Source organism: Callithrix jacchus, chromosome 4, assembly GCF_049354715.1.
Source record: "Callithrix jacchus isolate 240 chromosome 4, calJac240_pri, whole genome shotgun sequence".
In the NCBI taxonomy this organism is placed as follows: domain Eukaryota; kingdom Metazoa; phylum Chordata; class Mammalia; order Primates; family Cebidae; genus Callithrix; species Callithrix jacchus.
This window is the reverse complement of record NC_133505.1, coordinates 145,192,357-145,480,714: the sequence shown is the minus strand read 5'-3', so window position 1 is coordinate 145,480,714 and position 288,358 is coordinate 145,192,357. Positions and strand designations below refer to the sequence as shown.

The 288,358-nt window shown below is 41.2% G+C and overlaps 1 protein-coding gene and 2 pseudogenes across 12 annotated transcripts; 2 read left to right on the top strand and 1 right to left on the bottom strand.

Annotated features, from left to right (window-relative positions):
* Positions 1 to 54,093: 54,093 nt before the first annotated feature.
* On the top strand, positions 54,094 to 55,061 carry LOC144582215 (mitochondrial carrier homolog 1 pseudogene; annotated as a pseudogene).
* Positions 55,062 to 101,392: 46,331 nt separating this feature from the next.
* Positions 101,393 to 101,865, bottom strand: LOC100400861 (large ribosomal subunit protein eL31 pseudogene; annotated as a pseudogene).
* A 36,430-nt stretch (positions 101,866 to 138,295) lies between these two features.
* On the top strand, positions 138,296 to 285,556 carry NHSL1 (NHS like 1). 12 transcript variants are annotated; one of them, XM_008995154.5, is made up of 8 exons: positions 138,296 to 139,158; positions 212,573 to 212,725; positions 235,124 to 235,251; positions 261,206 to 261,398; positions 266,648 to 266,779; positions 274,994 to 278,263; positions 278,794 to 278,926; positions 283,554 to 285,556. In XM_008995154.5, exons 1-8 carry the CDS (start codon positions 138,957 to 138,959, stop codon positions 284,287 to 284,289), a joined length of 4,947 nt encoding a protein of 1,648 aa, XP_008993402.2. In that variant the 5' UTR covers positions 138,296 to 138,956; the 3' UTR covers positions 284,290 to 285,556. The 12 variants fall into 12 exon arrangements, with proteins under 12 accessions (XP_008993402.2, XP_002747133.2, XP_078226296.1 ...); XM_008995156.5 differs by lacking the exon at positions 138,296 to 139,158 and adding an exon at positions 163,427 to 163,539; XM_035296847.3 differs by lacking the exon at positions 138,296 to 139,158 and adding an exon at positions 196,101 to 196,308.
* Positions 285,557 to 288,358: the final 2,802 nt, after the last annotated feature.

Below are 288,358 nucleotides of genomic sequence, written 5' to 3'. Positions count from 1 at the left end.
TCACTGCATTTGTCAGTGGGCTTAATCAGTTCAGCTGCCTCCTGTTGATAATGCGTGAACAATGTTTGCACCCTTCGATCATTAAAAACAATCTGAGAGGTTAATTGGGAATAATGGTATGCATAATAAATAATTGATTCACCAGTAAACTAAATGTAATGTAGACTTCACCTTTTTCACCAAGGATTTGAGGCAGCTCGCCAGATACACTTGTAAGAAAATAAATAAAAATTTTAAAGAGCGTGGCGATGGAAAATACAATAGTACGTTAGTAAGCATGCTGGCGGGGTATTGGGTATTGGGCAAATATAACATGAACATCCCATCCAGGAGGGCCGGCCAAGTCACTAAAATACCATGAATTTGACTCAGAAACCAAATTTGTCATCAAAACCAGTGATAAGAGAACTAGGGTTAATTAAAAAGTTTAGTTAATCATGAGAGGAAAAAAGATACTTATTCTAGGAAGGAATGCTGTTCCTGTTATTATTTTAAAAAGGAATTTATCAAGGAAATTTTCATAGTAAACAAAACAATAGATTTCTAAGTGTTTCTTGTATTGTCAATTGACAAAGGCCAGCTGAGTTTCGAAAAGGCTTCTGGGTAAAAACAGCTCTTCAGGAAATAATCCATACTATGACATGAACTAGACACAGTTTACTAAACAGTTCACCCAAGCATACGTGGGAAAACAACGAACTAAAAAGAACACGTACTGTAATTCTGATACTTCTGATTCCTTTTGAATATGGTGCTGGTAAAATTGACTAAGAGAAATGCTTCTGCCCTAATTCTGATTCAGGTTTTCTTTTCTTTTTGTCCGTGTTCTTTATAAACATTAGGTATCACAGTTGAATAACTATAGAAAATTTGTTTCTAATTGTTAGAGTTGAGATTTTAAAGGATACTTATTGGCTACATTTTATTTATTTATTTATTTATTTAGAGACAGAGTTTTGCTCTTATTGCCCAGGCTGGAGTGCAATGGTGCAGTCTCGGCCCACTGCAACCTCCGCCTCCTGGGTTCAAGTGATTCTCCTGCCTCAGCCTCTCGAGTAGCTGGGATCACAGGTATGTGCCACCATGCCCAGCTAATTTTTTTGTATTTTTAGTAGAGAGGGGTTTCACCGTGTTGGTCAGGCTGGTCTTGAACTCCTGACCTCAGGTGATCCGCCCACCTCGGCCTCCCAAAGTGCTGGGATTATAGGCATGAGCCATCATTCCTAGCCCTTTATTTATTTTTTTAAGACAGGGTCTAGGCTGGATGCAGTGGCTCATGCCTGTCATCCCAGCACTTTGGGAAGCCAAGGTGGGTGGATCACTTGAGGTCAGGGCTTTGAGACCAGCCTGGTCAACATGGTGAAACCTCCTACCTCAGCCTCCTGAGTAGCTGGGACCCCAGGCATGTGCCACCACGCCCAGCTGCTGTTTTATATTTTTTGTAGAGATGGGGTTTCGTCATGTTGCTCAGGCTGGTCTTGAACTGCTGAGCTCAAGGGATCCTCCCACTTAGGCCTGCCAAAGTGCTAGAATTACAGGTGTGAGCCACCATGCCCAGCTTGCATTTCATTTTCTATAGCTATTTTCTCTCTGTGGATCACAGACCTTAGTTTCTTTTTGTTCTCTAACTTGTAGAAAATGGCAACATGATTTCAGCAAGGTTAATTGACTCTCAATACTTTTTTTTTTTTTTTTTTGAGGCGCAGTTTTGCTGTTGTTACCCAGACTGGAGTATAATGGCACAATCTCGGCTCACCGCAACCTCCACCTTCTGGGTCCAAGCAATTCTCCTGCCTCAGCCTCCCGAGTAGCTGGGACTACAGGTGTGCTCCACCATGCCCAGCTAATTTTTGTATTTTTGGTAGAGATGGGGTTTCACCTTGTTGACCAGGATGGTCTCTATCTCTTGGCCTCCCAAAGTGCTGGGATTATAGGCATGAGCCACCGCGCCTGGCTGACTCCCAATACTTTTATAGATAAGATGGAGGAATATAACTTGGGCAGCTGATTTGTAACCAGTTGAATAACTCTATTCCAAGGATGTAGGATGTCATTCTGCATGGAGGACTCTGGTATGCTGTGAGGATTAGTTCAAGTATAAGAAATGCAGAAGGAGGCCGGGTATAGTGGCTCATGCCTGTAATCCCAGCAATTTGGGAGGCCGAGGTAGTGGATCACGAAGTCAGGATGTCAAGACCATCTTGGGTAACATAGTGAAAACCCGTCTCTACTAAAAATATAAAAACTAGCCGGGCACGGTGGCATGCACCTATAATCCTGACTACTCGGGAGACTGAGGCAGGAGAATTGCTTGAACCTGGGAGGCAGAGGTTGCAGTGAGCCAAGACTGTGCCACTGCACTCCAGCCTGGGTGACAGAGTGAGGCCAAGACTCTGTCTCAAAAATAAATAAATAAATAAATAAATAAAATGCAGAAGGAAGGGTAGTGGAGCAAATAGAGCTAAATTTTCCATATATATGTTGGAGGTTCAGGTTGAAATGCCCTTTATTGGTTGAATATATTGATTTGGGGACAGAGAGAGAGAGAGAGAGAGAGAGAGAGAGAGAGAGAGAGAGAAGGGGTAAGAGGGGAAGGGAGGGAAAGGGGGAGAGGAAGATATCTATTGATATAACAAACATTTATTAAATATAATCCAATTATGTAGCAGGTGGTATCTAAGCACTTTACGTGTTGTAACTCATGAGACCCTCACAACCAAGTCAGGGTTATCTCATTACAGTCTCCATTTCACAGATGAGGAACTGAGATATGAGTGGTGAACTACTTTTCCCAAGCTGGTAAGTGGTAAGAACTGAGATATGAACCCAGCTTGAAGATAGGGATTTTTGGCCATTATCGGTAAGTAAGTAATAGCTGAAGTCATAGGCATGGCTGAGTTGCTCACGTCGCCTGAATGAACTGAGGTACATCAGTTCCTAGAGGACCCATGTGTTGACTTTAGAGGTATAGAAAAAATAAAGGCCATATTTTTAGAGACTGTGTTCATAGCCTTTAGTCTCCAAAGCTTGGAAAATGTGATATGGAGTGGGTAAATAAGAGCATGGCAGACCCCTGGGAACGAAGTTTCAAGAAAGTGGGGATGCAATTGACATCCAGTGACCAAGTAAGAAGGCCCCAGAGACAGCAGCAGAACCATTTCAAAGCAAGGGAGGGTGAGAAAGCAGATGGCAGTGGATGTCTGTGCACCTGGAAACTTTCAATGCAGTCTATTTTAGAAGCTTGACCATAAAGGGAAAGGAGAAAGTATTGAACCAAAATAAAGAGAAGAGTTGTAATCTTCCTTTCTTCTTTTTTTTTCCCCTTTCTCTGAGTCTTGCTCTGTCACCCAGGCCGGAGTGCAGTGGCACAATCTCAGCTCACTGTGACCTATGCTTCCTGGGTTTTGAGTAGCTGGAATTACAGGCACACACCACCACACCTGGCTAATTTTTGTATTTTTAGTAGAGATGGGGTTTCACCATGTTGCTCAGGCTGATCTTGAACTCCTGACCTTGTGATCCATCCTCCTTGGCCTCCCAAAGTGTTGGGATTATAGGCATGAGTCACTGCTTCCGGCCAAGTTTTAATCTTTCAATGAAGGAGGCTTGAGTGTATTTTAAATATTGAGTGGCAAATGGAGAAAGAAAAGGTGAGGATGCAAAAAAAGAGGGTAATAACTTGGTGAAAGGTTGTGGAGGGTGCAGGAACAGATGGACTCCTAAGCCCAGGTGCCGAGAACATCTTGTATGGACTTGTGTTCTGCTTTAGGATGGAGGAAGGAGGTCATGATGAATGTATGAACACAGCTAAATGTATAGGTAGAGTGCCCATGCTTCTGACAACTAAAAACAGAAATTGAGGCCGGATGTGGTGGCTCATGCCTGTAATCCCAGCAATTTGGGAGGCCGAGGCGGGCAGATCACAAGGTCAAGAGATTGAGACTATCTTGGCCAACATGGTGAAACCCCATCTCTACTAAAAATACAAAAATTAGCTGGGCATGGTGGCGCGTGCCTATAATCCCAGCTACTCAGGAGGCTGAGGCAGGAGAATTGCTTGAACCTGGGAGGCAGAGGTTGCAGTGAGCCAAGATCGTGCCATTGCACTCCAGCCTGGCACCTGGTGATGGAGTGAGACTCTGTCTCAAAAAACAAAACAAAACAAAACCCAGAAATTAATGTATAGGTAGAGGAGAAAACTTTATGCTTTTCATCATGCGGAAATGGAGGCCCAGACAAGCTAATGAATTGATGTCGGGTCAGTCTCACAGCCCTTTATAGCAGTTCTGGAACTAGAACCCACTGTGTTTTCCATGACATAATACCCTCTCCCAGTGAAAAACTCTCTTTGCTTGGCTTTGTTATTTTGGACCGCCTCATACTTTTTTTGTTTTTGTTTTTTGAGATGGAGTCGTGCTCTATCACCCAGGCTGGAATGCAGTGGTGTGATCTCAGCTCACTGCAACCTCTGCCTCCTGGGTTCAAGTGATTGTCCTGCCTCAGTCTCCCTAGTAGCTGGGATTATAGGCACCCACCACCACATCTGTCTAGAGATGGGGTTTCACCATGTTGGCCAGTCTGGTCTCGAACTCTTGACCTCAGGTGACCCTTCTGTCTTTGAGCAACTCTTTTCCATTTCTTTTTCTGCATCTTCCTTCTCTTTCCTTTAAATATATTCTGGGCTCCCTTGCAGTGTGGTGTAGTTAAACAATAAGGATCTTGGTGCCTGACCTGGGCACAAGGTGCCACACGTTTAAACAACCAGATCTTGTGAGGATTCACTCACGGTTGCCAGGATAGTACCAAAGAGATGATACTAAACCATTCATGAGATATCTGCCTTCATGATTCAATCACTTCCCACCAGGTCCAACCTCCAACATTGGGGATTACATGTCAACAAGAGGTGTGGGCAGGGACATACATCCAAACTATATCAATAGCTCGATAGCCATAGTTCTTTTTTTTTTTCTTGAGATGGAGTCTCACTCTGTCGCTTGGGCTGGAGTGCAGTTGGCATGATCTCGGCCCCGCTTCACAGTTCAAGCAATTCTCCTGCCTCAGCCTCCTGAGTAGCTGGGATTACAGATGCCCGCCACTATGCCCAGCTAATGTTTTGTATTTTTAGTAGAGATGGGGTTTCATTACGTTGGCCAGGCTGCTTTCGAATTCCTGACCTTGTGATTTGCCTGCCTTGGCCTCCCAAAGTGCTGGGTTACAGGCATGAGCCACCACGCCCTGTCCTCATAGTTCTATTAAATCGAAAGCTAAGTCTCTTAGTTATTTGGGGCTTCTTTTGCTGTACTGGCAGATTACTAAGGGGAAATTTTTGTTTCTGCCCTCTTCTCACCACTACATCCATTTTCTGCTGTGTTTTACCCCAGAAGGCTGATTCCTGTGGGTTACATCACCCAATGGCTACCACCAATAGAAAGTCTTAGCAGGAGATAGAGAAGTGGGAGACGAGAGGCTAAGATCTTTCTTCCCGACTCACTGCTTGCTCAAAGTGGAAGCCCTTACAGGGCTTGGATGACACTTTCTTCACCTTGGCTCTTTCTCCAGGCAAGTTCTGTATGAAGCAGGCCCTGATACTGTGCCATAGGTTGGCTGGGGAGTGTTCTTGGGATGACCACTTGGGGTGGGGGAGTGAGGGAATCAGAATGTAGCAGAGTGGGCTAGTATGGCCCTGCAGTTAGTTGTCCCAATTTGGGGCAAGTGAGCTGGATTTTCACACCTCTGTGTAGACCAGTCATTGCAGGAGGCTGCCCCAGGGAAAGGGGGCATGCTTTTGGGTGAGGAAGTTCCCCTTAGTCAGGGACAGGTCCCAGAGAGGAATTTGGTTGAGACCTGTTGGCCCCAGCACTTCCAACTGCTAGTGGATGACTGCTCCAAGCCTGGGGGGGAATTGAGGTGGCGCTCCCTTCCACCCCTTTGAACCAAGGGGTCATAAAGATTTCCTGCTGTTGCTAGTTCCTGAGTGCTTCAGCACCTCTGGTTTTTGTTTCTTCATTAAATTCTCTTAATTGAACCATCTAAGTTGATTTCTTTCTTTTCAGGGCCCTAATATGGATTAATAATAAAAATTATATAAACATATAAATACAAACACCTATATGGGTTCAAGTTTAGTAGTCTAGAATAGGGAGATTTGATCTGGCCTAGGAGGGGAGGGCAGGTTTTGCCAAGGAAGTGACATTTGAACCAAAATCTGAAAAGCTAACTTAACAAAGGAGAGAAGGGAGAATAGAGGAAGCACTGATTCCATATGGCCTGGATAACACGGTGGGGGAGGCAATAGAGGAGGAGGGAGACAGGAAACAGGGCTGGAGAGAAAGGTAGGGACAACACTCTCTGGGCTTTGTGGACTTCATTTTTGGTAATCCAAAAAGTAGTGGAAAAGCTTTGCAGATTTTTGAGCTGGGGGAGGGGGACACATTCAGATATGCATTTTAAGAAGCTCTCTCTGGCTAATCAAAGACTAGGGTTATTTTTTGTTTTGTTTTTTGTGACAGAGTCTCACTCTGTCACCCATGCTGGAGTGCAGTGGTGCAATCTCAGCTTACTGCAACCTCTGCCTCCTGGATTCAAGTGATTTTCCTGCCTCAGCCTCCGGAGTAGCTGGGATTACAGGCAAGTGCCACCACATCAGGCTAATTTTTTTGTATTTTTAGTAGAGACAGGGTTTTACCATGTTGGTCAGGCTGGTCTCAAACTCCTGGCCTCGTGATCCACCCACTTTGGCCTCCCAAAGTGCTGGGGTTACAGGCGTGAGCCACAGTGCCTGGCCAGACTAGGGTTATTTTTAAGTTGGTGAGAAATTAGCACTTGCCTATGTCGGTTAGAAGCAGAAGTCTCTTTTTGGTTTACTGGTCTCCAGACTGGCTGGACTGAGGTTTCTACCACTTGGCTAATCCCCCATATAAACCACAGTATGTCATGAACAGAAGACTGTTACACACTATACCCTGAGGTGCCTGTTGCATCTTTTTCACTTCGTGGTAATTTTTTTTTCCCTAGCAGTAAGATAATACAAAAAATGTATCAATCATTAGACTTTTAATTCAGGAACAATTTGTACTATATATAAAAAACCTGGGAAATCATATAGTCTATCTGAATGTTCCACTTGTTTTTAGAGTCTCTAAAAAAGACACAAATGTCCATAACTTTTGGTCTTGGCATTGATTTAACAGAATTTCCCTTTAGATGTTAATGAAAAACAGAATGGAGAGGGTTCCTCATAATTACACACACACACACACACACACACACACACACACACACACGGCGTAGGCCCTCAGGGCTCCTTTCTTCTTTCTTAGATCTTGATGACCATTGACCAGAGATGAACAGGCATGGGACAGGGCCCAGCCACTGCACTTAGGAAGTGACATTAAATTCTTCTTGGAAGAAGCTGGAACAATGTTTTTGTTCTGTTTTATATATTACTTAATGGGATGTTAGATGGGAAGTTGTGACTGATGAACCAAGAAATGACAGATACCAAAATCACTTATGATATTTCAAGTAAACAGTTGAGGACTGCTTAGATGCTCAATCATATAAGCTACAAAAGACTCAAATGTAAGAGGGCTTTGAGGATTTGGACAGGGCTGCCCTGAGAGTCCTACCCTCACCCCACAATGGGTGGGGGCACTGGCATGGAACACCAAGCTGAGTGAGAAGGGCTTCTCCAGGCCTCCCAGGGAGCTTGCTGGCTGCTTCTGGCCAACAGCAGACTACTGGGCCCAACTCTCATCGGAGGAGAGCCAGCATTCTAGGGCAGCTGGTGGAGGGCTGTGCCTGGGAGGTCACTGTGCTATCTTCCAACCACACTGTGTGAGACTCAGATACCATATGTGAAATCTGCAGCAGGAAGGTCAGCCTGAGGTCATTTTAAAAGGGATTCTTCTGAAAAAGTCTCACTGGAGGGTTGACAGGACCCTGATGGTGAGAGTCTGTGTGGAGGGGACAGAAGGAAAACCAAGGTTGGGGGAGAATAAGCAGCTAGAGAAAATTCATCGCTAGCGTCAGGAAGCATGGCCAGACAATTCCCAGAGAGGGCTCATGACAGTGTTCACGAAAGAGTCACTTTCAAATACCCACCAAGCCCAGTGTGGGTGACACCTTTCCACCAGAGGACCAGTTTAGTACCTGCCTTCCTGCAGGCCTCTACCCCTACCTCCCCTTACCATGGTTAGCAAGTGGGCTGAGGGAGGGTGACATGGGGGGAGGAGCAAAGCTCTTTGCCCACAGGAGGCCCCTGCTGGGGAATGGGACAAGATTTTAATTGCTGAATTAAGAGAGCAGGGTTTTTCTCTTAAAATAACAGGATTTTCTATTATCTGAGAGAATAAAGTTATGGGACTGCTGAGTTTCATTCTGTGGAAGAGGAAGAACTATCCTCCCTATCCTCATGGAACAGACTATAAAGGGGCAGTAGAAGACTAAAAATTAAGTTGCTTTTATGGCTACACCAAGAGTCCTATTAATTCCATGTTCTGGTTATGTATAGTTTACATTCAGCTTCTGGAGTACTGAAATCATTTTATCAAAAAAATTTTATTGATAGTGCCCCAGGATTACAAATTTACAAAAATATGCTTACCCTCTTTTTATTAGTCTATGTGGCTAAACCTTAATTCTTTTTCAACCAATGGGTAAGTCTCAAGGGGACAGAAGATGGAATAAACTGCAGAACAATGCTAGACCACAACAGACTGTTAAAGCAATTAGGAAGGAAATGTTACACCTAAGGTACTTGTATCTAGAACATTCAAGGAACCATTATATCTTAATGATAAAAAATGGACAACAATTTTATTTAATAATGGTCAAGAATCTGAACAGACATTCTACAATGTTATATTTTTCCACAGGTAGCTGCTAAGGTCATGAAAAGATGCTCATTATCACTAGCTATCAGGAAAATCCAAATCAAATCCACAATGAGATAATATACCCACTGGAATGGCTGTAATAAAAAAAGACATAAAAATTAGTGTTGCTGAGGATGTGAAGAAACTGGAACCCTCAGACATTGCTGGTTGGGTGGCAAAATGGTGTAGTCACTTTGGAAAACAGATTGGCAATCCCTAAGAAAGTTAAACATAGGGTTACCATGACTCATCAGTTCCACTTCTCGGTATATACCCAAGAGAAATGAAAACACACACGTCCCACAAAAGCTTGTATATACATGTTCATAGCAGCATTACTCATAATAGCTCAAAAGTGGATACCCAAATGTCCATTAACTGATGAATGGATAAACAAAATATGGCATATCCAAACAAAGGAATATTATGCAGCCTTAAAAAAAGAATCAAAACTGATCCATGCTACTCCATGGATAAACTTTGAAAACATTACACTAAGTGAAAGAAGGCAGTCACAAACAATCACACATTGTATGATTTCATTGATATGAAACCTCCTGAATGGGAAAATCCATAGATATATGAGTGGTTGCAATTGGCTAGTGATGATGATTTGGGAGGGAGAGAGCTGAATACTAAAGAGCACTGGTTTTTGAGACTGGTGTGATTACAATGTCCTAAAAGTGATTATGGTGATATTTCCACAATATTGTAAATATACTAAAAAGCACTGAGTTATATACTTTAAATAGGCAAATTATATTGTAAATTTTTTTTTTTTTTAAGACAGAGCCTGGCTCTGTCACCCAGGCTGGAGTGCAATGGCATGATCTCGGCTCACTGCAACCTCCGCTTTCCGAGTTCAAGCGATTCTTCTGCCTTAGCCTCCTGAGTATCTGGGATTACAGGCGCCCACCACTATGCATGCCCAGCTAATTTTTATTTTTAGTAGAGACTGGGTTTCGCCATGTTGGCCAGGCTGGTCTCGAACTCCCGACCTCAGGCGATCTGCCCTCCTCGGCCCCCCAAAGAGTAGAGATTACAGGCGTGAGCCACGGCGCGCGGCCATATTGCATACAATTTCAAAATGATATGCATGGTCCACTACATGGGAGTCTCAAGATGGCAAGGACAGAGCCAGCTTTGCACATTACCTTATCTGTAGCCAGTGCCCAACACAGAGCCACTCAACTAGTATTTCTTGAGGAAGTAGCATGATTTTATACTGTTCCAGGTGTTTATCAAGTGCGTCATAAATTGCAAAGCAGGTTGTTTTGCACAGACAGCAGCAGTTCCTTTGTGCCTCATAACAACCCTGAACGTGGTCAGAGTAGGTGATAAGAAATTGTTAGTGGCCTACATTGTAAAAATTAAGCCGCTGTACAACAGGGTAAAGACCAAAACAAACAAACAAAACCGCATCTACTAAGTTTTATCTGGAGGAGCTCTGTCCAGGCCCATTTGTCTCCCACTGTTCCTGTCCCCCAATGCACTTCTCATTACAATCCGCGCTGCTCTGGGAGACTGATTCCCAAACTGCCACTAAACAAAGGAGAAACCAGGGTCGACTGGAAAGAAACCAAAGAACCCAGATTCCTTTTCTGAGCAAACATTGCGATGGGCCAGTGGGATTTTAGCTTCGGGATATTGGACCCAGTCTTCTCAAATACTTCCTACCAGAAGGTTTGAGTTAGCGGGTGTCCCATGACCACGATCTCAATAGCATGTAGATTACATGTCTTCCAGGCTCCGAATTCAGGGTTCTAGGTTCTAGTCCCCCACCCCCAACTCACAAGCTTGGGGGAAGAAACTCAGCTGAGGCACATTTCAGCTTGGACCTTTCCAGCTGTAGTGGCAGGTAGCCACAGAGGCGTCATCTTGCTGAAATAAACTCACTGGACACCCCCTGAAAAGAGGTCTTAAGAAGTTGTTCCGATTGGGACGTGGACTTCCGCTCGGCGACAGAACCCCTGGCCACTGGACGATTTAAAGACGTTCTCTTTTAGGTCCACCGAAGCGGCCCAGGAGTCTTGGCCACCTTCCAGAAGGGAATTGGGAGAGACCAGGGGGACCTCGAGGGGCGGGGCGCGCCTGACTGCGGAGCGCCGTGGGCAGGGGCGCAGGTGAGCAGCGCGAGCGGGGCTGGCCGCAGCTGTCCTGACGCCTCCGCCTTCGCGGCGCCCGCGCTGCGCTCCACCCCGGCCCAGGGGGCGGGCGAGGGCTCGGCCCTACAGCTCGGGGGCTGCCAAGGGGAGTGCGGCAGCGACTTGGGCGCCCCGGGACTGTGCGCTCGCGCCCGCCCCGGCAGGGTGCGCTGAGGCGCCGGGACAGCCACTGGCTGCGGGCGCTGGGCGCGGCGGCCGCGGGAGCCGCAGGTGGTTCCCGGGCCGGCCCTTTTCTCCTCCCCCTTTCCTTTCTTTCGCCTCCCCTCCCTCTCGCCCGGTGTCGGCGGCACTTCCCCCGCTTCCTCCTCCCTCTCCAATCCAGAGGGAGGGAAGGAGTCGCTGGCGCTTTCCTGCCCGCCTGCAAACTTCAGCGGGACTCGCGGCTCCCCTCGCCGCCGCTGCCCGGAGCTGCCCCTGGAACTTCCTCTCGCCGCGCGGCCCGGGAAGCCCCGCGGGTGGAGGGACGCCGCTGGGCGCCAGGCAGCCGCGCCTCGGATCCCAGTCCTGCCCCGCGCCGCCGGGTGCCCGCCCGCCTGCCCGCGCTCCTGTCCGTCCGTCCGTCCGTCGGTCCTTCCTGCCCGGCCGGCCTCTCCCCCGTGGGCAAGGGCCGCCAGGCTTCCCTCGGCGCCCAGCCGCTGCCCGGGACTTCCTTTGTGTGTTGGATGCAGGCTCGCGCCCCGCGCCGACGAGGGGCGTACTGAGGGCTGCGCTCGCCCAGGCGGCCCCCGCCATGCCCTTCCACCAGAGGACCCTGGAGCCCGCGCGGCTGCGCCGGCCCGAGGCGGCGGGGGCCGGGGCCGCGGGCGCGCCGCTCTTCCGCTCGCTGGAGCAGGTCAGCTCGCACGCCCTGGGTTGCCTGCTGGGGCAGCTGGCCGACCTGTCGCGCTGTGCCGGGGACATCTTTGGCGAGCTCGAGGGCCAGGCGGCCGCGCTGGGCCACCGCACCGCCGCGCTGCACCGCCGCCTCGACACCCTGCACGCCACCGCCGCGCGCCTGGACCACCGCCGAGTGAAAATCCGTGAGTGGCGGGCGGGCCGGGGGAGGGGAACCGGCGGGGGAGGCACCCGGACAGCTGCTCCCGCCTGCCCCCTGGCGGCCCCGGGTCGGCGCGGGGGACGCGGCGCCCCGCGATGTCTGGGTCTCGAGTGGGGACGGCCGGACCCCGGCGGGAGGCTGGGCAGGTGGCAGGCGCTCGGAGCGCTCTGTGACTTTCGGACTCCTGGAGGGTCTTGGCTGCCTCGAGGGAGCGGGCGCGGAGGGTGGGAATTGGGCTGGCCTAGTCCCCTGTTCGTTCCTTCTGTCTGTCCGTGTGTGGGAGGCAGAGAGGAGACCACAGGGCGCTGTCGACAGAGGAGGAGCCAAGATCGTGGGAAAAGGGTCACAGGCAGGTAGCCTGTTGGAAAAGCCAGGGGGGAATATACATCTGGGCACTGAGTAGTTATAGTTTTGGAGACTTCAGGAGGATCCGTTTGTGAAAGCCTGGGGATCTCAGCAAGTGTTGAGGCTGCTTGCCCCCTCTCTTCCCGCCGCCTACCTGTCTTCTTACCTTCAAGCAGAACTATGTAGACTTTGAGTTAAGGGTTTTCCCTTTGGCCTGAATCTTCTTTCTTCCCCTAGACTGACCCACCAACTCTTTGTGATTCAGAAGACCTTGACCTTGAGTTGAGGCTCAGAATCCCATTCATCTTTGTCTCGCTTCCTCCAACCCTGAAAGTCAAGTCTCTGTCCTGACTTCGTGATCTCTCCTATCACCCATTTCATTGAAGCAGCTTAACTGGCTCGGGTGAATGAAGCAACTGGAATTTCCTGCTGGCCTAAAGCAGAGAAACTTTCAATGAGATGTCTATGTGGTTTCTCCCTTTTAAGTCCGTGAACTTGGTCATCTTATGTGTTAAGAATAAATTGGAGATAGTTGATGGGTTGCTGGGTGGGAGGGGAGATGTTGGTGTAACACACGCATAGATTTCAGAACCTCTGGAGGAAATGACTTTCTCCTAGAATCACTTCGTATGCAATCTCAAATAGCTCATTTTTCAGCTAGCTAGAAACACTTAGCTATATTTTAACCACCTTACAACTGGAGTTCAAATTTTCAATTATTTAATTCCAGTGAGATTGTTTGCTATAATACATCTTCAAGTTGTGTAATTATCATGTGGCAGTTTTACATTTTTTGGGTTCATCTCTTTGATTGTGCTGTCAGCACAATTGTGGACAGTTCCCAGCCTGGGAGAGCCTCCCCCTCCAAGAAAAAAAAAGTCAGTGGGGAGAAATCAAAGTGATTTCATAAAGTTGTTAACATAGGGCCGGGTGCGGTGGCTCACGCCTGTAATCCCAGCAGTTTGGGAGGCTGAGGTCGATGGATCATGAGGTCAGGAGTTCGAGACCAGCCTGGCCAATATGGTGAAACCCTGCCTCTACTAAAAATACAAAAATTAGCTGGGTGTGGTGGTGTGTGCTGTGTGTGCCTATAGTCCCAGCTGCTCGGGAGGTTGAGGCAGGAGAATTGCTTGAACCTGTGAGGTGGAGGTTGCAGTGAGCTGAGATCCTGCCACCACACTACAGCCTGGGTGACAGAGTGAGACTCCATCTCAAAATAAAAAGTTGTTGACGTAATCAGGATATAGCTACTTAACGTGACTAATGACTTCATGTATATACTAGGATATACTGTCCTAGTAGGATGTCACGGTGTACATGGCAATCACGAGTTGCTTCTGTGTAGGGTGTAGGTGCGTGGGAGAACCAGAATTTCACCCTTGGCAAAGAATGTGATGAGAGATCTGACTGATAGGTGAACTGATCTGTTGTGGGAATGAAAGAAAAACAAGAGAAAACTCCCTGAAGGTCAAGAGCTACTTCCTTTACTAGTTTGGTTTTTATATTTAAATGTACCACTTTTCTCTATTTAGTACCTATGCCCCAATAGGCTACTGTCCATAGCCAGAAGTCCCCCAAATTCTCCAGATTAACTACGGTTGTTCTAATTACAGTGACTGAAGTAACTCTTTTCAAAACTTCTGACAAGTTCGTTTGAATCTTAAATGGCTGTGATTTAATATCTGTCGTCCAGGCTGGAGCACTGGGGTGTGATCTCAGCTCACTGCACCCTTCGCCTCCTGGGTTTAAGCTACTCTCCTGCCTCAGACTCCCGAGAGGCTGGGATTACAGGTGCATGCCGCTATGCCCAGCTAATTTTTGTATTTTTAGTAGAGACGAGGTTTCACCATGTTGGCCAGGCTGATCTTGAACTTCTGACCTCAGGTGATCCACCTGCCCCCACCTCCCAAAGTACTGGGACTACAGGTGTGTCCCGCCCCATTTTCCTTTTTTTTTTTTTTTTTAAAATCATGCAAGAAGGCTTTTTATTGAATAGAATTCTGCCTAAGTGCACAAGTAGAGAAGAAAGCTGACTATAAAGACATTAATTTTTGTGGTTTCTTTCACCTTCACACATTTCACTTTTTTATATGCTAAAAAGCAGTGAAATGCCTATGCATTACCATCTGTTAGGATTCTTTTAAAACAATGCTTCAAACCTTGTTGCTGTATAAAAGCTACAGTTTGAAGTCATTTTGGTACCATTTGAGGCAGGTCTTCAGATTAACATACTTCATTAGTATGGACCCCTAGACTTTTGGACTTGGAATTGACCGTAAAGGCCATCCATTTTGTGAACTCTTACCCAGAGAGGAAATCGAGTCCAAGAGCATTGCAGTAATTCACCCCAGGTTAGGCTTTGGGTTAATGACACATCTGGGCCTGAAGCCCAAACCTTCTGATTGGCTTGCCTGTTGTCCCACTGCCTGTGTTTCTTCCCTTTGGAGGAGTGTGGGGCCAGGCACAGTGGCTCACGCCTGTAATCGCGGCACTTTGGGAGACTGAGGTGGGCGGATCACTGAGGCCAGGAGTTCAAGATCAGCCTGGCCAACATGGCGAAATCTCATCTCTACCAAAAATACAAAAATTACCGAGACTGTCTCAAAAAAAAAAAAAAAGACTTGTGGAAATGGGGGGCAAAGTTTAGATACATTCCTTAAACAGTCCTAAGGATAACTGTGACTGTTACTTCCATCTTTCTTGTTAGATAAACCTTTTAATGAGTCTCCCCAGGAGTAATTAACAGAATCCAGCAGTTTACCAAAAAACCTCTAGCAATTGGGGACAGCATATTTTAGTGACGGATGGCTCTCTACCATAAGAAAGGATGTGAGAATGTCAGTGGAACAATTAAAAAAAAATGTGGCTGGTTGTGGTGGCTCACGTCTGTAATCCCTGCACTTTGGGAGGCTGAGGCGGGTGGATCACAAGGTCAGGAGATTGAGACCATCCTGGCCAACATGGTGAAACGCCATCTCTACTAAAAATACAAAAAAAAAAATTAGCTGGGCATGGTGGTGCGTGCCTGTAGTCCCAGTGACTTGGGAGGCTGAGGCAGGAGAATTGCTTGAACCTAGGAGGCTGAGATTGCAGTGAGCCGAGATTGTGCCACTGCACTCACTAGAGCCTGGGCGACAGTGTGAGACTCCGTCTCAAAAAATATATATATATTTGTGTAGACACTCTTTGCAATACAGAGACAGTATTTTAGTCCTGTGGGCTGGCCCTGCTGTCCTCAATGATTCTGAGAAGTATTTCATTAAATTTGCCATTCCTCAAAATCTGATGGGTAGAAAGTGATCCAAAATAATTTGTCATGCTTTGGGGAGAGTACATGTTATTACTCTTATGTTCATTGAAGACTCCCCTGTTACTTTCTTTCCCTGATGCCCCCAGGTTGAGGGGATGCTCCCATGGCCTTGGTTCACCTCTGTCACTGCATTTACCAAGGGGACTTCTGTACCCCTTGGCCAGATAGGAGGACCTTTCAGGTCCAGGATGGCTGAGTCTTTGTTTTTCTAGAGCTTAGAACAGTGCCTGGATATGATAGCTCAGTAGATGTTTGAATTGAATTAATAGTGACTTAGTGCCTACTGTCAGGAAGAATAACTATAAAAACCTTAGGGAGGAAGGCGGACACATCCTTTGAGGCTGGTGGGTCAGTTGAGGCCAGGAGTTCAAGACCAGCCTGGCCTATATGTCAAAACCCCATCCCTACTAAAAATACAATACTATTACCATGGTAAGTGATCAAGACAATTACTTTAAGTAAATGAAAGTGTAAACTTTCTACCTTTAATGTTTAATGCTTAACTACCAGTCTCTGCTCCTGTCTGTAACTTTTACAGACATGTCATTAATTTTGCTGACATACTAAGTTCTCATGGAAAATAGTGACAACAGCTAGCAGTGGCATAGTTACATCTTGGCTCTGTAAACATCAAAACAGACTTTGCTAAGCAGAAATCAGTAGACACTCAACCTAATAGTCCTGTTTTTATTTTCAAGCTTCCTTTCTCTTTAAAAGCAGTTTTGTTGAAATAAAATTTACACACCATACAGTTCACCCACTTAAAGTGTACTATTTGGCTGGGTGGGCGGCTCACACCTGTAATTCCAGCATTTGGAAAGGTTAAGGTGGGTGGATAACTTGAGGCTAGGAGTTCAATACCAGCCTGGCCAACATGGCAAAATCATGTCCCTACTAAAAATACAAAAATTAGCTGGGTATGGTGGTACATGCCTGAAATCCCAGCTACTTGGGATGCCGAGGCATGAGAATCACTTGAACGTAGGAGGTGGAGATTTCAGGGAGCTGAGATGGCAAATTGCACCCCAGCCTGGGAGACAAAGCAAGACTCCGTGTCAAAAAAAAAAAAAGTATACAGTTGAGGGATTTTTTAGTGTATTCACAGAGTTGTGCAACCATTACCACAGTTTTAGAACTTTTTTTTTTGGGATAGTCTTGCTCTGTCACCCAGGCTGGAGTGTGGTGGTGCAATCTTGGCTCACTGCAACCTCCACCTCCCAGGTTCAAGCAATTCTCCTACCTCAGCCTCCTGAGTGGCTGAGATTACAGACATGCACCACCATGCCTGGCTAACTTGTATTTTTAGTAGAAATGGGGTTTCATCATGTTGCCCAGGCTGGTCTCGAACTCTTGACCTCGTGATCTGCCCGCCTCGGTTCTCCCAAAGCGCTGCGATTACAGGCGTGAGCCACCGCTCCTGGCCAATTTTAGAACATTTTTGTCACCCCAAAAGAAACCCCACGATCATAAGCAGTTATTCCTCATTTCCTATGAACCCTCTCACCCCTAGGCAACCACTAATCCACTTTCTGCCTCTCTAGATTTGACTTTTCTGGACATTTCATACAGGTGGCTGGCTTTTTTTACTTAGCACAGTGAACTTTTCAAAGTTCATAATTTGTTTCTTTTTATAATTAATAGCACTATTTTATGATTGAGAAAGTATTCATATTGATTAAAAACCTCATGAGGTAGGAGGGAAGGGCAGGTTGTGTTATACACATTTATTACTCTTTTTAATTGATGGGTAACAATTGTACATATTGATCATTGTACATTTGTGAATATAGTCTTTGCATAAACAAGTCTGAGAATTTGGCAGACACTGTAGCTCATACTTCTAAGTAGTACTTTAGGTGTTGAGATGCATTCTCATATCTCACAACAGACTGTCCCCTCACCTAACCAGAGGGTTGGCTGGTCCTGATGTCAGAGTATCTTTGCTTTTTCCTCAGATGCAAGGCACTTGTCAGAGTTCTAAAGACAGAGACTTCCCTGTACTTTTTTTTTTTAATTAAAAAAGAGATGAGGTTTCCATATGTCGCCCAGGCTGGTCTGGAACTCCTGGGCTCAAGTGATCCTCCCTCCTTGGCCTCCTAAAAGAGCTGGGATTACAGGTGTGAGCCACTGTGCCCGACTGACTACACTTCTAAGAATAGGCTGTGTGGCTGTTTTTGTGCCTGACTGCTCAGAAATGTTTGGTGAAATTGGCGTAATAGTTGCTTTCATTGACACATACCACACACTAGAGAGGATGTTGGTGGCGGTGTGGCCCTGCACTCCCCCAGTCCCAGTCCCTCAATTTATTAAGAGAAACGGATAGGTAGCTGAGTGGTCAGATTGCACCCTCAGGTTAAGGAGGCCAGGTGATTCCTATACTTGACTAACTTTAAGAACTTGGAACTTTTGTTAAAATTAGAGATTCTGAGACCCTTCCAGAGCCCTGTTGAGCCAGTCTCCAGTGTGTTTAACAAGTGCCATGCTGTCCATCGGCCAGGCAAATTGAGGAGAACTGCCGTAATCTAGAAAGCTCATTGGATTGGGAATTGGGAAACCTGAGCTTGGCTTCACCTCTGCCATTTCCTAACACAAATTTTGAGCAATTTATTCAACATCTTAGGGCCTTAGTTTTCTTATCTGTAAACAGAGACTTTGACAAAAATAATCTCTACTAGCCTTTACAGTTTTGGCATTTTGTGATTCCACTGAGGGATTTAAAAAGTTTTTTATTTATTTTGACAAAATAGGAAAATTAAAGTTGCATATACTTATGGTAAACATTCCCGCTCCCCCACCCCCATCAGGGTCTGGCTGTTGCCCAGGCTGGAGTTCAATGACTCAAGTGATTTTCTCACCTCAGCCTCCCTAGTAGCCTGGATTACAGGCACGTGCCACCACGCCAAGCTAATCTTTATATTTTTGATAGAGACAGGGTTTCACCATGTTTCCAGGCTGATTTCAAATACCTGACCTCAAGCATCAGCCTGTTTTGGTCTCCCAAAATGCTGGGATTCCAGGTGTGAGCCTCTCTGCCTCACAAACAAGATATTTAGATAGATGGATATATATTGTGGCATGGCTAAATCAAGCTAATTAACATATGTGCATTACCTCACATACTTTTTTTGTGGTAAGAACGCTTACAAGTATACAGTACATTGTTATTAGCTATGGTCCCCATATAGATTATAGGTCTCTTGAACTTACTCCTCTTAACAGAAATTTTGTATCTTTTGACCAATATCTCTCCAGTACCTTCTTTCTGTAGCCCTTGGTAACCACCATTCTACTCTGTACTTCTGTGAGTTTCGTTTTGACTATTTGCTAATGATATTTGAGGTGGATACTCTTCTGTGTGACAGATGATATAACACTAAGGCACAAATAATTTGTTGGCCCACGTTGACATCTGGTAAGCAATGGAGCTGGGCTTTAAACCCAGATAGGGTTCAAGTTCAGATGAATTTGTAAATACACCTTTGATAAATAATCCCTGTGGTTCTCTTGATGGGGGATTGAAAAAAACTTTGTGTCTGAAATGAACTCTTTGTGACCATGTGGACTCTTCTTACATTTAAAAAAACTATTTGTTTATTTACTTATTTTAAGAAATTGGCATCTCACCATCTCACTATGTTGCCTAGGCTCATCTCGAACTCTGGCCTCAAGCCATCTTCCTACCTTGGCCTCTAAAAGTACTAGGATTGTAGGGGTGAGCCAGCACACCCGGACTGTATGGACTCTTTTAGCTAATATTTTATTCGCATAGAGTGCATGGATCGTTACATGTTGAGGGATTAGTCACTTGCTAAACAGATCAGGCAGGTACTTGTTTCTAATTTGTGTATATTCTGCCCACAATACATTCATAGCTCCCTCATCTTTAAAAAGTGCCATGTCATTATGGAAAGAGAACTGTGTTTAAATGCATTTGTCAAACATTCAGATTGCTAGGACAGTTATTTCTTGAATTATGAGAGTATATCCTTTAAATCAAAACATCAGTCTCCTCATTGATTCTTGGGTATTAGGAAAATAATAACCTGGTTTAAGAAGCTACCTACATTTAGGTTGAAATTATTTATCTAGCAGTAATCTGGTTTTCTGCTACATTAGAGAAAACCCTAATATTAATATTTCAGCTGTATAAATTTTAAAATGGAGACCAGCAAAATGAAGAAAAATAACAAAAGAGAAACATTTGAGTTCTTTAATATTTTGGAGAGAGAATTCAGAAACAAAAATATGCAATGTTTGCCTCTGGGAGTCATTTTAATATCTTTAAAAAACCAAGTTTTTCCAGCAGTGAAGGTGTAGAAAGAAAAAAAAAATCAGGTTTTAAGTGTAAAATAAAATGGCTACCGCCTAACTAGGCCCCTAGTAACTTACTTAATTCTGATTCTCCTCAAATTGGTATATATCCTGGAATGAATGACTCCTGAGGGAACTGAAGTTCAGATGCAGCAGGAGAGTGCTGATGGCCATCTTGTTCCACATGCCGGTTTCATTGGTGGTCTCTGCTTCTCATAGCGCGCACTTCAGTGTCACCTCGTGCAAAATTAGAATGGGAGCTTCTGTCTTTGAGGAACTCTCTGAGAAAAGGAGCTTTCAAGCCCCCCACTTTTTTTTTTTTTTACTCTGTTGCTCAGGCTGGAGTGCAGTGGCATGATCTTGGCTCACCGCAACCTCTGCCTCCCAGATTCTCCTGCCTCGCCTTCTGAATAGCTGGGATTACGGGTGCCTGCCACCACACCTGGCTAATTTTGTATTTTTTGTAGAGATGGGGGTTTCACCATGTTGACCAGGCTGGTCTCGAACTCCTGACCTCAGGTGGTCGATCTGCCTCGGCCTCCCAAAGTGCTGGGATTACAGATGTGAGTCACTGCGCCTATAGGCTTCCCCTTTTCTTTGGAAAAATGATGTGTCTGTGAAAGCCTTTGGCATTGTTCAAACAAAATGTCATTACTGTAACCAATATCAAGGCAGTAGCATAATTCTGCTTTCTGATGTCAGACTGTCTTTACAGGGATTTTTTTTTTTTTTTTTTTTGAGAGGGAGTCTTGCTCTGTTGCCCAGGCTGGAGTGCAGTGGTACAATCTCAGCTCACTGCAACCTCCGCCTCCTGGTTCAAGTAATTCTCCTGCCTCAGCCTCCTGAGTAGCTGGGACTACAGGTGTGCGCCACCATACCTGGCTAATTTTTTATATTTTTAGTAGAGATGGGGTTTTGCCATGTTGGCCAGGCTGGTCTCAAACTCCTGGCCTCAAGTGATCTTTCTGCCTTGGGCTCCCAAAGTGCCAGGATTACAGGCCTGAGCCACCGTGCTCAGCCCTTTCCAGGGATTTTGTATTGCCTGATGATGTTGTCAACAAATGCTGGACATTTGCCATACGCCGACCACCTTAATATGAGGTGAATATTATTTCTGTGTGACAGTGATACAGTGAAGGCGGAAATAACTTGTTTCCCACATTCACAGCTAATAAGCAATGGAACTGGGCTTTGACCCAGGCCAGGGCTGTCTCCAGGGTTAGTCTGCCCAAACACCGTGTGTCACTGTCTGTCTGTTACCTGATCTAACTTCAAATTATGACCTTCCCATACTCATATGAGGGAAAAGGATGCCAGGAAGATACAGTGAAAACCTGTCAAATACCTGAGAGAAAAACAAGAAGGCTTTGGGCTTTTCCCTTTTCCTTCTCTTTGTTTAGAAACCTCTCAAACTACTAGCAGATGGCCAAGAAATTTGAGACATGCATCAAAAGTACTTACTTAGCACAGTGCCTGGCACATAGCTAACATTTATTTAACATTTGTTGCTGTTGTTTTGGTGACACTGAAGGCTGCCTTAGCATGTGTGTCCCTGTATCACCACAGATGGCCAGTCCACAGGAGGCTGTGCCCCTGAAGCCTGGAAGATGAAAGCTGACCATAGCTAGATAAGAGCTGGTATCAGAGATAAACCCAAAATACCTCTGGTTGGAAAACCAGCGAGTTCTGCACAGGCATTTGAAAGTCTGTGCGGTTCCCGGCGGCAGTGTGTGGAGGGCTGTTTCTCTCTGCCTCACTGGGGCAGGGGGGCCAGGAATGCTCCCGGGGCCTTTTTATGGACATGGACACGGGCTTGCTTTCTCAGAGTCCTTGCCCCCATTTCCTCCTGCTGTGGGAACTGGTCGGCTGCTCAGCTCCCACCTCGCTTCCTAGCAATGGGAGAGCTGTCCCTTTTGCCTCACTTGCCCTGGGGATGGCTGTCCGAGCCCCCAGTGTCACATTTTCACCCAGAACTTGATGGGCTCAGCCTGGACTTTGGTTTTCCTCGGGCGTCTTGGAACCCGTTGCAGCTGTTCATCTCTGGGTTACCCACACTTTGTGAATCATCGGAGTCGCTGGGGGCTTGGTAAAAAACATTCCCAGGTGGCCCTGCCGCTGGAGATTCTGAGTCAGCACAGCCCCCAGGTGATTCTGATGAGGTGAATTTGGGAAACACCCGTCTACACCATGTGTGGGGCAGCTTGTTTATTCAGGGAAGCAGGACATTCATCCACTCAAAATTCCTGAAGTGTATTTTGAGTTATTCTGTTAGTGCTAAGTGCTGAGTATTACACAGGGTCCTTCTTTGAGGTACTCAATGACAGTTTCATGTGGATGATTAGATAATAATATAATATAATATAATAATAAGGGATAGAATGACCATTTATAACACCGTTTCTAGAAGAAAATCTGTTTTGAATTCCAAATCGCCAATTTAAATTGCATTTTGAGAAGACATCAAACTTAGAAAATCTGTGTGTAAGTTTCTGAGCTGGTGGCACTCCTACACACATAAAATAATGATTTTAAATGTTTACAGCACATTTTATTTAAAAATTAAACACTGGGAAACAAATATAAACCCTTATGGAATAATTTTATTTTTCCTTTGGGATGGTGGAAATTTTCTTCTGTTTTATTTTCATTTGCTCTTCCGATCAGTTTCACAAGACATTTCTACCCATGTAGAAAAGCAGTGTTACCAGCCTGGCCAACATGGTGAAACCCCGTCTCTATTAAAAATACAAAAATTAACTGGGTATGGTGGTGGGTGCCTGTAATGCCAGCTACTTGGGAGGCTGAGGCAGGAGTATTGCTGGAACCTGGGAGGTGGAGGTTGTAGTGAGCTGAGATCACGCCACTGCACTCTAGCCTGGGCAACAAGATCAAAACTCTGTCTCAAATAAATACATAAAAATAGAGAAGCAGTGTGTTACTTTGGAAGGATAGACAATAGTTTCAGATTATTTCTGCAGAGAAATCCTTTATTATACTTTACTTCCTCCCCCCACTGTTATGATTAAAAATTGATAAAGGCATTATCAGTAATATGCAGAGGGCTGTGTTAAATTACAATAACACACAGTAAAATATGAGGGCTTCCTGCATGACAACATTACACATCTGATAAAATGCTCTGAGGATTCAGAGACCACGAGGTATAAAAAAAAGGTAATAGAATTAAGCGAGGGCATGTTATGCATAATCCAGTTATACTTGATTATGTTGGCATCTGAGAATTGCTGTCGAGGTGCACTGTGGTTTCTCAGCTAATGGTCTAGCTGCTGGGACCACCATCCAGGCGAGGGCACGCGGCTGCTTCTCCCAGGATATTCCAGGTGTGCTCATTAGCTAGTTGGTGGGCCCTCAGAGAGCTCCAGCCTGCCTGACTCTGTAGCCTGTGTTCCTTACCTTTATATTACATGAGGACCAGGGTCAGTGGAAAAATCATGATGCTGCCCAAGTAACCTCAGCATAAATTTTCATGTAATTTATTGAATAGGCAATAATTTACATTGTTAAAAAAATGTACATACATGGCTGGGCGCGGTGGCTCACACCTGTAATCCTAGCACCTTGGGAGGCCGAGGCAGATGGATTGCCTGAGCTCAGGAGTTCTCGACCTCCTGGGGAACACAGTGAAACCCTGTCTCTGCTAAAAATACAAAAATTATCCGGGTGTGATGGCATGTGTCTGTAATACCAGCTACTCGGGAAGCTGAACCGGGAGAATCATTGAACCTGGGAGGTGGAGGTTGCCGTAAGCCAAGATTGCACCACTGCACTCCAGCCTGGGCAACAGAGCAAGACCCTGTCTCAAAAAAAAAAAAAAAAAAAAAAAAAAAAAAGAGGAGAGGCTTCTGTTAAATGTCTGTAATAACATAGTTGAGTTTATTTAAAAGTAGGCATTTTCTGCCTTTTAATCTGGATATTTACATGCTAACTGTGACTTTCTGACTTGGAGGATGTTCATATCTAGGCCTATGTTTGAATTTTAGTGTGGACTGTTTTACTCTGAGATGGTGACTTCATTTGCTAAGTAAATGCAACTGGTCATGAGGTCTGTTTGGTGTATTTAATTTCACTGGGTTGGTTTTAACTACCTGACTGCAGTGTACTAGGAGGTGCTGCACCAGTGCAGAGTGCCTCTGACAGACATTTGAATAGAGCAGCCGTGGTCAGTGGAGCTGTTTTTCTCTGGTTGTTAGCCTGTTTAAGACCAAAGATATGTGCTGAATTACTACAGAAATGACTTAACTAGAGCATTATTCATGAGTATAGACTCTGACACATAGTCTTTGAATTACATAACCCACCATATAAGTGTTGTATAAATAAAAATACATCAACAAGTTTTCAGACTTACAAAGTATGCCGTAAAATCTTTCTGATGATAAAATTAAGGTATATTCATCCTAAATTCCAAACTCTGTTCATGAGAACAGAGAAATTTGTGTCCTGAATTTTGAAAATGTAGCTTATATCATGAGCATTTCCCCCATGTTGTAAATATCTAGAGCTGTTTTAAATAGGAGAGGCATTGGGGTGCATCTCTCTGACAATCGATTTTGTTTTGAATGTCCAGTAAAGCCCTTTTGATGTTTTCAGGGGTCTGTGTGCTCACCAAAGAGTTATCAAGTAAACGGAAGTTTGTTATTCTTCTGGGATTTCCTAGGGTCTCTTCTTCAAGGATTTAGTTTTTTGTGAACCTTTAAATTTTAGTCATGATGTGGTATTTAGGAGTAGATGTGTTTTTCCATCAATTAGTGTAGTACTAATATATTGCTAAGACTTAGAAGTGACCACCATCATCTTAAAAAAAAAAAAACAAACCCATATTTTATGCATAAGATTATTTACCTGCAAGAACAGTTCTCTATTGTCATAGCTAACAGACTAGAGTCAAAAAAGATAGTTGCCTCCTTATTGTGGTTCTTTAGTTGAGCAGCATGACTATTGGACTCATAAATTATTATGTTGTTTTTTTTCTTTGAAGTTATGTTTCTCTTTTCCCCTTAAAAAGCATGTGGAGTTTTCCCTTTCCCCTTCACCAAAATGGCAATCAGACATCTGTCTCAGCTTTTCTCACCTTGGTGGGTGCCTGCTTTTGGCAACATATGGGGTCTGTTTAGATTTAGCCCAACAAGATTTTAAAACAAAGATCTGTTGCATCTTTTACTGCAAATGTGGTTCTTGTCTTGTGGAAAGATGAGGATTAAGCTTAGATCTGTTCCTCTTATTCTAAATGTCGGATGGTTTAATTAAAAAACATAGTGTGTAGAAGAATTGGGGGACTCTGGGCTAATTCACTCATGAGAAAGGTGGCAGGTGATGAAGGTGTGAAATGGAGTGAGAAAAATGTCTTTGAGTGCTTTTAGTACTTTTTACATAATCTAAACATTGTTTTACAAATTTGCAAGTTCTGATTAATTTTTTTTTTTTTTTTGAGACGGAGTTTTGCTCTTGTTACCCAGGCTGGAGTGCAATGGCGTGATCTTGGCTCACTGCAACCTCCGCCTCCTGGGTTCAAGCAATTCTCCTGCCTCAGCCTCCCGAGTAGCTGGGACTACAGGCGCGCACCACCATGCCCAGCTAATTTTTTTTTTTTTGAGACGGAGTTTTGCTCTTGTTACCCAGGCTGGAGTGCAATGGTGCGATCTCGGCTCACGGCAACCTCCGCCTCCTGGGTTCAGGCAATTCTCCTGCCTCAGCCTCCTGAGTAGCTGGGATTACAGGCACGCGCCACCATGCCCAGCTAATTTTTTGTATATTTTTTAGTAGAGACGGGGTTTCACCATGTTGATCAGGATGGTCTCGATCTCCTGACCTTGTGATCCACCCGCCTCGGCCTCCCAAAGTGCTGGGATTACAGGCTTGAGCCACCGTGCCCGGCCATGCCCAGCTAATTTTTGCATTTTTTAGTAGAGACGGGGTTTCATCATGTTGACCAGGTTGGTCTCGATCTCTTGACGTTGTGATCTACCGCCTCGGCCTCCCAAAGTGCTGGGATTATAGGCATGAGCCACTGCGCCCGGCCCCTGATTAATAATATTAATAATTTATAGCAATATTTATGGGATAACATTTGTAACTAACACTTATAGGATACTTATTATGTGCCCATTTTATTTAGTCCTCACAAAAACTATGTAAGAGAGGCACATTACCAACCCTTCATTTTACTGATGAGGAAACAGTGGCACAGATAGGCAAAGTAATTTGCCCCAGATCACACAGCTGGTCAGTGATAGAGATAAAATATGGTATAGGTGAGTTCTTGCCTCTGTAATGTGTTGAAACACTTCATCTGTTTTAATGTTTGTGAACTTTAAATTCATTTTAATATTGAAAATTTCTGAGTTTGGATAGAGGTTAGTGGGTGTTTTCTGTCTTATTTTGGTTATTTTAAATCATTGTGCTGCTAGGCCAATGGGATGAGTCATGGAGTTAATGGCCCGTGTGACAATGCTATTAGGAATCTATAGAGAATTCGGAAAGTTTCTCTGGTTGTTTGAGCTTCACCGATAAAAGGTCATCTAGTCTCTAAATATAAAGTCTTTTTGTTAGTGTGGCCTATCATTCTGGCCTCTTTTGTCAGACATTCATGATCAGTGTTAGAAGATAGGTGAGATAGGAACAAATTAAATTTTTGGCTTATTTTTATTTAGTGGTATGTTAGGGGAAAAAAATGTTCTTTTCTTTTTTCCTCTTTTCCCTAAATTTGCTATATTTAAATACTGTGACACCGTAAAATGCCATCTCAAGCCTACATTTCAAGAAAATTGCTGAGTTTTCCTTGCTAATGAGTGGAGGATGAGAGCAGCAATGAAACTAGCTAGTTGTTACTCTACTCTCCAACACTCAGCTCTCTCTTTACCGATAGCAAGTACCTTTAATTCTGTGGTGCTTGGTGGTGGCACTAGCCAAGAGAATTGTGTCCCATACCCCTTAACTTACATCAGTGGTTCTCAAAATGTGGCCTCAGGACCAGCATCATAAGCATCTCCTGGGAACTTGTGGTGGGGGAAAAGAAATGCAAAATCTTTTCCCCCACCACAGACCTACTAAATCAGAATCACTGGGGGTGGGCCCAGCAGACTTGGTGTAAAGAGTCCTCCAGGTGATTCTAACACATGCTGCAGTTTGAGAATGCTGTTTGCAGTATCCACTGGGCCAGGGCGAGAGGAGTGAATTTGTGTAGACACCTTAGCATGTGGGCTCTGCTTGGGCATGAACAGTGATTGGAGTTGCCAACACTAAATTTCCAGAGGGTTCTTTAAAAAGCTTTTGCTTCTGGTCAGGACAGTACTTTAAATGCTTATGAACTAATGCTTCATTACCTTGCAACAGTGAGTCTTGCTTTAAGAACCCATTTGTTCTTCAGAGGTACACTTGGTAGCAGGCCTTCACTGGAGATTAGTAACATGGCCACTGGCTTGTTCATGGGCCTCCGGGTTTAGGGCCACCTCTCTTGATTTCCTTTTTCCTAGAACTTTAAACAGCATCCAGAGCTGGGAGGTGACTCAACACAATCACAGGGTAGGGACATAAACAAAATTAGAGGAGAGAAGATTATGTTCTCTAAATACTGATTATATAAAACCCTCATTTTGATATTGTAGAGAAAATGCCTCCTAAAAAATGTAGCTAGGAAAACTTGAGGCAGACATAGGAAATTTTGCTTGTGGATGGGCATAAAAGTATTTGAATAAACATGAGAAAAATTTACAAGCACAAAATTTACTGAGCAGTTGGTGTTTGTTTGCCTTTAGTGGAATCCTGTTTTGCTTTACCTAATATAATTCAGCTTAATAGTTTATTACTTAATTCTGTAATGTGTCCATCAATTAGCTGTTAGTACTGTATATGTACTGTAATTTGGAGAGATCAAGCATAATTGAAGCAGTTTGATAAAAGGCAGCAGATTGCCGGGTGCAGTGGCTCATTCCTGTAATCCCAGCACTTTGGGAGTCTCAGGCACGTGGATCAACTGAGGTCAGGAGTTTGAGACCAGCCTGGCCAACATGGTGAAACTCCATGTGTACTAAAAATATAGAAATTAGCTGGGTGTGATGTCGTGTGCCTGTAGTCCCAGCTAGTTGGGAGGCTGAGGCAGGAGAATCACTTGAACGCAGGAGGTAGAGGTTGTAGTGAGCTGAGATTGTGCCACTGCACTCTAGCCTGGGTGACAGAGCGAGACTCTGTCTCAAAATAAAGTGGGGAGGGAGGGGCAGCAGAGCATGGCATGTAAGAGATAAAATTTACTATCGGTGTGACCGTGAATATATTACTTAATCTCTCTGCTTAAGTTTTCTCCTCTGTAAAATGGGCATTGTACTAATACCTGAAATGCTAATTGTGTGAGTAAAATGAGATATAGAACAGTGTCTGGTCTATAATAAACAATAAATATTAGCTGATATTTTGGATTGGGCCTCACTATTTTTTTAGACTAGTTTTATTTTTTTTCTTAGTGTATTTTAAAACCTAAGTGTAAATAAAGATGTTAGAATAAAGGATTGGACCTTTTTTTTTTTTGAGACAAAGTCTTCACTCTGTCACCCAGGCTGGAGTGCAGTGGTGCGATCTTGGCTCACTGCCTCTGCCTCCCGGGTTCAAGTGATTCTTCTGCCTCAGCCTCCTGAGAAGCTGGGATTACAGGCACATGCCACCACACCCGGCTAATTTTTGTATTTTAAATAGAGACAGAGTTTCATCATGTTGGTCAGGCTGGTCTTGAGCTCCTGACCTCGTGATCCACTCACCTAGGCCTCTCAAAGTGCTGGGAATTAAAGGCCTGAGCCACCAGGCCCAGCCTAGGATTGGACCTCGATAATGTAAGGTTTCCTAGTGAGTGTCCTTATGTTCTGGATAATTGAGTTTTCTAGATAGCTGATGGTTAGATTTGTTAGTTGGGTTATTTTGAGGTTTTTGGATCTTTTTTTTGATATCATGATACTCCATTCTGAAAGCATAGTATATTGGATTAAATTTATTTGGCATGTTTTCTAAAATGGTGTTTTGATTACGTCTTTGATTTGAATTTAGTTTGATGTCATTTTCTTCTTTTTAAATTGAGATTTAGTAAAATCAAGTTAGTTAGGATTTTGCTTAGTTGGGTTCCAATTAGTTTTATTATATGCAGGTAATCTCTAATTTAGAAACCTGTTGAGATACAGAATTTAATTTGTCAGTTATTTTGAACTTGTAACATTGTTCCTCTTAAAAACCATGTTTCCAAGGCATGACCAGGCATAGGGCAACCCCCAAAAGCCTGTTCAACCTCAAATATAGATATGTAGACCTATAGTGCAATGAGATATAATCATGTGAAAATTCTAGACCAGGTGCGGTGGCGCATGCCTGTAATCCCACCACTTTGGGAGGCTGAGGCAGGTGGATCACTTGTCAGGAGTTTGAGACCAGCTTGGCCAACATGGTGAAACCCCATCTCTACTAAAAATACAAAAATCAGCTGGTGTGGTGGCATGTGCTTATAATCCTAGCTACTTGGGAGGCTGAGGCAGGAGAATCACTTGAACCCAGGAGATGAAGATTGCAGTGAGCTGTGATCGTACCACTGCACTCCAATCAGGGCGACAGAGTGAGACTCTGTCTTAAAAAAAAAAAGTATGTAAGAATTTTCTGTGGGAATGAATTATAGGTGACAATCAGGATACCAAGATGATGTGTTCCTACTCCTCTCACCCCCTTCCCTAAGCTGTGTGACCCTGACTTCATCTATAACATGAGTGATTTGGGTTAGGCCTCCACTTGGCTTTTGGAGTGTGAAGGGGCTTCCTGTGGTATTGTGGTGGCAAGATATGTAGGTGTGAAGCTTTGGAAGCAGGAGATAGGGAAGTTTCTAGGGTGCTTGGGCTTATGGAACTCAGAGCTTTAAGTCTTAGATTCTCAGTTGTGGGTATTCATTATAGAGGAGAGCCCCAGGCCAGAAGAGGGAAGGTGAGCCACCAGCAGCCTGCAGATCCACTGTGAGGCAATTGGCGACTATATGCAGAGCATTTCTATCTGAGCGTTTGTAAATAGGAGGCTGGTTGTAATGCTTCTTTTAATTTATTTCCTGGGAGACTTTTTGTTTTGTTTAGTTTTTTTTAAGAGACTGGTGGTCTAGGTCGGAGGACAATGTTAGGATGGTAGATCTCATAGCTCACTTAACCTTGAACTTCTGGGCTCAAGCTATCCTCTCACCTAAGCTTCTGAAGTAGCTGGGACTTACAGATGTGTGCTACCTTGCCGAGCTTCTGGGGAACTTTAAATGGTCAAGGGCCAGAAGTTTTATCAGTCTTTACCCAGCAATCCCATTACTGGGTATATACCCAAAGGAATATAAATCATTCTGTTATAAAGATACATACACATGTGTGTTCATTGCAGCACTATTCACAACAGCAAAGACGTGGAGTCAACCCAAATGCCCATCAATGATAGACTGGTTAAAGAAAATATGGTATTTATACACAGTGGAATACTATGCAGCCATAAAAAGAAATAAGATCGTATCTTTTGCAGGGACATGGATGAAACTGGAAGCCATTATCTTCAGCAAACTAGCAGAGGAGTGGAAAACCAAATGCTGCATGTTCTCACTTATAAGTGGGAACTGAGCAATGAGAACACATGGACATAGGGAGGGGAACAACACTTACTGGGGCCTTACAAGGTGGGGTAGGGGAGAACATTAGGGAAAAGAGCTAATGCATGCTGGGCTTAATACCTAGGTCATGGGTTGTTAGATGCAGCAAACCACCATGGTACGTGCCTACCTATGTAACAAACCTGCACATCCTGCACATGTACCGTGGAACCTAAAAAAAAACACAATAAAATGATTTAAAAAATTATACTCTTTTAAAATTAAAAAAAAATTATCATATCAACAGATGCAGAAAGAGCATTAAGTACAATTCAACATCCTTTTCTCATAATAACTCTCAGTAAATTAAAAGAATTTTTACCTAATAAAGGATATATTTTAAAAATTGAATTTTTTTTTTGCTTTTTTATATCTAGCTCTATGCTAGAAATGGTTATTTTCATGTGTATGTAGTTTTATCCTTACTTTGAATACCATACCTTAGTCTATAACTTTGTATCTATAATCCTATTTATCTACTGATAAAATGCAAGAAGGCATTCAATTTTTTTTTTTTTTTTTTTTGAGACAGTCTTGCTCTGTTCCCAGGCTGGAGTGCAGTGGTGTGCTCTCAGCTCGCTGCAACCTCTGCCTCCAGGGTTCAAGTGATTCTCCTGCCTTAGCCTCCTGAGTAGCTGGGACTATAGACACATGAGACCACGTCCAGCTAATTTTTGTATTTTTCGAGACAAGGTTTCACCATATTGACCAGGATGGTCTCGATATCTAGACCTCATGATCTGCTCATCTTGGCCTCCTAAAATGCTGGGATTACAGGCATGAGCTACCATGCCTGACAGAAAACATTCAATTTTATGAGGGCATGCATTTACCTTTAATTTCTGTTTAAAGCTTGTGGTGTGTGTTTTAACAAACAGTACAGTAACCTTTAATAGCACTTCCCACTTGCACTCTGCAGTCTTTGTAAAAGGAACTGAATTGTTTATAGAATACTTCAAGCTTTTGGTAAAGTACATGTTTTTAAATCGTGTTAATTGTGTAAAGAAAAGAGAGTCTTGAGCTTGTTAAAAATTATTCCTGTCAAGTGCCATGTAGCTTCACATGTCAAACGTAACTTGATAATGTTTTTCCCAAGTGGCCATTTCTTAACAATTTATGTTCCAGAAGGAGTTTCTTGGAAGGAATTAAATAATGAGAGGTCACATTTTTCTTTCAAGTTCGATTTTCAAAGTGAAGATGAACTTCTGTTTCTTAATTTAAACTTAAAAAAAATTCAACGAGAGCCTTTAGCGTTGTGCAATGACTCTGTTATATGGAGCTGGGCTTCCCTATCTCTGTCAGCAGAAATGAAACTTGATTTTTTTTTGGTAGCTATAAAAATGAAGAAATAAGAGTAAAGAATGCCGAGTCTAGAAACTGTTCTAGTCACTTAAATCTTAGCTGCATGAATGTGTGTTTATATTCATGGGGCAGGGCAAAATAAGAGTTTTTTTTTGTTTTTTTTTTTTTTGTTAAATGCCACCCCCTGCCCAAATATTCCTTTGCAAATTCCAAATGCCACCCCCTGCCCAAATATTCCTTTGCAAATTCCTCAGACTTTCTCATTGAAAACATATGAATAGCTAAAAATGAGTATTTAGCATGATTAGAAAATACACAGTTTTTACAGTGAAATTCCAATCAAGTTACTGGATTCCAAGTTATAGGAATTCCAGTTGGTTATTCATTTGTTCTTGATATTCGAGCTAATGGAGAAGAGATAATAGACATAATCTGGAAATATTTTTATTAGAAGTCCTTGAAAAGGAATATATTTCATGTTTTAGGAGACAGTGTAGTATTTCAAATTGAGATATGGTCAATATCTATTTCAGAAAGAACTGGAAAGTGTTCTTAATTACCTATTATGTTCCTTTTGCTCAGATATTCTGCTTGTACTTGATTTCATGTTAGAATTAGATCATATTGCCCCTCAGATGGCTTCACAGATCTAAACCAAGCTGAAGTATTCTTTCAGTATTCTATGGCTTTTTAAAATATTTTTTTCCCTGAGTTATAGAGAATATTTACCTAATTCCATTTTAAGTCTTATTGTTGAGTGGTGGGTGGTCAGAGGAATGACTATGAAGGCAAAAGAAAACCGTAGGGAGGAGGAGTGATGAAATTCCTTCTTGACTGATAGTTATTGCACACTTAAAAAAAAAAAAAAACCTGAGCATTCAAAGATGTAACTGTTACGAGATTGTTAAACTGCCTTCTTTGACTTTTTCCCCTTTGGCTATAGAGGATTTATGATGAAAAAGTTTTCATTTTACACTGTATACAATTTCTCTTGATGAATGAGCTGACTTCATGGCCATGGACATGAGCCCTGGGCATTAGCCAGTGCGAAAAACCTATGGTCGTGAGTAGTCACTCAGAAATTTTAGCTGATTTTAAAGAAATTTTCTTCCGTGTCTCCTAACATCATGCTGCTTTTGCTCTTTTGTGTTTTTTTAGTTTTAGGTATTGTTATCTATTGACTTCAAGTTGAGGATTTAGCCCTTTTTTCCTTCCCTGCACCCACCCCCGCATAGGTATACCTCCCATCCCATTTCTTCTCTATCCACTTATATTGCTTTGTTTAGTTCAGCCTTCCCTGTGTATAGCGTTAAGGCAGCGTCCACCCTTCAAGCAGAGACACATCATCAAACATGATGGCTTTTCCTTTATTTTACAACTTTTGTCTCTCCTGACCTAAATAATGGCTTTTTGGGGTGTGTATGTTTTTGTGTGTTTGTTGTTGTTTCAACTTCCACCTCTACCCTATCAGTATCTTCTTTTTACCTTAAGAACTCAGTCAGTTTTATCTCCCAGAGCCTTCCAATCTGATTTAATCTAATCTATATGAAAGTTCCTCTCATCCTAGAGACTTCCTTTCTCTTCTGATGCCTGTCTCCCCTGATAACTTTCTTGGTTTACTTCTTCATTTGATGGAGACCTGCCTCTGATATCTTTTTTGTTTTTGTTTTTGTTTTGAGACAGAGTCTAGCTCTGTTGCCCAGGCTGGAATGCAGTGGTGGGATCTCAGCTCAACCTCTGCCTCCTGGGTTCAAGCGATTCTTCTGCCTCAGCCTGCTGAGTAGCTGGGATTACAGCTATGCACTCCCACACCTGGCTAATTTTTGTGTTTTTTTTAGTAGAGATGGGATTTCATCATGTTGGCCAGGCTGGGCTCAAACTGGTGAGCTCAAACAGTCTTTCTGTCTGGGCTTCTCAAAGTGCTGGGATTACAGGCTTGAGCCACCAGCCCTCTGATATCTAAGAAAGATTAGTAGATGCATATTTTGTATATGTCTTCTCTCTCATTTAATGGATAGTTTTACTGGCTAAGAAATTCTAGATTAAAAATCCTTTACCCTTTCTATTTTGAAGACATTGTTCCTTTAGCTTCTTTAACCATTTAGTTTCCAGTGTTGGTATTGAAAAGCTCAAGATGTTCTGATTCCTGATCATTTGTATGTAACTTTCTTTTCCTTGATAAAAGCTTTTGTGATCAGCTTTTTAATCCCAGCGTTTTGAAATTTCACAGTGATGTCCTTTGGGGTGTCCTTTGTTGGGTACTTGATGAGTTCTTTGAATCTAGAAGCTGTTTTTCTTTAGTGCTGAAATTTTTTTCTTATTTAATTCTTAGTTTATAATTATTTTTCTTTTTGTATTTTCAGATGTTAGATCTTCTGGACTGATACTTAAATTTCCTTTTCTCTATGCTTTTCTGTCTCACTGTCTTTTAGTTTTACTTTCTGGGCCATTAAAAAAAATTATTTTTGTTTACATAGCAAAAGCATTGATATTTATTTTTATTTTATTTTTTAGAGACAGAATCTTGCTCTGTCACTCAGTATGGAATATAGTGGCACGTTCATAGTGCACTGCAGCCTCAAACTCCTAGCCTCAAGTGCTGCTCCTGCCTCAGCTTCCTGAGTGGGACTCCAGACATGCACCACCATGCCTGGCTAATTTTTAAAACTTTTTGGTAGAGGTAGGAGTCTCACTATGCTGCTCATCTCGAACTCCTGGCCTAAGTGATCCTCTCTCCTCAGCCTCTCAGGATGCTGGGATTACAGGCATTGAGCCACTGTGCTTGGCCTATCTGGTCCATTTCTTATTCTTTCTTTTTCAGTCTTTCTACTGAGCTTTTCATTTCTGCTATCAGGTTTTTCCATATGCAAGAGCTTTTTCTGTTGTTGTTCTGGGTATTCTTTTATATAACATCCTGCTTTTAGTTTATTGATGTACTTTCTCTTCTTATCTCTGAGACTAGTGAGTTTTTAAAGTTTACTTTTTACCTTCCCAGGTGTTTGCTGCAAGTTTTTTTTTTTTTTTTTCTGCTTGGATCTCTCTTCCATTTGAATGATTTTCTGAGGTGTCTAGTAGCCTCTGGCTTCTCTATTCATATAAGAGAGTGGGGCACTCAAAGGCTGCTTGGAAAGTCTGAGTGTTTGAAGGAAGCTTTTGGCTGGGTGAGCAGCGTTGTGGGGAAGAGCACCTGTCAGTAATTTGATTGATTGATTTTATTTTTATTTTATATTTTGAGATGGTGTCTCGCTCTGTCACTTAGGTTGGAGTGTAGTGGCACAATTTCTGCTCATTGCAACCTCCACCTCCCAGGTTCAAGCAATTCTCCTGCCTCAGCCTCCCAAGTAGCTGGGATTACAGGCACATGCCACCATGCCTAGCTAAATTTTGTATTTTTAATAGAGACGGGATTTGACCATGTTGGCCAGGCTGGTCTCGAACTCCTGACCTCAGGTAATACACCCACTTTGGCCTCCCAAAGTGCTGGGATTACAGGTGTGAGCCACCATGCCCGGCCTGTCAGTAACTTTATTTAGGTCATCTTAGGCTGCTCAGTTTCACCAAAGAAGATTCTTTTAATCTCTTAGCTGGCTGGTAAGGCCCTGCTGTCAACTTTCCAGAAGCTGTGTCTCCTGGAAAGAAGCCTGGGTCTCAGCAATCAGAATGCATCTTTTTACTTAATTCCTCTATGTTTGGTAGGTTCTCAACTATGCTTCGTATTCTCAGACCAGAAATCTTCTGTTTTAACCTTTTCTGAGAGTTAACATCCAGTTTTCTGCCAGGATGGGAAGGGTGGCCACTGGTGGCTTGGATTGTGGTCAGGAGATGTAGGGTTCAAACTGCTTAACATTTTCAGCCAATTCTTATTTTAGCTGTTTCTTCTTCCCCAGGAAAATTAATTCACCTTTACTTTCAGAAGTCCAATACCTGTGCTTTGGGAACTGGGCAGCATGAAGGGCAGAGGTTCTTAGCTTTCCCCTGAGCTGATTTAGGATTGGCTTCATCAAGTCACCAGTCTCTTGTGACTCAACCTTTTGTTCTCCATCTTCCAAAAATTTTCTTGTCACCTCTTCCCCATTCTCTCTATCTTCTTAAAACAATATCTTTGCTGCAGTTTCAGTGGGGCTTTGAAAGGGGTCTAGGTTCGACATCTGTGTTCATTTTGCCCCCTTTGCTAGAACTCCAGGACACTTTTTATGTGTGTTTTCCTATCTCAAGCAGAATGCCTTTCCTCTGCTTTCCTGCCTGTCCTGTTCTGTGAAGGGTACCACCATGATTTTAGCCATCAGACCAGAATGTAAGAGTCAGCTTTGACTTTTCCATTTCCCTTGCTTTCCTCATTGTATATCCAGCCAGTGAACATTTTTTCTTGTTTTTAAATTCTTTTTTTCTTTCCTTTTAAAAAAGTTTACTTCATTTTAAATTGACAGATAATAATTGCATATATTTATGGGGTGCAATGTGATGTTTTGATACATGTGTATATTGTAGAATGATGGACTCAGGCTAGTTAGCAAAATAATTTCTTTTCTTTCTTTTACTTGAGATGGAGTTTCACTCTTGTTGGCCAGGGTGGAGTGCAATGGCACGTTCTCGGCTCACTGCAGTCTTCACCTCCCAGGTTCAAGTGATTCTCCTGCCTTAGCCTCCCTGGTAGCTGGGATTACAGGCATGTACCACCATGCCCAGCTAATTTTATATTTTTAGTAGAGATGGGGCATTCTGTATTTTTAGTAGAGACAAATCCCTGACATCAGGTGATCCATCCACCTCAGCCTCTTAAAGTGTTGGGATTACGGGCATGAGTCACTGCACCCAGCCACAAGTTCTTTTCCAACAAGGTCTCTCTGTCTGATAAATCACCAGGTCCTCATGTTTCTGGAGGGGCTGCCGATGCTGGTTTAACCTGTGGTGTGTATGTCCACTAAAATAAATTCTTTCTGAGTGGTCCTAAGTGTGCCCCACAGTTAAAAACAAATATGTTAGAATATTTTTTTCTCATTTCAAAGGAAGTTTAATATTAACTGTTAAAATTATAGGACTGTATAAAATTCTAGAACTATGAAGAAAGTCATGAACTTTTTTCATAGTCCTAACCCTCAGCTGTAGTTACTGTTAGCAATTTGTACATAACAGATACATTTGAAAATCAAGTCTATTTTCTAAGTATCAACACTTAATTTGATATTTCCTTGTCTACATGAATGTTAGTGAGGAAATGGAAAGGACATGAAAGAAGAGAAGATAATGAACAAAATATACATTCCTCAAGCAGGCAGTTAAAGAGTCTGAAATTCTTTCTGTTAGCTGTTCTGCATTTTGATTTACTTGGAATTTGGTGAGTGAATGAAATTCTAGAAGAGAACTGAAAACATTGTGGTTGAACAAACATTGACATTTTATCCTCCGTTTCTTTCTCTCTGTAGAATAATGTCTCAAGTATATGCATTTCCATTCAGTCTTTTCTAGAGAAACTATGTTATGCTGAGTGATGGTTATGTTGTCCTCCTTAATTTTTTATATACAGCTCAACAGTGGTTTCACTGACATGATTTCTGCATTGTCTCAGATTATGGTATAATATATAAAAATTCAAGGTTTGGTGTAGACTAGAAAGCAGTTCTTAGTTGAAGTTTTCTGCGACTTCAGGTTATCTTTTAGTACTGAAAAAATTTTTTTTTTTATTTTGATACGGAGTTTCGCTGTTGTTACCCAGACTGGAGTGCAATGGCACGATCTCGGCTCACCGCAACCTCCACCTCCTGGGTTTAAGCAATTCTCCTGCTTCAGCCTCCCGAGTAGCTGGGACTACAGGCATGCACCACCATGCCCAGCTAATTTTTGTATTTTTAGTAGAGACGGGGTTTCACCTTGTTGACGAGGATGGTCTTGATCTCTTGACCTTGTGATCCACCCACCTCGGCCTCCCAAAGTATTGGGATTATGGGCGTGAGCCACTGTGCCCAGCCAATACTGAAAAATTTTTACTTTGGTTTTTCTTGTTATGCTTATTCTATTATTAAAGTTAGAAATGGGACTCCTTGTCTTTCTACATTTAGAGCTGCTACTGGGGTTGCAATTCTAGTCGTTTGCCTTTGCTAAGGAATTGCCATATTTTAGGAATATTGACAGCAGGTGGTATTGAGGGCCCCAAATTATCTGGTGGAACACAACTCTGGAACACTAATGGTTGCAAGTGGAAAGATGCAATTGGACATTAAAGAAAAACCTGACATATTCTATACATTTCAGTGAAAGCATTTTTTTCATAAGAGAGAGTATGTGTTTAATTCAGTATTGTTGGTGTTGCTAAAAACATTATTGGATTAAAAAAAAATTGAATGTGGAATCTGTTAATACATTTATATTTTTAGTTCATACTCTTATTAGTGGTGTGATTAAATTCCCATGGAAAAGATTCCAGTGTTACAGAAGCTATGCTCTGCACTCCCCAGTCCTGCTCCTCTCTTCAGAGTGAGTCATTGTCAACATTAGGGTGTCCATCCTCACATTCTATGTTACTGTTCCCCTCCTGTATATCAGTACATATATATACATTCCTTTCTTTAAAAAAATGACCAGGATCATATTATATATAAATTGTGACTTGAGTGATTTTCCTTTTAACAATATGTCTCTCAGTTTTCTGTGTCTATTTATTCTTTTAACAATGTCTCTCAGTTTTCTGTGTCTGTTCGTACGAATTTGTCATTATCTTCTTTTATGATTACCTAGTTTTCCACTGTATGATTGTCATCATTTGTGTTGTCCTCCTACTGAGTAGACATTTGGATTGCTTTTAGGTTTTGGCCATTTCAAATCTTGTTGCAGTGAACATCCTTGTACGTACCTCATCATGTGGCACTGTCATAAAGACATCTAGCATTACCATAAAGCTGTCCTTTGAGGAGTGTAGATTTGATGATTGGGAACAGCCTGTATAGGGCAACTATTCTGGTAATCAAGCTCTTCGGGAATTCTAATTTTGGCATAGAAGGAGAGTTTTCAGATTTATTGCCGGAATAAGTTTCTCAAGATTATTAACTTGAATGATGATACATAAGTCATAAATGTCCAGCAGTAAATGTCTAGCAGTAAATGGTGTGTGTGTATGTGTTGTCAGTTTATCTCCTTATTTTATAGTCAACCATATTAGATATAACTTGTGAATTTTATTCAGTTATAATAGATGATTTTTCTGAAGCTTTAGTTAAATAAGCTTATTTCTATTCCTCATTGTCTTTTTCCCCCAAGTTCTAATTGCTTTTGACTGGGTTGCCTGTCTTCCAGTTTGTCAGTCTGGATAAGCCTACTTACTCTTTCAAGGAAGTTGCACCTGAGCTCAGTTGTGAACTCTTGCCTGTTCCTGTCCCTCGTCAGTCTCCTGTGTGGTCTTCATGGTGTCTTGTGCCTACCTGCTCTAGAGTATCTGAAGGTTGTATTGTGGTTCTTTCTTTACTGTGTATGTCCTTATGGATTAAGTGCCTCAAGAGCTAGCATTGTTTTATGGATAATTTTATTTTCAGTAGACAAAGTGAATGTCAAATACGTGACTGAATATAGTAGTGGGCTTAACTACAGAGAGAGCCTGGGGCTTAAACTGGGGAGGAACTTAATCACTAGGGAGTAAAGCTTGTGGTTAATTCAGTGGGAAAATAAAGGTTTTTTATTAGAGGGGTGATAGGATTATAGCTGTAATTATATGCAATAGAGAACTGAGACAGAAGTTGAAAAACAAATTGGGATATGATGAAAGTGGTCTGGCGTATATTTGTGTAGTGATAATGGAAAAAAGGGGAGCTAGTATTAATAATTTGGAATAGAATTTACCACAATTGACAAGTGATTGTGTTCAGCATTCATTCATTCATCCATCTATCTTGCTAACAGGCTGAGCAGCACTGAGTCAAGCAGTGTGCTGACCATTGATAGTAAAATGCAAAGGACAGGCGTAAACCAAACGTGCTGAGCAGGAAGGAGAGTAGGTGGCCTCTGTGAAGAGAATACCATCTACAGAAGTTGTAAAGTCAGGAAGAAGGAACTGGTTTTGTCCGACATTTTTTTTTTTTTTTTTAGCTTTTAGACTCATAGATGTTAAACTCCCTGGGGATATTCAGCAGGATGTTGGCAATATGAATTTTTTTGAAATAGATTTTGAGTTTCGTCTGTGTGGTTGAAGATGGTTGAAGCCACAGAAGTGAAAAATGGCAAAGAATTAGATTTAGAGTTATTGGAAGGTTAAGTTGATTTGCGTTATGACAGCATATAAGCCAAGCATTACTAAAAATGGAAATAAAAACTGAGCAGTTAACACTGAATTTGGGTGAAAGAAGAGAAGAATGGAAAATAGACAAAATGAATGAAGATGAAGGGCCAAATAACTCCTAATTTTATCTTCCTCTTACTTCACTTTTCTGACTTGGCTTCTGTGATGGTTGATATGTGTCTGCTTGCTGGGCGATAGTGCCCAGATCATCTAATCTGATGTTTGACCAAACATCTGGGCCTACCAAGTTTCTGTGAAGTTTTCACAGAAAACTTGTTTCTGTGAAGGAATTATTTTTTTCAGATGTGATTAGCATTTAAATCAGTAGACTTTGAGTAAAGCTGGGTAGACCTCGTCTAATCAGTTGAATGTCTTAAGATACAAAGTGAAGATTCCCCACACCCTGACCCCAGGGAGAAATTCTGTCTCCACACTGCCTTCTGAATTGATCTGTGACTTCAGCTCTTTCCTGGGGCTCCAGCCTGCTGACCTGCTTTGCAGATTTTGGATTAACCAGCTCCCACAATTGCATGAGCCAATTTTAAAAATAAATCTTTTTCTAGACTGATGAGTAGATAAAGATGTAGCTATAGATTGATTTCTATGTTTGCCTGTATCCATCTGTTGATATGTATCATATTGGTTGTGTTTCTCTGGAAGACCTTGACTACTACAGATTTTCACATAACTAGAGTCAGAGCTGTGTTTTCTATTTATTGAGCTTGTTCTTTAGGATTTAGCTCCATTCCTGATTCTTTGAGTCCTTTGACAGACAGTTCTTCTCTTTCCAGGCAATTATCTGATTTTCCTTTTGTTCAGTAAGTGCCCTGTGTGTCTCTCTCTTATGTCATTATCATATTGTCATTCTTAGCATATGTGCTTTTTCCCTCAAACTAATCTGTGAACTTCTTGCAAACTAGGACTTGCTCCTACTAGCTTGTGTAGCTTGGGTACCCAGCCTACTTGGCATGTAAGAATTTGTCACTGTGACAAATAGACACATAGAAAGAAATGATATTTCACATAGAAAGAAATGATATTTCTTTACTGGTACCAATAGACACACAGTGACAAATAGACACACAGGTAAGAATTTGTCACTGTGTGTCTATTGGTACTAGGAAAGATGATACTAGGAAAGAATGAAAAGGAGAAACATTAAAATGTAAAGTTAATGTGACCAAAAAGCCAGGAGAGGTTAGCAAGCACATGGTGAATATCTTCTGGATATTACCCTGGAGTAAAGGTGTGAAATTGTGGAAAGTAGAAAAGTTTCTCTTCAGAGTTTCCTTTCTTGTTAAAGAATAAATTTACTAATAACTTTTTGTTAAGCCCTATTCTATGTAGCTGTTAAACATGCCATGCTTACGTGCACGTAGTACATTCTGTGTCCTTGTACTTTAACCAAGATATCTGTGCTGGACATGCTCACAGGCATGTCCCAGCTCTCAGCCTATGCCCCTTACCTGTTTTAAAAATTTTTAAGTTGATAGCCAATCAGGTTTTAGGTTAGATTGTAAGGTTTTAGTTTAGATTGTAAGGTCTGGCTCCAACCAAGGGAGATCAGACACAGCAGTAAGGACAACCCCAAATGTACAAGGAATAAATATGTTTCTTTTCCGTTGTTCATCGTACTCTTGTGGCAAGATGGCTAGCGAGGGTACTCTTCTTGCAGTCCAGGAAGCAAAAATCGCTTTGCTGAGAGATCCTTTGTTTCAGTCCTGATTTTTCTTTGTGGCATAGAACTTCTGTTTCCAAAATAAATGTATTGCGTGATCTCTGGAACACTGCAGTGACCATTATCTAATCAGCATTTGTTTATTTTTCAAGTTGTCAATCTTCATCAAGACTTGACTTTGCCCAGTGATGGCCAGATAAAGTCAGACTTTAAAATATGTCAGAGATATTTTCAAGAAAACACAGAAGTATCAAGAAGGACAAAGAAATGCTTGTGACCTCATTAGCCATTGTTAACTATGAACATTTTTTGTGTAGATTTTTCTAAAAAAATTTTTTGAGTCGGAATCTTGCTCTGTCACCCAGGCTGGAGTGCAGTGGTGCAATCTCAGCTAACTGCAACCTCTGCCTCCCAGGTTCAAGCAATTCTCCTGCCTTGGCCTCCCAAGTAGCTGGGACTGCAAGTACATACCACCACACCTGGCTAATTTTTGTATTTTTTAGTAGAGATGGGGTTTCACAATATTGACCAGGTTGGTCTTGGACTCCTGACCTCAGGTGATCCACCCACCTCAGCCTCCCAGTGTTGAGATTGCAGGCATGAGCCACTGCGCCTGGCCTAGAATTTTTAATATACATAGATATATACAGTGATAGCATATCATATATGCTGTCGTGTTACTTGCTTTTTTCAAGTAAATGTTGTAAGACCTTTTATTGTTATTAACTATACATTATTTGAATACCTGCTTAGTATTTCACTACAGGGAAATATACATTATTTGACAAATATCTAATTATTAGACATTTAATATTTTTCTTTTTTTTTTTGCTATTCTAAATGTGAGTTTGGTGAACATATTTGCACATGTAGCTTTGTGTACTTGGCTATTATTTCCTGAAAATTGATTGTTAAAAAATAGAATTCCTGGGTCACAGGTAACCAATTTTTTGAAAGGGTTTTTTTGCTATTTGATACCTAAGTGCCCTCCAGAAATGTTTTACCAATATACATTAATTCCAGTAGCATAGGAGAATTGAAACATGTTCTGACAACAGATGTAGGTACATGACTAATATCTTTTTTTTCTGAGACAGGTTGTTTTTTCCTAAGTCTTGAATATTCTGCATCATATCTTGTTCAACCTGTTAAGCCTATTAGTGATTTTACCGGGATAAATTAATAGTCATCATATATCCATGCTTGTTTGAACAAAATACTCAAGCATCCAGAATATGAGTAGCTAGTCTTGCAGCATTTGTGAATGACTCACTTGTTTGTTTGAAATGAGAAAACATGGGAGGGGGCAAGTCAAATGACTATGAATTTTCTTTAAAGGAGCTATAATACAGTATGTAAGACCAGAGGACTAGCCCCAATCCAAGCCTTTGGGGGATATAGTATTGCACATTCAATCATGTTATATTTATTGCCATAGAATTGCAAACTAAAACAAATGATACAACTATCCGTAAAGGTAACGGCTTCCCAAAGGCCGGGATCCTAACCTTTCAGTTTGTACTTCAGTGTGCCTCTGAGAAGAAATGTTAAAAGAGTAATATTGTAGGCTCATTGGATTTTTCTCATGGATTATGGTTAAACTACACTTGTAATGTTATTTAATGATAATCCAGGAATCTTTTAGAACAGAAAGGAATCTGTGAAAGCTATGGTACTTGTGCTTATTCTTGTTTTTTTCTAAGATTTTTTTTTCTCTAAAAAATGGGCTTATTCTAGAATTAAATTTGTTGTAACTGAAGTGAAATTATTATTTTTATTATTATTTTTAGAGATGAGTCTCCATCTGTTGTCCAGGCTGTAGTGCAGTGGTGCAGTCATATCTCACTGCAGCCTCGAACTTCTGGGCTCAAGTGATCCTTCTGCCTCAGCCTCTCAAGTAGCTGAGGCTAAAAGTGTGTGTGCCACCACGTCTGGCTAGTTATTTTCTAATTTTTTGGAGAGACGCAGAGTCTCACTTTGTTACTCAGACTGGTCTTGAAACTCTTGGCCTCAAGCAGTCCTCCCACCTTAGCCTCTCAAAGTGCTGGGATAATAAGCATGAGCCACCTGCCTGTCCCAAGCTGAAATTATTCAAGAATCTTTTTCCTACTTAGATTTACTTCATTCTCTATTTAATGAAGACATGCTTTGACAGAATTTGTTGTGGTGTTTCTTTTTTTTTTGAGACAAGGTCTCACTCTGTCACTTAGTCTAGAGGGCAGTGGCACAATCACGGTTCACTGCAGCCTTGACTTTCTGGGCTCTAGCGATCGTCTCACCTCAGCCTCCTGAGTATCTGGGACTACAGGCCTGGGCCACCATGCCCAGCTAATTTTTGTATTGTTTGTAGAGATAGGGTTTCACCATGTTGCTCAGGCTGGTCTCAAATTCCTGGGCTTAAGCAATCTATTTTCCTAGGCCTCCCAAAGTGCTGGGATTATAGGTGTGAGCCGCCGTGCCCAGCCTGGTGGTAGTATTTCTTATCTGTCTTTACTGCTGTTAAATTAAGGAGGTATAGGAGATGGAATAAATATTGCTTTCTGTGTCTTCGGTCAGGTTTCATATTTTTCTCTCCCAGATTTCAAGGAAGGAGTACTTTTATTATAAAAATGGTTCTCAACTGGGAGTAGTGGCTCACGCCTGTAATCTTAACACTTTGGGAGGCTGAGGCAGGTGGATCACCTGAGGTTGGAAGTTCAAGACCAGCCCGACCAACATGGAGAAAACCCGTTTCTACTAAAATACAAAATTAGCCAGGCATGGTGACGCAGGCCTGTAGTCCCAGCTACTCGAGAAGCTGAGGCAGGAGAATTGCTTGACCCCAGAAGGTGGAGGTTGCAGTGAGCTGAGATCACACCAGTGCACTCCAGGCTGGGCAACAAGAGTGAAACTCCGTCACAAAAAAATAAAAAAGGTTCTATATAATCAAGTCTGAGTTGGATTCCTTAAATATTCAAGTGGAAGTACTGAGACATATGTTAACCTTAGACTCAAGTTGTAGATCACTGACACCTTAGATGTCCCAACACAGCTCAATTAAGTAGAGGAAGTATATAAAATGAATAAATGATTTAAAAGCAGTGCTGATGCTGGGTATGCTACTGCAGAAAAGGAACTATGTAGGTGTAGTTCTTCCTGCTAGCTGGAGTTAAAACTGCTAGGTTAAGTCACTGGGGCTCATGGGTCTTCAGAGATACAGTGTTTTGAATCAGCCAAGGAGTAGGAGGAATGTGAAGTGTTATTTGAAGAAAGGACATCATACAAGTGTTTTAGAAAAGCTGTGGTAGGAATGCCCAGGCGGGTGGATCACTTGAGGTCAGGAGTTTGAGACCAGCCTCGCCAACATGATGAAACCCTATCTCTACCAAAAAACACAAAAATTAGTTGGTTGTGGTGGTGCATGCCTATAATTCCAGTTACTCAGAGGCTGAGGTGAGAATTGCTTGAACCTGGGAGGAGGAGGTTGCAGTGAGCTGAGATCACTCCACTGCATTCCAGCCTGGATGACAGAGTGAGACTCTGTCTCAGGAAAAAAAAAAAAAAAAAGTTGTAGGAAAAATAACTCTTAATTAGCTCATTATGTTAGTTGCCGGATTTAGATTATATTCAATTAATGTAATAAGCAAAACATCATGAAGTATTCTTACCACTGGGTATTTTTTTAATTCCCGTGCTCTTCCATCCCCAAAGAGTCAACTGTTAGATGTTAGAACGTCATTCTTTTAACCCCGGATGCATAACTTGGCAGGAGGTGCCCAGTGTTTTCTTGGCTATTCTTTGGTTGTGGAGAAATATTAATTCTCCTTTACAGCTGACATTCAGACATATCTTAAATTTTAAAATGTGTTCATTGGTAGTCAAGAGGAGTGTAAGGGTGATTTTTACAAATGTTAAGAATTATAGTCCAGGCCGGGTGCCATGGCTTACACCTGTAATCTGCACTTTGGGAGGCTGAGGTGGGTGGATCACCTGAGGTCAAAAGTTTGAGCCTGGCCAACATGGTGAAACCCCGTCTCTACTAAAAATACAAAAATTAGCTGGATGTTGTGGCGGGTGCCTGTAATCCCAGCAACTCAGGAGGCTGAGGCAGGAGAATCACTTGAACCTGGGTTGCAGTGAACCAAGATCGTGCCACTCTACTACTCCAGCCTGGGCAAAAGAGCAAGACTCTATCTCAAAAAAAAAAAAAAGAATTATAGTCCACATCTCAAGCATGTTATACGTAGTGACTTCCTTGTTCCCTTCCCCTTTGTCAGCGTATGTCAATGTTTGGTTGGTGTCCAGCCCTGTCTTGGTATGAGTACAGGTCACTTGACTAGGCTGTAGACATAACAGGTATGGGGGAAACAGGGGTACAACTATAAATTTAAAAGAAACAAAACATTAAAAAGTCATTCTCCTTCCTGCTAGCACCAAGAAAGTCCTTTTGTCGAGTGGATTTTGTTATTTGTAATTATTTTAATCTCAATTTAAAATTAGAAGGATTTGGATAGTCTCATTTATGGACCCAGCAATCCTACTACAGGGTATATCCAAAGGAAATTAAAACATACCATGTCAAAGAGATATCTGCACTCCCATGTTCATTAGAGCATTATTTGCAATACCAAGATGTGGAAACAACCTGGGTCTGTCAGTGGATACACGGATAAAGAAAATGTGGTATTTATCTATAATGGAATATTATCCAGCCTTAAGAATAAGGAAAGCCTGCTATTTGCTACAATATGGATGAGGCTGGAGAGGATGTTTTGCAAAGTGAAATCAGCTAGACATAGAGGCATATACTGCACATTAGCACTTATATGTGGAATTTTTAAAGAGTTGAACTTCTACAGAGAGTACAGTGGTGTTACCAAGGACTCGGGTGTCGGGGGGGGTAGGTTGTGGGAGACATAGGAGATGTTGGTTGAAGGGTATACAGTTTGATTATGCAGGAGGAATACATTCTGGGGGGGTCTAACATACAGCCTGGTGACTATACATGATAACGTATGAAATTTGTTAAGAGATTACATCTGAAGTGTTTCCATTACACACATAAACAGAAAAAGTAACTATGGGAGGTGTTGGCTATGTTAATTAGCTTGATTGTGGTAATCATTTCTTTTATATACAAATGTATATAAAATCATCGCGTTGTACACCTTAAATATATACAATTTTTATTTGTCAATTCAGTAAAGCTGGGGGCAGGGGAGGAGGTGGAGAGTTACAGACTCTTACAGCCTCATTTATGGACCATAATAGAACTCAGTGACAGCTAGAGACTTCACTTTTAGGAGATGGCTGTAGATAGCAAAAGGTTTCTGCCAAGATCATTTTACAATTTCCTCATCATTAGTTTTATTATTTTATTCTTTCAAAAACTAAGAACATGTTCAGCAGTTTTTTTCTTTTAATATATATATATATATTTTTTGAGATGGAGTCTTGCTCTGTCGCCAGGCTGGAGTGCAGTGGCACAATCTCGGCTCACTGCAACCTCTGCCTGCTGGGTTCAAGAGATTCTTCTGCAGCCTCCCGAGTAGCTGGGACCACAGGCGAGTCCCACCACACCCGGCTAATTTTTGTATTTTTAGTAGAGACGGAGTTTCACCATGTTGGCCAGGATGGTCTTGATCTCTTGACCTTGTGATCTGCTGCCTCAGTCTCCCAAAGTGCTGGGATTACAAGGCGTGAGCCACTGCGCCCAGCCCTTCTTTTAATATTTTAAAATATTTAATCTTATATTTAGTTATATCTTAAAACTTTTTTTGGGGGGAGTTGTTTTCTCATTGAAATTATTTATAGACTCTTTTTCATTACTTATATGTAGTTCATTTTTCAAATAGTTTAGGGATATTGTAGAAGCACCCAATTTCCAGACAGAAATTGAAGACGTGTTTCATGTAGACAAGGTGAATCAGCCCTAGCGTTGCTTCTCTCTCTCTTCTGTGTTAACAAGTGTAATAAAAGGTAAATCTGTCATAGGAGAAATGAAATATGAATGTTTCCATGTTTGATCATTCTTGTTTTTTTTTTTTTAAAAAAAAGAAAAAGCATTGGTTTTAGGGCTGACAGTCTGCCAGGAACTGTGGGTCTTCTAAAATAGGAGGAGCCAGGTTCTGAATGACGTCATTGAGCAGCTGCGCTAATCCTGGATGGATGGACTGACTGCAGACTGGACATTCTATTACATGAGGGGAAAAAATGTCTGTTTACCCCAGTGCAGGATCTTTTTGTTGTGGGTGAAAGCATTCCTAAGGATACGTTATCTATGGGGAAAAATTAGCACCACACTCCACATTGATTCTGTTACTGAGATTTAAAGAGCATCTAGAATATTATGGGGAAATGGAAGCTGTGATCTAGATAATAAATCCGCGTAGGAATGAGAAGGGAGAAACAAAAGTTGCTAATGTGTAATGAGGTGATAGACACAGGCGCACTGAGGACTGGCGTTTTCAGTTGACCCCTAAATAAAACTGACATTCCATCTCCAGGCTTGGATGTACTTAGGCTTCCCTTTTTTGGCAGCTTCTTTTGAAGCTGAATGCTTTTTTAGATCACATCAATAGCACATCCTAATTATCCAGCTAGGAAAACATTATTAAGAAACCCGAGGCAGGTTCTCAACACCAGAAATTATCCTGTGAGGACAACCACAGAGAAAACTTACCCTTCCTTACACACCATGTTTAATTACTTATTTCCATGTTTATCAGCTGCACTAATCAATTCTCATTTATAGAAGATTTAAACCTGACATATTATTGCTTTAATCTGTTTCACTATCCTCCCCCCCATAAAATACACATGCACATTTCAACTCACAGGTGGCGATCTGCAGTTCGAACTGGATTTCCATGCTGACCGCACTCATGCATAATTGGGCAATCACACTCACAAATGCATTGCTCTGAGAGGGCTACATGATTTACAGCCAGAACAACATCTTAGGCAGGAAGGAGCCTATATCGAGGCACCTGGAAAATCAACACAGATTTTCTTCTGTTGAAAAACCAGATTTTTAAAAATTGGAGTTAATGTGTTTTTAATTCACATTTGATCTTTTCTATAATTTTGTAAAAGAAACTCATAAGTTTTCAGAAAAGTTTTATAAGCAAATTATCAGAGGCCTCGGATGATGTTAGAAACTCAGTGCCAAAGATTCCTCTTTATAAAGATACCAGAAGTCATTCCTTTCATTGAGGACAATTGAACATTTTAGATCTACAGTTTGTGTCTTTGTCACATGGGTTCCTCCTCACAGTCACGAGTTGCCTGCTGCATCTCCAGGACCTATTCAAGGTAGAAAGAAGAGGAAAGAGGGAGGGCTTTCTCTGAGTGAGGTTTTTTTTTGGGAGGTAAACTCTTTCTGGTGACTTCTGCTTTTATCACATTGGTACTGTGCATGTCTACTTCTGCCTGCCTGAGGGGGTCTTGTATTTTTTTTTTACAGGACACAAGGCTGCCCTAGGAAGTAATTGGTGTTGTATTAGTAAGAAAGAGAGGCCAATGGATACTGGATTGGCACAGAGTATATGCCACAGTATGCTGTTATTATTTTGCTGATTTTATTTGGATATAATTGTTTTGAAATAATTGCTCCCATTAAAATAGTAGTACTTTATGTGGCTTTGCTTAACTTTGTTTAGTTTCAAAGTTATGAACATAAACTTAGTACTCATTGTATTAGAAAGTAAAGGACAATTGTAATTTTGTTTTCAACTATTGCCATTGAATGTGATCCATTTTTCTCTGATTCATCTTAGTGTTGTAAACTACTTAAAAGTCATGCCAAGTTAAGTGTCTATTTCTCAGATTTTTAAAACATCATTCCATAGCCTCTTATAAAGCAACTACTTTTCTAGGAAGAATGGACAGCAAGAGATCAGTGGATGAGAATGATAAGAAATATTAGAGCTTCTAATCTGCTGGGCCAAGTGGGGAGAGCAGTTGCTAACTATAATGAAAGGAAGCATGAAATACAAGCTAGATATGGAGGTTAGAGGTTAGAGGAAACATTTCTACAAGTCCTGTGGGAAGCGGGTGACATTGGGGACATAAAATTAAGGTAGTGTTATTGTTTGATATCCACGTTTTTAATTGTATTTTTATGAAACTGAATTTGTATATTACAGAACAATCTTGTCACTTTAGTGAGGAAGGAAAAGGGACTTTATGAGTCAAGGATGTCATTAGAAACATGTTAATTCCTTAGTCTCTTTCCCTCCTTGTTCTAGAGCTCTGCCAACTTCCAGTGCTTAAAATAACCACTTAAGGTGTGTGAATATGTTATGGATTTTAGTTTCCCCAAATAAAATACTGTAACCTAATCAAATTATCCACCAGTATGGAAAAAATTCTTAAAAAAAATCGAAGCTCATAGAGCAGACATTGTCAATCCCGTTCCACACATCCTCTGACTCATAACATTCATGTGCACACCCACAGATTGTGGCTGGTTTCTTTTCACATAATTAGAATCATACTATACATATTGTTCTGCAACTGGCTTTTCCCCACCTCATAACATCTTTTAAAAATTCTTTTCTCCTCATTACACATGGAATAGTGGGTTTTTGTTTTGTTTTTTCAGTCAAGGCTGGTACCACCCTTACCTCGGGATTAAAATACACACACACACACACACACACACACACACACACACACACAGGAGCATTTTATGAAGAAATAGTTGGCCCAGAATACTAATAACATCTCATTGAGAAACAGTGATATGTGTACTGACAAGAAACTGAATTTTTCACAAAAGAAAATGATATGGAAATACCTGTTGTTTTTAATATTTCTTTTTTTTTTTTTTTTAATTTTTTATTGGATTTTAGGTTTTGGGGTACATGAGCAGAGCATGCAAGACAGTTGCATAGGTACTCACATGGCAGTGTGCTTTGCTTTCCTTTTCCCCTTCACCCACGTTTGGCATTTCTCCCCAGGCTATCCCTCCCCACCTCCCCCTCCCACTGGCCCTCCCCTTTTCCCCCCAATAGACCCCAGTGTTTAGTACTCCCTTAAAAAATTGAAATAATTAAAAAAATATGATTGTACCCGAAGTATTTTCTCATCAATGGCCAGTGTCTTTAAACATCTACTGGTCTGCATGTGCAAGAGCATAGCACAAACTAGAAGAATTGCTGGGTCAAAGGATATGCATGTTCAAAATTTACCGATGCTCCCAAATCACTCTCCACAATGACTTTACAAAACTGCAGTCCTAATAACAGCATACACATTTTCCCACGTTTTTCAACATGATAGTATCAGTTAATATATTTTGCAAGCATAATAAGAAAAAATAAAGTCATGTTTACATTTCCATTTTCCCATCCAAAAAAGTCTGCAACAGAGTACCTTCAGTTTCATGATAATGATTAATTTGCTCTTAGATATGCAGTTTGTACTCATCTGCTCTGGATTCTCTGCTGCCTCTTTCATTCATGTATCAAAAGCAGACTCATTTACAAATCAGTCACCTCTTTGGAGTGTGTTTTTAGTCCCACCTGCACAGGATGTCACACTGATCCTGATTGGCAGGAGTAGATTTTATGAAGAACTATGAATTGGTGTTTGCAGAGAGAGAGAGAGAGAGCTGTATTTTCCAAACTGTGGTTGCTACTGCATCATTGGGTTGGTGAAACCAAATTAAGGACAATGAGCAATGTAAATAAAGCAATAGAATATAAAATATTGGAGAGTATCATACAGTAACCGGGTAACACATGTTTCGTGAAACATTTTCTATGTATTTGTATGTTTTCAATATGTGTTTCTACATGTGTATATATGCACATATTATATGAGTAGTGCATTTTGATGTGAAATATTTCTGAGTTAAGAAATGCCCGTATGGGGAATCTCAGCTTTAAACATTTATTCAAAGCACAGTTTATTACTGCCCTGCCTGAGGCAACAGTTTGATACTTGATAGTGGCATTGCAGAAAATAAGTTGTCAATCATATCAATACTTTGTGAAGGGTTAAAGACTAAGCCTTTTTTTTTTTTGAGACAGAGTCTCGCTCTTTTGCTGGCTGGAGTGCAGTGGCACTATCTTGGTCCCCTGCAACCTCTGCCTCCCAGGTTCAAGCAATTCTCCTGCCTCAGCCTCCCAAGTAGCTGGGATTACAGGTGCATGCCACCACACCCAGCTAAATTTTGTATTTTTAGTAGAGACATGGTTTTACCATGTTGGCCAGGATGGTCTTGATCTCTTAACCTCATGATCTGCCCTCCTTGGCCTCCCAAAGTGCTAGGATTACAGGAGTGAGCTACCATGCCCAGCCAAGACTAAGGCTTTTTAAGAGGAACTTAAATGCTTAGAGATACATATCACCTATTTGGACTTGGAGATACAATAGGAATGGAAAGTCAAATTGTCTTGGGTGCAGAATGAAGTGTTACGCCCTACTAAACTTAAATTTCACTGAGCGATTTAATTTTCCTTGCTCCAATGCAGTTACTGAACTTGACTCTGTGGTAGCTGTTTTGCTCTGCAGGCAAGAGAATGCAGAGGAAATCCTTGAATTTCAACAGCTTCTCCCTGTGAGTGGGCACAAGTGCAACTGATTATCCAAAAGTAGTTGCTTAAACTAATTTAGACTATTTAGCTAACCTTAATCCCAACGCTGATCTTATGTTGCTTAGAAAATTACCTGTTGGTGATTATAATAAATGGAGGCAATTAAAATTTTAAAAAGTGATGGAACATTCTGCGTGTGGGTGTATTTAATTATCTGGCAGGTGTTCATATTCCGACAGTGTGAAACTTATGGGTAAACAATGGCCTTTCTGTTAGAAATTCTATTCGCACTTTTGTGTTTCTCCCCTTTAGAGGTAGGTATTTTCAATTGCTTAGAGAATAACCGTGATGATCTAACTAATTTGTTTTGCATTGTGTGTTTCCTAAGTGGTTACATATATATTTTTGCTTGTTTTCAACTGATTTTAACTTTCTTACTTGAATTATTCTTGTTCAGTAATTGCATCTTCATAAAAAATGATATGAATGGAAATATTATTTTCTAGATTTTAAAATAATGTTAGAAAAATGGTCTTTTAAAGTTCTGTAATATAACCATACCTTAATTTAAATTTTACGAGGTATTAGTGATCCATTTTAGCAAAGGTAAACACAAAATGATAGACATTATTTCATTGAGCAAAGAAGATGAAGTGAAAGTTCTTTAAGGACTATCGACCGGAACATAACATTTTTCAATACTGATGTTCTGATACAGTTTCATAGTCTGCATTGTTAATAAGAAACAGAGAGAAGCAGTGAGTATATTTATTGTGTTACTTTAAATTTAGGTAAAAGTATTTAATTGCAAAAAAGTGTGAAATGATTTTATACACATTCAGTCTAATCATATCTTTGAGATGGTATTTTCTGTTGATCCATTTGTGTGTGGTCAGTGATAGCAAGGTATCTGATACCTATTGTGATTTCTAATGGGCACACCTGTCAACGTAACTTTGCTCATGTAAGAGCTTTGAGCTCTTTGCTGATGGTGAATGTAATGACTGACATTTCTGTCTTGTAGCTTCTGGAACGTTCTTAGGAGATCCTTCAGTTGAGTATATGGACAGTACATATGCTCTGGGTCCGTGTTATTACTCCTATCCTCTTCCCCTTGAAAACATTCCTTTCCATTCACCTTTCTTTCATCTAAAGAAGCTGCTGCTACATTTGGAAAGAGGAGACAAGGTTAGGGATAGGTGATTTCTGAGTAAGTGTTGAAGTTTTGTTGTTTCTACAACTGTTTTATTTGCGTCATAACGTAAAATGATGTAAAATGCTAATTAAACCAATTGGCTTGATGAAAGAAGCTTGCAGATTGTAAAAAGAAACTCTTATGAGTAGATGTTTAGAAATACAAAGGAAAACTGTCATACCACAGTTTGTGCTCCAGAATTTATTTTGTGAGTTTCTTTGAATGGAATTCTTTGTGTTCCTTAACCGTTTTGCTTATTTAAATAATAAATGGAAAAAAGCTTGTCTCAACATTTAGATTAAACTGAAGAAATATCAATAAAGGTCAGTTGTAATACACATGAGTTTTTTATTTGAAAAATATTAGATACTGCATTAAGTTGGCTGTCGTGTGTAGCTATTAAAACTTAACTGATGAGTTTTATGGCAAGTTATCAAAATACGAGGTAATTTAGAACAACTTTGTTACAATCACATCGAACTTGCTTTAGTTAAGGAAGACCCAAACACAAAGCCTTATGTGCTGGGGAGGAAAGCCCTCTATCTGCCAATCTTCTTCATCTACACCAAGTACACTGTGCAAGTGGATGCTATGATACGGCTTTTCCAAGGCCTGAACCCCTGGTTGATGTCCAGTGCCCTTTCCACTGTGACCTGGGGTAGCTTGAAGAAGGTTTTCCCTCTGGATGAGATTGAGCAGGTTTCCAACAAGGATGATATGAAGATTTTGCTGAAGAAAGTTGTGAAGGAGACCTCCTACGAGATGATGATGCAGTGCGTGTCCGCATGTTGGCCCACCCGCTGCGTGTCATTTCAATGCGCTGCATGGTCCAGTTTGTGGGATGGGAAGCCAAATACAGTGGTGTGCTGAGCTCCATTGGGAAGACTTTTCAAAGAGGAAGGGCTGCTGGGTGGGATTTGTTGGATTAATCCCTTACCTCCTTAATTTGTTGGGCAATGTGGTTTTTTTGTGGGGCCGTAACCTGCTGGCCCACTTCATCAGTGCCTACCTGGTGGATGACAGCTTCTGCCAGGCCCTGGCCATCCAGGGCCACACCAAGTATATGATGGGGATTGCAGTGAGCATGCTGACCTACCCCTTCCTGCTAGTTGGCAACCTGCAGGCTGGGCTCCCCTGTTACTTGCCGGTGTTCAAATCCTGGATTCACTGCTGGAAGTACTTGAATATAAAGGGCCAGCTCTTCTGAGACTCCAACCTGCTTCTCCACTGGGTGTCATCAGGATCATGCTTTGCCCTGGAGTAACTTGAATCATCTAAAACATGGTCTTAGGACCTGGGCACCACCAGTGAGACCTGACCGTCTTGGGATACCTGCAAGATGACTCCAACCCAGCAACAACCAGGTGTGTTCCAGCCCAGCCGGGCTTCAGTTTCCATATTTGCCATGTGTCTGTCCAGATGTGGGGTTGGGTATGGGCGGGGCTGCACCCAGTGGATTGGGTCACATGTCAGACCCGGTGAAGGTGGGGAAAGATGGGGATTTGGCAGAATCTCTGTACCTCCTGGATTTGCTGAGTCTGTCTTGTGTAGAAGGCCAGAGAATGGCATGTGGGGGTCCAGGTTGGACAGGGAAAGGCTAATGGGGTCAAACCACACCCTGTCTACCTCTCCAGTCAGCCCAGTGCATATCCTGCAGCTCAGCTGGGAGCATCATACTCCTGCATTGTAAATAGGGTGTGATTCCCTGGCACACGGCCACCGTCATGTCTAGGCCTATGCTAGGAGGCGGATGCCAGGCTCTGCCTGCGTTTTTCTCAATACTGCTCTTCTGATATGAGGGCAGCTCCTTCCTCTGAATGGGAAATCATGTGACTACTCAGAATATGTCCTCCTCATCTAATGCTCATCTGTTTAATGGTGGTGCCTTGTGTACAGGATCTGGTTACCTGTGCAGGTGTGAATACCCAGAGGTTGGGCAGATCAGCATCTCTAGTCCTACCCAGTTTTAAAGCTCGTGGTATGATTTGACCTCATCTCCTGCAAATATATGTACTGGTGTTAAAAAAAAAAAATAGAATTCCCTGGGTTTTTTTTGATGGCTTTATAGAAGGAAATAAAGATGTATGTTACATATAGGTCCAATTTAAGGAAGATCCATAGAGGATCAAGTTTCAGAATGGCTTCATTGACTTGAGGAAGTAAAGCTATTGAATATAAAAGGTGTATGGAATGAGAGTATTCACTTTCTTTCCTAGGGAGAGATTGACTAGATGAAGTGTATGAAACCCACATCCTCCCAGGCCAGTGGTCCGTGAGAGGTTCTGGATGAAAGGTTAAGAGATTGCTTGCTGCTCTTATCTTTCCACTGATTCTGCTGGTTAACCTGACACTCACCCTATTGGTGGATGAAGTGTAGTGTATACACTTTCCTATAATAAACCTGGTGTATCATTTCCCTTGTTCAGTGTCTTGAAGATTATGTGTTACATAATAATAACAACTAAGCCTCTGTATACAACTCCTTCATAATTTTACCAGTGCACAACTTACATTAAAAAGGTATATGAAGGTCTTATATGAAGGTCTGCATTTTTATATTATCGCTATTTAGGTATGCTATTTTATAGTTGACTATATTCATCCTTCACCCCAATCTACTACTCATCTATTGACTTACTTTCACATATTTTCCCAGAAATTAAAAAAATTCTTGCCTCTCCTATGCTGATAGACCCCAGGAATACAGTATAAGTTCTGAAGATGGAATATAAATTGGTCTCATGAAAAGTACTCCTTTCAGTTTTTACACCATTGGGTAGGCCCCTCCTGTTTGTGGCATAAGTCTGAGACTTTGATAAAATCAGCAGAATCAATACTGGGCAAGTTCCAGGCCTAAGCTTTGAGAGTCCCAGCAATTATATCTGAGAAGTCCAGTTATTTTAGTGGGAGATCACATGAATGGAAAGAGGCCCTGGAACTACATGGGGATGGGGAGAGGGAGGCTTGGCTGTCCAAGTATCCTAGCTGGTCTCCATCAGCTAAATGCAGCCTCATGTGATGACTGGGGAGGTGAGCAGAAGAACTGTTCAGCTGAGTCTTGCCATAGATTGCAGAATCTTGAGCAAAACAAACCATTACTTTTTTTTTTTTAAGCCATTAAGTTTTAGGATGGTTTGTTATGCAGCAATAGATAAACGGAAACACTCCTATGTTGATATTTATTGATAGGCTCATTTTTTAATAGCTACTTAGCAACAGTGTGTACATACAATCTGAAAAGTTAAAATATAAATTACTGCTAATCAGCTATAAAAATAGCTTAATCAATGTATTCTGTGCTATTTACTAATATAGTTACACCAAGAGGGAAGGAAGCAAAGAAATTGAAGAGATTTGAATGTCACTCAGTGCTGTTATAATGAAATGCAAGCTTCCACACCATGATTTATTAAAAGTAGTGGTGACTTTGAAAAATTTGGCAACAATTTAAACTGCAAAGTTGAAAGAGAAATATATGTGAGAAAATTAGACACTGGTGCAGGGACTCACACCTGTAGTCCCAGCATTTTGGGGGACTGAGGCAGGTGTATCACTTGAGGTCAGGAGTTTGAGACCAGGCTGGCCAACATGGTGAAACCCCATCTCTAGTATAAATGCAAAAATTAGCCGGGGATGGTGGTGGGTGCCTGAAATCCCAGCTACTCACGAGGCGGAGGGAGGAGAATCACTCGAACCCAGAGGTGGAGATTGCAGTGAGCCAAGATTATGCTACTGCACTCCATCCTGGGGGACAGAGCAAGTTTCCATCTCAAAAAATAAATAAATAAAATGAGAAATATTCTTTGATGGGATCAGTTTTGAAGTTCTTTTTCCTCACAGAATTGTTTTTCGTTGACATTTCAAGCAAAATGCCTCTGTAGGTTGACTGATTACAAATGTTTTCCCTCAAGTACACCAGCTTCTAAATCTGTCTGTAAGCTGCTTTCTTAAAAAAGTGAATAAGCTTAGGAAATAATTATTCCTCAAAGTATACAAAACTCCTGAGCAAGCTTTTGTTCCATAGACAGATCTGATTCATCAAGATACATCAAGATAATTGTCACGATTTAAAATTTTGAAAGAAACCCAGGAGTCTTTGGCTTAAATATAAAACTTCCTGTTGCTTTCTTGGCATGATGCCTCTAGTTGAATATTTTGTGCTGTACGTTGCTCCATTTTTGTTTTGTTTTGTATTTTCGCCCCCAGGACAGGAAACTACAGAACAAAATATATTCATTTTGGTAACCAGTGCTGGTCCTTTGGTGACTCACTGTGTTTGGGAGATTAGTACAGAAAGGAGAAGCTGAGAATTGCATGCTGTGTCCTCTGGATGCAAATGATGACTGAGATTTTATGCTTCCATCACAGATATTTGTAAAACTGGGAATCAAAATTTAGACACATGGAGAAAAAGATTCACATTAAAGTACTCCCGTCTCATAGTTCATTTATTTCAGGCAGTAATATGCGCCATTATAATTAAAATTCTTAATGGCCTCTAACAGTTCTTATTTGAATACACCAGTGTTTCCTCCCTCTTTTGACTGTGTGATTGTGTAAAAGTAGAGACATGTTTTCTTACTAGGTTGTAAGCTGCAGGAGAGCAGAGTCATATTTTATTTGCTCATGACTGTAAACCCAGAATGGAGGACAGACCCTAGCATTAGTAAGTACGCACTCAAATTTTGTTTGAATTAATGAATTTAGCTTTTTAATCAGTTTACCCCTCACTCCTTACCCTCAGGAGTTGCTGATTTAGGTAGAACTTCATCCATTTTAGATTGCCAGATTATATTGAGGGAGTTGTTTTCCTATTTCTTCCTCAATGAATGATCACTGATTTATTCTACCACCCAAGACTAGAAGCATTGGTAAGATTCTGCTCCCCCCTACAGAGCTGGTCTTGCTGTGTCGCCCAGGCTGGAGTGCAGTGGTGCAATCTACAGGGACTCACTGCAAACTCTGCCTCCCAGGCTCATGCTGTCCTCCTGCCTCAGCCTCCCAAGTGGCTAGTTGATAAGAATTTTTAATTTAAGTACCTGTATATGCTAAGTCTTTTCGATATATTATTTCTAATCCTCACAACGGGTTCTTTGGAGTTAGGAGTTAAAAATATTGGTGTAGTTAATTTACTTAGAATTTCCATATTGAAAACCTGTAACAAGGGATTTATGTGGTATGTAACCAGGGATTTGTGTGGTATGTTAAGAATGTTAAGATGTTTCTGGAATTACTGAGTTGGAAGATGCTTGAGGAGGAAAGATGCATTGGAAAGGCTGCTGTATTCCTATAATTACATGATGAGGAAATTTGTAGGTTCTTGAGAATTTGTACTAAGATTCTATGGTAACTGCCTATATTTAAGTTTTTCTCCCACTTGAGAAAGTATAAAGAAATGTTGACTCTAGGTTTATCTTTTTGCTGATTATATCATAATCTCATTCAGTGAAAATGTTTTTAACAAATTTATATATATATATATATATATATAAAGCATTTATTTTCTGCCAGACATCTATTAAATTCTTCAGGTTCCTCAGTGAACAAAATGACCAAAATTCCTGCTCTGGTGATGTTTGTGTGGGCAGATAGAAAAACACTACAATAACAAAATTCATATTATAGTAGGTGATAAGGTGATTAGTAATATAGAACAAATAAAGCAGGCTAACGGACATCTAGCAGAGAGAGAGTGGGTTATAATTTTCAGTAGCCGGCAGGCCTCATTAAGGTGACTTTTGAGCAAAGATGGGAGAGGAGCCGAAGAACCTTTGTGGCTGAGGGAAGGGCTAGAGTGCTGAGCACCTGGGGCCCAATTGCTCGGAGAAATGGGTTGACGGTTCAGTGTGGTCCACACTGCTGCCAGATCGTGCTGGTGTTCGTGGACCTTACTGACAATGATTATCGTATATAACTCTATCATCCTGTCATCAAATCATACAATAACATTAAACAGAGACGTCATTAGAACAGAACCACATAGGAAGATGTGACCTGGAAACATTTCTTTTGCCCTTTATGGTTTTTAAGGTTTATACACATCATGCCGTGCCTCAGTGTCAGATGACTCTTGTTCTAGAATTCATCGTCAGGCCCCTAGAGGGCTTTTAGATGTTTAGGTTTCAGAATTATTGACTCTGTATTCAAGGTTAGAGACAATATAAATTAGTTAATTAGGATAAACGAGTTGAAATAACATTCCATAAATCTGTGCCTATACATAGTAAGTACTCTACCAATGTTAATTGACTCTAGAACAAACATTTTAAGTTAGTAGATACATTTAAAATATGTACCCATGTAGAAAACACATCAATCAAGTTGACTTTTATTAAGAAATAATTTATGTTTATTCTCCTTCATTTCGTTTATTACCCTGTTTCTTTTAAGTAAAAACCAGATTTTCAGATAATAACAGTATTAATAACACAGCAATGCCCGTTTCTCTTTTTTGAAAAGGTGGTTTTGTGTGTTATATGTTTTTAAGCTTTTCCATACAGATCACTTTTTTAGCTATTTGATACTTTGGAATAAATTGCTTCTTATTGAATATTATAATTTGAAAGTGTTTTTGAGAATTTTGCAGTCTTGTTCAATGATTTCCTTTTTTTAATGACTAATATAAATCTGAGAAATAAGTTTTGTTTATAGTAAAGAGATACAATTCTCAAATAGCCAGAATACTTTTCTGAATCCCAAGATAAAAGTTTGTTTTGAAGGCATTTGAGCTGCTTAGTTTTTTGTTTTGTTTTGTTTTGTTGGGTGGAGTGTTGCTGTTGCCCAGGCTGGAATGCAGTGGCACAGTCTTGACTCACTGTAGTCTCTACTTCCTGGGTTCAAGCAGTTCTCCTGCCTCAGAATCCTGGGTAGCTGGGATTACAGGCTCCTGTCACCATGCCCAGCTAACTTTGGTATTTTTAGTAGAGACCAGTTTGACTGTGTTGGCCAGGCTGGTCTCAAACTCTTGACCTCAGGTGATCTGCCTGCCTTGGCCTTCCAAAGTGCTGGGATTACAGGCATGAGCTACCAAGCTGCTTAAATTTTATTGAAAGTGTGAGTCCTCCAATTCTGTTAAAATAATACATAATTTTGATGACTGAGATTTATTTAAGCATACTATTTGTCAAAAGTTCTAAATGCTAATTCAAGTATGTTTCCATCTTATGCAACGCATATAGTATGTATGGGTTTGAATATTGGCTCTGCTAGTTTTAAAGATGTACCCTTCTTCAGGCTGATTGTTTAATTGGTAGACTGAGTTTAGTGGTGGATACACATTATTATGTATTTGTCCAGACACACAAAATGTCAACACCAAAAGTGAACTCTAATGTGAATGATGGACTCTGGGTGATAATGATGTGTCAACATAGTTTCATCAGCTGTAACAAATGCACCACGCATGGGGGATGTGGATAATGGAGGAGGCTGTGCAGGTGTGGGGGGTAGGGAGGTTGGGATCTGTATCTCCCTCTCAATGTTGCTGTTAACCTAAAATTGCTCTACAAAAATAAAGTCTTAGAAAAGGAACTAATGATATTTATACCTACAGAATTGTGAAGAGGAAAAATGATGTTGGCAGAAGGCCCAGCACAGTGCTGGATGCATAGTAAGCTCTCAATAAATGGTCGCTGCTGCTAAAAACTATCATCTGACTTACTATATTATACTGACTTGGTCTGTTTCCTTTAAGACCTCTTCAAGATGTCTTCTACCTGGTGTTTAAGCTCATGGTAGGGATAGGTAAGCTTAAAATACCAGCCTTTTGAAAATAACCACTTGCGTTTGATGAGGATGTTTATGAAGCAGATCCAATATTTAAAGGCATCTTGGAGGGAAATACTTTGGGAATGGTTACCCTTTAATTATGGCGTCTTTCTTTGAACTCTCAAGTTTCCTTTTTATGATCGTCTCCCCCCCGGTGACCCACCGCCCTTATCTCCGTGTGCCTACATCACAGTCTGAGCCTTCTTTTTGCTCTCCCTACTAATTACCACCTGCCTCTGCCGCTGGCCTCTTCACTGCTGTTCTAGTCTTCACATTATTGCCAGACTCAATGCTCTAAGATATCACTCTACTCTCTTATTTTCTTAAAATTTATGTTGTCTTAGAAAAACAAAAACAAAGAAACCAAGCCCGAACTCCTTTGCCTAAACTTCATGGTTCACTACAATCTGGAGTAATCAATCATATTTTTCCTTTATTCAGTTTGACCTTCCTTGATTTCTAAACCGTTTAGTGGAGACACAACCAACAGTACACATTTCACACGAGTTCCTTCAAGCTTTTTTGCTGGTGCCATTCTTTCCTCTTAGATGGTTCTTCATCTTCTTTGGTTTAAGTCAACATTTTATAAGGGTGTAGTCAAATTCTATGTTCTCTTCAAAGTCTTTTCCTGACTCATCTGGGTTTTAGTGTTTTTTCCCTCTGTGTATAAAATTGTAAATTAATTAGAGAATGTATACAGCACTGAGTGCTCATTTGAGGAGAAAGACAAAATTTTAAAAAATTTCTAATTTTTATGGGTGGAGAAATATAAATTCTTGTAGAATTAGGTATTCTATAACAGAGTCTGGCCAAGTATTGACAACTCAAAAATTTAAATGATTTGATTCTTATTTTTTAAAATTTATTTTTTGTATGAATTTGGGAGCATAATATAATGTGATATAAGGGAAAGTTTAATGAGATGTCAACTGAATTTTAAAAAAGAATTCATTTGTAATAAAGTAAGCATGATACCTTCACTTTTTACTTTCCTCTTATAGTCTGAAATGATATGTTAGAGAACATGGAAATTTGTTTCCATTTCAGAAACTTTTTATATGGAAGAAGCATTGAAATATTTATAGAAATCAAAGACATGGGAGACAGCGAGAAGGTGGGGACTGAGAGTGAGAGAATATCTTTTCAGACAGAAGTAGAAAGGGGCTTTCTATCTTCACAGGCCAGAAGAATTTAGCAAAGAATAAGTGACACTTGATCTTGTAAGGGAGGAAGAATGGTTGGGTCCAGTATTCCTGGGAAGGCAGTTCATGGGTTTGGATAGGGCCTGCTGAAAGCAGGGGAATTCCACTGACTGCCATGATTTATTCATTTTCTTTCTTTCTTTCCTTCTCTCTCTCTCTCTTTCTTTCTCTCTCCTTCCTTCCTTTCCTTTCCCTTTCCTTCTCTCTCTCTCTCTCTCTCTCTCACTCTCTCTCTCGCTCTCGCTCTCGCTCTCTTGCTCTTGCTCTCGCTCTCGCTCGCTTGCTCTCGCTCTCGCTCTCTTGCTCTTGCTCTTGCTCTCCTCCCTTCCCTCTCCTCTCCTCCCCTCCCCTGTCACCCAGGCTGGAGTGTAGCGTTGTGATCTCAGCTCTCTGCAACCTCCGCCTCCTGGGTTCAAGCAATTCTCCTGCCTCAGCCTCCTGCGTGCCTGGGCTTAAACGCATGTGCCACCACACCCAGCTAAGTTTTGTACTTTTAGAAGAGATGTGGTTTCACCATGTTGGTCAGACTGGTCTCGAACTTCTGACCTCATGATCTGCCCACCTTGACTAAGAGGGGCAAGAATCTTCATCAGCTGGGATTGGTTTTGGGGTGGGAGGATTGTTTTGTTTTCCATTAGCTTTTAAATTCTGCCTTTAACCAGGTCTACAATATTTTGGAAACATTATTTGTCAGTTGTAAAACCATTGCCCATTGATATCAGCAAAGCTGACAGTTTATGTATGTTCAGAGAATTCAGTCTGGTAATGGATCAGCTCATGTACTTGAATGGGTTCAAGATTGAAGGTGGTCTCAGTTTTATCAACCAGTAAATACAGTTGACCCTTGAACAACTGGGACTGGGGATTAGGGATACCAACCTTATGCATTCGAAAATCTGTATATAGCTTTGACTTTCTGAAAACTTAACTACTAATGACCGTCTGTTGACCAGAAGCCTTATTAATTACATAGTCAATTGACACATAATTTGCATGTTACATATATTATATACTGTACCTTACAGTAAGGAAAACTAGAGAAAGGAAAATCATAAAGAAGAGAAAATATATTTACTATTCATTGGTGGAAGTGGATCATCATAAAGCTTTTTATCTTTATCATATTCTGATGAGGCGGAAGAGGGATTGGTCATGCTATTGCAGGGGTGACAGAGGCTGAAGAAAACCTGCATGTAAGTGGATCCATGTACTTCAAACTTGTGTTGTTCAGGGGTTACTTGTATTTTTGAAATGTATGCTACATGCTAGACATTTTGATAGGTGCTATAAAAATGCTGAGAAATACTAAGAAGTTACAGAATAAGTTTGTTTGCCATAGCCTGAAAGTCAGAATAGTTGAGTTCCTTTCACTTTCTAGCTATACCACTTTGTAATGTAAGGGAACTTTTGCCTTGGGGTTTCCATAACTGTATAATAGAGGGTGCAGACGAGATGGGCACCAAGATGCTGCAAGATGGAGAAAAACGAATCCATACTTGGTATAGACAATAAGACCTCTAGGTTATTCAGAAGGGGGAAGTGTTACAGAAATGTGCCAGGCTTTACCAATTTGCATGTAACACAAAAAGTTCAAAGATAGGGTTGTTTGCAGCTCTCCATGAGATTATAGTCTGTGCAATACAATGATGAGAATTTTGAAATACTGATAGAACTTTATCAGGTATTTATGATGAAATACAGCATTGGAGAAAAACTTGCATTTCGTAAAATAAAAAGCTAAAATTTGAAAATGGTTTGTAAGAATGAGAAGGTTAAACATCAATTTTTAAAAAGTCCATGAAGAAAATTGTTATAGGGGAATTATTTATTTGTGGTGAATGAAATATACTTTATACCAAATTCTCAAGTTTTTAGATAATGTGTTTTATCTTTAAGATATTTTCATGGAATATCCATAATTGTTCCCAGGAGTAGGTACAGAAAAGAAGTGATTTGACGGTGCTTCCAGATGGCTCTTAAAAAAATAATAAATTTCTTCAAGTTCTTGATTCCTAACACTATGCATTTTGTTATATCTCCAAACAAATCAAGTAATTCTGATGTAAGTATGAATCTGCTGTAACCCAGGTTTAACTTTATTAAAACAGATGGTACAAAAAAAGAAGAAAACTATTTTACCATCCCCTGTGGGCAAAGCTCAAACTTATTTATCCCTATCCAAAGGCAGTTTCTCTCTGTTTTGGCTTGACTTCTGGGAGCACAGAACCCTTAAAAGATGTTTTCTTGAAAATAGTGAGCTCTTTTCTTGTCCGTCCTAGTATTCTTGGCCGAGTTTCCTATATTCTGGCTGCTCCTACTCATTAATATGCTGCTTGATCCATAGTGGCTGGGAAGACAGCAGAGTGTTGGAAGTTAGTGCAATGAAAGCTCCTATGCGGGCTTTCTGAGGAAAGATGCAAATGTACCCAGGAATAGTGTAACCAAGTTTCATTTTCTCAGGTCAGTTGAATAATTGAAGCTTTCAACAAATTTAAATAGAAAGTTTCTTTTTCTCTTTTTCTTTTGATGTAGATTCAATTAGGACTTAACTTTTCTGCCTCCTTGACAGTAAGTATACTTTTGTTGTTGCAAATAAAATGATTAATCAAGTTAAGATAAGCATTGCTTGTATCTTTTTTTAATTTTTCATTTTTGTGGGTGCCTAAGTGTATATGTTTATGAGGTATATGAGATGTTCTGATACAGGCATGCAATGCATAATAATCACATCATGGGAAACGAGGTATCCATCCATTCCTCAAGCATTTATTCCTTGTGTTACAAACAATCTGATTGTATTCTTTTAGTTTAAAATGTACAATTGTTGACTATAGTCACCCTGTTGTGCTATCAAATACTATGTCTTATTATTTCTATTTTTGTGTACCCATTAACCATTGCCCACTCACCCTACTGCCCTTCCTAGCATCTGATAACCATCCTTCTATTCTATATCTTCATGAGTTCAATTACTTTAATTTTTAAATCCCATAAATAGCTGAAAACATGTTATGTTTGTCTTTCTGTGCCTGGCTTATTTCACTTAACATAATGACCTCTGGTTACATCCATGTTGTTGTAAATGACAGGATCTAATTTTTTTTTTTTTTTTTTTTTGAGACAGATTCTTGCCCTATCACCCAGGCTGGAGTGCAGTGGGGTGATCTTGGCTCACTGCCACCTAGCTTTCAAGTGATTCTCCTATTTTAGCCTACTGAGTAGCTGAGATTACAGGGGCACACCACCATGCCCGGCTAATTTTTTTTTGTATCTTTAGTAGAGACGGGGTTTTGTCATACTGGCCAGGCTGGTCTCAATCTCTTGACCTTGGGATCTGCCTACCTTGGGATCTGCCCGCCTCGGCCTCTCGAAGTGCTGGGATTACAGGCTTGAGCCACCGCGCCCAGCCGTGGATCTGATTCTTTTTAATGGCTGAATAGTACTCCATTGTGTGTAAGCACCACATTTAAAAAATCCATTAATCTGTGGATGGACACTTAGGTTGCTTCCAAATCTTGGCTATTGTGAATAGTGCTGCAACAAATATGGCAGATATCTCTTTGACATATTTTCCTTTCTTTTCTTTTGGGTATATACCTAGTAAGATTGCTGGATAATACGGTAGCTCTATTTTTAGATTTTTGAGGAACCTCCAAACTGTTCTCCATAGTGGTTGTACTAATTTACATTCCTACTAACTGTACAAGGGTTCCCTTTGCTCCCCATTCTCTGTAGCATTTATGGCCTGTCTTTTGGAAATAAGTCATTTTAACTGGGGTGAGATTGATTTGCATTTCTCTGATAATCGGTGCTGTTGAGCACCTTTTCATATCCGTTAGCCATTTACATGTCTTGTTTTGAGAAATGTCTATTTAAATCTTTTGCCCATTTTTTAATTGGATTAGACTTTTTTCTGATAGAGTTGGGTTCCTTAAATATTCTGGTTATTAATCGCTTGTCAGATGGATAGTTTGCAGATATTTTCTCCCATTCTGTGGGTTGCCACTTCACTTGGTTGTATCATTTGCTATGCAGAAGCTTTTAAACTTGATGTGATCCAGTGTGTTCTTTTTGCTTTGATTGCCTGTACATACGGGATATTGCTCGAGAAATTTTTGCTCAGACCAATGTTCTGAAGAGTTTTCCCAATGTTTTCTTGTAGTAGTTTCCTAGTTTGAGGTCTGAGATTTAAGTCTTTAATCTACTTTGATTTGATTTTTTTCATATAGTGAGAGATATGGGATCTAGTTTCATTATTCTGCCTAGGGATATCCAGTTTTCCCAGCACCATTTATTGAAGAAACTATCCTTTCTCTAACATGGTCTTGGCACTTTTGTCAAAAATGAGTTAACGGTAGATGTATGGATTTGTTTCTGGTTTTTCTGTTCTGTTCCACTGGTTTTTGTGTCTTGTTTTTATGCCAGTACCGTGCTGTTTTGATTACTCCGTAGTATCATTTGGAGTCAGGAAATGAGTTTCCTCTAGTTTTGTTCTTTTTGCTTAAGGTAGCTTTTGCTATTCTGGGTCTTTCATGGTTCCATATAAATTTTAGGATTGTTTCTTCTATCTCTTTGAAGAATGTCATTCATATTTTGATAGGGATTGCACTGAATCTGTAGATTCCTTTGTGTAGTATGAATATTTTTCAATGTTGATTTTTCCAATCCATGAACATGGAATATTTTTCCATTTTTCTTTTTGGTGTCCTCTTCAATTTCTGTCATCAGTATTTGATTGTTTTCATTATAGAGATCTTCCACTTCTTTGGTTAATTCCTATGTATTTGTTTTGCAGTGTGGCTATTGTGAATGGGATTACATTTAAAATTTCTTTTTCAGATTGTTCACTGTTGGCATATAGAAATGCTACTGATTTTTGTAGGTTGGTTTTGTGCTCTGCAGCTTTACTGAATTTGCTTATCAGGCCGAATTATTTTTTGGTGGTCTTTAGTTTTTTCCGAACATAAGATTATATCATCTGCAAAGACGGATAATTTGACTTCTTCCTTTCTAATTTGGATGCCCTTGATTTCTTTCTCTTGTCTGATTGCTCTAGCTAGGACTTTCAATACTATGTTGAACAACAGTTGGTGAAAGTGGGTGTCCTTGTCACATTCCAGATCTTAGAGGAAAGGCTTTCACCTTTTCCCTGTTCAGTATATTAGCTGTGTATCTGTTGTATGTGGCTTTTATTATGCTGAGGTATGTTACTTTTATAGCCATTTGTTTGAGGATGTTTATCATAAAGGGATGTTGAATTTTGTCAAATACTTTTTCAGCATCAATTGAAATGACCATATGGTTTTTGTCCTTCATTCTGTAGATCTAAGGTTTTTTTTTTTTTGGAGACAGAGTCTCAGTATGTCGCCCAGGCTGCAGTACAGTGGCACAATCTCGGCTCAAAGAAAGACGGGGTTTTACCATTTGGCCAGGCTGGTCTCGAGCTCCTGACTTCAAGTGATCTGCCAGCTTCAGCCTCCCCAAGTGCTGGGATTACTGGCATGAGCCACTGTGTTTGGCCTTAATGTATTGTTGTGGGCAATTTGCTAGCAAAAATCCTTCAGAGATATTGTCCTGTAGTTTTTTGTTCATTTGTTTTTTAATGCATCTGTGGTTTTAGTATTAGCATAATACTGGCCTTGTAGAATGAGTTTGAAAGTACCCCCTCATTTTCTATTTTTCAGAGTTTGAGAAGGATTGGTATTAATATTAGTTCTTCTTTAAATGTTGGGAAGAATTCAGCAGTGAAACCGTTGGGTCCTGGACTTTTCTTTACTGGGAGACTTCTTTTATCTCATTACTTGTTATTGGTCTCTTCAGGTTTTGGATTTCTTCATGGTTCAATCTTGGTATTGTATGATTCTTGGAATTGGTCCATTTCTTCTAGATTTTACAATTTATTGGCATATAATTGATCATAGTCGCCATTAATGATTCTTTGAATTTCTGCAGTACCAGTTGTAATGTTTCATTTTTCATACCTGATTTTATTTGGATCTTCTCTCTTTCTTAGCTTGGCTAAAGATTGGTCAATTTTGTTTAGCTTTTCCAAAAAAACAACTTTTGTTTCATTGCTCTTTTGTCTTCTTGATTTCAATTTTATTTCTGCTGTGATCTTTTATTATTTCTTTGAGGAATTTTGGTTTGGTTTGCTCTTGCTTTTCTAATTAAGATGTATTGTTAGGTTGTTTATTTGAAGTTTTCCTTTTTTGATGTAGATACTTGATATAGCTATCAACTTCCCTCTTAGTACTGCTTTTGTTATATTCCATAGGTTTGGTATATTGAATTTCCATTATTACTTCTTTTAAGACATTTTTCAATTTCATTCTTAATTTCTTTATTGACCCACTGGCTATTCGGAAGCATGTTGTTTAATTTGCATGTGTTTATATAGTTTCCGAAATCCCTCTTCTTATTGATCTGTAGTTTTATTCCATTGTGATCAGGAAAGATGTTTGATATTACTTTAGGTTTTTTTTTTTTTTAATGTTTTAAGACTTGTTCTGTGACTTAACATATGGTCTATCCTTGAGTATGATCCATGTGATAAGGAATAGAATGTGTATTCTGCAGCCATTGGATGAAATGTTCTGTAAATATCTCTTAGGTCTATAGTGCAGATTAAGTCTAGTGTTTGTTTTTCTGTCTAATGCTGAAAGTGGGATGTTGAAGTCTCCAGCTATTATTGTATTGGGATCTCTTTTTAGCTCTAATAGTATTTATATATCTGGATGCTCCAGTGCTGGGTGCATATAATATGTTTAAAATTGTTATATCCTCTGGCAGAATTGACCCTGATATTATATGTTGACCTTCTTTGTCTCTTACAGGTTTTAGCTTGAAATCTGTTTTGTCTGATATGAGTATAGCTACTCCTGCTCTTTTTTTGTTTGTTTTCATTGGCATGGAATATCATTTTCTGTCCCTTTATTTTCAGTCTATGGGTGTCTTCATAGGTGAATTGTGTTTCTTGGAGGCAACAGATAATCGGGTCTTATTTTTTATCCAGTCAACTGGTCTGTGTCTTTTGATTGGAGAATTTAGTCCATTTGCATTCAATGTTATTGATAAATAAGGGCTTATTTTTGCCATTTTGTTGTTTTCTGGTTTTGTGATCTATCCCTCCTTTTCTTCCTGTCTTCCTTTCAGTGATTTTTCTCTGGTGATATGATTTAGTTTCTTGCTTTTTATTTTTATTTTGTTTTATTTTATTTTTATTTTTTGAGACAGAGCCTCTCTCTGTTGTCAGGCTGGAATACAGTGGCGCAATCTGAGCTCACTGCAACCTCCGCCTCCCAGGTTCAAGCAGTTCTCCTGCCTCAGCCTCCCGAGTAGCTGGGACTAGAGGCACGCACTACCACACCCAGCTAGTTTTTGTGTTTTTAGTAGAGACAGGGTTTCACCATGTTGGCCAGGATGATCTTGATCTCCTGACCTTGTGATCCGCCTGCCTGGGATTACAGGCGTGAGCCACTGCCCCTGGCCTATTTCTTGCATATCTGTTTTGTATTTTGGTTTGAGGTTGCCACGAAGCATGCAGATACTATGTCAAACCCCTTAACACTTTGCATAAACAAATAAGCAAGAATAAAACTAATAAAAACTCTATGTCTTAACTTTATCCCCCTGTTTTTTAACATTTTATTATTTCTATTTATATTTCATTGTTCTCTGTGTCTTGAAAAGTTGTAATTATTTTTTGATTGGCTCATCGTTTAGTTTTTCTACTTAGAATAAGAGTAGTTTACACACCACAATTACAGTGTTATAATATTCTGTTTCTCTGTGTGCTTACTATTATCAGTGAGTTTTGTACCTTTAGGTGATTTCTTATTGCTCATTAACTTCTTTTTCCTTTTGATTGAAGAACTCCCTTTAGCATTTCTTGTAGAATAGGTATGGTGTTGATGAAATCCCTCAGCTGTTGTCTAGAAAGTCTTTATTTTGCCTTCATGTTGGAAGAATATTTCACCAGATATACTATTCTAGGGCACGTTTTTTTCCTTCAGCACTTCAAGCATGTCATGCCCCTCTCTCCTGGTCTGCAGGGTTTCCACTGAAGAGTCCCCTGCCACATGTACCCGAGCTCCATTGTATGTTGTTTCTTTTTACTCACTGCTTTAGGATCTTTTCTTTGTCTTTGACCTTTGAAGGTTTGATTATTAAATACCTTGTGGTAGTTTTTTTGGGTTGAATCCACTTGATGTTCTATAACCTTCCTGGGCTAGGCTATTGGTATCTTCATCTAGGTTTGGGAAATTCTCCATTATTGTCCCTTTGAATAAACTTTCTGTCCCTGTCTCTTTCTCTGCCTCCTCTTTAAGGCCAATACATCTTACATTTGTCCCTTTGAGGCTATTTTGCAAATCCTGTAGGCATGCTTCATTGTTTTTTCTTTTGTCTCCTCTGTATTTTTGAATAGCCTGTCTTCAAACGCACTAATTCCTTTTTCTGCTTGATCACTTCTGCTATTAATAGACTCTGATGCATTCTTCAGTAGGCTAATTGCATTTTATCATCTCCAGAATTTCTTAATTATTTCAGTCTTTTTGTTAAATTTGGTAGAATTCTGATTCCTTTTCTGTGTTACCTTGAATTTCCTGAGTTTCCTCAAAAAAAAGCTATTTTGAATTTTCTGTCTGAAAAGTCCCATATCTCTTCTTCCAGGCTTTCCACATGTTCAAAAGAATGAGGGTGTTGTGCTCTAAGCTGTATCTGCTTTAGGGGGCATCCCAAGCCCAGTAACACTGTGGTTCTTGAAGACTTGCAGAGGTACCACCTTGATGGTTTTGGACAAGATCTGGAAGAATTCTCTGCAATACCAGGTAGAAACTCTTGTTCGCTCCCCTTACTTTCTCCCAAACAAAATCTCTCTTTCTGTTCTGAGTCCCTCTTTCTGTTCCACCTGGATGGGGGTGGAGCAACACAGCACCCCTTTGGTTACCACCCACTAGGACTGTGCTGGGTCAGACCTGAAGCCAGCATAGCTGTGGGTCTCACCCAAGGCCTATTGTAACTACTCCCTGGCTACCAGCTATGTTCACCCAAGTCCTTGGGGTTCTTCAATCAGTAGGTGACAATGTGGGCCAGGCCTGTGTCCTTGCCTTCAGCGTGACAAGTTTCCCCAGGCTGTGGGTGGGTCCAGGTGCTGTCTGGGAGCCAGGAGCTGGAGTCAAAAACCTTACAAGTCTACCTGGTATTCTGATGTACTCTGTGGCTCAACTGGCGCTTAAACCACAAGACGTAGTCCTTCCCGTTCCCCCGCTCTTTCCAAAGGCAGAGGAGCTTCCTTCCATGGCCACTGCCTCTGCAGGCCCATGGACAGTACTGCCAGACTACTGCTAATGTTCCCGTAAGGCCCGAGGGCTCTTCAGTGGGCTAGCAGTGAATGCTGCCTGGCCTAGGACTTGCCATTCAGGGCAGTGTGTTCCTCTCTGGCCTAAAGCAGGTCCAGAGAGGCCGTCCAAGAGCCAAGTTCTGGAATCGAGGACCCCAAGAACCCACTTGGTGCTGTACCCCGCTGTGGCCAAGATGGCACCTGAGATGCAAGTCAGCCCTCTTTCTTTTTTCCTCTGCTTTTCTCAAGCAGGAGGAGTCTTGCTCCTTAGCTCCCAAAGCTGGGAATGTGCTAGGTCATACCTACCTGAAGCCTGTGTGTCTCAGAGGCTCACCAGGGCCCTCGACATAGTACCTAGGTATTGCTGCTGGTTGTTTAGGGCCTAAGGGCTCTTCAGTTCATAGGAGTAGGTCCTTCCTTTCGAGGCAACAGGTTTCCTTCTGGCTCAGGTGTGTCTAGAAATGTCTTGGAGAGGGGGGCTGGGAAGGGGCCTCATGACTTTGACCAGTGCCCTCTTCTGCTGTGGCTGAGCTGGTATTCAAAGTGCAGGACAGTGTCCTCCCCACTGTTCTCTCCTCTCCTCCAAAAGGGGTTTCTTTTGGAGCCATAAGGTGTGCAGCCTGGCGTTATGGGAGGGGTAATGCCAGCACTCTTAGCCTCCCCAGCTGGGGTCGCAGTAGATCATGCTCTGCCGAGTCCTTTGGCTGCAGGCCTAGTCCAGCACTAGGACTCGCCTAGAAGTTGTAATCTTTGTGGCCTAGGCTGCCTTAACGTTTCTGGCGAGCCCCAGAGCACTTTAGCTCATTGTGGTGAGGCTTGCAGTAACTCAAGATCTGACCGCTGCAATCAAGATTCCCCTTTGTCTAGGGTTGGTTTAAAGGTTCCCTGTGTGGGCGGCCATCAGCTGAGTTTGGTCCGGTTTTTCTTTCTGCCTTAGAGCAGCACTGAATTCAGTGCCTCACAGTTGCTGACTTTCCCTCTCCCCAGAGAACAGGAACACTACTCATCCCCCAGCACGCTGTCACTGGGGGATGCTGGAGGGGGTGGCATCTGCGATTCACGACTTTTTCCTACCTCCTCAGTGTCTCTTTCTGCGATATATAGTTAAGATCAGGTACTATGGCGGTCACGCGATTTTTGGTTCTTATGAAGGTGCTTTTTTTGTATAGATAGTTGTTAAGTTGATGTTTTTGCAGGACAGTAGGTAGAGCCTTTTGTTCCACCTTCTTGCCTTGCCCCTCTTCCTGTTACACATTTCTTAGCTCAGCATATTTACAGGTGACAGATAGTAAGTTGTTTTAGGAATTGTCAGCAATTTAGCTAAAATGAAATTGATAATAAATGGAAACTTAAAACTTCAGAAGGAGTTCTTTTCCTTTAAGTGTATTTAACAAAACACATTTAGATATTCATCCAAGGATAAATTACTTCATGCAAAGGTGGTTTTGAAAAAAACAATATATGTGGTTTACAAGGCTTTACAGTGTGGATTTTTTTGGGGGATGGGGTAGACAAGGTCTTGCTCTTTTGCTCAGGCTGGAGCTGCAGCATGGCTCACTGCAGCCTCTAACACCCAGGCTCAAGTGATCCTCCCACCTCAGCCTCCCAAGTAGCTGAGACTGCAGGCATGTGCCACCGTGCCAGGCTCATTAAATTTTTTTTGTAGATACAGGGTCTCACTGTGTTGCCCAGGTGGTTCTTGAACTTCTGGCCTCAAGCCCAGCCAGTCCTTGTAGAATCTTTTAATCAAAACTTTGGTTTATCTATTTTGGAGAAAGTGATTGTATGCTACTAAAAACATATGAAAAATATCTAAGTAAAAAATGTGTTCATTATTTCTGCAGATCATACAACTTTATGAAGGCTGGTTTTGTAGAAATCAGTTTCTACTTACTCTGTGTTTGCTTATTAAGGTTTGACGGTTCTCATATGATTGGAGGGAAATCCACTTACTACAAATGCTTTCTGTAACAATTGCCACAATAGCTACATCTGTGCATTAAAAAATTCTGGCATTTGCTTTTCTTTAACTTTAAGAAATATTGATGTAAAATTATTGGGCTACAAATAAATTTGGTACTTTTAAGACATAATAGGATTTGGCCTTCATTGAAATAATTAGGAATGAGGAGTCCTTGTTTCCTCATTTCCAGTTCAGTTGTCTGACGTAGTAGCTTCTGGCGGAGCTGATGGGAAAGAAATAGATACCACTGTCTCCCTCTCTGAGGATAACTTTTTTCAGTCACATTATAGGGAGAATATTCCTAAGTGTACAGGTGGCAGAGCTTAAGATTATTTGAATTTCAACACTTTTTTTTGAGATTGCAACCATGAAGAAGACTGTGCTTTATTGGAACTCTACATGTGCCTCTCAGAGGCTGACATGGAATGATTGAAAGTAGTTGAGCTCCATAGTGACATGTCTGTCTAATGTTTTCTTCTCAATCTTGTCAGTGTTCTGATAAAAATTATTGAATTTATTCAGTATTTGTTCAGCCCATTGATATTTACCAAATGCCCAGTTATGTACCAAGGACCAAATTTTCTTGGATTTATCTGATTCTGTAGTAAACATTTCCGTTAACAACTGTGTATTCAAATAAATTCTAGTCTTGGTTAGTGGCTACTGTGGGAAAAAAAAATGGAGGAACTTTAAAATTTTCTTTTGAAACAGGGTCTCACTCTGTCACCCAGGCTGCAGTGCAGTGGCACATTCTCAGCTCACTGCAACCTCCGCCTCCCAAGTTCAAGCGATTCTCCTGCCTCAGCCTTCCAAGTACCTGTAATTACAGGTGGAACATTTTTAAATTAATAATCCAAAACCAGTATTTCCAGTCACATAATTGAATAAATCTTCTCATGAGTACTCAGGGTAGATTAAAGTACTGAAATGGAATTTGCTTAGCCAGGGTAGGATGTAGTGTTACCAAGTGTGAAGATAAAGCTATAGTCATCAACTCCATACAGTAAGTCAGAATGGTCTTGCCATTTGTAATGCCAAACATTAACATGCTTCCCAAGATATGCATATTAAAGATGGAGTATAGGACATCAGTGAATATGGATCATAATGAATCTATGGATGTCCATGTTTTCTGTAAGTGTATGTATTTGAAAACTTAAAAGTAACTTTGAGCTTTTCCAGATAAAATATGTTGACAAGAATATTTTAAATAAGCGGTAGAACTCATATAAATGAATTTCTTATATCTGGTATACTACTGATGTATTTGAATGCTATGAAAATTTAGATTTCTTTTCTCTGATGATTAAAGAACTTTTAGTTTATATATATAAAATGTATTATGTATGTGAGAGACAGACGTTTTGTCCTAATATAAATCCAACAATGTATTAATAGTCAAATCACTGTCCCAATAGTAGTCTATAGTGTTAATATAGTGGATATTACAATTATTTACAAATAATAATACATTTAGGAACATTCCATTAAGTGCTGTTGTTGGTACATATCAAAAAACTTTTTGTATATTAATTATTCATCCTTAAAATGTAGGCCAAAACCAGTGTTTTCTTAATTGTGGTAACTACAGAAATTGACAGACTGCATTTGCGTAGCTTGAGAGTTTAATTTTCTAGGTGTAGAATTTTAATCCTGTTCCTCTTGGGAGCAGGTTTGACATTAGTTTGGTATTTTTGCAGAGAGCAGTGTTGCATAGAGAAGACAATTTCTCATCAACATCTCATTAATCCTGTTTCCCCTAGAGTAGAAAGAAATGGCAAATGCTCTACATTGTTTTAGGTGTTTTGTGTGCAGCAGAATTTTAGACTTTCAAATAAGAAGGTACATATGATATACAGTAATGTTTTTGTTTAGTCTTGGTTACTTATAGTGGTAGTTACAATTGTTTTTAAGAAAATTTCTTTGATTATATAAACAATGTTTGCTAATGCTGAGAATTTGGAAAATGTAGAACTTACCACGTGGACTTCAGCTCTCAATCCCAAAGGGCTTGAAGAGGTGTTTTTACTTTTTAAATTCTGTCTTTCAGTGGATGCAAATGTCTTTTTAATACTTACTTAGTTAAAGGCATGCCTTCGCAGAGAAAAGTCAGGTGATTTAGTAAAATTTATGGACTACATCATCAACCTATTTACCACTGTCAACGGTGAGAAAATGACTGTGGCTCTTTTAAGATTTTGCCTTGTGAGGGAAGAGATTCCTGTATTAACATTCTACCTAAAAGAGTTTGTTTCCAAAAGCTGAGTGAGTTTTTAGAATTTAAATAAGTGGACTGATCAGGTAGGACTGGATGGTTGTTTCCAGATGTTGCTTTCACTGATCAACATTGATTTTTTGGCCAGGAAGTCAGGTAGAATAATTTGGACACCTCAGTGCCAGGGATCATTTGATCAATTAAAACCAGGCTGTCTGGAGACAGCCTTCTGCCTGTTCTTGAGTCTAACAATGGATTTTTATAGCCAGTAATGCCTCAGTGCTTGAACAAGCTGGACTGTTGCTGAAGGCAGAAGAAAAACACTCTTCTCAGCAGTAATTTTCCATTGAGAAAAGTTAAGGAAACAACATTGATTCAACAAATACTGGCTGGGGGTAGTGGCTCACACCTGTATTCCCAGCACTTTGAGAGGCCTAAGCAGGAAGATTGCTCAAGGCTAAGAGTTTGAGACCCTCCTGGACAACAGGTGAGACCCTATCTTTACAGAACATTTTTTAAAATTAGCTGGGCATGGTGGTGTGTGCCTATAGTCCCAGCAGCTCGGGAGACCGAGGTGGGAGGATCTTGAGCCCAGGAGTTTCAGGCTGCAGTGAGGTATGATCACTGTACTGCACTCAAGTCTAGGTGACAGCAAGATTTGTTTCTAAAATGTTCTTAAATTAAAAAAGCACAAAAACAAGTACTTTAGAGCTTATACTATATTCATGGCACTATGCTATTCTTCAAGAATATATGTAGAGAAAATAAAATTGCTATTGGAGAGTTTACTGTCTAGAAAGGGGAGACAGTAATTACCCAGTAAGGAGTGGTGATAAGTTCTAGACTAGAAGTGTGAAAAAGAACTAAAATTTGGAAAAAAAATGTCCAGCTGTAATCAAGAAACTTAGCAAATTAACAGTTCACACTTGTGGAGGCTGAGGTGGGTGGATCACTTGAGATCAGGAGTTTGAGACCAGCCTGGCCAACATGGTAAAACCCCATCTCTACTAAAAATATAAAAATTAGCCTAGCGTGGTGGCAGATACCTGAAGCCTGAGCTACTCAGGAGGCTGAGGCACAAGAATTGCTTGAACCTGAGAGGTGGAGGTTGCAGTGAGCTGAGATCGCGCCGCTGCACTCCAGCCTGGGTGGCAGAGCAAGACTCTGTCTCAAAAGAAAATAGTGTTAATTGATGATTTAAGTCAATAATTATAGTATCTTCCTTATAAATTAATATTCACTGTATTAACATTTTAGTTTAATTACTATTATAAGTAGAATTTTCAATGCTGCAAAAGAAGTAGCACTAAAATGTAAATTTCCTCAGCCAGGCAACTTACTTGTATAGAAGGGGTGCAGATGGAACTATGGCGAGCACACACCGGGAGAAGGAGGGGAAGGAGTACTTAGGCCTGATGGAGGTCGCCCCTACTGCTCTGTCATTCCCCTGTTGGCTAGGGTTAGACCACACAGTCTAGTCTAATTCTGATTGGCTGTTTTAAAGGGAGCAGGCCAGCGTGGCAGGGTGGGTAGTTTGGCAGTAAGGACAATTACGGGGAGGTCAGAGCAGGTAAGCAGGGCTCAAAGCAGTTGACCAGAGCAGGTAACTGAAGCAGGTGACTGGGATGAATCAGGATGGGGCAGGGGACTGGGGAAACAGATGTGAACTACTGATTAGAACTGGTGGAAAGGGTTGTTTACTGAAACTACAAGGAAGTTAAATTTTAAAATAGAGAATTAAAGGGTAAGAGAGCTGAACATACTGCCATACTGATTCTTTGAAGATAAACTTGGGGCTCACTATATCTAACATTATTAAAAAATACAGTTGATTTTATATTAGGACAAAACATCTCTCTCACACTCACACTGTATATTTTGTATATATAAACTAACAGAGTTCATTAATCATCAATTCTGACCTTTTATGCTGTGATGACCTTGTAGAACTTCAGGAAATCCTGTAAATGAAAGCGATAGAGACATGTATAGCTATTATAAGAAATTTTGTTCTGATGAAGAATCCTTCCAGGGAACCACCAAAGTTTTTGCAAACATCAACCCTGCTGCAGTTTAGGATGCTCAGCAATACTAAGTTCATCAGTTCACTTGCATGAGGAAGAAATGTTAGACGAGGTTTGATTTTATTTAATTCAAGTGGGTAAAGTGTCAGCAGGAGTTTTTTTTTTTTTTTTTTTTTTTTTTGAGCAGGGCAGAGCCTCAGTGATCTGATTGTCACTCAGCAAAGGTTTCTGAGAGATTTTAATTGTCCATTAAGGAAAAATGGCACACTCATTTTTCTGCCTTGACATTACACAATTTCCCTAGGTAATCTAATTTCATTATTCCTTTTTTTTGTAGTGTATATACATAAATTATTCTCACCTCTCTGTCTAGCTCCAGGCAGAGCACCAGACTCATCTATCCAGCCTCAGTGACCCAGAGTCATCTGTGTCATACAATGAACTCTTACACTTGCCCTCCTTCCCTTCTCTTTTCTCTGATTCTTGGTGCTTTCAAATCCTTGCTTTTCAAAATGTGGTCCATGACACATTAGTGTCTCCTGTGCTTATTAGAAATGCAGAGGCTCAGGCACCACTCCATACCTACTGTATTAGGATCTGTGTTTTAGCAAGCTGTCTAGGTGATCCTGTGCATGTTAAAGGTGGAGATGCACCCTCTTAGCTGCCACTATCACCGCCACCTCCTCACAGACAGTAACATCAAAGACTGAACCTCTTTGATTACCTCTCATGTTAGTCTGTTCTCACACTGTTATGAAGAAATACCCAAGATTAGGTAATTTATACAGGAAAGAGGCTTAATTGACTCAGTTTCACATGGCTGGGGAGGCCTCAGGAAACTTACAATCGTGGCGGAAGGCAATGAAGCAGCAAACAGCTTTTTCACAGGGCTGCAGGACGGAGTGAATGCAAGCAGGGGAAATACTAGAGGCTTATAAATCCATCAGATCTCATGAGACTCACTGTCATGAGAACAGCATGTGGGAAACCACCCCCATGATCCAGTTACCTCCACCTGGTCTCACCCTTGATACTTGGGGGTTATTGGGATTTTGGAGATTACAATTCAAGGGGAGATTTTGGGTGGGGAAACAGCCAAATTATATCACCTCTATAATCAGGATTATGAGTTTGGCTGGTAAACTATTAAACAAAGGGAGAGACTGGGGAGGTGTTGGTCAAAGAATACAAAATTTCCGTTAGGAGAGCTATTTTACAACATGGTGACTATAGTTAATAACGATGTATTCAAGGTTGCTAAGAGTAGATTTTTAAATTTTCTCACCCCCAAAAAGTAAGTATGTGAGGTAATATGTTAATTGGTTTGATTTAGCCATTCTATAATGTATACATATATCAAAACATCATGTTGTGCATCATAAATATGTATGACTTTTGTGAATTTAAATAAATAAATGAATAAACAACCAGACAGACACTGTAGAGGGATAAGCTCCCCGTATCTCTTTGACATTCCCTGTTGTCTCTTTGTCTCTTTCCATCATTTACCTGCCTACCTCTCAGTTTCTAAAAGGTCCACCCTGTTCACCCTCACTTCACTACACCAGTGCAGGCCTTAATTTTCTGTGCTCAGAATGACTGGCAGGGCCTCCTAACTGGCCTTTTGCCCACACTCCCATCTCATTGTTCTCAGATCCACATTGCTAATGGAATGATTTTGCAAATCCAAATTACACAGCTGCTCAACATCCTTGGTGACTTCTCATCACTTGCTCCCCTTTTTTTCTAAGTGGCTCTCTGAACACACCTGGCTGTTGCAGGGCCCTGTATTGTGCACGTGCTACTTTCCCATATCCCCTTTCCTCCTTTCCTTCCTTTTCCTTAGAATTCACTGCAGTATGACCTGCTTTATCTCCTCCTGACCACCTCTCTGCCCTGCGCTCCATTACTTCTGTAGCACCCACCCAGAGGAATGCTTAGTGTGTGCTGTGCCTCCCCCACACTAAAATGTGAACCCCTTGGGAGCAGGAACTGTATTTATATTTATCTCTGATATCTGGTGTACCAAGCATAGGCTCTGATAATTATAGTGAGTAATAAATAGGTGTTTGTCAACTTGCATTGTTTATACTGACTAGGAAATCTTGTTTGCTTTCTTGGAATTACTAAACGATAGCTAAGTAATTTTTTCCCCCTTCTGGAATTCAGATACACATAATTAGATTAATTGTAGTCCTTGGCTTATGACAGACTTTTATCATTGGCCCATACTTGCCCCCACTTTTGTTTTATTTAATACCAAATTAATGTACCCTCATGAAACACCCCCACATGGAAACTGAAAGGTTATTGTTAATCTTTACGTATGTATGTCTTCTTTATATCATTCCCTCCTTACATTTTTCCTCCCTCATTTTTCCCTTCCTTGATGACTTCTTGAATTTCCTGTTTGCTTTAAGATGCACTAAAGTTCAATTTCATTATAGCTTGCTTTTTTTGGATGCCCACTACATAGGAGGGTGGTCACTTTCACATACGTTACCTCATTTAATCTTCACAGGATCCCTGCAAGTTAGGTGACATTATTCTTCTCATTGTGCAGAGGCAGAAGCTGAGGCCCGTGCTGGGCATGTTTCTCTGAGTCACATACATGGCAGGAGAGGGATCTGGACCTAGTGCTGTCTCCTTGCTAGGGCTGGACCTGAAGATTGGCCGTTCTGTGACAGTGACAGTGGGATTGTTCCTTTACTCTGGGTTTTATACAGACTGGGTGCATCTGGGACTGTCCCCTAACTTCTGGTTTGCATGCATTTTTTTGAGGGGGTGGGGGATAGGTAATCAATCATATTAGAGGTGGGCAGATCATGAGGTGAGGAGTTGGAGACCAGTCTGGCCAATGTGGTGAAACCTTGTCTCTGCTTAAAATACGAAAATTAGTCCAGGCCTGTAATCCAAGCACTTTGGAGGCCAAGGCAGGCAGATTACCTGAGGTCGGGAGTTCAAGACCAGCCTGACCAACATGGTGAAACCCCGTCTTTAAAAAAAAAACAAAACAAAAATTAGCTGGGCGTGGTGGCGCACACCTATATTCCCAGCTACTCAGGAGGCTGTGGCAGAATTGCTTGAACCTGGGAGATGGAGGTTGCAGTAAGCTGAGATCGAGCCACTGCACTCCGGCCTGGGCAACCGAGCAAGACTCTTACCTTGAAAAAAAAAAAATCAACGATGCTTTCTAAAAATAGGAAGTTCATTCCATTTTAATCTAATTTTTTTTACATTTGAGATATTTCATAACATAAGCGACGAGATATAATGGAGATCTCTGTGTTATTCTCCACTATTCTTTCAGTGTGTGTGTGTGTGTGTTTTTTGCTTTGGTCCTTCTGGGATGGACTTAAGCCTTGACTTTCGACGCAACTAAATTGGATGATAATGAATGATACCTACTTATTATAGACAGTTTTGAACTGTCATATGTTTGACTTGCATACCATTTGTAGCAAAACTAACCCGTTTCAACAACCTCTTTATTCAGGATTCTGTCTTCAGGCTTCTCAACCAATGTTAATATAGCAGCAGTGTCTGGGGGAAGGCGGCAGGAGGGCAGGAGCCAAGCACGGTGGTGCCACTGGGGCCTGGTCAGTTCAGATTTCTCCTCCTCCTTATCCCCCACACTAGCACCTTGAAGTCCTACAGTGTGTCCCTTCACTCAACCCATCTGTCCCTCCCAGCTGCAGTTTATGTGTGCAGCCAGGTGGAATTGCTCTCTCTTTACTCCGGCTCTGGAGTCCCAGCATGTGGGATGGTGTTTGAAGACTGGAGACAGGCTCACAGGATGTGGGAGGGACGGGCAATTGGGAGATCCACCTACTGTAGTCTCAGTAAACATTGCCGCGCACTGCTGGGGCTGGCGAAGTTATATTTACTGGAACAATTAGAAATATTTATTATATGTTTTTTTAAATTCTGGAATTCTCTCCTTGCAGAATGGAAAAGTGTATTTGTTCTAATGTTAGATATTTGTTTTTCAACATGCTTTTGGATTAATGTTTTATACAGAAAAAGAAATGCTTGAATTTCCATTAACATTTTTAGTAAAATTGTTTAATTCTTCCCATTTTATATTAGCAACCACCATATTGTCCTATTTTCTAGAAATAATGTAAAGTTTAGCTTTTTGAATTAGTCATTTTCCATCACTGTAGTAACGGAATCCTCTGTGAAGTTCTGTCCTTACTTCCTGCCCTTCTCAAAAAAAAAACAACTAATGTTATAAATAATTATATTAATAACATTTTGCTCACATTAAATTCTTCTTGGGGAAGGCCTGAGTTTCATTCATAAATACTTTCGACTTTATTGCTTTCGTTATGCCCTTCTCAGATGTTGATCTTGTTGAGAAATTGTTTCAGATCATTTAGGTCATGGAATATTTTTCTTGTATTATCAAAAAACAGGGCTTTGCCTCGCTGCTGGCGGGCGGTGACTACTTACCTTGTGCAGATTTTCTTTCAAGCTCTTCTTTCTCTTTACCTGAATCTGAAGGATTCTTTTGTTTGCATCTTAAATGTTATCCTGTTATCTCATCTTCTTTCCTGGCAGGTGCTAAGGAGTCTCTTTAAAGAAAATTTATTAAGAAGGTTTAAAAACGAACTACAAGGTTATGGTTGTTTTGCTTTTGTTTTTGTTTGAGTGGTTTTGACTTGGAGATTCCTTCTTAATTATGTACTCTTCCCCTTCAGTTCTTGGGAATTGAAAAAAAATTCTGAGATTTTGGCTTATTGTTCAGTTTCTCAAACCTTTCCAATCTCTGTGGTTTCTTGGTCAATGAATTTATCTTTTCTCAGTATCACTGATTCATGCATATTATACTAATATGTCTTCAAGTTAGTTAATTCTTTGGAGTTTGATCTGTTTTTTACTTCACCTCACTTGTACTTTTTGTTTTTTTCTAGGGGAATAGTTTTTAAACATTACTGAATCATGGACTCCTTTCTGGGCTTGAACACAACTGCTGATGGGTATCCTACAGAAAAACTGCAGTCCCTTCCCCCAGAAAAAGGGGAGTATATAATTTCAGAGCTTCAGCGATCCCACGTTTCTCAATGATTCTCTTGCCTTTTAAATTTTTATTTATTTGTTTGTTTATTTGTTTATTAATATTTTTTAGAGCTAGGGTCTTGCCATGTCACCCAGACATGGCGTGATTATACTCTGCAGCTTTGAACTACTGGGCTAAAACGGTCTTCCTGCCTCAGCCTCCTGAGTAGCTGGGACTACAGACACGCACCACTGCACCTGGCTAATATGTTATTTTATTTTTTTTGTAGCGATGGAGTCTACCTATGTTGCCCAGGCTGGTCTCAAATTCCTGGCCTACCACCTTGTCTTCCCAAAGTGGTGGGATTATAGGTGTGAGTCACCATGCCTGGCCTCTCCTTTTCAAAAAAACACCATGGAGAATGTCCTATTTGTACACTCCTCAAACTTGATTTTACACTTAAACATATATTGTGAGTATCTTTAGTAGGTTCTTTAATTCGGTGGGAATAGTAGGTATGAAAAGTAACAGTCAACCAATCTCTCCTATAACTTCTGGATTTAGCGATTTTTTTTTTCTTTTTGAGACAGAGTCTTGCTCTGTTGCTCAGGCTGGAATGCAATGATGCAATCTTGGCTCACTGCAACCTCTGCCCCCTGGGTTCAAGTGATTCTCCTGCCTCAGCCTCCCGAATAGTTGGGATTATAGGCGCACACCACCGTGTCCAGCTAATTTTTTCTATTTTTAGTAGAGATAGGGTTTCACCATGCTGGCCAGGCTGGTTTCAAACTCCTGACCTTGTGTTCCATCTTCCTTGACCACCCAGAGTGCTGGAATTACAGGTGTAAGCCACTGCATCTGGCCGATTTAATGATTTTTGTTCTGTCTCTAAATTAACTACCTTTAATCTTCCCACATTAATGATTATGTGCTGCTCCTATAAGTAGGCTTTGATCTTGGGAAATTTTGATGGACCAATTGTGACTCACATTTTTTTTTTTAAGACAGTTTCATTCTTGTCACCCAGGCTGGAGTACAGTGGTATGATCTCAGCTCACTGCAACCTCTGCCTCCTGGGTTCAAGCAATTCTCCTGCCTCGGCCTCCTGAATAGCTAGGATTACAGGCTTCCGCCACCATGCCCAGCTAATTTTTGTATTTTTAGTAGAGATGGGGTTTCACCATGCTGGCCAGACTGGTCTCAAACTCCTGACCTCAGATGATCTGCCTGCCTCAGCTTCCCAAAGTGCTGGGATCACAAGCGTAATCCACTGCACCCAGGCAACATTTTTCATTTTATTTTGAGTTACCTGTGTCCTCCTCTTTCTTGTTTTCCTAGAAGAGAAGAATGCAGAGGAAATGTTAGGAACTCCTGCAGCAGGTAGAGTGACACCTAAGGCCCAGGGGCTAAGGCAAATGACTCAGAAATGAGAGGGTCATGACATGTGGACATTAGTTTCTTAGGTGATAATTTGCATAAATAAATTGCCAAATATGACAAATTAGATTTAGTAAACAGTTATTGCTCAGCTCTCTGGACGTGCTGGAGTGATCTCACTGGCCGATCCCTCTGTACAGGCCATTATTTCTTTTATACAAAAGTGTTTTGAAACGGCAGACAATTCTAGATAGGCAGAAGAAAGAAGAAGGAAAAATAGTCTTCCCTTCCATAAAGGTGTTTCTTTATTTCCCTTTCTACCTTTCTCTTCTGAATATCATAGTTAAAAATGTGTTCATTTTTCAAAAGCTGATTTTGTGTCTTGTTGCTAAGATATCAGACATATGTCTGGTCATATTAAGCAGGTGAATGGCTTTTCTGCAATGACCTAAACAGCGAGTCAGAAAAACAGTTGCTCTCAGCTTAGTATATTTATTTGAAAGGTGCTTCCCCTTTTAGTTTGCACGGGACTTGAACACAACTACTAATGAATGTCTATAGATTGCCTGAAGTCTTCTTAGTAATTCAAGATTGTGGTTTTTAATCAGGTTTTAACTGTGTGTCACAACCAGTTGGAGGAGCTTTTTTGAAATATACATATCTGCACATCATTCTTGTCCCACTTAATCAGACTCCCCAGGGGCTAGGGCCTGGGCGGGTAGCTCGTAGCAAAATCTCCTTGGGTAGCTGATGTATAGCCTTGGTTAGGAAGAACTGATCTAACAGGTGTTGTTCCTTTAGCATTACTAAGAACGTTTGCATACTTTTTCCTTGCAGGAAGGTCTCTGTTATAAGTTTCTGTAAATTAATGCTTATAAAATCGTGGCATATAAAATTATATCCAGATGAAAATATATGTATACTCTTAATGAATTTGCGAATGGAAACTTTCTATATTTGACACTTCTTCTTAGCTGTCCCTCTGTTCATCTCCTCAGTGCTACATGAGAAATGTTTGGTGGTGAGATCCAACCCTTGTGCATTGGTGATGGCTGCAGAAGTGAGAATGAAGCGGCTGTCACCTTGCTGTTCATTGCACCCCACTGGGCACTAGTCAGTTGCAATAGTGATGGACTGTGTTGAGATCTGATAGGAAGAGGGACACACATTGTTCCATGGGACTCAGCCTGTCCTCTAGGAGTAATAGGAAGGCAGTACCTGCAGTTCTGTAGAATCCTTAACTTTCTCAGAAGCTCTGTCAGCTAATAGCTGTCTAGGATCTTCATTATGTGTGTGTGTGTGTGTGTGTGCGCGCACATTTTTCTCACTGTTTCACAAGCATGAATTCATCTTCTCAACAGTCCTTAACATTGAGGGCTCATGTTGTTCTAGAAAACACTGTTTGCTCTATACACAAATACTGGACAGAGGGCAGAATAGTTAATAGCTGGATAAACAAATGAAAGTGTACATGGTGCCTTTGAATTGTGGGGGGTGAAAGGGGAGAGACAGAATGAGACTAAGAAACTGACTGACCTGGCTGGGCATGGTGGCTCACACCTATAATGCCAGCACTTTGGGAGGTGGGTGGATCACGAGGTCGGGAGTTTGAGGCCAGCCTGGTTGATATGGTGAAACTCTATCTCTACTAAAATAAAATAAAATAAATAAGCTGTGTGTGGTGGCGAGCGCCTGTGTCCCAGCTACTTGGGAGGCTGAGGCAGAAAAATCACTTGAACCTGGGAGGCCAAGGTTGCAGTGAGCCAACATCGCGCCACTGCACTCCAGCCTGGGCGACAGAGTGAGACTCTCTCAAAAAACAAAAAAAAAGAAAAAGAAAAAAAGAAACTGACCTTTTCAGTGAGTCTAGGAAGTAATGTGGATTTCATTAGGGTGTGGAGAATGCAGTTTGTCTTCTTCCCTGTGAGGTTTCTCTTTTAGCAAATAAGATTAGTGACAACTTCATGTACGTGTTATTGGTGTCCCTTCCCATTGCCTGAAAAATCTCCTTTCCCTCTCCGATTAGCCAGCATTTTCCCTTATGTATAAGTCTTGTCATTATTATATAAAAGTCCCATTCTGTGTGTCTCACTATTGCCACGTGGTCACCTTTTCCACTAGTCTCTAGTCTTCCTCCTCACCCCTTAGTTACTATAGTACTCGAGTGGCCCTACCCAGCTTTTCCACTTAATTATAGTTGCTCATGATTTGCTTCTTGCTTTATGTGAGCCATATAATTTATCTTCCCGAATAGACGATAACCTTTTAAACAATAGTGCTGCGTTTTAGGCGACTTCTGCATTCCCTGTTGCACCTAGGAGAGCCATGCCGGTGCTTCTGGGTCCTTCTGAGAGCTGCCAGGAGTACTTCCTTTAAGATGGTGTCTTAATGGGTGGTTGACAGTAACCTCCACCCCTGACTGCTCAGCCCTAGCAACGTAACTTGAGTCCATTTTGTTTCTTTGACCTGGTTCTGGCAGATTGGGCTCTTTTCCTAGAGAGTTTACTTAAGAGTCTTGGTGGGAGGAGGTGGGGATATAGACTGGTTTCCAAAATTCTAAAGATCTAGCAAGACCTGTTCCAGCCTCTCCCCTTGGGTTTGGGTGTTGTCAGGTGGGCTCTATGGTCTGGTTTATCCAGACTTGCCGGAGCACCCTTACATGTGCTAAATGCTGACCCAAATACTTGGGATGGGAAGGTATACCCAGGTCAGCTTTCTCCTTTGTGCTCTCTTCTCTCGCTCTCTCTGCCTCCTCCCTTGTTCCCTCTCCCTTTCTCTCTTTACTTGTTCCTACCACCAGCTGGAGAATTTGTAATATCACAAAGTGGTTTGTACTGCCCTCACTCTGCTACTCTGCAGAGTGAGTATTCTCTTGAATTAACTGTTGTTCATTGACTAATATCTTGGTGTTCAAGGAATATACAATGTTGTAGGCTAGGTATGTACTATTTATGAAGTCACACTTTGAAATTTCAAACCATAAATTGCTGTGCAATAATAATTTAGCTGTGCCACAATGTACATAGTCTACCTGTGGTCTCTTCAGCATGTATTTTAGACATAATATTGATAAAAAATTTGTGTATGAATTTTTCATTACTTGCTCTGGTTTCAAAAGAGTAACAAATCACAATAGATTTATAATTTCTGGGACATTGGTAAATTTGTTTGGAGCAGATGTTCTGAAATAGAGTAGCAATCTTTTTCTTTCCTTTTTTAAAAAATAGAGACGAGGTCTTGCTGTGTTTCCCAGGCTGGTCTCAAACTCCTGAGCTCAAGCGATCCTTCTGCCTTGGACTCCCTAAGTACTGGGACTTCAGACATGAGCGCCTGGGGAGTAGTAATCTAAGTCAGTACACTTATAACCAGGAGTTGCAGGTATTGATGTAAACTTGGGCATTATCCCTCAATTCAGTTGGTATCAGTTTGAATTTGCATATTCCTTCCTCTTCCTGCTCCTCTTTTTTTTTTTTTTGAGACGGAGTCTCACTCTATTGCCAGGCTTGAAGTGTGTGGTTGCGATCTCAGCTCATCAAAACCTCCGCCTCCTGGGTTCAAGCGGTTCTCTCGCCTCAGTCTCCCGAGTAGCTGGGATTACAGGCATGCGCCACCTTGCCCAGCTAAATTTTGTATTTTTAGTAGAGATGGGGTTTCACCATGTTGGCCAGGATGGTCTCGATCTCTTGACCTTGCGATCTGCCCTCCTTGGCCTCCCAAAGTGCTGGGATTACAGGCCTGAGCTACCACGCCAGGCCTCTCTTCTTCTTATTTTAAGAACCTGATTTGCCTGCTTACTTGGGTTATTTCTGTATTAAAAAAATGGTTTCCTAAACTGGTGTCTCCATTCATAGATAACCTGAATGTCTTATTGTAGCCAAGGAAGATTGGGAGTATGTTTATGAATAGAATCCTAATTTCCACCAGCAAAACAGCAACAAAGGGCTGGAAAGCAACATTCTAAACATATAAGAGTGCCTTGAACAAGCAATAACAAAATTTTCCTCAAGTTGCTTCCTGGAGGGTGTGGGCTGGAAGGCTCTCCTGGCTGGGGAGAAAATATAGATGATGGCACTGACCTGCCTCACACCCTGCTGCACCTGTGAGGCTGAGGTTTCCATAATTTTGCAGGCTGAGACCTGAGGAGGGCTGGGCTTCCTTATTCTTACCCATAGCCTTGGTGTTCAAACTTAAGTTTCAGCTTTGCCATTTGTCAGCTTTGTGATCTAGGGCAGTGGTCGTCAACCTTTTTGACACCAGTGACCAGTTTCTTGGAAGACAATTTTCCCACAGACCTGGGGTGGAGTAGGGTGGGTGGTGGTGGTGGTTTCTGGATGAAACTATTTCAACTCAGATGGTCAGGCATTAGATTCTCATAAGAAGCATGCAACCTAGAACCCTCGCATGCGCAGTTCACAATAGGGTTCATGCTTCTATGAGAATCTAATGCTACTGCTGATTTGACAGGAGGCAGAGCTCAGGCAGTAATGCTTTTTTGCCTGGTGCTCACTTCCTGCTGTGTGGCTGTTACCAACAAGCAATAGACCAGACTGGTACTAGTCCGTAGGCTGGGGGTTGGGGACCCCCGACATAGAGTATTTTATTTAAATTCACTGTGTCTCAGTTTCCTCGGTTGAAATGGGGATATGGGTAGTAGCTAGTTTGTAGGGTCATTGAGAGGATTCAGTGTTATAACAAGGCCTGCTTGTATAGTAACTGCTTATTTCCTTGAGTTACTATGCAGCTACAAGTAACAGATCCCAAACACCAGTGGTTAACACTCGTGGGTGTTTATTTTTCTCATGTAATGAGAAGTTCAGAAGTAGGCAGCCCAGGGCTAGGATGGTTTCACGAGGCCATCACCAGACTCCAGTATTTCCACTCAGGTTTCCTTAGTGTGTGTTTTGTCACCTCACAGTCACAAGGTGGCGGCCTTGTCTCCAGCCCCATCCTTGCATTCCAGCAGGAAGAAGATGAAGGTCAGAGAACAAATGGTGAGCACCAGCTGAATTGCCTCTCTTTATAAAGAGATTTCCCAGAAGCCCACACATCAGTTACATCATATTGGCCAAAATTATATCTTATGATCTTATCTATAAGGAAGGAAAGGAAATTATAGTTTTTAATTGAGCGTGTTATCATTCCCCCAAACATCAAGGTTGTTATTGGTAGTAAGGAAGAGTTAGAAAAGGGATATTGGAGGCTGGGTGCAGTGGCTCACGCCTATAATCTTAGCACTCTGGGAGGCCAAGGAGGGTGGATCACAAGGTCAGGAGTTTGGGATCAGCCTGGTCAGTATGGTGAAACTCTGTCTCAACATTTTTAAAAATACAAAAATTAGCTGGGTTTGGTGGTTCATGCCTGTAATCCCAGCTACTTGGGAGGCTGAGGCAGGAATCTGTTGAACCCAGGAGGCGGAGGTTGTGGTAAGCTGAGATCATGCCATTGTACTCCAGCCTGGGCAACAAGAGTGAAACTCCATCTCAAAAAAACAGAACAAAACAAAATAAAAAAAGGATATTGGGTAGGCAAACCAGCCATGGCTGTCACAGCACTCAACATTGTTACCATAGGAATCATGGAAATTTGCAGAAGCAGTAGCATTCATTTCCAGGCCATCCTGTGCTAAATGCGGGTATACTGCTGACCCATTCTACATCTTTTTTTTTTTTTTGAGACAGAGTCTTGCCCTGTCACCGGCTGGAGTGCAGTGGCATGATCTTGGCTCAATGCAACCTCCACCTCCTGGGTTCAAGCAATTCTCCGGCCTCAGCTTCCTGAGTATCTGGGACTACAGGTGTCTGCCACTACGCCCAGCTAATTTTTGTATTTTTAGTAAAGACCAGTTTTCACCCTGTTGGCCAGGATGGTCTTGATCTCTTCACCTCATGATCCGCCCACTTCGGCCTCCCAAAGTGCTGGGATTACAGGCATGAGCCACTGCCCCCTGTCCCATTCTACATCTTTCTCCTGCTTTCTCAGCCTAATCCACTTCCTCTCTGCTATTACTGCCCAGGGACTTAAATGTCTTATCAGATGTCCTTATTCTGTTGCCCACAAATTCCAAGGTGCTTTGGGGGAGCACCAGGAGGCAGTGGCAGTCTGGTGGCTCCACTACCACTGAAGACAGGATGCAGGGCAGTCCAGTTATCTGCAAGATGTGGAACTGGACAGGTAGCATGGCCATGGGGGATTTGTTGTGTCTAGCTCTCTACTTGCTGCACTTTTTCCTCCTCTATTCGGACTCTTAGGTACACATACTCCCTCAACTTTACGGGCATTCCATTCCCATGCTGCATGTTGATGAAATGGAAAAAGAGCCTTTGCTTGCATTTGTCACCGGGGAAAAACTTGGCTCACACTCTCAGATCCAGGCGTGGTGTTTCCCATCTGTGATGGCCATCACTGGAGCTGCGTGCTTCTAATACACATCAGTCAGAGGTTCTAAGCTTGGGGAAGGGCAGAAGGCCAGGTACCATCATCTGAAACTCCACTTCCATCAGAAACAGTGAAAACTTTCTCAGGATGGGCACAACTACCTCATGTTGGCTGAGGCTTTGTTATAGGATGGTTCATTAATAGCCAGTATTCTGGCCCACAATTAGGTAAAAGCATAATACCAGCCAACCTGGAAGCAGTGTTCCGTACCTGCTTCCGTCATCTTATTTCCACTCCAGAATCAGCACACTTTCCATTAAGAAAATGGGCCTGGTGTGGTGGTTTCTCAGGGTTTGCTTCAAATCTACATCTACTTCCATTAGCTCTCAGTACAGAGCTACTGCAAATTCAGTAAACGATGGCTCGCAAATGCTTTGTGGTCTGACTAAGACTAAAAGTGGCATTTCCATGCCCTTTCCTTAAAAAAGAGGTAGTTTTCTTCAACCAAAGAGCTTTGTAAATACAGTAAGATCAGCAAGGGAAGTTAATTTTTGAAAAAGCTAAATTTATTTAGTGCTATTTATTTAAACTCCACAAACCCACTCATTTTGTAAAAGGAAGATAGATTTTTAAAGTTCACAAATAAAAGGTAAGTGCTATTGTGTCAGGTTAGTTAAAGGGAAGATGATCAAGAGGGTAGTGTGTCAAATTCCTTTTTTTTAACGTAGAAGCTTTCTCAGAGAAAAATGCTCAAATATTAACAATTCTCCTTGTCCAACCTCTCCTCAGAGGTAACCAATATTTTCACTCTCTCATATATCTTCTAAAACTTTCTATGCATTTATTTATTTTCCATGGAAATTATCTTTAAAACTGTATATGGTATTATGCTGTGCATTATACAACTTTCAGCTTTTAACAATAATACGTCTTGAAGGTTATGACATACCAGTACATTTCTATTTCTTTCTTTTTCATTGTTGCATGGTATTCTGTATTATGGATATATCATAGTTTTAATCCTTCCCTGGGCGCTTGAGTTGTTGCTAATGTTTTTGATTCTGGCTTTGTTTTTTGGGTATTACAATTATGCAGTTTTTGTATTAGTGTTTCTTTACATTTGTGTGAGTATTTCTCCAGGATAGATACTGAGAAGTAAAATATTTGAGGCAAACAGTATATGCATTTCAAATTTTAATAGATACTTCCAAATTTCCTTCCAAAGTGGCAATGCTGATATACTCTCCCATCAGCAGTATGCATACGAGAGTTTCAACATACTTTTTATTTTTAGATGGACTTTTACTCTGTTGCCCAGGCTGGAGTGCAGTGGCATGATCTTGACTCACTGCAACCTCCACCTCCTGGGTTCAAGGAATTCTCCCACCTCAGCCTCTCGAGCAGCTGGGATTACAGGCAGCTGTCAGCATGCCTGGCTAATTTTTGTATTTTTAGTAGAGATGGGGTTTCCCCATGTTGACCAGGTTGGTCTTGAACTCCTGACCTCAGCTAACCAACCTGCCGTGGCCTCGCAAACTGCTGGGATTACAGGTGTTAACCACGGTGTCCAGCCTCAACGTATTTTTTAGTATGGCATTTATTTCTATTTTTAAGCAGGCTTTAATGTTTAGCTTTTGGATACATTTCAATTACATGGCATGTTCTGGTACTACAGTTAGCACATACATATTTAGTAATGCTTTTAATTTGAAATAGTGATAAATATTAAATCATTCCTGCACCACTGAAGCAGCAGCAGCACACTGAGAAATTGTGTCACCCTTAAGTCTGTCTCCTTTAGTGAGGCATATGTGAATGAAAAACACTATTAAATGCTGCCAGTTGATCATTACTTATTGTTAACATGGATGGTTTCCCACCAAGCATTCATCTTCCCTATTCTTTTCTTATTAGCAGAAGTCGCCACCCTCTTTTTTCTTCAAAGAAAAAGACCCTAACTCAGAGATAAATTTTTGAAATACCATTCTCCTTGCCACTTGCCTTTTTTTTTTTTTGAGACAGAGTCTCTCTCTGTTACCCAGGCTGGAGTGCAATGATGCGATTTCAGCTCACTGCAACCTCCACCTCCTGGGTTCAAGGGATTCTTCTGCCTCCACCTCCTGAGTAGCTGGTATTAGAGGCATGTGCCACCACACCCAGCTAATTTTTGTATTTTTAGTAGAGACAGAGTTTCACCGTGTTGGTCAGGCTGGTCTTGAACTCCTGACCTCAGGTGATCAACTCTTCTCAGCCTCTCAAAGTGTTGGGATTACAGGCGTGAGCCACTGTGCCTGGCCAACAATAATGCCTTTATTTTAGGATGGGGGTTGGCCACCTGTCTCATTCTTGGTTTCTCTGGCTTTTAGGGTAGCTAAGTGTGGACACATGCCCCAGGTCTGCTCATAGTTACCTATGAATCTTTGGGTGGAACTATCTAGATAGGATGAAACTAACATGAGGGAAAATGGAGCTGAGAGGGAGTTCTGTGATCAACTGTTTTTTGCTTTCTGTCTCTGGACTCTTCACAGGTTATTTGTCTTCTAAGTTGTGATTTTAGTATTTGCTACTGAATGCCTAACATATTGCCTCCAGATCCAGCTTTTCTTTCTCCTCAAGTCTTGGTTGGTTCATTGGGATGAGGCGTTGGTGAGGCCCTGTGGGAGCCAACTGCCAACCTCTTTCTTATGCAAGTTGAAACGGGTGGGGGTGATGTGGGGAAGAAATGTGAGAATTTCCTGTGAACCCTCAGGCTTTGTATAAAGGAGGAGTGTGGCAGGGGGCCTAAGATGCATCATGCAGCTGAGTTCATCTGTGCCTTAAAATGGACATTTCCTGGGAGGATGACGTTGATGGTGGTCACCGTACACTACTATAGCCGTATTGGCAGTAGTAACAACAATGGAAATTATTGAGTGTTGCCACTGGCCAGGTGCTGTGCTAAGCACTTTACATTCAGGATCTCATTTAATCTCTGTAATAATCATCTGAGATAGATGACATGAATAGCACTTTTTTTTTTTTTTTTTTTTTTTTTTAGATGGAGTCTTGCTCTGTCATCCAGGCTGGAGGGCAGTGGCGCAATTTCGGCTCACTGCAATCTCCACCTCCCAGGTTCAAGCAATTCTCCTGCCTCAGCCTCCTGAGTAGCTGGGATTACAGGCGCACGCCACCATGCCAAGCTACTTTTTGTATTTTTAGTAGAGACATGGTTTCACCATATTGGCCAGGCTGGTCTTGAACTCTTGACCTTGTGATCTGCCTGCCTCAGACTCCCGAAGTGCTGGGATTACAGGCGTGAGCCGCTGTGCCTGGCCAGGTAGCACTATTTTTTAGAGGAAAATGAAGTTAGGCAAGTTGGTCAAGGCCACATGGTCAGTGGTGATGGTGGGGCTGGAGCAGCCTGATTCTTGGGCTGTGTGTTAGTCCCAGCAGTGCATTGCCAGCTTGCCTGAGCAGCCTCGACTCCGCGTCCCATGTTCTTCCTGACACTCATTCCTCCATAGCTTTGGTCCCAGCTCACCCTTGCAGCATGTCCAGCACCATTTCTATTAGCTTTGACCTATGCATTCTGCCCTCCCTTGGGGGCTTATGCAGTATCCATTTGCTTGTCTGCCGTTCTTAGCCACTTCATTTGTAAGTAATATTTTTGGGGAACAAGCCTGCGCATATTGTCTGTATCATCAGCATTTCTTAATTTTTTGGGGATTGTGGACCCTTTAGATAGGCATTATTCTCCCTAACAAAAAAAGTGTATATAGCGTGTGCATATAAATTTGCATGCAACTTCATGGAGTTATAAATGCTCTGCAAACCACTATTTCTTTTTACATGCCTACCATCTTCTAGTAACCAGCAGAGTAGATGAGCAAGACAGTGGGTTGAATGAAATGTTCTTGTCGTGTAAATATCTTTCCTGTGTTTAAGGTTTCTTCCTAATCCCGTAAAAGGGAGGGATCATCTCAGTCTTTGAATATATTTGTATATTATGTTGTAACTGGCACAGTTGTTTGTCTTATGAATTATGGAGCTTTGTTTGCAGTGGCAATTGAAGGAGGCTGCTCTGCTTTATTTTTTGCTAAATCATTTTTATTACAAGTAGTTATTGCAGTTCATAGTTAGTAGTCATTGATTGGGAATTTTCTTTAACTGGACAAAGTAGAAATAAAATTTTCAGTGTGAATGACAAGTTTTATCCAACTTTATAGGCTCAAGAAATGATTTTGTGCCACAGATCCTGCTACATTATAATGATGCCTATTTTATAGACAAAGCAGGAATTCTTGAGTTCACAGTGAGTTGAAACTTATTGAAAATTTTCAACTCCATATTTTATCTGTTTCATTTGACTTGTACTTAGGGAACTTGAAAATGACCTAATTTCTTCCAAGGCCAACTGTTAAAATTCTGCTTCATGTATGAACTACAGCTTTTGTGTTTGGATTATTGGTGCTAAGATTTAAAATCTTGAGGCCGTCTTGTTGGAAACTGACTTCCTTTATCTCAGAAATTACTCAGTATGAGAAACATATCAATTCAAAGTAATTTTTGTGATTTTCTGACAGGCAGACATGTTAGAGCCTTTCAAACAAACTAAAGCCTTCATTTAGTAAGATTAATCCTCTTGTGAGCTAAAATATGTCCTTTGAGAAAGTGTTTTCTTGGTCTAGAATTCTTTTGTTGGGGCTCACTGCTGCAGAAGAGTGTTCCCTGCTGCGCAGTTTCGCTTGGTCCTGCGGTTAGACAGTGAATGGAGCTGATGGGTTGAAGGTCAGCATCCTGGGACTTGGGGGACCTCAGCCCTTCTGTTGGGGTACATGAGAATGCCACAGTATCTCCCAGGAGTACTCTAAGGTCCAAAAGAGGCATCCTGTCCCCTTCCTCCTGTCACTAATTTTTGGAGCCTCAATCATGAAACTTTTGATTCTGTTTCTTAGGAGGTATGAAATTGAAGACATTACAAAGCACCCATTTGGGCTCCTGAATATAATTCCTTGGATAGTTGTCCTTGTGAAACAGACCTCAGCATTTAACTTTAAAGCCTTATGGGAAGGTAGGAAGCCGACTCTGTGATTATGACCCCTGCCGGGCCTCACACCGATGAAGCTTTGGCTACAGCTTTTGTTCCATGTACCACAACTTGTTTTTCTAGAATTCCCCAAGCTTTTGTATGCTGAAGAAAGAAATCAAAGCATCACAATTTTAATCCTGATTATATTCCATCTCTCTTCCAATTCAACTTCAAAAAAAATATGCACAGTTTTAAGGTGTGGTATGCTAAATTGAAAATCACATTGCTATAATATTCTTTGTTTGCTTTTTTGTTATGAACCAGATGAAGCAGTTTGACCTCTCACTTGTTTCAAGGCTAATCTGGGTGAATACTTCTGTTTTTGTTTTTTTCTGTTGGTTTTGTCCGATGATAGTATGTTTAGAAATAAGGTTCATAGCAATAATATCAGAGATTTGTAAGAGAGAGACTGGCTGATTCGTCTTCCTCTTGACAGCATTAACACCATAGCTTGTGTTCAGTGAATGGATGCATTTATTACTTGAGCACTTAAGAGTGTCAGGCATGGAAAAAAAAAAAAAAGAGTATCAAGCATGGCTGGTCACTGGCTCACGCGTATAATCTTAGCACTTTGGGAGGCCGAGGCAGGTGCATCACAAGGTCAAGAGATCAAGACCATCCTGGTCAACGTGGTGAAACCCTGTCTCTACTAAAAATACAAAAAATTAGCTGGGCATTGTGGTGCACACCTGTAGTCCCAGCTGCTCAGTAGGCTGAGGCAGGAGAATTGCTTGAACCCAGGAGGCAGAGGTTGCGGTGAGCCGATATTGCACCATTGCACTCCAGTCTGGGTAATAAGAGCGAAACTCCATCTCAAAAAAAAAAAAAAAAAAAAGAGTGTCAGGCATGATGCTAATTTCCAGAGATTCAAAGTTGATCGAAATGGAAAAGGGAAATAAAGAGGAGATAGTTCCCGAACAGTGTGGAATATTACATACAGATGCATAGGTTTTGATGGAGCACCTGGGGACACCTCCTATTTGAGGATGCCCGTCTTACCTGATTAAAGAAGTAGCACAGGTAAGCCAGATGAAGGTGGGGTAGGGACACTGCCAGTCATAAAAATCATGGAGGCCGTGAATGGCACGATTTTGCTGGGGAATATGGGCGCTGTGGCTGGTGTCAAGACACCTATGAAGTGGGTCTTGTCATAGATGGCTTTGTAAAGCGTACAAAAGAGATTTGATCCCAGCCTTTTTAATTGATCAAGAACGACATGGGCATTATGCCGACGATGCTGATGATTCTGTAAGCTTTCAAAATGAGTAGACATCTAAAAAATCCATCATCATGGATACCGTGGGACATAGTATCATTCTGATATTTTGAAATGTTGTGATGATAGTGGATGCAATTAATTTATCATACTCCATCGCAGATGGAACTGACACAAGGGTAACAGCTCTTTCTCTGTGGGAAATCAAGTATTTTGGTTGCAAGAAGAGGAGGAAGGTGCAGGCTCTTTGCTTTGCAGCCTCTTCAGGCCAGAGGAGCCTGTGTGGGTTGTCATTTGTGGGTGGCTTGTCATTCTATGGGTGGTAGGCACAGCAGGGGGCTGTGAGAATGCAGGAACAACTTGTATGCACAAAGCGCTTTGCAGTTTTGAGAAGCCCCTTCATCCATGTTACTGATTCTTAGATCACAAAACCCCTATTTAAAAAGTAGAACAGCAGACCTCTCCAGTTGTTCCTATAGCTGAAGTTCAGAGAAGTTAAGTGAGATGTTCAAGGATCTACAATTAGAAATCGAAGGATATTACATAAATCCCAAATTTATGACTCAGGAACTCATGTATTTTCCACATTGCCACACTTCTGTCTTGCTTGACAGCTATTCAAAAGACCTGGCCATTTTCCTCTCGGAACCACAATTCTTCACAGTGTAGAAACTTACCTTAATCAAATGAATATAGTGTTGGGTCTGTTCTCTGAAAGCAAAATTATTCTAGTCATATGATGCTTCTCTTTGATGAATTTTTGCATTTATATTTGTGCCTAATGTCTTAGGAATAGCCTTCAAATCAAAGTCATGGTGGGGAGACACACTGTGGGTAAAGCTGGAGCTAGAACAGTTTTAAGATAGCTAACACCTTTGTCATTTTTATGCTTTGAGCTGATGAAAATCGGTTCCATTTTTGACTGCCACAGTATTTTAATTCTGGTAAACCTTTTTTGTAAGGGGTGAGAATGTGAGAGTTTGTATTTTTATTTGCTTATATGAAAAGGTAATTATACAAAAAGAAAATTAGCCAGGCGTGTTGGTGTGCACCTGTTGTCCCGGCCACTCTGGAGGCTGAGGTGGGGGATTGCTTGAGCCTAGGCGGTTGAGGCTACAGTGAGCTGTGATCACACCACTGCACTCCAGCCTGGGCAACAGATCAAAACCCTGTCTCAAAAACAAACAGAAAAGGTAGTTAGATGAGTACATGCAAAAAATGGTGAAATCCAAGTCAGATCTGTTGTCCAGTTAACTTGCTTTGTGCCGGTCAGTTTTCTGCCTCTAATAATGCAATGCAGGTTATGTAAGATGTTACCATTGGGAGAAGCTGAGTGAGGAGTATACCAATCTCGGCACTATTTTGGCAATTCCTTGTGAGTCTATAATTATTTCAGAAGAAAAGGTAAAAGAAGAGTAATTAGGATATGTCAGTAAAGGTAATATTAAAGAAGTCTTATATTTTCCTTAAATTTGACAAAATTTGTCATGACTAAACTGTAGTTCAGGTTGGGTGCAGTGGCTCATGCCTGTAATCCCTACACTTTGGAGCCCAAGGTGGGTGGATCACTGGAGTTTGAGAGTAGCCTGGCCAACATGGTGAAACTCCGTTTCTACTAAAAATACAGGAATTAGCCAGCTGTGGTGGCACATGCCTGTAGTTCTAGCTACTCAGGCAGCTAAGGCACGAGAATTGCTTGAACCCAGGAGGCAGAGGTTGCAGTGAGCCGAGATCACACCACTGCACTCCAGCCTGGGTGACAGAGCAAGACTCTGTCTCTAGATAAATAAATAAGTAAATCATAGTACAAATAACATACTCATCATTCATTCATTCGTTCATTCACCAGATATTGGTTGAGTTCTTTACTATCTGCCAGGCATTATTTAGTTGCAGAATCAGAGAGCTGTGCCTTACTGTAAGGGGTTAACAAGAAGGATCCTTCCGTCCTTGCTTCTTAGTTGTAGAGCAGGGCTTCTTAACCCTAAGCTGTGGATTTCAGGGGTAACATTTGTGCTTTCTGCAGAAAGTATCCTTAGTGTTCTGTAGATCTTTGAAGTTTAAGGACTGCTGCCTTAGATGATGACTTCTCTTAACATGGATTTTGAAAAGAAATTTCAGAATACAGGGAAGCTGCTAGCATTCCGAATGCATTGGCCTCCTGATTAATTGTCTTTGGAAAACTTCAGCTATGCAAGGTTCCTATCAAATTTCTTTTTCTTTTTAGTTGACCAATGGGAAAGGTGTTGGATACTAAGAAACAGTTTGACTTCTGAAACAAAACCATTAGAGCTACTTAAGTTGATGATGTTAGCTGTGATTTTTTTGGGGTGGTCAACTCACTTAGCAAAACTTACACTAATAATGAAACTTCTAAAATGTTTCTGAAGGAGTTCTTGTGTGAAGTGTCATCCTGAACATGTTTTTATTGTCCCCTCCATTCCAAGGGGCCAATATGCCTGACACATCCCTTTTATGTAGAGTCTGTGTGGTGTTTAAAACTAGTTCCAGGTAAGACTTAAAATTCATGGTATGTTTTACACATTCTCTCTTTCATATGTGGTTATACAGGTATGTGATTTTTCTCTTAAAGAAAAACTGAAACCAATCGTAAACTTCTATCAAATTGCATTGCCCTGCAACTATAAATATTTTTCTTGGTATCATTTAGTGTGCCTGACATAATTCCATTTTTTTTTTCACTGTATAGAAAAGTTTTCTGCCAGACATATTAACGTTTTAAAGGGATGAGATGCTCTTAGAATAAGAGATTTAAAGTACGAGAAGGGGAGTTTGAACTAAAATAAGTCTGACTATATCTACAATAATTTATAATGGTAATTTTCAAGTTTGTCTCCTGTCATTAGACTTTGATCCCCGCTGAGCTCATTTATGTCTGTTTATTCCTCAGCTCCTAGTGTGGGATCTAGCAGCCTGTAGGTGTCCAGGAATTGTCTGTTAAAAGACCTTCAAAACACTATTTACAGGTACCACCAAACCTCATAGTGCTCACCCAGGAATGTATGGGAAATCTTTTCACTAATCAAGGATTCCTGGTGGCTAGAGCACTGAGTGTGGTGGTGTTTTAAAAATGCTCAGAGGCCGGGTGCGGTGGCTCACGCCTATAATCCCAGCACTTTGGGAGGCCCAGGCGGGTGGACCATGAGATCAAGAGATCAAGACCATCCTGGTCAAGATGGTAAAACCGCGTCTCTACTAAAAATACAAATATTAGCTGGGCGTGGTGGCGCACACCTGTAGTCCCAGCTACTCAGGAGGCTGAGGCAGGAGAATTGCTTAAACCCAGGAGGTGGAGGTTGCGGTGAGCTGAGATCGCACCATTGCATTCCAGCCTGGGTAACAAGAACGAAACTCCGTCTCAAAAAAAAAAAAGCTCAGAATCCAGGCTGCCACAGTTGTCTCATGCCTGTGATCCCAGCACTTTGGGAGGCTGAGGTGGGCGGATCATATGAGTTTAGGAGGTCAAGACTAGACTGGGCAATGTGACAAATCTCATCTCTACAAAAAATTAAAAATTAAAAAGAAAATCCTCAGAATCCTTGAATGGTATAAGTATTCCTCTTTCAACACACTTTTTCACTTTAAAAGCTTAAAACTGATAGTTATATTTTGGCCATTGCAAAGTAGCTAATTTTGGGAGTGGAAGGTACCTTTTTTTCATAAAAGAAAACCAGCAAACAACAATGTGAGCTGAATTAATTTTTGTTACAATGTAATTTCTCTGTTCAGAGTGCTTTCTCTGGGGGTGCTTCATAGATTTAGCCACGATTATTTCCATTTTTGATTTATGAACTGTCCAGGAAGGAATTCTGTTTTAATTTGTCACGACCCCACAGTCCCTTGAAGGCATGAATTTTATTTTATTTTTGAGATGGAGTCTCACTCTGTCACCAGGCTGGAGTGCAGTGACATGATCTCGACTCTCTGCAACCTCCACCTCCCAGGTTCAAGTGTTTCTCCTGTCTCAGCCTCCTGAGTAGTTGAGATTATAGGCACGCATCACCATACCCAATTAATTTTTATATAATTAGTAGAGACTGGATTTCACCATGTTGACCAGGATGGTCTTGATCTCCTGATCTCATGATCTGACTGCCTCAGCCTCCCAAAATGCTGAGCTTATAGGCATGAGTCACTGTGCCTGGCCAGAGGCATGGATTCTTTTTTTTTTTTTAAAGGCAATTTTTAAAGTTTATTTGATGTATTTGACGATCAACGATTAGTTCTCATCCACATTGACTGTCTGTAGATTTTTGAAAGTGGTAACAGGTACATAGGTAACCAAAGTATAGAGCTTATTTGGTGAATCTTCATCCTCATTACATTTTCTGGACAACCGCACACGGATTCGGTATGGGACATTCCTTATTCCTTTGGCCCAGACAGCTTTGTTGAGCCTGGTATCAATGTGCACATCTGGAGTTCCCATCTCCTTCATAGCAAACTTCCGAATCTCTTCGAGTGCCCGAGGGGCATGCTTCTTGAAGCCCACTCCATGGATGCGCTTGTGAATGTTGATGGTGTATTCTCGGGTCACCACCTCGTTGATGGCAGAACGGCCCTTTTTCTTCTCACCACCCTTCTTTGCGGGAGCCATTCTGTCGGGTCCGAGGTGAAAAGGAAGAGCGTGAGGAATTCGAGGCATGGATTCTTAATGCTTCTGATGAGGAGAATGTAATTCTAAACACTAATACCTACCAATGAAGAAAAGAACAAAAGGTGTGCTATATTCAGTTCCAAGTGGATTCTCTTTATCTCTGGGAAATAATAAATGCCCCAAATTGTTGGGAAAAAAATAAAATTAGATGAAACAAACATTTGTAAATCTAACAAAATTTGCATTTTCATGGAAACTGAAATTAAGAATGCAGCAACCAGCTGGGCACAGTGGCTCATGCCTGTAATGCCAGCATGTTGGGTAGTTGAGATGGCCAGGATCACTTGAGGTCAGGAGTTCAAGACCAGCCTGGCCAACATTGTGAAACTCCTTCTCTACTAAAAATACAAAAATTAGCTGGGCGTGGTGGCAGGACCCTGTAATCTCAGCTACTCCAGAGGCTAAGTTAGGAGAGTTGCTTAAACCTGGGAAGTGGAGGGTACAATGAGCTGAGATAATGCCACTGTACTCCGACGGCAGAGTAAGACTCTATCTCAAAAACAAAACAAAAACAATAATTGTTAATTGTGCATAAGAAAGTGAAATACTTAGGTGTAAATCTAGTAAAACATATACAAAATCTGTATGCTGAAAATTACAAAATCCTGATGGATAAAATCAAAGAAGACCTGAATACATGGAGAGACATACCATGTTCATGGATTGGAAGACTCATCATAGTAAAGATATCAATTCTCCTGCAAATTGTTCTATAAATTTGACACAACCTTTTGCAAATTGATAATGATATCAAAATAATAAGCCTTAAAACATAAACCTGGTACTTCATCTTCACATCTAAAAAATTTTAGCTTAATTAGTTACCATTTTTCTGTATGCTGCTATCTCATTGTAGTCCTATGAAATAATGATAAACTTATCGGCTTTATAGGTTTGCAGCCTGATAGATCTTATAATAAAAAAGTTAAAGTATGTACATTTTCTTATACTTTGGCCTTAGTTTTTGTTTTTGTTATTAAATAAATTCTTGAAGTTTTATGATATTATGGCTGGATATAAGAACCCCCCCCTTTTTTTTGTGAGACAGAGTTTCACTCTATTGCTAGGCTGGAGTGCAGTTGCACAATCTCGGCTCACTGCTGTCTCCACCTCCCTGCCACAATTCCTGAGCAGCTAGGACTACAGGCGTGTGCCACCAGGCCCACCCAGCTAATTTTTCTATTTTTCGTAGAGATGGGGTTTCACCATGTTGGCCAGGATGGCCTCGATCTCTTGATCTTGTGGTCTGCCTGCCGTGGCCTTCTAAAGTGCTGGAATTAACAGGCATGAGCCAGAGTAAATTTTTAAAAGTAATATTCCTCTTTCATGAGTTTTCTGCATGACAGGTACAATTGAGTAATAGCCACACAAGTGTCTAGGGATAGTGCTGAATGTGTAACAAAAGGTTAAAGGGTTTTCCAACAGATTGCCAACAGTGTTTTACATTTCCTGAATGATCTAAGTGTTGGTTTAGCTTGGAATTGGCTGTAAATACAACTGAAGAACATAACAGATTTAAAAAATAACAATGAATATGGTTGCTATGTCAGATTTAAGAGTGACTTAAATAAAGTCAGGCCATGGAGTATAATCAAAAGATTCCCAACAATCCTGGTAAGTTTTACTCTAGAAAAAAGTTCTGGGATAAGTGATTCAGATTTATAGTGGAACCAGATTTTATATTAATTTCTTTCCAGTTAATCTAGATTCTATTTTGTACATTTAGTTCCTTAAAAAGTAAATGAAGGCTCATAATGTTTGAATAGAATTCTTTGTTTTCTAGTGAATTTAATGTTTTCATAATCATTATGAGAAAATATTTTCAGATGATTTACACATCATTTAGAAATGCAGGCAGCCCTTTCCAAGTGGTTATTGTATTCTGACACACAGTGATAAGTGCAGATACATCATGTTACAGAATGAAGTGGCCATTTTTGTGGGATGAATTTTCTAAATAACATTTTGAAATATTGGAGATTAGGGTTATTTAAAACACGATTTTCTCCTCTCACAAATTAAAGTGTTTTATCCCTACAATTGCCAGACTATAAGCTCTAATAGGGATAGTAAGATCTAAGTGTCTGTTTACCAAAAACATTAAGAAAATTTTAAATATAGTTCTGAACTTTAAAAAGTATTAAAATTATTTTTAAATTTAAATTTGTAGTAATTTAGTAAGAAACAAATGGCTTAAACCCAAGAAGGCAAGGGTTATAATTGATTTTGTTGCGCAATGTTCTTTTTTGGTTACAAAGTAAAAGGAAAATAAAAGTTTAAAAGCATTTGGAAAGAATGTTCTTTGGTTTTTGTCACTCAGCAACCTGCAGTTTAATGACCCTTTACAGTCCTGATGAACACTGAAAGTTTGCAGTAGGCATCGCTAGTTTAAATTGAAAGAAGGTTGCCGGCCTCATGCCTGTAGTCCCAACTACTTAGGAGGCTAAGGCAGGAGGATCTTTTGAGGCCAGGGGTTCAAGGCTGCCATGAGCCATCATCATGCCACTGCACTCCAGCCTCGGCAATAGAGTCAGAGCTGGTCTCCAAAAAAAAAAAAAAAAAAAAAAAGGCAGTGGCAGTGAGTGGACCTTAAAACACCTCCGTATTGTTTCAATTTAATTCATTAATCAATTTTTTTTGAGATGAAGTCTTGCTCTGTTGTGTAGGCTGGAGTTTGAGCAGCTTGGGTTCAAGCAGTTCTCCTGCCTCAGTCTCCCTGGTAGCTGGGGTTACAGGCTCATGCCACCACACCCAGCTAAGTTTTGTATTTTTTTAGTAGAGATGGGATTTCACCATGTTGGTCAGGCTGGTCACGAACTCCTGACCTCAGGTGATCTGCCTGCTTCCACCTCTGTAAGTGCTGGGATTACAGGTGTGAGCCACCATGCTCGGCCTGCTGCATTTTAAAGGTACTTCATTCTTCCCTGTATCCTGAATTCTCTCAGCACCAACAGGGAAGGTATTTATGTGACATTGGACAGTTACTTTCTGATCCCTTCTGTAGGTACTAAGCTGACCCCACCTGAGACCTTGCCTTGAGATCAGATTGGACTTAACTGAGCGTTTGTCTTTTGATCATCTTAAGATATCTCAAGCACTCAATGAGAAACTGGAGGTTTCTTGTGTATTCGGTTTACAGACTTGGTCCATTCTAATTTGTCACACCATTATTTCTGTATATGTTATAAATAGAAAAAAAGACCTTAAAGAGTTCTAAATCTTTTTGGTTTTCTTTTGAGACAGAGTCTCCCTCTGTCACCCAGGCTGGAGTGCAGTCCTGCCTCACTGCAGCCTCAGTCTTGCACATTCAATTGATTCTCCGGCCTCAGCCTCCCAAGTAGCTGGGATTACAGGCACCTGCCACCACACCTGGCTAAGTTTTGTATTTTCAGTAGAGACAAGGTTTCACCATACTGGCCAGGCTGGTCTCGAACTCCTGACCTCAGGTGATCCACCCACCTTGGCTTCCTAAAGTGCTGGGATTACAAGCATGAGCCACTGCACCCAGCCTTCAATCTTTTTATATAGTACAGATTACCATAAAACACTGTATTATGTAGAATTTGTTTTGGAAAAATATGTAATAGTATTCAAAACAATTAAGTAGCTCAGAATGTTTTCTTAGGTTATACTCTGTCCCTGGGTCAAGAGGTAACAGACAAATAGGATCCAAATTTACAGCTAGCTGACTTGGACACACAGAGAGCAGGTGACTTAATGATGATTAAACAGGGAATCTGATGGGTCTCCAGGCCCTGAGCTCCGGCCTTGGACTCTTGCACTTTTTGCAGTCTAATGTTTGGAAACAGCAGTGACCTGAATTAAAGAGAAATACATATAGGTCTATTTGCTTTAATTTCATCTTCATTATTGTACTTAGAGCGTGAGGATGCTGTTGTCTCAGAGTGAATGAAGGCAGGATTCAGTATTAGAGGGACTGTATAGATTCTCCCACCCTACTATAAAGAGATGAGAAAAGCTGGATGTCATTTTGATCTGGTCAGCAAATCCAAATCTGTGAGCATGGTGGAGAAAGAGTCTATGTTCATGTATTTTTTTAGTAGTTCTTAGAAGAAAGACAAATGCAGATTTTTTTTTTATGAAGTCTTGCTTTGTTGCCCAGGCTGCTGGGCATGGTCATGGTCACTGCAGCCTTGAACTTCTGGGCTGAAGCCATCCTCTGACCTCAGCCTCCAGACTAGCTGGGACTACAGGTGTGAGCCACCACACCTGGCCATTTTTTTTTTTTTTTTTTCAAGACAGAGTCTTGCTCTGTCACCCAGGCTGGAGTGCAGTGGCATGATCTTGGCTCACTGCAACTGCCACCTCCTAGGCTCAAGCGATTCTCCTGCCTCAGCCTCCCAAGTAGCTGGGACTACAGGTGCCCATTACCGTGCCCTGCTAATTTTTGTGTTTTTAGTAGAGACAGGGTTTCACCATATTGTCCTGACTGGTCTTGAACTCTTGGCCTCAAGTGATCCACTCACCTTGGCCTCCCAAAGTGCTGAGATTATAGGTGCGATCCACCACAGTCAGCCTAATTTTTTTGTTTTTGTTTTTTGAGATGGAGTTTCGCTCTTGTTACCCAGGCTGGAGTGCAATAGCGTGATCTCCGCTCACCGCAACCTCCGCCTCCTGGGCTCAGGCAATTCTCCTGCCTCAGCCTCCTGAGTAGCTGGGATTATAGGCAACCCTCCTGAGTAGCTGGGATTATAGGCACGCACCACCATGCCCAGCTAATTTTTTGTATTTTTAGTAGAGACGGGGTTTCACCATGTTGACCAGGATGGTCTTGATCTCTTGACCTCGTGATCCACCCGCCTCGGTCTCCCAAAGTGCTGGGATTACAGGCTTGAGCCACCACATCTGGCTGGTCAGCCTAATTTTCAAAAAAATTATTATTTTTAGAGATGGGGTATCACTGTGTTCCCTAAGCTGGTCTCTAACTGTTGGGCTTCTATGATCCTCCTGCCTCAACCTCCGAAAATGCCAGGATTACAAACATGAGTCACTGTGCCCTGCCAAAAACTGATTTTTAAGGTGGGAGACAGTTTCACCTGTACCACCTTCTCTGCTGGGAATCGTCATCAAGGTTTGGAAGAATTGGGGCAGGTAGGCAGCTACACTGGGGTTGTGCTGGCACAACCTGTAGGTCAGTGCTTCTCATTCATAAGAAATATTTTTAATATCTTTTTTCTACCCTAAAATGAGAATTGTACAGGCAATATAATACATCCTTTCATGTATGCTTAAAAAATCAATATAATGTCCCACCTGCAATGTAAGGAGAAATTTAATTTCTACCTTTTCATATTCATTTCTACCTTTTCAAATCATTTCTACCTTTACATACTCATTGCTCAGACAAAACTGTACTTACCGGAAGATGGAATTAAACCATTAGATGCTTATGTGCATGTGGAATCACCACGATGAAAAAGCTAGTGACTCAAACACTACACGTGGTTAGGTGGTCAGTGATGTGATTTTTCAGAAATGATGAACAGTTCTTGACAAAATTCCAAAGAAAGCAAACAAAAGTGATCTTTCTATTCAATGTTAGCTGTGTCCCTGGAAATTTTGGCATACATTAAAGTCAAACATAAGCATTGTATTTTCATGTAACAAAAATATGATATGAGAGGATTTTTAAACCAACATAAACATCTAAAGCCTTTTAAATCTGTCAGGACATACGACAGTTTACTGTCACACACACTGTATGATGTCTAGTAAACCTGCTGCCTGCCCACCAAATGTTGGTGGTGTTACCCAGATAACCTGATGACCTGGAATGCCCCATACATTTCCAAGTGCCTGTCTGCTAGGGTGAGGCACTACTCTTGTTGAGAACTTCTTTCATTTTCTCCTGCTTTTTGATGATTTGCTTACTTTTTAGAAGTAGGCACTATGTCATACCTTTTCATTTTTCTTGCTCTCATAAGGTGTCGTGTTGGGGGGGTGTGGTGAGGGGAGAAGAAAAAAATTGTAGTTTGTAGTGGTGGGGAAGGGTCTGTATCAAGTATTCTGAAGATTGTTTTTTTGCATTAATTCACGAGGGAAGGCAAAACTCTATCCTTAATAGTGCTTTGGTACCTCAAAGCACTATTTGATGTGAAGCAAAAATTTGCTTTTTGCGTTTTTTCAAGCAAATGGGAAATTATTTGCTTGATCCCATTTTCTTCCTAGTTAACCTGGAGATTATGTTAAATACTGTTGTGAAAGGAGTGTGAATTGGAATGTTTCTTAGGAGCACCTAACTATTTAATATTATTGACTGTAAAATTTCAAAGCCTGGCAACCACCAAATTTTGGGCATGCCAGTAGAATCAGTCATGACAGCTGGCTGTGACTCTGTCACTTATAAGAGCGTTGCCATGTTTGACTTGCATGTACCAGCAATCAAGCTGATAGAGTTTAAACAGTATTTGCTATGACATAATGGCAGGGGCTTTTTATAATATTGTCTCCAAATCATGGCAATTGTGTTGCATTTCAGATTTATACCTTATAAGGATGTACTTCTCTGCATGCCTTATCCCTATCCCTGATGCCCAAAGCCATGTTTGTTCAAGGATCTCGTTTCAGGGAAGTAGATGAGGTTGAATAGCAGTCCCAAGATGACAAGGTCTCCTCCTAGGAACTGGTATTGAATGGGAGGAGGAAGAGAGAGGAAGAAAGAGAGAATGAATGGGAGAGAGCAAAACTGAGAGATCTATTACTCTGGGTAGTAGATTTGGGTGCTTGGGCTGAAATCAAGATGTTGGCCTGGTTGATTCCTTCTGAGGGCTGTGAGGGAAGGATCTATTCCAGGCCTCTCTCCTTGGCTTGTGGATGGTCATCTTTTCCCTGGGTTTTCTCACAGTCTTCCCTGTATGCCTCTGTCTCTGTGTTCATATTTCCCCATTCGATAAGGACCAGTCATACTGAATTATGACTCTGATGACCTCACTTTAACTCGATGACCTCTGTAAAGACCCTATCTCCAAATATGGTATTAGAGTTTAGGACTCCACCATATCTTTTTTCAGAGGACAAAATTCAACCCCTATCTGGGGCTCTAAGTTACTGCCCTGCTGTGTGGACTGGGAAGTACAGGAAGGTGATTTGCAGAGAGAAAGAGTAAGGCACAAACAAGACATGGAAAGAAATGACTCCACAGGTTGTTGACTCTTCTCCATTTCTCCTGGAGGTCAGCTGTATTCCTAATCTTGGATTCAGTGAACTACCACTGTGGGCTTCTAACGTGTTGCCATTGGTTAAATGTAGTTGCTGTTATGTTTAGCTAAGGAATGCTAACTAATATGAGAACGAAATTCGGACAAGCATTGTGGTATGACACTTTTAAGTATCTGGGTGTTACCTTCGGGTCTTCTGAAGCCATCACTGGTTAGATGGACTGGAAAAGGGAAGCAGGAAGAACTATTAGAAGCCCATTCTCATGGGATTATGAGGTGAGGGAGAATAAGGAGGAATGAAGCCCATAGATTGTGGTTCTTTTCAGAGTATCTATTAGTGTACAGGCCCTTTCATTTAATTAGGGCCCAAATTAAGGACATGGATTAAGGAGATTCAAAGAGGGAGAGGGAGGAACCCATATTGACTTAGAACTTTCTACCTTAGGCGGTGGGGTTGATAGGTTTGGTGTTAACTTGACAGAGACTGTGTTTGAGGAAACACAATTCTGATTTGGAAGTGTTGAGTTGAGGACATAGACAGCCAGGAAAGCTGGCGTGGTGACTGAGGAGTTGGTGCTGGAAGCAGTTTTGGAGAGTCAGAACGTGCTCTGGTGGTGGAAGCTGTGTTGACTGGAAGCTATCACCAGGGAAAAGAGCGAACCCCAGAAAGGGCCATGTATGAACGTTACCTTTGGAGGTGCAACTGAAGAAAAGGGTCAGCAAAGAAGACGAAAGCAGAGAAGCAGTCACTTGATGTAGCAGTGAGGCTTAAACACTCAGCAGACATTTATAATTTGTCAGCGTAGTGGGGGCAAAAGTTGTGAAGTTGTATTGCTGTGGGTGGAGGCAAAAATTGTGCATTAAAAAATGGAGGCATGGCTGGGCATGTGGTCTTGGCATTTTGGGAGGCCAAGGCAAGAGGATTGCTTGAGACCAGGAGTTTGAGACCAGGCTGCGAAGCATAGCAAGACCTCCTGTCTATGAGGCAGGGGCAGGGAAGTTACTCTAGAGGTTGAGGTGGAAAAATTGCCCGAGTCCACGATTTCAAGGCTGCAGTGAGTTGTGATCACACCACTGCATTTCAACCTGGGCAACAGAGCAAGACCCTGTCTTTGAAAATAAAAACACAGACAAAACAATGATAATAACAACAACAACAAAAATAGAGGCAACAGCACAGATTGTTAACATTTAAAATTCTTCTAAAAGGAGAATCGAGAATGATTGCTTAAAAGGAAGGCAAGATGGAAAATCTATTCCCACAGGAAGGGGGAAGCCCACATTCCTCCAAATATGCTACTTAAAATAGCTGTTATTTGTGGAGGCATGCATAATGTGCAGCACCAGCTAAAAGCTTCATCTGCATCTAACCTGCCCCTTCCACAAACCTGTGGGACTCGAGAGGAAACATCAGGCAAGTTACCAGATCAATTCTGTGTCCCTCAGATTCATTCAGTGTATACAAGATCAAGACAATAAAAATTAATTCAGAGTATCAGCTAGAAAAAGATAACAGATTTAAGTTCAGGCCATCTCTTGGAAGTTTTAAAATGGGATTTGCCAAGCATTTTGCATTATTGAATTAAGTGAATGATAATAGGCTAAAAAAATAAATGTAGAAATGCCAGTAAGAGGCACAGGGGTCCTGCTTGGTTTGGAAGGAAATTGATCTGGGGTTAGATGTGCCAATGAACTAATAGAAGTGAAACTTCAGACTTACTAGGTGGCAATTTGGGGAAATATATAAGGTAATAGAAAGCTAGGCCTGTACTTTTGATAAGGTCTCTAATACTTGTTAATTTTGAAAGGAGAACAACTAAGCAACATAGATATGACTGTCAGAAAGCAGGAAGGACATGAGTTTGAAACCGGACTAGGAGATGAGAAAGTCAAAGATAAATGTAGGAAAAAAGAGAGAGTGAAAGAAACCCTCCAACCCCCTCAAACGATAAATATCGGTAAGAATGAAAGGGACAGATTTAATTTATTTATTAGTGAATTCCATTAATTAGTTCTCGCTGGGTAACATTAATACATGCCACATCTTTTATTGCATATATAAAAGGGTATGTGTAACATAAAACCATGCATTTCGGCCAGGTGCGGTGGCTCATGCCTATAATCTCAGTACTTTGGGAGGCTGAGGCAGGCGGACCACAAGGTCAGGAGTTTGAAAACAGCCTGACCAACATGGTAAACCCTGTCTCTACTCAAAATATAAAAATTAACTGGACTTGGTGGCATGCGCCTGTAATCCCAGCTACTCAGGAGGCTGAGGCAGGAGAATCACCTGAACCCGGGAGGCAGAGGTTGCAGTGAGCCGAGATTGCACCACTGCCCTCCAGCCTGGGCCACAGAGTGAGACTGTATCTCAGAAACAACAACAACCCCATGCGTTTCACAAATTTCAAAGTTACATACCATTTGCTGTAATCCGTGCCTACTCACCCATGTTCCCCTGCCTTCCTGTTTGCCTGTTAACCCCACTAAGATCAGGCTGTGTGTTGGCCTCCTTCACTCCTGGGTCCTTAGCAGTTCCCTCTCTACCTGGTGTATGGTGACCCTCAAGAAATACGCATTCATTCTATGTGTTAATTTATTTCCACTTAATGCAGGAAAATTAAGAGATTAAGGTCTTCATTAGGGGATTTCAGATACTAGTCAACAATTCACTAGCTAAATAAAATATATACTTTTGTTTTATCTGGAGTTGAAACTAAGAAATATGAAATGGTAAGTTTATATTAGATTTTTACATTATTAGAATGTCTCTTAGCTTTTGATTACAAATCACATTTCTCTTTTTTTTTTTTGAGATGGAGTCTCACTCTTGTTGCCCAGGCTAGAGTGCAGTGCCGTGATCTTGGCTCACTTCAACCTCTGCCTCCGGGCTTCAAGTGATTCTCCCGGCCTCAGCCTCCTGAGTAGTTGGGATTACAGGCATGTGCCACCATGCCTGGCTAATTTTGTATTTTTAGTAGAGATGGGGTTTCTCCATGTTGGTTAGGCTGGTCTCGAACTCCTGGTCTCAGGTGATCCACCCATCTTGGCCTCGCAGAGTGCTGGTATTACAGATGTGAGCCACTGCACCCGGCCCGCATTTCTCTTATTTTTAACCCGGAATGACCTCTTGGTAAACGTATTAGATAGTTTTATATTTAAGTATAGCTGTCAAATTGATATAAGGCTATATGTGACATAAAAGAACAATGTTTGTTTGTGTTTTTTTGAGACAGGGTCTTGCTCTGTCGCCTGGGCTGGAGCGCAGTGGCACGATCTTGGCTCACTGTAACTTTCGCCTCCCAGGTTCAAGCTGTCCTCCCACCTCAGCCTCCTGAATAGCTGGGACTACAGGCAGGTGCCACCACACCTGGCTGGTTTTTGCATTTTTTGTAGAGACGCGGTTTCACCTGGCTGGCTAGGCTGGTTTCCAGTTCCTGAGCTCAAGTCATTCTCTTGTCTTGGCCTCCCAAAGTGTTGGGATTACAGGCGTGAGCCACTACCCGGCCATAGCAATTTTTTTTTAATTGTTTTCTAACTTTTAATTGAAAGATAACATACATACAGGGCAGTGCGCATTCTTCACTGCTTTTGGCTATGTGGAGGCCTGCTCTTCACAGCAGAGGGTGACCGGTTTGTCCTGCTGCTTACAGGTACTTTACCAGCTCATAATGTTCACTTCTTGGTCTCTTTAATGTGCAGCTGCTAAAGGAAGCAAGGAATCCAAAAAGGAACTAAAATAACCACAAAGGAACATCGTGTACTAGTACCTGGAAGTGAGGCAGAGGATGGTGTTTGGTTTGAATTTTGGACTAAAGTTCTGTGACAATTAATAGCACAGGCAACCAGATGAAAACTAGTCAAATCAACAGTTACGTAGATTTTACTATTAAAGGGAAATAATAGTATCTGAGATGGAGGTAAACTTTCCAGCCTCCTGAAATAATTTCCTGTAAATTCTTTGTTCCTTAATGCTGTATGATGCTAGATCAAAACTTCAGAAACAAACCAGCTATTTTTATGGATTGATAGCTTCATATGCCAGCACTTAATTAGGCTTTTGTATTCTATTCACTATTTGGGGGACTTAACTTTTTTTTTTTTTTTTTAAAGACAGAATCTTACTCTGTCGCCCAGGCTGGAATGCAGTGGTGTGATCTCGGCTCACTGCAACCTCTGCCTCCCTGGTTCAAGCGGTTCTCCTGTCTCAGTCTTCTGAGTAGCTGAGATTACAGGCGTGTGCCAACATGCCTAGTTAATTTCTTATATTTTTGGTAGAGATGGGTTTCACCATGTTCGCCAGGCTGGTCTTGAATCTTGGGAGGTCTTAACTTTTTGATTGCAAGGCGGGAACCCTGAGCACTTGAAACTTTGCTTGAGAGAGTTTTTCTGTCCGGCTTAACTCATGCAAGTTAAGAATGAATAATTTGCTGCTGCCATTGCCTCTAGAGACTGATTTAAAAGATTATCTCATGGAAGCTTTCAGGGCGTCCCCTCTACCCCGCCAACTGAATGTGGGTGAGAAACAGATGTGAACTTAAAGACAGAAAGCTTGGTACTCTTAGGAGCAGCTCTGCTTAAATTAGCTGCAGTGAGTCCTCGATGTCCTTTTGTGGTGCTGCTGATTCTTTCAAGAGCCTTGGCTACCTTGCCAAGTGTATCACTCCTTTATAATCTTAAGCATTTTAACACATGAAATACAGTTCAGTTTCTGTACTTGGTTTTAAATGTCATGATGTTTCAACAATCCACTTAGTCCATCAAAATCGCATTTTGACTTGTCCACATAATCCTTTTAGTCTGTTTCTGGATTTATTAAGTGCTTTTCATGCAGTTGATGAAAAAGCATTCATTTTAAAAACAATTTCCACATGACGCTGGAGGCCTCCCATTGTAGTTTAACAATAGTTGAGATGTTGGATTGTTTATTCAAAACTGCCAAGTAGTCAGTGCTGGTGGCTGGGACCCCTGGTTGGAGTGCTGGGAGAGCCCTGGGGAGGTAGTTTAACCTCTTTGTTGCACAGTCCTGATGGTCGGGGAGTTTTAGCAGTGTATCTAGGTTTACTCCATTGCCAGGCAAAGGTAGATTCTCCCTCCTCCACCCTCTTGCCATCCTTGGAGGCATTGAATACTGGCAGACGTTCAGACCATTACCTTTCTATGCCTTTGCTAGTTGCTTTGCATAAGAGCTGCAAAGGAAAACATATTTTCATCCTGGATATTTTTGGTTTTAGCTTCCATGTAGGGGTTTATGGCCTTTTTTTCTCTTGGGGTTGGAAGAAGGGCAGTGTTGGAGGGGAAGAGACCCAGAAATACCATCATGCTAATAATGAAAGTCAGGCCATATTGGATTCCCTCTGTCTGCTAATTATATAGATCATGGAGCACAGGTGCAAGGATGGCATGGCAGCCTCTGGACCCCTCACTTTCCACTTTCTCTTACCCATTGTCTCCATAGGACTCAGTGTTTTGTTTCAGAAATCTTTCAACTTTACCTGTATGCTATGCTATTCTTGCCCATTCATTGTACATAAATACGTTTTCTGCTGATTAAAAAAATTCAGAAAGGAAAGAGGGAATCTTTTTATAATCGATTCCAAGTTCCCCTAGGGTATTGAAGTTATTGAAGTTCGCTTTTGTAAAAAAGACTTAATATAGCTTATTTAAAAAAACAGATAGGGTGTCAGTCGCTGTTGCCTAGATAGAGTACAGGGACAGGATCACAGCTCACTGCAGCCTGGAATTCCTGGGGCGCAAGTGATCCTCCCACTTTGCCCTCCTGAGTAGCTGGGACTACAGGTGCTTGCCACCACATCCGATTAATTTTTAAATATTTTTTGCAGAGACAGGATCTCATTATGTTGCCCAGGCCGGTCTCAAACTCCCGAACTCAAGTGATCCTCCTGTCTTGGCCTCCCAAAGTGGTATGATTACAGGCATGAGCCACTGCACCTAGCCTATATATTTAATTTTAACTCTTTTCCTCCTTCTAGTGCCTGTTACCTTTTCCTGACACATGCTGCCTAGAGACTATATGCATAAAACAGCTCAAGGAAATAAGGAAATATTAGGAAGAAAATAATTTTCAAAAATTACTTTTTATCTTCTGTGGGTGGTTGATTGATGTACTTAGAAGACCTGGAGAGGCCTACACCCTGGGTTGTGTATTTTACAATAGGCTTGGCTTCAGCATAGTGGGAATTTCTGGTTTGGAATGGTGACTTGCAAAGGTCCAAGACATACAGTGAAAATGTTGAGTTGCCAATTAGGGTCATATGGCAGATGGGGCTGGTGCGGGGGAACAGGGTCTGGGCTCACACGTCAACCTGTAGCCATCTGACCACAGCAGTCTGCTCCTGAGCAAGTTTTGTGGTGCACTCCTGGTTTTAAGCACTTTGCTTCTTTCAAAGTACATTTTTCTTTCTTTGTGAAAATCATCCATTAAAGAAAAAGTCCACTTCTGAGTGAGTGATACAGATTTCTCTGTGAACTTGGGGACTCATTAAAATCTTGCATTGTGGCCCTTTCCTTGTCGGTGTCGATGTGCTCAGTTTCATGCACTGTCAATTATGTGTTTGTTGTCTTGATCTTCCTAGGAAGCAGAAGACTGGTTTTTGGCCCTGGCTTCTGCTTATTGGGAAGCATATTGGATTTTGTAGATTTGGCATTGGGCCCATACATCTGTAGAGTGAAAAGCTCCCTAGGTGATTCTGATGTACAGCCACAGTCAAAAAACATTAAAATAGTCAAGTGCATGCAGATCAAAGAGTTCAGGAAAAATACTCAACAACTGCACGTCAGTCCCCAGAACAGGTATGGGGGCTGTTTTTGCTTTGAGCCAGGGAGTGGTTGCAGGAGTCCAACAAAATTGGCAGTCCTATTGGCAATAAGTTAAGCTCTCAAGGATTTAGTTCTACTTAGGTTCATTCTCCCAAGTGACTGAATAAATACTCCCACCTTGTCCTGAAATAGTTGTGAATGAGAGTCTAACTAACTGTTCTTTGCTACTGAATACCAACAACACCGGGACTTTAACAAAACCCTTTCTCTGTTGCTTAGAAGCTGCTGAATCAGTGTAGTTCATTTCTCCTATTTTATCCCCACCCCCAAACAGATAATTAATGTGACTGAAATAAACGGGCCCCCACCACATCCCTGGAAATTTAAAGCAACATTAGCATGTCAAAGGCTGGGAAAGTACTGTTCTGATCAAGACAAAAAACTTTTTAAAAACTTTGCCTTAAACTTATTTGCACAGGAAAATACTCTTTGCTCCTACACCTACAACTGAACAGTTTTTCCTTAACACCAATTTGGGAAAAACTGTCCAAGTCAGTTTTTGATTCAGTAGTTTTCGTAGGGTTATTTTCTGACAGCTGAACCTCTCTTTAAAATTCTCTTTGAAGTTGGACTGAATTAACAAATGGAAGGCTTGGCAAAGCAGTTTACTAATTCATAACTCTATCCCTCAGCTTTCTTTGTGTTGCTAAATACTATAATCTTTGACCTGAAAGGAAGAATACTGCTAACAAGTAAATATTTAAAAGGTCCCATGAAGTATAGTGTGCATGAGTTTGTGCCTGGGGAGATGGTCTGCTGGATGAAAGAAATGACTGACTCACTTTTTATCTCCTAATGAAAGTGAGCTTGTTGTTTACAGAAAGAAGTATTTTAAGTGCTAAGGGCTAGATTTCCTTTTATTTTTAAATTTAGTTAGCCATTGGCCTCACTGATTTGAGGGATGCGTGTTCAGTCTTCATTCGTTAAGTGTATTAGCAGTCTCTCTGAGTGAATTAGCATTATTGTGAATGAATGAACTCTGTGCTACAAAGCCCAGCGTTTGGAACAGTGAGAGGAAACGGAAACGTGACTCACTGATGTACTTGAAGACTGACAAAGGGGGATCATGAACTTCAGAGCCAGACCTGAAGCGTGGTAGAGTGGGCAGAGCCTGGACTGGGGCAAGGACAACGGGATTCTAGCCCCAGTAGGGCTATTGACTGCCTCCGGGACAGTGGCGGAATCACAGAACCCGTCTATCTCCTATGAATAATAGGAGATGTGAATTATTTGTCACTTGGATAATTTCTGGCTTCAAAATTCAATAAGTCTTTGAATTCTACTGATTCTCTGGTTTATGTGGAAGTGGGTGTGTATGTCTTAATGGCTTTCAGATGGGATTCATCAAGGCTTCATTAAATAAACTTTATTTTTAAAATTCGAAGTGAACTGCTATTACAGAGTTTGGGTTGGAAAGTCCATAACAGAAAATGAGAAAGCAAGTCAACCTTGATTTATAAGGCTGCAGACAATTGATTTCCTGTGGCAGTGGCATTTGATATATAGCATGATATATATGTGATGCTTTTGGAGAAAGGTTAATTGTTTTGGAGAAAGTTAATTGTTTTACAGGCAAAGTTTTGCTCCATCAGAATTTCTTTTAAAAAGCTGAAATAGCTCCTAGCTATCTATCCTGTTTCATATGTCTTACAGTATTTAGAAAATATTTAGAGCAGCCTACTAAAATATATCCACAGACCCGTAAGGGCAATTACCTGCATACCTGTCAGTTTTCACTTTTAGTTCTGGATATGTAGTTTATCTTTTTCTTTTTCTTTCTTTCTTTCTTTTTTTTTTTTTTTGTGAGAAAGTCTCACTCTGTCACCCAGGCTGGAGTGCAGTGGCACGATCTTGGCTCACTGGAGCCTCCACCTCCCGGGTTCAAGTGATTCTCGTGCCTCAGTCTCCCCCAGTAGCTGGGACTACAGGCACACACCATCATGCCCAGCTAATTTTTGTATTTTTAGTAGAGGCGGGTTTTTGCCACACTGGCTAGGCTGGTCTCAAACTCCTGGCATCAAGTGATCTGCCCACTTTAGCCTCCCAAAGTGTGGGGATTATAGGTGTGAGCCACCGCACCTGGCCTGTGTAGTTTTACACAGTCATTTTTGCATATGAAGAATCTCGTGTTCTACTTTCATTCAGTTGTTTTCTTTCATGGAGGCTAAATTGACAGGTGCCTTAAAATGTGTGTGTGGGACCTCTTAGTAATTACCTATGCAATCTTGCCTAGTGATAATGTTGATTTCACTTGAACAGTGAAATTTTATGTTATGTTTTGGGGACCAAGAAGCAGTGTAGTTTTCTTGAGGGGGATATTTTCTCTAGTTTGATTATGGCTATGATAATGCATTTATTGTCATGGAAAAATTGAGCAAAAAACCCCAAACCCAAAAAGCATTTTCAATTGGGAACTTCTAAAGTTACAGTAGTCTCCCTTTATCCATGAGGGATAGGTTCCAAAGCCCTCAGTGGATGCCTGAAACCATGGATCCTATGGAACCTTATTACACTATGCTTTTCCAGGAGAGTGTGTGTCTGCAGCGTGGATTCGGTGTACAAAAGGATGATTCACGTGCACGTGCAGGGCTGGACAGAGCAGAACGGCCGGAGATTTCATCATGTAGCTTAGAACTGCACTCAATTGAAAACTTAAGAATTAGCTGGGCAGGGTGGCTCATATCTGTAATCCCAGCATGCTGGGAGGTCGAGGCAGGCAGATCACTTGAGCCTAGGAGTTTAAGACCAGCCTGGGCAACACAGGGAGATGTCTCTACCCACCCCACCAAAAGCAAAACAAAAAAGACCCCCAAAATTAGTCAGGCAAGAGGGCATGTACTAGTGGTCCCAGCCATTTAAGAGGCTGAGGTGGGAGGATCGCTTGAGCTCTGGAGGTGGAGGCTGCAGTGAGCTGTGATGAACATGCCCCGCACTCCAGCCTGGGCAACATTGTGAGACCTCATCTCAAATAAATAATAAAAGAAGGAGGCTGAGGCAGGAGAATTGCCTGAACCCAGGGGGCGGAGGTCACGGTGAGCCGAGATTGCACCATCGCACTCGGGCAACATTGTGAGACCTCATCTCAAATAAATAATAAAAGAAAAAAAGAAAATGTATGAGTTGTTGATTTCTGGAATGTTTTCATTTAATGTTTTAAGACCATGGGTGACCTCAGGTACCTAAATTCAATGGCAGAAAGCAAAACTGCAGATAAAGGAGACTACTTTAGGTAGTGTTTGAAAGCTTTCATAATTCTATCCCTTTTTTCTGCAACTTAAGCTGCAGTATAATATTTACTACCAGTGTTTCCCCCCTTGATAACTGGTATCAGTAGTCCCTTACTTGCTCCTTTTGCTGATTATATTCTGCAAATTCTCAAGTTCAAAGAGTTCTGAGTGCCTCCTGAGTGCTCTGTGCTTGCCCCATACTGTCACTAGGTGGTGGTATTGCTGTTCTTTTTCCTAGAGGCTTGCCCGGGATCCAGTGGTTAATCAATACACAGGCCTGCCGAAATCAGAATTAGAACCCAGCCCTCCCTCATTCAAATATTTCTGCTATCTCCTCTCTCTGTTGTTCCAGAATATTTTTGAGAGGGGAAAGGAAAGGACTAAAACCTTGTTTCTTACATTATCCAGTAAAATTTTACTGAACCATCCACAAAGTTAAATTTTTTCTTAAGGAACTGATCATCACTGATGGACAGAAGTATCAGTGGCCTGAACTCAGTAACCCACGGTGCAAAGGAAGGAAATGCTATATGACCAGGCTTCCTGGGGCTAGGCCAGTTCTCTGAATGGAGCCGCTTCAGGGGTCAGGGATGACGCTGAAGAGGACGGAGAACTAGGAGTCTACAGACAGGCTGGCCTCTGTTGAGGAGGATGAAATGGAAGGCAGAGGAGCTTGGTTTTGTTGAGGTACAGCCACAGACAGCAGTTTGACAAGATCAGGGCTGGGGTTGGTGGTTGATGGGACAGGACATGTAGACCAGAGGGAAGAGGGGCAGGGGCTTTCCTCAGGGAGCCAGGGGGAATGGGAGTAAGGAGGGGCTTGACTCTTGAAGTTTTGTGCAAAGTGAGGTTATCTTTGAATTTGGGTGTGAAGGTGGGAGTATAGGCTTCAGGGAAAACCTAAAGGTTTGGAAGAACCAGAGCAACATGAAAGGTATGAGTAGGCCGAGGCCAGTGGATCACCTGAGATCAGGAGTTTGAGACCAGGCTGACCAAGATGATGAAGCCCCGTCTCTACTAAAAATACAAAAATTAGCCGGGCATAGTGATGCGCACCTGTAATCCCAGCTGTTTGGGAGGCTGAGGCAGGAGAATCACTTGAACCCAGGAGGCAGAGGTTGCAGTGAGCCGAGATCATGCCACTGCACTCCAGCCTGGGCAACAGAGTCCAAAAAAAAAAAAAAAAAAAGATAAAAGTAGAACTATGTAGCCCGGTCAACACGTTCAGAGTCTTCATTTCTGAGGTGGCCAGGGACCATGGAAGGACCAGCGTGGATGCCAAGGTGCAAGGGACAAGGAAGCCGTGCTGACTCGGAGGAGCCGCCGGCCGAGGGGAGGCGATTTGCTGTAGAGGATCAGAGGTTGTCAGCAAAGGGAAAGGAACACGTTATCTAGAAAAAGAGATTGAAGATGCAGAGGAGGAAGCCAGTTCACTTCTGCTGCAAGAAGAAGGTGGAATGAACAGGACAGGGAAGGCATCGATGAAGGTTTGGGGTAAAAGGAGGCTGGGGAGGGTGCAGGTGGAGAGGCTGTCACAGGCAATCCTACTGAACTACAGCCTTCGTGTGCTGAGCAGTGAGGGGTGAGCAAATCTCTGCCAAGCCTTTACTTTGCTGCCTACCCTGAGTACATGGTGAAAGGTGACTCCTTACCTGTGGCCAGGTTATGGCAGTGCCATAGTGCACAAGCCAGCTGAGCCCCCACTTGGCTGATGAGGCCCCCGGGTAATTCTCGGGCCCTTTCCTCACATACTCTGGTTGTCTGGGGTGGGCCCCAGGTCTGTATTTTAACAAGCACCCTATGTCATTTGGGTATCAGGCCATTTGATAAGGTCCCAGGGATACTGGCACGCCCTCCATGCTTTCTCCTTCACTCCTCACCCATACTATCCTGTGAACACACAGGACACGCTTCTGAGTGTTAACCTCCAGGTTGTTGAAGGGAATAGATACTTGACTGCTTTCATTTTATAAGCCACCCTCAGGTTTTAGTTGGATGGAGGATCCTTGGCGCGTTCCTAATGCAATCCTGGAGAGTGTTAGGATGCAAATACTTCCCTGATGGTCCACCCACCAGTTCTCTTCCACTGCCTGGGGCTTCCTTGAGGATGGGTTGTTCTGTTCTGCCACCTGCTGGTTTACTCCAGACATTGCATGTCATGTTCTGAAGATGGCTTCATATGGGAAACAGGATTTCAAACATGATTTTCAGTGTGGTGTGCGGATGAGGTAAAAAGTCTTATTTTGGACAGGCAGGAGTACTAACCACTATACTGACAAAAAGCCATTAAAGGTGTTATTTCTAATAGAGCCATCTGCTGTAAGTCAAACCGTTTATCCTTAATGGTGCAGTCTGACAAAGTTAGTTTCCTCTTCTCTAGAGCTTTCTTTTCAGCCAAACTTGAAATTTAATAAAAACACATTTTAAGAGATCACCTTGCTGTGTAACTTCGGAAGGAATGTTTTCTAATATGCCACATGTCTGGTCTATGGACAGATGATTATGGTAATTTAAGGCGGTGGTGAAGACAGGTAGGTTCAAGCTCCATGCTGTCGGAGGGGTATGGCCTTGGAAAATGGCTTTACCTAGGCTCAGTTTGTTTTCATTGAGTTACAGTGTCATTATTATTTTATCTTTTATTTATTGTTATTTTTGAGATGAAGTCTCGCTTTGTCACCCAGGCTGGAGTACCATGGTGTGATCTTGGCTCACTGAAACCTCTGCCTCCTGGGTTCAAGCAATTCTCCTGCCTCAGCCTCCAAGTAGCTGGGATTACAGGTACACACCACCACACCTGGCTAATTTTTATATTTTTAGTAGAGATGGGGTTTCACCATGTTGCCCAGGCTGGTCTTTGAACTGCTGACCTCAAGTGATCTACCCGCTTGGGCCTCCCAAAATGCTGAGATTGCAGGCATGAGCCACCAGGCCTAGCCGGTTATTATTTTAAACTGTGCCTGGTTCTGGGTCCTAACTTTGCTGATGACCTAGCCCTGAGAAAGAATTTCTAAAGATTTTATGGAGCACCTGCTAAGTGCTGGGACACACAGTGGTAGACTGCTGAGATGATTCCTGCCGCCGGGGGTGGAGTGGGGTGGGGGCAAGCATCGCACCTGACCTTTCTGGTTCCGTTTCCTCATCTGAACGATGAAAGTGTATGATGGGATTAGCTCTAAGCTCGCCTTGGGCCTCAAGCTTCTGTAATGTAAATAAACAAACAAATAGTATAAAGTGACTTAGTTTTCCTAGTAACCATGAGCCACTGCGCTGGGTGCATGAAGCTGTTTAAAAACACAAGTCCCGCCAGGTGCAATGTCTCACGCTTGTAATCCCAATACTTTGGGAGGCTGAGGTGGGCGGATCACCTGAGGTCAGGAGTTTGAGACCAGCCTGGTCAATGTAGTGAAACCTCGTCTCTACTAAAAATACAAAAAATTAGCCAGGTATGGTGGTGCATGCCTGTAATCCCAGTTACTCAGGAGGCTGAGACAAGAGAATTGCTTGAACTCAGGAGACGGAGGTTGCAGTGAGCAGAGATCATGCCACTGTATTCCAGTCAGGGTGACAGAACGAGACTCCATCTCCCCCCAAAAGAAATCACAAGTGCTAAACAAGAAACCCCAAACCCACTCTACTCATAACCTATCAAATAAGAAAGAATCTTTATAATGATGGCTCTGATGTTCAGCCATGGTTGAGAATGAAAGGGCTGAAGCAGTTTCAGTTGGACCTGACCCGTCCTGTGTCATTTGTCTTTGAGCAGCACTAGGTCGCCAAACACAGGGGACTCACAGTGTTCCACTGCATCCTAAACCTAAATCAGTGCTTACTGATTGTCCTCTCCCTCACATTCCCCCACTACCTTTATTAGGCTGGTGGCAGAACATTTGATGAGACTATTGATTTCTCTAGGTAGACTAATTATTATGAAGCTCTACCCTAGTTAAGTAAATTAGATTTTAATCTTTCCTCTGACCTCATTGTAATCTCGGTTTTGTTTTTGTTTTTTTGAGATGGAGTTTCACTCTTGTTGCCCAGGCTAGGGTGCAGTGGCGCGATCTTGGCTCACCGCAACCTCTGCCTCCCACGTTCAAGTGATTCTCCTGCCTCAGCCTCCTGAGTAGCTGGGATTATAGGCATGCACCACCACACACGGCTAATTTTGTTTGTTTGTTTTTTTGAGACAGAGCCTCACTCTGTCACCAGTCTTCAGGCTGGAGTGCAGTGGTGCAATCTTGGCTCACCACAACCTCTGCATCCCAGGTTCAAGCAATTCTCCTGCCTCAGCCTCCTGAGTAGTTGGGCTACAGGCACGTGCCACCACACCCAGCAAATTTTTGTATTTTTTAGTAGAGCCGGGGTTTCTTCATGTTGGTCAGACTGGTCTTGAACTCCTGACCTCAGGTGATCTGCCTGCCTCGGCCTACCAAAGTGTTGAGATTACAGGCGTTAGCCACTGAGCCTGGCCGGTAATCTTCTTTTGCAAAGGGTGTCTTTTCTGGAAGTGGCTGAGCATATACTGACATATTAATTCTTAAGTGACTTTGTTACTTCTTAAGTGATATCACTTATTGTACCTCAAGTATAGGCTGTACCCTGCTATAATTTCCTATGTGCTGAATAACTGGTGTTAGACTATGTTATAAATTAAGAATTTGGGGCCGGGTGCAGTGGCTCATGCATGTAGTCCCAGCACTTTGGGAGACCAAGGTGGGTGGATCACTTGAGGTCAGGAGTTCGAGACCAGCCTGGTCAACATGGTGAACCTCTATCTTTACTAAAAATACAAAAGTTAGCTGGGCATTGTGGTGGGTGCCTGTAATTCCAGCTCTTTGGGAGGCTGAGGCAGCAGAATCACTTGAACCCAGATAATGGAGGTTGCAGTGAGCCGAGATCGAACCACTGCACTCCAGCTTGGGCAAGAGCAAGACTCCATTTCAAAAAAAAAAAAAAAAAGATTTTGACACTATTAACTTATTTTCTTATTTGATTGTTTTTGTTTTTAAAGTTGGAGTCTTGCTCTGTTGCCCAGGCTAGAGTGCAGAGGCGCAATCACAGCTCCATTGCAACCTTGAACTCCTGAGCTGAAGTGATCCTCCTGCCTCTGGCTCCCTTGTAGTTGGAAATACAGGCATTCACCAGCATACTCAGCTAATTTTTAAGTTTTTTTTTTTTTTTGTAGAAACTGGGACTTGCTGTGTTTCTCAGTCTGATCCTGAGCCTCTGTCCTCAAGTAGTCCTCCCACCTCAGCCGGGATTACAGGTGTGAGCTAACATTCCTTGCCTTTCCCCCCTACTTTGAAATGTAACTCACTTTAAGGATTTTCTCTTTTTTGAGTCAGAGTTTTGCTCTTGTTGCCCAGGCTGGAGTGCAATGGCATGATCTCAGCCCACCGCAACCTCTGCTTCCTGGATTCAAGGATTTCTTCTCCTGCCTCAGCCTCCCTGATAGCTGGGATTACAGGTGTGAACCACCAGGCCCAGCTAATTTTTGTTGTTGTTGTTGTTGTTTTTTTTAGTAGAGATGGGGTTTCACCAAGTTGGCCTTAATCTTTTGACCTCATGATCTGCCCGCCTCTGCCTCCCAAAGTGCTGGGATTACAGGCATGAGCCACTGTGCCTGGCCTAAGGATTTTCTCATCAACTGTAACCAATGGTGATTTTATGGAGAAATTCAGTGCCTGGTACTTTTTTTCTGTGTTCATTTTTTTTCCTAGAAAAATATATCAGTGAAACAAACTTTAGGATGGAACATGAGAGAGAGAGTTTTGACCAAATTTGGAGTTTTCAATTTTTTAAAAAATTTTTCAGTCATTTAAAATAACTGACATTCCTTATGAGGTAAGGTAGCTATACCTGTGCTATTTTTGTAGTAATTTCGTTTAACTTGTCAGAATTTCACACTTCTCTTTGAACCATTCATCACCTCACATCCTTTAGTGAAGAAAAATAATGCCTCACAAATAGGTGAAATCACACAAGTGTGGTTACTTTTAGAATTGTATGATTATAGGTGAGACTTGGGTGCTCACTTCCTTTCCTCATAATTCTGGCATGGGTGAAATATTTCCCTGATGGGAAATACTTTCCTGATGGGAATCTGACTTTCAATCCCAGCTCACCTTCCCCGCCCTGTACATAGACAACCCACACACCTGGAATTGGTTACACCTGGAAGCAGGTACGCACCCCCCCCCCCGCACCTGGTTCCAGGTGTAACTAATCACCTGCTTCCAGCCTTAGCCAGTCAGCCCATCTATTTCAAGGACTGTTCCTGCTGTTGCTGAAAATAACCTATCAGTTACCGAGTGCTAATAAAGTGGGCATTTCTCACTCAGTTTTCATAGCTACTCTAAGAAATAAAGGCCCGGGTGTCTGCAGCGTGCCAGGGTTCAAGCAGAGAAATGACAGTCAAGGGTAAGTACAGCTGTTAGGGCCTGTGTTCCTTACCCACGCAGCTGCATTTTGTGTTTTCTCTGAAAACTCCAACAGCAGTTCTGTGTTTCAGAGAAACACCCGTGTGGCTGGGCTGGGCGGAGGATGATCAGGGAGGAGTATTTCTGGAGCAGATGCCTCCGTTTGTGCTTGCCAGCCTCAGTTTGTCCCCTCCAGTCTGCCGTCAGTGGAAAGGGCAAGGTGTTTACTTTGTAGAGGTACTTCATCCTTCTTTGAAGTTCTTCTTGATGGTGTATCTTCAAATAGCATATTATGGTAATAGAAGTTGTCTCAATTTAATATACCCAGTTTTGATCCTGGGGAATGAGTGTTTCAACCTCAAATTTCTGAGTGTCTGAAGTGCTCTGTAAGCTTTTTGTTCTCTACATTTCTCCTTATCAGATGACTTCATTACTTTAAGACTGTAACAAAAGTAATTGCCCAGGGACCACTGAAGTAGTCGTTATCAAATTGGATTCCCCTTCTCGAAATAGCCCTTCTACTGGGGGATTTTGATGATTGTTGGGAGAGTTGCCAGTGCATATGACTGTAAAAAATTGTTGAGCTGAAGAGAACATACAAAGATAAAGTCATCTTAAATTTGCTAAGTTTTAAAAGAGTGAAATTTTAATAGACAGTATGTGAGAGAAACATAAACGGCTATGCCCTTAGTCAAATTTGCAGATTGCATATATAGAAATGTAGAGGTCAGTTTTTACATCTATCTGGCTGTGAAGTGTTCATTTAATTTCACAAACAAGATTGTAGGAAAAGGATCAGGTGAATTAGTTTATAAAGAGATACCAAGTCTGTGGTTCCTTTAGTTGCAGAGTGAGTGGAAAGTTTTTAATATTATTTATTTTTATTTTTTTGCTTAATGTATGATAGAATAATATAATTTTATTTATTTACTTATTTGAGATAAAATCTGGCTCTGTCGCTCAGGCTGGAGTGCAATGGTGCGTTCATAACTCACTGCAGCCTCAAACCTCTAGGCTCACGTGATCCTCCTACGTCAGCTTCCTGAGTAGCTGGGACTATAGGTGAGCACCACCGAGCCAGCTAATTTTATTTTTTGTAGAGACGAGGTGGAGGTGGGGTGTGGGGAGTGTCTCACTTTGTTCTCCAGGCTGGTCTCCAACTCCTGGCCTCAAGTGATCCTCCCACCTTAGCCTCTCTAAGTGCTAGGATTACAGGTGTGAGCCACTGCACCTGCCATGTTTCTGTAAGTAAAATTTTATTGAAACCCAGCCACCCTCCTTTGTTTACCTGTTGTCTGGCTGTTTTTTGTTACAATGGCAGATTGAGTTGTTGTAGCGGGGACTATAGAGTTGGCAAAGCCTTAAAATATATACTGTCTGTATCTAATCAAGCGTTTTACGTGGGGGAATATCAAAGGAGTTCTAGTAAAGAAATTTGGGTTTATCTGTCAGGAGAGAGTTGAATATGACAATGAACAGCACATGATGGGCCAGTGCAGGTTAACAAACATCAATTTAGTGCTTATTGTATGCCAGGTCTGGGCACACAGTGACAGAAGCCTCAGTTCTTTCTCTCCAGTGGTTTATAGTCTGGAATGGCAAATGTGTGATGCAACTGAAGTGTGGGGTGTTATGGGAACACATAGTGGGGGTGCCTCACATAGCCTCATCCCCGAGGTCAGGATTGGTGCTTTTGGTCTTTAACCCTTGGTAACTTGCCCAGTAGATGCCTGTGGTAGATGAGATTCAGAAATATTCACCCCCCGCCCCCACTTCCTTGGGCAAGTGGAGTTATTTCCTTGCCTGGTGATGCTGGGCTTGGGCACATGACCTGCTTTGGCCAATGGAATGTGAGCAGCCCTCCTGCCTAGGAAGCTTCTGCAGCTGAGCTTGTCCACTCTGCCATGAGCTTGTGCCATTGCCGTGGAAAAGACAGGCTTGGACTGCCTGCTGGTCCTAGGACAGGGAGGGACACCTGGAGGTCACCGCCAAGGTGACCAGCCATCCTGGTGGATCCAGGACAGCCCCCATTTTAAAACTGCAGTTCCATGTCCCAGGGAATTCCTCATTCTCAGGCACACAGAGACAGCTACCTTGGAGCAAAGCCACCCTCAGCCGAGGTTCACTGACCTACAGATCACCCACTGGCTTGTGAGAAATTGTAAGTGATGACTGCTTGAAACCACTGAGTTTTGCGGGAGTTTGTGAGGAGCGGTCGTTAAATGTTACAGTGCCCAATAAACTTTTGCTTATTTGAATTGAGGCAGCTCCTGGCAGAAGTTTTGAAGGGTAAGTAAAAGTAAAGCCAGTGGAAAAGCTGAGAAATGCACCAGAGATGGAGGAGATAGAGTCGGGGGCCTGGAGGCGTAGAGCGAGGTGTGCCTGGTGTTAGGGAGGACAGATGGGGAAGGTGCACAGCCAAGAGCAGGCCATCCAGTTCCAGGGCATGGCAGTAGCCCAGGGGAGACAGCGCAGGCAGTGGCCCTCAGCATAGTGGAAGGGACGGCTCCTGACTTGGAGTTGGGTAGATGCTCAGCTTAGGACCTCAGGTGACATACTGCATCATTTTCTTCCTCAGTATCGTCACCTGTCAAATACATCTACCAAGATGGCAGCAGTGATCTGTCTAGAACAGACGACTAAAAGCAATAGTCATTAGGACTATTTGCTTACTGGTTTTAAAATTTTTCAAAGCTTTTTTTGTCCCATCTTTTAAAAAATATTTTACATTCTCATTCATGTTCATCCGGTTATTCCCCAGGGGAAAAGAGATTTTTTGGTCTTGAAATGGAGTGCCCTAAAATTATTGAAGATTATTTATTGTATTCCATTTCCGTATGCTTAGTGATTTAAAAACTGCTCTTTAAGGCCACTTTGGGCCAGGTGTGATGGCTCATGCTTATAATCTCAGCACTTTGGGAGGCAGAGGAGGGTGGATCACTTGTGTCAGGAGTTCAAGACCAGCCTGGCCAACATGGTGAAACCCCCTCTCTACTAAAAATCCAAAAATTAGCCAGGTGTGGTGGTGCATGCCTATAATCTTGGCTACTCGAGAGGCTGAGACAGAATTGTTTGAACCTGGGAGGTGAAGGTTGCAGTGAGCTAAGATTACACCACTGCCCAGCCTGAGTGACAGAGTGAGACTTCATCTCCAAAAAAAAAAAAAAAATTAAGGCTACTTTGGCTAAAAAAGTAGCACTTTTCGTCATGTCATGACCTGCCTCAGACAAACCTCCAAATATTTTCACACACTTGCAGCAGGCATTATTGGCTTAACATTGAATTTTTAAAAAGTGGAACCTGTCTGGGCACAGTGGCTCACTCCTGTAATCCCAGCACTTTGGAGGCCAAGGCAGCCGAGCCGGATCACTTGAGGTCAGGAGTTCAAGACCAGCCTGGCCCACATGGTGAAACCCTGTCTCCACTAAAAATACAAAAATTAGCTGGGCATGGTGGTGTGCACCTGTAATCCCAGCTACTGCAGAGGTGGAGGCTCAAGAATTGCTTGAACCTGTGAGACAGAGGCTTCAGTGAGCCAAGATCATGCCATTGCACTCCAGCCTGAGCAACAGAGCAAGACCTGACTCAAAAAAAAAAAAAAAGGAGAATCTCAAAACTTCTAATTTTCTTTTCCTCATTCAGAGCATTCTGATATGACAGAGACTAAAAGATTGAGACAGTAAGAGCCTGAGGCCACACCAACTTTGTGTTACTGTCTTACAACACTTGGTATAAATGCTTGCAGATCCTGCTTTGATTATTTTTCCTGTCAGGTTTTTTTTTTTTTTTTTTTTTGAGATGGAGTCTCTCTCTGTCACCCAGGCTGAAATGCAGTGGCACGATCTCGGCTCACTGCAACCTCCGTCTCCTACGTTCAGGTGATTCTCCTGCCTCAGCCTCCCAACTAGCTGGGATTACAGACGCCTGCCTCCATGCCTGGCTGATTTTTATATTTTTAGTAGAGACAGGGTTTCACCATGTTGACTAGACTGGTCTCGAACTCCCGACCTCAGGTGATCCCACCCACTTCAGCCTTCCAAAGTGCTGGGATTATAGGTGTGAGTCACCCTGCCCGGCCTATGAAAAATTTCTCTAAATTGCCAGTTTTTGACAACTTAAACCGCCTCTACTCATTCCCTATTAGGCCAAGTCTTTTCAACTTTGGCTTTTATAAACAACACCAAAAAAGGACAAGAGTGCCAAAAAAAAAAAAAAAATCAGAATTCTTACAAAATGAGCAGAAATGCTTAAAGATGTAACAGGTGGCAGAACTCCCATTGGTACTCCACTGCATCAGCTTCCTACAGCTGCTCTAAAAACTACCACAAACTTGGTGGCTCAAAACAACGGGAATTTATTCCCTCATCCCTCTGGAGGCCCTAAGTCTGAAGTCAAAGTGTTGGCAGGGCTGCATTCCCTCCACAGGATCTAGGGAAGATCCTGTTCTTTGCTTCTTCCAGCTCTGGTGGCTGAATCACTGCAATCTCAGCCTCTGTGGTCATACTGCCTTTTCCTCTTCTGGTCGAAGTCTTCCCATGCTCTTCTCTTTTAAAGGACACATGTGTTTGCATTTATAGCCCGCCCAGCTAATCCAGGATAATCTCCCCATCTCCAGACCCTTCACTGAATCACACCTATGTGTCTTTTCCCATGTCAGGTAACGTTTAGAGATTTCTCCCCCTCCACCCATGCTAATACTTACAAAATTGGGAATTGTGGGGCTGTTCATTTTCTACCAAGTCACTGTGTTTGCCCAATGGTTGTGTTTGCCACATCCAGTGGTATGCTGGAGCCAGCATGTACTGACCGTGGGAGCCAGTTCTTAAATTTCAAGATTTTAGCAGGCTGGTTGTTACATTGTTGGTATCTTGAAAGTGGCCATGGTGGGAGTCTTTATGTCACGGAAATTGGCAAATCTGTATAATAAGTCATGGTTTCCCACATTCCTTCTCCCCACCTGAGAGAACTAGTTTACTAGGACACCACTGGTTGGCTAAATCTCCCAACCACTAGAAAACTCAGCTAGAGAGTACATCTCATCCCGAAGAAATCACTCAAGGCCAGAGGCTTGACTCAGGCCTATTACTTGTTTCTTTTATTTCCTTTTTTGTAGTATGTTGAAAGTATCTATGCATATCTGTCTCCTACAACAAATTTTAGACTTCCTAGGGCAGGGCCCTATTTTTTTGCTTTAGAATCAACCTGCCTGGCCCATCTCCTACCAAGAGATCAATAAATATTTGAACTTATCTCAGTAACTGGGCTGTTTTTCATTTCTGGAGGTGACGCACATACTGATGCCTGGCCGCAGTAATTCTAAATATATGTATTTGCATTTCTGTCTCTTTCCTTGTTTGGAAACATACTCGATATTTTTGCTTACTGGGTGCTCTGGATTAAAGAATTTTCGTTACTTTATGTTCAGTTCTGTTAATCCTTAGAAGCAAGATGTATCTGCTTCACTGGAAATCACCACTTAGATCAAGCAATGTGTAAAGGCATAGCATGTAGAAGTAGCGCAGTAAAAGGGGGCTGAATTGATAAAGTGTCTGATCAAAGTCAGATCTATTCCATGTAAGCACTAGAGAGCCGTAGTGAGTATAGTTTTAAAGATAGAGTTAAATAGAATAATTGCCTTAGAAGGGCACTGAAGGTTGATTGGAAAATTCTTTCTAATTTTTAAAATATCTACTAGGAAAAACTGATGTAAAATGTTTTTCCCACTGGCATGGAGCAATTAAAGTCACCTGGTAGAACCCAGCAGGTCCCAGCCTGTGTGTGATTATCAGGTAGAATCTGGGCTGCATTATGATTTGGCTGTTGATTGCACTGGGTTCTGGGCTGGATCATTGGATTCTGAAGTTTTGGTGGATGGAAGCAGTGAAGATGTCCTGATAAATGAAGAAACGCATACACCTGTCAGTTAATAACCTTTTTTCTTCCCAAAGTGAAACAATATGGCTGTATGAATAATGGAGTTTTATTATTAACCCTTTAATTCAGATTGTATACCTTTGCCAGTTTATACGTTTTGCTTTTGCTTTTTGTGATTTAGTGATAAAGGAATGATTGCTATAAAGGTCTGATTATCTCTTTACCCCGAAACTTGTTGAGATCAAAAGAAAGAGGTAACATGGAAGTGATGGATGGTTCAATTTTTTCACCCTGTCAACCAATATTGGTTAAATGCTGGCTGCGTGTGAAGTATTATAAGACAGGGGTCCCCAAACCCCAGGCCGTGGAATGGTACCAACCAGTTCATGGCCTGTTAGGAACCAGGCCTCTCAGCAGGAGGTGAGCTGTGGGCGGGTGAGCAGGACTGCCTGAGCTTCACCTCCTGTCAGATGAGCAGCGGCATTCGATTCTCATAGGAGCACAAACCGTGCTGTGAGCCACACATGGCAGGGATCTAGGCTGCACACTAAGAATCTAATGCCTGATGATGAGCTGAGGTGGAACAGTTTCATCCTGAAACCACCCCCTACTCTGCTGTCCATGGAAAAACTGTCTTCCACGAAACTGGTCCCTGGTGCCACAGAGGTTGGGGTCCACTGCTATAAGAGACAGGAAGATGACTGATGAGCTCCCTGGACTCGGGGAGGATTATAGTCTAGCACTGTGCTAACTTAAACATGGTCTGTGTATTGGCATCACGTGGGCACTTCTAGGAGCTCAGAATTTCAGTCCCTTCCCCAGACACACTCTGCATGTCAGTAAGATCTATGATTTTAAGTGCTTAACACAATTTGTAAAAATACTGGTTGAGTGGATAGAAACAAATAATAACCACAGTGATCACTGGAGAGGCTACAGAAAAGGTAGCAAGAACAAAGGAAGTCATGATTTTAAAAAATTATTTATTTGGACTGAGCACCGTGACGCATGCCTGTAATCCCAGCACTTTGGGAGGCCAAGGCAGGTAGATCACGAGGTCAGGAGTTTGAGACCAGCCTGACCAACATGGTGAAACCCCATCTCTACTAAAAATACAAAATTAGCTGGGCATGGTGGTATGTACCTGCAATCCCAGCTACTTAGGAGGCTGAGGCAAGAGAATTCCTTGAACCCGGGAGGCGGAGGTTGCAGTGAGCAGAGATGGCACCACTGCATTCCAGCCTGGGTGACAGAGCAAGACTCTGTCTCTAAAAAGAAGAAAAAATTATTTATTTGGAAGTTTCTTTTGATCTCAGTAAGTTTGCCCTTGGTGGTCTTATATCAGAAGAATCTCAAAGTTGGTGCTGTTTTAGGGTTCCTTGCAATCTGAATGCCTTAGATTGGGGACCTTTTTTTTCTTGGTGAAGTTGGTACAGATGTCACATTCTTGGTTATCGACTGCTCACCAAGCCTCTGACAGTCCATATTCTCTGTCAGTGGCAGCTTCTGTACCAGGGACATCCTTTATCCCCTTGCCCCTCAGGGGACTGAGAACAATAATCTGCCATATTGCTCCTGTATCAAGTGATCCCATGGGGACAGTGTAGCTAAGGCTTAGGATGTCAGATCTCTTGGCTCTTTTCAGACATGAAGACTCTGAATGGTGGAAGTTGGGCTGGGGTGACATATGCATAAATGTTTGTGTTTACTCTTTCCCTTTGAGGAGAACAACACTATTAATTCCACTGAAGGTGTATATGGCATTTAAAGCCAGGGTTTCATGAAAAGTCAGTGCTTTTTCTTCTTTTACGTATTGAAGCACTGGTAGTTGAGGGCAACCTGAAAACGAGACCGGCTCTGAATAGGTAATTAGCTGTGTCTGTTCCACGACTTCTTTCTTGAGTACAGTTGCTTGTCTCATTCCTTGGTGGGTGGAACAGTGAATAAAGGAAGGAGGATTTAATGTACTGTGGGGAGTGTGTTTGCTATGAGCCTGGGTGTAATACGGTTTGGTTGTTTTGTTTTTCTAGTTATAAAAATCTGGCTCAGAGTGTTTACTTTTGATATTGAGATAAGCTTTCATCATTTGTGTGTACAAATTACCTCATAGAAAGATTTCTGTTTAAGTCTACTCTTGAATTATTCACAGGAGATGACAGTTGGAAAACCTACTGCACCCTGTCCTAAGCTAAAGGTCCCTATGGGTTGTCTGGGTGATTCATGTGGAAATCTGATGAGAGGCACACTTCACTGCTCCCAGCCCAGGCAGGGCTGCTTCAGAACGTGACGCCGCTTCGAGCAGTCCTCCTCTCTGCTGTATGTGGTTTGCTTTGCACCTTTGTCTCTGTTCACATGCCTTCTGTTGATGCGCCTCACTCCCAGCCAAACCAGCCAGCCCCAGCAGCTCTCACAAGCCAGCGGTGTTTTCCCATTGATTTCTAAAGTCAGGGTGCTGCCTCTCATGTTCTCTTTCCTAGGTTTCAAAGGGCAAGCAAGCTGCACATGGAAATGAAAAGTCACAGTGCTCATTGGTGGCCTGTGGGGCCCAAAAACTGATGGCACTTGAAATTAGTTCCTGTTTTTGGCTGGCATTTTACGCAGATGGCAAATAGAGTAATTACATGCCTGATTGCACTGAGAGGTTTGTCTAATCCCATATCCTGTCCACTGTAACACTTTTATTAAGTCCCAAACTTTCATTTATGATGAGCTCCTTTTTAAGGATGCCAGTATATGCTGAAACATAGAACACTGTGTCTTACGGCAAGAACCTTCCAAACATATTCAGTCTATTCCTTTGACTCCTGGTAGAAGCATAAATAAATCTTTCCAAATTAATGGGCATTTGACTTAGGAATTCCCAAAGGAGGTGATTCTAGAACTTCCCTTAGTAATTTATTCTGGTACCTCCAGTTTTTATAGTTAACTTTTCCTTAGTGTATTACTTAAATTGTTTCTGAAATATGTAGAGTAAGATTGAGCAATCTCTTGTCCCTTTGTCAGCAGTGATGGTAAGTGACCCTCAAGTGCAGAGGCCTTAATATAAAAGACATGATCGAACATAAACCTGGTAAAGATCTGCCTGGGGGTCATTATGCAGGGTTTACTCTTCCAGCCATTTCAACCCTGGGACTTCCATCCAGCTGATGAAGGACAGGGGTGCTGGCCAAAGGCAACTGCGACAAAGCCCTGCCACGAGACTCTGCCTTTTATTCCGTGAGCCCTTATTAACTCACACTAAACATGTAATTTAAACAAGCCTGTTTATGTGATTCCTAATGCCTGAATCTCAGCAGTGGCAAAGTGGTAGGAAGGGAGCAGTTATTGGCACATGAGATGACAGCAGAAGTTTGAATTTGACAGCCTGACAGTGAGAGGGGAGGGGGCAGCCCAGTGCGGTTAGGAAGGCGGATAAAATCTGTTCAGCACGTCTGTCTCACATGGGGACAAGGCAGTCGAGTGTAGATTTTCATAGGGAAAATGGTTACACTAAGATATTTTTATTACTTTGAAGATAATAGCTGAAGTTATTTTTTTAAAAATTACTGTAAAAGTGGGGATTTTCAGTTGGGGAGTGTTGGCTCATGCCTATAATCCCAGCACTTTGGGAGGCTGATGTGGGCAGATCCCCTGATGTCAGGAATTTGAAACCAGCCTGGTCAGCATGGTGAAACTCTGTCTCTACTTAAAATACAAAAATTAGCCGGATGTGGAGGCGCACGCCTGTAATCCTAGCTACTTGGGAGGCTGAGGCAAGAGAATCCCTTAAACCTGGGAGGCGGAGGTTGCAGTGAGCCAAGATCGTGCCACTGCACTCCAGCCTGAATAACAGAGTGAGACTCCATCCCCCCCAAAAAATTAAATAAAAAAAGTAAAAGTAGGGATTGGCCATGGCAAGGTTATTGTGAAGATTAGGAATAATATACAGGAAGCACAAAGCAGCCTTGGCCCTGCTGCTGGGAGGGGCTGATTTGTATTGGCTCGTGGGTTGATAGTCCATATAACTAAAATGTGGCGTTCGTCATGGTTGCTAAATAAATATAGCTTGAGTGAATGTAGTAGCTTCTTAAGACCACTTAGGATGTTCTAAGCTAAACAGAGTATATATCTAGCTTAGAACATGCATAGTTAAAATCTAAATATTTCCTGCAAAGCTGATTTAAATCATTATATTCTCTCTTGACCAACAGGAACTCTGATCCAGTTGTAAAAGTAGTTAATTTATTTGACTTTCTTAGATAAATGAGGATTTACTAATCAAGGCCCATTATAACAGAAATGTGGACTAGCTAGTGGACAGAGAATTGATTATTATGCAAATGTATCCTTAGGTCTTATGATTTGTGGGTGCCCAGTTTCTGGAAATCTGGCATGAGTGAGAACTTACTTGGAGGGAGAGTCATGAGTCTAGTCCGTGAATGGACTAGTTATTTTTGGTTGCTGAGTAAGAAATGTTCCTTTAGCCGCTCCTATTTATCCTTTAGCCGCTCCTATTAACCCTTTCCTTGATGTGTGCAGGGATGGGGGCGCTGGAGGAAAACACACCAGTTACTAATGACACCAATTCATCTTTGCTGCTGTGTGAGGGTGAGTTGAGGAAAGCACTCAACAGCACTTCTGGTAAATAAAGAACACCACTTGGGCTGGGTGTGGTGGCTCACACCTGTAATCCCAGCACTTTGGGAGGCCGAGGTGGGTGGATCACCTCAGGAGTTTGAGACCAGCCTGACCAATATGGAGAAACTCCATCTCAACTAAAAATACAAAATTAGCCAGGTGTGGTGGCACATGAGTGTAATCCCAGCTACTCAGGAGGCTGAGGCAGGACAATGGCTTAAACCTGGAAGGTGGAGGTTGTGGTAAGCCCAGATCACTCCAGCCTGGGCAACAAGAGCAAAATCAAAAAAAAGAACAGCACAAGTTTTGAGCATATATATCATTTTAAAATTTTTCTTTTTAGTGCAGTGGTGCAACCACATCTCACTAAAGTCTCCATTTCTTGGGCTTAAGTGATCCTCCTACCTCAGCCTCCTGCGTAACTGGGACCACAGGCAATTGCCACCATGCCTGGCTATTTAAAAAAAAATTTTTTTGGTATTATTGGTAGGCAGGATTTTGCCATGTTTCCCAGGCTGGGCTTCAACTCCTGAGCTCAAGCAATTCACCTACCTTGGCTTCCCAAAATGCTAGTATTACACAGGTAAACCAGCGTGCCCAGCCAGATGTTTTTAAATTAAAAATGCAGCTGCAGGTTGTAGAGAGTAGGGAGGAGAGAATTGTGTTCATCGTTTGGGTTCTGTGGATCCTTTGAATGTGCACAGATGTGTGTTTGGGGGGTCTCATGAACCAATGAAATGGTAAGCAGCATTTGGGGCATTTATGGATATTTCTGGTGAGATGGTCTTTTTTTTTTGCTTTTCCTTGCGTATTTTGAGACTCTTCTTTCTTTTCTACTCAGAAAGAATAGAGTGGATGTTTGATGTTAGTCACTGGTTTTATACATAAATATTGTACCTTTGCCTTCACAATGGTAGTCAGTGTAGAGATACGATTCTGATTAATAACTGGAACAGGCCCAGAGCATTTGGTGATGTATCAGGCATCCCTGGTAAGTGTGTGAATCTCTGATCCCAGTGGTGTCTGATGCAGCCTGGTCCTCATGACTGAACTCCTCTGTGTGACATTGGGTATAAACATACTTGCTCTGGGTCTGAGCTTCCCTATCTGAAAATCAAGGAGTTTAAATTACATGATCTCGAGGTCCCTTTTAGCTTTTAAACCGAGACTGCTGTGTAGCTTCTCTCTTAGTAGTACCTGTTCTCTGTCATTATTTACGTGGTGTGGTATGAACTGTCCATCCTAGGAACTTTGTAGAACTTCTGACTTTCTTCTACAAATGTTCCTATCCCTGTAAGCTCGTAGAGCCTGTTTCTTAAAATCTCAGTGAATTGGAGTAGATGTATGATGCACAATCTTGGTTTTAAATTTTTTAACCAAAGTTTGCTTTCTATTGCCATTTGTTAGTTTTAATGTGTTTGATCGATGCTGAGGGAAGCAAAGTGCTGCAGACCTACTCTACTTGTTGCTTATTTGCCTTACTCCAAATAACACTTGGGGGAAGGAGATGCCGACCCAAGTCTCTGTGATGGAAAGTTGCAGGGACTTTAAACACCCTTAGGACCACAGAATTGCAGTGAGTTAGCCTTGGGTGAAATCCGACACCCAAATGCATTGCAAGTTGTGGCTCTAGATAGTTTGCATAGGAGGCTCAGGGCTACAGCCTGTAGCTAACTGCCACTAGCATAGCTCTCCGATGACTCTTTGTGATAGGATGATCATTTGAGGCTGGAGAGGATCCAGACTGGGAGCCCAGGGGCTCCCAGTGACAGGGCAGAGGAGAATCCTCAGCGTCATACTCTGGCTGCTGGTGACAGGCAGGAGTGGCAATAACAGGTACAATAATGGCTCAAGTTTCACCTTTGCTGGAAGCTGGGAGTGAATAGCTGGGTCAGTTACATTCTTTGGAAGTATATTTCCTTAAATGATGGACGTTCCTAAATCCATCTAGGAATGTTGGATGTATTTATATGTACTGTATTAAGCCCCTCTCAAATTTGCACATTCAGAGGTATGGTCTGATAATTAATAATCAAGTTCTTTTTCTTTATGCCCAGAAGTCTCTATTCTGCCCAGACTTGCAGACCCCGAGCTGCGCTAAAGTTCGGAAGTTTGAGCTGCCACTGAAGTATTGACTGTGGAGAGGCGGGGTTTTCTGTCTCCAATGAGGTGCCTTTGGTGTCGGGAAAGCCTATCATCTTTCGCAGGAGTGCTTGCTCCGTAATCCAAGCAATAGCCACGCAGCCGGTTTTATTGTTTGCGGAATCTTGCGGCTCTGAGGGAGCGCTTCCCAGACGGGAAGGAGGGCAAGTGGGCGGTTTATGATTCTGCCCTGTGCTGGGGCGAGTGAGCCGAGCTCTTTGATTTCTCCCAAGTAACCGTGTAGGTGAACTGTAAACTGGGTGCCTGGCTTGACCCTGAATCTTTTTCTCTAGGGTGAGGAGTGACTTCTTTCTGCAACCGACAGCTGGCTTTCTGCCCTGGTGGGGAAAGATGCCCGGGAGAGGAGTAGGATTACAATTTGGGATGCTAGAGACACACCAAAGAGTCGGAGTGCCTTGGCTTTGTGTTTTGCAAAGTCCTGACAAGTGTTCCTGAAATGAACACCCTGCTTCAATTTTTAAATTATACTTTTATTAATCTATTAATTTTTGGCCGTGGATCTCGCTGATCTAGAAACGGAGTCCACAGTGTGGCTAGGGTAAAACGTTTGTCTTTTCTTTCTTAACCCCTCCTTTTCCCTTTCTTTGTCATTGGGTGACACAGAAGCTGTCTTTTTGGATAATGCCATGCCTGACTGTCAACGTTGTCTAAGTGGGAAATAGGCGCCTGGAGAGGACCTGGGCCGATGTGAAAGACCCAGCGTTTTCTTTGCTGGGCTGTTCTTTGTCTCTAGTCGATTTTGAAAAGAAGATGAAAAAGGAAGGCTCTTCAGGTTCCTTCAGACTCAAGCCGAATGCAGGTTCTCTCTCACGTGCTGTGAGTTGGATAAATTTCTCCTCCTTGTCCAGGCAGACAAAGAGGCTGTTTCGCAGTGATGGAGAGCTCTCGGTTTGTGGGCAGCAGGTGGAAGTGGATGACGAAAACTGGATATACAAAGCCCATCCCAGAAAAGGTGACTTGATTTTTTAAAAATTTAAACGTTTGAAAAAGTTTGTTATGTAGAATTCTGTTTTTATCACTTACCCTTCATGATTTTTGCCCCCCATTGGGAGTTTCTTTTGAAATGTTTTTGTATTGGAATTCAGCGCCATTTGTTTACATGTCTAAAATAAAAACGCTCTTCCAACTAGATTCAGCTTGAGCTTGTATCTTATATCTATCAAAGAAGGATAAAATAGCTGTTATTTGTTCTCAGCAATCTCCCTCCTTCCATCAGAGCCACATACTCATGTGACTTGTGAAAAGTTCAATGATAAACCACCACCCTAGAGAGAACCTTTTGCCCTTATAGCAATCGGGCTAGAACATGGAGCTCTTGTGAAACTGCACTGAGAAAACTTTGGGAATCATAGATAGTCTTCTTGCATCTTTCTTCTAAGATTGATGCTTGAATTAAACGGGTGTTGGGCTGTGACATGAAGGAAAATGAACACGCAAGGGGCTTAACCTGATATGTTAGTCTCAAGGAGTTTTTGAATTTTTTTTTCTACTTTCCTTCTTTTAACCAGAGTTTTTAGATTTCTATCAAGTTTCTTTTCAGACCAATGTTGGCTCTGTTCTCAGGATTAGCATGTTTTGCCTCCAAGATGGGAAAAAAAAAAAAAACAGTCCTGTTGGGAGAGAGGGAAACAGTTCATTATTTCTTAACACACCCCTATTTTGTATTTAGAATTTCTGAGTTCTTCCTCTTAGTGTGTGTAGGGACTGAATTGTTAAGCTCTAAAATGGTTTCTCCATTCGGTGCAGTGGGCAGAGCCCAGTAGGGGAGTGCTATTTAAGTATCACAAAGGAACCAAGTGCAGACATTCCGTGTGATTGTGTTTTCCCTGTTTATCACATTCTTCCCCCTGCCAAGAGAAATCTTGCTGGAGTTTTCCAGGGACCTGTGCTTCCCCCTGTTTTGGGAAGCACAACTACTGAAACATGAGAGAATCAACTAAGTTAAATATGTGCTTATGAGTACAGTAATTATATCGCACAGGCTGAACGTTAATGCAGCCTTTCTTCAGGGTGAATGTGTGTAAACTATTTGTTCTTGTCTATTAACTATGGCACAAGAGGGACTCATTAATAATCGTTGAAGATATCAGTTGTTTGTGATATCAACAAGGTGATCGACAGTGACCCACTGATTTTGAGCTTAAAAATGTGAGTTTTCAGTTCAAATGCTGTGTAATTGCCAGGCTTAGAAAAGGCATTTGTGCTTTCTGGCTGGAGTTGTATAGTTTAGCAAGTCCGTGAACTTTACTTTTCTAAATCAGGAATAAGCTGTGGTTTCGCCAAATGATTGGGTTGTAATGTTTGGAAAAAAAATGTTTGAAGGGTGGATACAGTAGTGCTGTGGTCACAAGAGGGTATAGTTTTGATTCCTTTGGCCTTTGCCGAAGGTTGTTTTTTAGGACTTGTTTGACTTTGAGTTAATCACTGTTGAGTTTCTGTTGAAGATTGTATACATGAGAGCATAAGACTATAGGATTTCTACTGTAGAGGCTTCATCTGACTTAACATTAAAGGAAAAGAGACTGAATTTGTGTGCATTAGTTTTAGTTGGGAAATAAAGCAAATACTCTACACGTGACTTGTGGAAAATAACGACATTGTGAAGGACAGGGGTGACTTGTGAAGGGAGGACTTGCTTATGTTACAATATAAAAGATTGTGCCCCTTATCCCTTAATGGAATAGGGGATACAGTAGCCTCATGAAGATAAATGGAAGCATAATACAGGGTGTAAATTTATGTATTTTTTTGAAATAATTGGGCATGAATAATATGATTTTTGACATATGGTGTCAGAGAGAGTCCTTAAAAGCCGCTTATACATCAAAATTCATGGCATAATATTCTGTTTTCACATTTGACTTACAAAAGAAAATTGGCTTCCAACTGACATCTTGTCTCAGGGGCATGTTATAACAGTTGATCTTCATTCCACACAGTTCCTTCCTTTGGAGAAATACAGAAGTGACATTTGTTTATGCGAGTAGATGAAAACAGGAAAAGTCTTTAAGAAAAATTATGCAGGAATGAAGTTTTTTCTTAGAAGCATCAAATAAGCTGAAACTCTAGCAGGGATTATCAGTCAATAATAAGAATGCCCAATGGCCACGTTAGGAGTTGGTTGCAAATAAGTATGCACTGGAAGATGTGTTGTTGTGATGGGAATGTGTAGCATCTTTTCTGCTTCTCTGCTTAGGTCGCTCACAGCCTAATCCACCTTCCTTTCAGTTTACTCCACAACCCCCTAACTTACATTAACATTTTTTGATTTATACAGATTGCCAAAAACCTGCTCTGTCTCCTCGCTTCTCTCTCTCTCGCTCTCTCTCTCACACACACACACACACACACACACACAGGCATCATGTAGTGACAGCTAGAGGTAGGGCAACTGTAGCTTAATAAACCAGCCTTACCTCAGTGGTCCCCCTGTGGGATCTCTGGTTGGTGGGAGTCCGATTCAGCAGCTCCTGGCGTTCTCCCTCCCCTCCAGCAGCTGTTGAGAGGCCACACTGCTTGCCTTTTCCCTGCCCGCTGTCTTCAGGTATTGCTTTGCCCCATTAGCCTGCTGAGCTCCCACCATCAGTGTGGATAGTGTGTTGTATGACACATGTTCAATTTCTGAAACAGAAGGTCTCTTAATAGGGAATTTCTATGCTGGATTGTTATCGGGAACATCAAAATAAAGTTTTTAAGTGGTTGTATGGATATCTTTTAGTACAACAAACCCATAGCTTTATGATTTAATATCAAGAAGCTAAGGGTAAAATAATAGTGCTTGAGATTCTTTTTCTTTTGAGAATCTTTTTATAAGATTAGAAGCTACTAGTATGCATTTTTCTAATTAGACTACTGTTTCGGAGCTTAAAAAGTAATTACAAGATACATACTGATAGGTCCAAAGCAGCTACCAGTAAGTATCTTTCGGGTTTCTTTTGTATGTATGGTTGACAGCACACCACACGTTTCAAAACTCTCTCGTATACCCGTTTATGCTCAGAGAGCTAAGAATGAATTGGGTAACAGCAATGATCAAGTCATATTCTTAGTAAGGTATGACCCACTACAGTAGTAGATGATGTTTTGACTTAATTAGCCATACAAATCAAGGGTGTGAATCAGTTTCTTCTTTATAGTGAAAAGGTAGAATGCAGTGATAGATAAGACAATATGTAACTTTTCACATGAAGTTGTGAGAGCTTTTATTGGTGAAATTGTTACTGAATACTATGTGTAGGATACAAAGAAAGATAGTCCTTAGGTCCTGAAGTCATGGAGTTCATGCTTAAATGGAGAAGCGGATAAGACATCTAAAGGGGGAGTGTAAAGAGAAAATGCAGGATAATTGTGAAAAAGTGCAACACAGCGACCTAGATGAGAAGGTCCAGATAAAGGGACTTAATCTGGAATATTTTCATGTTTTGCACGGTCTTCTGATTATTAGCATTTAACGGAACAAGATTTGATGAGTACCTGCTTCTTTTCTAGTACTGTGGAAGGTCCTTGAGGAAAACTCATAACTATTAGTATTTATTCTGTGCTTCCCCGTACTTGCTCACTCAAATAAAACTAAAAGAGTTGGAATCATATTGGGGTGTCCGTTCTCTCACTGAACAGAGCTTGTTTTGTTGTATCCCCAGCTCTCCATTTAGCTGGGCGGAAGTGTGATTGATGCTCCTGGTATTGGCAAGTCAGCAGATAGGGAGGGTAATTGACATGCAAAGCCTTGTTTTAAACAATGTTTCATCCTTTCCTTCTGGACTTTATCATACAGACTAGTAACATTACCAGCTTTGAATTATTTGAATGTCAGGCTCTCCCTTCTCAGCCACTACAAAAATGGCCAGAGAATGGCCATGCTAGGTATCAAGGGTAATGAATAATCCATATACTAGATAATCAATTTTTGAGTGTGGGAGTTGAATCTATTTAAAGTAATTTCATCCCAATTTTTCTCCTAATAAAATAGTTGCAGAAAGCAGGATCCTTGTGCATAATTAGATTACCAATGATCAGATACTACAATGGAGAAAAATGACATGAAAGACCAAAAGCGGCTAGGTCAAAACTCAAGATCCTATTTCCATGTAAATAGCTGTGATTTGTTTCTGATAATAAAATCCTTAAAATCGGATTTAGGCATAGCTTCCTGGGCTAGGCACGGTGGCTCATACTTATCATCTAAACATTTTGAGAGGCGAGGTGGGCATATCACTTGAGTCCAGGAGTTCAAGACCAGCCTGGGGAACATGACAAAACCTCACCTCTACAAAAAAACAGAAAAAGCAGCCAAGTGTGGTGCTCTGCACCTGTAGTTCCAGCTACTCAGGAGGCTGAGTTGGTAGGATTGCTTGAGCCCGGGAGGTCAAGTTTGCAGTGAGCCAAGATCATACCATTGCATTCCAGTCTGAGTAACAGAGCAAGACTAGGTCTCAAAACCAAACAAACATAAAGACTAGGTCTCAAACCAAAAAAAAAAACCTCCCTAAAAAATAGCTTCTTTAAGGCATTAGGAAAACCTAAGAAATATTGACAAATGTTGTCAAGTGGCATCACAAATTTAAGAGTGAAACAAGATTAGTAAGTTTTATTTATTCTGAGGGAATACATATATCGGGAAAATAGCCAAATACAGTGTATGTCAGTTCCTTAACAAAAGAGATCAGTGAATGTCATGTTTTTCCTCTTACTTACTATTGAAGTTGACATTCTGTCAAAGAGACACACAGTGAGTGCCACTTAATATTTTATCTGGTCCATTGAGACTGCCCTTTATTGATCTTTGATTATTATTATTTTTTTCTTCTGAAGTTGGGACTCTGTTGTCTCACTGCCTTGTTTTATTGTAAAATGTCTTTATTTGCCAATTAAATTGTTGAAGTTCTGTTTAAATGAAGTTTTATGTAGTATTCTTCCTTTTTTAGTTTAAAAACTTTGTAGGTTTGTTTTGAGAAGAAACACTTAAATTATGAAAAAAATATATATTTTTTAAATTACGAAAACTATCTTAAGAGTGATAAAAGAAGCAAGTTATTGTCAGGGCTTGGGTTTATAAGTGAGTAACCTGTGTTCTTTTCCATTGCAATGCCTTTGCTAAGTTATGAAAACCTTCAATTATTATAAAATATATTTCCATGTAATTTCAGGGTTTTTTGGTGTAACTAACATGTTCTGTCAAATTACAGGGATTTGTTAGCTTTTCTAGAGACAAAGTCTTGCTTTTTTGCCCAGGCTGGAGTGCAGTAGCACAATCATAGCTCCATGTAACCTTGAACTCCTGGGCTCAAGGGATCCTCCCTACTCAGCCTCCTGAGTAGCTAGGACTACAGGCACAGGCTACCATGCCTATCTAATATTTAATTTTAATGTTATGTTATGTTATGTTATGTTATGTTATGTTATGTTATGTTATGTTATGTTATGTTATGTTATGTTATGTTATGATTATTTTTGTAGAGATGGGGTCTCTTTCTTTTGCCCGGGCTGATCTTGAACATCTGGCTTCAAGTGATCTTCCTGCCTTGGCCTCCTAAAATGCTAGGATTACAAGCCTGAGCCACCATGCCCGGCCTAGAGTTTTTTTTGAAAATTACAGTATTTTCTTTCAAATACTTCAGTTTATCTCCTAAAGGTATGCTGTGTTTGCACCTAGATGTCTGTCCTCATAGAGTTTAGGCCCTCATCAGCTCTTACTTGCACTTCTGAATGGTCTTCTGTCCTCTCTTGCTGTCTCTACTCTTGTTCCCTTGGATCCATCCTTGAGTCCACACTGTTTCCAGAGTGATCTTCCTAAAATACAAACACTGGCTGGGCCCAGTGGCTCAAGCCTATAATCTCAGCACTTTGGGAGGTCAAGGTAGGTGGAGCACTTGAGCTCAGGAGTTCACAACCAGCCTGGCCAACATGGTGAAATGCTGTCTCTACCAAAATACAAAAATTAGTCAGGCGTGGCAGTACACACTGGTAATCCCAGCTACTTGGGATGCTGAGGCATGAGAATTGCTTGAACCTGAGAGGCAGAGGTTGCAGTGAGCCAAGATCGTGCCACTTCACTCTAGCCTGGATGACATAGCAAGACTCCGTCTTAAGAAAAAAAAAAAACCCAAATCAGAAAACCCCATAAAAACCCCAAAACAACTGGATCACCTTTCTGTAGCTCCTCATTGCCCACAGAATGAAGCCCACCACTTAACATGGCATGAAACCTTTTGAGATCTGCCTCCTTTCTCTCCCCTGCCGAAGTAACGTACAGACTTACTGCTTTTTCACAACTCCAGAAACTTGCACCTTTCATTCCCTCTTATTCCCTGTGCTTCCGCTGTCTGTTAGCCTCCTACTTATCCTTCTGGACTGCTTCAAAACTCTGTGAAGTGTTCTCTAACATCCTCAGGCAGAGCTGATTGCTCTTGTTTCTGTTATTTCTCTGCCTTCTTCATTTCTCTCTAATTGTGTTTATTGGACACTGGATTATCCTTACTTAATTGTCTGTGTCTTGAACTAGACTAGATTGACCTGTTTTAGAACAGAGACCCAATCTTACTTATCTTTATTTCCACAGCTTAATAAATGGTTGCTGAATGGATGAACTTAACTTATCTGGGACTCAGTTAAATAGTGCTATGTGCACAGGCTAATATGCTAAGCAAACACTTTCTGAATTTGGCTTAGCCTGGCTAATTTTTGTATTCTTAGTAGAGATGGGTTTCACTATGTTGGCCAGGTTGGTCTCGAGCCCTTGGCCTCAAGTGAGCCACCTGCCTCGGCCTCCCAAAATGCTGGGATTACAGGCTTGAGCTACTGCGCCCAGCCTGTTTTTGTGTTTTGGGAAGACCACTCTAGAAACAATGTAGACTCAAGGATAGCTCAGAGGGGAACAAGAGTGAAGACAGCAAAGAAGGACAGAAGACCATTCAGAAGTCCAAATTATAGGTAGCGTTTATGCTTATTACCAGTGCTCTCACCTCTGGACTTTTTTGAGTGTAATAAAAGAGAGGGTTCCGTTTGTGGGAACATAATTTCGATGGCGTACTTTTGGTGTTTTCTGTTGCTCCACTCAAACTGTGTACGCATCAAGCACTTTGTATAACAAAAAAAAATGTTGGTCATGGCTGTTTTGACCAATTAGTAAAGTTGGCTTTGGTAAACAGAGCAGACATGGAGTGAATGATGCCAAGCCTGATAAGGAGAGGCTCCATGGTGCTATTACAGTCTTTTCTTAACTGGTTTCCCTGCTTTCACCTTTGTACACAATGCTCCCCTCCCCACGGATTGGGCTGCTCTTAACCCAGCAGCTTCAGGGAACCTGATAAACCTCAAACAGAAGTCAAGCTAACGTCACTGATTGAAACCCCTCAGGTGCTTTCCCTCTCCAGTTAGTTGAATAGCTAAGCCTTGGCCATCCTCCCTAAAGCCGTGCGTCCTGCTCCTCTTACCCCATTGCCTTCTCTTGCTTCCTCCTCACTCAGTCCTCCACAGCCACACTAGCCACACTGTAAAATGGGCTAATACCTATTTATCATATATTATCAGTAGCAGGTACAGTTTATTCACTGAATAAATTAATGTTTGTTTTATAGATATGTGGTAAGCCTACAAATTCAATCTATTGTATTTAATGATACTGGCCATTGGATTGATAATCTCTTCACTATCAATAGTCAATTGAGTCAAAAAATGTCTTTATCCTAGTGTAGACTATACTATTACGTAGAATTTCCAGTTGTGCAAGTGTCTTTGGACTGCTTGTATAACCTAGGCAACTCAAGTAGAACCTATCACTTCCTTTACATCATCCTTAAGGAATTTGTATCTCAGTGTTACATCAAATCCTGAAATGATTAAAATACTAAATTGAAAGTCATGTCTGAATCAGTGACCTACCCATCAGCTTAACAATAGCCAACTTAGAGTGAATGTTTACCGTGGCTAGGCACTATTATTAACACTTTACATGAGTTAATCGTTTAATAAACGGAGTCTGGACATCATAAATGACCAATAAAAATAATAGTTGGTTTGGTAAGGAAGGGTCAGATCATTAGAGAGAATTGAAAACTGGGCAGAGAAACAGATGTGGGGAGGCAGGGAACCAAGTGTAATTCTTAGAGGGAGAAATGACATTGAAAGCACCGTGGGTGTTTTGGCGTCAGGGACTTAATAACTTTTGATTTAAGGGCACATACTCTACTTTAAGAATATTTGAGTGTGTGCTTTATGTTTCTCCTAGATTTGAAGCTCTTTGAAGTCTAGCCTGTGTCTTTATCAAGTGCCTTGCACTTTGCCAACAGTAAGTAAATATCTGTTGTGAGTACTCGGTCGAAGCTGTGTTGGAGGGAACCTGCTCTGGTTATGGCAGGCAGAAGGGATTGGAGCATTAGGGGCTAGAACCAGGTCATCTAGGGGCTGTTGTAGTTGAGAAAAGACAGTCTGGTTGAAGGGATTATATAGGCACATGAGGAAAAGTAATAATGAAACCACAGATTTTCATATTAGGCTACCTTTTGTGTGTGTGTGTGTGTGTGTGTGTGTGTGTGTGTGTGAGAGAGAGAGAGAGAGAGAGAGAGAGAGAGAGAGAGAGGGGCAGATTCTCACTCTGCCCCTAGGCTATGGTGCAGTGGCGCGATCTCGGCTCACTGCAACCTCCGCCTCTAGTGTTCAAACAATTTCATGCCTCAACCTCCCCAGTTGCTGGGATTATAGGTGTGTGCCACCATGCCCAGCTAATTTTTGTTGTTGTTGTTGTATTTTTAGTAGAGACAGGATTTCACCATGTTAGCCAGGCTGGTCTCAAACTCCTGACCTCAGGTAATCCACCAGCCTCAGCCTCGCAAAGTGCTGGGACTACAGGCATGAGTCACCACGCCTGGCCATGTTAGAGTATCTTTATTAAGAGAAGTCACAGATTTTCATAATTACTTGTTCCCTTAGCAACAGCATCTATGATTTTTTTCCAATGTATAGTTACACTTTTTCTAGCTTTGTGAACTATGGGTAGTCTTTACCTTATATTTCTAATCTCCTAATTAAAGATTACATTTATGTCAATTACTGCCTTAATAAATGTGATTGTAAAATTTACATATAATCAACATCCAAGCTGTTCATGTACATAAATGTGTGTGGCATGAGGCTGGGGATGCCTGAAGCTGGTTGAGTGATGTAGCTGTGGTCCGCCCTTCTTCAGGCTGTACCACATCTCTTCTCTGTTCCATTGAATTCAGCATCTCTGAGCATTCTCTATCAGTTCATTTTTGACATTTGATGACTGACTAGTAGTTATCATAGACATTAAACCACAATTATTCATTTAGTTTTTGATAAAACTTGTTACTGTGCTGGCTGCATCACACTTTGGATATTTAGGCTGTAAGAGAAATGGTGAATGTGTGCTTAGGCAAGCGGTTGTCTGAGACCATCTTCCCCCCGGGGTTGTAGGGGAAGGAATTGTTGGCCAAGTCTCCCAGCCAGTGCTTGCCCTACCAATACCGTCATTTGCTGGGCTCATTTCTAGTGTTTGGGTGCGTGCTTGGGTGTGCGCTTCACATGCTGGGAACAACGTGGGTTCCCGGGTTTGGAGAGTCTTCTGAGTAAGTCACACTTAGTCACACTGAGTGACTTAGTGTGCACAACTGCACAACTCAGTGTACATAACTGCATGCAAACTACATATGCACAACTGCAAATGACAACTCAGTGTGCACAACTGCATATACCTGATATAAAGCAACCTTCTGAGTAAGTCACACTGAGGAGCGACCCTCTCCCAGAGTCAATGTGAAAATAGCTTGAAATTGTGAGGTTACTGGGAGCAACCTGGCCCACTGGGCATTTCCTAGAGCAGGTGCTCATTAGGGTTGGTGGAAGGAAGAGGGACTCGACTCTACTCTCCATTTGCATTCTCTCTTAATTTTGAAAAAGACTGTATTGGGAGTGGTAATGAATGGAAGAAAGTGACAGTAAACTGGAGGGAAGAGGTGGACATAAGCCATAGGGAAAGAAGAGATTACGTCTCCCATACTGATCCGGTTCCACACAGGCCCCACCCCTCTTGCCGCGACTGCCCCGCTTTGCCAAGACTTTTTGGATGCCATCCCCTAAGTAATCGTGGTTTGTGGGAGCTTGGTCAATTTTCTGAATATGGTGCTTGCATTGCTAATTGTACACTTGTAGTATTTTAGGTTTCTTTGTTTTTATGTTTTTAAGACCACTTAATAAGTTTTTGTACATCACTGAAAAAGGTATAGAACAAGTATAAAGGCTCATCTATTCGCTGGTTAAAATAATTTTATGGTACAAGTAAATTGTCAGGTTTGTGATTGATATATATTTAGCTTTCCTGACGGAAAACTCACAAGTATTAATAAGAGCCACAGGCAGTTGAGATTTCCTTAAACAGTATCACTTAAGTTTTGTGTTTTCCATAAACTTGAATAGAGAACATGAGAATAAGCATATTTTGTTGTCGGTACAGTTCCCTTGCCTCTGTTCCCTAAGCTTCTCTTTCACTTTGTAACTAGAAACGCCTCAGCTAAAGTAGAAACTTGGTATCTGGTGTTTCTGGATTGCCTTCAGAGATAAACCAGCATTCCTACCTGAACACAGGTGGGTATTGCCTTAGTCTTGATTGGTTGGGGATTCTTTTACAAAGGAGACACCAGGCAATTTGTGAATTTACCTTGTGGGTGGTTGTGGCTGTGTTTGGTGGTTGCTGTGATCATCTTTCCTGATAGTTATTTATTTACATGATTTTTTTTCACCAGCAGAAAGTACATAGAATGCTTTGACTTCCTGGAAAAAGAACTTTGATTTCTACCTTGAAGTCATTTCATTGCTGGGTTCTTCAACACACTCTATTCTCATTATAAAAAGATGTTTTAAATATTTTTTCCTTGCTAGCTTCCCAAATCCAGTTCTTTGTCCTTAAGTATGCATGCCTGAGAATTGTCGGGTCATGAGGATCTTAGCTCTGTTCCATTTGCAAGCCACTTTTGAGCCATCGTGTCTCATTTGTGTGCTATTGATGCTTTATGAAGCTGGCAAGGTTGGGGCTTCTGTCCTTAGACATTCCTCTGGATCAGCAGACCTTGGTTACATCCCCACTCTGGAGAATGTGTTGGTCTATTCAGCGGATCTGTGTTCTTATGTCACTGTAGCCAGGGGAAGGTTATGCCACTGACTTTAGAAATCTTGAAGGTTATGTTTCAACTCCAACTAATTAAGGTTTGAACAAAAATCCAATTAGTAAATTATTCTCTAGTTTCTGAGAAAGTTGAGCTTGTTTTCTCTAGAATAAGTGTTTGTTTCAAGCAAGGGAAAGAATCTTCTACAGAAACTATGGCATGAATGTTTTGGGGTTTTCTGCACCTGAAAAGTTTAATTATAGTATATTTCTTAAGTCAGAGAGTTTAAAAAGTTGTTTGTGTCCAAATAATAAATATACTTTACATTGGTTCCCAGGCGACACATAGCATCTGTGATTTACCTTTACTGCGTGTCTACATAGGATATTCTGTTTTCTCTGTTTGTTCTATTCTGTGTTATCAAACAGAAAATGTCAGCCCTGACTTACTACTTGATTTTATGACCCTCAAAAATGGTGCTTTCAGTAGACTTCACTTCTTTCAGTAGGGTGTTACTATGCATGTGTATCATGTGGCTTTTTTTCCCTCAATATGTAGAAGTTACAAGCTATGATGGAATTTCTGTGGATAGTCCACTGTTGTCTTGGTGTTGGAGAAAGGCTGGCATACTAGGAGTACTTTGAGAAAAACTGCAGAGTTGTGGTGCCTCTCAGAAAACCGTCTAGTCCCAAACCCAGCTTGTGACTTGGAGCTACCTACGCATTCATCCACCATAGGAAGTCCTTTTCTGAGTTCCCCTCTGCACCCCTAGTCCAGGATCCTCTTGGTGTATAAGCCTTGAAAATTGGCTCACGCCTGTAATCCAAGCACTTTGGAGGCCAAGGTGGGTGGATCACCTGAGGTCGGGAGTTCAAGACCAGCCTGACCAACATGGTGAAATCTGGTCTTAAAAAAAAAAAAAGAAAGAAAGAAAATTGGCAGCAGGACCGAGTGATTTCCAATGGGAGCCTGGCTGCCTGCTGCAGGGCAGTGTGGAAGAGCCTGCTGATGCACTCAGGCTGATTCCCTGCACCTGCTGACTGGCCCTAGGGAAAGCCCATGAATAGCAGTGTCTGGCCAGTTTCTGCCCTGGTCCTGTGGATTTCTCTGTCATTATGCTTACCAGCCTGCTGTCCTTCCCCTGTAGGAGAAAATTAGTTGTGAAGTTTAGTCCAAAACTTCAATTTCAAATTGTTGGACTCTAGCCTGTACGTGTCAGAGATCCTGTGTCTGAACTGGAAAACAAAAACAATGTTTTGGTGGTTTTCTTTATATTTCTTTCTCTTTTTTTGTTGTTCTTTGTTTGTTTTTAAGAGATAGAGTTTCCCTCTGTCGTTCAGGCTGGTGTGCAGTGGTGCAATCATAGGTCACTGTAACTTTGAATTCTTGAGCTTAAGGAATTCTCCTGCCTCAGCCTCCCAAGTAGCTGGGACTACAGGGGCTTGCCACCACGCCTGGCTAATTTATTTTGTGTTTTGTGGAGAAGGGGTCTTGCTATATCGCCCAAGCTGGTCTTCACTCTTAGCCTCAAGTGATACTCCCACCTCAGCCTCCCAAAGTGCTGGGAATATAGGCATGAGCCACTGCCTGGCCACAGTGTTTTCTTTCAAACAGTTATTGTAAAAAGCTGGTAATTGGTTAGAGATACTTTTCTAAATTGTGATCATATGGACTAGATGTTAACTTGTATAAAATATTAGAGGAGCGTGCCTTTTACTTATTTGTAGTTCCATATAAGTTGCTTCACTCATCTTTCAGAATTCTAAAAAAAAATTGAAAATATTTTTAATGAAGTCTTTCTAAAGTATAGTCTCCATCCAGAGCCTGTTGACAGGTCATGGCTTTGCAGTATCATGCATGGCCTTTTTTCATGATGAGGATAGTTCTGTGGGAGCAGCAGGACAGTTGGCATTGCCCCTTTTTGTTGTGAGCAAGCAGTTCCTGCAAGATTAAGTGACTTGCCCAAAGCCGTAGAGATAATAGGTATAGACCGGATTTGAATCCACTTCTCATGACTTAGTCCCACACTCTTTCCATGCCGCTGCAACAACTCTGCTCAAAAAGTACAATTTGATCTGGTTGTAATGCCTTGGTGTCATTGTGACTAGTCTTGGACCTTGTAATAATCAGGTGATGCCCTGGTGCCCCTGAATGTTGTAGGGACCTCTGCTTTGGCATGAAATGGATCTCTGCACTGTTCTCTAACTTCTAGTGACTGCTTTGTGTTTCACGTTTGCCGGAAGCCTTGCTCTTTCTACAGCGTACTTGTAGCCTGCCCATGACTTTTTGGCTTGGTGGTGCTCATGTGTTACCTTGTGTGTGGGGTCTGGGTAACCCAGTGTATGTATTGCAACAGTATTGACTGGAAGGTGCGTGAGATCCCGAGCCACAGTCCTGTGAGCAAGGCTGCCTGGCCAGAGGCTGTTTTGATCTCTTCTTCTTGCCATATTTTGAGTGGCTGAATTTGTCAGAAAAGTGATCTGCAGTTAAGTAGATGTTGCTCTAACATGTAACTATGTTTTTTACATGTTTATCTTCTGTTGGCTTTTCTTTTTGGTACAGTGGAATGAAGTTCATGTTTGTGTTTAATGTTACGGACTTGTGACTGTATTTGGGCATCCCAGTGTTTTCTGTAAATGTTACATTTTAAACACTTCTGAAAATCACTGTGAGTTTTCAAGGAGGATTACTATCTACTGCTTTGTTTCACTTACTGAGCAAGTACAGCTTTTAAACCTCGATTTCACCATTAACCACTTTCTCTAACAACATGTTGATCGTTACTCTCTTTTCTCCATCTGATATTTAGACACCAAGTCTATTTCCTCATTTCTCATATAGTTGAAATTGTGTCCCCCAGATTTCTATTTCATATTTTTGTTCATATCCTCTACATTTAAAAAGTCAAGAAATAGTGAAGGTAAGACATATTTCAATTATTTTAAACCATTTCTACTCTACTAAACAATTTTGGCCAAATACTTTAAATGATATTTGAACCTTATTAATATGAATGGGAATTACATAAAATGTGGCTGAAAAAGCTGATCTGACCCTCTGGTTTTCCATGAATTTGTTAATGAACCACTAATATCCCAGTACAGAGAATTCACATGACATTTTACTAGTTTGTGTTGAAATGCTATAATCCCCATTTTGCATCCTAGTTGCACAGTGGTTGCCTAATGAATATTTTGATTTGCACATAGGAGACCTACAGAAATGTTTAAATGTAATTTAAATTAATTGAAAATAGAGATTACAGAAAATTCTGTGACTCAAGAAATGAGGCTCAGAGAAAAGAAAAATAATTTCAAAAAGCATTGTTCTCCAAACATTGAAGAATTGACAGAAGAGTCTCACCCCTGATAGGAAAAGCTTTTGGTACCTTATATAGTTACTCTGTTTGGGTTGTAAAATGTTAGAGATAGTGACAGTTTGAAAGATGCCTTTCTTTTCTGATAAAATGAAAACTCAAAGAATTCTGTTTTGTGTTTACCTGATGAGAGAAATCAACTGTAGTAATTATTTAGAGAGTGCTCTTATTGAAGAAACGACCATGCATTTTCTTCTCTCGGTGCCATTTGAAGCATTTTAGTAAATATTTGTACACAGTCTCTAAATTGGACATGGAAGGGATTTAAGCAGAGTTAGCTTAACAACAAGGCTAACTAACATGTCAGGGCTGGAAGGAACCTCTGAGATACCCTGTCTGATCCCTAGTTAGGCAGCTATGAAGGGAGGATGCAGAGAAGTGAGTTAGCTTGCTCAAGACCTGCACCCAACAGGGCCCACTGGGGCTGTGTCCTTACATTCCTTTGTCCCCTCTTAAGGTATTGAGAGTGTGTTCCTTTCTATTCGTTTCTTTAATTTTGACATTCCTGACTGCCCTGTGAGGGTCAAGTGACAAATTCCTTTTTTGACCTTACAGAGCAGGTTTTGGAAGCTTTTTATTCACTCTGTATCACACAGAAAGTTTTCCAAGCAGATGTGCAGAAGACAAGCAACTTACCATAACAAAGCAAAAGGAGAAGAACGTCAGTCCTGAAAACAGGCTCTTTGGTGTCACTTTTATTCCACTCAAGGACAGAATTCGTTCAGTTTTCAGAGAATGAAGGAGGAAAAAGAAAAGAAAAACCAGAAAACCAACCCGAGGGCACAAGGCCGCAGCATCTTTTTTATGAACTGTAGCCCCTAGAGACGGTGGAGGAAGTTAATAGAGCTGTCAGAAGCACACCTGTCTCAAAAGCAATAGATGCATTTTAAAACTTTAAGCTTAGCATTCTATTTTTGACTTTTAGCTTTTTCCCTCTTGAGTGGCTGTCGACTTTTTATAGTTAATAGCTGAATTTACAAAGATATATTAAATGAAAATAGAACACAAAGTAAGTCTCAGCCATTACCATTAACAGAATGGTAAGTTACTTCTACTAGAACTTTACTGACATTAAGGTAGAGAAAGAGAGAGAGAGAGAGAGAGATAAAAAAAATGAAATAAAATAAAAAAGGAAAAGGCTAAGATCATGTTCGGCGTGATCAAGAGGAGGATCAGAAGAGCTGTTTCTGTGGCTGCACTGTGCTCTGTGGATCTTGTAACTCTGTGATTATCATGCACTGTGGCAAGACTCCACCCCTGAAGATGGTCTGCCAATTTGAAGAATAATTTTCTTGCTTATTTTTAAACTCTTAAAGACAGGGAAAAAGACCGAAGGAGCCTAAATGCTGTGGTTTCCTCAAACCATTATTGTTGTAAATCCTATGAGTCCTGAAGCCACTGAGGATCCCTCAGGTTTCCACAGCAGGCTCGGCAGTGGAAAGGGAAACGATTAGCTTCTTCCTCAGATGTTGTCACTGATGTTCAAAGGGGCCAAAAGTTGGGGAATATGGCGAATTTCAGAAGTAAACTACCTTGTTATAGAAATTCCACAGTTCTTTATAGCGCTTTGAGTTTTTCAAATACTTAGTTGATTTCAAAACACAATAAGTCTTAAAGAAATTAAATATTAGAATAAAGTATTCAATTATCTATGCAGAAATGACCAGAAGCCTTGACATTTAACCTGGTATACCTTGCTCTTAATATCTCAGCGTGTCTTCTGCAATTTTATCTTTTTGCTTGATGATTAGAAGTAATTACAGTTCAGTTACTCGCTGGTTATGTTTTATTAACTCATACATTGCAGCAGAACTGTGGTCCGCCTGGTTGGCTGCTACGTGAACTTGAAGAATTCTTGATTTTGTGGGTAGAAGAGTTGCACCTGTTTCTGTAGTTGAAGGTTGGTTATGGTTTTTACTTCCTCAGATTATTCAGATGCTTAGGAGAAAATGACACAAATGGCTTTTTTGGTAAGTGGAAGGTCCCGTTGATCTGTGTATATTGGGAGTCAGTTTATCAAGGAGCACATTGAAGAAATATACAACATGAAAGGACCTACTGTTATATCTTTCCTACAAGGTTATTTTTATGTGCTTTAACCTTCTGAAATATAACATGCATATGGTAAGCATAGATGCAATGGCAAAGAGAAAAAGGTTTAGACTCTAGTGGTTTTGTTTTTCTCTCCTATCATACAGTTCCTTATAAGTTTACTGAGAAAGGGAATTTGGGGTCATTATTTTGACATCTTTTGGTATCCTCCCTCCATCTGGACGTACTGGCATCAATTCTCTTGTAAGAGATACTTCAGGAAAATATTTTTTCTTCCTTTTTCACTTCTATCACCCTTCAAAAATTTAATTCAGGCAGAATGAGTGTAGGAAAAACTGCTTTCTGAATTTGCTGTGGTGAAGTTGCCTGGAGAGAGAATGGTGTCTGTGTTTGTGTGTTTGTAAATGAGACTTTTTCAGATGATTAATCCTTTAAGGAAATGATGGTTTATAAAGATTTCACCATAAAGTTTAACTATTAATGATTGGTGACTTTCATTTAATAATGAGTTTTAATACAGTTGTGTGTAGGGAAAATAATGTGTATTTAATTTTAAAGAATATATTAATTATGACTTTTCATAGGAATCAATATGCTGGTGGTTATGTGTCTTATCTAGGTTTTATATAGTTTTCACTATTTGCTTTTTGATGAAATAGCAAAGTAGTAATAATTCTGGCTTTACACATCTATGCAACAAACATGGATAACCTATCATGTTCCAGTACCCTGAAAAGTACCAGAAGTTAAGTGTGAATGAACAAGTCCCTGCTTTAAGGAACGCTAACGTTGTGTGGGCAGAATTGTAATGCCACGCCAGCCACGGGAATAAAGTGCCATGGGTCACAGTGCAAGCTTGAGATTGATCCTGCTGCTGAAGAGGAGCATGGTTAGAGGAGGCTTTAGAGAAGTAAAAAGCAGAGTATGGGGGTGAGGGCTGCATTCCGGACAAAGAGGGCAATAGACTGATCCAAGACAACAGAGGTACAAGACCCTAGGGAATAGGATGCAGAGCCTACTGTGGGGGTCACTTAATGGGACACACCTGGAAAAAATACTGAGTACAAGTCCAGATGGGCCTTAATTGCTACATGAAGAGTTTGGGATTTATCCTTATCTTGTGTTTTTGACAGAAGTAGAAATATGATTTTTTTCCCCCTCTGGAAGGAAAAGATGGTGCAATTGGAGTTCTTTTGGAAAGATGTAATAGGTGTGAAGGTGGATTAAAAGGTCAGATTTCAAAAGAAAAAGAATCAACTACAAAGATACCAAGGAGTACTCTGTCTTAAAGAAACATCTCTGCCATAGGCACTATGCTTTGATTCGACATCAGGGCTGGATAAATGGCAGAAAGTTCCATAGTAAAGATTCTTTTCTGCACTGATGCTCTTGAGGTGTCCCTGTGCTTCTCAGGAAATGAGTGGAGTTACAGACTGGAGCCCAGTGGACAGCAGTGGGAGTCAAGGCAGCTTGCCACAGCTAAGGGCAATTGAAAGAGGTTGGAAGGTTATCTAAGCTAAGAGCCCAGGTCAACTTGGAAACTCATCATTATCTTGCTTGGAAGATGAAACCAGAAGGACCTAAAGGTTCTTTAGAAACAAAATCAAAGTGAGAGAGAAAAACCTAACCGTTTGGGTGGTAGGGAGAGCTAGCTAGCATGCCATGAGTGAAGATTCGAATTTCATGAAAAGGAGCCAAATGAGTTGGCTGCTTTCTTGACTGTGATGTCAAGAGATCTATGGTTGGCTATGAAGGAAAAAAAATTTGAAATAACCTCAAGAACTGGCTCAGGAGGGTATGTTTTTAAAGGGCAAATTAGAGCAGAGCTCCCATGATTTAAGGAGGAAATACAGTGATGTGAATATGTCTACCCAAGTCCAGAGGCCATTGAAGAGTCTCCATGAAGCATGTGTGTATTTGCCTTACTGCTCCATGCACAAAATACCCCAGGATGCAGCTATTTCCTAAGAGAAAAGAAAATGCAAAGATGATGAAGGTTGCCCTTGGGACCAAGTATGTCAGGCCTGGTTCTGGAGTGGAGAAAACTCAAAACAGAATACAGGCTCAGATAATGTTGAGAAGAGGAAGTGTCCAGAATGACAACCTGGGTTCCATATTCCCCTGCCTACAGAGTTGGACAGACTGGGGGCACTAACATAGGGACTGGTTTCAAATTAGTTTCCCTGGCTAGCCAGGAGAAAGTGAAATTAGCCAGCTTAAAGTTATAATGCTGTAATTTTTTTCTTCTATCTCTTGTGCCTGAGATAGTAATAAATATATAGACAAACTCAGACTAAGTCTCTTGTCTGAGAGATTCAGAATATTGGTGAAACAAACTATTCTAGAATAGTAGAGGAGTGGGGAGTGACGAAAACTTGGGTAAAATGGTGTTAGTCACAGTCATAGGTGCCACCAGAGTGGATTCATTCTTCTCTAGGGAATTGGCTTAATCTGGTCATTCTCATCTTAAAAGTATCAGAGGGGTTTAGCATCTCCAATCTCTTGCATCCAGGGAGAAATGGAAAGCACTGGGACGGGAAATATGTCTACAGGCTCCTCTGACTTCACAACCTTCTCATGCTTTAAAAGCCTGTCTAGAGATACAGCTATGAAAATAAGCATTGCCTATTTGAATACAGTAGCCCCACCTTATCCTTGGGGGATACATTCCAAGACCACTGAGTGGACGCCTAAAACCACAGATAGTACCAAACCCTATATACATACTGGGTTTGTATGCTGTTTTTCTAATACATACATACCTATGATAAAGTTTAATTTAGGAATTGGGCACAGTAAGAGATTAACAACATAACTATAATAAAATAGAAAAATTATAACAATATGCTGTAATATAACTAATATAAATGTGGTCTCTTTCTCTGTCTTAATTTCTCTCTGTCGCTTAATATTTTTGGATCTAAGTTGACTTGGGGTAACTAGAAGTACCGAAAGCAAAACCTCGGATAAGGGAGGACTACTGTACTTTGCAGTCAAGGTGAAGCAGACCTGTGAATGCGTATGGAGAAGGATTTTTCCATCTTTATCTGGGCTTTTTGTCAAGAGTAAGAGTCAGGATGCATAGGGAGAAGATACGGCTTGCCTCTTTTTCTTGTGTAATTTTGCGTTTTGTTTTGCTGGGAATGAAATCCAATTTTGAGCTGATCTAGACGCACTAATTCTGTGTTAGGCAAACGAATTTCTAATTTATCCTCATCCCCACTATTTTATGGAAGTCAAAATTAAGCTTGAAGCACACAAGTGAAATCATGCTGGAGTGGTTTGGAAGACATAATTATCTAAATATTTTTGGCTGCATATGTGGCTACCACTCCCTCTTGTAGAGATAATAAGGTTAAACTTTAACATGATGCTGGATGTTGTAATCCTGCAAGGGAGAGAAGTGGTTGCCGCCCTAAGGTCATGGTTGGCAAAGGCAAGACCTTTGTGCTGTCCAGAGGGCTACAAATCCTGTGAGTGTGCATCATCTTGGACCTACTCCCTTTCACAAAAGCTTCCTAGGTATTTTCAATCTCAGTAGCAATGATCAATGGTGGCAGACAATCATAATTTTAATGGATAGAACTATTCATCATTTTTTTCCTAGTTTAAATGGTATGGCTTTTCATGTTTTCCTCTCAAACATACGGCTGTAAACACAAGGGATTTTATTTTTTTATTTGGAGACACAGTCTCACTCTGTCACCCAGGCTAGAGTGCAGTGGCGCAATCCCGGCTTCCTGCGATTCTCCCAGCGATTCTCCTGTCCCAGCAATTCTCCCTCCCAGCGATTCTCCTGTCTCAGCCTCTCGAGTAGCTGGGATTATAGGCGGGCGACACCATCCCTGGCTAATTTTGTATTTTTATTAGACAAATAAAAATACCCCGTGTTGGCCAGGCTAGGCCACCGTGTTGGCCAGGCTAGTCTTGACCTCCTGACCTCGGGTGATCTGCCCACCTCAGCCTCCCAAAGTGCTGGGATTACAGGTGTGAGCCACCATGCTCGGCCTACAAAGGATTTTTAAATATGATAATCTTATATTTGACATTAAGAAAAACTCCTTTCATTGTCATTGCTTGAGATTAATGCTATGAAGTTTTCAGATAGTGATACCTGTAATTTCAGTAATTTAATAGAAGTTGGCATTTGGTATTTGTGCTGTTTAGAAATGCTATAACATGGCCGGGCACGGTGGCTCACGCCTGTAATCCCAGCACTTTGGGAGGCCGAGGCGGGTGGATCACGAGGTCAAGATATCGAGACCATCCTGGTCAACATGGTGAAACCCCATCTCTACTAAAGATACAAAAAATTAGCTGGGCATGGTGGCGCGTGCCTGTAATCCCAGGTACTCAGGAGGCTGAGGCAGGAGAATTGCCTGAACCCAGGAGGCGGAGGTTGCGGTGAGCCGAGATCGCGCCATTGCACTCCAGCCTGGGTAACAAGAGCAAAACTCCGTCTCAAAAAAAAAAGAAAGAGAAATGCTATAACATTTTGCTACTGTAAGTACAAGGGTATAAAAAAATAGATTTTAAGCCTATATAAACGTAAATTGAAGATAATTTAAAAAGAAAAATAAACATGCCATCTCGTGTAATTATTACCTTGCTAAATGTATAAATTTCCTAGGGTCACTGTAATAAATTGCCCCAAGTGTGGTGGCTTAAAATAACAAGCTTATTCTCTCTGTGTTCAGAAGAGCCAAGTTCTGAAATCGAGGTGCTGGCAGAGTCTTGCTTCCTCCAGAGCAGAATCCTCAGGGAGAATCCTATCCTGCCTCTTCCAGCATCCGCAGGTGCCAGGTGTTCCTTATCTGTGACAGCACCCCTCCAGTCTCTGCCTCCATCTTTTATGACCTTCACTGTGTCTCTGTATATCTTTTTCTCCCTTATTAGGACACCCTTAGTGCATTTAGGGCCCACCCTAATGCAGTATCATCTCATCTTGATTCTTACTTTCCTTAACTTAGAAGATCTTATTTCCAAATAAGGCCATACTCTGAGGGTAGACATGAATTTGGGGTGGACACTATTCAACCCACGACATTAAATTATATATGCTTTAACCTTAGAAGGATAGCTTAATTAGATGGCAGTAGGCAAGAACTGCCATTGATCATTATTAATTTTGTATATTCTTCTGTCATGTGACTGACCACATTGAATTATAGTTATGTATTCCTCTCATCTCTTGCACTAAACCACAAGAAGGCAAAGACTCTTTTCCTGTGCCCTGACATAATGTACCTAAAAGTATTTGTGTGTATTCATACCAAAAAACAATTAATGAGGTAAGATGGAACCTTGGAGTCAGTTTAGTTCCCTTGTTCTATTCAATGCTCACGTTTACAGGCCATGAGCTGCTATAGAGGCCAGCTGTTGAGGCATCCAATCTATTGGCTTCCCTGGGCCACACTGGAAGAAGAAGAATTATCTAAATACACCAACACTAACAATAGCTGATGTACTTTAAAAAAATCACACACAAAAAAATCATAATATTTTAAGAAAGTTTACGAATTTGTGTTGGGTTGCATTCAAAGCTGTCCTGGGCTGCATGTGGGCCACAGGTTGGACAAGCTTGAAATAGTTAGTGACATAGATATGACTGGAATGAGATTCTCTTTACTTTCAATCCACTGTTCTCTCCAGCATATAAAGAAAGTCATCTCTATTAAAAAAGGCTTAAACTGAGCATTCAGAGTGCTGTTAAATATGTGTAATCCCCCTAGACCCTGTGTACTAGCCTGTGTTCAAAAGTCTTAAGTCTCCAAGGTAGGAGTTCCTCTCTCTCTCGAAAAGTTGAATGTAACCCATGAGAATATTTTCAGGAATACCGCTGCAATTCATAAATTACACCAGAGAGACTACTCAGAACAGGAGAGGACAGAGAATGACTCAGATCAGCCATGGAGACAGTCCCATGGTGAGAGGGAAGAGGCTAGTCAGCTGGTCTGATTTTGATGTTGTTTGTTACTCTGCACTTATTGGTAGGATATTTTGATTTTGATCTTGTTTGTTAGATGAATGAACAACCTCGTGGTTTACCAAATGAAATGAGCTATGAGGTTCCTGCCCATTCTGTTCTGAGAGTTAATATCACTGTTCATCATTCCCCATGCAGTTTTTTTTTTTAAGTCCTAACTAGCTTCTGGCCAGAGACCTCTTATATACTCTTGTGATGACAGAAACTAGTACAGTGACTTCCTTATGGAAGATAACGTATTTACTACCCAGGTGCTGTTGGTGAATCAGGGTGACAGGGAGCAGAAACTCAGCCGGGATATGCTGAAGCATGTATTGAAAACCAAAGAACCCAGAGCATCCTTACTGTGTGGCAGTGAGCACCCCAGGACACAGACAGATAGATAGATTGGTTCTGTGAGTCAGTTTCCTGCATCCTGTGGAGTCAAAAGGAAGACCTGCAAACAGCAACGGGTCCTGTGAACAATGGCCACTTCCTGAGCCGGGAGACTCTAACATTTCTGTGGGAAGGACCACGGGGCCACTTAGGGTTCAGATGGTACTTTTCAAGCGGGGTGCTCCTGAAGCATTATTTGTGGACTATGTATGTCTCTTTAGATCTGTCGTAAGATCCCTTCTAACACTTCCACCTGTGTTTGAGCAGCCAAGTAGTCTTGAACTCACCAGAGTGAATTTAGCTTTCCAGTAGAGGGGAAGAAATGTAATGATCTGATTATGGCCACAGTAGAGTTAGAAATTCGCATACTCTAATGCTGTCTTTGTTTCCTCATCTGAAAATGTGACAATACCATAGAAGTGTAACATGCTTCACATTTTTATCCTAATACCCAAGTAGTTTTCTTTTGTTTGTTTGTTTGTGTTTTTTGTTTTGAGATAGGGTCTTCCCCAGGGTGGAGTGCAGTGGCATGATCATTGCCCAATGCAGTCTCGACTTCTTGGTCTCAAGCAATCCTCCCATCTCAGCCTCCCAAGTAGCTGGGACCACAGGCTCATGCCCAACTAATTTTTTTTTTTTTTTAAATAGAGATGGAGTCTCACTGTGTTGTCCAGATTGGTCTCAAACCCCTGGGCTCAAGTGATCATCCTGCCTTGATCTCCCAAAGTGCTGGGATTATAGGTGTGAGCCACCATGCCTGTCCTGTTTTTAAATAGTATGTAGTAGTAATGATAGCACTTACTTAGTGCTTATGGTTTGTCTGAGACTATTAAGAGCATTTCACATATATTCACTCATTTACACAGACTCAGACAAGTGAGTGCAAAGCCCTGTTACAGTGTACAGTGTGTCAGTATATGGTTTGTTCTCTATCAGAAAAAAAGGGGAGCATGTGAACAGAAAAGGAATAATGAAGTCAATGAATAGTAAGTGATAATTAATAGCAAAAGGTTAAACTGAATCGAGTGATTTCTTTTTTGTGTCGTTGGTCATGTGAAGAGCTGCATCCACCGCAGTGGAAAATGCTGAGAGAGAAGCACAAACAAACGGGCTCCCCCTTGGGCTGGACTGTATGAGTGGTGACTGCTAACCCCTGGCTCCCCTCCCCTTTCAAGATGATCGTGGGCTGATTCCATGGTGTGAAATATCCTAGGAGAGATAGGGAGGTGTCAGCAGCACAGCACAGCAGGCTGGGGATTGGGCAGTGGCTTCCTGGAGTAACAGGCGCTGGCTGGCCGCCCTGCTCTCTGGCAGTGAGCGCTGGGGAGGTGGGCTGGGAGGCAGCTGTGCCTAGCACTGCAGCCTTCATCAGACCACAGAACGAAGCCTCTCCATGGAACTGCTGCAGAATGTTCTGCCTGAAAGGTGAGGGGGCTTCCGGCCCATTTGGGTGGCAGAGTTCTACTTGGGGAAGATTGTGGCAGAGTTCTACTTGGGGAAGATTGTCATTTAACATCAGAGTCAAAATCACAGAGCTGGTTTCAGTAAAAATCAAAGTTTGAGAGAGTTTTGTAAGTATGAAAGTGAAAAAGTCATTGTTCTTTTTTGTTGCAAACAGGAAGAAAGACCTCCTGCTGGGCAGATGGAATTCTTTTCTAGAAAGGATATTTCTGTGTTTGAATGTGTTTTATATGTGTTTTGTTATAGACAAAAGTAGCTAAAAGTTTAAAAGAAGGTTTTTAAAATCAGCTTAATAAATACAGGAATAGTTTACAGTGATGTATGAGTCTGTTTGAGAAGTTTTCATGTAAGGAGTTGCTCATGTAAAGGGTTAGAATGAGTAGAAAAGGGTAAAGGGTTCTATTGCTTTAAGCTTTACTGTGTGAATTTAGGAATAAAATTCATTTTACTAGGGAGCATACTTCCAGGCACTGTGGCTCATGCCTGTAATCCCAGCACTTTGGGAGGCCAAGGCAGGTGAATCACCTGAGGTCAGGAGCTCGAGACCAGCCTGATCAACATGGTGAAACACCTGTGTCTACTAAAAATATAAAAAATTAGCCAGGTGTAGTGGTGGGTGTCTGTAATCCCAGCTACTTTGGAGGCTGAGGCAGGAGAATCACTTGTAGCCAGGAGGAGGAGGTTGCAGCAAGCCGAGATCATGCCACTGCACTCCAGCCGGGGCAACAAGAGTGGAAAAAAAAAGAACATACTTCTTGTTCTGGCCTCATATGGATTATAGTACTTCCTAAGTACTATAAGATGGTGATTATATGAGTATATGTTGTCATTCCCTGATTAGTCAAGAAGTATTTACTCTCTTTAGGCATTTATTTTTTCCTTCAACTCTATTTTTCTTCCAACTCTTGTCATAATGTAATTAATGTAGGCATGTGAGAGTGTGTTTGTCTGTGCGATTGTTGAAATGGTCAGGAGTACGGGGGAGATGAATTTCCTTGGAACTGAAGTACGCTATTCTGTTCATATTTTTCAGTGTATGTCATTCTGTTGATGGGAAATTCTTGACATCTTTTCAGTTTTTGGAAATAAAGTGGTCCTGGCTCACTTGCTTTGTGGATTGCTCCTTTGTCCTCAAAGTCTGTTTGTGAGGTATAGATGTGGATTTTGTAGTCCCAGCCTTTGCAGTTTTAACCTTAATTTGACACCTTAAAACACAACAGTCTTTAATATTGAATTTGGAGTTTGGGATATTTCTATATATAGTAGATGCAAGTTTTGGTGAAATTGAGGGGGTGAGAACAAAAAGAACATCACATTTTTCTCTTCTCAAGCATTCAATTAATTCTTACTACAGACAGTATCTAGTTGCCGTGGACTTACCAGGAGTCATGGGCTGATGTGAATTTGAGTATTTCTGAAAAATAATTTTAGATGAAAGGCATTTTGAGCTCTCATGACACTGTTTCTTTAACAAATCGTTCTCAAAAAGTTTAGGGATGAAGAGTCAGTGGTATTATTGGGTGAATGTACATTCTACCTAGTGTAATAGCCACAGTGCAGCTGAAATCATTATGATCCAATGATAGCTTAAGGCTTACAGTTTTCACTTGAATATGGGTGTGGAATTGTTACTGTGTGGGACATCTGCAGCTTCAACTTATTTTTCTCCACCCATTCCCATAACAGCCATTCCATTTTATTAAAGAATCTCTCACTTTCATGGACTCTTAGTTTCTGTGGTAACTCAGAAAACTTAAAAAACTCAAACGTATGGCATGTGATGACAACTGAGTGCTTTTATGCTGAAGTGTGTGTTCTAATCAGGAACCCACAGTTGCACGCTTTTAAAGCCTACTCTCTGATCTCCCAGCAGCTAGGACAAACAGTTGACGTTCTGCTCTCTTCCTGTGACTTACAGCTTCATGATTTACAATAATGATTTTTAGGTTGTCCTTTGCCCTCCATATTCAGGGAAATCCATGATAAAGTAAGGGTGAGTGAGATTAAGCAGAGGAATAGTAAGAGCTACATGTTGATGCTTTGTGTTCTTACTTTGGAAAAGTGGCTTTCATTCATTGGTCTGTGGGCAGCCAAGGTTCTAGGGGCTATTGCTTATGTGGTTGTGACTAGCATTGATTTTAAAGGAAACATAATTGCTCTTCCTTTAGTTTAAATCACTTTCCTCTGTGTTTCTTGTAATTGCTGAAAGAAAACATTTAAATCAGATCACTTCCCACATTGATGCAGGATTTCCTTTTCTCTACTTAGACTGTTTCTTTTCTGAAGCCAGGTCTACTCAGCTTTTGGTCAATTTGGCCTTCCTTGAAGAAGGATGCCATCTTTCTCATTACTGTCACTCTGGTAACTCACATAGTTGCAATCACTTTTTGCTGTTGAATATCTCAGATACATCAGTTTCTCTCAACTGCATTTTGTATGTGCAACATTTGAGCACTCAGTCTGGGAAGATTTCTGTAAAGTTCCGCTAAGGTCTCTGTGCCTAACAAAGGCATGGTATCTTCCTTCCCTGTGTAACAAGTGATCCATTATGGTCTGGGAAGTGAGTTCCGGCTAATCAAATAATATGATTAATAGCAAATAATGTGATTAATAGCAAGCGACTATGTGTACCTTTCACAGATTAGTCTAAGAAGTAGAATAGGCCAGGTGCCATGTCTCACGCCTATAATCCCAATGCTTTAGAAGGCTGAGGAGGGAGGATCACTTGAGGCTCTGAGTTTGAGACCAGCCTGGGTAACATAGGGAGACCCAGTCTCCACAAAAAAAAAAATTTAAAACTTAGCCAGATGTGGTGATGTGGAACTATAGTCCCAAACTGCTTGGGAGACTGAGGCAGGAGGATTGCTTGAGGGGAGTTTGAGGCTGTAGCGAGTTGTGATTATGCTGCTGCACTCTAGCCTGGGCAATAGGGTAAGCCCCTGTCTTGAAAAAAATTTTTTTTAAATAAATAGAAATTAGAATAAAATGTTTTACTACTAAAGCTATGTGGAACATAAATATACTTCTCTGAAATGGTTCCGAATGCAAATTTCTAAATTATAGTACATCAGCTTTAACCTTATAAATAGTAATTATCTTTGAATGCTTCTCTAACTTCGGTGAAGACTTTTTAAAAGAAATTTACAAACCGTTACTGACTGATATTTTGTAAAACAAAATCATGTGCTTATGTGATATCACCACATTGTCAAACAGCTATAAAAATTCTTAAACATTTAATCTCATTTCCTGTACTAGTGGACTGGTAGCAAAATATTGTCCTACTGGCACTGGTGAGTAGACAAATCTGCATTAGTTTCCCAGAGCTGTCATAACGAATTACTACAAAGTGAGTAGCTTACTCAGAAATGTATTGTCTCACAGTTCTAGAGGCTAGAAGTTTGAAATCAGGAAGTTAGCAGGGCCATGCTCTCTCTGAAGGCTCCAGGAAAGACTCTTCCTTGCCTCTTTCAGTTCCCAATGGCTCCAGGCATTTCTTGGCTTGTGGAAACATCACTTCAGTTTCTGCCTCTCTTCCCACAGCCTTCTTTCCTGCGTGTTTCTCTGTGTCTCTGTGTCAGATGTTTTTCTTATAAGGACACCATTCATTGGACTTAGGGCCCACCCTTAATCCAGTACATAATTTCACCTTAACTAATTACATCTGCAAAGACCCTATTTCCAATTAAGGAGATATTCCAGGGTTGTGAGGGACATGATTTTGGGAGGACGCTATTCAACCCAATCCATTGGACCTTGCGCAAAATCACATCGCTTGAGGGCAGCTGCGTGGGAGTTGTGTTTAATGGAGAACTGTAAGAATGACATCCAACATAGCTGCTTTGAGGATGCCTTTGATACTATGGCAATGCAAATTTAAGATGAGTTTGTGTGTGTAGGTAGAAGAGTTGAAAATGTACATGCCCATTATGACCAGTCATGCAAAAGAAAATGTTGCCTTTTTATTTCCTTTAGTCGATTCAGCTTCTTTCATGAACTCTTATCCCGCTGAGAAGGGGAAAAACGAAAAACAAAATTGAACTTAGTTCACTGCAGTCAACTCAGTGTGAGCTAGAAATGTAAATGGTTGCATTAGATAGCTCAGTCTGTTGGATGACTCAGTCTTTCAGCATTCTCCTGCTTATCCTCCTCTTCAAAGGGGATTCTGTTGTTAAGTCTCTCTTATTAGTATAACAGAAGTGAACCATGCGAAAATATGTACTTTCAAAAATCATTGGTTTGATTATTACACAATGTTGAAATTTTTAAGGCAGACTCTCCGCTGTTGTGTTTTTTAAATGTAGTAATATTTGTTAAATGATGTTGCTTTTAGTTTTATTTTTTGAGACGCAGTCTTGCTCTTTTGCCCAGGCTGCAGTGCAGTGGTGTGATCTCGGCTCCCTGTAACCTCCACCTCCTGGGTTCAAGGGATTCTCCTGCCTGAGCCTCCTGAGTAGCTGGGACTACAGGCACGTGCCACCTCACCTGGCTAATTTTTGAATTTTTAGTAGAGATGAGGTTTCACAGTATTGGCTAGGCTAATCTCGGACTCCTGACCTCAAGTGATTTGCCTGCTCAGCCTCTCAAAGTTCTGGGATTACAGGCATGAGCCACCATGGCTGGCCTGATGTTGCTTTTAATATGGACAGGATGCATACATAGATCCTTCTGTGCTCCAAGAATAATTTCACCATGTTTTATGAGATGATAGACCTTAAGTTCCTGAATTTAATAATGGATTTTACCTGATTTTACATTCTCTCTAGGGACTTTAAACCTGGCTTGTGTTGGACTAGTTTCTTTCCCTTTCTCAGCCTTTATGTGTCTTCCAAAAGATAGAAATCTAGTTTCATGGAGTGGAAAAGTGGTGAATTCTGTGGAGTTGGGTGTGTCCCAGCTGCCTGCATGCCCTGAACGATAAGAGTCCTGTCTATATTTTTTCTCCTTCACAAGTTACTGATTTAGGAAGGCCTTTAGGTTGTCTAATAATAGCCAAGAGTTATGTTGGAGATTACAGCTATGAACAATCTCAGACATGTGCTTCTGCTCCCGCAAGGGCAGTTCACATTAGAAACTAACTCTATCCTTCCTCATTGTTCACCCTGGAAGAGATCACAGGCCTCTTTCCAGTTGTCTCGTGTATGTTGTGTATGTAAAAGAATTCCTTAGATTCTTTTCTTGGCAGCATTTGGAAAATAATGTTAGGAATCAGAAACAGATTTGTTATTTCTGTGCTGAAACAAGTGCATTTTTCAAGTGAGCTAGCAACCATTTGCTCTGGAAGGTCCCTAGCCCCTTCTTAAATCTGGTCACAGGCTGTCAGATAATCAGGGAGCAAAGTTTGTGCTAGTCGATTGTGAGCACCATTTTGAAAGACTTTTAAAAGTCACAATGCAAAGCAACCCTGTGAATTTTGCATCTGTGTGACTCTGGGCATTTTACTATCATACATTTAGATGTTGAGTTTTGTATAAATTATCAGTGGCTTTTAGAACCATTGTTCTACAATTCTACCTTGTTCTTTCCTCCTCCTTTCATTTAAAATTGCTTATAATTGTTAGTGGGTAATTTACAGCTATCATGGGGAATTCCCATTTGCTCAATCTGCAATTTAAAGTAGCACTTTTAATAAACACAGTGGTAATAACATGCATTTTTCAAACTGGTGGGGAAAGCCCTTGGAATTTAATAAACGAAACAAAGCTGGTTAGCCCTTTGTTTCTTTTGTCTTTCCTTTGAAAACGTTATCCTGCTTTTTAGTTCTCTTCTTTCCCTTCCATGAATTGTCAAAATCTGGTTTTTAAATATGTTGCAGTAGAAGCCAGATTACCATGTTAAGTAGGTTATGCAGTCCTATAAACTGAGATGCTACCCTTATGGACTGAAAGAGCAGTTGACAGAGTTTTCTGCCTAAAGCGAGAACTTGGGTTCTGCTTGTTTCTGGAGCATGCTGTGTGCAGGGATACATGCTCGGGGTAGTTTGGTGGAACTGAGTCAAATGACTTGAATGTCTGAAAGCATTGGCAAAGATTTCAGCTGAACTCTCCATTTTAATATCTCCTGTTCCATTTCTACCTATTGTTTCTTTTATTTCCTGTCTGTCTTTTTTAGGCCCCCTAGCTCACCTTAACTGCCCTCCTCTGTGATGGCTCATTAGGGAAGCAGTATTACACCTAAGCCATATTGGACTCCTTTTAGTTACAAAGATGTGATCAGTAGTCTGCACATGTGTTGGTAAAGGCGATGGTTAATAGGCAAGGCAGATAGATCCGTGTGATAAAGGCAGTTTACCGCCCAGGACATCATGTCACCACCATTAACCAGGTACAAAGGGGTATGTATTTTTCTGTGTTGAACATCAGAAGAAAATATTGCTGAAAACAACCTCAGGGTCTTTAAGCAATTAATTAAAGGATATGGTATTGCGGATGTGGGGTGGTAGATGGTTAGGCTTAAGTTGGAAACATAAATTATTTATAAAATCATATGTAGTACTCCAGGCACGGTGGCTCATGTCTGTAATCCCAGCACTTTGGAAGGTCGAGGCGGGTGGATCACCTGAGGTCAGGAGTTCAAGACCAGCCTGGCCAACGTGGTAAAACTCTGTTTCTACTAAAAATGCAAAAAAAAAAAAAAAAAAAAAAAATAGCTGGGCTTGGTGGCGGGTACCTGTAATCCCAGCTACTCAGGAGGCTGAGTCAGGAGAATCTCTGGAACCTGGGAGGTGGAGGTTGTAGTGAGCTGAGATTTGCCATGGCACACCAGCCTGGGTGACAGAGTGAAACTCTGTCTCAAAAAAAAAAAAAAAAAAAAATTGTGCGTAGCAATTGCATTTAAAATTAAGAGATCTTAATTTGACAGTCAACAGAATGACAAACTATTTGGTTTAATGTTAGCGGATTCATCTTCTATCTGGTGATTAAATAACATTTATCAGTTCTTGTTTACTTAGATTACGTTTAGAACTTTAAATGTGGTTAATCCTGAGAGCCATTGAGACAAAAGGCCAGACTGACTTGACTGTGGGTTTAACTTGGGGGAGGAGTGCATGATGAGAGAAATGTGAGTGCTCATTGCCACTTTTTCTTTGGAATGTCTTCTTGTAACATAAAGATATAAATAGCATAAAGTGAACTATTTAGGAGCCACAAGTTGCAGCATACTTTAAGTGCATTTATATATACACAGAATCGTTTTCAAAAGGTCAGATGATAACATGTTTGTACTTGTGAAACTTTGCAAGACAGCATTTGAGAGCAAAAGAGAAAATCTCTGCTTTGCTGACCACAAGAGGCCATGTATGTTCTTCATCATTTTGTTTCACTGAGTGAGCTACTCAAGGTTCATTGTTGCTGGAACTTTCAGAATAAAAATTGGGACAGATGCCTCTGCCCGCTCGAGTGCGTGAACATTGGGAGCAGGGTCAGGGGAGGATGAACAGTGACTTGATGAGTGGTCTCTTAGGAAAGGGAAGGGAAGGGAAAGGGGCCCACAGGAGCCTGGCCAATGAGCCTGGCAGATGCCCAGATGATGCTTGACTTGGTAAAAGGTCACGTGGGGAAACTGGGTTGAACCAGACATTGAGAGTAGCAACTTTTCTGTTTCCAAACAGAGCAAATGAAAAAGGGGCCTTGGAAAATGCCTTGGTGTTAGCTACATAGGATGGCATGGCAAAAGAAAATGAAGTATATGAGCACACCTCGCCCCCAGTGGTGGCACTCCATTTCTCCTTCCTTAGCCATCTCCTACAAATTTGCACTTTGGCTTTATCTAGACCCCTTTCTAATTTTAAGAGGACAAAGGAAGCTCTAGTCCCTGCTTTTTTCCCGAAAAGTTTTGCTGTAACAAAATACCCAAGATTTTATACAAAAGAGGCCAGTATTGTCCCAAGGTGGCTCATTTATATGTCAAAAGGTATCCAGGATTTGTCGATATTTTGAAGTACCTCTGAAGTTCATCAACTCTGACCAAAATATTTTGATAGAATTTGGGGTGTGTTATTTCCTTGCGTATTGATGAGCACTTACCATGCAGTCACCGTTTGTACCCCCAGAAAACTCTTCCTCTCTGATGCTCTGGTCTTCTCACCAGCCTGAGTTTCTGCAGCCTCGAGACCTCTGGCTGTTTTCCTGCCCACAGTAAAGGTGCTGCTGCTTTGCCAGCTTTTGGGGGTTCTTCTTTCCCCAGGATTGACTTTGGGTACAAAGCAAAGCCAGATACTTTTTACAGGGTTTCCTTGCTAATCATGACCCAAATAACGAAAATAATTAATACAGGTTTGTAAAGAATATTCAAGAAATCCATTAATCATATCAGCTTACTCCTTGAGCAAAGATTTTCTTAACGCTGAGAATGGATTCTGCCTAATAAAATACTGAGGATTAAGTAATAACTTACATAAGATGCTGGTATTTTCTCTGTAATATATAGTGATGTTATTTAAATTTGACCCTCTAAGGGCCTTATTTGGGCTTGTGAAAGTAAAGACCGATTTGTCCCCTAATTTGCAAATACGGTATTTCTACATAGAAAGGCAGATATATTTCTCAGTTTTCATCACAGCATATTTACGCCAACTTTTAAAAAGTTTTCTGGACCTACACAGTTGTATAAATACATCCAGATGAATAAAAAAGTATTACAAGTCACATCTATTGGCAAAGGAGTGTGGTAGCAACACAAATATTTTGAAAGCTATGTAAGCCAGTGAGAGTATCCTGATACTGCTCTAACAGCTCCAACGGAAGTGTTCGCTGCCACAGCAATTGAGACAAAACCTTTCCTTTTTGGAAATGTTTCCTGGCAGAACAAATATTTAATACAAATTTAAAACAAGATTTGAACTGCTCAAGATGGTGCCTTTCATAAAATTGTTTTATTTTTACAAACTCTCTCCACATGAGGAAGAGAGAAATCTTTGGAGGGTGGTTTTATCCTTATATAGGTGGAAATCTCTCTATTTTAGGTTGACTGCTGTACTGAGGAATTGGGAATGAGCTCCCCTTAATCACAGGGTTATTTCTTTTCTCATTGTATTTATTCTTTTGTCAGTAATTGGCAGCCTATTTTTCATCTCAGAGAGAATAGGCCAGGGAGTGTAAGAGTTGTCCGACTAAATGGTCAGGCAGTAAATTATGATGGAAGTTTAAAACAAGTAGCATACTCAGAAGATGACATATTTCGGGAGTTGGGGGAAAGGGGAGGGAAAGCATTAGGACAAATACCTAATGCATGCAGGGCTTAAAACCTAGATGACAGGTTGATGGGTACAGCAAACCACCATGGCACGTGTATACCTATATAACAAACCCGCACGTTCTGCACGTGTATCCCAGAACTTAAAGCAAAAAAAAAAAATAAATAAATAAAGATGACATATGTTCCTCTCTCCAAAAATGTGGAGTCTATAAACACTGAAAAGATTGAATGCAGATGAGTAAATTTGTGACATCTGTAAGCATGATTTAAATATAAAACATTAGTTTGATGTTTGCCATGGCTTTTAGGTTTGGGTTTATAGGGCTGCTCCTATAAAGACAGCTGATAGAGATGGCAGCTTTTATGCATCCAGTGAGAACTTCTAATGCTAAAACAGCCAGTGCCATTTCTGCTTACCATAGAAAGGCAATGTTGGTTGGTATGGCAAATATCATAAATCCTTATTTGTATGGGATTATTTGACTTACGATAACACACTTTTGGCTTAAAGTGAGTTTATCTTAGTTGCTCCCCAATCCACACTCACCTTCCTGAAATCATAGAATGGATCCATTGTTGGTGTGTTATCTGCCAAAGATAAAGTGTTCATGAGCTGGGGGATAACTGGAGCCTCTAAAATAAATGAGATTCCTTTACCACATGCCATGCCACAGGTTTCTCCCAGACTGCTGTTTTGCACTGTGTTTGACTAGATTTCCTTTACTCTAATTTTCCTTTGTCCTCTGTTTAATTTTGGAAAGCGACCTTCAGCCTCTGTGTGTGAATAGCTACCCTCCTTTGTCTCTTGCTTGACGTTGGCCCCCAGCAACTAGCTCAGTGTGATGTCTAAAATTAGATCAGTCTGTATGGATGCCCCTTAGGGAAGTGAGAGAACAGGCTCCCTCTGCCAGAGCAGATCCTCACTGCACAATGAAAATTCTCACTTAGATAATTCTGTAGTCAATATCATGAGTTTTTTGCTGTTTTACAGTAAGGCAGTCTCGTAGTTGGTGTGTGCTGGTAAGTCCCGCATTTTTATCTCTAGCCTAGACCCCTCCCCTGAATTGCAGAGAGGAATATCCAGTTTCCACATTTTCACTTGAATGCCTAATTGACCACATGAACATATCAAAACTCCTGTCCTTCACCACTATCTAGTCCACCGCAGACTTCCCCATTTCATTGCAAATCCATCCTTCTAGTTGCTTAGGCCAAAAACCTTGAAGTCATTTATGACTTTTTTGGGAACGTGGTGTTGGGGAGGGGAGACAGGGTCTTCTTGTTCTGTTGCCCAGTCTGGCATGCAGTAGCACAACTACGGCTCACTGCAGCCCTGACCTCTTAGGCTCAAGTAATTTCACCTCTGCATCTTGAATAGCTGGGACTATAGGCATGCACTGCCATACCTGGCTAATTTTTTAATTTTTTTGTAGAGGTGAGGTCTTACTATGTTGCCCAGGCTGCCCTTGAATTCCTGAGCTCAAGCAATCCTCCCACCTTGATCTCCCAAAGTGCTGGGATTACAGGCGTGAACCACTGCCCCCAGCTAACTACCTTTTTTTCTTATTCCCCACATTCAGTTTGGCAGAAAATTCTATTGACTCTGTTTAAAAATTTTTCCCCCCATTATCTGACTGCTTCTCACCACCTAAGCTGCTACCTGCTTGGCCTGAGTTTCACCTGATTATGGTAACCACTTCTCTTTACAGCCTGCTTTCAACCCAGTAGCCAGAGTAAATCTTTTAAGACAAGTGATATCACGCCAGTCCTTTGCTTTAAAGCCTCATTTCACTTGGAGTAAAAGCTCGTCTTGGCAATTTCTCTTGATTTTTGAAATACCAATCACAGGCCAGAAGTAAACCTAGGAAGAGAAAGTCTGTTTTCTAAGCTACAGAACTTGCAGCTGTGTCAAACCTTTAGTCTGGCAGAAAAGGAAAAAGATTCCCTGCCGGGAACTACAATCCCAGGTGAGTCGTGTTCTTGTTTGATGCTCCTGGAAGGTATGGACTTTAATGAGACTCCTCCATCTGTTCCTTAATGCAAGTGAGGATCGTTCCACCCCATCTCATTTTATCATTAAAAGTGGCAATCTGTGTACTAAATGCAGCCACAGAGATTTACCTTTGGGCTTTATTAACTAAGTTTGATAGAGTTTCTGTTGGAATTTTGGAAAACTGATTCCCATGGCTTTATTGATAGGGATTAAGTTAGAAATAAACAGCAGGGAGTCTGTAGAAATGACAGAACTAAAATGTTGCAGCAGGTTAGTTTTTATTTGTATGCATATATCTGTTGTGCTGAAATTGACGTGTGATAAAGTGTGTCAGAAACTCCTCTGCTGGTTCGTGCAGGGTATTTTACCCTTTCAAAGTGCTCCTTTTCTTTCATAGCATTATTAACATGGAGAGTAGGATCCAAGCCGACTCATTGAGTGGGATTTGCATGTTCTGTGGGACCTGAACCACCTTCTGTTGTGTGGCCATCATGTACCCAGGGTCCTTTGGTTTTCCTCCTGGATTGTAAGCTCCTCGAGGGCTAAGTCCATTAACTTGATCCAGAAGAATTCTGGTAGATAATTGCTGATTACAGGAATGAAATATTAATGTTTAGTCTGGTAAAAAGACTTTATCATGCTCTATGAAAACAAATGGACTTCTTTGAGAATAACTTAAAATATAAAAGTAGATTGTACTGCTTTCAATGGGACTGAAAATATGCAGGCTATTAATTACCAGGGCAAGAAAGATTTCCAACAGAAAAATCTGATGAAACAATTTCAATCATTAATGGCTTGTAACATGTGGAAGCTGGTCATAGAGGAGGAGAAAAGTTAATGTGTTTCTAGAAATTTAAACATTCAGAACGAATGAGTCTCAGCTTCCTGGTGACTGGAAGGGAGAGAAGTGTCCCATTTAGCTTCTTGGTCTTAGAAGTGGCAGGTCACCATTTGGAAAATGGCCCATTCCCTGCTGGCCCTTCTCAAGCATCACTCTGAAGTGGCTACACTTTTTTTGACTAAAGGATTAAGGATTTACTCACCAAGGAAAAACACACCCTTTATCTAAGCAATTTCCTTGCTCTTGCGTCTTCAATGTTTTGGAAAAACACTTCAATGCATAGTCCCATGAATGGACAATTGACCATAGACAGAAAAAAAATATTTTTAGAAATATGAGGTTATTTCTCTTAGCAAATCATTATTTAAATATGTTTTCTTTTTCAAATAATCATATTCACTGGACTTGTATTTCATTTGGTCTTTCTACTCTTTGTTCTAAGTTTTTAGGTCCATTGGATTATTTTCTGGGGTTCTGCTGTATGCATTTCACTCCATTGCCGTTACATTTGTTCTCCATTTTCTATAAATGCGTTCACAATCAAATCATTGTGTGTTTTTATCTGTATTATGTACTATTTGAGCAAGCTGATTATTACTCAGGACCCCATGTCAGAGTGCCCCTAGAGGTACTCTGTTAATCTGTTAAGTAATCAAGTGCTTAGCCACATTAAGGACTTCGTTCCTTCCCCTGTATTTCTGTGAACTGTTATGGTTATTAAAGGTTATAAGAACCTTGACCTCTGATAGGCTGCCTTTTCAGCTTCTGTCTTGTAAGTGGGCTTATCATTTTAATGTCCAGTTTAGATCCTACTAGATTACACATTCAGGATGAGCCTGGAGTCTTACACGATGCTATTAGCCATGAGTAAAATTTCTGCATGTGAAACAGAAAGACCCTTAACCTAGGAATCAGAGTTTCTGATCCTGAGTCTAGCATTTATTGACTCAAAATAAGCCACATACCACTCCAAGCCATTTGTTGTTATCTAATAAACAGAAGTGATTGCCCTGCTTGCATGATAGGGTGATTTTTGTGGAGGGTCAAATGAGATAAGATACCCAGAATGTAGCCAGAACTAAGAATACTCTTTCCTTCTCCTCTTCCATTCTCTTGTACTTGTCAATTCTACCTGTTTAATATGTCCTGGAACCCATCCCTTCTCTCCAGCCCTTGGGTCACCACTGCCTCGGTGAGGTGACTATTAGCATCTCAGGCCTTTGTTATGAGGCTCCTGACTCACGATTCCTAGGCTAATTACCTAGCATTCTTTCTCCAAACTCTATCCAGAATGAAAAGACAGATCATAACTGTTTCTTCTCTGGTTAAAAATTCTTTAGTTCCCCACCAGCACTGTTCCATTGCCTTCCGGATGAAGTGTAAATTCCCTAACATGGTATAGAGGAGTCCTTCATGGCAGGATGCCTCCTTCTTTTCCTCTTGAGCTTCAGTTCTCAGTAGCCTCTTTCCCCATCCGCATTCCCCATTCGTGTTCATCTTCCTTTGCATGTGCCGGGACCCTTGCCTTGAAGGAATATCTGCTTCTCCCCTGTTCCTTCAACTTGGTGTTTAGATTAGACTTACAGGACTAGAGTTCAGATGTTACCTCCTCTTGGAAGTTCTCTAGAATATTCCAGCGCTGGTTAGTAGCCCTTTCTCTGTGTTGCCTATTACAGTGCCATACAGCTGTCTGCTTTCTTGTGCTAGGCGGTAAGAACCTAGAGGGCAGGGAACGTGTGTTGTTCATTGCCCTTGATGCCAAGAATCACATACATATTGGCTAAATTACTTCATTAATAATTGAAAAAAGAATTAAAATATAAAGGAAAATTCTGGTGTATCAACTGGTTTAATATCAGAAACAGATTTGGCCAGGCATTTTGGCTCACACTTGTAATCTCAGCACTTTGGAAGGCTGAGGCAGGCGGATCACTTGTGGTCAGGAGTTGAAGACCAGCCTAAGCAACATGGCAAAACCCTGTCTCTACAAAAACAAAAAACAAGAAGATAAAAAGTTAGCCAGGTGTGGTGGCAAACACCTGTAGTCTCAGCTGCTGTGGAGGCTGAAGTGGGAGGATCACCTGAGCCTGGGAGGTCAAGGCTACATTGAGCTGAGATGGTGCCACTGCACTCTAGCCTGGGCAATAGAGCAAGACCCTGTCTCAGGGGAAAAAAAAAAAGGTTGACAAACGAAGTAGATCAAAGAAAAACGAAACAAAATGGAAAGCATTACCCTGCCTCCTTATTTGAAGTGACGGACTAACTCTTCATACCTGGAATACCTGGCTTGCCCCAGCTTTGCTCTCAAAAGGATTTCTGTGGAGTCAAAATGCACTAAGAATTCCAAGTAAGATTATCTGTGGAGGAGAAGTAACTATGCCAAGAAATCCTAAAATAATTAGAATTTTATCTGGAAAATTATGTTTAAGATGGAGTACCACAATATTCTGTAAGAGTAAATTGGATATTGTCAACCAAAGGCAGTTATTCAAGACTAGGAGTGATGCTATCTGTTACCTGGAATGGTGGTGAAAACTAAAAATATTAACTCATTCAAGAAAATACAGACAAACAGTGTAACGATTGATTCATATCTTTGTTTGGACTGCTATAACAAAGTATCATAGACTGGGTGACCCATAAACCACAAATTTTATTTCTCACAGTTCTGTAGCCTGGAAGTCTGAGATCAAGGTATCAGCACGAATTCTGGTGAGGTTTCTCTTCCAGGTTGCAGACTGCTATCTCCTCATAGTATCTTCACATGGAAAAAGAGAGGAGAAAGCTGTGGCCTCTTGAAAAAATAAAAAATTTAAATTCAGTAGTCAAAAACTATTGAACAGGTGGTTTTTGGTTATATGGATAAGAGACTTATCAGATGTCAAAAAGGGACTTTTCAGATGTCATTAAAGTGACTAATCAATGACCTTACCATTGGAAGATTAGTGTGGATTGTCCAGGTGGGCCTAAAGTAATCATGGAAGCATTGAAAGCAGAATTCTCACCGGTTGATAGCAGAAAGGAAAGTTGAGAGATTCTGGGGGCCAGGAGTCAGTGTGCTGTTGCTGGCTTGAAGATAGAGGGAGCAGTAGGAGACTGAGAAGGAACTGAATTCTGCCAACAATGAGCTTGGAAGCTGATTTGTGCACAGCCTTCAGATGAAAGCCCAGGCTGTCTGACACTTAAGTTTAGGCCTTGTGAGACCCTAAGTAAGTCTCCCCGCCAAGCCTGCTGGACTGCTAACCTACAGAACTGTGAGATAATAAATGGGCATTATATGCAGGTGCTAAATTCATGGTGTAAGTTGTTATAACAGCATGTGACTGTCATAAAGGCAACATTGAGAATGAGACTTTAGAAAGGCTGTAGAAAACTACATCATTAAAATAAAAAATGGAGTTGAGGGACAGGAGTGTCTTGCTTTGGGAACCTTTCTATTAGAAAGATTCGATTTCCAGTAGACCTTAATATTGGACGATGTTGACAAACACCAACATTGAATGACCTTTCTGACACCTGCAAGGGAGTCTTTATTTCTGGCTGATGCAAGATCTTTCCCTGACCCCTGGAACATCATAGTTGACCCAGCACAAGCTCCAGAGTGTGTCTCAGACTTCTAAAGGCCCCATTGGAGACATCAATCAAGGGAATCTTATGCTGTTATATGCTGACTTCGTGCAGAAGAGGTTAACAATAATAAATTCAAGGAATGAAGATTGTTTTGGGTAGTAGAATATCAAAGGCTCATTCTCAATTTTTCCAAGTGTTTTGTAAAAAATAGGACATTTGAGATGTTTACTTCTTCTCAGTACTGTTTTTCTAATGTCGCCTTTATGAGGGTCATGCTCTTTGTCAAAGGCTCCCTCCAACCTCAAATTCTGGAAACATACTAATCTTGTTAATGAGAAGAGAGGATTTGATCTTGACTTCATTCCAGAAATACTGTATTCTCTTACTGCAGTTCTAAAAACCATTCATTTTAGTTGCCGTTTACAGGATAGGCAAAGACTGAAGTCGGGTCTGTGTTTTGCCAATGTGGTGAATCTATCCATATTAAATATTAAAACAGTTGACTTGGTATCAAAATAGGGAACAATTGTGTCTCTATAGGATGATAATTAACAGGTTAGAAATTAACAGAATTGATAATCCTGTTTAATCCCTCACCTTTGTAGAAATTAAGTGGTTACTGCCTACATTTACCTAGAGAACAAATCATGAATTATATATTTATCCCTCTCAAAATACCAAATAGCAAGATTATAGATAACCTCTTGAATGACTAGTCAAAGAATGAAAATTTAAAAAGGCAGGCTAGGTTGGCAGGTAAATTGTCACTCTCCACTTCCTTTCTTCTTGGACTCCAGAACTTGGCACAGTTGTCAACCCAGATCTTGATTTTTTTTTTTCTTCTAAAGATGACCTCATTCCATCCTTCCGAATGGAAACCTTTGGCTCTTTCAGCTCTCCTCTGCTTCCCTATTACTCCAGCTATTCTCTGAGTATTAGGAATACCTCTTAAAAAGTAATGCAAGAAATAAAACCTTGGTATTTTAGGCTTCTCGTAATCATCTGGAATTATATTTATTTATACAGCTTTATAATTATATCAAATAACTTGCTTTCTCTCCACAGTCACCCTGAGTTTTATACGTATAATTTACCAGCTTCCAGTAGACTACAAAATATTGATTGGACTATGGCCCGCTTACCTCAGAGGAGGCATGTAAGAGGCATAAATAAAAAGAAAGGTCTGGCATTCCATTCACAGCCTCTTGTTTGAGACTTTCTAATCACTAATGACTTTGGCTCAGCCAGTAGAAGTATGTGGCGAACCACTTAACTTCCTGGGGTCCCAGCTCTTTCATCTCTGCCACACAGATGGTAATTCCCTAACTCATAAGAGCTTCATGAACTTTAAATGGGGCAATGCATGCAAAGCTTGCCTGGAACCTGGCTAGACCCAGGAACTGTTAACTGCTATTTTTCTTTCTGTCGTGTGTGTGTTCAATGCTACACAGCCTCTGAAAATCTAACTGGCATTTGTCACGCTGGAGCCTCAAAGAGGATCTTTTCACTTTGGGTTTTCAGTCCCCTAAGTGGATTGGTAAGGGGCGTAGTATGTACCCACTTCTTTCCACTGTTCATATGTAAATGCTTGCAACAAATGCCTGGACACTGGTAATCCAGCTGCTCTCTGACTCGCCATTTATCTTGAGCTATAAATTCAGCCGCCATTCACGGATGCAAATGAGGGGATTTGTTTTCATGGCACTGCAAGCCTCCTAAGCCTTATTACTCTTTTGTCACTTCACATTATAAAAAGAAACAGAAACTTTTTTTTTTAATTTTTGGGGCAGGGGACACTTTTGCCCTCCTTGTTTTAGACTCCCAGACTGTCATTTGTGAGCAAACTCAGAACGATCCTCTAAATGTCTGTATGATTTCTGGTGTTTCGTAGTATTTTTTTTCTTCTTCCATACTTAATCTCAGTTTCCCAAATATGTAACCAGGAAAGAAATTCTTATCTGTACAAATTCCAATGCAGCCTCCCAGCACTGGTCTTGATTTCGTATGTCAATAGGATAAAGAGGAGGAGACTGAAGAGCTACGGGCAGATTTGTGTTCTGCCTACACAGCTGGCTCAGTTTGCTTTCTTGTGTAAACGCTGCAAAGCAAAGACAAAGATGCTAATGTTAAACACATGACAGGGTGGAGGCCCGTTCTACAGTGTATCTTCAAGCCGAAAGAAGCAGGAGAGATGCTGGTGGAATTCCAAAACTACCGAGAATGACAGACTTTTCATGGTTATTATCAAGATGGATTCTGTTCAACTCAGACTCTGTGTCAGCTAATTTTGAAATTCATTAGTATAGTGGCTCAAAATATACGGAAAAGAGGATATTTAAATTTCAAAAGCAGAATATTTTAGAAATTAATGGCATAAAGTTACATTTTCAAACTCATGGGATGTGGCCAAAACAATATGCAGAGGGAAATTAGTAACCTTATATGTTTTTTAAATAAAAAAGAATAAAAAGCTCCCAACTTGAGGTAACGTATAAAGAAACATTGAAAAAAACTTATCATAAAAATAGGAGAAAAATGGCAAACCCTCTGGAGTTTGTTTCATACATTTATAGGTGTTCTGGGTAAAAGTAGAGAGGGCAGGGAAGTGGCAAGTACAGTATAAAAAAAGAAAAGTGGGCGCTGTATATGGTAAAATAGGAAGTTTTGTTTGTTTTTCAGACAGGGTCTCACTCTTATCACCAGGCTGGGGTGCAGAGGTGCAGTCTCGGCTTCCTGCAGCCTCGACTTCCCAGGCACAAGTGATCCTCCCACCTGAGCCGTCCTGGTTTTGCCGTGTCGCCTAGGCTGGTCCTGAACTGCTGAGGTCAGGTGATCCACCCACGTCGGCCTCCCAAAGTGCTGGGATTACAAGTGTGAGCCATTGCTCTGTTGCCCAGGATGGAGTACAGTGGCATGATCTTGGCTCACTGCAACTTGCTCCTCCCAGGTTCAAGCGATTCTCATGCCTCAGCCTCCCAAGTAACTGGGATTACAGGCACCCGCCACCATGGCTGATTTTTCTACTTTTGGTAGATACCGGGTTTTGCCATGTTGGCCAGACTGATCTTGAACTCCAGACCTCAGGTGATCTGCCTGCTTTGGCCTCCCAAAGTGCTGGGATTACAAGTGTGACCCACTGCGCCCAGCCAGCCCAAATATTTTAAAGTCATTCTTTTTGCTAAAAGACTTTATCAGATCTCCAAGTATTTCTTAAATGCTTCATTTGTCATTAAAACTCCCTTATGTGCCCTCATTGTTTCAGCCCAGCTAACCTTCATTTTTATTTTGTTTTTTATTTGGCAACAGAGTACATCCTGATTTTATGGATTTTATATATTCTAGCTTTGGATACATTATAGAATGAGCATATAGGACTAAATCTTTCCCCTCTCCCCCCTTTATTTGAGTCAAGGTCTCACTTCATTGTTCAGGCTGGAGTGTGTAGTGGAATGATTTCAGCTCACTGCATCCTCAACTTCCTGGGCCCTGGTGATCTTCCTACTCAGCCTCCCTGACTAGCTGGAACTACAAGCGTGTGCCACCCCACCTGCTAATTTTAATTTTTTGTAGAGATGGAGTCTTGCTATGTTACACAGGCTGGTTTCCAACTCCTGGGCTCAAGCAATCTGTCCACGTTGGCTTCCCAAAGTGCTGGGATTATAGGCGTGAGTCACTATGCTCAGCCCCTTCCTGTTTTTGATAGGGCAGAAACATTCTCTTTTTTGTCTGTATGACACAATATTGCACCCAAAATTGAACTTATAGCTCAACTAGTGTGATCCTACCATTACAAAGGTGAAAAATCCAACGCCCAGAGACATTAAGCTTCCAGATCTCACATGGCAATGTGAGGACTAGAAATGCCCATGGTGGGCCAAACGTTCCTCTGCCTCCATCATGGTCCATGGCCAGCCCATTTGCCACTTACACCTACCCTTTCAAGATCCTTTCAGCCAGATTTTTCTTTAGCTTTTATTACACGAAATGTTGGCAAGCAGGGCTTGCATCATTCAGATGATTTTTTAAAGTATTCTTTTTAATTTATTTCTGATGTTTAAGAATGGGCTTCTGATAATGTTTTATGTTATCCTTCAGTATTTCTTTGTGTGCCCATTTGCTAGGGAAGAAAACCTTTAAATCACTCTATTAGCGTTTCCTATTTGGGAAACATTTTGGCAACATCTCCTGAAGCTGACCATGTGCATACTCTCTTGACCCAGCAAATTCCCCTTCTGGGATTATAGCCACCATAACGAGATACTTAATGTTTACCAAATGACAGGTATGAGAATGTTCATAGTGCACTGTTCCTAAAAGCCCCAAACTGGAAAAAAACTAAGTGTCCGTTAGTAACACAATAGATAAGTAATTCTCTTACCATACCAGTAAGAATACACATATTACTGCTACACACAACCACATAGATGAATCTCACAAACATAGAAGAGTGTGATTCCAATCATATAAAGCTCAAAAGCAGGCAGCACTAATCTATGGTGATTTTATTACGGTAATGGTTATGTGTGGGGATGGGGCTAGTGGCTGCAAGGAGGGCATGAACTGGAGGTCTTGGGAGCTGGTATCTCTATCTTGATCTGGGTGCTGGTTACATGGGTGTGCACTTTGTGGCAGTTCATTGAGCTGCATACATAATTTGTGCACTTTTCTGTACTCAATGAAAAGTCTGCTTAACACCAGGCTTAATTTTACTTTCAGTACCGCTATTTGTGTGCATCTTTGTGGGGCTTGCTTTCTCTGTTTACTCAGGTGAGTGCTCATTCTTTAGAGATAAATAGGAGGAACCTTCAGGGCCCTAGACCTGGCTTGAATTCCCACCCCACCACTTGGCAAGCTTAGGGCCTTTGGAAATTACTTAGCTTCCTACTTAGTCTTCATTTCCTGAACTCCAAAAATGGGCATAATCACAACTCACACATCGCAGGGCTGTAATGTGAGTTCAGTGAGATCATTCACATAAACTACCTAGCTCCGAGAAAGCCCCATTAACTTCTTGCTATTATTTTTATTTTACTTCCCTAAAGACTTTTCGTGCTTTTATGACACAAGCAATCTTGCCATTTGGCCCCAGGCTAGACCTACAGCATGGACCTATAGAATAGAATTTGGGCTTTTTCATTCTTAAATCCTCAAAGGAGATATCACATCCTAAATTACTCATCTGCTTGAGTACTTCAAATTCATGATGATTTTGTGTTAGTAAAACCAATCAAGAATTCCCATCTAGGTCTCCTGTCTTCTATTTCTGGAGCTTTTAGCTGTTTTTTGTTTTTTGTTTTTTTTTTTCTTTGAAACATCTCTAGGCTGGGTGTAGTGGCTCATGCCTGTAATCCCAGCATTTTTGGAGGCTGAAGCAGAATGATAGTTTGAGCCCGGGTGTTTGAGACCAGCCTGGTAAACATAGTGAGACCTTGTCTCAACGAAAAGTTTAAACAGTTAGCTGGGTAGTGGCTTGCACTTGTAGTCCCAGCTACTCGGGAGGCTGAAGTAGGAGGATTGCTTGGGCCCAGGGGTTGGAGGCTACAGTGAGCTAGGATCTCACCACTGCACTGCAGCCTAGGTGACGGAGACCCTGTTTCTAAAATATAACAAAATTAAATTAAAGCAAAATTTAAAAACTTTTCTTTAATCTACTGCCTTCTCTGGGTCCCCTTCTGTCCCCCCATCCCCTTGTCTCACTACTAATTTTTTCCATATAAATACAGAAAATACTCTGTGTGCAGTAAAACTTTATGTGCCTGCCTTCCCCTAAGGACCTTAATGGGTATCTTCTTCCCAAATGAGTGATTCTTCCCAGGAATGTTCTGGAATCTCCAGGAAGCCGGTCAGTTGATGGTAGGCTACAGAATGTTATACAGAGAGATGTGAAAGGGTGGAGGTGGGGGAATGGAGAACTCTCCCTTTTATTGTGTTAACGAAACTCATTCATTCAGGAAATAATTCCCTGCCTTTCCTCCTGAACATTATTGTCCTTCATTAACCCAGATTGTTAAATCTTGTTTTGTTATGTAAATCTAAAAGGCTTTTCATTTTCAGTGCACCATGGACTCAAACAAAGTAAGAGAACTCAAAGAGAAAGTAAACTTTCTTTTTGAGACAGGGTCTTGCTCTGTCATCAGACTGGAGTACGGTGGCACAATCACGGCTCACTGCAGCCTCTGCTGCTTGGGCCCAAGTGATCTTTCCAGTTCAGCCTCCTGAGTAGCTGAAACCATGTGGTTTCATGTGGTACACCACCACACCTGACGAAATTTTATTTTATTTTACTGTATTTTGAGACAGAGTTTTGCTCTTGTTGCCCGGGCTGGAGTGCAATGGCATGATCTTGGCTCACTGCAAATTCTGCCTTCTGGGTTCAAGTGATTCTCCTGCCTCAGCCTCCCAAGTACTTGGGATTATAGGTGCCTGTCACCACACCTGGCTAATTTTTATATTTTTAGTAGAGACAAGGTTTCACCCCATTGGTCAGGCTGGTCTCGAACTCCTGACCTTAGGTGATTCACCCACCTCGGCCTCCCAAAGTGCTGGTATTACAGCATAAGCCACCATACCTGCCCTAAATTTTATATCTTTGTAGATGCGAGGCTTTGCTATGTTGCCCAGGCTCCAAACATTCTTTGAATAAGGAAGTTCCAGTGATGATTTCCATTTATGAAATTACTTTCTTGACTTCACATATCCTTCAGGGGCCATCCATTTTCCTATTTATCTTCAGAGCAAAATTTAATAATAAAAAAGTCTGCATCTGATCTTCTTTCTCACCCCCACTTCAGTGCATCTGACTGTGGATTTCTGGCTCCACAGTATGATAGGATTCTCTTCTAGGGTGTTCACGATTTCCACGTGGCCAGGCGCAATGTTCACTTTTCTGACTTTGCCACAGTTGTTAGCATATTCTAGGGAGCTGAAACCATTTCCTCTGTTGGATTTCCTGAAGTCATTGTCCACACTTCTGGGCCTCCTCCAAGGCTCCACCTCTTCTTTCTAAGAGCCTTCCTCCTTTCTTTTCATGCCCTCTTCTCCTTGATGCTCTCTTTAAGTGGCTTTAAGTATTTTTTATAGGCTAATTTTAAAGTTTTTAAAATCTCCTGCCCTGACCTCTGTTATGGCGCAGACTCTATGCCCATGTGAGGTGTTTCACTTTGCCCATCTAATTGTCTTCCAGCAACTCTTTTCTTTCTTTTTTTTTGAGATGGACTCTTGTACTGTCACCTTGGCTGGAGTGCAGTGGCGCAGTCTCAGCTCTGCAACCTCTGTCTCCCAGGTTCAAGCGATTCTCCTGCCTCAGCCTCCCAAGTAGCTGGGATTACAGGCACCCGCCACTATGCCTGGCTAATTTTTTGTGTTTTTAGTAGAAATAAGATTTCACTATGTTGGCTAGGCTGGTCTCAAACTCCTGACCTCGTGATCTGCCTGCCTCGGCCTCCCAAAGTGCTGGGATTACAGACGTGAGCCACCGTTCCTGAACTCCAGCAACTCTTTCTTCCAAGTTCTGCTTTCCAATAAATAGCACCACCAACCTGCACTCAGGGACCTTCAGCAAACAACTCTAATCATCTTTGATTCCTCTTTCTTCTGTCTCACATCTAATCCTTTCCAGTGCCATCCTCAAGTGAGTGACAGAGACCAACTCTTCCAAAGCAAAGAATTTACTTGGGAATAGCAGGGGATGGCAATCCAGGATAGTCATGGCAGAATACCATAGGCACATCCCGAGGCGGTGGGGCAGGGGAAGCTGTTTTGTTTTGTTTGAGGCAGGGTCTCACTTTGTTGCCCAGGCTGAAATGCAGTGGTGTGATCATGGCTCACTGCAGCCTCGACTTTCTGAGTTCAACGGGTCTTCCCGCCTCAGCCTCTTAAGTAGCCGAGACCACAGGTGTGCACTACCAGTGAATTTATTTATTCATTTATTTAAGCAATGGGGTCTCACTATGTTGCCCAGGCTGGTCTCGAATTTGTGGGATTACAGGTATGAGCCACCATGCCTGGCCTGGGGGAGGCTTTTAAAGACAAAAAGAAGTCCACCTACGCTGTTTTCAAACCAGTACTTTTGGTTACAGGGATCTGTTGTAGACGCTGGCATTAGCTAATTGCTGGAGACAATCACACCTCTTAGGTGTGAAGTTGTGCAGAAGGCTTATCTGGATAGAATACTGTGGTTTTGAGGAATTCCTTGCATAGCTTCCATTACAGGCATACCTGGATGAGGGCCCCACCTTTATGGTCTCCCAGCTTCATTCTGTTAGAGTTTGACATTAGTGGCTCCATTCTGATACTGATAACTTTCACACTGATCTACCTCCAAATTATATCTTGAACCCACCCATTTGCCTCGTTTCCAACAGTGGTTAAGCCACTGGATTTTTCCCTAGTTGATGACAGTAGCTTCCTACTTTACTTGCCCATACGCAATCTGTTCTCCACACAGTGGCCAAGAGATCTGGTTGAAGCCCTTGTGTTTGGTGCAAAAAGTATAAATCAGTTGTTCTTTCAGGTTCTGTCATAGGCAGTATCTGTGGTAAAATATTTGAAATGTTTCGTTTTTCTGACACTCTTGCTCTGTTGCCCAAGCTGGAATGCCGTGGCTCAGTGTTGGCTCACTGCAACCTCCACCTCCTGGGTTCAAGCTATTCTTTTGTTTTAGCCTTCCAAGTAGCTGGGACTATAGGCATGTACCACCACACCCTGCTAAGTTTTTTTTTTTTGGTAGAGACAGGGTTTCACCATATAGAGATGGATCACGAGGTCTCTAACTCCTGACCTTGTGAGCTGCCCGCCTTGGCCTCCCAAAGTGCTGGGATTACAGGCATGAGCCACCGTGCCCAGCCTGGAAAATACTTTTGGGAAGTATCGTCCTCATTTTTACCAGCAGAGGGAGATTAACTTGGTCAAGGTTATATACAAGTGTGAAAAGAATTAAACCAGGCAGTGTACTCCAGCATTTAGTGTTGGGAGAGCTGTGCCCAGTTTTGAAATTTTATTGGTTAGTTGTTAATATTTATTTTGGTATGGTTTTGTATGCCAAGACTCTGTAGATTTATATTCTTTTAAAACAATCTATTTTGCCATATTATTATTGTCAGTATTCTTTGTCACTAACCTTAAAGAACACACAACAATTTGGGCAAGAATGAATTGTATACTGAATGCCAACATGATGGAAAACACCAGGTATTCCCCTTGTTTCAGAAAGGATTGAAGGCAGCCGGGAAAATAGGAAATGTGAAAAAGGTTGAGAGGGAGTGGGAAAATTTTTGATTAACTTGTCTTCATCTTTATTAACTTTTTAAGGTATGACTCTGAAAGAGTATTTCAGTAATGTAAATGTGGAGCAAAGAGTTGCTAATCAACTCTGTCTGTATACGGAAATGGAGGGAATGGGAAATCCTGCCCATGTAAGTGTTCTGGAGCTTTCTCCAAGCCCCTTGCTGGAGACCCCTAGGGATGTGTGAAGAAGTATCCTTTCTGTTGTGCAAGAAGAAAATAGCAGCAGAAAGCAGTCTGCAGACACTGTGCTTGTTTGTAAAAATTGTTCACAAGATTTTCCCAGCTCCCCTGTTGATCTTCCAACAGGGTTGATGTGTCATAGACAATGGAAAAAAAATCTTGTGCAAATGTCATTCCAGCCTTGCACACTAAATTATTCATGTATTGTGATGGTAGCAAATTACTTTCTTCATCCAAGATATTTCTCTGGTTTAAAAAAAAAAGATAAGAATGTTAATATTTAATGCTTTTATTATAGTATTTGGGTGTTTATGAAGAAATAAATATTTTTGAGGTATGAGAGACATAAAAATTCCATTTGTTTTTGGAATGACACATTTTTAAGGTCATTCCTTTATCAAAAGGAAAATTGAGTGGCAGAGTAGGATTTTTTTTTTGAAGATTCACTTTCTTTTAAATTTCTACTACTGAATTATGCTTTGAAAAAAATACTATTGAAGGTGTTACTATATACATGGTAAGGGTTTTTTTTTTTTTCTATCTCATTCAGAGGAGGCTTATTTATGCACTGGTGCTCAGAAAAGTTATATGTTCCCATTATATTGGTATATATATGCTTAGCTGTGGAGTGTTTTATTTTTCAGTGGCATTTTATTATTTTTATTTTATTAATTTATTTTTGAGACAGTGTCTTGCTCTGTCACCCAGGCTGGAGTGCAGTGGTGCGATCTCGGCTCACTGCAACCTCTACTTCCCTGGTTCAAGTGATTCTCCTGCCCCAGCCTTCAGAGTAGCTGGGATTACAGGTGTGCACCACCATGCCCAGCTAATTTTTGTATTTTTAGTAGAGATAGGTTTTTCACCACATTGGCCAGGCTGGTCTCGACTCCTGACCTCAGGTGATCAGCCCACCTTGGCCTCCCAAAGTGCTGGGATTACAGATGTGAGCCACTGCTCCTGGCCTTCAGTGGCATTCTAGAATGTTCTTTTGAAGTTACTTTGTCAGTTCTTGAATTTCTTACTGTCCTCCCCGTGAGAACATAGTATGTAAAGAAGAATTAAATCCAAACATAAACATTTCTAGTTTTCCTTTTTTTTCCCTCCAACTTTAATTACATAGGCTAGCTAGAAGAGTGAGTTAATTTAACTTGTTTTTGTTTGTTTTTTGAGATGGAGTTTGGCTCTTGTTGCTCAGGCTGGAGGGCAATGTCAGGATCTTGGCTCACTACAACCTCCGTCTCCCAGGTTCAAGTGATTCTCCTGCCTCAGCCTCCCAAGTAGCTGGGATTGCAGGCATGTGTCACCATGTCTGGCTAATTTTGTATTTTTAGTAGAAGTGGGGTTTCTCTATGTTGGTCAGACTGGTCTCGAACTCCTGACCTCTGGTGATCTGCCTGCCTCAGTCCCCCAAAGTGCTGGGATTACAGGCATGAACCACTGTGCCTGGCCTGTTCTTTTAATTTCTGAAGTGAGATTGCAACAACCCATGAAATGCTCTGGGTTTTTCTGGAAAAAAAAAAAAAAATTCCTGTGGACTTTCTACCCTCCCTTCTATTATTTTTCTTATATAATGTGAGTTTGTGCATGTCTTTAAAAAAAAAAAATCTCTGCTGTAATTTTTTTAAAGGTAACCAGTAAGAGAATCCATGGAAATAAACCAATCTTGGACTGTGTTGAGTTGGTAGACTTAGCAGGTGACACTGTTAAATGCTGCTGGGTGAATTCTTGTGGGCCACTGATACAATTTGAGTCAAAGAGTTCTCTGACATTCTCAGTTTCTGATTCAGGAAGTTCAGATGTATTTTTGGATTTGAAGCAAAACTGAAATAAGAGACTACAAATCTCAGGTGACTTTGGAACTTGTATTAGTAATTGCTCTTACTGAAGAACTTGTCCAGAAATCTCACAGCAGGTCACTCCACTCCTGTCACACTGCCCATTGCCCCTCCCCGCCATCTGATCTGACCGTCTCCCCTAACCAGCCACAGAACTAACAACGTTCACTTCCCAGACTCCCTTGCAGCTACAGTGCAGATATGTGACCTAGGCTCTGCCACCCTGACCCACTCATTAAATGTGGATGCCAGACTGAGGGATGTTAGGCAGTAGCTGAGTAGTTTTTGGAACTACTGGCAAGCCCAGCAGTACTGACTGGCCTTCCGCTCTGGGAGCTGCTTCTGTGGGCACTAGGCATCCACACTTGTGTGTGCTCTATGACGACCAGTAGGTGACAGGAGCAGCGGTGTTTCGCTATTACAGACCTGGCTGTGTGGCAGGTAAACTTCTCCTCTGGCCCTTTTGGAGATTCTGAGAGCTCCTTAATATCTCTTAATAAATAGGATTTGCTTAATTAATATAATGAGAGTAGATTCTGCTGTTTACCTCCAAGTGCTCAGGCATTGCTTGTGTATCCATTTTAACAAGGCATTGGCTGTCTTGTTTCAGTTATCTGGTGTTCTTTCCCTACATACCGATAGTGGTTAGATCTTCCATGTTATTTATTAGAATTTATGCAGTACTTCAGAACTGTATATAATTAAAATTGGGAGAAACCCAGGATTTAAAAAACAAATACAGAGAAAACTTTTTATGTCATTGTTATTTTCCATTCATGGGGTTTGATTGTGACCAGACAGTTTCTGCAAACCCTACTCGTAGAAGAAAATCAGTCTGACAAGGCAGTTAATAATCAGGAACTGAAATATTCACCCAGAATTCTCCAACAACATGAAATTGAAGGAGAGTCTGGTGAGAACAGGGCTAAGTAGAGTCAGAAGGTGACAGTATCCTACCCCCTGGACTATCGGTGTTGTACCTGGGCTAGGTAACACATTTAAGAGAGGCAGAAAGTGTTATGATACAGCCAAAGAGTAGGCATGGGGGAAATTATCGTGTGGAAGATAGACTGTTTACTTCCATTCCTTTCTCATCAACATGATAGTTCACCTTGGATTTAAACACTTTGTCTATTTTTTTATATTTAGTTTTCTATGTCTCTAGTGTTTTTCTAAAACACAGAAGACTATTTTGTGTGAAAACTTTCATGTTGGCCACACACAGTGGCTCACACCTGTAATCCCAGCAGTTTGGGAGCCTGAGGCACAAGGATTGCTTGAGCTCATGAGTTCAAGACCAGCCTGGGCAACGTGGTGAAACCCTGTCTCTAAAAAAATAATAATACAAAGATTAGCTGGGCATGGTGGTGTGCACCTGTAATTCATCATTCCAACTATTTGGGAGGCTGAGGTGGGAGGATAGCTTGAGCCCAGGAGGTAGAGGTTGCAATGAGCCAAGATCATACCACTGCACTCTAGCCTGGGCAATAGAGCCAGACCTTGTCTCAAACAAACAAAAAAATGAATTGCCTATTTTCCCAAATTAAAAAAAAACCACTTTGATGTTCAACCATTGCTGACTGAAAGTTCTAACGTCTTTGACTTGACGCCAGTGGTGACGTAACTTTTCCAGCCATATCTCCCACGGCCATTGCCACAAACCCCACTTTGTCATCCCACCAGGCCAGCAGATTGTCTCAGACAGGTTCAGTTGGAGACAGCGTTGTAAGCAGATGGGATTTAAAATAGAGTATATGGTATTTACGTGATCATTGGAAAAACCTTTGGGAATAGGTCCAAGCTGAACACCCAGGCATGACCCTCTTGGAACTGGCTGTTATCTCTGCCGCAGTCACCCAGGTTTTGACTCCAGGACCACACAGCCTCGGCTGTGTACCTTACCAGCAGAATGATCACCACATGCCTTGCCTCCTCCCACCTCCATGAAAGTAGGGACTGCAGTTACCTCCATGAAAGTAGAGACTTCAGTTACCTCAACAGTCAGACTTAGCAGCAGAAACAGTTGAAGTGGCAGGAGTGTAGAAGTGAGGACCGGTGTCATCAGCCACGTGCATCTGCTTTGCAAATGCTAGGCTAGACTTTTCCTGTGTGAAAGTCTGGGAAATGTGGTTTCCAGCTCCTCCTAGCCTCTCACTGTGGGGCTCTTGACAAGGAGGTGGCTTGCCTGGGACTGTGGGAGGCAGTGTGCACCATCATCACACACACCACTCAGTATTCCCAACTCCAGACAACTTACTCTTTTCTGTATGCCTTCTTGTTGAGTTGGAATGTGTTTCATATCCGTTTTCCTCTAGCAAACCTTTACCTACCCATCCAGGCCTAGCTCACATGTCACCTGGTATGTCACGTTTTCCCTGATACAGTTTCCTTCCAGCTGTTAGAGTTATGCACATCCTAATTTAAAATGTATCTTATTTCTATTTTATTGAATCTGACTTCTTCCATCCAGCAGAATGCCTGATGGACAAGAAATAGATGGTTTATTTCTTTATTGCATCATTTGATCAACCAACTTACTGGCATCTCCAAAGCCAATATGGCCCAGTTCCTATCCTCCAGGAGCACAGGTCCTAGCAGGGGAGATAAATGGACACAATTATGGAGCAGATAATCCACAAATAAGTGAATAATCCACTCTCCTGGAGAGAGGATGCGGAAGATGAAAAGGTCAAAGAAGGCTTCATAAGAGAAGGTTGTCTTTGTTTTGGTATCTCCAGTGCCTAGAGTATTGTTTGGTGTGTTGAGGTCTTTAATGAAGGAGATGAAGCTGGAGATGAATGAAATGATTTCTGTGAATGAACTTTTGTCTCTGGTTAAAAGCTCCCTCCTGATCTGAGTGGCTGCAGATACTTTATAGTGGTCTCTCTTTAGCCTTAGTTTTGCTTTTTGTGATTTCAGTTACCTGTGGTCAACTGAGATCTGAAAATATTAAGTGGAAAGTTTTAGGTATAATAATACATAAGTTTTGAATTGTGTACTGATCTCTGAGAAGTGTGGTCTTCCTGCCCCGTCCTGCCCAGGATGTGGCCAGCTGATCCACGCTGTAGACACTGCTTGCCCATTCACGGTTGTCAGATCTACTGTCGTTGTCTCATCATGTAGACATTTTTTCATCTCATATCATCGCAAGAAGGGTAAATTCATTACAGTAAGATTTTTATTGTTGTTGTTTGAGACAGAGTCTTGCATTGTCACCCAGGCTGAAATGCAGTGGTGCGATCACGGCTCACTGCAGCCTCAAATTTCCGGACTCAAGCTATCTTCCCACTTTGTCCTCCCACCTCGGCCTCCCCAGTAGGTGGAACCACAGGTGTGAGCCACCTGGCTAATTTGTATTTTTTACTTTTTGTAGAGACAGAGTCTCCCTATGTTCCCCAGGCTGGTCTCGAATTCAGAGGCTCAAGCCATCCACCTGTCTCTACCTCCTAAAATGCTGAAATTGTAGGAGTCAGCCACCATGCCTGGCCACAGTAAGATATTTTGAGAGAGAAAAAGAGAGAAGGAGATTGCATCTACATAACTTTTACTATAGTGTATTTTATTATTGTTGTTGTTAATCTGTTATTGTGCCTAATTTATAAATGAAACTTTATCGGGGGTATGTATGTGTAGGAATAAATGTAGCATATGTAGGGTTTGGTACCATCTGTGGTTTTAGCTATTCACTGGGGGTCTTGGAAGTGTATTCCTTGTGGATAAGGGATAACTACTGTATTTTTTTTTTTTTTTTTGACATTCTAAGAATATTTGTGGGTTGTTTTTTTTTTTCCTTCTTTTTCTTTTTTTGAGATGGAGTCTTGCTCTGTCACCCAGGCTGGAGTGTCGTGGTGCAATCTCAGCTTACTGCAACCTCTGCCTCCCGGGTTCTCCTGCCCCAGCCTCCTGCATAGCTAGGACTACAGTTGTGCACTACCCTGCCCGGCTAATTTTTATATTTTTAATAGAGACAGGGTTTCACCACATTGGCCAGGCTGATCTCGAACTCCTGACCCCTGGTGATCCACCCATCTTGGCCTCCCAAAGTTCTGGGATTACAGGTGTGAGCCACCATGCCTGGCCAAGAACAAAGTCTTTAGAGTTGATAATTTAAACTATTTCTTTTCCTGCTATATTAAATTCATTCATTTAATAAAATAATATTAATTGCGTGCCTACAATGTATCAAACTGGCATTGGGCCCCTTGATGCTGTAGGCTCAGCGAGCAATGGCCTCTGTGTCATGGTCCTGGTCATGTGTTTAGTGGGAGAATGAACAGATTAGTCATTGAACAAATCACTACACAGGAACAAGCAGCAGTGACATGGAAGAACGGTACAGGTTTCGATGCCAGTCAACAATAGGTCTAAACAGAGTCAGATTCAGACCATGAAGAAATGGCAAATTAATCTGAGACCCAAAGGCCGATGGGAAGAGAGCGAGTAAAAGGTCAACCCACTGGCCCTCTGTTTCTTTACATAGCAACTAAGAAGAGAGATTTTTTTCTTTAAATCTTGTTTCTTCCTTTGCCTACCAGCCTCTGTAATCATTGGATTGCCAATATATCTGATATTCAAGAAAATAAAATTCAGTTTCAACACACAGGGAAACTTTTCAAAAAGTTACTTATCCTACTGATTGTGAGGCTGAAGCAGGAGGATTGCTTGAGCACAGGAGTTGCAGACTGCAGTGAACTAGGAGCTGCACTCCAGCCTGGGCAACAGAGCGAGACCCTGTTTCTGGGGAAAAAAAAATGTTACGTGCATTCATGAATAAATGTTAGGTTATAGCAGCCAATGTCTATGTGGACATTTTTGTTTAGTATTTGCAAGGTGTTTCCGAAGGAAGATTTTCGTAGAGGTTAGAAGATTATGGCACTATGAGACAAGAATGTTTTAAAGTTCTCCAGGCTCTTTTTCCTCCCAACCCATTTCCCTGAATGTTACCTGTTGTCCCATTGTATCTATTTCCACAACAGCTGGTTTTGCATGGCACCAGGGCTGGCATTGTGCAAAGTGAAGGGCATGGCATTGGCTCTGGCCCTCCAGGAGCTTCCAGAAATATCAGAGGGAGCATCTGCCATGTGTAGAACACAAAGCACATTGAGTACAAATTTTAAATAACATTTTAGTTTAGGTGTGGGTAATCGAACAGATTGAGGGTAAGTGCATCTTATTAGGAAAGCAGTGGAAAAAACACGTTTGTAGCGGGGAGAAGGGAGGTAATATTAGGGAAACCCCCATGTAGACAGGGCAGGCTGAGGGGCATTAGCAATTCCTTCTTTCATCACTGTGGGAATCTTCTGAAACCTTTCTCTCGCCATTTGCATAGACCTGAGAAGAATTTGCAGGCGAGGGCTGAAAGCGGTCCTCTGCCCCAAGACTTCTTAATGATCCCCTTTGCCACTGTGATGTTTTTAGGACATTCTACACATTTTGTTTCTCTCTGAATGAAGCATTCACGTTGCCATTGAACACATCTAGTTTGGGGTGCATTCTAAGTCGAATTATACAAGAAGCTATTTGTGGCATTCAGCAGCTGCAGAAAGAAGAGACTGGTTTTTTTTTTTTTTTTTTTTGGTGGGGGAGTGTTAAACACAATTCAAGTAAAGCTAGAAAGTTCGGAATGTCAAGTTACCCTGTTGAGCAGTTAGAAGTACTGACAAGAAGAGGGAGGTTACTGAGCAAAGAAGTGAATTTTATCCTATTTTAACATGGGATATCCTACCGGAACAAGTTCTCCATAGATGCTCTGGGATTTATTTTGATAATGAATGTAATATATTGTCTGGAGTCTGTGGCCGATTCCTCTCTCCCGTGGGGTGCAGTTGGTGAGTATCTCTCTTCAGAAAGCAGTTGTAATAAGATAATTAATTTTGTCTGATTAAAAATGATTGTGCATAAACATTAAGACAAGCATGGGAAAGTGCAGGTATTTTACAAGTGCCCTCAGCAGCCTAAATATATACTTAATTAAATATGGTTTGCTAATGAGAATTGATCATGGCAGCTTTATTTAAACTTGTTTTATCACATAATGATTTATATGGATTGCAGCACATAAAGAGATAGGTGTTTCAGATGAAGTGATAAAAGTTGATCCATCTGACTCTTCTGAGAGCTGCTATGCAATTTTAGAGAGGTTTGGAAAAACGATTTGGCATTGGAAGACTGTTTATTTTCTCCCTCAAATATCTTACTTTTCTTTTCAAGACAGGATCTCTCCCTGTTGCCCAGGCTGGAGTGCAGTGGCTTAATCTCTGCTTACTGCAACCTCCACCTCCTGAGCAGCTGGGATTACAGGCAGGCGTGTGCCACTGTGCTCTGCTAATTTTTGTATTTTTTGTAGAGACGGTTTCGCCTTGTTGCCCAGCCTGGTCTTGAACTCCTGGACTCAAGTGATCTGCCCACTTTGGCTTTCTAAAGTATGGGTATTACAGGTATTAGCCACTGTGCCTGGCCTATTAGTTTTCTTTTATACTAGTTCAGGAAGACATTGATTGTCTTCGTTGTTGGCCAAGTTCTCATGGTGGCCGGGTACAGTGGCTCATGCCTGCAATCCCAGCACTTTGGAAGGCCGTGGCAGGCAGATTGCTTGAGCCCAGGAGTTGGAGACTAGACTGGGCAACATCAGGAGACCCCCATAGACCTAATTTCTTCAAAACACACACACACACACACACACACACACACACACACACACACCTCTCTCTCTCTATCCTTCTCTCCGTAACCCCTCCCCCTTACCCCCCCTGTGGTTTTTGTAATCCACTGTACCTTTTTTCTTTAGTAAAAAACAAACATTGGACCAAATTATGAAATCTCCATACCTGTCTTCAATGCCAAACTTCACTTTTGGCTGCAAGTTAAAAATATTTTTAGGTACATGAGGAAGCCTGCTGATCTTAATCCTTCCAAATATGATTTTATTTGCTAAGATATGCATAATTCCATTGTTATTTTTCTGCTTTCTGTTCCAAGCCTCCATGATGCTGATGAAGAGGAGCTAAGGGTGTCATTTTTACAAAGTCAGTGCCATTACCTAGAATTAACATTATTGTTTCAATTCCTGGTTGATTTTTTTCTCAGATATTGTGTGGGCTAAATTACGTGGGATCTGCCATAAGTGTACCTCCCTTCCCTTCCAGCTGTGCCCTAATTGTATTGCCCTCTAGTAACAGGGAATGCCCACAGACCTGGAGGTACTTTTGTGGCATCTGATCAGAAATCTACATTATGACATTCTTGCTTTAGAAATACCAGGTTACTAGAATTTAGAGATAATAAGCAATATGTCTCCATATAAGGATCGACGTTTTGTTCTTGTCCCTTGTTCTCGTTTGATGTTTACTTGCTAAAAACGGTCTTTTCAATATGAATTGAAAAGAAAAATCAGTGAATGAATATGAAAAATTGAGTTTATAGGAAGGTTTCTATTTACTTAAAAAGTCTTTGGGTAACTGACATTAATGGAAGTTCTGTACTTTCTAGGTGAATTCAAATACCGCCTTATGTCAGGCTGACCTTTGCTCTTATGCCTCACCTCCACCATAATTACAAAACCCCTGTGGCACTCAGGCATCAGAAGCTGTGATTTTGCTGTTTGGAGAATTTTGCTGCTGTGTATTCTGTAGTTCAGGACAATGAAGAAAATGTTTTGAAAACATCAACACTAATCAAATAAAATAATATCTTCATTTAGATTAACCTTTACCATTACTAGAAAACCAAGTACAGCTGGAGACTTAACTGTAGCTCTTGCTGTTGGTTTTATCATCAGCAAACCAAAATAGTTCAATTTGTCTCATTACCATTTTGCGTATGAACCAGCTGTCCTCTTAACAAAAGCAGTTGAGCACACCAGCCGATTAATTATAGCATTCGTCTTAACCATATGTGAAACAATATTAGAAATAGCAGGAAACAGAGAAGAGAAAAAGAACAGCCAGTTAATCTTCAGAACACAAGTTCATAGAGATTGTTTCATGGCTTGCTAAATAATTAACTCTAGTTATCTGTTTTCTCTAAATCTTTATACTTACTGATTATTAATTGGGAAGAAATTAGGCAATGATAAATCTGATTTGCCTTGAGTCATTTTACATTATATTTTGTATTCTTGGATCGAGTGATTTCAGAATCTTCATCTGTCCAAATGAAAACGCTTTTTGGATTCCTCGTGTAAGGCTTTTCCTTTTGGTTATAAATCGATGTAGATGTTTTTCTTAACTGTTATTCAGTTAAACACAGCTGCCCCCTTATTGATTTAGAAATGTTTTGTATAACTCGGGTACTTCCTTAATGTGAGCTTGGTTGCAGACACTAGGTGGTTTATGAATATTCACAAAGCTTTCTGAAGGTTTGATGTCAACGTTGTCCAAATTGAGGCTCAAAAGGACACAGAAATCATAGAATATTTCTTTCTCTGGTGGAGTAAGTCAAGGATATTCGTTTGAGACGTGACCATGAATGAGAGCATGTTAAACCAGAGGGCTTTCTTTCCTGGTCTTCTGTGACAGCTGGGGGAGTCATTTTCATGCACCAGTGTGTCATTGAGTGTCATGGTGTCCCCTGTAGGTGGCGACCTTCTACTTTATTTTGTCAGTTTCTCCTGGTAGTCTTTATTAGGAAGTCTTTGCTCTCAATATTTTTCTAAGTAGAAAATTCCTTTCAAGGATGGATTCCTTGTAGGTTTTATGACACCATCAATCAAGCAGGTCCTTGATATTATCCAATTTTTAAAATACAAGAGAGCTCAGAGTATAAAGCACTTAGCTAATGACAATTCTTTTAAATTAGATCTCTAGGATCATCACATTACACTTTGGCTTTTCATTCCACAATGAGATTTCCTTCCCTGATGATTTTAGAATAAAGATTGCATCAGTTTCTTTTTCAAATTTTGATTCATTGTTTGAATTATTTTTATTTTAAAAGTATGATTATGTTAAGTATAAATAACACAAGAAATAAATTTTAATTTCTAAGTGATTGAAAAGTATTTTCTTCTCTAAGATGTTGTAGACCCTTTATAGGCATTCAGAAAGTGTATTTTGAATGACTGAATTGGGAAAGGCTAAGTGATTTAACTTTACAGTTGAGTCCCTTCAATATGTAGCTCTACTTATATACATTATTTCTCTCCTGAAATGAGCCTTTGTATACTTAATATAACCTTTGAGAATGAATTAGATGAATTTGTACTACTTGGGTAGATGGATTAGAGCTGTATAACATGTCACAAAGAATAATTGGTTCAAGTATAAGAGGTTACAGTTAATGAAATTTCTTTCTGCAAGAAAGATATAGTTCACTTTGGGGGAAGTTATCCTTGAAATAAAGTGACATATTTTTGAAATAAAGAGTTACAGTCTGTCAAGGAATGCTTCTTAAGAAAGGTTAACATTTGAATTATAACTTGAATAGCGGTATACCAAGTCGATCAGAGGAGGATCAAGCTTCCCAGCCGACTAATAGCATGTGCAAAGGCATAGAGGCAGAACGAGTGTGGACAATTGGATTCTTCACCTCACTGGCCCTTACTGAAGGCAGCAAGTAACATGTCGAATTGAAAACTGGATCACAAGATTGAGGTGTCAGTGCAGATGCTAGGTGGCTCTGATCACTGCAGGTCACTTATTTGTAAAAGAGAGTGGCTTAACTGTTTTTTATGACTTCTTCAGCTCTAACTTTCTAGGGGCCTATGAAATCTCCCTTTTTTGATTTGCCTGTGCTATTTCCCTACTCACCAATGATTCCAACATCAGCACCCATCCCTTTCACAAAGCTCTCCCCTGTTAGCCTGACCTCATTTCCAGCATCTCAGGACAGTCTCTGGATGATCCCAGCCATGTACTAGAGAGACTTTGCAGCCTTCCATTCCTGCAGGCATGGCTGAACTTTGAATGCTGTGTCAGCAGGCCTTCCTTTGTGTTTCGGACTTTTGATTTGGGTTTCTTTTTTTTTCATAGCATGTTTTCTGTCTGCCTCGCCTTTCGTTTGTTCAACATTTGTCACATGAATATTGTGGCTTGACTAAACTAGTCACAGTGATAGCAGACGTTTTGAAATTGACTAAGCCGATGGCAGCAATTATATTGGATTAAATTATTAACTAGGATCCACAGCAGAAGCCTTTAACTTCAGCACATGCAGAGTAAAGGGTGTTTTCTAGCATCAAAATTAACTGGCAAAATGGATACCAGATCAAGTTTCTCCTAAAGAATTGATACATTGTCATCTCCTACGTTTCCCCCTTTTGTCTTCAACCACTTCCCCCACCCCAGTTGATAGAGAGATTTCCATTTGTCTTTTTTCAGTATGTCATAGGAGTCGTCATTAAAGATTAATTCAGAAACAGAAGAAAAAATCATTGTACCAATGAAATTCTAGAATATTGGTGATTTTTAGCATGCTTTTGTGAAACAACGTTCATGGAACAGTTAACTCTTCATGAGTATCTATTATCAGATTCATGTTTTCATTCTGTGGACAGTGTCTCTGCATGACCGTTTAAATGTGTGTATGTATGTACGTCTGTGTACCTCATTATGTAGCTGTAAAAATTGAGAGGATAGGGTAAGATCACACTCAGTTTCTATTCCATTTTTTTTTTCACTTATCTATAAAAGGCTTTATAGCTACCTTATCCAAAACTAGCATCCCATCCAGGATCATGTTGTGATGTTCTTTAACTCCCTTCTAATTTGGCATATTCCCATGATTATTATTAGTGTGGTAGTAGTAGTGTTAATTATTTGATAAGTTATTGGAGAGGCCAGACCAGCCTAATGTCCCATTTTAAGACTGATTGCTTTCGCTTCTAGCTCTTTTATTTCCTGTAACCTGGGAGAATTTAACTTGTCAAAAAAAACTTTGATTTACCTTAGGTGATATTTATACTTGGTATTTCATCACATTAGTGGACATACAATACCAGTTGCCCACCATTCATGTTTGGTGGATTAGGGAGACGCCTGACTTGTCGTTCCACTATGTGGTTGCTGTAATATTCCTCTTATGTGGCAGCTCTTCAGTAAGGAGTTAAAACTGGCAAAGACAGGTAGAAGGTTTAAATACCTAAGATTTAGACTACTAAGAAATGAACAGTAGTAATCTGTAAGAAAAATGCCTGATGCAATAAAACAAGAGATTGATTTTTAAGGCACAACTGACCGATTTGTCTTTTGGTTTGTTTCTAGTCAAAATAAATGCCCTGTGGCAGGAACTTATAAGTCCACCCAATTTGTCTTGATTAATCTTAAGTAGTTTTTAAATCTGCCATATCAAATACTTAAAGCTATTCTTATTATTAAAAATTATAATTGTATTAACAGATGACTGCTACTGTAGATTTTTAAAAATTCCTTTAATAATGTCAACTCTTGATGAATAAATCTTTGTTACTAACCAATGATGTTTCTACTCCCATCAAACTCTTACTCTTCCATGACCTTAGATAATTTTTTTAAGTTGTACTTTAAGATTTCCAGATTAAGCAAATACAAGATGCCCAGTTAAATTTAAATGTCAGATAAACAATGAGTTATATATTTTTTATCTATCTCAAATTCAACTTTATTTCGACTTTTTTTTTTTTTAAGAGATGGAGTCTTGGCTGGACGCAGTGGCTCACGCCTGTAATCCCAGCACTTTGGGAAGCTGAGGCGGGTGGATCATGAGGTCAGGAGTTCGAGACCAGCCTGACCAACATGGTGAACCTCTGTCTTTACTAAAATTGCAAAGAAAAATAGCAGATGTGGTGACGTGCGCCTGTAATCCCAGCTCCTCGGGAGGCTGAGGCATGGGGATTGCTTGAACCAGGGAGGTGGAGGTTGCAGTGAGCTGAAATCACGCCACTGCACTCCAGCCTGGGTGACAGAGCCAGACTCCATCTCAAAAAAATAAAAATTAAAATAAGAGATGGAGTCTGGCTCTGTCACCCAGGCTGGAGTGCAGTGGGTTGATCTTGGCTTACTGCAACCTCTGGCTCCTGGATTCAAGCAATTCTTTTGCCTCAGCCTCCCGAGCAGCTGGGAATACAGGAGTGTGCCACCACATCCAGATAATTTTTGTATTTTTAATAGTGACAGCGTTTCACCATTTTGGCCAGGCTGATCTCGAACTCCTGACCTCATGATCCACCTGCCTTGGCCTCCCAACGTGCTGGGATTTACAGGTGTGAGCCACTGTGCCTGGCTCGACATCATATATTTGATCTGGCAGCCTTGTTTTTAAAATTTGCTGCTTTATTTACACATTTATTGACTGTATTAATTTACCTGCCTATGTTATTGGTTTGCTTTGCAGCTTCGATAATTCAGTAATAATTGTTTGCATAATAATTCATAAATGTTATTTTGATAGACAAGAATTACAGACTGTACATAGTTGCTCCTAATGTGAAAGTATTCATAAAAACATGAAACATAATTCTTACCTTTAAGAGTTAACATTGGCTGGGCGTGGTGGCTCACGCCTGTAATCCCAGTACTTTGGGAGGCTGAGGCGGGCAGATCACAAGGTCAAGAGATTGAAACCATCCTGGCCAACATGGTGAAACCCCGTCTCAACTAAAAATTATAAAAATTAGCTGGGTGTGGTGGAATGCCCCTGTAGTCCCAGCTACTCGGGAGGCTGAGGCAGGAGAATTGCTTGAACTGGGGAGGCGGAGGTTGCAGTGAGCCGAGATCCCGCCATTGCACTCCAGCCTAGTGCCTGGCGACAGAGCAAGACTCCATCTCAAAAAAAAAAAAGAGTTAATGTTATAGGAAGATTTTGTTCCTTAATAAACAGGATAGGCCTAAACTATCTTTATCAATTGGTAAAACATTATGAATGTTTATTAAGTAGTTGATGATGTTAATTTGTAGAAATGTCTATAATCCTTTACTACTATGTTTGTATATTTTATTCTGTTGACCCAGAAGGCTTGTGTTGTACTTTGTGCTGTGATGTTTTCCAGTGTTTCAATGAGTCTGAAAAGCATAAGAATGAATGGGTGTATCTATGAATTTAAAATTGTATTTGAATTATTTTAACCATGCATGAAGATGAGTACATCTAAATTACCTTAGTCGTATACAGTCTTCTATGTTAGATGTTAAACTTGATTTTTAAAAATACCCTAAAATGAATTAACAGTCAGTAAAAGTACCATTTATAAATAAGGTTGCCCTGAAAAATTTTCTATTTGAGGAGCTAAATTCCTTTCAAAAGCACTTCAAATGGTCATGTAATATGCAGCCCTGAGCAGAACTCTGTTATGTCTGATTTTTCTTTCCCCTTTCTCCTCTTTAGCTTGGAAGAACATAATGATCTTTATTGATTGTATATTTCATTTTCAATTGCTCAAAGATTGAAATTTAATCTGAAAATAATCCTTTTTAATCAATATTGTTTAACAGTATTTGTGAAAAAGGTTTTGGATTTCAAATAAAGACTTTTGGTGCCCTACCTGCATTTGATACACTGAGGAGGGCCTGTGGATTTGTGTAAATAGGGATGGGGTGGGGATGGACAAGGCTATGTCCATGAGTTCGAAGCTGTAGACGGCTCTGCTCTTCAGAAGCTTTTAGGTTTAAACATATAATCTTTGGCCTTCATAAAAATAATGAGGTTGTACTAAAGATAAAAGCATGGGTGGTAACAGAGTCATTTATTTAAATGGCCAGGTTTTCATTTTTTGAACTTTATACTTTAGGTTTATTGGGTTCCTGAAACATGTTACAGACAATGAAACTCAGGCTAATAAAACCAAGTTGTTCTAGAGAAAGAAAGTTGTTCTGAGCTGAGAGTGAATTCTGACCCCTTCACCTTTTGTGTGGATTGCGGCACCATTCTGGTCAAGTTTATTCAAACCCATTTTCATTTGGCATCAGGGTTTTAGTTAAAATGCAACACTGGCCCTACAGCTTTCCCTCCGACCCTCTTTCTGGGACCCCCTTGCCCACCGCCTGCCACTCACCCACGGTGGCAAGCAAGACCCTGAAAGGCCTGCCCTGCTTCTCTCCATCTTTCTCACCACTTTTCCCCACAGGGCTGTCCCATGACCTTTCACCAGAGTGCCAGCATATCTCCCCACGTCCCAGGACTGTGCTGTACGCGAGAGTCTCTTCTCTGTACTCTAACAGCGGGTGGTCCTTTAAATGGATGTGTGTTATCATTTTCCCTAGGAACTTCACAGTCATCTCTCTCTCGCTAGACTTAATCTTTATGTCATCGTTTTTATCTGTGTGGGTGTGTCTTTTCCTGTGGACTGTGACCATGTTTGATTCACTTGTAACCTGGACACCTAACACAAGGCAGCAAATACGTTCTGTCTCTCTCTGTGTTTCTTTTAAGAGAGAAGGTCTCTTAAAAAGGCTGGAGTGCAGTGGTGCCATCATAGCTCACTGCAACCTCAAACTTCTGGGCTTAAGCAATCTTCCTGCCTCAGCTTCCTGAGTAGCTAGGACTATAGGCGTGAACCACCACACCTGGTTAACTTTTTAATGTTTTTAGGGATAGGGTCTCTCTGTCTTGCCTAGGCTGGTCTTAAACACCTGGCCTCAAGCATTCCTCCTGCCTCAGCCTCCCAAAGCTCTGGGATTACAGGTGTGAGCCATTGCGTCCAGCCTCAGTTTTTTCTTTTATAACTGGGGGTTAAATTTACCTGTCTAGTTCACGGGGGGAAAAAAAAGGAGGATAGCCCTAATAGAAGTAAAAATAATTCCTGAGAAGCAGTTTGGGGGAAAAGCAGATTGTCTCAGATGTCTTGAACTTGAGATAATGTGAAATCTGAGTAGAGGTTAGCAAATGGAACTGAGGGCAGACAAATGACAGATAATAGAAACGGAGGTTGAGCAGGATGTTTAAAGGCAGTAGCTTAAGCCCATGGGTGAGCCGTCTTTTTCTCTAAAGATCCAGATAGTAAATATTTTTAGTTTTGAGGGCCGTACAGTCTTACTCGTAGCTGCTTAGCTCTGCTGTTACAACCCGAGAGCAGCCTTAGACAATATTTAAACAAATTGGTGTGGTGGTGTTCCATTACAACTTTATTATTGGACATTGAAATTTCAATTTCATGTACTTTTCATGTTATAAAATATTCTTCTTCTTTTACCTAAAAAATGATTTAATCGTTGGATTTGGCCAAAGGATCATAATTTGCCGACTTCTGCCCTATACTGACAAAATCATTCAAGGTTTAAGGGGAAATAAGTAAATAGCATAGGACAGAGGCCTAAAGACTAGATCTTTGAAGCTTGGTTAGAGTTTATTGGAATTTGGAGAGGAGTTAGTAGGAGAGGAACTAGTACGTTGCAGCATCAAGGAAGAGGAGTTCAAGAGCTGAGTGGTGGGAAGTATAGGATTCAGAAGATCATTAGGAAGATGAGGAGAGAGAAAAAGACCATTAGTAGGAGTCAGAAATTCACTGATGACCACTGAGAATTTTTTAAAAATTGAAATAAAATCTTAGGCAATGGAAAAGATAATATGTGGATAAAAACTGGAAGCAGGGGGTGCAGAGCAATTATTTGAGGAGTTGGCAGTGTAAATCAGAGACGAGGAGGACAGCTGTGGGGTGTTCAGCACTGATTTCCTTGCATGAAAGCATGGTCCTTTATCAAGCGCAAGGCTGTGCAGCTGTCTCTTGAGATGTTATTCATTGATTGACATAGACTTATATATGCTTACGTGGCAGGTAATGTTCTAAGGACTTTATCAGTAAAAACTCTGAAGTTCTCCTCACGACCTGGTGTTATAAACACTGTTGTTACCCCATTTTACAGATGAGCTAACCGAGGTATGGAGGGGTCGCTTCTCTAGCAAGTTGCTGGTAACCTGGGTAGGATGGTTCCAGAGAGGGACTGCTTTTCACTATTATGCATTAGTGTCAAGTTTTTCATGTCTAGTTCATTAGAAAGTTTCTTTTTCTTTTTCAGCCCTGTGCAGTGGCCCTTGCCTTTAATCCAAACACGTTGGGAGGCTAAGGTGGGAAGATTGCTTGAGGCCAGGAGTGAACTAGACAGGGGATACTAGCATGGGCAACCTAGTATCCTATCTTTACAAAAAAACTTTTTTTTTTTTTTGGCCGCTGTCATATATGACTGAAGTTGGAATCTGAAGTACCATGGATTTATATCTTTTCTGTTGTACATATAAATTGAACAATTAAAAAATATACTTCCAGAAGAATATGGCTCTTCCATCGACCACAGCATTAAGGCATGCAAATTATATGATGAAAACATTTCCCTGTGCTCATGCTTATATGAAAGATATAAAGTAAGAGATGGCAGTATGATTGGGGAAAATGTTATAATTAGTAAGTGCTTCCAAAATACAACTGAATATAGAATGCAATAAATGTGATTGTTTATTTGGTTTATTTCCTGAAGATCTGAATTTTATGGTATTATGAGGCGATGTGGAATAAAGCACAGAGGATGAGTTGTCCTAGGATGCTGGGATGGAAGCCTGCATTCTCCCACTAGGGTTACCACTTACTTGTGTGTAACCAAGTACAGTTGGCTCTCCATACCCATGGGTTCCACATCCGTGGATTGAAGCAACCAAAGAGCAAAAATATTTGGGGGAAAAAACATAATAAAAGTAACAATGCAGCAATAAAAATACGTATTTTTAAACCAATACAGTATAACAACTATTTACATAACATTTACATTGTTTTAGGTACTATAAGTAATCTAGAGATGATTTAAAGTATACAGGAAGATGTGCAAATGCTACACTAGTTTATATTACGGACTGGAACATCCAAGGATTTTTGCATCCAAGGGGCATCCTGGAATGGATACAGAGGAACAACTGCAGCCACTTAATATCACGCTTAATATTGAGAGAAAAAGGAAATTACTCCATGCCAGATTCTTCCTACAGTTCATTTTCTGAGAGGAAAGAGCACTTCTCTAGTCCTGGTGGATAGAAATATGTCTCACAGCCTGAAGAATCTCTCTCCCTCTTTAAAACGAGAGCCAGTGAGATTCATTTTACCACGTTTTGTTTTATTGCCATTGCCTTCTTCAAGGTTTTGCTTAAGTCTCACCTTTTCATGAGGCCCACCCTGACTCCTACCGTCCTGCAGCCTGGCCACCCTCAAACCCTCTTTTCTCTTGCTGAATTTTTTAATTTTGTCTATTGCACTCGTCTCCTTCTAATCTACCATAAAATTATAGTTTAGTGTCAAATATTTTAAGTTCCATCAGGGCAGGGATCTCACCTATGTTGTCCAATGATGTATCACAACTAAATGAAAGAGTGGCGGTTAGCATCGGTGCTCAGTATTTATGTGTTTGGTTAGTGAATCTATATTCACATGCCATCGTTGGGCACTTGGAAAGCTACAGGTTATGGAGGATTGAACATAATCAGGGTTTCTCGAAAGAACAATTTTTGTTTTCAACTGGACATTTGCATGGTAACACTTAACCTCAAACACCTGTGGGTTGTGCATATGAGTGTTTTTGCCCACGACTCTCCTTGTGTCTAATGCAATGAGCAAAGGGAGGTCACTCTTGCAGATTAATTTGTTTTCCAAAGGGGAACTTTGCCTGCTAATTTAAGGCAGCCACATAATCTGACTTACAGGCTCAGTCGTTTCTCATTTGCCATCTGGCAATTTAATTTCTTCAAAATAAAGCTATATAGAATGGAAGAACACAAGTTGGAAATCTGTGATAATATGTATGATAAGTAGTAACGTTTCTATTTGTTTTTTGTTTTGTTGTTGTTGAAAAATAAAGGGCATAAAAAGACTTGAGAAGGAATCATTTCAAAGCCTTCGCTAGACAGAGCCCCTTATATAAATTTTATTCTTTGACTAAGAGCCTTTATTATAAACTAAATGTTTTGAATTAGTGGATTATTACATTTTTCCATTGAGTTATAAGTCTGGCCCAAAGCTATGAAATAAGAGGTTGTCTAAATCGTTTCAAAAATGTTTGGCCATGAAGTAGAACTGGGCTGAGATGTGAGGAAGGTTCTTTTCCTTTTTCCCTTCTCATAGTGTTTCCTGATCTATAGTCTCCTTTTTTCCTATCCCTTTATCCCTGGAATATGTTTTTCCAGTGCATTCTTTTGCCCTATTTCTGATTTCTCCATTTCTGCTTGTGCTTCCCTGGTTCTCTGTGGTTAACTGCAAACGGGCAAAAAAACAGAACTCCGGATGGTATATTTAAGTTAAAGAGTAACTCAGATAATGTTTGTTTGAGACTTCTGTGAGGGAAGGGCGATTATGGAATTCTGAAAACCAGGAGCTTAGGTGACAATTGCATTTAAAATAAACATTAAAGTGATTAAGGTACTTTATCTAATTTCTCATTTGGAGTGGGGAAGTTGTATTTTATTGGTGGTTTTTAATTTTTTTTCTTGATTGTTGTGGCAGCTAGATGCAAATAAGATCACGCTTTGGAACATATAATGCTGATTCTCAATCACTAGCAAAGAAGGGTGAGAAGACAGGGCATCCTCATTTGCACAAAAATGCAACCAAGTCATTATTTGCAGCTCCTTGGAGAGATTCCATTCTAAAGTTTTACTGCTTATACAAGTTCCTTTGGTATGGGAGGCAGAGCCTGGGGCGTGGTTGGGAAACAATAATTTGTCTTTTTTTCCCATAAATCAGTTCAAATCCCATACACCCTGAATTAACTAGAATTGCCCTCAGACTTGGCAGTTCCTCTAAGGGATCTGGATGTTCATAGTGGCCTAGTGAAATGGGGAATGCATTTGTTTCATCTTGACTTCCATAGAGGAAACTCTGCACGATTTTTGTGGACTCATAGAAGGGGACCTTCTGATCTGTTGGAGAAAAAACTGAATGAATGGGCACTGAGGCAGAAAGCCTGATGTGGCTGTCATGCAAATAAGAACCGTGATTGGCTTTCTCTTTCTACACACGCACGATGTCACTGGCTGCTCTCAGCCTTAAAGATTAGGTTTCAGTAGGAGTTTTTCAGGTTCAAGGACTGTTAATGGTTTGTAACTGCCTGACAATAAGCTCAAGCTCAGAGTTACATCAGCCTGGGCAGATGTCTGAGGATATGAGACCGGGGGAATAAAAGTTAGAATCTGGAGCAGAAGGACGAAGCTTGCCACCTGCCTACCGGACTGAGCTTTTAATGTGATTTACATTTTTAAGCTCTATGTAGGCACCCTGGAAATGGTGGTCTTCATTAATGCAAAGATTAAGTCTTTCATTAAACTTTTTAAGAAGAAAAGTAAGTAGTTCTTTTTCCCTGTACTACCTATTGTGTGCATATGTTCCCGTATGTGTATTTGTCCCCGTGTGTCTGTGTGTATATGTGTCTGTGTGTGTTTTAGGTCCTACTTTGTTCTTTTGTGTGATGAAATTAGAGTGTGAAACAGCATAATAGGCATGAGTTAAACTCTACACTATACCTGGTTCTTTAAATACCTCAGACTTTTGTAACTCTAGGACAGTGTTATGCGATCTTAGTATGTCTTATTTATTTATGATTGAGGTTTTAAGTGAATTCATTTCTTTTGTGCTTTTCAAAAGACGTCCTTTGAACAGGGGAAAGAATTCTTGTACTTAATTTATGTTTCCCTTGATATCTAGTGTATGATTTTTTGATTCTTTGGCTAAATATGCAACTGAGGCAAGGGAGCCTCTGTGTAATGTATCACATATTTCTGGTGGAGATAATCCCCTAAAACTCCCCGGCACTCTTTGTTATGGATTTAAGAGCTTGAACACAAACTGTCTAGACTGATAGGTGATCGTTGTTAGGTATAGAGCTTTTTTGGTGTGGCTTTGTTGTATACTTACCGTTGATTTACATTTCTTATCTAGGTACTTCTTCATTCTCTTGAAAATAATAATTTTTATAACTGCTTGGCTTTGTTTTTACATAGTTCGTGGTTTATTTTAGTTTAGTTTTTGGACCAATGACTTAAACTGGATAAATGTGTATGGGTAGGGGCACTGGGAAGAGGAGCTTTGGAGAAAGCTACAAAGAGCAGCGCTGTGCGCTGGTTTTCTGCAGCCCTTGCCGAAGGCTGCCTTTGGATGGACGGATTAAATGTGGCCCTGGTGAGAATGAGGAACTCCAGGGAAAGAGACTCTTTCACAGGAGCCAGCTGGTAGCTGTGCAATGGGGCTGAACTCCAGTGGGGATTTCACAGGAGCCGGTTGGTAGCTGTGCCAATTGATGGTACAGATACGAATGCCATTACTTGGATTTGATTTGTAATTGGCAAATAGGAAAAGTTTACATTTTCAATAGTTTCTAACTCTGAAGTGTGGTAACTCAATCTTTAAAATAAATGGGCATCAGCACAAAACATTGTGGTGAACTTTGGCTGCACTTTGCGGGGACATATGGTGAGGCTGGCCCAGTGCTAGATCCTTCTGAAACACAAATGAGGGTTGAGTCAGGTCTTTGTGGATTTTGTGTATTAAGACTGATAGTTGTATGCACTGTGCAAAACATTTGCTCAACAAGAGTTTGTGTGAAACACTAGGTGTGAGTCACACACCACTTCTGTCAAACACTAAGCAGAAAGCACAGTGGACACTTCCGTTTTTAACTTGGCATCTAGTTATCAATGTTTATTTCCTCATTTAGCAACTTACAGAGAAGTGGAATCCTTTTGAAAATGAGTTATCCTGTTCATATTCATAAGATGGTAAAATGTAGTAGCTATAGAAAAGACGGTATGTGAGATGAGAGCTAACCTGTGGCCTAGGTTTACAAGAGACAGTGACGGTTTGATGTTTGGGGCCTTGTTAGAATAATTTTTACTGTTCCTGCCACAACCATGTTTTACCTGAGTCATTTCTTGAGCTAAATACTTTATATATATTGGTTCATTTGATCTTTAGAGTAGCCCTAATAACTGTGCTATAGAGTATGTTTAGTTAACTTTAGATACGCTCAAATGGATTTAATAGTTTATGCATGCTTTCTCACATGACTATGAAAATTCATTTTATGGTCTAGTTTCCGGGTACATGTTATGTTGGGGACATGGATACGCCCAGTGTGAACTCTGTAGCATAGATCAGAATCAGGAAGACTTGCTCCTCACTCACAATTCAATTATCTGCTGGCTTTACAGGGGTGGGTTAGACTTGCTACCTCAAGCAAATCCCTCAACACAGAGACTTTCTCAATTGCCTCTCTAGTCTCTCCATTGCCTGGCTTACGTGGCAGATATATAGAAAGTACTAAAAAATTGTTGATGAATTTGTCTTGGTGCTGTCAGCCTCATTTTGGGCTCCACTGATGCCCCAGCTTAGTTTGTATTGTCAGGAAAAATGAACTAGAGGGGTCCCAAGCCTCAGGGGAGTTAAAGGAATATTATTGTAGAGATTTATCTAAGTCTCGGGATTACCTATTATTTTTTCCTCTAATGTTTTGGTCCCTTCTGTGCTGGGAAAATTTAGTTGAATTGGATTGTGTTGGGAAGAGTCAATTGCATTGTAATTTTTAAAAAGTTAATATAAAAGGGTTTCATGAAAGCAAGAAATGCAGAGAAAATTTTGTAACACAAACGGATCCCCACATCTATTAGATATGACATTTACATGTAAATGGAATGTCTATGCTTAATTTTTTAAAAATGTAATTGAGTCTGTAACAGTGATGCTCTTTAGTGCTGTAGAAGGGGGAACATTTGTTATAAACCTGGCAGGAAATTCATTTCTGTCAGGACAATCAAACATTTACTGTTGCAGTGGCACTATACAGTTGAGGAACTGATACTTGTTGTGTGTGTGGGAGGGGGGTTAAGTAGGAATTGGAGGTCTCTATCAGTTTTGTCAATTGTTTTCAAACAGTGGAGTAAAGGGAGGACCTAAATTGCTGGGAAGCAGTTAACTGAGCAAATGATTCTGTGAAGACATTGTTTGGAGGGTGGACACTTTCAGCTTTTGCTTTATAAATAAAACACTGGGAGTAAGACCCCTGGAATCGAAGATTAAATCTAATTTAGAATTTGCTCCATTTCTCCCTTGCTGGCCCTTACCCGTGGATGTGTTAGGCATGGAAACACATCATGATGTAATAAATTTGTAGCCAATGAAGCCTAAGTTGACACCTGAATGTATTCTCTTGTTTCCTATAGCGGTTTCCAATCTAGATGAGGAGAGCCGATGGACAGTCCACTACACTGCCCCATGGCACCAGCAGGAGAATGTGTTTCTTCCCACCACAAGACCCCCCTGTGTTGAGGACCTGCACCGCCAAGCCAAGCTCAACCTCAAATCCGTATTGAGGGGTAAGATGGCATTCTCTGTGAGCTTGTTTTCTTGGTTTACTGGCTGCTGAGAGTATATATTTGTTATCTAGCTATAAAACCAGATCTACTTTTTTTGAATGTATAGTATGCTGTCTCTTTATAAGATATCATAAATACAATCAAATACATGCTGGTATGGTTTGGCTGTGCCCCAACCCAGATCTCATCTTGAATTGTTGCTCCCATAATTCTCATGTGTTGTGGGAGGGACCCAGTGGGAGATAATTGAATCATGAGGGTGGTTTCCCCCAAATTGTTCTCGTGGTAGTGCGTCCATCTCACGAAATCTGATGGTTTTATAAGGGGAAACCCCTTTTGCTTGGCTCTCATTCTCTCTTGTCTGCTGCCATGTAAGATGTGCTTTTTGCCTTCATCATGATTGTATGGCCTCCCTGGCCATGTGGAACTGTGAGTCCATTAAAAATCTTTTTTTCTATAAATTACCCATCTAGGCGTATCTTTTTCAGCAGTGTGAAAATGGACTAATAACCATGCCTAAGATGTTCTGGTCTCTGCAGAAACTTACCTACTTGCAGATACTCAAATCTGTCTTCCAGGAACCCATACCTTCTTAGAAACACTTTAGCATGTTTAAACCACCAGTATTAATTTGATCCAAATAAACCCCTGTCGACATGGGCAATTTTGCCACTGCCTTTTTAAAACCATTGTAAGAATTCAAAACCAATTTGTTTTTTGAACACATTTGTTTGTTCTGTTTAGTTCAAGCTGGGTGGAGAGAGGACCTATATATAGCCTTCGAAGAAGTGCTAAATGGTTTGATTGATCAGAACTGGGGTAGCATCCAACTGGGCTCTTCTGAGCTTAGGTTCTGCGAGCAGATGGGCAAGGTATACTTGGTCAAGTAGAAAATATAGGAAGAGTATTCCTGTATCTAGTTTAAAGTTATTATTTTTACTTCAATTTATTGTGGTTTGTTTTTGTTTTTGAGATGGAGCCTCACTTTGTCACCCAGGCTGGAGTGCAGTGGTATGATCTCAGCTCACTGCAACCTCTACTTCCCAGGTTCAAGCAATTCTCTGGCTTAGCCTTCTGAGTAGCTGGGATTATAGCAGTGCACTACCATGCTTGGCTAATTTTTATATTTCTAGTAGAAACAGTGTTTTACCACATTGGCCAGGATAGTCTCGAACCCCTGACCTTATGTGATCCACCCACCTCAGCCTCCCAACGTGCTGGGATTACAGGCATGAGCCACTGCACCTAGCCCAATCTATTGTTGATGTTAAAAAGTAAATATATGGCAAGGAGGGCATCCTAAAGGTCATAAAGAAGGAAAGTAGTTCTTCAAAGAATAAGGAGTAACTTGTAAAATTTGGAGATTTTTTTTCTTAGAACAACAAATCAAACTTCTTAATTCTACCAGATGCTGCTCCTACCAGATTTCTCCTACCATACAGTATTTGGGACAATAGTATACCAAAGAGGTATTTGTTATTTATCTGAAATTTAATTGACCTGGATCGCCTATATTTTATCTAACTGCAGAAGACTTAAATTTGGGAGAAATTCTGTGATTGATTCAAAGAAAATCTAGCATTAAAACCCCTCTAATTTTTATGATAATTTTATCTTATATATCAGTCACTTATGAAGTGATTTAGTCTTTAATATAGTACCACTATGAATGCTAATGACATTTATTAAACACTTAACTATAATGCCAGGTACTGTTCTGAGACCACTAAAGTATTACATCATTTAATTTTTCCAATAATCATACAGCTTACTCTAGAAAAACAGAAGCACAATGATTAGAAACTTGCCCACAATCTCCAAGTTAATTAGCAGTAGAACCAGGATTTAAAGTTGGACAGTCTGAAGCCTTGAAGCTCATATTCGTAACTGCTACACTACACTGCCTTTAACAATGATTTATTTATTGGGAATTTGTTATTCTGGCAGAAGTGCAGAGTACAAAGGTAGGGTCCTAGCTCTCAAAGAATTTGTGCCTGCATCTCTTGTACGAATCACAGTGTGAAAAATACTGAGGAGACAAACCAAAAATTGTTTTATGGGAATTAAATAGGGCAGATAATTTCTGTTTGGAGAGAGAAGGAATAGCTATCCATAGGTTCACCATAGATTTGGTGTTCAGAACAGAACTGTGCAAACATTTCAGATCATGGCCCTATTTTTTGTTCCTTTAGTCTTTTGTAATGCTTAGATTATCTCATGTATCTTATAGTATCTTGTGTCTCACAGCCTTGCTATTGGACTATCCAGAAATGAGGGCATTGTTGGGTTTCCTTTTTATTTAGCCTGAGTAGCCTCTATCTCTAGTGACTTCAGTCTTAAATGAGAAGAATGGCATTCGTTTGGCTCATTTGTAAATAGCCTTGGAGTTGTGCTGTGAGCTTTGTTGCTGTCATAATATTGATCCCTGAATGTACCTAAATCCAACCAAAGTTTCTTCCAGATCTCTTTAGTTCCTGGGGATTTCTCTTTAGTAAACTGTGACCAGGAACTTCTCTACTTATAGCTCACCTTCCTCCACCAAATAATTAATAAGAATGTTAAATGGCACCGTTCCCAGGACAAATCCCCAAGGCAGTGCCTGGTTAGCATTTCTCTGCCCAGCTTCTAAGCAACAGAGCACTACATGGTCTGGCTTGTAGAAAATGCTTTCATGAAGGTATGTGCAAGTTTGAATATTCAGGCTCGACTGTTTTGATCACTCTCCAGGAAACTGTGCTTCACTCCCTAGTTCATGTATTTTCAAGTTCCAGATCAGGACTGGACTTTTCTCCCCTTGAAAAATTGAACATCTGTTTACAGACATTTTTGCTTTTCTTTTTGAGTATGCAGTACATATATATGAAATATCATCTAGCCCCACTGGTTTTGCCTAAACTTGAATTTTATTTTGCAAAGATAAGTGCTTTCATAATTGTTTTAATGCTCTAAAATGGTTCATCAAAGGAATTTACTTTTTTTTTTTTTTTTTTTTTAACTGAGACAGAGTTTCGCTCTTGTTACCCAGGCTGGAGTGCAATGCCGCGATCTCGGCTCACCGCAACCTCCGCCTCCTGGGTTCAGGCAATTCTCTTGCCTCAGGCTCCTGAGTAGCTGGGCTTACAGGCACGCGCCACCATGCCCAGCTAATTTTTTGTATTTTTAGTAGAGATGGCGTTTCACCATGTTAACCAGGATGGTCTGGATCTCTTGACCTCATGATCCACCCGCCTCGGCTTCCCAAAGGGAAATTTACTATTAATAAAATTAATAACTTTGGAAAATTTCTGGAGCACAATGTTTAAAGTCTGGCTTTAAAAACTTCGTAAGAGATTTTAGATAAATTATAGACTTAGGAACAGTGGTAGGAAAAGATGAAATGAGAAAGATTATCTGCGTTCTTTTGTTCTCTGTTTATTTACTTTTAACCACATGTACAGATTAGCAACCTGAGATAAATACAGCTTGAGTGCAAGGTATTTATTACCTCATTATCAGTGAAGATTAAAATAAATCAGTCTCCGAATATGTGGCCCTATTAAGATTTGATGTTATATAAATTATCAAAGTTCATTCAAGCTCAGCATTCTCTACTTAAAAATATTGAAAGGTAGCTAATTATTCACAGTGAGTAATCTACTATGTTTCATCTTCTATTCTTGCTATGTCCATAATTTTAAGAAAAGAATGCCATTCTTTAGTATTAAACAGGTTGCTGGTTTTTTATTGCCATTAAATGCTTATTGTATGAATTAGTTCGTCAGTTTTTATGGGGAGCTAGCGTCTACTCTTGAGAGCCATAAAGCTTGGAGGGAAATGACACAGCGAGTATCAATAAATGAATAACGAAATGTAAACATATAGTTTTTAAAATTCGGTTTTATGCCAGGAGTGTTTAAATGAACAGATGAAAGTTCCTGGGTCCTCGACTTTAAAGAGCCAGGCCCTGCTGTCTTGGCAGCAGCTTGCCTCAAAGCTTGTCCTGAGGTTTGCTAATGCAGGCCTACTGTCCTCCAGTAGTAAACAGGCCGTAGTGTGATGGAGGTGTGCATGAGGTACATTGTGCACATGGGGAGAGAGGGCTCAGGCAGAGAAAAAAGAAAAGCACTGGGAGGTCCCTCCACTCCCCACTCCCTCCTGCTCCCATCCCCACATCAGAAAGGAGATAGTCTTTCAAGATTTGTAAAATGGCATGTGGAACAGGGTCTTGTCCATGTGTAATTTTTCTCTACTTTGATCTGAATATAGCAGATATCTTTTGTATTTACAGTTGGAGAGTCTGGGGAGACTATGATGAAATTTGATGGTCACGGGCTTAGGTTAAATGTCTTGGTTTTGTTTCTTGATTTGTTTTGTTACTAGATATTTAGGTCATGATTCGCTGCTAATGAAGATATAAACATGTACAGGTTGAACATTCCTAATCTGAAAATTAGACATCTAAAATGCTCCAAAACCCAGTACTTTTTGAGCACTGACATGACGCTCAAATTTGAGCATTTTGGGTTTTGGGATTAGGGATTCTCAGTCAGTAGTTATAACGCAAATATTCCAAAATCTGAAAAAAAATACAAAATCTGAAACATTTCTGGTTCCAAGCATTTCGGATAAGAGATACCCAACATTTACCCAGATTTTAAAATGGCATGTTGGCATGTTGGCGCACACCTGTAGTTCTAGCTACTCGGAGACTGAGGCAGGAGAATTGCTTGAATCCGGGAGGCAGAGGCTATGGTGAGCCGAGATTGCACCACTGCAATCCAGCCTGGGCAACAGAGCGAGACTCCATCTCAAACAAAACAAAACAAAACAAAAATGGCATTTTGATATTTGCTTCAACAGACATCTGGCTAGCAACAAATAATAAATTTTTGAAGATGGATCCCATTATCTGTGAAAAATTCACTCAAGCTTCTTGAGTTTCCAGAAATCTACCCTTTTTGCACCCATCGTTGTTTGAATCCTTCAAGAACTTCATTGGAGATAGCTGTGATCATAAGTAACCTAAATCTAGCAACATTTTTATCTGCATAGTTTTTAGCTTCATGGAAAGCGCTACAACTAAGTGGAAAAGAAATCAGGAAATGGGAGTAAGCTCAATGAGAAGTTCAGATTTTGTTTTTTTGTAACCTGTAGACCTCATTTGACAACTATGAGCATATTCAAGGTTAAAATAAAGACATGTCACCTTTAAGCCTCCATCCCCAAAAAGCCCAACTTGGGAGAAAGAGAAACATTTTCTCACACGGTATTTAACAGGCACTTTAGTTACTGTCTCTGTGTACACTCCTGCCTGAATTAGTTCACAGAGCAACTGTTGTTGGTATCGGAAATGTTCTCTAGTCACAACTCTTTCCTGAAGAAATGCATCTTAGCAGGTCAGCATGCCCTGTGGCTCTAGGGTGAGAAGTGTGAGCACAGGGAGGCGTGTTGAATCTGCCTATGTCATTCAAACTCAGAGGGCTATGTTGATTATACCTGGAAGGATAGGAATTGAGGATTTATTACACAATGTGAAAAAATAACTACTTACACCAAGTGATTAAAAATCGTGTGCACATTGACTTGTTTAACATTAAAGAATGATTTACCTTTCTTAAAATTATGGACTGGATTTCCAAGTTGTTCTAGCCAGATTTCTCTATGGCTACTGCCACCAGACTTTGAGGGTGACTGCATCCACCTTTCATTGTCATGAAGCCTCCTAGCTCCTTTTTAGCTTAGACAAGTATGTTCGTCTTGGGAGAGATTGTGGGCCTCTTTCTGGATTTGCCGAGGATGCTTGGCTGTGTTCTCTATCAGCCAGAGCCCACGGGTCCCTGAGATACCGCAGACGCCCCTTATCTTTTGCTATCAGTTCTCCTCTTGAAGGTCCTGTGGCACTTTCCCAGGGCTGTCTAGGAGGTCCCTTTGCAGAAATGGCCTGTGGACATTGATTGAAAGCTCACTCTGACGGCATGCTGCACCTGCCCACCACCTCAGACAGGCCCAAGATGGACATCTGCTTTGTCCACCTTGTGCTAACCGCATTGAATTCTTCATCTTGTTTTCTGTAACTTTAAAAAACAATATGACACAGAGAGGTACATAAAAGGTATATGGCTTAAGAAATAGAGTGAACACCTGTATAACCATTACCTAGGTTAAAGGTGACCTAAATTTCAGAAGCTTCCTGCTCCTGTTTGCTTTTCTTTCTTTCTTTCTTTTCTTTTTTTTTTTTGACAGGATCTTGCTCTGTTGCCCAGACTGGAATGCAGCAATGTGATCGTGGCTCACTGCAGCCTTGACTTCCTGGGCCCAATCTATCTTCCCACCTTAGCTTCTTGAGTAGCTGGTTACAAGGGAAAGAAAGAGAAACATTTTGGAATTAATAAATATACTAATGATTTAGCATTTGCAGCTATACACCTGTATAACCCTTATCTAGGTCAAATATGACCTAAACTTCAGAAGCTTCCCGTTCCTGCTTGCCTTTCTTTTCTTTTCCTTTGTTTTTTCTTTCTTCTTCTTTTTTTTTTTTCTCTTTTGAGAGGATCTTACTCTGTTGCCCAGGCTGGAGTGCAGCAATGTGATTGTGGCTCACTGCAGCCTTGACTTCCTAGGCCCAATTCATCCTCCCATTTCAGCTTCCCAGTCCTCTGGTGAGTTCCCCTTTCCATTTTTTAGATAAGCAAACCAAGACCCAGAGAAGTTAAGGGTTCCTGGTGCTCGCATATGCTGGCCTATTCTGATCTCAGACCTCAAGAGCTCAGAGGAGACCTATCCCTTTGATGCCCTTTCAACTGCCCTCAACTTTCTGGAAATTTACAGGGACAAATAAAGCTCATGCTGGGAATCTTATGGCCAAAGACAGATTTGGTTTCTTTAGCCAGTTAATTTAGGAAAGGCAGATTGACTCATTGTTGCCTAAAGGTGGTGACTTCATGGTTGCTCCTGAAGCCTCTTCACTCACCTCTGATTTCATTACAATTCAAATAAGTCTAAGAGAAATAAAGGAAGATCGTGTGACATGTTTGATTAATATCTATAACCATTCTTTCATCTTAATGGCATTTGGTGCTTATTTTTAGGGTTATAATTGGTCATTAGTAATTCAGTAGACTTAAAAAAATAGGCATAGGTGACAAGGAAAAGAAAGATAACATTTGGAATTAATAAATATACTAACGATTTAGCACTTGCCGCTGAGTTTACAGTTTGCCTAGTTTGCTACTTCCCAAAGAATACAGTAAAATTGATGTGCAGAAGGAGAAGGTCTGATGTCTCTGGCTAAAGCATAGGGTTTTTTTTTTTTTAAGTCAAAGTTTTGCTCTGTTGCCCAGGCTGGAGTGCTGTGGTGCCATCTCGGCTTACTGCAGCCTCTGCCTCCTAGATTCAAGTGATTCTCATGCCTCAGCTTCTGAAGTAGCTGGGACTACAGGTGCGTGCTACCACACCCATCTAGTTTTTGTATTTTTAGTAAACACAGGATTTTGCCGCCTTGGCCAGGCTGGTCATGAGCTCCTAACCTCAGGCGATCCTCCTGCCTCAGACTCCCAAAGTGCTGGGATTATATACGTGAGCCACCCGCCCAGCCACTTAAGTTTTTTACAAGCAAGAAACTTCCAATTACTTATACTCACTTACACAGTTTTAAATCATTTTCTAGTTGAAACAAATATTGACATAGAATTAGGGGGCAGGAGGACTGCTATGTTATTCTGAAAAAGCCCCTGAACAGATGAAGGAAATACAATTACCTCATATTTCCAGAAACCACAGCAGCACTGGCATCTTGTTTCATTGTCATTAACGATTTTAGAAAATGAGATGAGAGACCAGAATTCTGGTTGCGGTGCTGTCAGTAGCAAGCCGCAGGATGTCGGGAGTCACATCCCATCTTCGCACTTGGCTCCCTCCTCTGAAAAACAGTTTATGATTCTGTGTTCCCTTGTAAGCTCTAAAATTCTGATTGGGTTTTCAGTACTTAACTGTTTAAGGGTAATCTATGTGAACTTTACTAACACAAAGATGTTACTGATGGCTGAGTGTAAGTCCTGACAAACTGGGTTGTGTAATCTCAAGTTTGCAGGGATGGAAAAATTTTCTAAGTGCATACTGCAAGTGAGGCGCTGGGCTGGATGTTATAGTGCAATCCAAGATGAATGACATTGGTGCTTTCCTCCAGAGGCTGAAAGCTGGCCAGAGATAAGATGGATGTATGACTAGCTTATGTACAAGGTTCATAGCGGTGGTATTATCAAGCCTCACCCTGGGCGTTGTCTTTAAAACAAACTTGGTCAGCCTGCCCTAGTTAAAAATTCTTTAGCAGCTCCCCATTACTAACAGAATATAACCTAAGCTCTTAGCATCTGAAAACCTTCCTGAACGCCAGCCTCTTTGTCTCATCTCGTCTTCTGGATCACCTTTGCTTTCCAAACATCTCTACCCCTCCACCTAAGGTTTTTACTTTGTGCCTTCACAAGTCATTTGGAATCTGAAGTCAATTGGAATCTAGCTTGTCTCATTCTTTCTCTCCACGGCATGTCCCAAGCCATTCTTTTTCCCTTCTGAACCACAACCTCTCACACGTGACCAACTCCTATTTCCCCTTTGAGCATCATCCTTGGGTGCTGGAGTCCCCCACAGCCTCTCCTGGGCAGCGTCAGGAAGCCCTTCTCTTTTCCACCTTCCCATGGAAGCGCACACTCCTCCGTTCCACTGCTTGTGGTACACTATGTAATTGTGTTTGCACGTTTGTCTCCCCACTTGACAGTAACGTCCATGGGAGCAGGGCCTTGTCTTTTCACTTGTGTGTCCCCAGCACACAGTCCAGTGACTGGGACTGCAAATACCTTTGTGTTTGAAGAGGGCCTGAAAATGTTTGGAAAAGTCACCTAAAACTCAGGAGAGAGATGGGAGTCAAAGCCAGGGAACAAGTGTTGAGAATGTGGAAGTGATGAGGTGGGAGATGGAGAGGTCAAGGGGCAGGGAGGAGCAGGAGAGGATAGGGACTACTGAGCCTTGGAAACTTTATTTTAGGGCACTGGGAGGGAGAAGTTTGCAAAACAGCACAACTGGGGAAGAAGAGAGTCAGTCAGGATGGCAGTCATCAGGGTACTCACAGATGGGGAGAGAGTCCTTGGAAGAAGAGGCTGTTTAATTGGTTGTTAGGTGGTGATTGGTGACCTTTGAAAGGGCAGTTTTCAAGGAAGTCTTTAAGAAGCCAGAATTTCTGAGATAAGAATGATTTTTATAAGCAGAAAAAGTAATTTTTTTAAAAGAAATAAAGTTGAGTGAATGATGCCAACAGAGCAGAGAAGGAAGGACTAGTATTTTGAGGTAGTGGCAGGGTAGAACTGATATTACATGTTTCAAAAACGATAACCTATGAAAACAGGGCCACAGACAAAAGGAGTCAGCAGGCAGGGAAAGGATTGCAGATATGGAAACAGAATGGCAGCATGTTCCCTGAAGAGGCAGGAGGCAGTTGACTCAGGGGAAAGTGGAGGGTCAGAGGTTACGGCCTCTGTCTCCTAGAAGGAGTTGGGGAAGCATGTTTCCAGATGGAGCCAGAGATTGAGGCTGCTCATTACGTGGTGTGGGAGCCTTGCTTGAAATGTGGCCCCTGCCATATTGTTGATTCTTTGGCAGAAATGGTTTTATTTGGTGTGCTTTCACTCAGTTCTTGTGAATTTAATTAGGTTGACTTTTCAAAGGCAAATGATGTTGTTAAAGGCTTTAAAAAAATATGTGTGCTATTTCAGTAGGCTCTTTTGGAATTTTTGTCCTGAGGGAAAGTTGCCCAAACGAATGAAACTACTGATTAAATGCCCCATTGAGAAAAAAAAAAAAAGAGCAGACAAAAGTATGGGATTAACAGAATGGAATTATATACAGAAGGGGCTATTTAACTTCTCCTATCAGATTTGATGGCACGGAATTTTCTATAATACTAAGTACTACTCTGGGAATGGCAACCCGGAAAGAAGTGCTTTCCTCCATATCCTTAACCTGGGAGAGGGAAGTCAGATGCAAAGCAAAGGAAAAATAATCAGTCATTGCTTTTTCAGATAGTTAAAGAGACATGTTGCCCACACCCACCCCCCACCCCTGTTTTATTTAACCGTAAGCAACACACAAAAGATAGAATGGCAAAGACAGTTATTGAAATGATTCAGGTCTTAACAAAGCACTACGGATTGTTTAAACAAAAGGCTCTTTGTTTTGTTTTTGTGTCTGTAGCCAGTCTGCTGTTTCAGCAATTCTATTTTAACTCCTGATAAAGTAAGTAACTTGAGTGGCCTCTATATTTCACTCAGGGCAGCTGAGAAACGCAACATTGAAGGTACTGTGGATAAGGTTTGTTATCATTCACGGTACAACCGTAGTCTCCGGTGTTGGCTTAGAATCTTTGCAGGCTATTTGATCTTGAGTAACCTTGGTGATGCTCCTCTGCTGCCAACGATATGGCTTTTTAAGTCTAAAGTGGAATGAGATCACCTCCAGCTTGGCAACACTCTCTGGTGGTGCTCCACTAGGACCTGCAGACTCTCAGCACACTCACATCAATCACGGCACCAGAAAGCTTTCACTTTAATTTAAATCAGATTTAGTTCTTCCGCTTCTTAAATTAATTTGGGCATGTGACGAGAAGAAATGTGAAAAGCTGGTTTTCTGCAATGGCAAATGACATTTTAATAGTAATTCTTACCGTGGCGTGCAGTGAAAAACAAAGCTAACATTTTATCCAGTGACTCAAGTTTTAATGCTTAATTTCTTTTTTTGGAGATTTTAATTTCACTCTAATAGGAATTAACCACAGAACAAGAATATTAATCAAAATGGCCTTTTATTTTTAACCCTTCTACATCAAACGAGATCGTCTATAGTGTTGAATGTCAGTGACAGAGATATTGATCCCAAGACATGGGGGAAAACCAGTCTTTCTAAGATGTGTCAATGCATTGTTAACAATTCATTTCTAGTTTGACTGTTGAGCTGATGACCACAATTAGTAGTGTATTTTCCCTCCGTGGTTACCCCAACCTGGTCATTTTATTTTGCTAAATATACAATGTACATTGAAATGAGAAGTCATTTGGAATTGTGCTATTAAAAATAATTTTTAGGCAGTGTGCTCATCATTCCTTTTTTCCCCTCCCCTGGCAAAGAAACCTGCCCATTTCAAAGGTGGCCTTCTATCACCACCTCCCCTCTTCCATCTTACTCCTCCCCTAAACTTGCCTGCAAACTCTTTCTGAAAATGCAGCTTTCCTGTGGTGTCAGCTCTGCCTGACCAGAAAGCTTTGCAGTTAGCTTTTTAATCCTAGATTTGGTCAGTTTCCCTGAAATTCTACTGAGGCAAAATTTCCTTGGATGGAATAACCATGATGGTGCACCAGACGTCATCTTTTTTATTCATTCTGTTCCACCTGCTCTCCTTCCATCCTCTTACTTCTCAAATATGTGAGTTGTGAATGGGAGAAGCAGCCCATTTAATGGGAGGCCAGGTCATATGCTTTGGGTTAATTAAGGCCAAAAGTGTAGCCAAGGATAAAATTTACCTGGGTGAGCAGTGGGGCCATCACCTTTGTCATATAGTTACAGTACCCTTTCAAGCACGCTGCTGAACAAATACAGATCATTCATTCGTTTAAAGAACTCAGTGAGCACCTGCCAGCCACCCACATTGAGCCAGATCATGTAGGGCTTAGAAACCATTGGGGGACTTTGGCTTTTACTTTCAGGGCATGGAGAGATTTGAACTCAGAAGTGACATAATCTGACTCATTGTTTTGAAATAGATCAATCTGATTCTGTGTTGAAAGTTCACAGTAAAGGAGACGGGGTGTCAAAGTAGACCAGGTGGAGGTCACCATCAGGTGAGAGATGGTGGTGGCCTGATCAGGAAGTTTCCCCTGCAGTTACAGCTGGAGTGGAATGTTGAAATAAATGTAAGAACCTTCCAAGCATTTTAGGGAAATCTTGACATGTAAGAAGACACACTTCTTCAGTAGCAAACCTAAAGCTTTTCCTGAAACAAAATGGCATTCTTTAGGGACTAAAAGTAGATACCAGACTTAGCATTTCCTGCCCATTGATCTGTACCATATCAGCTAAATTCTTTATCCTATGTTCCTTTTTAAGTTATTCGCTTGGCAAGTGTGGATCATTTGTGACATAATAAAAAGAACAGACCAACCCTCTTTTCCTTTGGGCTTTTTATCATTTCTCATATGGAATATGTAGGAAGCAACATTCTATTGCCTTCTTTGGGAGTGCCACCTAACACCTCCTCTAAATAGAGAAGATTTCTCTTTTACTTTTACCTCCACCCTAAATGGATATTATGTTGATCCCTTTTAATTTTATTTCTACTTCTCTTTAGGTGTTTGCCTTACTCTGAAACAGTTTTCTCATAGTGTGGCTCACAGGACAGCTGCATCAGCGTTGATTGAGGACTTGCTAGAAATACAAGTTCTCAGGCTCCACCCCAGACCTACTGAATCAGCTATGGGTGTGGACTCAGCAGCATTTTTATAACAAGCCTTCCAAGGGATTCTGGTGCACCTTAACTTGAGACGCCACTGCTCTGTACATTGGCCTGTGAATTTGTTTAATGAGGCAGCTAAACTGTAAGCACCTTGGAGGCTGGAATGTAACCCTTCAGTCCCACTACTGGTTACAAGCTCGGATTCGAACACACAGCTACCCAGTTAAGGAGTTGGAGCTCTTGACTGCAGCTGCTCTTTTCTCTGGTTGGTGGCAAAGGTGACTTGGGAAACTAGGTGTTGATGTCTCTGCATATTCATTCTATGTTTTCTCCAAGTTAGCTCTGCCTTGACTGTCTGTATTCAGAGGTTTAGAAAGAAATGGCTGGCCAAAGCACAGGTCAGGAGAATCACTGAACCTGCAGGTTGGGAAGTAAACAGTTGTAACCAGCTTGACTTTCCCTTTTCCAACTTCCTGCTGCAATAAGTGTAGATAACTTTCATCCTCCTTTTTAAGGCAAAGTGAGACTCATTCCTTTCAGGAAATTTCCCTTTTCCTTGACACCAGGGTGATAGTTGGCTCTTTTCAGATTGGCCCTCTCTTTCTTGCTTCACCTGCAGCCAAGCACATTGTACTCCATTATCTGGAATGTTTCGTCTTTCTAGGCTCCATTAAGAGATAAAATATTTACTTTTAGAACTTTTAGAAAGGCTTGGGCTTTTATTAAAGATGTATCTTTTCTCTTCTTTATGTTTTATGTTGCTTTGAATGCTAAGTATCACCAAAGTGATAATTGGTGAAGAAGTGGTCTTATGGGCTCAAATTTGCATTTATTAGGAGGTAAATTTGAGTTTAATACTTGAAATGTAAAAGCATGCTTTTATGCCATTATGTGTATTCCTTGCTGTACAACTCTTGCTCTAAAGAGAGGGGAAGGGAGAAAAGAATAAATTATTAGTCTAATAATAAACCAAAAGGGCATGTTTATTTAAAACTTACTATTTAAAGCTACTATAAATTATAAAGGAAAATATTTATTGAAAAAATCTGTATTAAATATACAATGTCTTTTTTTTGAGACGGAGTTTCGCTCTTATTACCCATTGTGGAGTGCAATTGCGCGATCTCGGCTCACCGCAACCTCCGCCTCCTGGGTTCAGGCAATTCTCCTGCCTCAGCCTCCTGAGTAGCTGGGATTACAGGCACGCGCCACCATGCCCAGCTAAATTTTTATATTTTTATATAAATACAGAATATTTGAACGCGCCCGGCCAAATATACAATGTCTTTAAGATTTAAAACAGCTTTTCACTCCTTTGATATGCTACACACAATTGAGTAACTTTTTTATATGTTTGAACATCTATCGTCTTTTAATTATGTTCTAGTTGGTTTATTGTTGAAGACAATTTAAATAAATTGAAGTTTAACTGCTCTGAAGAATTTATGGAAAATCTGAATGTATTTTTGGAAAATTCATTGTGCTTGAGTGACAAGGGAGAATCTTCACTACAGTATGATTTCTTTCTCTTTTCCAGTATTGCCAAGCCCAATACATTAATGAAGGGGTAGGTAAATCCTTTCTATTTTAAATGCACTTTGGTTTGATTTTTCATTAAGAAAATACATTATCTAATATTCACAATATGTGATATTTAGGTACATTCAGTTTTTTCTACCCATTTATTTGAAAGCTCAAACTAGATTATTTAGCTTCATTCAGTTATTGGACTGGAGTTTATTTTCTTCTAAACATGGATGTTTATAGTTTTATGTATTCTCAGTCCTTGTGGACTAAGATGAAGTTTTGTGATAGAACTGTCCTTTTACCCTGTTATTAACAATCTGGTAGATTATTAACTGGGATAGAAGTTTAGAAACCTCGATCTATCAGACATTTTATACCTGGGCTTCAGAATCTGTAAGACTGATATAATGACTACTTTCCTTCAGTTCTCAGAGAATTATTGTAAACACAAATTAGATAATGATAGCAAGGGGCTTTCCGTTTAGGAAAGTGTCAGTAGTATCGGCTTTAAAAATCAGTGATCTGAAAAAAGGTTTTTTAGACTCTAGATCATCGTAGGACTTTCTCACTGAAGCGGTACATCATGACCAGTATTTTCATAATTAACTTTGGAACTGGAGTCCTCCCAATGTTTAATGACCTTGAATTACAGTAGGAAGGTTGCAAAAGATTCAATGCTGTTAAAAAGAAACCACATTCCGATTTTAAAATATGGTATATACAGAATATTATGCTAGAAATACCAAAATTGTGCTTTGACCTGAATGTTTCAAAACTTTCCTAGGAATTCATACACACATCAACACTGCTCATGACCTGAAAAATGATAACTGGCTTACCGAACTGGTCCTCCTGGATTTTCACACTGCAGTGCTTGTTTTCAATGCAGTTTGAACACAAGTTTGAACTTGGAGGGTACACTTATATGCAGGTTTTTTCAATACAGTCAGCTCTCAATAAGTTCTGGGTTCTGCATCTGAAACCAAATGAGAATGGAAAATACAGGATGTGAATCCTGCGTTATACAGAAAGCCGACTTTCTGGGTGTGTGATTTGCCGGAATTTAGCATGCATGGATTTTGGTGTTCTGAGGTCCTGAAACCAACCCCCTTCCGATGGAACGACTGCTTCTTTTGTCAGTTCTTTCCCTTTCTCACACAATCTAAGAAGTCAGCAAACTTCTTCCTTTTTTTCTTTTAGCATCCACCTATCTTTCCATATCATTTCCTTGGGAAATAGAAAAACAATCCCATCTTATTCCACTTTGTACTTAATTTCTGTTTCTTCTTCTATTTTTCCATCTCTCTCATTTAAGCAGGTCATACTTTCTAACTATCTATTTAAGAACTTTGCCCTCTCAGATTGCATTTCAGAATCTTTCTAATAAACTCAGTAAAATTTTCGCTGCATCGTATGCTTTCTCTTATGGAATTCGACATATGAAGAAATCAATTGTGACAAATGACACAAGTCTGGTAAAAATGTCCTTGTATTTTTATCAGCATCACTAAGGACCTTAGTTCTTCCTCATGTGTAGATAACATGTTTTAAGTAGTCCTCTCTTATATGTGGTTTCACTTTTCACAGTTTCCGCTACCTGCAGTCAACCATGGTCTGAAAATTTTAAATGGAAAATTCCAGAATTGAACACTTTATAAGTTTAAAATTTTTGCCATTCTGGGCAGTGTGATGAAATCACACACCAGCCCCCTCCATCCTGCCTAGGACGTGAAACTTCCCTTTGTCCATCAGATCCACGCTGCAGACACTGCCCACCCGTCAATCACTTTGTAGCCAGCTTGATTATCACATTGCCTGTCGGCCTCTCAGTGCTTGCATTCAAGTCACCCTTATTTTACTTAATAATCGCCCCAAAGGACAAGAGGAGTAATCCTGGCCATTTGGGTATGCCAAAGAAGCTATCAGGTGTCTCCTTTAAGTGAAAACGTGAAAGCTTTTGACTTAATAAGGACAGAACAAGAAAATAATATACTAAGGTTGCCAAGATCTATGGTAAAAATGAATCTTCTGTCTGTGAAATTGTGACAAAGGGAAAAGAAGCTCATGCTAGTTCTCCTGTCATACCTCAAACATTATCATAGGTATCGATGTCTAGGAAAAAACAGTAATATATGGGTTTGGGACTAACTCTGGTTTCCAGCATCTACTAGGAGTCTTGGAACATATACACTGAGGATAAGTCAGGGACTACTAGATTAAAAATCCAATGTCTAAAGAATAGCTTAATGCTTGCTGGGCACAGTGGCTCATGCCTATAATCCTAGGAGGTCGAGGCAGGTGGATCACCTGAGGTCAGGAGTTCGACAATAGCCTGACCAATACGGTGAAATCCTGTCTCTACTAGAAATAAAAAAAAAGTTAGCTGGTGGCGGATGCCTGTAATCCCAGCTACTCAGGAGGCTGAGGCATGAGGATTACTTGAACCTGGGAGACGGAGGTTGCAGTGAGCTGAGATAACATCACTGTACTCCTGGGCGACAGAGCGAGACTCCATCTCAAAAAAAAAAAAAAAAAGAATACCTTGATGCAAAAAGATTTGGAAACCACAGCAGCAATAAATTCATGTGAGAGTCAGATGACCACCTAGCACTACAACATTATTTTTTTTCTTTTATATTTAAAACTGTGGTCTACCAAGAAATATTTGTCTATTGTCCTTGTGCTAAAGAAAATGGATTGACATGAAAGGAAGGAGGAGTAAATTTATGGTTGGAAAACGAGGATATAACCCACAGTGATGCCTTTATCCAAGCAGTACTGTGAGAACAGTAACACAGTTTTACTCTAAATTTCTGATGCAAAAAGAGTATGTGTGAATGGTAGGTCCTCTTTTACATTTGGGATCTGGTTTCTAGCCTGTGGTTGCAGACATCACCTGGCTTAAAATTGTGCTCTGCTTTGCAGTTACTCTCTCAGTTCAGTGTTTAAAAAGTCCTTGCTTATTCACGATGGCTTGCTCCCACTTTGGTTTCACTCCATTTCTAATGAACGAAACCATGGTTTAAGAATCTGAGATCGGTTGCAACCTGACAAGGAAAATTTCCTAAATTTCCCCTAGAGTTGGAATAAATGACAATGGAATTTGATGAGTTTAGATTTCAGGAATTTGATAACATTGGTCAGCTGCCATGAATTTATATTGTCTAGTCTTAGATCCAGCATCATATTTCATTTGTTATACTACCGTTTGTTATACTGCTATTAAAACATTTTTATGACATAAATTTCACAGTGAAGAAAAGATGTATTGTCTTTTAAACTTGGCTCAAAAAGGTGACACCCACTGGAAACACTAATAATTGCCAGGCTTCCATGCTTTTAACTTGTAGATGATGATTTTGCAGTATTTGGTCTTTTACAATCTAACACGTGTCAAGTCATTTTGGCTATTTTCAATATTATGGCCAAGAATATCAAATTAATAATCACTTTAGAAATGATCTTGCCCAGCAGTCTTTTCTTATTTCCCAAGGAAATGTCCTCTCGAAACAGTCTTACATAGTATCCAATACATTAAATAGATTTGTTAAAGAAATGTTTGAGTAGTGTTAAGTTTTAGAATTTAAACTTTTAAAATGTAATTATTATTTTATTATTAGTCATATTACTATTATTATACATTTTAGAGTCATGGTCTTGTTCTGTCTCCCAGGCTGGAGTGCAGTGGCCTGATCAGAGTTCCTCACAGCTTCAAACTCCTGGGCTCAAACAGTCCCCCTGCCTCAGCCTCTTGAGTAGGTAGACTACAGGCACATTCCACCATGTGTGGCTAATTAAAAAGAATTTTTTTCTAGAGATGGGGTCTCCCTATGTTGTTCAGGCTGGTCTTGAACTCTAGCCTCGAGCAATCCTCTCACCTTGGCCTCCCAAAGCACTGGGATTACAGGTGTGACCCACTGTGCCCAGCCCTATAATTTAAACTTCTTATAGGGTTCATTAATAAAGCAAAGAAGACAATGTTGAACAACAAATAAACTTAGTTTAAAAGGGCTTTGGACTCCTCTTCATATTTGTAAAGTATTTGAAAACGTTGAATTACATAGATCAGTAGCTGCAAGTGGTACTAGTTTATATTGGTTTATTTTACACGTTTCACTCTGATCTTTAGGAGACTTTAGTTTTACAGAGATTGTAGGAATAGCTTTATTTCTAGGACCACAGGAAAGTTAATTTAGCAGCATAAGTTAATAAATTAATTCCATCATTAAAATTTGGTATGTAAAACTGTTGAACTTGAGTCTTTTTATTTAAATTCAGGGAGCGTATGTGCCGGTTTGTTACATGGGTATATTGTGTAACAGTGAGCTTTGAGTGTACCCATCACCCACACAGTGAACATTGTACACAATAGATAATTTTTCTTTTTTTTTGAGATGGAGTTTCGCTCTTGTCCCACAGGCTGGAGCACAGTAGCACAATCTCAGGCTTACTGCAACCTCCACCTCCCGAGTTCAAGCAGTTCCCTTCTTCAGTCTCCTGAGTAGCTGGAATTACAGGTGCCCGCCACCACACATGGCTAATTTTTTGTAATTTTAGTTTCACTACGTTGGCAAGGTTGGTCTCTAACTCCTGATCCACCCACCTCAGCCTCCCATAGTGCTTAAATCACAGACATGAGCCACCGGCGTGACCCACCAATAAGTTAATTTTTAACCCTGACTACCCCCTTCGACTTTCCCTCCTTTTGGAGTCCACAGTGTCTATTTCCATCTGTGCGACCATGTGTACTACTAGTTGTTTGGCTCCCACTAAGAAGATGAGAGCATGCACTATTTGATTTTCTGTTTCTGAGTTATTTCACTTTAGGATAATGGTCTCCAACTCCATGCAGGTTGCTGCAAATGATATGACTTAGTTCTTTTTTATGGCTGCATAGTATTCCATGGTGTGTACCTACCACATTTTCTTTATCCAATCAACTATTGATGGATACTTAGGTTGATTTCCTGACTTTGCTATTGGGAATGGTGCTGCGATGACCATATGGCTCTAGCTGTCTTTTTTTTCTGTAATGACTTCATTTGGATAGATGCTTAGTAGTGGGATTGCTGGGTCGAACAGTCATTCTATTTTTAGTTCTTTAAGAAATCTGCATACTGTTTTTCATAGAAGTTGTACTAATGTACATTCCCACCAACAGTGTGTAAATGTTTCCTTTTGTCTACATCCGTGCCAACATCTGTTGCTTTTTTTACTTTTGTTTTGTTTTTTTGAGACAGAGCTGAGGCTGGAGTGCAGTGGTGCAATCTTGGCTTACTGTAACCTCTGCCTCCCAGGTTCAAGCAATTCTCCTGCCTCAGCCTTCAGAGTAGCTGGGATTACAGGAGTGTGACACCATATCTGGCTAATTTTTTTGTATTTTTATTAGAGACAGGGTTTTGCCCTGTTGCCCAGGATGGTCTCAAACTCTTAGCCCCAAGTGATCCACCCTCAGCCTCCCAAAGTGTTGGGGTTACAGGTGTGAGCCATGGTGCCTCACCTTGCTCTTTAATTATAGCCATTCTTCAGTGCTGTTCCGTTTTTTTTTTTTTTTTTTTTTTTTTTTTTTTAGGCGGAGTTTTGCTCTTGTTACCCAGACTGGAGTGCAATGGTGCGATCTCGGCTCACCGCAACCTCCGCCTCCTGAGTTCAGGCAATTCTCCTGCCTTAGCCTCCCGAGTAGCTGGGATTACAGGCACGTGCCACCATGCCCAGCTAATTTTTTGTATTTTTAGTAGAGACGGGGTTTCACCCTGTTGACCAGGATGGTCTCGATCTCTTGACCTCGTGATCCACCTGCCTCGGCCTCCCAAAGTGCTGGGATTACAGGCGTGAGCCACCGCGCCCGGCCTCCTTTTTTTTTTTTTTAAAGACAGAGTCTCACTCTGTCACCCAGGCTGAAGTACTGTCGTGGGACCTCGGCTCACTGTAACCTCCCAATTCTGGGTTCAAGCTATTCTCCTGCCTGAGACTCCTGAGTAGCTAGGACTATAGGTGTGCATCACCACATCCAGCTAATTTTTGTATTTTTAGTAGAGATGGCGTTTTACCATGTTGGCCAGGATGGTCTTGATCTCTTGACCTCATGATCTGCCCGCCTCAGCTTCCCAAAGTGCTATGATTACAGGCATGAGCCACCACGCCCAACCAAGTGTTATTTTTTAATCTTAGCTTTAAGGTAGCTATTTAAAGAAAATCTAATCCAGTATTTACAGAATCCCAGAACTCTGCAGAAAATACTGTTTGAAACTACTAGTCAGGCTGGGTGCAGTATCTCATGCCTGTAATCCCAGCACTTTGGAAGGCCAAGGTGGAATCGCTTGAGTCCAGGAGTTCAAGACCAGCCTAGACAACATAGTGAGTCCCTATATCTTAAAAAAAAAAAAAAAAAAAAAAAAAGCAAAAGCTAGGTGTGATGGCATGTTGTTGTAGTTCTAGCTACTCAGGAAACTGAGGTAGAAGGATCACTTGAGCCCAGGAGGTTGAGGCTGAAGTGAGCTGTGATCATCATGCTACTGCACTCCAGCCTGTGTGACAGAGTAAGACCCTGTCTCAAAAAAAAAAAAAAAAGAAAAGAAAAAGAAGAAGAAAACTACTAGTCATGCTTTATGTAACATTTTCTCTGTAGAGTGAGAATATAGATTCTAATTATACTATTTGTTTCAGGAAAATTGTCAAATGAATATAATGTGAAAATATTTCTTACAAAGGACTAGATTAATATAAGTATATTCTCATTAAAATATGATGTGTTCTGGAACTTTCAGACATTTTTTAAAATATCAGTTTTAATCAATATTACAAGTAGTTGCCAGCCCAGACAACAAAATTTTTAACCTCTAAGTAACTGAAGTAGTATTAGTTAGCTATTTTATGATTATATATGCATTTTTTCATTAGCTTGCCAATCTAATAGATCCTCATTTTTGTCTGATTTGCAGTTCCAAATTGTAAACATTGTCCTTCCACTCCCACTGTGAGGTAGCAAAGGAGAATGAGGACTTTTTTTTTTTTTTTTATCCCCTGGCTTATTTAAAATTGGTCTACTATATTTAGTCCTCTACTGAAGTGACTGCCATCTCCTCTTTGAGGAAGAATCATAGATGCTGATGTCAGAAAGGAGCCCTGAAATGCCCTAGTTTAGTTCTGTGCCTGTAGGTGCATGGTTTTCTAAGCTGTGCCAAGAGAAAACTTTTCCAAAACCACACACATTTTGTGCCCCTTTAGAAAGCTGGATATTTAAAGGAACCCTGTGGCAAATCCTTTTTTGAGGCAAACGCTCCTTTGTACATCTAGTGCTTGAAGGAGCCATTGGAAGTTTTCTTACAGCTCCGTCCCCCACCCATGAGAGCTGCCGTGCAGTGCTTTCCCTCGAAGAGGATCCTCCTTTCTACACAGTCAGTGGCCTCGGGACCCCTGAGATTCAGGGCATCATGGCCCTGGGTACCTTCCACTCGGTGGTGCCAGGCATTCCTCTGGGGACTAGCGGATGTCTCAGGCTGGCACCCACCTTCTATTAAATTCCACGCAGATTTACAGGCTATTTGACGTCAAAATTAAATTGAGAAATTAAAATAAATGAGAGCATTATAATCTGTGATCTCATGTGACACTTCCAGCCAGTGAGCCTAGGAAACAAGCATAGCATGAGAATTGCTTGTTTTTATTTTATTTTATATGAAATAATATCATCACATAATCTAGTAACTAAGACGCTGGGTTAATATTCCAAGTCCACTGCTCACTTGCATAACATTATAGAGTGAATAATGTAACTACCTTAAATTTCAGTGTTCTGTGAGTAAAATAGAATTATTGATGCTGTCTACCTCACAGGGTGGTTGTGAGCTCTGAATGCTATCTTATCAAGTATAATTTAATACTAATGTTTAATTAATTTAAATATGGAACATAGTGTGTAGTAGGTACTCTAATATTTCTTAGTTTTTATCATTATTTTAATATCCTATTAATGTCTAGAAAAACATAACTTTAAAAAGTAAGTGAATAGGAGTAAATATAAAGTAGCAAAGAGGAGTAAAGGTTGTTTTTGTTTTTTTTTTTTTGAGGTGGGGTTTCGCTCTTGTTACCCAGGCTGGAGTGCAATGGCGAGATCTCGGCTCACCGCAACCTCCACCTCCTGGGTTCAGGCAATTCTCCTGCCTCAGCCTCCTGAGTAGCTGGGATTACAGGCACGTGCCACCATGCCCAGCTAATTTTTTGTATTTTTAGTAGAAATGGGGTTTCACCTTGTTGACCAGGATGGTCTCGATCTCTTGACCTCGTGATCCACCCGCCTTGGCCTCCCAAAGTGCTGGGATTACAGGCGGTAGCCACCTGGCCTGGCCAGGAGTAAAGGTTTTTAATGGACTTCTTCTCCCTGTGTGTCCCCTCTGCAGAATGTGATAAGTTGCGGCATGATGGCTACCGGAGTTCTCAGTACTACTCTCAGGGACCCACCTTTGCAGCCAACGCCAGCTCACTCTGTGATGATTACCAAGACGAAGATGAAGAAACAGATCAAAAGGTAAGTGTCAAAGTTCAGCACAGAGTCCTGGGGATTGGATCCCAGAACAGAAAAAGAATGTCTTTGGAAAAACTGGTAAAATCAAAATCAAGCCTGTATTTTAATTAACAGTATTGTCCCAAGGGAATTTCTTGGTTTTGACGAATGTGCCACAATTATGTAAAAGAGTAATGTAAGCAGAAACTTGGTAAAGGATACACCAGAATCTCTTAATACTCTTGGCAGCTTTTCAGAAAATAACAGATCATCCTAATTTTTAAAAAGGTAAGATTAGAATTGAAGGAATAAATAAAGGAGGCATAAAATCAGCATATTTGCACACCTCAAATACTCTTTTTTTGGTTAGAAAAATAAAGGGCTTATTTCTGTCGTTTGTGGTTTTTTGTATGACCAAGAACCCAGTGATATGACAAAGAATATAATAGCAAGACCCACTGTTTTACGGTGGTCAGTATTATTAATGGAGATAGGATAGAAGCAGTGCATTTACTTAATATTATTGCATTAGCCAGTTCTTTTAGTGATTTTTTTTTTATATTGGGGTTCCTTTTCTTCTGCCATCTCTGGAAATACACAAAAACTACTTAAGAGAAGTAATTTTCTCAGTACTAAATACATAGGAAAGAATAAAAATGTATGAAGATTTTGATTTATATAGTTTTATTTTCATTTACTAAGTAATGTGGATTGACACTGGAATTACTTAAAATAAGATTTGATGAATAGTGTTTGGTTTTGCAACCATTTTTAATTAATTAAAAACTTTCAGTGGAATTAGGCCAATTTATAAATGCCTTATTGATTGATGAACATTATTCAAAATTTATTATCCTTTTCCTCAAATAGGTAACTTCAGAGAATAAAATAATAGTTAATCAAAAATCGGAAATGAAGCCAGGCATTGTGGTGTGTCTTGTATCTGCTGTCTCAACTATGGAAGGATGAGACAGGAGGATCCCTTGAGTCTGGGAGTTTGAACTGGGAGTAGTCACTCCATTGTACTCCAACCTGGGCAACAAAACAAGACCCTGCCTGAAAAAACAAAAGGGAATTTACTACCTTAAATTTCTGATCTTTAAATTAATATTCACCCAGATATTTTTAGATTCACTTTTTCTTTTTTTTGAGACAGAGTCTTGCTCTGTCACCCAGGCTGGAGTGCAGTGATGCAATCTCAGCTCACTGCCACCTCCACCTTCAGGTTCAAATAATTCTCATGCCTCAGCCTCTCAAGTAGTTGAAATTACAGCGGCACGGTACCACACCTGGCAGATATTTGCATTTTCAGTAGATACGGAGTTTCACCATGTTGGCCAGGCTGGTCTTGAATTCCTGACCTCAAGTGATCTGCCTGCCTCAGCCTCCCAAAGTGCTGGGATTACAGGCATGAGTCACCGCACCTAGTCTTCATTTTTTAATTAATATTTTAAATTGACAAATCATAATTGTATACATTTATGAGACACAATGTGATGATTTGATATAGGTATACAATATGGAATAATTAAATTAAACTAATATCTGTCACTGTGCTTACTTATTTTTTATGGCAAGACATTTGAAATTTATGCCTTAGTTATCTTGAAATATACAATTTATTATTAGAGATTGTAGTCATCATACTGTACAGTAGATCTAAAAAGTTACTCCTCCTGTCTCAAAAGTTATCCCCTTTGATCAACAACTTCTTATTCCTTCCCTCTCCACCCAGATTTTTATCACAGAATGTTTTTCCTATTTCTTGAAAGGCATATTCACATATTGGATTAGTCCTTTGAACCTTTAAAATATACAAAGACAGTCTCTTACTGTAATGGATAAAGCAGCCATTTCAAAATTGATCTGAACTTTAATTTCAAAAACTTCTACTTTTCTCTTGTTGGCATAAGTAGAAAATGAAAACAGAAGGTGAATTACGTAGTAAAACTTTTGTTTATCCAGATAGACTTTAGCTAGCCTTCTACTAATGCTCAGAGAAGGAGGAAAAGTTTATAGTGGGGCCTGGTGAGATAGATGGTTTCTGGGTGTATAGAGTCCACTAGCAAATTGACATTGTCATGACAGCATCCTAAGATTTTCTGGAGAATGGAAAAATAATTTCTAAATTCTTACATAGCTCTTTGCTTACCATGGCACCCAACTCTGAGGGAAGTTAGGTCTCTGGACTAGTTTCTACTCCTCTGTACCATTGCCACAGACCCCGACAGCCAAGCAGCCCTCTCCCAGATGTGTGTGAGAGTATAGACAAATCACCTCCGAGAAAACAGGCTCCTAAGCTGGGCGTGGTGGCTCATGTCTGTAATCCCAGCCCTTTGGGAGGCTGAGGCAGGTGGATCACAAGGTCAGGAGTTCAAGACCAGCCTGACCAACATGGTAAAACCGTCTCTACTAAAAATACTAAAAAAAATTGGCCAGGCACAGTGGGTCACACCTGTAATCCTAGCACTTTGGGAGGCCGAGGTAGGCAGATCACGAGGTCAGGAGTTCGAGACCAGCCTGGCCTGTCTCTACTAAAAGTACAAAAATTAGCCAGGCTTGGTGGCAGATGCCTGAATCCCAGCTACTCAGGAGACTGAAGCAGGAGAATCGATCCTGGGAGGCGGAGGTTGCAGTGAGCCAAGACTGCACCATTGCACTCCAGCTTGGGCAACAGAGCAAGGCTCCATCTCAAAAAAAAAAAAAAAAAAAAAAAAAGAGCTGGACATGGGTAGCATGCACCTGTAATTGCAGCTACTCAGGAGACTAAGGCAGGATTGCTTGGACCCCGGAGGCAGAGGTTGCAGTGAGCCGAGATTGTGCCACTGTGCTCCAGCCTGGGCGACAGAGCAAGACTCCATCTCAAAAACAAACAAACAAAACAGGCTCCTGTCCTGCTGAAAATGAGTCCGAAGAAAACGGTCACGCATGAGGGAATGTATATAAAAGTCGTCCTTTATATGATACGATGTGACATGCCAGTAAACACAAATGTTTCCACAATAATGACCTGAGTGTGATTTGCTGGCACTGGCATCACTAGAACAAGAATGAGAAGTTGACTGTAGGACCCTTGACAGGTCTCACTGGGGCCTGCAGGGTCCTTCTTTTTGAGAAGGGGAGAAGTTGGGCAGTGGGAGAACCTGCCTGGTGTGTGTGGGAGGAGAGCTATCTTCTGGGCTCCCTGCCAACCCTCTCCGGGTTACAGTGTTTGCCATCTTGGCTTTCGTCTATTTGCTCCCTTACAAAAGCACACAGTCCCTTTCAAATCTTAACTTTCTTGGCTGCTATAAATTTTTGTTACTTTTGTGATTTTTAAAAATCCAGGTTAGGTTAGGCATGGTGGGTGGTTCACACCTGTAATCCCAGCACTTTCGGAGACCGAGGTGGCTGGACCGCTTGAGCTCAGGAATTCGAGACCAGCCTGGGCAATGTAGCAAGACCTTGTCTCTACAACAAATAGAACAAAAACTGGCTGGGTGTGGTAGTGTACTTCTAGTGCCAGCTCCCGGGAGGACTAAGGCAAGAGGATTGCTTAAGCCTGGGAAGTCAAGGCTACAGTGAGTCATGTTTGTACCACCGCACTCCAGCCTGGGCAACTGAGTGAGAACGTGTCTCGGGAAAAAAAAAATTCAGGTTAATAATTGTTCTTCATTAAAAGTATTGTAAAATCCTTGGAATATATCGTTAGAGATATTTATAGGTAACTTTTATTTTTCTTAAATATGTAGAATCAAGCTGAAGTATATTAGAAAAATGTTAAATCCTTAGATCTGAATGTCATCTCAAGGCAATCTCTATAAAGAAATTGGTTTTAGGATAAAATATCAAATTGTCTTATTTTTCTCAAATGTATATTAATTAGACATTATTATATACTAATTAAATATCAGCTAACAAATTATAGCTCATAATAGCTAACTGCCTGCCTCCCCTTTCTCCCTCCCTGCCTTTCCTTCCTTCCTTAACATTCTGCTCATTGAGCTACCTCATTCAGTGTTGTATTAACCTCTCCATTTCTTGATTCTGTGGAGCATCAAAACGCCATTTGCCACCCCACATAGTCAATTCAATGATCTTAGAGCACATTTTCCATCCTTTTGCTTATTCATCATGATTGGATTATTTGCAGCACTCTCTGCCAGAGAAAATGTTTGGTTCTTTGTTTTTTGTTATTGTTGTTTCTGTGTGTGTTTGTGTGTGTGTGTGTGTGTGTGTGTGTGTGTTTTGAGAAAAAGATCTCACTGTGTTGAGTCTGTTGCCCAGGCTGGAGTGCAGTGGTGCAGTCACAGTTCACTCTAGTGTCAACCTCCTGGGCTCAAGTGATCCTCCTGCCTCAGCCTCCTGAGTAGCTGGGAATACAGGTGCACGCCACTACACCCAGCTATTTCTTGTATTTTTTTTTTTTTTTTTTTGTAGAGATGGGGTTTCACTATGTTGCCCAGGCTGCTCTAGAACTCCTGGGCTCAAGCAGTGTGCCCACTTTGACCTCCCAGTGTTCTAGGCTTACAGGTGTAAGTCACCAAGCTCAGTCTTGTTTTTCTTAACTGTATAAAATTAACAAGTCTTAGTGCTGCTCTCAGTGACAAAGATCCTGAAATTGGTATGGAAATGAAATGTGTAAGCCTTGTATTTTCTCTACCACTTCCTACAGGTCCCTCTCCATAACTCATGTGCAAATGTCTTCAGGTTGAAGTGGGGGTTTCATTTGTGTGTATCCACATAGTAAGTGATTGGCTGCTTAGTTGGCTTATTCATTCAACAGTAATTCCTTGAGTTACCACTACTAAGTAAATATTTGCCCTGAGTCCAAATCTTTGTTCATCTTCATGGCCCTTCCTGCCATTTACTAGATCACTGTGATGCACGGATGCATCCAAACTGTTCAACCAGCAGTGGTGGTCATTTAGGACCCAGACACACTCCTCAGCTCTCCTTAATGTCTTCTGAAGAAGAGCTCCTTCAAGCACAAAATTATAATTCCTTTGTAAAACAAGGACTTATTGATCACTTTCTACATGCAAGAGACTGTGCTAGGTGTTGGAGATGTAACAGTAAACCAAACGCAAGAAATTTCTGTTTTTGATGGAGCTTTGATTTCACGGGGAGGTACCACGAGCAAATGCAGTCATGCCTTGTGTGATGACAGGGATACATGCTGAGAAATGCTTTGTTAGGTGCAAACATCATAGGATGCATTTACCCAAACCTAGATGGTGTAGCCTACTACGCACCTAGGCTAGATGGGTTAGTCCAGTGGCCTTCAACTTTTTGTCACCAGGGACCAGTTTCATGGAAGACAATGTTTTTATGGATCAGACTGGGGTGGGTGGGTCAGTTTTGGGATGAAACTGTTCCACTCAGATCGTCAGACGTTAGTTAGATTCTTATAAGGAGGGCCCAGCCTAAATCCCTCACATGCGCAGTTCACAGTAGGGTTTGCGCTCCTGTGAGAATCAGGTGCTGGTGTTGATCTGACAGGAGGCACAGCTCAGGCAGTAATGCTCACTCGCCTGCCACTCACCTGCTGTGCTCCCCAGTTCCTAACAAGCCACAGATGGGTACAAGTCCATGCCCTGGGGGCTGAGGATTCCCAGTATATAGTCTGTTGCTCCTAGGCTATAGCATGTTATTGTACTGAATACTCTAGAGAATTGTGACACAATGATATTTGTGTAGCTGAACATAGAAAAGGCACAATAAAAATGCAGTAGAAATGATGAAAAAATGGGCCACCTGAATAGGGCACTTCCCATGAATGCAGTCTACAGGACCAGAAGTTGCTCTGGTTCTGTGGGTGAGTGAATGAGTGAGTGAGTGGGTGAGTGCATGGGTGAGTGAGTGAGTGTGGTGAGTGAATGTGAAGGCCTAGGGCATTATTGTACTCTATTGTAGGCTTTATAAACATTGTATACTTAGGCTGCACTAAATTTATAAAGAAATATATATATATATATATTTTTTTTTTTTTTTTTTGAGACGGAGTTTCGCTCTTGTTACCCAGGCTGGAGTGCAATGGCGCGATCTTGGCTCACCGCAACCTCCGCCTCCTGGGTTCAGGCAATTCTCCTGGCCTCAGCCTCCTGAGTAGCTGGGGTTATAGGCACGTGCCACCATGCCCAGCTAATTTTTTTGTATTTTTAGTAGAGACAGGGTTTCACCATGTTGACCAGGATGGTCTCGATCTCTTGACCTTGGGATCCACCCACCTCGGCCGCCCAAAGTGCTGGGATTACAGGCTTCAGCCACCGCACACGGCCTATAAAGAAATATTTTTGTGGCCAGTTTTGGTGGCTCACACCTGTAATCTCAGCACTCTGAGAGGCCAAAGTGGGAGGATTGCATGAGCCCAGGAATTCAAGACTAGCCTGGGCTACAAACTGAGAGCCCATCTCTACAAAAAAGAAATATGTTTCTTTCTTTACTAGTAAATTAACCTTAGCTTACTGTACCTTTTTTACTTGATAAGCTCTTAAATTTTGTAAACTTTTTGACTCTTTTGTAATAACACAGCTGAAAACAAACACATGGCACAACTGTACAAAGATATTTTCTTTATATGCTTATTCTATAACAGTTTTTCTATTTAAAATGTTTTTCTTTTTAAACTTTTTTGTTAAACACTAAGACACGAACGCACACATTAGCCTTGGCCCACAGAGGGTACTGGGTTAGGAGTCAATATCATTGTCTTCCCACTCCACATCTTGTCCTACTGAAAGTTCTTCAAGGGTAATAACACCCATGGAGCTGTCATCTCCTATGGTAACAGTACCCTCTCTGGAATATCTTCTGAAGGACGTGCTGAGGGTCTTTTACAGTTAACTTTTTTCGTAAGTAGGAATACATTCTAAAATAACAAAAAGTATAGTATGATAAATACATATACCAGTAACATAGGCATTTATTATCATTATCAAGTATGATGTACTGTGCATAATTGTATCATATTTTGTTTGTTTGTTTTTTGTGATGGAGTTTTGCTCTGTGGCCCAGACTGGAGTGCAATGGCATCATCTCAGCTCACTGCAACCTTCACCTCCCAGGTTCAAGCTATTCTCCTACCTCCGCCTCCCAAGTAGCTGGGATGACAGGCACCCGCCACCATGCCCAGCTAATTTTTGTATTTTTAGTAGAGACAGGGTTTCACCATGTTGACCAGGCTGGTCTCGAACTTCTGACCTCAGGTGATCCCCACCTTGGCCTTTCCAAGAGCTGCGATTACAGGCATGAGCCACTGCCTCCGGCCTCAATCATGTCATATTTGTATATGACTCTTAGGGCAGTGGGTTTGTTTACACCAACATCACCACAAGCAGGAGTAATGTGTTGTGCTGTGGTATGGCTCTGGCATCACTAGGCAATAGAAACCTTTCAGCTCTGTTATAATCTTATGGGACCACCATCATATATGTGGTCTGTCATTAATTGAAATGTCATTATGCTGCACATGACTGTAATTTTGCTCTCTCAGAAAGTGGCATGTGCTCTGGAGTAAAATAAACTGGAGGCACAGTTGCGATGTTAAATGAGAAGGATAGGCCTTCTCAGCATGGAGGTGATTGGAATGGAAAGAATGAGCATTTCTGAAAGAACGTTTGAGAAACAGGAAAATCATTCATTTCTGGAAGAACGTTTTAGAAACAGAAAGCAACCAATGCAATAAATGTTGCTTGATAGCGTATGTGGGGCCAGGTGCAGTGGCTCACGCATGTACTCCCAGCATTTTGGAAGGCTGAGGTGGGTGGATCACCTGAGGTCAGGAGTTCAAGACTGGCCTGGACAACATGGTGAAACCCTGTCTCTACTAAAAATACAAAAATTAGCTGGGTGTGGTGCTTGTAATCCCAGATACTCAGGAGGCTGAGGCAGGAGAATTCCTTGAACCCGTGAAGCAGAGGTTGCAGTGAGCTGAGATCATGACGTTGTACTCCAGCCTAGGAAACAGAGCCAAACTCCATCTCAAAACAACAACAACAAAAAAGAGTGTACATGATGCATCAGATGCTGCAAAATGCAAAGATTAGTAAGATATCTATACATGCCTTAAGGGTTTTACAGCTACAGGATAGGGAGAACTAAGTAGAATAAAGAGTAATATATATAACCTGCTGTTGGAAGTGTTGGGTGTATAGTACTAGGTGAAAAAGAAATTCCTTTGACTTGGGTACTGAGGAAATGGGGGAAGAATTAGGTGAAGGTAAAGTATGTAAGAATAATAGTTATGGGGCTGTTGCAACAGGCGAAAGGTCACTGAGGACTGAGACCAAAAGGATAGTTGTGTGAACGATGAGGAAGCGGGTAGTTACGAGATAGTGGCATTCTGGAGTTAGGAGACCAATTGCAAGTTTTAGTTCTGCCACTTGCTGTGTTTCTTTGGATGCATCACAACCCTTTAAAGCATTAATATCCTGATGTAGAAAGTGGGGAGTGGAATAAGATTGTTCTCTGTGAGCTTTTTGAACACGCAGTTTATTCATTCTTTTTTTTTTTGGAGGCATATACATTTTTTTATTTAAAAAATATGTTAAAGAGAGCCAGGCTCAGTGGTTCATGCCTATAATCCCACCACTTTGGGAGGCTGAGGCGGGCAGATCACCTGAGGCCAGGAGTTTGAGACCATACTGGCCAAAATGATGAAACCCCCTCTCTACTTAAAATACAAAAATTAGCTGGGTGTGGTGGCACGCGCCTATAATCCTAGCTACTCCAGAGGCTGAGGCAGGGAAATTGCTTGAACCTGTGAGGCGGGGGTTGCAGTGAGCCGAGGTTGCGCCACTGCATTCCAGCCTGGGTAACAGAGCCAGACTCCATGACTCTGTTTCAAAAAAAAAGGTGAAGAGGAAATAATCTAGCTATTTGAATGTAATTATTTCAAACATAGAAAACACACAATAAAAACAGGTGAAGGAAGTTACTATAAAATAACAGCTTAGATACTTTTTAAGGATCACTTACACTGAATCTAGAAATGGAAAAAAAATCACAGAGAATGTGTTTAGCACTAAGTGCAAATGCTGCTGAGATGTTAGTGCACTGACACTCAGCATTTAAGCACTGCAGCTGTTCTCCAGCAGCCTAGGCGTGCTCTCCTCTCCAGCTTTCCCATCCTGGGTGTTCCTGCCCTGAGCCCTCTTCAGAAGCCCCTGGTGAGGGCAGCGATGGACACCACCTGCAAGATGGCCTCCAGGCCATGGAGCGCCAGGAGCGTGGTGCTGAGGGCCCAGTCTGCCCACAACACCAGGGTCTGCCAAAGCAGGAAGTAGACAGAAGGGCGATGCTGGCTGCAATGGCCAGGCTAATGGCCAGCAGCCTGTCAGCCTCTGTCAGGTTGCCCCTGGTGCCCAGGTATAACTACTGCTTCCAGAGTCCCCATCAGAAACAAGGAGTGAGATTGAGGACCAGGTAGCAGTAAGGGGGGCTGAACATCCAACCTCACTGCATGGCTGCTGTCTTGCCCAAAGTGGCTTCCATCTTGCCCACCCTCTTATGCATTTACTAAGTAAATATTCAGTCCTGCCAATATGTCAAGCGTTGTCCTAGGTGCCATTGAGTGAACCAGAGCCCCTTCTATTGAAGGGCAGATCATGGGGAACAAACAGGCATCACACAACACCAGGTGGTGATGAATGTTATGAAGGTCAATAAAACAATGGTAAGGAGAGTTCTAGAGCAACAGGACTGTCATTTTAGATTGAGTATCTAAGAAGGACCCTGAGAGTCATCGTTAGAGCAGACTATCGAGTGACATATGAGAACGTCACACAAGTGGGAGTTGAACAATAACATATGGACACAGGGAGGGGAACATCACACACTGGGGCCTGTCGGGGGGTGGGGAAAAAGGGGAGGGAGAGCATTAGGGCAAATACCTCATGCATGTGGGGCTTAAAAACCTAGATGATGGGTTGATAGGTGCAGCAGACCACCATGGCACATGTATACCTGTGTAACAAACCTGCATGTTTAGCTCGTATATCCCAGAACTTGAAGTAAAATTTAAAAATTTTAAAAAAGAACATCACACATGGGACTGCCTGGAAACCTTGTTCTGGTTATCCTGTGAGAGGAATAGCCACACACCACAGCAGGTGGGCACTGAGCAAGGGGAAGAATGGCGATGACTTTGGAGGAAATAACCAAGGACCGGATCACATAGGACCTACCTGGCAACGGTAAAGATTTTGGATTAGTTGCTTCTGGGTGATAGGAGGAGGCACTAGAGCAGTTGAGCAGGGAAGTAATATGATCTGATTTATTATTTAATGGAATTTTTCTGTAGGAAAGTTAGACCCTAGAGAGTGGAAGACAGAAGCGCAGAGACAAGACGATAGGCCATTGCAGTAATCCAGGCAAGCGACAGCCAAGGGTGGTGGGGTTTCTAGGTTCATTTGGGAAAGTGAATCCTGCAGGATTTGCTAAAGTGACAGGGCAAAGAAGAGGTGATGATAACTCCATCTGTTATTTTTCTAGATTGGTTTCTCTAGAATCTCATTACAAAAATTATTTGACCCTCTGAGAAATTCTCACCCATTAATCCTTCCCTCTTCATGTCCACACTCATCCTTCCCCAGCTTATATTACATGGCCTGTGAGTGTACTCACTTCTTTGCACACATTTTCAACTCTGCTGGCTCCTTTTTCCTTCTGCCACTTTCCTGGCAAAGTCCCAACTCCAGTTTGATCCAACTTTTCCCTGCTTTGCACTAAAGCCTAAGGCTAGAGAATGTCAGAGTCTGTTTCACTGCAATTGTATGACTTCAAGCCTCAAGTGCTGCCTAGTATCCCTATATTAATTCACCAGTTCATTCTTTCACTCTCCCAAGTAATATTTCACACCTTCTGAAATCTCAAAACACAACTTCTTCTGCTTCACTGGCAGATCCTGTCTGCTTGGTTTGGATATGGATTGAGTTTGTCCCCACCAAAACTCATGTTGAAATTTGATCCCACTGTGGCAGTGTTGGAAGTTGGGACCTAGTAGGAAGTGTCTGGGCTATGGAGGAAGATCCCTTATGAATAGCTTCATGGTGTTCTCTGGCTTGGTAGTGAGTTTCTGCCCTCTCTCTTGATGGGATTGGTTTTTGTGGGAATAGATTAGTTCCAGTGAGAGTCAGTTGTTATAAAGCCAGGAGCCCCTCAGATCTTCCCTTCATTGCACACGTCTGTTTCCCTTTTCATCATCTCCACCATGTTGTGATACAGCATGAAAGCCCTTGCCAGAAGCCAGGGCTATGCCCTTGAACTTCTCAACCTGCAAAACCATGAGCTAAATAAACCTCTTCTCTTTATAAATTACCTAGTCTCATATATTCTTTTGCAGCAACAATAAACAGACTCATTGGCTACACTAGGAAAACAAAAGCAATCAGGAATCGTATTTTTCAACACCAAACCCATCAAACTTCTTACATCTCCTTCTTTATAGACTCACCCTTTCCCGCCAGTGTGATGGGTAAGCAGTCCTTACTCCTCTTCTGCCCTGCTGTGATGCAAGCACCTAGATCAGGGTCAGGCATTTCCGGTGGGATGAATAAGGCCAACCTCTCAAGGACTGTATTTGCAATTTCTTCTCTTTTAGCCCTAATCGATTTTACGTCTTGATTGCATCATAGCCACCATTATACAAACACGTTGTATTTTCTTTCATCTTGAAGAAACCCTGCTTTGACCTTTCATCCCCCTCAGATTTCTACCACATTGTTCAGTTGAACTTTATAATTAAACATGTCCAAAGAGCTGTCTAGACTTGCCATCACCACTTCCTTTCTTCACAGTCTCTTTTGAAGCCCCTCCAAACAAACTTTTATCCCCAGCGCACACTTAAACTACTCTTGTTAAATCTACCAGTCACCTCCATGTTGCCAAATCTAATATTTAATAGTTAATTCTCAGGCCTCATCTTACTCAACCTCTCAGCATTTGACACTGTTTATGATTCTTTTCTTCTGAGAGTACTTGGCTCTCATGACACGACACACTCCTGGTTTTCCTCTTCCCTCACCAGCCATTGCCTCTCAGTCATTTGTTGGATAGTCCTTTTCTTTCAAATATCTAAAAGTTGGCTTAACTCTGGAGCTCAAGCCTTGTACCCCTGCTACTCTGTAACAGGCTCACTCCTCGGGTGATTTTATTGAGTTCCATGGCTCTAAGTACCATGCATTGATATTTCCTAAATTTATGTCTTCAGTCCACACTCATGCAGTTATCTGCTTACTGTTCATCTCCACTGAAATGTCTTACAGGTGTCTCACTTGTCCAAATCCAAATATGTGATTCTCACATTTCTTTTAAAAGAAAAAACAAAACAACCCCCCCCCTCCTTTCAGTTTTCCAAAACCACCTCAGTAAACCACAACTCCATTCTACCAGTTACTTAAGTCAGAAACATTGGGCGTAGTCTTGATTCTTTTCTTTTTCTTGCACCTTGAGCAACTTCTGTAGGATTACCAATTTTTGAAACACTTTGAAAACCTCAATTCAGGCATCCTGCAATGGGGAGGTCAGGGTGTATGTCCATGGAGTAGGCAGCCGAGGCAGGTTGGAAGTGAGGCTGTGAAGGATTCAGGCAGATGTCAGACAGGCCCTGCTATGGGTGAGCTCACCAGGAATGATAACAGGAGTGCTGGTGGAGGGAGGTTGAGGTGGGCTCACAGAGGGGCAGTGCTAAGTGAAGGAATTCTTTTATTGCACAGCTAACAGGAAATCACTAAGACATTTTTTAAGCAGAGAATTTAGTAATTAGGAATAAAAATTGTATATAGTAATCCCTCAGTATCCATGGGCAACTGATTCCAGAATTTCCCACAAACGCCAAAATCTATGGATGCTCAAGTCCCTTATATAAGATGTAGTATTTGCATATAACCTATGCATATTCTCTCATATACTAAATCATCTCTAGATTACTTATAATAACTAATATAGTGTAAATGCTTTGTAATCAGTTATACTATATTGTCTAGGGAATCGTGACACAAAATGTCTGTATATGTTCAGTTACAGACACAGCCATTCTTTTATTTTTTGTTCAAATACTTTTAATCCATGGTTGGTTGAATCCACAGATACAGGACCCACAGATATAGAAGGCTGATATATATCATATTTTGATAGAGGGGAGATACATAGGTAATTTTGACACTGATTTTCCAATTTATGCAATGTATCAAAACTGACCCTAGAAAAGAGTAAATATTTTACCAGAGTGATTACCATGGAAAAAGAAATTTTGTCAAATGTTTACATTCAATTGAAAAAAATGCCAAGCCCAGATGGTCTCATGTATGTTGGGTGGGGGTGGTCTTCTACCAAAGATTTTTAAGAGTAGTTAAGTCCAATGCTTAAAACTTTTTCAAAGCAAAGGGAAAAAGGAGAAAAGTGCAGTTCTTTTTAATAAATTAGTTTAACACTGATGCCAAATCCTGGCAAAGACAGTACAAAGTGGAAAATTAACTGACCAGTCTCCATTAGAGATCAGAAATAAAACATTAGTAAACATAATCTAACAGCTCATTAAAAGAAATATTCCAAAATCAACCTGGGTTTATTCCAACAGTAAAGCAAAGATGTTTGATACTAGGTAATCTAATTATAAATTAATAATATTAATAGATCTGAAGAGAAAACTTTTATATAGTTGAAACTGTAGATATTGACAAGTTATTTGGTACAATTTAACAGCCATTCTTGATTTTAAAAAATACAACATAACTTAACAAAGTCTATGTGCCTCGTCCTCCAAGTCCAACAATTTTTAATGGGCTGTTCCCATTAGATATAAGAGAAGGACATTCACTATCATTATAACCACTTAGCATGGTATGGGAAGAGGTAGCTGACACAATCAGGAAAGCTATAGAATAAAAAGTGCAAAGGTGAGAAAGATTGAAATTATATTGTCACCCTTTGTTCATGGTTAAGTCTATATACTAGATAAATCCAAGAAAATAGTATTACAAAACTTATATAAATAACAGAGTTCAATGATATAGTAAGGTATAAAATTAATATACAGAAATCAATAACTTTCACATCCACAAAGTCAAATTAGAAAATATGACAGGAAAAATCTATTTAAAACAGCTATTACACAGTACAGATAAATTTAATAAGAAAAGTACAAGTTCTATATGAAAGAAACTTTAAAAAATACAATATGGCCAGGCATGGTGGCTCATACCTGTAATCTCAGCACTCTGGGAGGCCAAGTCGGGTGGATAACTTGAGGTCAGGAGTTCAAGACCAGCCTGGCCAACATGGCAAAACCCCATCTCTACAACAAATACAAAAAGCAGTTTGGCATGGTGGTGTGCACCTGCAATCCCAGCTACTCGGGAGGCTAAGGAAGGAGAACCCAGGAGGTGGAGGTTGGAGTGAGCCAAGATCGTGTCACTGCACTCCAGCCTGGGCGACAGAGCAAGACTCTGCCTCAAAAACAACAACAGCAACAAAAACTATAGAACACAAATAAGATTTGAATAACTGAAAAGATATATCACATCCTCAGAGGAGTTAATATCAAAAAGCTATCAGTTCTGCCTAAGTGCCCAAGTTAATTTACAAGATTAACACAACACCAATAAAAATCTGAGTAGATTTGTTCTGTTTTGTCTTTCTTTTTTTGAGAGGGAGTCTTACTCACTCTGTTGCCCAGGCTGGGGTGCAGTGGCATGACTGGCTCACTGCAACCTCTGCCTCCTGGGTTCAAGGAATTCTTGCGCCTCAGCCTCCCCAGCAGCTGGGGTTACAGGCATGTGCCACTATGCCCAGCTAACTTTTGGACTTTTAGTAGAGATGGGGTTTCACCATTTTGGCCAGCCTGGTCTCTAACTCCTGACCTCAAGTGATCCACCCACCTTGGCCTCCCAAAGTGCTGGGATTACAGGCTATTCTGTTTTGTCTTGATCTGAGGCTACTTTGAGGGGGTGACAGGAGGAGAGAGAAGACTAAGAAAGCTTAATCTAAAGTTTGTAGCTAGGAAAGCTGTAAACGAAAGAGCAGTAAGGAAGAAAGGCTTGACCAGGTATGAGAGCATAGAGTCAGGGATTCCTCCAGTGTGGCGGCTGAATGTACAAACCGGTAGAACAAAATATTTGAAACAGAGTAGAAGTCTACAAATAGACCTAAATCTTCATGGGATTTCGTAGATCATCAAGCTATCATTTGAAATCAGGTAGGAATCCAGTAACTGTTGAAAGGGCCTCCAAGCCAACAGTATGGTCTTCTGTGTTAAGACTAAGACCTCTAACCATGATTCATGTTCTTAAGATCACCCTAACAGTTGGGATCATTTTAAATACACAGTGCATAGAAGTCAGTTTGGAGGGGAAATTTAATCTGGAAAACACCTAGTAGGTGTTGAGGGAAGGGGTATGGTACAAAGAGCAATGACTATATAGAAGGGATGCCTGAATTAACAAATTAATTGATATCTAAAGAGGTATTTCTTACGTAAAGCATCTAATTTGCATTCAACAAACATTAAAAATCCATTATGTGCTTAAGACAAGTTGCTGATAAGGCAAAGGTTAAGGACAAATAAATTAGAAAAGAGAACCTAGAGGACATCTATTCTGGTTATTTACTCTGGCTAATTGTTCTAGAGTAATTATCTTCAGTATCCTAATGTGAAACACCATGTAGGACTCTGTATTGTGGTATGAAGAAAGGTGTTTTGCTAATGAGATCCACACATATCTTTGATGTTCAAAGTGGGAATATAGTGTAGCAAGAAGAACATTGTTTGAAATATTTCCAATTGTATATGTTATGCTTATCATCTAAATATAAGTATGATGCATGGGAAAAAAAGTGCTATTGGCAAAGCATTTTTCTAGAAATTCCAGAAAATAAGCCAGGTGTGCTGCTGCATGCCTGTAATCTCAGCACTTTGGGAGGCTGAGGTGGGTGGATCACTTGAAGTCAGGAGTTCCAGACCAGCCTGGTTAACATGGTGAAACCCTGTTTCTTGCACTTTCCCCTGTTTTAAATTATAAAAATTTAAAAAAAAAAAATACAAATTAGCTGGACATGGTAGCATGCATCTGTAGTCCCAGCTACTCAGGCTGAGGCAAGAAAATTGCTTGAATCTGGGAGGTGGAGGTTGCAGTGAGTTGAGATTGTGCCACTGCACTCCAGTCTGGGCAACAGTGAGTGAGACTCTGTCTCAAAAAACTAAATAAAGGAAGAAGAAGAAGGAAATTCCAGAAAATACCTTTTTCTTCAACTCTGAAATGAAAGAGTATGCCATTGCTTTGTGTTCTATTTCTGACTTTTTTGTCTTTTCAGTTTTCAGCATATACCGACTAAACCGCCAAAAAGGTTCTTGCATTTGAAGGGAGGTCAGTTATCAGTGCCAAAATACTTACTCATACTTACTCTGAGTTGACAAGGAATTTTTCCACCTGTCATTATTGGAGGTCATATTTGATGGTATGTTCACTGAATCTGAGAAACATTCAAAGAGTGCCCATTGTCGCAGCAGAAAAGATAGCAACCATGAGTTATGCAATCTCTTGGATAAAATTCACCCCTAAAGAGATGCATTTTTGGCAGTCAACAGTTGGCTTTAACAGTAGTGATAGAGATAGAAATTTCCCTATTTCCTGTTACTCTTTGAACTGGCATGTCAGCTTCTGTTTTAGGCTTTGTTGGTAAGAAATATTTAAGTCAAAGGAAGACTTTGAAGAAAAGGTAGTAACCTTGCTGCCATACCTGTAAACACAGGGGGCTTATGTAACATGGTGCTTGAGAGTGTTGGTTTGGGGCAGCTTTTCCACCTGGCAGAGCTCAGTGGCCTTGGATAAGTTTCTTTCGTCTGCGAGGTTCAATTTCCTCAACTGTAAAGAGATATAAGCCGCATGTTCTGGTTTGCTTAGGATAGCTCTGGTTTATAGCTGTTATTCTGAGTAATTATTAATTGCACCCCCTTTAACTCTCAAAGTGTCTGGTTTTGATAAAATTACTTACTCTACCTGTCTTGGAGAATTGGTGTGAGGCTGAAGTAAATTAATGCTTGTGAAACCCCCTAGCACAGTGCCTGGCTCATAGCAGGTGCCCAGATGGTGATGATGAGTATTATTAAGCTGCTTGGTATTTCAAACCATACTTCAAAGAAAATGATTCAATAGACACTGTCTGTTTTTATAAAAATGTGGCCACTCTCCCAAACATCATGTCTTTTGTTCCACCCACATAGAATTTCCTGCCCAAGGCAATAAATTTGAGAGGTATCAGCAGCTACTGACAAATTTCTGATTGTCATGCCTTTACAGGTTATCTGTATGTAGAACTACAGTGATTATGCTATTGCTAACTTGTTCATCATGGAACACGTTAAAATATAGAACTTTTTTACAAATTAGATCTTATTTTCCATAAGAAGCCCCATGGAACAGATTATTTTAATAGCTGCTTGGTATTTCAAACCACACTTCAAAGAAAATGATTCAATAGACAGTGTCTGTTTTATAAAACTTTGGTTACTCCCCCAATCATTATAGTAAAATATTAAATAATTAATCTGAAAATGGAGCCTCAGAAACATGAAATGGCTTTCTCAAGATCACATAGCCCAAAAGCACCAGGGAGCGTGCGAACGCGGGCTCCTTGGAGCTCCTTTCTTTTCACTGCACCATGCTGGTTAAGCAAAAGGGCAAGATGACTAAATTACCCAGTTCCTCCTCATTATGCCTGATTGTGTCCTCTCTTATTCCTCTTTGACTTGTCTGGTACACTCAATTTTTTCTTCCCCTCGAAAAGGTTTTTAAGTGCTACTTGGTCTCAGTATATGGATTCCGTTCTTGGCCTAGGGTGGCTTACAGTCTAGAAGTGATTACTCTGTGTGCAATCATGTGTTACTGGGTCTCTTAATTTCAGGACACTGTAGAAACACAAATGAATTTCTTACTGCTCACTGCTCTACAGTTATGGCACCTTCTTACTCTATGCCATAGCAGGCAAAAATAAGAAAATTGGGGTCTGTCATTCCCAGGCCTTTTTGCCTGCAATCCAGCGAGAGTGTCTCTAGTGACCTGTTCCAGTTTCTCTTGCTATTTACATCCCACTACTCTATAATCAGGGTCTATTCATACCTGCCTTCTCTTCCAGATTAATGGGCAGCATCCCTATCTTGTTGATCTCTGTGTTTCCAGTATGATGCCAAGCACCTGGCACATGGAAAGGCTCAGGCACCAGGGACAGTGCTCAGTGCTAGATGCGAATATATTCAGTATATATTGCAACCATGCAAGGTAGCTTTGATTATGCCCATATCATGGATGAGAAAACTGTATCTTGGAGAGATTAGATCACTTGCCTAAGATCACATAACTTTTAAGTACTGAAACAAGATCTTTCTTTTTTAAAACACATTTATTGAAGTATAACTTACATAAAATAATCTATACATATTTAAAGTATATAACTTAATACATTTTGACATATGAATACACACAGGAGACCATTACCATAATCAAGATAGTGAACACATCTGTCACCCCTCAAAGCAAAACCAGGATTTAAACCTAGACTCCAGAGCTCATGTTTTCCTTCTAGTAATGAGTGTATGGAATAGAGCTCTTGCCACAGCCCCTTCCTCCTAACCATTCTCTTATGGGGAGTTTTGCATTGTTGAGGTAATACGAAGAGCATCTTTTACAACCCAATTGACCATCAGTTAAAAAAATGAATATATAAATGTAGTACTGGAGTGAAATGTATACCCCAGTGAGATGAATGAAATGTAGTTTCACACAACCACATGGCTGTGTCTTAGAGAGATAATAGTATGACAAAAACACAAAGAGAATAATAGTATTTTTATAAAAGTCAAAGCAAATTTATGCACAGACACACATACATGCACACATATACCAAGAGTAATTATAAACACAAAATTCAGTCTAGTGGTCACCTCTGGGGAAGTAGGGAGATGGGATAGGGGCATGAGATGCAGTTTATTAGTAATATTTTAGGTCATGGGTTGGGTAGTAAGCTCTTGAATATTCATGATGTTATATAATTTTTATACATAATTTGTTATACCAATATATGATTACAAATAAGACATATATGTTCCAATTAAGTATTTTCATTAATTTGAGGAAAGGATCACTTCATATGGGACAGTTAAGATGCAAAATATTCACTTTGGGAGGCCGAGGCGGGTGGATCACGAGGTCAAGAGATTGAGACCATCCTGGTCAACATGGTTAAACCCCATCTCTACTAAAAATACAAAAAATTAGCTGGGCATGGTGATGCCTGCCTGTAATCCCAGCTACTCAGGAGGTTGAGGCAGGAGAATTGCCTGAACCCAGGAGGCAGAGGTTGCAGTGAGCCGAGATCGCGCCATTGCATTCCAGCCTGAGTAAACAAGAGCAAAACTCCGTCTCAAAAAAACAAAAAAGATGCAAAATATTTTAATTCGCTGTGTGATAAGAAAGTTTAGAGCTCTTAGGGCCTGGTGCAGTGGTTCAGACCTGTAATCTCAGCACTTTGGAGGCCGAGGCAGGAGGATGGCTTGAGCCCAGAAGCCTGAGGCTGCCATGATCTATAATCGCTCTGCTGCACTCTGGCCTGGGCAAAAGAGCCAGACCTCATCTCAAAAATAACAGAAAAAGAAAGTTTAGAGCTCTTGATAAAGCAATTAGATTTGAGGTAAAGGGACTAATATAATACATACGAAAGAATGAACAATGAGGCTAGGCACTGGGACTCACATCTGTAATCCCAACACTTTGGAGGCTGAGGCAGGTGGATCACCTGAGGTCAAGAGTTTAAGACCAGCCTGGCCAATGTGGCAAAACCCCAACTCTACTAAAAATACAAAAATTAGCCTCGCATAGTGGTGCATGCCTGTCATCCCAGCTACTTGGGAGGCTGAAGCAGGAGAATTGCTTGAACTCAAGAGGCAGAGGATGCAGTGAGCTGAGATCATGCCACTGCACTATACTCCTGCCTGGGGGACAGAGTGAGACTCCGTCTCAAATGAAAAAAAAAAAAATGAACAATTAAAGTGACTTAATAATATGGGTGTGGAAGTCACCCGTAAGCCATTATGAAGCTGCTGGATGAACCATGAACTGTGCTTCCATGTGGGTTTATTTCCACTACCCCCCACTTTTTCTGTTGTTGTTGACACCAGGAGGAAAAAAAAAACGAAATGCACAGAAAACAGAAATAAGTCAGGGTCTCTCATATCTAAGTCTGCTAAAGGCAGAAGGACATAGCAAAAAAGGCTGCAGACGCTTTGGCACCTTATGAAACTATTAAGGATCTTAAAAACCAAGAGTCAACACAAGAGATTTAATTCTAGGAGGAAGAGCATCAAAGACTAAGTGTCTTCCAAAAAGGACTGGAATGTATGTTGGTGTCTTTTTAAATAGTGTTCTATATAGTTTCATCTGTTCTCCATTTTCATGTAATAATTCTAAATGAGTACTAAGTTTAGCTCTGGCTATAATTCTGTTTTCTAACTTTTATAAACAAATCAAAACAAAAAAGACTGAACTAATTTGTGTTTCTTAGTTAATCCCACTTTTGGATCAGTTCACTGTTCTGAGAAAGAGAGCATATTTCATATGAGACTATATGGGAAAGAGACCCTATTCCAGGCCCCACACTGTCTATCTGGTGAGAGCTTGTCTGATTTCCAGGTAGGACCTAGCAGGCTCTAAAATGCAGGTCTTCCAGCATCCAAAACTACAAAGTAACTGTCGGTGGTGCCTGTTTTCTCCCTTTCTAAATGAAGCAATGTGACACAAGGAATCATGGCTTACGTTTCATTTGTGACTCTCCATTCCTTCCAGGACCAGGATATGAGGTATTGGTGAACATTACTGACCAATTGACAGATCCAAAACTGCATTCAAGTTCCGAGAATAAAGCAATCTTCAACTCAATTTTTTTTTTTTTTTTTTTTTTTTGAGACGGGGTTTCGCTGTTGTTACCCAGACTGGAGTGCAATGGCGTGATCTCGGCTCACCACAACCTCCGCCTCCTGGGTTCAAGCAATTCTCCTGCTTTAGCCTCCCGAGTAGCCGGGCCTACAGGTGCGCACCACCATGCCCAGCTAATTTTTGTATTTTTAGTAGAGATGGGGTTTCACCTTGTTGACCAGGATGGTCTTGATCTCTTGACCTCGTGATCCACCCGCCTCGGCCTCCCAAAGTGCTGGGATTATAGGTGTGAGCCACTGTGCCCGGCCGAACTCAATTTTTTTTTGAAAGTCACCCTATATTGAGGGATTTCTTAACATGAAGCATTTGAAAGCTACTTGGGTCATTCTGTTCTGTATGTGGGGAGGTTGAGTTGATCAAAACATACAGCTGGTAAATGACAGTGCCAAGATGCTGGTACACACTGTTTTTTTACTTGTATAGATTTTCAAAAGGTTTTGTTCTTATTTATAGATAAAAAGGGAGATTTTGTTCTGAGACCAGAAGACCTAGTAATTTATTGTAAATATTGCCGCAACCTTGTTATTTTATACTGTTTCACAGGAGAGACTTTGGAGTCAGTTCTGGCTCCTGATCTCAGCTGCCCTCTTGTGAACTTTCCAAAAGTCAAGTTAATTTACTCCTTTGAATCTCCACTTCCGTATTTATTAAACAAGGCAAATACTGTGAAGATTAAGTGAGATAAGTTCTATAAAGCCTGCACCCAGGGCAAGGCATATAGCTGTCAGTTACTAAATGGTGGCCCTTCTGAAGCTCAAATTCTGAAATAACCTTCTATGCAATTCTGATTTGAAGCCTCATGGAACTTATATTCTTGTCGGAGAGACAAGATTCACAAAATATATATGTACTAGTTATATGTACTAAAGAGGAAAAAAGAGAGCAGGGAAAGAGGATACAAAATATTAGAAAGAAGTTAAAACTGAATAGGATCAATAGGTGAGACCCAACAAAAGAAGACTCTTAAGGGGACCCAAAGGAAACGAAGGGGCTGTCTGTGTGGATGTCTATGGGAGGAGGATTTCAGGCTGTGGGAACAGCAAGTGCAAAGGCCCTGAGGCAGAAATGCCCATGGAACGTACAAGGTACAGCGTGGAGGATGGTGTGGCTGGAGTAGAATAAATATGAGAAAGAAGAGTAGGAAATGCAGTTAGGGAGATAACAGTGGCCAGCTGGTAGATCATGTAGGGTCTTAGAGGTCACATTAACGACTTTGGAGGGTTTGAACAAAGGAGCGACATGATCTGACTTACATTTCTGAAAAGATCCTTTTCCCTACCATGTTGAGAATAGACTATTAGAAGAGGAAGAGCAGGGGAGGATGGTCAACAAGGGCAGGAAAATAGAGATAGTTAAGAGGCCAGTGTTACCATGTCCATCTTAACAGGCTAATCATGTTGTGTTCTGCCACTGAGATACGGGAGATTTTTCTGTGCCCCTGCTGTGTTTATACACACTGGGAGGAATGGGAGTCACATCATCCTGGAAGTCATCCATCCTGGTGTTTTATATCCTTTAGTAGATTGCGGTACTGTTTCACAGTCACATTTACATATAACTTTATCTGTGCCCTGCTTGTCTGGGAAATTTTCTTGTAAGAGAAAGGAGCACTTTACAAAATGGGTTCTCTTTGTCAGTTGTCATGTTGGAGTGATCCCTGGTGATTGTCCCTATGGGGAAGTGCCGTTTCATTATGAGAGTTGTCGATTCTGACACTATCAGTCAACTAGAAGAAAAGTAGGTTAGTGGGGCTGATGAGCACCATTGAGATGCTTACAAACGGTAGACAGTGCTTCCTCCGGCTCCCACGGCAGACATCACGTGGAAAAGTGAGCCCTCACTACAGGGCATAGAGAGCTGTAGTCTGAAACCTTTACTTTTCTTTCTTTTAAACCTGTCTGGTTAGGATTTGCTTCGTATTACCATCAAAATTTATACTGTAATTCAAGGTTGCCTGAAAAATTATATGTATGCACATGTATCAGGAAATTGGAATAATCCTCTAATTTACTAGCTTGAGATTCAACCTCAGACATGTGGCCTTTATACAAACTGCCATGAAATTCTTCAGTGACATTAATTTTAGTGTATATGTGTGTGTGTGCGTGCGCATGTGTGTGCATGTCTGCATCTTACGGGTAGAGAATATGTATTATAAATCAAATTTAACAAGTGTCACGACCCCGAAAACGCTGGAAGTAATTGATTTACATTAGTGTGGCATAGCTGCTGCTTGCTCAAAAACCTCTTTGATTATCTTTAAGGATCTGTGTGAGTTTTAACCCTTTTAACCAGAATCAGATCAAATATCAACGGATATAGTACAATTTAGTATTATAAGACACCAGTAACATGCTCAGTTTATAAATGGAGTGTATTTGTCCATTTTATTACAAATATTGTCCTTAGGTGGAAAAGAAACTGGATGATCACCTGCCTTTATTATTGTTAGTCTCCTTGTGGTAAAAGAAAAAAATAAGTACTTGTCAATTCGTGACTTTGCTTTTCTAAAGTCATATTTATATCAGTACCACCTTCACATCCATGATTGAGTGTGTGTGTGTGTGTGTGTGTGTGAGAGAGAGAGAGAGAGAGAGAATGAGTCTTGCTTTGTTGCCAGGCTGGAGTGCAATGGTGCGATCTCGGCTCACTGCATCCTTCACCTCCTGGGTTCAAGTAATTCTCCTGCCTCAGCCTCCTGAGTAGCTGAGATTATGGAGGCACGTGCCACCATGCCCAGCTAATTTTTTTGTATTTTAGAAGAGACAGAGTTTCACCATGTTGGCCAGGATAGTCTCAACCTTGTGATCCGCCCGCTTCTGCCTCCCAAAGTGCAGGGATTATAGGCGTGAACCACCGTTCCCTGCCTATATCCATGATATTTAACAGTCATAGACACTTTCACATTTATCATCTTATTAGGTCCTCAGAGCACCTCTTTGGATGCACAGAGATAAGCTCTGTGGCCCCATTTTACAGCAAAGGAAACATCAAAGGTTAGGAACAGACTCGGGTCTTTGGATTCTTAGTCTAGGGCCTTATTCCCAACATCAAACTACTTTCATTAGCTCTTACCTAGTCTTTTTCAGATTTATAGAGCTCTAGTAGTTGTAGAATAAACACAGATTTTTGCAACAAGATGAATGCAGCAGCAGTAAACAGTGATGATAGTGTTTTTATGTTTGAAATTTCTTTTTTTGAAATGGAGTTTTGCTCTTGTTGCCCAGGCGGGAGCGCAATGGTGCGATCTTGACTCACTGCAACCTCCACCTCCCAGATTCGAGTGATTCTCCTGCCTCAGCCTCCTGAGTAGCTGGGATTACAGGCATGTGCCACCACGCCTGGCTAATTTTTTATTTTTAGTAGAGATGGGTTGGTCAGGCTGGTCTTGAACTCCTGACCTCAGGCAATCCACCTGCCTTGACCTCCCAAAGTGCTGGGATTACAGGTATGAACCACCACACCCGGCCTGAAATTTCTAACCAATGCATTTCTGTATTTTTCTCATCTGTGGCCTCTTAGAAACTTGCATTAAATCCAGAAAGGTTAGAACATGCCTTGTAAAGATAAATAAATCCTCAGAAACATAATGTTAAATGAAAGAAATATGTCACAAAACAGACAGTGTGATTCCTTTTATAGAAAGTTCAAATATAGACAAAACAAAACTGTGGTATTAGAAGTCGCGATAGCAGTTGCCCTCATTTGGGAGTATGTGGTTGGGATGGGGGAGTGTATTGAACTGAGTGCTGGTTGTACAGGTATTCCCTTTGGGAAGGTTCACTGACTTTTTATTCTTCAGTAAAATTATTTCTAAAAGCTTTATTTTCATAAGTGGTAGTTCCGTTTAAATGCTTCAGACTTAAAGAGCAGTTCTTACATATTTATTTTATATTGTAAGCTCCATTTCCCCCACAAAAGTCAATTACCCATTTTGTTGTGTTCCTAAGCACCTGCACTCATTTGGGCTTCTTGGAGTGTCTTGGTCACAGAACCAGCTGCCATGGAGCCAGGGTGAAGTCCATCATAAAATGCTTGCCAACACACCTTTCTTGCTTACACTCTTTCAGGAGTTCTGGGAAGGAAAGGTACTGAAGAAGGACTCTACAGATAGGATATTAATCCATATCAAAACCAACACGGCTAGAAATGTTTTTGCAGAATTCTGATAAGGCAGAGCAGGGCTTTTAGTCAGCTTCTTATAATTGAACAATTTCACACTGCTTTTTCCCATATAAGTGGCTTCAGAAGAGCAGAAATAGTTGAACAACAGTAGCTCTATCATTTTCAAAATGTCCCTTGAAGTCAAGACCTTAAGGAAATAAGATTGAGGCTAGAAATTACTTTGAGCAAAACTAAATTTTAATAAAAATGGAAACTGATGGCCACAGCCATGATATTTGTCTCTAGGCTTCAACGTTAAACTAAATCCACGAGCTTGCTTTTTTTTTTTTAAAGACAGATTCTCCACTCTGTTGCCTGGGTTGGAATGCAGTGACATGATCTTGGCTCACTGAAACCACCAAGCCATCTTCCTGCCTCAGCCTCTCAAGTAGCTGGGATTATAGATGCCCACCACCATGCCCAGCTAATTTTTTTTATTTTTAGTAGAAACGTGGTTTCACTGTGTTGGCCAGGCTGATCTTGAACTCCTGACCTCAAGTGATGCAGCCACCTCAACCTCCCAAAGTGCTGGCATGAGCTATTGTGCCCGGCCATTCCATGAGCTTTCTGACCACAGTATATAGAGGGAAAGCAGAAAGGACTTCAAAGATTTTGTGGGTCAGCAGAACCTTTTGCAGTCCTCACAATTTACAGACTAAGGCCAGTGTGAATCATGCATATTATGGGTCAGACTCAAGAGGATGAGCAAACCACTGCTTCTGTTCCTAAAAGCGACCAATCATTTTGGCTTCCTTTAAACCAATCTAATTTTTTAACAATAAGAAATATATTTTAAAATGTTTCTGCCAGCTCTTTATACACTGTGGCTGCTGCTTCTTTTTTCTCTGCAGTGTTCTCTCTCTTCATCAGAAGAAGAAAGATTTATTTCCATCAGGAGACCTAAAACACCAACCTCAAATGACTTCTCCGACCTTAATACTCAGACGAACTGGACCAAGTCGCTTCCACTGCCAACACCAGAAGAGAAGATGCGACAGCAAGCCCAAACAGTCCAGGCTGATGTGGTGCCTATTAACATAACTGGTACGCTTTGCCAGGCAGACACGTTCAGAATGTACTTGGGAGAATGACTACAGCTTTTGTTATATGCTGTTAGCATTTCATTGCTACATCAGAGATGAATAGCTGTGGTCTGACTTCATGCTCTTTGTTTACTGAAAGGAGTAAAACTACCTATGTGGGTGCATATAACGTATCTACTGCTTGTTGGGTCAGAAGACTATGTCACCAAACATTGGTGTCAAAGAACTCAGTGGTCCAACGATTCATCTTAAGAGTGTCTCTTTTAATTAAATTGCTTGTTAGTAAGCCTTTGGTTATACAGAAACATCTTGTAAATGTGGTCCTAGGTATGAAGAAAAATTATATATTTCTCTTCTAAAGGGTTAAGTAAGGCCGGGTGCGGTGCCTAACGCCTGTAATCCTAGCACTTTGGGAGGCCGAAGCGGGCAGATCACAAGGTCAGGAGTTTGAGCAGCCTGGCCAATATGGTGAAACCCATCTCTACTAAAAATACAAAAGTTGGCCAGACATGTTGGTGGGTGCCTGTAGTCCCAGCAGTTCAGGAGGCTGAATTGCTTGAATCTGGGATTTGGGCCACTTCACTCCAACCTGGGTGACAGAGTGAGACTCCGTCTCAAAAAAAAAAAACTGGGTTACGTAATATTTACAGAAGTAAAGAAGTAATTATTTTGTGATGTTTCTGAATGATAGATTTTCTAGAAATTGTCTAAAGTAGAAAAAAGGAGACATTACTTAAGCGAAATTTCTTATGAATGTAAAATTTTCAAAATATGTTATATTAAGCTGGAATACAAATATTAATTGCCAAACCTGAAATTCAAGTTCGGAATACGATACTCAGCCTGTAATTATTTGTGACAAGGTAAAACAAGACACATAAAGTTCAAAGATGATCTTTGATGAACTTAGGAGAGCTGTTAAAAAGTTATCAAAATTGGTTGGGCAATTTTAGCGGCTCTTGCCTGTAATCCCAGCACTTTGGGTGGCCAAGGCAGGCGGATCACCTGAGGTCAGGAGTTCAAGATCGGCCTGGCCAATATGGTGAAACCCCAACTCTACTAAAAATACAAAGTTAGCGGGCCGGGCACGGTGGCTCACGCCTGTAATCCCAGCACTTTGGGAGGCCGAGGCAGGTGGATCACGAGGTCAAGAGATCGAGACCATCCTGGTCAACATGGTGAAACCCCGTTTCTACTAAAAATACAAAAAATTAGCTGGGCACGGTGGCGCGTGCCTGTAATCCCAGCTACTCAGGAGTCTGAGGCAGGAGAATCCCTTGAACCTGGGAGGCGGAGACTGCAGTGAGCCGAGAGATTGCACCATTGTGCTCCAGCCTGGACAAAAAAAGTGAAACTCTGCCTAAAAATAAAAAGATATTAACAATTTCCTGCCTCATCACCTTCATAGCCCACAAGGAGCATGAGTCAGTGGTTTGGGGAGGGTACAAAGTGCAAAATAGACAGGTGAAGAGTTAATAGCTTCAACTGTTAATTGAATTGTGTGTTCGATGGAAACAGATGACTAGTAGTGGTCAATGATAATCAGTTCATACAAAGCAGGGCCCTTGAGGCCAAAAGCTAACAATAAAACTAGGTAACCAAAAAGAACGAGTTCATGAACATTCACTCTGGAAACTCATAGCATCCTTGCTGTGCTTCTGAGGCTACTGCTGTTAGAAAGCTTTAGAAAGCTTTTTGCCATGGCATTGGTGAGCTTGTAGAGGGCTAATAGCATTTTCATAGTCACTGAAGATTTTTTTAAAACCTTACCAGACATTTAGAAATTATATTTAGAACTCATACTTTGAATTCCATAGAAATTTAATAAATAAGTACATGAATTGTTTTCCAATCAGTATCTCTTTTTCCACATTTATTTTACTTAAGCCATAAAAGAATAGCAGGCCATTTTAATCCATTTTCTCTGCAAACAATGTTATTGATCTTTCTGAATATGTTATCTACCTAGATCATATTTTTTTAAGATTATTTTTTAAAGTATAACTATTTCAGAACAAAGTATAATGCTTATTGCTCAGTGAAATATATGGCTGCTTATTTTCTATAAGAAAATGAATTACATTATTTGATTGATTAGATGCAGCAGAAATATAATTACATTATATATAATTAAATGCCTATGAAATAATATTAGAAGATAAGAAGATTGTGCTATGAAATATGACAATCCTTAATGGAATTAAGGTGAAATGCATTATCTTGAGCTTATGAGATTTAAAATAGAGTAGCTAGAGTTTCAGGAATGAAGAATTATTTGCAATGAATTACGCTGTCACAACAGAAGACAGTGTCATGTCTCTGAGCTTTAATTCTATCCTATCTGATGACTAAGTAGAGATGAATTAGAGTTTAAAGAGAGACCTTTAAAATGCTACACACGAAAGGTGAATAAAGAAAGAGCAATATGAGTTATGTCAAAATGTAATTTACTTTTAATTGAGTGGTTAACATTTTGCAGAAATGCCAAGAGTAAATATAATACCTACTCACATATTTACTGATCCATTTTCTACATCTGTCTGTTCACATGTATGCACACATATTTCTTAAAGAATTAGTTTTTCTAATCTGGCATAAAAAACAATAAATTTAAAATGTTCACTTTTAGTGGTTGAATTGACATAGGTTATACAGCTCCCTGCTCTTTAAATTATATATTTCTAAAGTCCTAGAAGATATTTGATATTTAAAAACAAAATTTCCTTTAGGGAATTGTTATGTGCTCATTAGTTAGGGTGAGCATTGAGCCTCTAGTTTGATTTTCCTAGTAAGACTCAATAGAAAAAAAAAAATGGCAATTGCAGCCTGCTACGCATAGAAGTAGAATGTTAGCACCATGAGCTGCTAGCTTGAAAATTGATTTAATCTCTTTAGTTATAGTCTTGGGGGCACTAGACATGTTCCAAAACTTGAAGAGGAAAAAATATTTAAAGTAATATGTACATATAAATATGTTCTATAATCTGCTATGTGGGATAACAACTCTTCCACCTGGAAGATAAGGGTAGTGGATAAACATGCTTAAAGAATTTTTACAAACTGGGTTTGTACTGATGTTTGAGCCGTCCAAGTTTACTATTTTTTTTTTAATTTAAAAGAGTTTAATTGAGCAATGAACGATTCATGAATTGGGCAGCCTCCAGAGCCAGAGTATGCCCAGAGACTTCCCAAGTTTATTTCTAAATAGTAACCATGACTGATGAATGCCATTTTTCAATTAAAGGCAGTGATTAAATTCACAGATATTTATTGAATACCTGCTTTGTGCCAGACATTACCTGAGTGCCATAGGGGATGTTAAAATACATGCATCACAGTCTGTACCCTCAAAAAATGTATAATCCAGTAGAGGAGACTTTTTTTAGGTCATGATGCAAGATCAAGTGTTTGGTGCCTTCAATGGGGTGTGTCTTAGATGTTCATCCTCAAATGGTTTGTTTCTTAATTTTCTTGGAATTTGGATGATTTTATCTTTTGTTTTTGTCTAGGAAGCAAAACTGAAGACTAAATGCAATTTTCTTTTCTTTCTTTTTTGGAGATGGGGGTCTCACTCTGTTGCCCAGGCTGGAGTGCAGTGGTGCAATCTCAGCTCAGTGCAATCTCTGTCTCCCAGGCTCAAGCGATCCTCCCACCTCAGCCTCCTGAGTAGGTGGGACCTCAGGTGCATGCCACCACACCCAGATGCTATTTTTGTATTTTTTGTAGAGACAGGATTTCACCAAGTTGCTTAGGCTGGTCTGGAACCCTTAAGTTCAAGTGATCCATCCTCAGCCCTCCAAACTGCTGGAATTATAGGTATGAGCCACAACACTGGCCCGTCTATTAATGTTTTTTCTGTTCTTAATGTCTTGATACAAGGAGGTTTTTTTCCTCTGCTGCAGGGAACTAATAAACCACTGCAGTTGTGACTTGCCCCTCATGTGTGCCATTTATGCCATTGGACTTAGTGACCCATTTTTTCACAGCATTGGCACCTTCTGCTATTTAAGGGTCTTCTCTCAGACATTTCTGTTTTTCTCCATTAGTGACAAAGTTGTAAGCATTTGCAAGTTTGCAAGCATTTATTTAAGTTTGTTTCTCTGTAGGGGAAATGTATTTTGATCATTCAGATCTTTTATTCCTTGTTTTGATTAGATAAGATTTCCAATTTTTTCTTACCAAAATAGAAGTTACATTGTCCACAACATACCTACATTGAATGTGTGTCAGTAATGCTAAGAGTGAATGTTTCTATACTTTTATGCATAAAATGATAGAAGTTTGTAAGTTGTGTGTGTGTGTGTCTGTACACTTAAAAATAACTTATTGAGGAAAATAACCATTCAAAAAGGTCAGTGCTGTAAGACTTTAAAGTGGCAGGTAATTTGAAGCAGACCAATCTATAACAGATGCCGTTATATACTATACTTTATTATTTTGTGGTTTCTCATGGTGTGTTAATGAAACACACCTACACTCTGGAAGGAAAACAAGAAGTCCCATGATGTGGCATTCCAGGTTTGATTGCAAAATCACCTGAAATGTCTGAATTAAGATCAACTTTTAAAAGTAATTGGGAAATAGAAGCAATTCAGCTTTAATTATAGCAGTGCTACTGGGTCTCATTGTGGTAAAAGTGCTTTATCATTATAAGGCGTTTCATTTTTCACTATAGTTGTATGTCACATCATCTTGTCATCGCTATGTGACATGGAATAGTTACTACAGTCTATCCAAATTGTCAGCCTTTTTGATTGAAGAAAAGGTTTCCATTCAAGAACTCTTGATTAATTTACTTATTTCAGCACACAAGGCAAGAAATTAATGTTGATCTCTGCAGGATAACCGGATGATTAAAACGTATTTATTACCGTCACCACCTTCACGCTGAGGTAGAGTGGTTTTGGTGACCAGAGGCTATATGTGAAACATTTGCAAAATTTTGTTTTGTTAAATAACACAGAATCACTCTTCCAGCGTGTTACTGAATTTGCATTTGCTACTCCAGCTCATTTGAAAATGAGATCAAGGTGCTTCCTTTGGAAGGACACACAGGTAGAACTTGGAAAACAGCCTTACGATGATAATGTGCTTTCTTTCCTTTTTTGCCCTTCAGCATTCATCATCATGTGACTGGCTAACATTATTAATACCTTCTTATCATTTTACAACAAGCTTCTGGAAGAAAGTGCATGGTGTCAGCTTGCTTGAAAATAACATTGCTTTGCTTGTTCTACTGCTCTGCATTAGGGGAGAATTTCGATCGCCAGGCCAGCCTTCGGCGGTCTCTAATTTACACAGACACTCTGGTAAGACGACCGAAGAAAGTCAAAAGGAGAAAGACTATTACAGGAGTCCCTGACAACATACAGAAGGAGCTAGGTATGGCTAATCAGAACTGTATTCTGTTGCCCTTCACTGCCGCTCGGCCTTACTGCGCTAACCTCATTTGTGGTGCTTATCAAATCGATACATTCTGATAGCCGTTTGATGCCCCAAAGGGCCAGCTTCCTTCCTGAATGAGGCAGTAGGTTCAAATCTTAACATCCCATGGAGAGAAAGAGTTGATTGAATTTTGGGGAGAAGGTACAAGGCTGGGGAAGAGCTTACATAAAAATGATTAACTGGGATGATAGAAATTGATAGTTACCTCATCATCGCTGTGTGACATGGAACAATAGTTATTTCCACAATTAAATTTACTTTTCATTTGGATCTTAAGTTTTCATGAAACAGAAGAGTCATTCTAGGACATCGAATTACGAATATGGACTTTGACTATAACTATAATGACACTGCTGGTGGCATTTTCTCATCAGAAACAACAGTCTGGGATTATTGGTAAATATAGATAAAATAGTCATTTATATTGGATAGTGCCTTTATTATTTTCAGTGAAACAGTTTCATAGCTTCTTAATTCTTTATGTTCAACCTGTGATGAAAACAGAAAAAAATGTTTTGGCTGGTGAAGAGGGTTGTTTATTTACTGAACCGTTTCGTTTCTGGTTGTCTTAATACATGCTTTGGATAATCCTTTTGTTTTCCTCTTTCTAGATTAACTTCCTTTTCCTGTTTTTTAATAGGGCCCAGCAAGAATGTCTGCAGAGGCATCATAGCATAACTTTTGGGTTAGGGGTAGGACTCCAGTGCCAGCCTGCTCGGTTGAACCCTATCTCTGCCACTTGCTCTCTGGGTGACCTCAGTTAACTTCATCTCTCTGAGTCTACTTCCTCATTTGACAAATGGGCTTGGTGATGTTAAGAGAACCTCCATCGTAGGGTTGTTGGAGAACAATTTATGCATGTGAGGCCTTTGGTACTTGATTAGTACCTGGTACTACCATAAACCTAATAGCTACTATGGTGATGATTATAGGAAACTTAATACTACCTGTCTTGAAACGTGTTCTTTCCTCTTTGGCCAACGATGGACTTATTTCCTAATAGTTACTTTTACCTGATGTTTTTATTTACTCTAGTTATACCCTAGAAACTCAGAGTCATTGTTTCTGAGATTTCCAGTTAGTCTTTTAGTCAAAATGAGTTTAACCAGGAATAGTGATATGTCTGTTCCAGTACCTTGAGGTTGGATGTCAGCTGCTGGGTGCTGCAGGCATTGTGCTTCTCTGTTTTCCCAGACACCCTGACTTGAATGCCTCGTATTAGAGAGCATGGACTCACTTTTCTTTAGCTGGCATTTTCTCCTTTACTGCTGTCCACTTTTGTAGTGTATATGTTCCGCTTTCTGTGCTGTAGCAACAGTCAGATGAGAATAGCCTTTGCTCCAGGTAGCCATAGTGACCCAGATGGTATACAGATGCTCGGCCTATTCTAGAGTGGATTGGTTTATTACAAACAAAGGCAAGACTGCAGCTGTTCCTGTGGGATTGTGAAGTCTGTCTTGGTTCCTCTGTGACTACCTGAGGTCTGCCGGCACCTTCCCCCAAGCTACCTTAAGGACACCTGTGTGCTTTCTCTCTCTCTTCTCAGCTTATCTTTGCCTTATTCTTTCAGGCTTTTTTTCCATTCTTGAAGTGACAGCTAACTAATTTGGAAACGAATCTGTACTCATAGCATAGATTTAGTAGATAGTTAATGGAGTAATTTCTTAAAGCACTTCAACAACATGTATACTTTAACTGGTCTTTTTAGAGATGTGCCTTCAAGGAATGACTTTAAAAACAGACATTTGGGCCCTTTGTAAAATCAGAAGGATAGTTTGGCCCAAATAAAGATGCACATACACATAAGTATTCCATGTACATTTTCTATATGCATATGTAATATGACATATAGAATGAGAGTTACGAATTTTTATCGTTTTTATTACTAAACCAAACATTATGGAAGCCAATAACTCAGTTGCTTCTTTGATCTTACTGGAATGATCTGGCCAGGTTAGTAAATCATGTCGTTTGTAATTCTGGTATTTTTAAAATCAGTGATTAAATCCATGGAATCCACATTCATTTCTCTTTTACATGTGACATGGAACTGCCACTAATGCTGGAGGGAAGAAAATAGCTTTCCCCACATTGTCTGGGTTGTGACCGTTGTCAGACACGAGACAGTCAATATCATTGCGGTCGATGACATGACCTAGATTAGAGCTGGAGGTCAACGGAGACAACCGTTTCTAAGAGCTAGTTTTTTAAAAAAAAGATAATTAGACAAGGACTCTTATTCTATAGATAGGCTGGTTGGAGGATTGCTGGATAGAATGAGGAGTTAACATTTATATACAGTTTTATTTAGCAAAAATATTGGATCGTATATTTATTTGTTCTCCCTTTTCAGGACTTTTGGTTGATCTTGCCTTTTTTCCCAGTGTTTTACACTTGTAAGGACTCTAGTTTGGAAGTCTTATACCACCCAGGTAGTATATCTAGGTAATGTTTACCAAATCATGCCTAGATAATGATGATCAAAAACAGACACTTCATATTTTCTTTAAAATTAATCTAATCTTATTCTAGATATAAGACATAAAGGGGAAGTATAGCACAGTCAAACAAATTAGACAAAAAAGAAAAGGATGGCCCAAAGGAAAGGCATTCACTAGGAAAGATGCACCCTGTCCAATAGACATTGCCCAAGTTGCCAGGAGCTTTGGATTTTTAAAAAAATCTAACCATAGAGAGGTACGTCTGTGAATTAGAAAGGTATATTATGCTTAATTATATGCAGTTTATATTTTAAAATCCATAAATAATAGACTCTGGAGACTAGCCAATATATAACACTTTAAAATCAAGGTATGATATTTAATGATTACTTCCAAAGCTTATCTGGTAACCTAAAATTTGTTGCCTTTAATTTCAGTGAATTGGACATTTTGAATGTTTTCTTTTATCTTAAATCTGTACAGAAATGGGCCGGGCATGGTAGCTCATGCCTGTAATCCCCGCATTTTGGGAGGCCGAGGCGGGCAGATCACCTGATGTCAGGAGTTCGAGACCAGCCTGACCAACATGGAAAAACCCCATCTCTACTAAAAATACAAAATTAGCTGGGTGTGGTAGCGCATGCCTGTAATCCTAGCTACTTGGGAGGCTGAAGCAGGAGAATTGCTTGAACCCGGGAGATGAAGGTTGCAGTGAGCCGAGATCACACCATTGCACTCCATCCTGGGCAACAAGATTGAAAATCTGTCGGGAAAAATAAAAAATAAAAAAACTATACAGAAAAGTATCTGAGCATCATATTATGAGGCTTCATCTTTTAGAATCGTAGGATTATTTTGTTGATATATACATTACCCTTGGCTACTGAACTTATCCCAATGCATACTCTATAAGCAGAAAAACCCTCATTTAAAGGACCCTCTTTATGATAATTTTTGGTAGTTTATACTAAGAAACTATCTTCTTGATAAGACTTTAAAAATTCATATCCTAAACCTTAAACTAAATATTTTATTCAGCATCCTTAATTACATTTTTTAAAATTTTGAAATATTAATAAAAGAAAAAGTATAAATAATTATTTTTTTTACATTATGTTTGAAAATCCTATCAAGTCTGAGCAGCACCTAAGTGGTCTATACTTGTTTGTAGTTCTCTTTTTGTAGGTTGTTCTGTTCTTTAATCAAGATAGACATACCTCAGGGATATTGCAGCTATAGTTCCAGGCGACTGCAATAAAGCAAATATTGCAGTACAGCAAGTCCCACAAATTTTTGGTTTCCCAGTGCCTATAAAAGTTATGTTTACACTGTACTGTGATCTCACTAAATGTGCAATAGCATTATGTAAAAAAAATATATACAGTTTAAAAATACCTGATTGCTAAAAAATACGAACAATCATCTGAGCCTACAGAGAGTCTTAAGCCTTTTGCTGGTGAAGGGTCTTGCCTCGATGTCGATGGCTGCTGACTGATCAGGGTGATGGTTGCTGAAGGCAGGGATGACTGTGGCAATTTCCTAAAATAAGACAACAGTGATGCTGGCTACACTGATAGCTCTTTCCTTTCATGAAAGATTTCTCTTTCAAATTTTGAAAGTAGTTCTACTGTGGGTAAAATGTTGGTAAACAGCAGTACAACAGTATTCTGTTTACCAACATTTTACCCACAGTAGAACTACTTTCAAAATTTGAGTCAATCTCTCAAAACCTGCTGCTGCTTTATCAACTAAGCTTATGTAATATTCTGAATCCTTTGTTGTCATTTTAACAATGTTCTCAGCATCTTCACTAGGAGAGCCCATCTTAAGAAACCATTTCATTGCTCATCTGAAAGAAATAATGCTTTATCATTCAAGTTTGATCATGAGATTGCAGCAGTTCAGCCGCATCTTCAGGCTCCACTTCTAACTCTAGTTCCTTGCTGTTCCTACCACATTTGCAGTCACTTCCTTCACTTAAGTCTTGGACCTCTTGAAGTTATCTATGAGAACTGGATCTATTTCTTCCAAACTCTTGCTAATGTTGACATTTTGACCTTCTCCCATGAATTAAAATTGTTCTTACTGTGCTAGAATGGTGAATCCTTTCAGGTTTCCAACTTACTTTGTCCAGATCTATCAAAGGAATCACTATTATGGCCGCTTTGGCCTTACAAAGTGCATTACAAAAGTAAGACTTGAAAGTCACAATTACTATTCAAGCCATGGGCTGCCAAATGAATGTTGTGTTAGCAGGCATAAAAACATCATTTGTCTATTTGTATTTCTTCATCAGAGCTCTTGGTTGACTAGGTGCATTGTAAATGAAAGAAATCTTTTTTTTTCCCCTCTAGGGAGTAGATCTCAACTGTGGACTTAAAAGTATTTAGTAAATCATGCTGTAAGCAGACATGCTATCATCCAGGCTTTGTTCCATTATAGAGCACAGGCAGACTCAAGTATAATTCTTAGGACTCTAGGATTTTCAGAATGGTAAAGGAGCTTTGGCTTCAACTTTAAGTCCCCAGCTACTTTGGCCTCAAACAAGAGTCAGTTTGTCCTTTGAGGCTTTGAAGACAGGCATTGACTTGTGGCTCTGAAAGTCCTAGATGACATCTTCCATTAGAAGGTCAGTTCATCTACATTGAAAATCTGTTGTCGAGTATAATCACTTTTGTCAATTATCCTAGTTAGATCCTCTAGATAACTTTCTGCACCTCCTCCATCAGCATTTGTGCTTCACTTTTATGTTACAGAAATGGCTCCTTGAACCGCATGAAACAACCTCTGCTAGCTTCCAGCTCTTCTTCTGTAGCTTCCTTACCTCTCTTAGCTTTCACAGAATTGAAGAGAGTTAGGGCCTTGGTCTGGATTAGGCTTTGGCTTAAGGGGAATGTTGTGGCTGATTTGATCTATCCAGACCATTAAAACTTTTTGCATATCAGTAACAAAGCTGTTTTACTTTCTTATGTGTGTATGCACTGGAGTAGCACTTTTTTTTATTGCATTTTAGGGTACATGTGCAGAACATGCAAGATAGTTGAATAGGTACACACATGGCAGTGTGTTTTGCTGCCTTCCTCCCCTTCACCCACATTTGGCATTTCTCCCCAGGCTATCCCTCCCACTCTCCCCCCGCCCCACGCTGTCCCTCCCCTGTTCCCCCCAATAGACCCCTTGCAATAACAGCTCAGCTCGTTTTTGGCACAAAAGGCCTAGCTTTTGGCTTTAGCTTTTGACATGCCTTCCTCGCTAAGCTTAATCATTTCTAACTTTTGATTTAAAGGGAGAGACATGCAACTCTTCCTTTCACCTGAACCCTTAGAGGCCATTGTAGGGTTATTAATTGTCCTAATTTCATTATTGTTGTATCTCAGGAAATAGGGAGGCCCAAGAGAGGGAGAGAGACTGGGCAACAGCTGGCCAGTGGTAGTCAGAACACACACAGCATTTATCAATTACATTCGCAGTCTTACGTGGGCATGATTTGTGGCACCCCAAAACAATTAAAATGGTAACATCAAAGATCCCTGGTCACAGATCAGCATAACAGATCTAATAATGATGAAAAAGTTTGGAATATTGCAAGGATTACCAAAATGTGACACAGAGACACACAGTAAGCACGTTAGAAAAATGGCACCAATGGACTTGCTCAACACAGGGTTGCCACAAACCTTCGATTTGTAATAAAGCCACAATTATCTGCAATACACAATAAAGCTAAGCACAATAAAACATGCCTCTATAGCACTCATCTGTTTCCCATCATATTATGAAACTTTTTATACTGTGAAAATATTGGAGAGTCTGTTTTGGGAATAGAATTTTGGTGGTCCTTGTGATAAGATATATTAGTTTCTCATATGCTTTTTAAGGTCTTTAGGAAATATTTTTATTTTAATAAGAAAGTTATACTTAGCTGTAGAGGATAATAAAATAGCTATGTTTCTATTTTTTTTTTTTTTTTTAGATGCCTAGAATGGTTTCACATTTAAAACTGCTACCCAAAAGTATCAGGATTTTGTTTATGGTACTTAAAGATGGTTAAAAATCTACCACTAACGCCATGCAAATACTAGTACAATTTTGCAAGAAAAAAATGTATTTGTTTGTATGAGTTTAATTCCAGACATTCAAAACCCACTGTTGAATGGAATGAGGTATTTTGAGTGTTTGGAATTGAATTTGTATAAACTGATAGACCAATACCAGTCGACCTCCTATCTTCTAAGTTACTAAATGGCAAAACTTTGCACCTCTTGAAAGTGGGTTTTTCTTCTATTCCTGCCCTTTTGCCCACTTTCCCTCTCTGTGAGGGACAGCCTTGCGTGTGTTTGTGTGTGTGTCTGTGTGTCTTCAGCGAGTTGGTACTGGAAAGACGGTAGAGAGAGGAAACAGATCATCTTTTCTAAAAATATACATATAACAATGCCTCTCCATCACAGTGAAGGAGAAGGCTTTATGCCAGGCACCTTCCTTCCAGGGTGCCATCTTCTCCTTTGAGGTTGATAAAAGCACATTGCTGTCATTTAAGTACTACCCTCTGCTATCTGAGTGAGCAAAAGGCGTTCTATATTCAGTCCCTGTCCTGGTTAGATTATGCGTCAGGAGCTTAGGAATCCCATCACTCCTAGGGTCACTCCCAGGTGTCCACTGACGCAGAGGGTTGTGCTTGAGTCACATTGCTCGGCAAAGCCCTTGTTGAGATAGATGTTCTTGGGTCTTTGTTGGATGGAGATAACATGGGAAAGCTGTTGTTTCACTACTGTTTTTAAAGATTTGATTTGTCTTGAGGATTGACTTTTTTTCTCAGTATACTTTGGGTAAGTTCTTGTCTTTGTGATTTTTTTTTTTCTTGTAAGCTCTGTTCTTTCTGGGGTAGCTTGAAATCTAACACTTTATCTACACTTAAGGTTTACCTCGTCCATGTCCCTCTCTGTTGGCCCTTTCTTGTGTTTCTTTCTTTTTGTCTTTTTTTTTTTTTTTAACATACTATTCTCTGTTTGGTTGTAAAACTCAAACGAATAAATCACCCTAATTTGAGGAAATGTTCACTGGATCAGTTCCTGCCGGTTTCCCCCACCAGAACACAACAGATTGCTTTTGAATTTTGAATGTCACCAACAGACAGAGAATGGCTTCAGATGGATAATGAAATGTTTGGAACACAGATGGGCCTGCAAATCAATTTTCTTTGCCTTAGAATTTCCTTCTGACATAAAGAATTAATGTAATTAACACTGTTTTATACCAGTACCCCTCAAACATGGTACCTCTGTGGCCCTATTGTTCAATTACCACATTCATCTGCCTTTGGGAAAGATGCGTCACTGCCTGATAGACGCTCTGTGCAGAGTCACCCACTGGGCAAAAGGCTACCTTGAAGACTTTATGGCAAGGTGGTTATTTAAAAGTAAATCCTCCTCTGAGCCCTCAGCAGCCTTGATCTTCAAGGATTGCCTGAGAATTCCATATGCAGCACTTAAGCCACAGGAGGACTGGAAGTACAAATTAAGAGAAGTACCTGAAATTTATGACAAGGATTTTTATTTTAGAGCTATCAGTAACTTTAAATTTAGGTACCTACAGGAGAAAGGAAATTAAATAGAAAAAAAATTTTTATATTTTGTCAGAGGGGATGAGGGTACAGGTGATGAACTATGGATTTTATTTTCAGGTAACAAGCCTCTTTTTGCTCTATCTCCAGCATCGGGCATTAGCCAAGATGATGTTGGTGGCCACTCGGTATACACCCCCGATCACTACTCGACGCTGGGAAAGTTTGATAGCTATCGGTCTGCTGGGCAGCGCTCAGAAACCAGGGACTCCAGCTGTCAGACGGAGGAAGTGAAGGTCGTACCACCTTCCATGAGGAGAATCAGGGCACAGAAGGGACAAGGCATTGCTGCCCAGATGGGCCACTTCTCAGGTTCCTCTGGCAACATGTCTGTGCTGAGCGATTCTGCAGGGATTGTATTCCCTTCCCGCCTCAACAGTGATGCTGGCTTCCACAGTCTTCCGCGTTCTGGAGCAAGGGCGAACATTCAGTCTCTTGAGCCGAGGCTGGGTCCCCTGGGCCCCGCAGGAGACATGGATGGTACTTTCCCCTACCAGAGAGGTCACCCACAAGCAGATGAAAACTCAGGCCATTTAGGAGGTGCCTCAAGGACTGGAACACTTATGAGACCCAAATCCCAGGAGCTAAGGCATTTTGAGAGTGAAAATGTCACGAGCCCAGCATGTGTGGTTTCTCCTCATGCGGCCTACTCCACCAGCATCATCCCAAATGCCAAACTGTCTTCCTCTTCCGAGGTTATCGCTATTCACACTGCTCAGAGCGCAGGGCAGCTGGAAAGTAGAAGTTCCAGCTCATTGCATGCAAAGATAAAATCCAGAGACCACCTCATCTCCAGGCATGCTGTGAGAGATGATCATCAGTCTCCCAGTCGCCACTGGAATGAGGGTCACACCACCATGCTTTCACAGGCCTTAGACCCTCAGTCCTCTGGTGCACCCACACTGTTGTCCCTCTGTGACTCGGCAGTCTCTCTAAATGCTCCAGCAAATAGGGAGAATGGGTCCCAAGCCATGCCATATAATTGTAGAAACAACCTGGCCTTCCCAGCCCACCCCCAAGATGTGGATGGCAAGAGTGAATCTAGTTATTCAGGGGGTGGAGGACACAGCAGCTTGGAGCCCTGGGAATACAAAGCCTCAGGTAATGGAAGGGCATCACCCCTGAAGCCACATTTAGCAACTCCTGGCTACTCCACTCCCACAAGTAACATGAGCAGCTGCAGTTTGGACCAAACATCCAACAAAGAGGATGCTGGGTCACTGTATTCTGAGGACCACGATGGCTACTGCACATCTCTGCATGCTGACTCTGGACATGGATCTGGGAATCTGTGCAATAGCAGCGATGGCTTTGGGAACCCCAGGCACAGTGTGGTCAATGTTTTTGATGGAAGAGCTCAGAAAAACCAGGGGGACCGATCCAATTACCAGGATAAATCCCTGTCAAGAAGCATCTCTTTGAAAAAAGCAAAGAAGCCTCCCCTGCCACCTTCCCGGACAGACTCCCTCCGCAGGATTCCCAAGAAGAGCAGCCAGTCCAACGGGCAGGTGCTTAGCGAGAGCCTGATCGCCACACTCCAGCATTCGCTGCAGCTGAGCCTCCCAGGCAAGGGTGGCAGCTCGCCATCCCAGAGCCCCTGCAGTGACTTGGAAGAGCCCTGGCTGCCCCGCTCCCGGAGCCAGAGCACAGTCAGTGCTGGCAGCAGCATGACGTCTGCCACCACCCCCAATGTCTACTCCCTGTGTGGGGTCACACCATCGCAGAGTGACACGAGCAGCGTCAAGTCAGAGTACACAGACCCCTGGGGTTACTACATTGACTACACGGGCATGCAGGAAGATCCGGGGAACCCAGCAGGGGGCTGTTCAGCCAGCAACGGGGCGCCCACTGGGAACGGGCCAGTCCGCCATGTCCAAGAAGGGTCCAGAGCCACAATGCCCCAAGTGCCCAGTGCTTCAGTCAAACCAAAGATCATGTCACCGGAGAAGTCACACAGAGTGATTTCTCCATCCAGTGGGTATTCCAGCCAGTCAAATACACCCACAGCACTCACCCCTGTGCCTTTGTTTTTAAAATCAATGTCACCAGCAAATGGGAAGGGGAAGCCCAAGCCCAAGGTACCAGAAAGGAAGTCCTCTCTGATATCTTCAATATCCACTTCGTCGTCGTCCACTTCTCTTTCCTCTAACACTTCTAACGAAGGGAGTGGCACTGTGAAGAAGCTGGATCCAGCTGTGGGCTCTCCCCTGGTTCCTCCTCCTCCTGTTCCCTCTCCTCCATCCCCTTGTCCTGCAGACAGGTCTCCTTTCTTTCCTCCTCCACCTCCTGTTGCAGACTGTTCCCAGGGCCCTCCTCTGCCTCACTCTCCTGTGTTCCCCCCTCCGCCGCCAGAAGCTCTCACTGCTTTCTGCTCCCTACCTGATTGGTGCCTTTCTCCTCCCCCCACTGCACTGAGCCCCCTTCTTCCAGATTCAACTGTGTCCTTGCCATTACCCCCACCTTTCTTACCTTCCTCAGAGCCCCCACCCGCCCCACCTCTTGACCCCAAATTCATGAAAGACACCAGGCCTTCTTTCACAAATTCTGGCCAGCCAGAGTCCTCCCAGGGATTCTTGAGGCCGCCTTCTACCAAGGAGGAGACCAGCAGGCCCCCGATGCCCCTGATAACCACAGAAGCATTGCAAATGGTGCAGTTGAGGCCCGTGAGAAAGAACTTGGGTGCCGAGGCAGCACCGTTGTCTGAACAAGCAGCTCGGGAACAACGAACTCCGGTCGCTCCACAGTACCACTTAAAGCCATCTGCTTTCCTGAAATCCCGAAATAGCACAAATGAAATGGAGAGTGAAAGCCAGTCTGCCTCTGTGACAAGCTTGCTTCCAACGCCTGCCAAGAGCTCGAGTCAGGGTGACCATGGCAGTGTGGCCGAGCACAGCAGCCTTGGAGCTCCGAGCGCTGGGGAGGCAGAGGCTCGGCCCAGCCCCAGCACCACCCCACTCCCAGACTCTTCACCCAGCAGGAAGCCACCCCCCATTTCCAAGAAGCCCAAACTGTTCCTGGTGGTACCACCTCCGCAGAAAGATTTTGCAGTGGAGCCCGCAGAGAACGTGAGCGAAGCCCTCCGAGCCGCGCCCAGCCCCACGAGGGGAGAGGAAGACTCTGTGTATGGCAAAGAGGCAAAAGAGAGTTCTGCAGCCCAAGCTGGCTCTCATGCCACGCACCCTGGCACCTCGGTTCTTAAGGGAGGAGCTGCAGGATCCGTGTCCCCCGACAGAGTGGAAGCCAATGTCCCCATGGTACAGCCCAATGTCTCACCGGCTCCCAAGCAGGAAGAGCCAGCCGAGAACAGTGCAGATGCTGGGGGCGATGGGGAGAGCTGCCTGTCTCAACAGGACGGAGCAGGTGAGTCTGGCTTCCTGGCTTCTCTCTCCTGTGCCCTCTGCCCATATGCAGCTGAACCAGATAGAGTTGTTGAATGCTCACATGTAGAAAGAACCCAGGTAGATCAAAGTCATGTGAAAACTAGCAGTATGTGGGCTTCCTGTGCTAAAACAGGTTAAGTTACCAGCTTTGCATTTTGTTATTATTTTTAATATCTAGACCTAAAGGAATGGCAGAAAATAGGGGCATGGAGATAATCTGCAGCAGGCTGGGTATTAAATAGCAGTGGGTAACACCTCCCAAGAACCGTTGCAACAAAATTTAAGAGAGATGCCCTAGGCGTTCTATACTTTAACAAAGAATGAGCTCTGGCTCTCAGGCTAGTGTCATTTTTCCCCGTCTTTGTAAACTATCAAACTACAGACCCACGGCATCTCCCTGTGGTTCTCACATTGTCAGGAATGGCAGGGAAGCAGCATATTTAGAAGCTTGGCTGCGGACTGAAATTGTAGTCACTTGAGCGTCTTGCGTGCCTGCCTGCTTTTCCATAGCTGGGGTACCGGAGGCCAGTGCAGCCTGTTCATCCTCGGAGGCCTGTGACTTCCTCAAGGACGACGGGAGTGATGAGGTGATGACCCCCAGTCGGCCCAGGACCACAGAAGACCTTTTTGCAGCTATTCACAGGTAGTTCACACTCCCTCCTCTGACTTTAATCTACTTTATAATTCCTTCTTTCCAAGTGGCCCCTCGATTTATTTTTCTTCCTTACAGTTTCTTCTGTCACCCAATCATGACTCCTTAACTTTACTGTTGATTTTTTAGTGGGTTCCTATAGTTTTATTTCCTCTGAGTCCAATTTCTGTTTCACTTTGTCTCACTGATTTTTATGACATTGGGGACAGAGGCTCAATGTGATACCTTCTGGTAGGCGCTGCTCTTCCTGGCAAGGAGTGCAGCGTGGCAGTCATAAGACAGAGTATTAGCAAGAGTGGGGTTAAAGCACTGACAGTGCGGTGGGGTGAGGAATGCTGCGTTCTGTGGATTCAGAATGCACAGACAGCTCCACGGGACTCTCCTCCTCAGGAGGTTTTAGTTTAGTATTGTTTTTTCCATTTTACAGAAAAACCACGATTATACAGTGCCGTTTCTTTGGCTGCTTAAATGTTTCTATAAAAGAGTGCGTCTCTTTGAGCAGGAACAAGAGTGATGTGTGCTTGTTGCTGTATACCACGAGTGCCATCTACTGGCAGCAGAAATCTTTGGGTTTAAAAACAAAAAAGGATAAAATTTTCAAAATAATGGCCTGAGTGGTTACAGTTTTTATGTATGTTCATCTTTAAGAGTGAATATGATTTAGCACTAAAGTTTTATTTATCGCGACACTTTTCTGATTGTAAACAGCTGAGCACTCCCACAACAGTGCCACTGTGAGAACTGATGACGGTTTATGTGCAAGTACTTGAAGCCATAATGCTACTAAGCCTTTGGCTTCCTTCTAGACCTCTTTACCACGGTGTTTCCAGGTAACTCTAATGAATGTCCTTATGTTGCCAAGGCCTTATTTTGCTTTGAATGAAGATCCTTTTTTTTTTAACCTCCTGAAACAAAGAATCAAATGATTCTATAGGAATCAAATGATTGATTCTATAGGAATCATTTGATTCTGTGTGTGAATGATCTTCTATGAGCACTCTTTATTCTTGGAATCTCACTGAAAAGACTAATGCATAAGATGAAAAACATAGTGCTGTACCTACCGGAAACTCTCCATGCGACACATAAGCATCTAACTTGGTGTGGGGATAATGAAGCTGGTGAATTAATGTGCTTGTGAATAATTATGCTCTTTACATCGCTCCTCTAGTATTGGTATAATAGATCCTAAAGACTACCTCCGTTAACATGGGCTGGTTTTGTTAATCTCATTAGAAGTAAAACAGTAGTTATCCAATTATTTCTCAAAACAGAGAAATGATCAGTGATCCATCCTTTGAAACTTTAGTGGCAATTCTAGAAGTTCCCACAGATGTTTCTGACTCTTAACCATGCTGGACACATAATAAGCACTCAATAAATATTTCCTGAATTAAATAAAACCAACTGGTATTTAACCATTAGAAGATTCTTCCAAGATTCAAAGTATTTCATTTAGTATGGAATGCACTGAATTGCTAAATATACAGGCACATTTAGCTATTTATAGTAGCCATCTACAGAGAAGATTTGCATTGCCTGGTTGTTCTATGTACTAAATACTTGGTTCTAGTGAGGAAACCCAACTGTTGTGGGTCCGAATTACTGCATATTTTTTCCCAAAAATATGCCAAAGGTTTCTTCTATATTTTGGCAACCTTCTTAAGGCACTGAAAAATGTGTGGTTTTTATTACTAGGGCATTACATCGACTGCAGATGTAGAAATTGGTCAGTTTGTAGTATTCAGTGTGCGCATGAGAGAAGTAAAAGCCAACTAGGCCTTAGGAACTGACTGCAGAGAGAGCGCGAGGACACATGCTAATTTCTGTTGTAGTGTAGAGAATAAATTAGCAGACATAGTAAAAACCTATCTACTGTCTGTGTTTTTTAGGGCTTTATTTTTATGTCCTTCAGCACATAAGCTCATAATTTAAAATAAAGAATATCTAAGTTGAAACACAGCTTCCAGATTTTATAATGCAAATTAATTCGCTTCAGATTTAAAGCCAGATGGAAAATGTAGAACACCAGTTGAGGTGTGAAGTTTTTATATTTATTGAAGTAATTAGTTTTTAAATCAGTGTTAACTGTTTAAGCACTTTTTTATAGACATCTTCCTTAAAAATACATATTTGTGTGTGTCTGTGTGTATGTATATGCAAAGAATTTGTACATTTAGATTTAATTATTTTAGTGGGCACCTGCTCTCGAGAGATGACAGTGCTTTCATAGAATCCCATCTTCTTCTTTCTTTTTTTTTTTTTTTTTTTTTTTTTTTTGAGACAGAGTCTCACTTACTCTGTTGCCCAGGCTGGAGTGCAGGGGCACGATCTTGGCTCACTGCAACCTCTGCCTCCCAGATTCAAATGATTCTCCTGCCTCAGCATCCTGAGTAGCTGGGATTACAGGCATGTGCCACCATGCCTGGCTAATTTTCATATTTTTAGCAGACACCTGGTTTTACCATGTTGCCTGGGCTGGTCACTCCATCTTCTTTCTTAATTCTGTGTCACAGTTAAAGGTCATCCTTTTAATCAAGTGTAGTTGTGACTTGTTTAATGGGTCTCAGTGTACCCTCACCATTTAAAAACTAAATTAAAAATTAAGCCACCAGCCAATACCTAAAAGAATGAAATGAGCAGAGCTGTTTTGGGGAGCAGACCATGTAAGTGATGAGACCATGTGCTGTAAGGACAAAGATAGTCCCTCAAGTCCTAGCTGTCATACTAACAAGTTGTGTGACTTCACTTTTTAGACCCCAGTTACCTTTTCGGAAGCCAAAAGTGGTTGGACTAGACCGTTTGTAACATCTTTTCTAGCTCGGCAATTTCAAGATGTTAGGATGTCTGTGGTTTGATCAGCGGGTCCTAACTCATATCAGGGCACCACATTTATTGACTACTGAGTGGGACCATGAAACCTGTGTTGTAGGCCGTGTTCTGCAGTCCCAAAGAGTCTGGTGCCCTGTCCACTCTGGCCACCCTTCAGACTCTATATTGAGTCTTTACCATTTCCCACCCTCTGCTTTAGTGGCTTCTTTTTGAGCAGAAGGACGGAGATGACCCCGGGAACACCAAGCCCAGGGTAGCCAGCGTGGGCCCATCCTGCCCTCTGTCCTGCTGTGTAAGCCACATAAAAACTGAATCAACTTTCTATGTGACATTCAAAGGTTTGTCAAGCACCTGCTCTATGCCTGACCGATTATGGCTGTTTCGGCAAACTGTGACCTATATACTCTTATTCCTCCTTTTGTGATAGGAAACACAGTCAGAAATGTCCACTTGCCCAAGAGGACAGAACAAGGAAGCTTTAGCAGTGGGAGTTATATAGCTTCTTTATTTCACTTAATCTTCACAAACCTGTGAGGTTGGTATCTTGTAAGTGAGGAGGCACAGCATGTATAGGTAACTTGCCCCCAGGTCTCTCAGCAAGAAGTGGGAAGAGTCTGGTTTCAACTCTTAATCTGTATGTACAGATACCATACTCAACCTTGCCCTCCTGCCCATTCTACAACTTGATAGCAGGAAAAGAGATACACCCACATCTTTATTCTATTAACTGTGTCAAGTTTCCTTAAAGCAAGTTCTCCTGTGCTTAGCTAAGAGACACACACTGAGTTGTTCTCATGAAGAGACCAGCAAGGGGCCACTTGGCTCACTGGGTTTATCATCTCTGCATCACTGGCAATGGAAAGCACATTGAACAGTGACGTTCTTAGAGACTCAGGACGAGAAATACCTACAGGAAACCTTTTACTTTCTTTGCTCGCCCCTTCATCTTCCCCGCTCACCCCACCCGTCACATTTTCTTGATCAGTGCGAGGTTTGCTGAAGTCAATCATGAAACACAATCTGGCCCGGAGGCTTCACTTTTGTTTTCTGGAAGGCTAAATTTCTAGAAGTTGGCACGTGGTCCTGGAAGAGCTGAGGAAGACTGCTCTGATGTCAACTTCTAGAATAACTGAGAATGTGAAGCTGAGGAGTTGTTCTCGGACCTGGAGTGGAGTACGTCTTAGTACAGGGGGTATTCTGGTATGGAACAAGAAAAGGAAGCGTGGAAAGAAAGGAGGGTCAGCATGTGAAATGCACTTCGAATCAGCCCATCTAGGAGAGATTAAGGAAACCTGGCCATTGTTAAAACTTTTGGAAATGGTCCTATCCGAAGTAAGTTAATACAGTGTGTAAGATTTGTTTCAAATTGGAAGAGTGGAGACAAAAGGAGAGTGACCATAATTCATGATTATCATAGGTGAGTTATGGGCTCGTGCGGTCTTACAATGAGCTGTTCTTTTTCGTGTCGGTGTTGTAGTTTTTCAAAGTTAAAAATAAATTATTCACTTACTACTTTTTCTTCTCTCTCTTTTTTTTTTTTTGGAATAGAGATAAGGTCTATGTTGCCCAGGCTGGTCTTGAACTCCTAAGCTCAAATGGTCCTCCCACCTTGGCCTCCCAAAATGCTGGGATTACAGGTGTGAGCCACCATGCCCAGTCAAAAGTAAACTTTTTTGCCCAGTAGATGGTGACCGGAAGATGTGACTTAAGAGAAGCAGAGTGGTTGTGGCTGACAGCCTGTGGTCCCTTGGGAATTAACCTTTGTCTTAATGTTATTAAATCTCAGATCCAAAAGGAAAGTCCTCGGCCGTAGAGATTCAGATGATGACCACTCCCGAAACCATTCTCCCTCCCCACCAGTGACACCCACCGGCACTGCCCCGAGCCTGGCCTCTCCAAAACAAGTGGGATCCATTCAGAGAAGCATCCGAAAGAGCAGCACCAGCAGTGACAACTTCAAAGCTCTGCTGCTAAAAAAGGGCAGTCGTTCAGACACCAGCGCCCGCATGTCTGCAGCAGAGATGCTCAAGAACACCGACCCCAGATTCCAGAGGTCAAGGTCAGAGCCTTCGCCAGACGCCCCCGAGAGCCCATCAAGCTGCTCCCCAAGCAAGAACAGAAGGGCACAGGAGGAGTGGGCCAAGAATGAAGGCTTGATGCCTCGGAGTCTGTCCTTTTCCGGCCCCAGGTACGGCCGCAGTCGAACGCCGCCGTCAGCCGCCAGCAGCAGGTACAGCCTGCGAAACCGGATCCAGAGCAGCCCCATGACCGTCATCTCGGAGGGAGAAGGGGAGGCCATGGAGCCTGTGGACAGCAGAGCCTGCGGTGCCCTGGGCACTGCAGAGGGATGTTCCCTGGACGGACTGGCGAGGGAGGAGATGGATGAGGGCGGCCTGCTCTGTGGGGAGGGGCCTGCTGCCTCCCTGCAGCCCCCGGCCCTCCGCCCCATGGATGGGACAGCGGGTGCAGAAGGCAGAGCGCCCTCCCCGCAATGTGGCGGTTCTCTGAGCGAGGAGAGTTAGGGCCAAGATCATAACTCTCCCAGGTGACACGGGGGGGTGGGGAGATGAGCTATGCAGCACTCTATGAAGCCTGCCAGGCGCCCTCCCTTCTCGCCCAGGGATGCTACCCTGCGTCTGTGCTGTGGGCCCCGGAGTTGCCTGCCCTGCAGTGTGAGTGAAAGTTATTTAGGACTCACTTGGCACTTGCCCTGTGGCTTAAGAACAAGTAGAAGCTTAAACTTCTGAAAGTGCTTCCTGGGGAAGATTTTTTTTTTTCCTAAATGCTGGGTGTGTGTGTGTGCATTTTCAACACTTTTTAATTTTTAAAAATACACATATACACAAACAACATGTACAGAAATAGAAGAAAGCAAGCCAGAGTTAAGCTTGGTGTAGAATAACGGAGTCCTCCGGACTAGGCGGTAATTGCTTTCAAAGCATTACGTTTATGGAAATTGGCGAGTTCCGTAAGAAAGGAGAAGATGTTACTTCTAAGAAAGGTGGTAGAGTTGCTGGTTCTTAATGCACAGAACACACGGATATATGCTCACGTGTGCTGCTGAGGGGAGGCAGGTTGTGGTGAGCAGAGAGAAGCTGGGAAGAGGCTAAGTGACTAATTGGTTCAGGTACTTTTTTCTGGGGGAGGTAGACTTTCTTTTTTATGAAAATGTCAAACATGTAGAAGTGGCAATGCTGTAATCTGGTGCCTGCTGCTGTGCAGCCACATACACACAATTGTAGCCTGATTTTTAGAAGTGTGGGTCATTTTCTAATGAATTTCCTCCTTGAGTAGAAGCTGAGAACTGAAGTGGTGTGGACAGACAGAGGGGCAGAGTTGGAGAGGAATAAGTGATACACTGCTGGAATTTGTTTCCTGCCTATGAAATAAAATTATTTTTCAGAACTAAATTTGAAAACTTGCACTACAGAACTATGGGTGGAGCTTTTCCTTTTACAACAGTTTTTTTTTGTTTTGTTTTGTTTTGTTTTTTTAACCAGAGTTTAAACTTTCATTAGGCAATTTCCTGTCACTTGAAATGTCAACATTTGCTAATTTTTGGATATCCTTTTGGGATCACCAAAGAAAAAGTTATGCCTGTTTTTTCCCTTGAACTGCCTACGGTATCATGTCCTAATTCAGAAAGATTTGTCAAAATCTATGATCTTACTTTGAAGAAAATGTTGACTAGCTCTTGTTAGTCAAATAAACTGATAAAAATTGGTAGGGCTTGGCTATCAATTAGCCCTGGGAAATGAATTTTTAGATTAAAAAGATTTTTTTGCATCATTTGGTTTGTGCATTTTTATATTTGTTTATAAATAATTGAGTTGCTAATTATCTTCTAATCTTCTCTGATCAGATTTTCCGACAATTTTAGACATGGGGCAAAAGCGTTCGAAGTCTTTATTTTAATGTCAGTCTTATTGCCCTCACCCTTACTCCCTTAACATCCGTGTACTTAGTCTCCTTTATTTGTTAAATAAGCCAGAGTCTTGTCTTCTTCCTTAGAAGGACTTAGGATGACAATGTGGAGATTCTTGGTCTGAATCTAGTGTACCTACCACCTGCCATCTTTTGGGGGTATGAAAACAGTATCTAAAAGCTGGATTGCACAGGCCAAATCATGATGAGACTTATAAACTAAAACTTCAGATACCCATTAGAAATGGCTTTGAGGCAAAAACACACCTAAAGAATGAAGACCCCATATCTGAAGAAAACAAAACACTGCTCTTCACACAACCAGAAATCAAGACCAGAGATTTGGAGCAACTGTCTACTAATTTGGCACAAAGATTGTTTGTTCTTTAGAAAAGTGGCATTGGCTTTTGAATATGAAATCTTCTCATAGCTGCCTAAAAAAGACTAGAATATCAGAAATCTTTAATACATAATTTATGCAAAGATAAAGCAACATAACACTATAAAACTTTTTAAATCCCCATTTTTAATGAAAAATTCGTATTTAAATTTGCTTTGAATAAAACAATTGTAAATATTTGAAACATTTCTTTTTGTTCGTACATGCATTTTTTTTTTTTTAAATAATGAGATAAGTCTTCTTGTACAGAATTGTTGAGTGTTCTGCTGGATACAAAGAGAAAAGCAGTGAGAACAGAAGGTCTCTGGGGGAGGTGAGGCCTCAGCAGGGAAGAGAGGGAACATCACAGACACTGGATGGCGCCATCTGCAACAGCATGTGGAAAAACAACTCCACATCGTGTCCTATGGACTTTGGAATAAAATAGGAATAACTGTTGCCTGGCAGTTCAGATGACTTGGCGTGTGTAGAAACGTGAGAACTTCTCACAGGCATGGATGAAATACAGGGAGACAAGAATCAAGACTCATTCCTGAAACACAGCGCCTTCCGCGTGGCTACCTACTTCATGGGGCCGCTTGGTACAGACCGCATCTTATTCCAAAGCTCCACAGGGGTAGATCCGACGGCTCTCCTCGTACCCTGATGCTTTAAGTTCCAGGTAATCATAGACAATAAGCCCCACCCTAAGTTATTTCCACTTTGGTTTCTAACAGTGGTGAGAGAAACAAATGACCGTTTGGTCTCAGCTGGAAACAACCTCAATGCTATCTGATTTCTGGCCTCCACTATTTCTGAAGAATCTTGATTGACCTCTTGCTTTCCCTGTGGGGGTGACAGTATATTCCTTAAGAGAATCACAGTGAAAAGGAGCTGCTGGCGCCCTGTTCTGTGCTGGCATCTTAGGAGGAGAGGGGAAAAAGTGGCTTTCTTGGTTCTGCTGTAGAGGGGTTCAGCCTATATGTGATGCTGATTTCATCATAAAATGAGCACAGCGGGATAATTTGCTTTGGCAGATGCGAGGATGTTGTTGGGGGAATAGAGGGTCATTTGAATGTAACATGGACCTGGTTCTTGGTCCACTTTCTTTAATAACGCGGTAACGAATACAGTTTCTCTCAGTTGCCTGCTCTGACCTACCTCCCGCAGAGGCCAGCCTTTATTCACAGAAGAAGGAGGAGAGCAATCTGTCATTTGTTCAGCAGTGGAAAAAAAGTCCTAACAAATGCTTCTCATGTGCTAGGTAAAGACAAGGAAGCCCAAAAATAGAAGATACAGATGAGCTACCAGTAAGGGGCATGTTCCTACTGCCAGTTTAGGCTCTTCAAGAAGTAGACACTGAGATACTCAGAATACCAAAGCTTTTATTGGAGTAAGCACCTTTGAAAGGAAAAGAGGAAGCAGGATGAGACAGGAGGCAGGTGAGCTGCCATCCCAGGGGAACTCTGGGAAAAAGATCACTCATTGGTGGAGTTCTGTGTTGGACTGAAACAGCTAGGTCCTTCTATCCTAGGTGCTTGCCCCCCTCTGAGAAGAGCATGCTCTCAATTTCCATAATTTACTGAAATCATTGGCCACCAACCTCTCCTGTCTTGAGACTAGTGTGACCTCAGCTTGAAAGCTAAGGTGGACCCTGGTGAAGTAGCAGCTGGTGGCTCCTTGCAGTTGGATGGCACGTCTTGTCTTAAAGGGGGATCTAAGTGGCACCTCTCCATGCCTACCACAGTCCACCCCTTGCCCATATGGATCCACTTCCCGAAAAACATGCAGAGAGTGACTGCTCCAGGGTGCCATGGACCTCTCTTCCTGAGGATAAATTTTGAAAGAGGAGTTTGGTGAGACCAACTATAGCACCTTCCTGCAAATGGTTTTGGAGTCACAGCTCGTCCTCATTACTCCCCCTTTCATTCTAAATTCCTCAACTGTCATCTTAGCTGGTCTTGGTGGCTTTTTTGGTAGTATAAACCAGGCTCTCATTCCTGAGGCCCTGAGGTCCTGAGACCAAACACTTCTCAGACCAGGGTTGCTGCACTAGTCCTTTCAGTTACAGCTGGGCGAGGAGTACCGAGTGCCTCCAGCGGATCCGCTAAGTTCCACGTTAGTAACGCACACTACTCCTGGCTCCCATCCTCTGACAGCAGGCTTACGTCCACTTGGAGTTCAGGGTCAGTTACCCCTGACTAGACAGCGGCTTCTTGTCTACTGGTCCCTGAACACAGAGTCCAAAGTGCCCACATAGTAGCAGTGCACTCTAGTTCAATGGCACT

Coding starts and splice junctions, on each gene's coding strand:
- NHSL1 (XM_008995154.5), top strand. CDS start 138,957: ATGAAAAAGGAAGGCTCTTCAGGTTCCTTCAGACTCAAGCCGAATGCA. Junction 139,159..212,572: donor CAAAGCCCATCCCAGAAAAG/GTGACTTGATTT, acceptor TGTTTCCTATAG/CGGTTTCCAATCTAGATGAG. Junction 212,726..235,123: donor CCTCAAATCCGTATTGAGGG/GTAAGATGGCAT, acceptor TCCCCTCTGCAG/AATGTGATAAGTTGCGGCAT.